A 288,358-nucleotide genomic window follows, 5' to 3' on the forward strand; every position below is an offset into this window, starting at 1 on the left:
TGACATATATGTAATAAAAGGCTTGTGTAATAGGGTTATATTGCCATGTCAAATTGGCTGTTTAAAACTTCACAGGCTGCAATGACAGGCCTGGGACATGTCTAATGGGGCTTCTTAAGTGGGTGGTACAATAAGTGTTGCAGGTCCATTCGTAGCATTTAATTTACAGGCCCTGGGTACGTGGTATACCACTATACAATGACTTAAATGTAAGTTAAATATGACGATCAGGTGTGAACCAACTTTACCATGTTTAGGGGAGTGAGAACAAACACTTTACCACTAGCTAGCAGTGGTCATGTGCAAAGAATCCTATGGCTAACAAAAATTAATTTCAGCAAAAAATGGAGGGTAAAGGTAAAATGTTTGGGGGTGACGCTGCAGAGAGGGCCAGGTCAAACATAGGGCATCAACATTGTCGGGCCTCTAAACCCCCAAGACTGCCTTAGGCAACAGGTTAATCCAGATCTTGGTGGACCATGATCTAGATACCCAGAGGTCATACATCTGAGGACTGTAAGTGCACCTGCATTGGCTAGGGCTCTGATGGAAATTCTTACCCATGTGGGGTTCCCCAAAGACGTAATGTCTGACAGAGCCACAAACTTCATATCTGCCTACATGAAGTCAATGGGGTTTGAGTGTGGAGTAGATTACAAGTTCTCCACATCCTATCATCCTCAGACCAATCTGCTTGTTGAAAGTTACAACAAGACCCTTAAAGGAATGATAATGAGCCTACCAGAGCCCATGAAGCAGAAGTGGGATGTTCTCTTGCTGTGCCTTCTTTTTGGCTGATATTCCCTGCGGAATGCTGTTGCCTTGCCCTGACCGCAAGAAACCACCTCACCCGTTCACTATATTCATAGCATTCCTGACTCTTAACCAGGAACCTCCCTGCCATTTTCTCCACAGTAATTTCATTCAGGCTTGCCTTAGTTATAGTATTAGATAAAGCCCCGGGGTTAGATTGCTACTCCCTAGCCACTGCGCTGATCAGTTCAGATTCCAGGAGACTACGTTTTTGATATAACTCTTTAATATGTTCCTGGCCCCATTTTTATTTGGCCATGCTAAACCCCAAGGTTTCCCCTCTTGTGGCAGCCTTGAAAGCATCCCAGACCATTCCAGGAGAAGAGCTACCCCTATTAGTATGAAAATATACCATGAGCCAGACCTTCATATGATCCACATATTCCCGGTCAAACAGAAGTGCCCTCTCAAAGGTCCATTTTCTTGCCACCTTTTTTAATCCATCCAGAGCGATTTCAAATACTACAGGGTTATGGTTAGACATTACTCTTGGGAATAGCTCAACCTGAACTCCCTTAAGCAATACTGGTGACACCAAGAAATAATCCAGCCTAGCCAACTTCCAATGGGGGGCTGAATAATAAGTGTATCCTGGGTCAGGGGCTTTTAGACTGGGCCAGACATCGATTAACCCAATATCCCTCACAAGATTTTCAAAAGATCTCAAGCATTGGAATTTACGCCCACCTGGCAAGTCTGCCATTCCCAGTACACCTTCTAGACCCATTTAGATTTAAATCCCCACATAGTATATATGGTGTGGGCCAAGAAGTCAGTTCCATGGCTAAGAAATTAAATGCGCCATGATCATCTAAGACTGGGGAGCAGACTCAACACAATTTGAAGGAACCATTGCCTACCTTACACTCCATTATAATCCATATGCCATTTTTATCTACTGAGGTTCGACCAGGTGTGACTATGTTCCCTTTGGCTAAGATAGCTACCCCCTTAGTCCTTACACCCTGGGTTGTATAGCATGCAGCCTTCAGACCTATAGAGTTCAGCATGGCACTGTCACTCCGGTCTACATGGGTCTCTTGCAGACAGTACACATCTGTTTATAAAAATGTAAGATCCTTTTGCACTCTTCTTCTTTTGGCGCTGTCATTTAGCCCACAGATATTATTAGTGGCAATACAGAGCTTAGCCATCCCCCTCAAACATTGCTTTGATCGTGAGCATTACCCAACTAAGACTGACAGGAACCAGGCGTAGATCTCACCTGACTAGGCTAAATTTCGTGAAAACCCACTTTGCAAAGTTCAATACCGCTGAAAAAGCCAACATATTTGGAATGCTTTCCTGCACTTTAAGTGCTATACCAACCAAAACCTTCCCCCACCCTTCACCACCCCAACTCCCCCAGCAAAAACCCCTCTCCCCCCTCCCGCCAATGAAAGCGGTCAGACCAAAAACGTATATGGGGAAAACAAGATGGCGGCCGTGTAAGCTCATCGCAGCGGAGCTCTCACCCTAGCATCCTCCATCCTTCCTTACTTGCCTGCTCGTACGCTGTGCCTTTGTTGTTGGTGGACCAGCGGCATGGTGATGCTCTCCTGGATTCTGGATCTCAGTGCAGGAGACCAGATGAGTGAGGGGTTTGCGGTGGCTCTCCCGGTGCAGCATGGTGGCTGAGCCCAGCGCGTCGGACTTCCTTAGGGGACGTGGTGGAGCACTGACAGCTATCTTGGAGCTCCCAGCTCGCTCCTGCAGCAGCACTGTGAGCAAGTAGGCGGATTTAACCAGGAGATTTATTGAAGCAGTGGCAGACTTAGCACTGGGCTCTCTTTTCTTGGCAGCATCTACATCATTAAGTATCATTATGGCACCTAAAGCTGCCAAACAGCTTAAAGAGAAAGGGGACACGCTATATTCTGGAATACGGGCAGGGTTTAAGACAGGAGTCTCCACCAGTTTGTAATGAGGGGAATGAAGGCAAGCCGACGGACTCTCATAATGTCAAAGGTCGGCTGGAGAGTATGGGTGCAGGGAGGAGGGGGAATTTACCAGATCGTACTCAGATGCTGGTTAAAAAGTCTGGGGCCCCTGAGGAGGGGACTCCTGGACCTGGTAAAGACAATCATGTCCCACCTCAACTGGCTATCACTGACTTTTTTAGGCTGAAGGATGCAGTTGGGGACTAACCTTCCCAACAAACCACCACAGAGCTAGAAATTGACAAGCCGGATCAGATTGCTGCCCCTGTGTCGGATGACCAGAGAGGAGGGCTGTCTCTAGTGGTATCGAAAGAGACGGAGGTGGTAGTTGATGGGGGATCTTTTTCTTGTGCTTCGTGGCAAACCTCACTAAAGGCGATAGACGAACAGGGTAAAGGTGTTAGCATTTCCAGAGAGAAGGCTCAGGGGGCCCTAGGCAAAGACCATAGAGCTATGAATAATTTTCGGTCCGTTGTTCCTGGAGGAGACATGAGCGAGTTAGGCTACGATATAGAACCTAACAATCTGCCAGGGTCCGACCTTACATTCGATGGGGCGGACACATTTTTTTCACTCACAGATGGCTCACGCTCTGAGGAATCCAATTCTTGCCTCAGCGAGGCCGGGGGTAGCTCTTATACATCAGGCTCCAGCATGCTTCAAGCGCCTGAGACGGCTCTTATGCACCAAAGACAGCGTAAAAGCTCAAAGGATCATACAGACCTGCAAAAGAACAGAGAAAAACACAGGAACAGCGGTGTATTGAAATAGGACTACTCCCAGAATAAAATACAGGGGATGTCAGAGTCATCATCTGCCCAGACAGGGATCGCTTTGTCTGTGCCACAGGTTATCAGGGCAGCAACTATAGATCCTGCTCTGACTCTGATCCTGGATTCAATCAAAGAGCACCGCGCTGAGACTCCTGAGGATGGTAAAAAAGCTAGGCAGGCCACAAAAAAACTGGAAGGTGCGGTCAGGAAGGTTTATACTGAGATCGGCGAGCGACTCAACAGTATAGAAGAGAGAACTACTGTTGTTGAGTCTGAATTGGCAACTGTGAAAAAGCAGACTAAGTCTCATGAGGCCAAACTAACAGAAGTCCTGTGGAAACTGGAGGACCTGGAAAATCGCCAGAGAAGGCACAATTTTCGTTTCCTCCGGATTGGGGAAGGCCTGGAAGGAGATGACATTCAATCCTATATGCTAGATCTTCTCAGGGGTGCTTTTACTGAGCTTACAGGATGGACAGGGAGGCAGAAGTCCAAAGGGTCCCTTGGTTCCCGCTGACTCGCTATAAGTCCACACAGGCCAACAGAGATCAAGGGCAGCCGAAGGCCATTCTGGTCTTTTTTGCCAACTTTCTGCCGCGCCAAGCCATATTTGAGAAGGCCCGTCGTAAGGTAAGAAGAATATGTCAAGAGGCCTTCTTTTTGTCTGTCCCGACTTCTGCCACACAACGGTAGAGGGCAGATTGCACCTATGGAAGGTTATCAAGCCTTAACAAGATGCTAGCTTCGAAGCCTTTCTACTAGCACCAGCCAGATTGAAAACAATTATCAGAGGGACTGTAAAATTCTTCACATCTGAAGTACAAGCTAGCGATTATCTTGGACGGATTTTGACAGGCAGAAGTAATGAATAGCGTGTTGGTATATCTCCTAGGAAGCTTTATGCTATATTTAATACAGCTGGTTTTTCTAGTTAAACTGCGAGTAATCTGTATCATGGGGGACATGTATTAGAATAAGGGACGCATCATGGAGAAAGGAGAAGGGGGTTAGCTAATCACGGCTTCTGGGGGGATTAGGGGTGTTGTGTTTCCTGTCACCCCCTTTTTTTGGGGGGGTTTCACTGAATCATTTTTGAAGATTATTATACTGGTGTGTTTGAGTGTGGATATAGGGTGTGGGGGGAAGCTCGCGGTGTCTTATGCCGTATTTCGTTTTTCACTATTGAAAGGCTATGTGTCCCATAGGAAAGAATGGGAGTTTATTTATAACATCTTATAAATATAACTTCCCATTGGGACCATATAGGATGTCTGAACTCAGAATACAAAAATGCATCTTTTAGTAAAGATGATTTTTATATTGTGTGTTTGAAAATATATAGTATTTTCTTGCTTAGTCATCCTGTGTGCCTCTGCCAGGTTTGTGTAATGACTGTCTGGCTTTGGAGTGACAGGGGCTGGCGATGTGTATTCTCACAGATGGCCACCGGGAGAGGGGGGTGTTGATGTGAGTCCTGCCTTTCCTGAATGAGTCAGGGCTGGGATGAATAGACACGAACTGCATTCAGAGTAGTGGGAGGAGTTTTGACTGACACTTGAATAGGCCCGGTCTGCATTTAGAGTGGTGGGCGGAGATTTCCCCTGCACCTGAATATGCCCTGCCTACCTTGGACAATGCTCTCTCCACCTCCTGCTAGGCAGATGCATCAGAGAGGACAGAACTTGGCTGAGCACAGAGCCTCTCTGCACCAAGACAACAAAGGAATTTGCTGTATAAATAGTGGGGCCTAAACTCCACTATTTTAGATTACTGCTGAACTACGGAACATGCCAGGAAGAAGAACTGGGGAAGCTGGAGGAGGAGTACTGCCCCTGTGCTGTGTGCTTTTGGGTTGGTCTGCAGTGGTTGCTTCTGTCTTGGGCAGGGAAAAGACTGTGCTGTCATCATCCTGCTGTTAGAGTTTTCTCCAAGGGCTTGAAGTAGAGCTTGCCACCTGTTGAAGTCTCAGGGATAGAAAAGACTTCAAAGATTACTTCTGGACTCAAGAGGAACATTTGCTAAGGAGAAAAGCTGAACAGCTGTGAGGAGGAGTACCGCCCCTTTGCTTGTGTGCTTAGTGTGGTCGGCCTGCAGTTGCTGTTTCTACCAAGGAGAGGACAAAGACTGGAACTTTGCTTTGACCCGGCTTGAAGAAGATCTCCAAGGGCCTGTGTGTGCTGGCCTCCTGTTCTGAAGTCTCAGGGACACAAAGTCTTCACCCCAGCTCCCCTGAACCTTCTTACTGAGAGTTCTGACCTGACAGGAGATGCCTATTCCAGTTTTGGGCCTCAGGAGGTTGTTCCTGCTGTTGGGAGCTGGAAGAAATCTAAGAGAAGCAAGAAAATCTGTTTCCGAGGCCGTCGCCCATTCTGCTGTTAGGCTGCGACCTGCACCGAGGCCTGGAGCACCGCTTATGTAGTGAACGACGCACAGCCCGGCCTGCACAAAAGCACCGACACCATTTGATACCTGCTGACACCTGCAATTATCACCCGTGCCCGATGCCAGCACCAACTCAGTCATCGCCTGCATCCTATTATTGATAACCGGCAAGGGTGAATCCACGAAATCGCCGACTTCGCATCGTCACCGGAACCGATGCCTCACCGTCGACGCATCCATCTTCCCCTGTCCTAGACATGACACGTAGCCTCCTCGTGGACACGACGTCTCGCCTCCCCTGTAGCAGCCAGGGAGCCAGCCTCGACCTCGGCACGACGCCTCACCTTCACAACGCCATGCATCGTCATAGACTTCATTTTCAAGGTACTGTTTGTTTGGGGGTCTGTGTGACTCCATGCCCGACGTCGCGCTCCTCGTGGTCGGTGCCGTACTTTGGATTTATTGCTGTCACATCGTAATAGCCCCTGGAGGAGCTATTTGTTTTCTACAAACTTTATTTTTGCAACAACTGTTCTAAAGTAATATCTTATTACCTGTATGTTGGATTTTGTTGTTTTGGTATTGTTGAATTTTAGATAAAGATACTTCATCTTTCTAAACTGGTGGGGTGTCCATTTGTGCTATTATCACTGTGTTACTGTGTGTTTTGAGTACAAATACTTTACACATAGCTTTGGGATAAGTCTGTCTGCTTCTGCCTAGCTACCCGGGGATGAGCAAGGGTTATCTAAAGTGTGTATTCTCCTTACCTTGACTAGAAGCAAGGGTCCCTATTTGGACAAAGGTACCTACCTCTGCCAACTAGAGACACCCATTTCTAACAAGGAGTCTTCTTTAATTGTTCATAGTCTCCACTATGTGTTCTAGGACCATCCATTGGTAGTCTGACACTTTATGTCCCATCTCCATCAAGTGAGTGGACAACTTGGTTGTGTTTCTCTCACATATGAGATTACTCCGGTGTTCTCCTATCTTTTTCACCCCACATGAGGCAAAGCCACCCTATGACTCCAATGATCTCCATTGTCCATCCAATTTCTACCCACTAAATAGAGAGCTTTGTAAGGAGATCGATAATTTTGAAAATGTGATTCTTTCTAAACTTGACCATCTGTTAGAACAACAAAGGGGCATATTATCAAGAAACTGCGCTAAAATTATCGCCGCTTCTTACGGCAGAAAACTGCCGCTAAAGCGGCGATAATGGGCTTGATAATACGCCCTTGAGAATTCCCATAGAAGCCCATGATCTGGTGTCAACATGGGCTTCTATGGGAATTCTCTGCGGCATATTATCAAGCCCATTATCGCCGCTTTAGCAGCAGTTTTCTGCCGCTAAAGCGGCGATCATTTTAACGCTGTGCTTGATAATATGCCCCAAAGATTCTATAAACTCAATATGTCAAAAGCAGAACATATCACTTTAAAAACACATTAGACCCTCTCTGATCTAGTTATAAAACCGGCAGATAATGGTAGCAGTATTGTTTTGCATAACACAGCTGATCATATTAAGGAAATCTATAGACAACTTGAGTATGGGATACACTATAAAATGAAGATGTGGCCCTACTATCACCAATCAAACAGATGATATAAGATATCACTAGGTCTTGATTTGAGCTGGCTGAGATTAAAAAAATATGCATACCTTCAATATATGCCTACCCAAAATCCATAAAGTTATATTGAATTCCCCTGGTCGATCAATAGTTTCAAGTTGTAAATGTATTTTGCAACCCCTGGTCTAACAAGTTGATTTTTATAAAACCTATCATTTCCAAAAATCAATCTTATGTGCAAGACAGTACATCTGTGATGAAAATAGTTAAGGGCCTACCTTACAATAACAAGACTGATCTACTTGAAACAATGGCTATCAAGAGCCTTTATATTAATATATCACAATCACAGGCCTTGACAATCGTAGATAATCTTCTTGAGACTAGAACACTTCTCCACAGACTACCCACCTATTTCATTTTTTGATGTGACAATCGAGCACTTAGCAAAAAGTATTTCATATTTGACTGTGAAATCTTTGAACAATATAAAGGAGTAGCATTGAGATCATTTTCCGCACCCAATATTGCTAATCTACATGTTGTCAGTGTTCAAGATAACTACATTTATCACAAAACAACCCTTACAAATATAATATCATCAAATGGATACAATACATAGATAAAACAAACAAAAGGGGATGATGGACAGAGTGCTGACACTAACCCCTGGTCACAGATCTGGGATGAATCCATCATGTTTCTTTAGCTCACTTCGCCACCTCAGTTCAGACCCAGCAATATGCAAATCTGTCTTGACCCTGTGCCTCATGGATACAGTCCAGCCCAAACTGCCAAGCCAGGTCTTCCCTGACCCGGAAACAAGCATCTTGGGACCGGTTTCAGGGTAACTGCTCCCAGGAGGCACAGGGTCAAGACTGATTTGCATACAGCTGGGTCTGAACTAGGGTGACGAAGTGAGCTAAAGAATGATGATGGATTCAACCCAGATCTGTGATTGGGGGTGAGTGTCCTAAAAGTTTCGGCACTCCGTCCTTCATCTCCTTGTGTTTGCTGGAAGTTGGCAGGGGATGCCCAGGGTCCCTTGCTCACCGTGCCACTAGATTCAAGATAGCCTGGCTGATGAAGGGTGTTAGCCCATAACTGTCCCCAGAATGCTTTTTTCTGGTCCAAGGAGGACCTGGCCTGGCAGTTCGGGCTGGACTGCTCCCATGAGGCACAGGGTCAACACTGATCTGCATATAGTTGGGTCTGAACTAGGGTGACAATGATGATGGATTCAACTCAGATCTGTGACTGGGGGTGAGTGTCTGAAAAGTTTCAGCGCTCCGTCCATCATCTCCTTGTGTTTACAATATATAGCTGGCATGTTTATAGTCTGGCATGGAGCTGATATCCTCCTCTTAGAATTCCACAAGTGGATTAATTCTCTCAACTTCAGCCTGACCTTCATCGTGGACTAAAATAATAAATCCATCAATTTCCTAGCCCTTGCCATCAGAGAGAGAAACAACTTACTGCATACATTTTTATACTCTAAGCCCACCTCTCAGAATACCCTTCTTAAAATCAATAGTCACAATCTCCAAAACTTAAAAGTCAATCTCCTGTCTCCAATACAGTACGTATTCATTAAATGTAAATAGTAAATCATAAGAGCCTGGGATGTCACAGTTTTATGGTCCACATCGCAAATAACATGGCAATAGTGCAATACATGGCACAAAATACATTTAGGATGACCAGTAGCAAGCATGATGAAGAGCTAAAAGCTCTAAAAAGTTTTGAATATGTAGCAGCATTGGAGTCAAAATTAGATTAACTAAAATGTAACTACAATGAGGTAGGGTTCGATTATTAAGAGCACTTAAGAAAATAAAACAAGCTTTGGATTAAAATATGAGTAAAGCACCGACAGACCAAAAAACCCTTTTTTTTCCTCCTTTTTTTCTTAGGACTAGAACTTTCTCAATAGCCCTACTGCCTGTAAATGTTCACTCAAGGAGAACACAGTATCAATTGATGTGTCACCCCACAGAACACTCAAGGCTTCTTGTTAGCGTCAGACGCCAAGCTGGGTACATAATGGTTGGATCCACTTCACTCTTGGGTTTACATAGGCATAACAGAAGAGCAACACATGGCTGATGGCCTTGGAGGATGAATGGCTCATTGAGCATATATCAATTGACTTCGTTGGCCTTCCTGCAAGAAACAGGGATGTAAAAGACCGAATTTACAGGATACCATAACGAAACTTCAAGTACAAGCTTTTTTGTCAGCTGTGGTTGCAATGATGCTTCAGTCAGATCTAAGGATTTGTAGTAGGTTTATTCAGAGCAAGCAGGAACATCAATACAGCTTGATGTCTTGTAGGTAACTGTCCTAGCTTAGATCTAGAACCTACATTTAGATACAACTAACAACTCTAACCATGGTACTGGTTACTAAGGAAGCTATGATGCAACAACTCCTTCCTTTAATTAATGTAAAAACTAGAGTTCATACATATCACTAAAATCTAAATTATTATGCAAAAATTAATCATGTTACTAAGATACAATTCAGAATAACAAAAGCACAAGTGAGTTATATGAAAAGAATAATTCTAAGAAACATTTATGATACAGGTTTATCTTTTGAGATACATATTTGTATACTCTATTCCCTTCTTTGCAGAAATAAAATGATTACATGGCATAGTTTCCATATTTCGTTGGCAATCTTGTCTCTCTACCAAAATGTGTTACTTTTCCAGTTTTGCTTGAAGACTGTGAGAATTTGTTAGAAGATTGGTCATCAATAGTGATAGCTTTGCTGATGGATTGAGAATGAGGATCTTGATTAACCATTTTCGTGTCTGTGACCTCATCCCACATCCAACTCATTGAAGGAGCAGATTTTCCTACTATCTCCTTCCGATTTATATTACTATATTTCGACAGTTTATTATAATGCCAAATTTTTCCATCACTGAGTTCAGCAGACTTGGAATATGGTTTGACCACACGTAGGGGTAGAGAGAATTTACTTTGACCTTTTTTTACTTTTGTGCTAAGTTTCACTTTGACCCAATCACCCTTTTTAAGTGTCGCATCCCGTGTATTATGTGTTTTGTCAAAATACGTTTTACTAGTTTCATGCATTTTCCTCAAATTGGACCTGACTACAGCTGGTGACCATTTGCCACAGGTCTTCTTGGTATTCCACGCAACATTGTCTTTAGTGAATGGTTCCCTTCCTCGTAAGATTCTAAAAGGGCTATACCCCGTGCCAGTTGGGGTGATTCTGTATGCCCATACAGTGCTAAAGAGTTCTTTTTCCCAATTTTTTCCAACATTCAATGAAGATTGTATACTGCCCATGTGTCATGCCCCACGGTTAGGAGCGGCAGGCGGTCCAGTATATAAGGTCTCTGAGATATCATGAACGCGCTTAGCGTTCTAGCCTGGAATCTTCTTCCGTCCTAGTTAGTGTAGCCTGTCTTCCGGTTGTTGATTTCCTGTTCCGGGAGTCCTTCTTTGTTGTTCGTTGTTTTTCGCGGCTCGTTCCGCGTCCTTGGCGTTCGAGGAAGCGCCACTCTCTGTTGTTTTGTCTGTTGCTTCAAGTTGGTGGTTAGCGCTCCTTTCTTGCATCTCAGCAGTCTTCTGGAACTCCGCAAGAATTGTGAGTGCGCTGGTTCCCCTTTTTTGTTCTACGACCCTCCTTACTATTGCAATCACTCCCTGTTGGTGACGTCTGGTGTGTGTGGCTGGTTACCCTAGTGTGCTCTGGCTCCGTGTTTTCGGTCCAATCCTAATTACTTCCATAACCTCCTGTTAAGTGCTTTGTTCTTGCACCTCCGTCATTTGGTCCCCACAACCCGCTCCCTCAATACAGCGGAAATATACCGGGTCTGGTATATCATGGAGTGAGAGGTGCTGCCCATCCCCGTGTGCCTCCCTGTATTTTAGTCACTAGTGGGTCCTCAGCGTTTGGCTCGCCAGTTGGTCCTCTTCCCTTCCAGACCCCCATACTATCCCATTCAGTGAGGATCATCCGTGGCTAAGAACACAGAAGGAAGGAAGTGGAGCACTTGCGTGGACCACGGTATGGTTTGACCGGTGTACGTCAGAAACACGGTAATAGCGCTGCGCGCTACCTTTCTTTATATGCACGACCTACCCTTGAGCGGGCGTGAGGTAACGATTGTTGTTCTGTTCCACTTTAGTCTTCCGCCCTTCATCAACACCAGCATGGCTAACCTGTTACCGGGATCCACATAGCAGAATTGGGGCTTTTGGGTGTTCGCAAAGGGTGAGTTATATTTAAGGCAGATCTGAGGTTATTGGGCGTAGGGACAGGCTCTCAATTAGTGCTTTATGTTACATAGGAGACTAGACTGTATCTTCCACGGTTCATACCTCCTGACTGGGAACAAGATCCTCCATAGGAAAGGGCATATCGAGAGGTAGGACTGTACAATTAGCAAAGTGTTATTTGTAGGAATTCTTATGTGGATGGTCTATAATCTGACTTTCGTTACAGCACAGAAGAGTCTCACCCTTGGATCCGCCTCTGCCACTATCTTGACGTCATACCCTCCTTCCCTTGTTTTGTTTCCCTGTTTTCCCCTGGCGTGTCCTCCGGTTCTCTAGTGTTCGATAGAGACGGGGAACCGCAGGGGAAGACTGGGAATTATCTTCACGGACCAGACGCTCCTGCGGATCGACCCACGTATCCTTACACCATGATGACTCTATTGAATCTTTCTACAATGCCATTCCCAGCAGGATTATAGACAAGCGTTTTCTTACTTTTAATACCATTTCTTTCTAGAAATTGAATGTATTTGTCGGAAGAAAATTGTGGTCCGTGTTCACTTGGAATCATTTTGGGAATACCTTTGCATAAGAATACATTTTCTAGAAATCTTATGACTTGTTTTGTGTCAAAGTTTTCTGTGATCTCTATCTCTGGCCATTTTGAGTAGTCATCAATACTTACAAGTACATATTTGTGGTTGCCGTCTTCATCATCAATTGGACCAAGCCAATCTATACTGAGATTTTCCCAAGGATGATCTGGAAGTTGCCTGGAGCCAAGAGTAGGTTTGAGTACCCGCTGAGTTTTGTCTGAATCTTGACAGATGGAACATTGTTTAACAAATTTTTCAATTTCACTGTCCATGCCCGGCCACCAGTATAACATTTTTAGTCTAGATTTTAGTTTAAGGATACCTAAGTGACCTTCGTGGTTTATATCCAATACTTTCTGTCGTAATGATGCAGGAACAACAATTCATTCTCCCCTGCAAATATATTCAGAATTGTCAATGGATAGCTCATTTTGTAATTCCCACATAGATGTCAATTCTCCCTGGCAATCATTTTTTATGGGCCATCCTTGAGTAATAAAGTTTGACGCTTTGTTTAGAATCTCATCATGTGTGTACATATTGAACCATTCTTCTTTTGAAATTGCACAAGTATGATCGTATATTGCTGCTACGTTAAAATGATCCCATTCATCATGTTCCAGAGGCTCATAAGGTAGTGGAGATCTGCTTAGATAGTCCGCAACGTGATTTCTTTTTCCTGGAAGATATTCCACCTCATACGTGAAATCCAATAGTTTTATATTCATTTTTGCAATTCTTGGGGTTGCCTTGAAATACCGTCGGACGTAAGAACTTTTAATAGTGGTTTGTGATCGGTTCGAATGATAAATTTAGTGCCCCATACAAAATGCCTGAATTTTTCCATTGACCACACTGTGGCTAGCATTTCTTTTTCTATCACCGAATATTTTTCTTCTGTTGGGGATAAAGAACGAGAAGCGAATGCAATTGTTACTTCCTCACCCCTTTCATCTATTTGAGATAAGACTGCTCCCAAGCCTTTTCCACTTGCGTCCGTTGTAATGATACTTTGTGCTAAGTTGTCAAAAGCTTGTAGGGGAAAGGCTGAGACAAGATCATTTTTTATTTTCTTAAAATCTTCATCAAGTTCATTATTCCACAAAAATTCTTGTTTGATTTTAAGCAATTGTCTTAAACTGTAAGTCTTTGCCGCAAAATTCTGTACAAATTTTGAAAAGAACTCAGCCATCCCAAGAAAGGATCTTATTTCGTCCTTTGATTTGGGTACTGGCGCCATTTTTATAGCATCAATCAAGCTCCTTTTTGGGGAAATACCGTCACCACTTACCTCATGTCCTAAGTATGTGACAGATTTCATTCCAAATTTGCATTTTTTTAGTTCAGCAGTTAGTCCTTTTCCAGATAAGATTTGGAGGACATTTTTCAGCCTTTCATCATGTTCTTTTCTATTTCGACCCATGATTTATATGTCATCCTGAAAATATGTTATACCTTTCAACCCTTTGAATAACTTGTGCATTAAACATTGGAACACGGCAGCAGCAGAAGCAAGGCCAAAAGGCATGCGCACAAAGCGATAGCATCCAAAAGGAGTTATGAATGCTGTTAAGTTCCTGCTGCTGTCGTGTAACTGTATTTGATGGTACGCCGATGTTAAATCGATTGTTGAAAACCAATTGATTCCCTTAGATTGCGCTAGTAATTCATCAAGCCTTGGTAATGGAAATTTATCAACAACAATGTTTTTGTTTAAATCTCTTAAATCAATGCACAGGCGCAACCGGTTATCTGGTTTGCGCGCTACGACCAACGGAGCAAGCCATTCTGAGCTTTCTACAGGCTCTATTATCCCTTTTTTTTCTAATGCATCCAATTCAGCCATAACACCCTCTTTTATGCTGATGGGAATGTTTCTTGCTTTGTGGCAACATGGAATCGCATTGTCTTTGAGTATTATTTTGTGTGTAAACCCACACAGTTTTCCCACATTACCAGAAAAAACACTGGGGAATTGTTTATCCACCTCATTAGCTAAACATGTGTCAGACTCTTCAACAAGCAAAAGTTGTTTTTTCATTTTTGGGTTAAGAATGATCCCAAGTTCACCCTGATCAATCCATCCTAATACGTATGGTCCTTTTTCTGCAACGTATAATTTACACATTGCATTCCTGTCTTTGAATTTGAAATTAGTCTCCACATAACCCACCATAGGTATTTTCTCACCAGTGTATGTTACTGGTTGGATATCTGGAGGCTTAAGATCTGATTCCAAGACATTTGCAAATTTACTCTCCCAAACATTATGTTGTATGATCGTATAAGGTGATCCAGAGTCTGGTACAATTTGTAGATCAACACCCCCTATGTTTACTACACATACTGTTTTTTTTCTTTTCAGAACTGCCTACATTTAGTACGATATTATCTTCATCATTTATGTCAATAATACATAATATACTATAGTCACTAGATGAATTCCCTCCTTCATCATGTTTTTCGCTTTTATCTTCAATACAGCTTACTACTCTTTTGTTACCTTTTTTAATTCTTCTTCTGCATGCTCTTGTAAAGTGCCCTATAATTCCACAATAACCACACTTGGATTTTAACGCAGGACACCATTTTTCATTGGGGTTGTGGCCTTTGTACCCACACCTGTAACATGTAATTTGTCTGTCATCTTGAAAGTTTTTTAAAAAGTAGATCCCTTCTTACTAGAATCTTTGAAATTACATCTGTCAAATTTTCTACTATCATCTACGTTACTAGAGACTTTTCTAACAGTATTATTCTCATCTTTGTTTTTAAGTGCCACTTGCGCACATCTTTTGGACATTTCCCCTTTTTTTACTATGGCTATTATTTTTTTTAGCGGTGCAACACCCCTTACCCAAAGTTTTTCTTGTATGGCAATATTATTGGAGTGCATGACAAGTTGGTCCCTTATAAAACTGTCCTGAAGGTCTCCAAATTCGCAATTAATAGATAATTTTCTCAGAGAAGATACATAATCTTCAACAGGTTCCGATTTATGCTGTTTCCTCTGGAAAAATTTGTATCTACTAATCCCTACACAAACAGTGGGTTGATAATGTGCGTCAAGGTCTTCTAGGGCCTCAAGAAACACATTCCCTCCCACTCTCGCTTTTTTTCCATTTGGTAGTAAATTCTTGCCCCTTCAGGTCCTAGACTGTGCAATAGCATTTTCTTTTTTCAGGACGCAGAAAATTCATCCTCACTTTCTTCTTCCAATGCAGATATATAATTAGGAAAATATTCTTTCCAATCTAGCCATTTCAAAACAGGTTCACCAGGATGTGTAAGGAAAGGAACCGGAGTAGCCAAGCCATAACCTTGATTTGCCATCTCTAATATTTTCTATGCTCCTAACTTTGTGCGAATTATGCTTAAATGAAAGTACCAACAATTCCAGATGATACAGCAATATGAATGATATGCATAAAACAAATTATTATCCAATAAAAATATTGCTATGTGCTATCAACACCAATTTAAACAAATCTATTGACTGGAATAATGCATAATGATAATAAATATGCACAATAATGAGCAGTGTAGATGGTGTACATTTCACCGTAGAGTTAAAGTTTGGTTACCGTATGTATTCACTTCAATGTTGTATTGAGCCTGTGAGCACAATACATCTATTGGTGACTCTTTTTTTTTTTTTATAAATTAGATGTCCATGAGAAAAGCTCCGTGCAGAAATCGCTCCCGTAATGATTTTCTTCGGTCCGATGTTGCTTAGCAACTGGCAACAAACTAAAGATGGCCGCTACGTACGGATCACGTCACGTGATCACGTGTGATGACGCGTACACCTTACGGATGCCTAGAAGGTTTCCTCGGGTTGAGTATTCCTCATACATCTCGAACTAGTTGCTCGCTGCAGGAATCTTCCCCACGATTCCAACTAGTCGTCGATGGTTCTTGAACGGGCACAATGGAGGTGGAATGTCCTCTGGAATCGCCACCGCTCGAAAAATGCGGTCGAAGTGGAGTGCAGTAACGGTCACTTCTGAGTAAGCTAATCCAGCTATACGTTACGGAGATTCAATTGTTGCTTCTTTCCTTTTTTATTAAAAATGATTCCCTTTTAGCTTGGATATGTCCACTAGTCAGGAGTAGAGCTTTAAAATTCCAGCATGAATAGAGATGAGAGGCTCTGCGAATTCTGTCATTAGCAGTGACAAGCAAGTTTTGATTCAAGTATCGTCTTGAAGGCTTTTTGAACGTACATCCATTAAAAGGATTCCTCTCTTCTCTTTTTTTTTTTAATCTTCTGAGCAGTTCTTTCCTCTGCTTGCTCTTCTAACCGCTCAATGGATTAATTGCTCCTCCGAATTAAGGAAGTGAAGTAATGTAGTTTGTGAATCCTTGATGATCCCATCCTCTGTCGCTAAAATTGTAATTATGCTTCAGTCAGATGTAAGGATTTGTAGTAGGTTTATTCAGAGCAAGCAGGAACATCAGTACAGCTTGATGTCTTGTAGGTAACTGTCCTAGCTTAGATCTAGAACCTACACTTAGATGCAACTAACAACTGTAACCATGGTACTGGTTACTTAGGAAGCTATGATGCAACAGTGGTTGCGGTATATCAAAACAAGCATTTGCCATGCAATAGGACTCGAATTTACGTGAGACCTATTGCATTGCATCACAGACAACAGGAGGGGGGAGGGCGGAGAAGGCACTGACAATGGGAGTGCAGGGGGGACAAAGTAGAGCTCACAGCCTAAATAACACGTACAGTATGGTGTAACACTCAAAGTAAATGGGCCAGTAGCCATGGGAGGGTACAGATGACAAAATGGCCATAATACGGAGGGACTTACACACCTCATAATCAATCAGAAGACAGCATTTAGAAGGACAAACACACAGGCCAATGAAAAATATGGGCGGGGTAGTGGGTGATGCTTCTCTCCCATACTAAGCTACCCCAGATCAACCCAAGAGCAGCGCTTGTGCGCTGGCTCAGGGCTGGACCTGAAATAGGCTGATTGTATGGGGCATCCTTAAGCAACATAAACTCTTCTGATAATCTCTCTAAAGAAGAGTTGTGAAAGTAATTAATTGACTGTTATGTCATCCTTGTAAGTGATTTTCAACAGCTTTTTAGAGGATAGAGTTAAGTCTTCCAGTGCTGTCCAGAAGCCGTCATGACCCAGCATTCAAACCATTGTAGGATATGCCTAAACCATGGAAAAGTGATTTTCTAGTCTAAGGCTAGCAGTTCCTTCCCAGCATTTCTATATTGTAACAACTCCTTTATTGTCCAAAGCCTCACCCAGTATAAAAGAGGTCTCAGCCTACCTGGCACAACCCACCCTTTTGTTTGTAACATCAAACAAAATTGGAAAAAGGTTGTACTCTTGGGGAGGTCCAAGAGATAGCGAACAAACGTATTTTCACAAGTGGTCGGTCAGTAGCTCAGAGTTTGCATGCCCCCATATTTCAGCACCATCAAGTGCTGCATTTAGGGCCTTTAACTTGTGCACTTCCATGGCAGGGAGTATGGCTCTTGTGAAAGATGCCTGATGTCTTGTAAGAATGACTGAAGCTTCATGCTGAAGCACATCCCTCCTCATTTTAATATGCAACATGATGCCCAGATATTCATATCTGAAAACACGCTCCAGCTTCCTCTTATCCAATGATATGGCACCCCTAAAACCCTTGTGAGGTCTAATTACCATTTATTTTGTTTTTGAAACATTAACCTCCAGTTCCTTATATACGCAAAAACCTTGGAAGTTCTTCAGTAGATGCTGCAGGCCCATGTGTTTTCTGCGAATAACAGAGCACAGACACAGGCCCCCTGCTAGCTTGGGGGCACCTATGTTACCATTAATAAGAGCCCCTATAACATCATTTACAAAAAAGGAGAAGAGGGTGAGGGCTAGTACGCACCCCTGTCTAACCCTTCTGTGGATCTGGATGCGTCAGTCTTATCAACAGAATGAGCAGCGCATCAGGGACCCCCAGACTCTTAAGTGAGGCCCATAACAACCCCCTGGGGACCTGGTCAAAAGTGGACCTAAGATCAGCAAGAGTTATGTATAAGTGGCTATTTTTCAGCTTAGTACATTTATAGATGATTAATAGAAGCCTTATGCCTTGTCTATGGTGCTGGCTTTCGCTCCAAACCCTACCTGGGAGGGCATCAGGAGCTCTGTGTTGTTAATCCAGTCACAGAGTTTATTATTTATTTGTCTTGTCTTGGGGATTATTTCTGCGCCTTTCCAAGTGTCTGGGATCGGCGCCCCTGAGGCTATAGCGTTACAGAGACAGTTGACATAGGGCACCCACACTGATAGTTAATGACATCAATTCACCCAGGATTTTGTCTAACCCAGGTGCCTTTGCCAATTTTACCGCAATTATAGCGGCCTTGGTTCACGCAAGGGTAAATTGAAGTCTACAGGGGTATGATCTGGGAACAAGGTGTCATTTAGATCGCTAGGCATCCTATCATATAATTTAGTGAAGTGGTCATCCAGACTGCCTGATTTAAGTAACAGTTGATTTGAGGTTCAGAGAGTGCACTCCCATGGGCTATTATTTTCCAAATTGGTCTGTTGTCAACAGATGTGGCTGCCACTACTAGGTGCTAGTGCAACCACTAATGCAAGAGCAACACAACTAGGACAATTGAAGTTGTCCTAGTTGTGTTGCGCTTGCATTAGTTTTTTTTTTTAATAGTGGGCTTTAGCTTATGAGACCTCAGCTGAATATTTAGTGTAGAGTGCATTCACAAGAGCTTTCTTACCTTTGCTACAATCTCTAGTGTACCAGGCATTTGTGCCGGAGGCATGGTTCTCGTTTAAAGGGGATTTCCTATTTGGGGGTTTTAACAAATAATTTTTAGTGATTCAGCCAGTTTACAATGGACATCAACAATTGGTAATCTTAGAGGAGGAAAGATGACGAAGAGGAGATAGAGCTGCAACAAATAGTTTATAGATCTCTAGAAAAATATCACTTTTCCCCAAGATAGGTGTCCATTTAATAGACCTGCATTTATTGCTTAGCGTAGGCCCCCTCAGCTATAATTGTGGGAATGCAGCATCTATTGATTGATTTCCCTGGAAGTTTTAAGTGTAGAGGACAGTGATCACTGTCATCCCTGTCATCAAGAGTGAAGTCTACCAGTTTGTCCCACATAGAACCAGAAATCCATATGTAGTCGATTTTAGATCTGGTTGACCCTCTCCTAAACTTTGCAGACCATTCTTGCCTGATATGGACCTATCATTCCATCCCCATAGTCCTTTCGAGATGGCAAAACAGGCAAGCTGAGAGGCTGAGATAGAGCTAAGGGAGGGTATACCCCAACTCTTGTCTTCTTCTTCAGTGACCAAGTCAAGTCAGTATATGGGGTCAAAAGTGATGTTCATGTCTAACCCAATAAGGATCATGCATTTAGATTTGATTGAGCTAATCTAATGCCACGGTGTAGATAAGGTATGGGATTCCAAATGTGGGTATCGAGGCCTAAGATACAAATTAAAACAATATAGACTAACTCCCCCTGGGAGTTTAATTGGTATCCCTAGTTAATCAGTTGAGTCGATACTCAATTGTTCTATGCAACGATTTTGATCGATTTTAACCCATGTCAATAAACCCCTAGAAGCCTTGCCACTTGCAGATGGGATGGCAATGACATAAAAAGTGAGGTAACCAGATTTAAATATTGGCTGGGTTAACCACTTTTCTTGACACATGCAAAGGTCGAATTGAGCAGTGTACTCTAGCCTGTCAGGGGCCACTACTTTGGGATTTTATCCAGAAATGTTCCATGATTAAATGATAAAAATAAACAAGAACATTGACCTGTATTTTCCCTCAAAGGAGACACCCTGTGTTTGGTTCAGGCGAGTTGAAACCCATATTCGCCAATTAAATCAATTCCTTGTGAGCAGAGCCATGAACTTTAGAGAGGTCTGAGGTGGGGTAGATGACCAGTGCCTCAAGTGGCTTGTCCTGCTGCTCTACGACCTTCCGCAATTTTCCTGTGACAATGATTGTAGACTTCCAGCGCCGTCGATCTTGACTGTCCAGGTGAGAGAGCACTTTGAAAGCGTTCTGGGTGGGGATATCGAACAGCTGCTGGACAGAATTAGAAGTTGGACCAGAGGTTTTATTCATATTCACATACATTGCCATATGTCTATTGGAGAGGCGGGCTTGCCTGTAGAAGTATCTCAGGTGCAGAGCTTTAATTTGGCTTGATAGTGAGGATATTTTGTTTAGGCACTGTCATAGTTGCTCGGTGGTCACTGGGTTTTTTAAATTAACAAGCACACAGTCCCCCTGTGAATCCTTACTATAGATGCGTATCCATGGGCCCCACTGACTGATAAGAATTTCTGAGATAAATCCTGTGCCCATCCTGAGTTGGTTCTGAGCCAACAGGTGGATTTGTTTTTCAGGGCCAAGGGATCTTCCTTGGCCTGGGATGGGAGAACTAAAACGTCTTTAAGGACTACTAGGTTGCGTGTGCATTATGGGGGAGTTGTGGATAGTGATGGTTCAGCCTGCCGGTTTGGCCAATTGGAGACAGACTGCTGTGATCTTCTACCACATGGCATCTCATATGGTTAAGGAATGGCACCTACAGCATTGGGCTGGTTATGCAGAGTTTCTAAGACACAGAGTGGTTGAGAGTGAGGCAGAAGAGTGATCCTAGGTTGTGGCTTTGGGTCACTCAATTGTGATGCTACTGTGGAAAGAGATGTGCAACTCACTACTGTTGGTGGCAACAAATCTTTTTGTAAACTCTCTAGTTTTTGTTCCACCAGCTCATGACGGGCATGCAAGGGAGCAAGTTCTGCTTTTAAAATATGCCTGAACTTCTCCAGATAACACCCCATGGTGTTAGCCATACACTCAAAGCTTAAAGGAGAGGATCCCACATCCCCCTCAAGTGGTGGTGGCAACTGTGACTGCTCATCGCACTGCAAGTGCCTCTCCTATGTGGACTTGTGTTGCATAGAGAACGAGATCTTGGAGGTCTTTGGCAGATGGCTTCGAGCAGGTAGCCCTTTTAGGTTTTGGATTTTGGGAAGTCAGAGGGCTGGAGATCAAAGATGATGCATTTGGAGGAGTACTGATTATAAGGATTCAGACCTAAAGCAGGCTAGGGTCAGGGCTAGTTGGTGGTATTCCCACCAGTGCTGGATGCGAAGCCGGGATGGAAGGGCTTGTGTTCAGAGATAACCTTCTCTATGAGAGGGCTATTTCTTTGCTCACTATTCCTATTGCCCTTTCCAGCATTCCATCTATGGACACGCACTTTGGGGCCAGTGGTTGGACAGCGTCTACTCCCTGTAATTTCCTTTTCCCCATTATATATATGGAGGGGACACCACTCTAGATATACCCATTGCAGACTTGTTACAATCAGTGAAGCAATAAGGCGATGAGACAATGAACCCCAAAGGACGGGAGGGTGTTCAACATTGTCAGCAGAATATGTGATATGAGGAGCCAAAACAGTGCAGCGACAACTAGAACTGCAACTTAACTCCTCCTCTGATGTTAGTGATTTCTACCGCCTCCACCCACACACAGTAAAGCAGCACAGAGTGGACTGTAGAATCGCTGGAGAGAGCGCCTGCGTAGCATCGACTTAGGGCTCCAAGCCACTCCAGTGTCCATTGGTGTCCAGCAATTGGTCTTGCTCTCAAAGTGCTCAAGGGTAAAGTGCACTTCCCCATGGGCACACTGAGAGATCTTCACTGGATTTGCTACATATCTACAACTCCACTTGCCAGGTCCCAGCACTGACTCTAACCCCAACGGCTAACCCAACAGCTATCCACATCCTCAGCCTGCCATTGGTTGCAAAAAAACACCCACTGCCCTGCCATATGCCCGTATTTGCCCAGCGCCCCCTGTGAATCAGGCCCAGTGGCATTGACAGTATCGGCAGCGTCAGGTGTCCAAAGGTTGTTGGGTCTTCAGGTCAGCTACTTGAGACTGCGGGCGGATATATGCGGCTGCCAACACAATTCCCAACAGTGATTTACTTCCTCCTTTGAGGAGTCAGAAACTGGTCAATTATCAGCAATCAGAATTGCTGTCACAAATCATATTGAATCACAATCTGGAAGGAACCTCCCCTCTCATGCTTCTTTCAAATTGTGATTCAGTAGCAATCATAAAACCTATTGAATTTGTGAATCACATTGCTTGTGATTGCAAAATCCTTTAATACATCTGGCTCTATTTCTTTTTTCTTAAAAGAATCAAACTGCTTTCACAATAAATTTATCACAAGAGAAACATGTGCTCAATGACCTATGTGTTCAACCCCACACCAACTTTCTAGAGTGAGCTGTGATTGTGAACCCCAAAAGTCAAGCTCAAAGGGAAGATACTGGGTGGTTCAGTGAGCTCAAAGTAGTATCTGATTCCAGCATTTCCCTGAACAATAGTAATACTTTTCAAATAAATTGCCTAATTGCCCTTAAGTCATGCATACCCAGATTGACACGAATGTTGGCAGCAAATGGAATGTGGAGCACCATAGACAGCTCTGTCATAGTTCTCACATGTAATACTGTCGGAGAACATTTTTCTTAGGTTTCCATGTATATCTAACATGGCCAGGATACAACAGATTTCGAGGTTGCGTTAATTTTTGACCTGAGTATGAGCAGAGGAGGGTCACCCCACAAAGAAAAAGCCCCAGGTCAGAGCTGAAAAATAAAGTGGCAATAACGTTTATTTATTTTCCATTTTATTTTACAGTAGCCAACCTGTCCCGAACTGAGTGTCAGGACAAGGCGGGCCATTACTGCTGAGTGACAGAAGAGAGCTGTATGCTCAAGTTTAAAATGTGCATGTCTCTTTGGCCATCCATCTTGCGACGGCCATCTAGACATACACATTTTAAACCTCTCTAACCTAGCTGTCAAAAGACAGCTGGGTTAGAGAAAGCAGAAGCCTCCAGTGCTCTTGGGAGAACTGATAGGGGACACTCCCACCAATCCTGGCGCTGTTTACATGATGAGAGCAGCGCCCGGATTAGCTTGGGAGTTTGCCTTCCTGCCTCGACTAAAGAAGACCATCAAGCAAGACATCGCGCTCGCAGGTAAGTGCCTTTAATTTTTTTTTTTAAATGTCCCACTACCCTTGGGACATGTCTGCCACCATTAGGTAATTCCGCGGTGACCCGTGATTGTTGAAAGCAATAGTTTGAACAGTAGTGTATCTATCCTGTAGTTGCAGAATTTGATTTGCTCGGCAGATAAAGACAGAATGATGTCATCCGCAAAAAGTTTTAATTTAGGAGCACCCAGCAGAGGTGCTCTAATTTTTGTCATATTAGCAATGCTAGGGGTCCTATAAAAAGTGCAAACAACACTGGTGACATTGGGCACCTTTGCCGAGCACCGCGTTTAATTTGTATTGAACCGACGGTTTGTGAATTTATTATAATCTTTGTTTCAGCAATAGTATAAAGGTTATTCAGTAATTTAACAAGTTGTTGAAGAAAATTAAATCTCGATAAAATTGCAAACAATATTTCCCAAGGAACTAAATCAAAAGCTTTTTCAGCGTCTACCATGATTATGGTAGCTTCTACGTTTTTGTGTATATAATAATCAATTGCCTGGACTAAAAAGTTGGTGTTTGTTGCCATCGTTCTACCAGGGAGAAAACCTGTCTGATCTCTGTGTACCAAAGACTGAGCAGGGGCTGTTCTTCTTAGTGCAATAATTTTTGTAAAACGCTTATAGTCAGCATTTAAAAGGCTGATGGGGCAATACGATCCCGGATTATCAGGAGTTTTACCTTTTTTAATAAAACTTATTATGGCAGCCTCAAAAAAAGATTTTGGAGGGTGACAGCCTTCTAATATTTCATTGAATTGCTCAACTAAAATATATATTAATTGAGGGAGAAAGACTTTGTAAAACTCGGCTGGAAAACCATCACAGCCACAAGCTTTCCTATTCTGGGATCCCTTATTAGCCTCCTGGACTTCCTCAGATGTAATTGGACCGACTATGAAAGCTTGCAAAGCTTTTATTAGAGGGGAAGTGATATTGCACAAGGCTAATCTAGCCAAAAGAACAAGGTCTATCGCTCGAGCGCTACAGCACAATCTAGATCAAGCTGTGCAGAGACACGTAATTGATTACACTGCAAGTACAAAAAATAACCTGGAAAAAGCTCGAAGCAAAAGATTTTTATGTATCTACTACTATTTTAAATCAAAATACATGTTTTCAGAAATTGTACGAGGAAAGCGAATACACTGGTAAGCTCCTTGTATGGTCTCTGAAAAAAAGAACAAATGAAGCAAAGATTAAAACCATCTTTGATAAAAATAGAAATCAATTAATAGATCAAACGATTGATATTGGAGCGGTCTTTCTCTCTCAATATAATTTTTCTTATTTCTCCTCTTTTTCGATTTCTTTTTCCTCTATAGAAGAATTTCTTAATCATATAGAGTAACTCAAACTTAATGATTTTCAACACATTATACCTGCGTCAGGTATAATGTATGCAGGGTGGGCGTTCCCATGAAGGAAAAGGCGAACGACCATTACAACACGGTTGTTACACCTCGGTATGTTTACATAGCTTTCATTACAATGCAAGTCGTTACAACGACTTGCGCTGGATTGCGCTATATACTAAGAAATAGAATGATTTACTATTCCAACACCTTCCCTGCTGTTACGTAGGCTGGAGTTGGAATAGTAATTCTAAGTCCAGCGCCCTAGAGCGCAAGTCGTTGTAACGACTTGAGTTGTAATACCGGCGATGTAACGTACCACGGTGTAACGACCACGTTGTAACGTCACATATTTGCAGGAAAGTCTTGTAAAAGTGACGCAGTGAAATCTACAAGATTTCACTGCACCACTTCTAGGACGCCACTGTGTCAAAACCTTACGTCTCATTGAAGCAGGTGTATGGAGTGATGCAGTGCAATAAGTATAGGCCTCAACATGCATTGCTGGAGTTGTGTCGTGCTTGCGACACAACTCCAGCAATGTGTGACTTTTGGGCCAATCCTTGCGCCATTGTGCACTGTGTTCTATGAAATCAATATATCCTTCCAGGGAACGATGTAATTTATGAGCCATAAAATCTAGTGTAAACTTCCCCTGGGCCCTGCTCAGTTCCTCCTGGAGCACCCACCCTGAGGAGGCGTTCTTCACGTCACATTTCTAGGGGAGAAAGGTGGAATCGTTAACTTCCCATACATCACCCATCCCAATAGCCCTAAGCAAATTCTTAAGTCCTTTCAGCCAGCTGGTTTTATTGGCTGTATCCCTTCGTTTTACATCCTCCAGAGTACGAGCATACGGCAGTAATTCAGGAGTTGTCTTGATCTTCAGCCAAAATAACAAAGGGCGTAATCTTACTATGGAGGTAAGGGAGTGTCTGCACAGATCTATCATGAGGGGAAGAAGGAGGGTGCTCTGGGCTATCAATCCTAGGCCTCTTCAGTACTTAAAATCTAAAGTGCTAAGCTCATCAACACGTTCCAGGCCCCATAGCTCTGCACCGTACATCACAGAGCTCACCACTTAGACATCATAGACCTGAAGTGCAGGACTAATCGGTTTATTACTAGACAACCAGTGTTCTCTCCCTAGGACCCCGGACAGCTGCTTGTGCTTCAAAACCATCTTGCTTATATGGGATTTCCAAGACAGGTTTTCTGCTATCTTCAATCCTAAATAGCCAAAAGCACTAACCCTTTCAAGTTGAATACCTCCAAGCCTCGGTCAGCCCCAAAAGGATTTTTGAGGGTTCAAGGCCATGAATTTGGTTTTGGTTGTGTTTATTATTAAGTCTTTAGTATCGCCGAATACTTGGAACATATCTAGCAACTGTTGTAGCCCTCCAAGTGTTTTAGTGTCAGAATCTAATACTTAACTGTCTCAGAGCTTGAACAGGAACCGAGACGCTATTTCCCAACTCCCTCTCAAAGATAAACCGGAGATCAATGAATTGATACCTGGACTCCAATGTTACCCTCAAGGGGGAAGGGGGAGTGGATAAAATAATAAATCAAGAAGAGACTGGTCCTGAAAACTTGGGTTCCCTCTCGCTCGTCTACTTCGTCTTCAATTCTGCAGACTTCTTCTATGAGAACCTTGAACAAGTAACACATCAACCTGAGTACCTACTCTACTCTTATTTTCTACTCTCTCTATATTATCTGTTGTCTTACCCACCCTAGGTTTTCAAGTACTGCGCCTCTCCTCTGTATGTATTTGGAATTTAATCACTTCTTTCTTTCTTGGGAAGCCCCCTCACTGTGTCATCGCCTAGAAAATGAATCTTAGTCACTACCACTGCCTAATTAGCCTGAATGGTATATATTATGTATAATTTCTATTACTTCACTTACTTTCTGAGGTAGCTTCGGTGTTGGGGATTATATCACTCTAGGCTGTCCATAAATCTTTAGTTCATAACTGTTCTACGAGATTATTTCTTTCTTCAAATACATTGTTCGAGAGTTCTAATATCTTCCTACTGGGTACTGATTACTACTCTCTGGTGAGAGTTGTTATCTTCCTGCTCCTGCTCTTCGGTAAGTAGTTTTTTCCTTATCTACGTATATTTTTTGATGATCACCTTGCCCTTGTAAGTTACTCTCTTTTGTTCCTTTCTTTTAGGTTCTGCTTCTACTTCTAGTCTGGTAAGTATACTTATAATATACTAATACACTCTTTCGAATTCATTAGTTTACTCACGACCTTTTGATAATTAATTATACTTAGCTTCGGACTTCTGTTCTTCGGTTCATAGGTGAAGTTGAGATGACTTCGTACAGGCTGCAGACTGGATACTGCAAATTATACTGGAGACTAGAAAAAAGAAGTTCATCTTCTCGGAATTTATTCTGTGTAGCTCCACAAACTATACTCAAGAATCTAACTCTACTCAATCCTACTCCCGACGGGAAGCGAAATTTAACCGGGCGAACACCCGACGAAATACTCTGGAACTCTAATTCTTGCTGCACACTCGAAAATTACTTCAGTGAAGTGCGCTCTCCTCACGGAGAGCGCGCTTCACCTGGGCTCTGGACATCAGTGGAGAGAAAGACTAGACCGCTGTCGCACCTTCAGCAGCGGCGGCCATCTTGGAATTCCGTTGTCTAATAACTCTGTCCAACGATTCTTTTCAGTCAGTCTTTTCGTTTTTGGGCTACCAGCCCTAGTTAGTGTTGCCCCCACAGTTGTTACTTCACACTCCGGAGGCCTGACATTTAGATACCAGCAGGGTATTGTCTGCAAAAAGAAGGGAGACCACCTTTCCCCTGCCTAGCGTAGGAGCATCTGATAGTTTCACACTGAGAAATTGTACCACACTGTTAATGAACAATGATAAAAGTGTTGGGGCCAAAACATAACCTTGGCCAACACCCTTGGTGACAGAGATTGGGTCTGTAAGTTGACCTTGTGAGACCCACTGCACCCTGGCAGTATTTCCTTTGTGCAAGCGAGTGAGCAAAACTACAATTTCCTCCGACAGGCCCAGATCTCAAAGAGTTTGCCATAATTTCTGCCTAGACACGAGATCGAACACCGTCTTAAGTTATATGTTGACCTTTTTCTATGCTCAAACGATTAAATGCAGTCATTTGTGTATCTCAATAAGGTGTTGTCATAACTCTATTTAAGTTTATATTATAAACTTGCGTTCTAATTGAGCTAAATTGTTCCACTGTGACAACATCGGCTGTGGCAATCGCTAGATCACCCCGAAAGCTCCTTAATTTATCCTCATCAGTAGCCAAATTATGCCACTTAAGGCGGCGCCTATCGTTAGTAGAACAAACCTGTTTTATGGCCAGCCCCTGGATCTTTGACAAAGCATTTAAAGCACCCCACAGCAGTAGCATAGTAAAACAAAGGAGGTCATGGTCACTGTCCACTGTATCGCCAACCACCATATCTTTTACCAAATACCACAACCTCAGGTCCAACATGATGTAATCAATGCAGCTTTGCCCCCCTATTCCATTAAAGGTGTTGGCTCCAACCCTATCTGATTGGGTCCTTCCATTAACTGCCCTAAGGCCAAACTCCAGTGTCATAGCTTTAAGTTGCAACACTATTTGGATCCACTTTTTAACAGTCTGCAAGTCCAGCCATTGAACCCAGCCATTTCTTTTCTACTTCCACCTCTTCCAGTATCTCATCCCCATCTAGAGGTTAAAAAGTTATGTTAAAATCCCCTGCTATTATTAGGGGTGGGGAAGGATTTCTCGAGCTCAGAAAGTCATCCAGTGTAGTGATAGTTGCCGAAGGTCTATCCCCTCTGGTCCCTCTCATGCAGACATTGAAAATGTCAAGGGTAGCATGTGTGCGACCCTTAAGGCGAATTCCCATAATATCTGGGTTATTCACAGATAGCTGTGAGATGTTTCTACAACGGCCAAGCTAAACCCACGTTAGAAGACCCCCCGCAGGGCGTCCCATTTTGTTTTTTATTGCAGGTACGAAAAAGCTTGCAAATCCTACCTTGTATGCTGAAGTGATACTCCAGGTCTCTTGGAAAAGGCATACGTCAAAGTTGTCCATGAACTCAATCCAGTGCGGGATCAACAGCGTGTTCTTAATGCCTGCCATTTTCCATTCGATCTTCGAAAACAGTGGGGATGTTTCTTCACTCAACTGGTTATTTAGCCATGACATCACACAGTTATAGTTGGTACTACCTGCGGGGGTCCGGCAGCTAGCGAGTTTATTCAAGGATGGGGTCTTTAGAGAGATACCCAGTGGATCCAAAGGTGCCTCCTTATCCCCTAAGCCCACGGGACAGCTAGCTACACATAGGAGCTCTATAGTGTCAGAAGTAGCCAATAATAACATAGGGTGCTCTATATTGGCAGCTCAACCATCCTGCCACTTTGCCTTGCAAGTCAGTCAACATCCCTCAGTGGTGACTTGGTTAATAACCTCTTCAAATGGTCATTAACCAGTGGAGGGTGACCTGCAGGCAGTGGGCTACATCTAAACTGAATAGCCGAAGGGGAAGGTGTACATGTTCTAAACTCCAGAGAAATTTAATCTTCTGCTAGTTTCCCATTAACCAAGATCAGCTCCAAACAATCAGTGCCAGAGTGAGGGATCACATGCCTTCTAACCCTAACAATGTCTTCCCTAATTAGGGATCTGCACCCTCTCACTTTTCATATCCAGTGAGTCACCTTGTTCCTCAGGGAATCTTCATTCTGGAAGCCTATCTGTGGAGCAAGCTTTTGAACATTAATCATAAATACTTTGCAAGGATTATTAGTTGTTGGACGCCAGTGGGAAGGGGGTCTTGGCTCCATACTTACACTACTGGATTGCCCAACCTTCTGTGATCTAGAAAAATGTTCTGTATCTGCAGCCTGCCCTTGTTTATATTTTCTAGCAAATCTCTTTCTCTGACCACCCTACTGTACCATGTCCCTCTAATGCATTATCTTGATTTGGAACAGGGTACGAAGTTGACTGCCTAGTGCCCACATGTGCTACGTGAATATCCCTAGCAACAGGTTGATTCGTTTTTACCATGTGGCAACGAATTTGTTAACAGCCAGTAGTTCCCTCAACAACCCCAAGAGGTCGCCTATCAAAGATTTCAAAGTGGTAACCTCAGCTTATAAATCACTGACAATATCATGGGTGCTGGCAATAATATTTGGGGTATTGTTACAATGGCTTAAAGTAAGGGACTCAGTGGAGGTAACCCTATGTTTGGTGGGGCTCTGTAAAGGGGCAAAACGATTACTGCATACAATTGGCTGATCTACTGTGCTATTAGATTGTATGTCGGAATGCTTCTCATGATAAATTATAGCTGCTCCTTCTGGGCACGTATTTAGCTGTTTAGTAGCAGGCGCAGGGTCCTTTTTATTCCTGGGCATCGAGAAAATCTTGGGTATAGTTTGATTTATGCAATGTTTAGTAGTATTAGAGAAGCCATTACGGTCACTTGAACCCGCCTTTCCCCCATTTGCGTCTAAGATGTCTTCACACTCAACCAGGAGGGTGTTGATACAATCAAGGACACAATTGCTTCCTGCATGCTTAGCTAATTTCTTCGCTTTCTTGGATTTCACTGCACTTGGCCCACCCCAACACTCTGTCATCTTCCTTTTGGCCATTGAACTAGAAGAACAGGAAGTAGAGCTGTTACAAGCTGTTACAAATAATAACCTTTACCTTGCCAAACTGCTGCAGTGACAGTTAACAGTTAATTAATTTTAGGCATAATGTGCTTTCACTGCTTTTATAAACCTCCCAAAATTGAGCATATGGACAAATTGGAATTTGTAACAATGGTGGTACCTTAACGTCCAAACAAAGCAAAAGTTAGCGGGGTGGCCCAGCCCAGCCTCCTCCGGGCTCTGATGGGTGCAGACGGGCCGCCCTAGGCCCAGGCACGTCCAGGCATGCCCGCGCATGTCCCGTGCTGCGGGAGAGTACTGGCACTTTTATGGTGCATCAGGAGCTTGGTCCCGCCCCCTTCTGGTGGTCGCGTTGCGCTGTGGGACCAAGTCCCACCCCAGCGAGGTGGAAGTGAGGAGGAAGCGAGGAGAAAGCAAGGAGCCGCGGTGAGCTGCAATGAAACCCACACGGAAGGTAAGTTGGAGTCTCCTCTGGCACCGACAAGCGTCCCGCGCTGCCGAAGAGTTCTGGTGCCTTCATGACGCGTCAGGAGCTTGGGCCTGCCCATGTACGATGCTCGCAGTGCACTGGGGGACTGATTCCTACCCCATTGAGGAGGAAGCAAGGAGAAAGCAAGAAGCAGCAGTGAGCTGCAATGAAACCCACTCGGAAGGAAAGTTGGAGCCTCCTCTGGCCCAGACAAGTATCCTGCACTGTGGGAGCATTCTGGCGCCTTTATGACGCATCAGGAGTTTGGGCCCGCCCCCTTCCACTGGTTGTGTTGCGCTGGGGGACCAAGTCTCACCCCAGTGAGCAGGAAGCGAGGAGAAAGCAAAGAGCAGCGTTGCGCTGCAATGAAACCCAAACAGCACGTAAGTTGGAGCCTCCTCTGGCCAGACAAGCCTCCCCTCTTAGTCTCCACCTACAGGGGAGGCTTCTTTTGATCAGTCTTGAAGCCAATAGATCCTCAGGGAAGGCATCTGGGCACCAGCTTTCTCTAGCAGCCAGATCTCATGCATGGTCTAGTCCTTTAGTCAGCTTGGCCATCTTGATGTCAGGAGTCATTCTGTTTTTGTGCCTCTGCATTGGGTAACCACTTGGTGCTTGGAGTGCAGTTTCAACCCTTTGTTGCCACCAGGATACAGAAGTCCTTGAGTCCTTATTTGAGCCCTATTTTTCCAGCAGCAGTCGAAGTCATGATATTTCTTCAGATGGAGTGTTCCCTGGTCCAAGAAGGTTCTGTGTAGCTAATGGTTGAGGTGCCATATGTATCTTGTGCACTAGCCAGCGACAGGAAATAATCTATCACCAAATCTGACCTATTTTCTCGTAGTTACCAATCTCCTTTTGCAGCCCTTCCTATTTGGCTTACTGTTAAATTACAGAGGATCCTGTGTTTCAAGAAGACAGGACCCGGCTGCCACCAGGCAGGCCAGTCTTCAGCTTGCTGGCCACTCTCCTACCAGAGTGGATCAAAATTGGTTTTCCCTCCTACAAGGGCTGGTGGCTGACTTTTTATAAAGGGCCTGGAGATGACTAAGAGAATCCCTCTCTGGCATCTCCAAGTCAAATGAGGCAGTGAAAAAGATGACTAACAGTTTCTGTCTACTCTTAGATAGCTATTCCCTGCCAGTGGAGCTGGAACTAGCGGTGTGTGTGGGGGGGAGGGGGGAGGTATGCAGCACCCACTCGTTTCATGGTTTCATGGAGAAAAATAAAGCAAACCAGCAGGAGGCTAAACAATAATCCTGCCTTTGTTTTGCAGCTTTGTTGTTCAAACATGTATCATTTGAAGCCATTTGTTCGGTGAAAATAAACTGCATTTAACAATGTTACGTAACAAAACAATGCTATTTTGTATTAGGCAGATCTATATTTATGTTTGTCAGAAAGCAAAAGGCAGCATTTATTTTGTATCACACGTTCCACAAGAGGAGAAGGAGTGAAAGAACGAGGAAAATGACTTTAGAATCTCTACAAAATTGAAATGTGAATACCAGTCACTTCTAACTTTTGTAGGTGTACAGCTATTTTAAAAGCATGACCCTCATTGGAATTACAAAGGCATTTTACATTTTACATTAACGTGTTCTGGGAAGAAAATATTTTAGTAATATTGAAAGGAAACAATATAAATACGTGTACTTTGTGGGATGCATATCAGTTTAAAACCCGCAACATTTTATGTTGCTCTTTTATATGCATTTCCTTTTTCAGGTGAAATTGACACCAATGCAAATTCACAAATCAGTGTATTTTGCGACAGGATATTTTCGCAATCATAGCAGATTCAAAGTATTAATGGCATACAGTATGGTTCTCGGTTGCAGTTGTTTGGGAATATTGAAAACAATATTACCATATCTTGTGCTTTTTCCCTGAGTTTTGTCCGTTGGAATTGTGTTGTTATTGAATTGTAAAACCTTATACATGTCCGTGTCCTAAGCTGAAAAAGTTAAAACGGAATCTTGGTTGTCCATCGCAGGTTTGCTTTGACAGGTATTACCTGGCAAAATTAGTATGGAGAAACATATACATTGCATTTGCGTGTATTTGTTTGGGACAAGCAATGTCAAATTGAGCATAAATAACTATTTGCACTTCATTTTACATTTTCCTTAGGACTCTTAATGCAACCCTATATGTTATTTTAGTACATTACACTTTGCAGGGGCAAGTTCACAAAATTGCTTGGCATTTGGAAAGCCAGGGGAGGTGACTTTGTGAATCTAAAGCAATTGCAATTCCATCAAGTCCTCTCTAGGTCTCCTTCACAGTAATTTGCAAGGTAATGCACAAATGATTTTCAACCTCTAGGTTGAAAGGTTATAGACTGCCACAGCCAGTAACAAAGGGCTTGATTCACAAAAGTAATCTGAGAGAAAATCCTAAATTTACGATTTTCGGCATTCACAAAAGGCATTTAGGAGTAGCAAAGTGCCTAACTCTACTACTCATAAATGCCTTTTGTGAATACCGAAAGTCGTAAAGTTAGGATTTTGTCTCAGTTTAGGAGTAGTAAAGTTAGGAATCCTAACTTAACTTTACTACTTCTAAATGCCTTTTGTGAATACCGTAAATCGTAAAGTTAGGATTTTGTCTCAGATTACTTTTGTGAATCGGGCCCATAGGAAGAACTTAACTGGTCATTGCTGTCAATTTACACTCTGTGCGGCCTAGTCACCGACTGCATTTTGTGATATGTGTAATAGTATTATAATTGTATTACTCTCGCACTAGAAACATGTTATTCACAAAACGCCATGCAAAGGTCTTGGTTTCTCTTATCTTTTTATACGTGGAGATCTTTGCCCCAACTACATATGTTTTGTAGTAAATCTGGAAGGGATAAGGGGTAGGGGCTGGAAAAGGGGGAATAGGAATGCTTACTACTAAATGAGATGGGTTAAGGGAAAAGTAGGAAGGGGTTAGGAAGTTCTCGGTAGGGGTTTAGGGAGGGACAAAAACCAATCCAGAAAAGAGCAAGGCCCTTGTTATTCACAAACTGCACTTCTTAAAGTTACTACAGCCAAAAAGGACCCAAAACAGTAGTTAATGTGCTCCAGGTGAGCTGTGAAGTAAGTCAAGCTCCACACATGGCAAACCACTGGTAGGACTGCACACACCCATAGAAATAATGAAGTCAACAAATAACTATAGAAATATTTAGGAAAATAAAGATACCATTTTATTTTCTGATTTTTAAATATCCATATTAATGGAATTTTAAATCCTGCAAAATTAATATTTTTTTCTAATTTAATTTTTCATTATATTTATTATTTTTAAAGCAATTCCTCTATAATTTTCTATAAAGTCTTTTTAAAATATGTTTTCCTAAAGAATCATGTTTAATGTTAGAACAAGAGTAACTTACTCTTTAATGTTATTTCTTCTTTATAAACAAATACTGTAGATGTATATAACAAGAATTACAACATCTGCAACACACCTGGTAATAAAAAGAATGATTGTTCTCAACTCCACCATCAATCTCCAACTGAAGCACATTTTAACACTGACCAATCAGAGTCTTGCAAACCAAACAAGAAATGAAACCACGTACCAAATAAATATTGTTTCCTTCATTATGTCGGTGAACATGTTTGTTAGTAGGCTCCTCCTTTTCAGGAATAATTATTTGAGGAGGAGGTGGAGGAGGAGAGAGAGTGTTTACAGGCAAAAGATCACAGTCTCTGATGTGATCCTTGAGATGGTTGCAGATTGGGAGTTGGATCCTGATGCACCTACAGCCCACTCCCAGGCTATCCCTGCCTATGTCAAAATGTGGCTTCACTCCATTTCATGTTCACTGGATCTTTCAGAGGGGCAGCCTTGAGAGCATTGGCATCTTACAAGCAAGCTAGTCTTGATACTTGCATCAGGTACAGAAGAGTGCACCAGTTTATTACAGTTTGAATTACATAAAATAATTATTGTAAATACAAACAGATGTGTTCATGGTCTCCTCTCCTTCTGACATCAATCTAACCCGTTATAATTGCGATTGTGCATATCATTACCAATATTGAGTAGTAATTTTCCACAGGAATCCCTGTTTCTGTTCCACAAAAGTTTGATTGGGAACAAATAGAAATGTTCTGTTTGAATTCAAATGGATCATAATATAAAATCCTCTTTAATGGAAAAGTCAGTATTAAGTAATGATTCTGAAATTGCCACTTTTAGAAAGTTTACATATTTTTGTCCTAAACACATGGTGCATGATGCCAGTGTCCTGGGTCCCATGACTGTAAATAGCTTAGCTGTTGGGCTTTGTGTATTCCTCCCAGACTGTGAGACAATAGGGCTTAGGTGTGGGAAAGATGGACTATCCTCACAAGATGTGTAGAGTCGGAGGTGCTCCCTGCCCCACTTGTACTTCAAAAGGGGTTTCCTCCACCACACACAAAAACCTAACATAAGTTTTTTGTGACCCTATACTTTTTGGAGCCTTGGCAGAGAAAGAAGGAACCTTACAGAGCCAGATGTGGGGGTAGCCTAGAAGATCCCCCACTTCAAAGACTGCACCAACTATAAATATTGGACCCTCAGACAACCTTCTCAATACACTCCTGGACATGTAAACATTACAGAAGAAGGACTGCCTTGTTTCCCAGAGAAGTGCCCTGCTGCTTGAGGCTTGCCTTGTTCTCCAGAGAACTGCCCTTTGATTGAGGCCTGCCTTGTTCCTTGGGGGAATGACCTGCTGCTACTAGAGGACTGCCCTGCTGCATGAGGCCTGCGTAGTTCCCCAAAGAAATGCCCTGCTGCTGATGGTCTGCCTTATTCCCTAGAGACTGTCCTGCTGCTTGAGGCCTTCCCTACACTGTGAGAAGGAAGACTGGACCTGCTCCCTTCATCCCAGGGTACATCAGTGACTCCAACGGTCAATTAGCTGACTTTTTGGTCTGAGTTGTAGGCACACAACAAGCTCCTGCTGCAACTTAACCTTCAACTGGAACTGTTAGCTACTGGCTTTTTATGGAGTGAATTCCTGATCCCAAAGAGGTGCATCCCCAGGTCCTGGACCCTTGTCTGGCATCAGTGGAGCACCTCCTGTGAAGAAGGGAGAAATCCTGAAGTTTCAGGCTCTTTACGTCCATGAACAAGCCTGTTTACGAGCTGAGATGCTGTCGCTCGCTATGACCATCAACGCGAAGCTCCAATGAACCTGACTCTTTGAACTACAGCGATTGCCCACCCCCGACCGGCAATGCGAGATCTGGACTCCACACTTCAGCAACCACAGCCCGCCATGACTGCCAACTTGAAGCTCCAGCAACAGCCATCTGTGATGCCCAACCTCCTCTTCGTGTTACAGTGACGACCATCCACGACACTCTCCCTGCTCCTAGCAGCCTTCTCCACTGACAATGGGATATTTCAGATCAGACTTTGAGAAGGTAACATTCTCAGCAGGACTAACCTAGCTCCTGTATCCAACATGCGTTTCAGCACAGGGCCCTAGACTTGTGACTGTCCATCGGTCTAGCACAGCCAGATTACCGTGAGTGGTGCTCTGTTTTTTTAGGTGCTCTACTCACCACAAAATTTGAAATTCAACATCTTTTGTTCTACTGTTTGGATTTTTGGGGTATTGGCCTCATTTTATTAATTAAAATGTATACTATTTTTCTAAGTTGGTGTGGGATTTTTTTTGTGTTGTGTTTTCACTTTAATACTGTTTGTGTACTCAATAAATACTTTGCACATTGCCTCTAAGTTAAGCCTGAATGTTTTGTGGCAAGCTACCAGAGGGTAAGCACTGGTTAATTTAGCAACTTTGTGGTTCACCCTGACAAAGATATTGGTTGTTGCTTGAGGAGGATTTTCACCCCCCAACCAATAACTCAATGTATTACACTCAGCTTTATGGGGGACCGGAGACCCAGCTGAGCAATGCAGTATAGACCCAAATCTAGTGTGGCACCTCAATGCGCTCTAGTGTGTTGGGTGTCCTTACCAAGTGGAGGAAGTTCTGGTGTAAGGGCTGAGAGGACCTCTATTGCTGAGCCAGAAAAAAAAGCAAGAACATTATATGCTTGTCCTTCTATTCACATGCTCAGCGCACCCACATAACATCATTGTACAGGAAGGTCCTGAGAGTTATCAGGCTGACCCTCAGCACTAAGGTGGGAGAGTTGAGCAGCAGAGAGACAGTAAATATATTTTTGGAATAGTCACTTAAATGCACACATGTCCTGAGAATAGCATTCTGTCATGTATTCACTTTAAACTTTGATTAACCTCCCATGTTACATTTAATGTTGTTTGTGTGTAATGAAGGGTTTAAACTTTTAACATTGCTAACATGCATGTATAATAGTAGTTTTGTTTTGAATGACTAACCATCTGTTCTTGGCACAATAGAATTAAACCCACCTTTCCTAATACTGATCACTTACATGTATGTTTTGCCTATTCCTGTACCAATTCACATAATTAATTTTTAACGTGTGACTTTTTTATAAATATTCAACAATAAGGTAAAATCCTTTACAATGCTTTATTGCCCTGTACAAATACACTCTCATCTCAGGTGACCAATATGTAGAAGATGCTGAAAAACATATTTCTTTACTGTTAGTACAGGAGTAGTCAAATAAATAAGCTCTTATCACAACCCTTTCACATTCCTTGAAAGTATCATTCATAATATAGTTGTAGTAACTTTACTGTTTTGGGCTACTCACAAAATCCAAGAGTAACAGTGCTCAAAAGAGTAGACTTACACATCCCTTGCCTGTAATGGGGTGTCATCAGTATAAACTTTATAGACCGCATATTTACCACTAGTAGTGAATTTGCAACCGTATTTGACATTCCGCACACTTTTCAGGACCTCTGCGATCAGGCCAGAGCTCTCCCTATGGAAAGGAATAGGAAAGGTTTTTTCGTTTATTAAAGCTAATAAACGATAAATAAAACAATTATGTTAAATATTAAAGTTAAATGATGTTTTGTATTTAATTTAAATGTAGAACAAATTAATAAAATTGCTTGTACTTTTAATTTGAATTATTTTAAATTAAATTGAATCAATATTTTTTTTTAAAGGTTTAAAGTAAAGAAAAAATCCCACCTAAAGTATAAAATAGGTTTTTATTTCTAGTGTATTAGAAATAACTAAAAGGCAGGTATATACATTATGTAAAGTATTTTTTATTAATGTTAAAATGTACATAACTTTTTTTTGCAAAATAAATAACCATTTCATAAATAAAGAAAAGATGTTTTAAATGAGCTACACTTTTTTTAAGGTGTAAAATACAATTAATTATTTAAAAAAAAGCCTAAATATATTCATTTATTTTAACATTACTTCTTACAGGGGTCTATTTTAAGTCCTTACTTCCATTATGTTTTATGACAGTGTGTTGCAGTACCCGTGAGTGGCCATGTGTGGTACTGGACTCACTGTAGCTCTGAGCTGGAGTATATTTACGACAGTTTTGGGTCCTTTTCTGCAGAAGTAACTATATAAGTGCAGTTTGCGAATAGGAATGGGCTTATGTTTTTTAAGGGTGTGTGTCTATCCTTCCCTAAACCTTTCCCTAGCCCTCTCTTAACCCCTTTCTACTCCTCCCTAAACCCCTCCCTAAATATTGCCTACTTTCCTCACACTTCCTGTTCCAACCCACATTTACTAATAAATGTATACCAACGTGTGAGGAGATTCCACATTTTGGGAGGAGATCGCCACATACAATTAGATAAGACAGGCAAAGGCACAAATAGCATCTTGTAGTAAGTTTGTAGTACTATTGTAAAACATACTACAAAGTGCAGTTTGTGAATAGACATGGAAGACGTTTCAACACCAATGAGAAATAAGAAGCCTCCACCAGTGGGAGTAGTGCGCCCGCACAGAGTTGGCCAAGATTTCCTACACAAAACTGTAAGCAGAGGCTTTAAGAGGCAAATGGGGGATAGGGGATGGGAGATGGGGGATGTGGACACCAATGGCCAGGAGGAGGCAAACCTTTGGGATCCTCCTGCCCTTGAGCAACAATGTCCAGAGAGAAGGCAACGCCACCATCTGGGCTGGCACCCAGCCCCTCCTTAACTCTAGAGGTCCCAATTCCTTCAAGGCCTACAGCTGCACCCCCTAAACTGACATCATCTCCTCCTCACAGTGCTAAGCAAGAAGAACATCAACAGTTGAGGGGCACTTAAACCCAAATACCATCACAGCACTCTTGTGCATCCAACATTCTTTCCCCAGAAAATGTTCATTTAAGGTGCCTCAAATTTAAACTTACACATTTGTTTCTGTTTTGTAAGTTTATACTTTTTCAGTATTCACAAAACTGCTTTTAAGTAAGTAAGTTTATGAGTGTGGAGACTTTGCAATTGGGATGCAAACTATGCACATAAAAAGATAAGACAAGGTTTCCTGTTCACCAGCTCCTCGGGGGACAGGCCATGTGAAGATACACTGCTTCCCGCTCTGGCACAGAGCTCCAAATAAGGATACCCCTCAGTGCCCTTATATACTGCAGTGATTACTGCAGAGGATGTAAGGGCCAAGATGAGTGTGCACAGCAGTGCATACCCCTCTGCGCCCTTACATACTCTGCAGTGATCACTGCAGAGTATATAAGGGTATTGAGGGGTATGTACTGTAGTGCATTTGGTATTTGGCAGAGCTATTTCTTAGCACAAAATGCATCCTTGCATCCATTTTTATACACAATGGTGCATTTTGCACTAAGAAAATAGTGGCAAATTCCCAATCTGCCCTGTTGCGGGATTCTGCAAAATCTAATCTAATTTTAATCTAATTTGGCCTCATCAAATTCAACCCCTTGTTTCTGATTGAGGGGGATGAAACCGTTCTCAAGCAGCAACCGCAATTCTTCTCAGAGTGAAGATACAAGCAAATACTAAATGAATCTGTGCTCAACCCTCTGGTAGCTTGGCACTGCGCAGGCAGGCTTAACTCAGAGGTAATCTGTAAAGTATTTGGGCAACATTTCATACAATTACACAGTGAAAACACACCACACTAGACTAGACACCAGACTTAGATCAATGGATTATTTTTAATGAATAAAACAAGATTAAAACCACAAAAATCAAATTAGTAGCAGCAGAGATATTACATATTAAATATTTTAGTGAAAATAGCACCATAATGGTTGGGCCAGACCAGTACAAAGTCACAAGTTCAGGCCAACTGCGATGGAGCATGGGCCAGCTACAAGGACCCAGTTAGGCCTGCCAAACAAAGTACCTCAAATCCTGGTTTGCTGAGCATTTTGAGGATCCGTGTCGAAGATGCGTTGTGCAGCGCAAGCAATCCATCGGTTCTGAGATGCAGCAAGGCTGTGGTTAAAGGTCCTGTGTCATCGTAGAGGATCCTATCGACCAGGTATTGATATGCGAAGGCCTGAGTAGAGTATGCGCCAGGCAGTCAGGGCAAAGTGTTGGTTCCGAGGAGCTGCGAAGTTGCATTGTGAAGTCCTGAAGTGGAAGCTGCCATCAATGACGTATAGAATGTCCTGCGCGAAGGACACGTTGTGCAGCGGCCGTTCCAAAATCCCATATGACTGCCAATACTTCTAAGTATAGCCAGTGGGTTTCCATCGATAGGCAACGGGTGGAGGCTCTGAGGGACACAGGGGCCAACATAACTGTGTGAGGTGTCAGCTGGTGTCCTCAGAGTAGGTCCTCCCTAATACATTTCACCAAGTCATAGTCACAGACAAACACAAGAGTCACCTACCGGTACCTCTGATTCCCAATCAGCTGGGGTGGTGGGTCTCAGGTTCTCTAGAAGTAGCTGTGAGCCCTTCTATGTTGGTAGATTGTAAGTTGGACAAAGATTTAGAGCACACTATCTGGAAAGTGGTGGAGTTCAGGTCACACTAGGATTGCCTGAATGGGTATGTACGAACACAAGATCCGTGGCTGACCAAGAGGGGAGTCAAGGGAAAGAATGGCCCAGGCAGCTGCCATGAAGAGTAGGGGCAAGGGGAACAGGAAATCAGCTCCTGAACTTCCTGATATTCCTCTGATCTAGGATGAAGGAGCACCTGAAGAGGATGCTCCTGAGCTTACTGGGGAAGACATTGCTGCCCTGGGTGACCTGACTGAGCTTGCTGGATAGCAAGTTCAGGGTGGGCCCACCAGGGGAAATTTTGCAAAGCACAGAAGGAGTGTCTTGAGGGCTGAGTTCCAGGCAGCAGGTGGTACCTCTGGAGATCATCTTATCTATTAGGAGAATTACCTCCTTTGAGGTGAGCCTAAGGTTCCTGGGGAAGCCCGTGTGCTGGTGGTCACTCCGTATTACAGGACCTTCCTACTGGGGTTGGCTCAAAATCTTCCCCTGGCAGGATATCTGAGGCAAGACAAGATCTTCACCAGGTTTTCCCTCCACTTCTATAGGCTTTGGATGAAGACGGCCTGTCCCACCTGCCAGGTCAGTGGGAAATCAGGGAAAAAGCTAAAGGATCCTCTGGCCCCCTTACCTGTCAATGGCACTCCCTTTGAGAAGATGGACATTGACATTGTTGGTCCCTTGGACCCCAAGACAGTTTTAGGCAACAGATCCATCTTGTCTTGGCACTCAGTACCCGAGAGGGGGTTATAGCCCGCACTGGGACTAGGTTTGCAGTGCGAGGAGGTTTCCACTGATGAAGCATGCCACCTCACACTCTCCCCTTTTTTCACTTCAGACCCAGGGGTGTTTTTTTGTGTTGCCAGAGTTTCAACATGACCAGAAAGTGTGGGTAATGGAGCCTATGGGCCCAGAGCTCTTCAGGATGGCTGGACAGGCCCATATGACATGAAGGGTCAGCAGGGGAAGTCCACCTACCTAGTGAATCTCAAGACTCCTAGAAACCATTACGGGTGCTCAATGAGAACCGGCTCAAACCACATTTTGAGAGGTCTGAAGTCAGCATAGTTCTGGCGACAGATTCAAAGGTGAATGAGGAGAGCGACCTCCTGTCAGCCCAAGAGCATGATGGGTCAGTGGAGGTTGGCCACCTCTCCCCTATCCTGACCCCATAACAGCTTAGTGACTGTTGCCAGCTGATGGGGCAGTTCTCTTCCCTTTTCTCCCTCACTCCTGGACACACACACCTGTGCGTCCAAGACATTGGAGACAGTCCACGCGGCGGACAGGGAGAGACGTACTTCGTTGGGCGACAGCTGACCTCGCAAGCAAGAGTGCCAACAGGGAGCTGTTCTCACTTCCTCGCCAGTTCGAGTTTAAAAATGTAATAAACTCAGTTCCTCTCTAAGAGTGAGGGGCTCTACTAAAGGTGACATCCCCTTTACTTCTGGATTTAAAGGAAGGAGGGTGAGCACCCAGGGATCACAGTGGTGAGAGTCCTGAGGAAAGCCGGGGTATTAGTTTTGCCGCTGAAACATGTCAACACTTTTGCAGAGTGGAGGGGTTGGCGTCTCATTAGAAGCTCCCCAACCCAGCATCCACATTTTTTGTTTTGAATCTGGATAGGGTATCTAATATTAAAATTATGATAAGAACTCCCTGATACCAGTTTTATATCACTTTTTCTGCACCATTTCTCACCTGTGATCTTACACTATATGTTGTATTGTCTTCCCCTCCCTATAGCTCCACCTCCAGCATTGGGCTGGCGCGGAGGTGTGTTAGCAGCCCTATGATGAAGCATGACACAGCTTGCTGTGTATGAGGGCAGTTTTATAAATTTTGTGCATTCCCATACACCCCTACACCTTCATGCAGTGTTAATAGCCCTCTTCTATTTGTGATATTAAATTGAAGACAGTCTTCCTGTTAAAAACAAGACATTTAGACAGTCTGCCTGTTGAAAACAAAATGTACAGGCTGGAAGACAAGGTGAAGGGCAGTATCAAGGATTAGATCTCCAAGATGCTGATGGTGGGTGATTGAGCCTCCAACAGGTCCTGGTCCAGCCCTGCGGTACTGGTACGCAATACTGCCCCACCGAGCACTACTCCAGAACGTAGGTTCTGTGTGGACTACTCATCATGAAGATTGAAGCACACCACATCTCCTGAACTGATTACCTCACCAATGGACTGGGTGTTGCCAAGCTTTACTTTTTATATCACATCAGAGTACTGGCAGATTGCTCTGAGTGAGTGGCCAAAAGAGAGGTCTGCATTCTAGACCTCAGAGGGCCATTTTTAGTTGAGGGTGATGCCCTTTGACTTAAAGAATGCACCAGCCAATTTCCAGAGGTTGGTCAATGTGATTTTAGCTAGGAAGGAGGCATTCTGTGCCTCTGTCACATGCGGCAAGCGCACACCAGGGAGTACAGCAGTGGACGCTCTCAGCACTACTCACATGGGACACAACAACACCAGTACACAGGTGAGGGAACTTAGACGGTATGCTTGTTTGCTAAAGTGGCTGGGAAAATGGTGGAGATAAGGGGCTTTCATATATATCAGGGAGCATAAGAGAAGTCCACGCACTTGGTTGTAGTAGAAGGGTAGCGCAATCATCTTATTATGGGTGAGACGGTGGCTGATGACTAAAACTCCCATGAGGTTGTTCGCACACAACAACAATGGCAACACAGTGACGACACGGCAGCCAGTCTATAAGGCTCGATTTTACAAACATCGCACTGCTGATTATTCATTGTTTGCAATATTCAGAAGTTGTCACAGCCCCCAGCAGGATTGGTAAGGGTGCATCTGCACCAGTCCACCCTCCCTCTCCAGTATCACTCCCTGCTGCCTCATTTGTTATGGTGATATCGGTGTGCACTTAACCCCTTCTGTGCTCATGACGGCCAGGAGCCGTCATGTGACACAGTGGGAGTGTGCTCATGACGGCTCCCGGCCGTCATGGCCCCAGAAATTCATCTTGTGCAGGCACCAGAGAGATTTCTATTTCTCCCCTGTTACCTCGGGACCTGGGGAAGAGCTTCCCCAGCTCCTGAGCCCCCCCCCCCCATGTTTCAGTGAAATGGCGATCCTCAAATTTAGCTGAAAAAAACACGTTTTACTCAAATTTCTGTGGGAAAGTTCTGGATTCTATGCGGATCCACAAATTTCCTACCACACATTGTTCCCCCAGGTCTAGTGAGAAAAAAGGTACCTCACTTGTGTGGGTAGGCATAGTGGCTGCAACAAGAAATGGCCCAAATCATACCTGAGATTTTGGCCCTGGGCATGGCGGCCATCTTGGAAAAGTACCAAACCCAAACATTTCTGAAAACAACTAGACACCCAGTGGAGTCCAATGAGGTATGGCTTGCGTGGATCCCCCAACGTTTTCCTACCCAGAATGACATGCAAACCACAAATTTAGCTGGATAAAACAGATTTCCACATATTTTTGTGTGGAATCACTGTGCCAGCACAAATGTTCTACCCCACAGCGTTCCCCTGAATCTCCCGAGTAAAATGATACCTCACTTGTGTGGGTGGGGCAAGGGCCTGTGACTGGGAAGAGCCCAAAACATTGGGAATAAGGGTATAGCACCAAAAATTCTAAGCGCTACATTTTTTAAAACATAAATTTTTAGCCAATTCTTCACCGGAGAGCCACACAAGTAAGGTATCATTTTACTCGAGACACATAAGGAGAACGCTGTGGGGTAGGACATTTGTGGAAAATGTGTTTTTTTTCAGCTGAATTTGAGATTTGCATGGCATTCTGGGTAGGAAAACGTTGGGGGATCCATGCAAGCCATACCTCATTGAACTCCACCGGGTGTCTAGTTTTCAAAAAGTTTGGGTTTGGTACTTTCCCAAGATGGCCGCCGAGCCCGGGGCCAACATCTCAGGTGCCCCCCTAAACCCAGGTAGTTTTCTTATAGGTAATTTTGAAGTCCCCGCAGTACGATTTGGGCCATTTCCTGTTGCAGCCACTGTGCCTACCCACACAAGTGAGGTACCATTTTTATCGGAAGACCTGGGGGAACGCTGGGTGGGAGGACATTTGTGGATCCACTCAGATTCCAGAACTTTCGCACACAGAAATTTGAGGAAAATGTTTTTTTTTTTTTACAATATTTTAAGTTAGCAAGGAATTCTGGGTAACATAACCTGGTGAGAGGCAGTCAAGTTACCCCATCCTGGATTTCCCTGGGTGTCTAGTTTTCAAAAATGTATAGGTTTGCTAGGTTTCCTTAGGTGCCGGCAGAGCTAGGGTTAAAAAACTACAGCTAGGCACTTTGCCAAAAAAGGGTCATTTTTCACTGTGAAATTGGGGTGTGTCCACGTTGCATTTTGCGCCGTTTCATGTTCAAGGCACTAGACCTACCAACACAAGTTAGGTACCATTTTTCTTGGAAGACTTTGGGGAACGGGGGGTGGGTGGAAATTTGTGGATCCACGCACATTCCAGAACTTTCCACCACAGAAATGTGAGGAAAATGTGTTTTTTGGACAATTTTTTAGGTTTGCAAGGGATTCTGGGTAACAGAACCTGGTGAGAGCCAGTCAAGTCAAGTCACCCCACCCTGGATTCCACTGGGTGTCTAGTTTTTTAAAATAATATAGGTTTGCTAAGTTTCCCTAGGTGCTGGCAGAGCTAGGGTTCAAAAACTACAGCTAGGCACTTTGCCAAAAAAGGGTCATTTTTCACTGTGAAATTGAGGTGTGTAGGCCTACCTACACAAGTGAGGTACCATTTTTCTTGGAAGACTTTGGGGAACGCGGGGTGGGTGGAAATTTGTGGATCCCTACAGATTCCAGAACTTTCCTCCACAGAATGTGAGGAAAATGTGTTTTTTTGGACAACTTTTTAGGTTTGCAAGGGATTCTGGGTAACAGAACCTAGTGGGATCCAGTCAAGTCAACCAATCCTGAATTCCCCTGGGTGTCTATTTTTCAAAAATGTATAGATTTGCTAGTTTTCCCTAGGTGCCGGCAGAGCTAGGGTTAAAAAACTACAGTTATGAACTTTGCCAAAAAAGGGTCATTTTTCACTGTGAAAATGTGGTATGTTCACGTTGCGTTTTGAGCCGTTTCCTGTTGTGGGCTCTATGCCTTCCCACACAAGTGAGGTACCATTTTTATCGGGAGACTTAGGGTAATTTATATTTGTAAAGCAACTGTTATTACCTATTGACTTTCAATGCATTTCTGCCTTCCAAATGAAAGACAATGTGTAAAAAAGAAGTCATTTTGAAAAATGACCGATACTTGTCATGCTAGTATGAGTATTCCCAATTTCGGAAATGTGCAAATATCAACTTTTTCTAAACTCTATATTTTGTTCCTATTTCAGAAATACATAGGTGTCTTTCCTACAGATTTTTCCACGTATACATTTTCCCACAATGTTTGCTTTATACCTGGTACATAATAAAAAGCCATTGCAAATTGCAGCTCAGTTTTTGGCTTCGGGTTAATCGGGTTCTTGGTGAACCTACAAGTCCTATATATCCCCACAACCAGTAAGGTCCAGCAGATGTTAAGGTATATTGCTTTCAAATAGTTGTCATAATTAGAAGAAGTTACAGGTGAAAACGATGACACAAAAGGCTGTTTTTTTAACTAATTTTCAATTTTTCCTATATTTAACTGTTAGTTTTTATAAAGAAACCTAGATGGATCTACACAAATGACCCATTGCTGAATTCAGAATTCTGTCTACTTTTCTAAAATGTATAGCTTTCAAGGATCCATTATTGCTTTTATACCCATTTCTACCATTAACTGGAAGGAGGTTGAAACCCCAAAAATATTAAAAAATAGGCTACGTCCCAAAAAAATGCCAAAACTGTGTAAAAAATGTTTGTTTTCTGACAAAAGTCTGTCATTCAGTAAGAGCTGGCTAAATGGTAATTTCAGCCCCACAGACCCTTTTTTGCTACCATTTGCAGGGAAAACCCCAGATGCTTTCATTTGCAGCACTTTTTTCCCATTTTTCCCCCCAAAAACAAAATGTAGCTGTATTTTAGCTAATTTCTGGGTCCCCTCCAGGGGAATCCACAAACCCGCGAACTACCCCAAATAGCCAAAAATAGGCTTTTCACGGGGGGGAGGAGGAGGTCTAGCAGCGAAGGGGTTAAAGGTTTTGTGCCACCATTTCTACTTTGAAACATTCCACTTGAGCACCTCGTCCCCAACCTGCAGCGTATGCCAGGGGAATAAACACTGGCTCCAGTGCTTTCATGAGAGGCATTCCAAAGCCTCTAGACATCATGCTATGCGTATGGAACTTGGTATTCAATGGACTAGAACTCAAGGCTCTGTGAAGCAATGGAGTGTCCTTAGAATACCTGTCTTCTGATTTAAATAGCATTCTATGATGTGAATGAAGCATACTGATTTATGTGTACATAATTGCACTGTCCATTTGCCTTAATTCTCGGAGGGGTTTTCAAGAGTCCACAGGCTTACTCTTCCCCTGTGATGAAAGGCTTATAGATATCTGTGGTGGGTATGATGTAAACCCATATGCAGTGTTTTCAGTGTAAAGAGGCTACTTTGTGGATAATTAAATATTAGGTGATGAATGTACTCTCTACCCTTATGATATTGCAGAGAATCATCACTAGATGGTATTAACGACATTAATATTGTTTCTTCCCTTCCATATAGGAACAACGTCTATTTTTCTATTTTCTTTTGCAGGTGATCTAGTACAGCCATATTACATACATGTATACTATCAGTATCACTAAGGAAGACATCTCATGTTGCTATATTCCATATAGGTACCCTGATATAGGCCCAGGTAACTTTGTAACCCTTCACCTATATTCTTGCCAACATTACACTTATAACGGTTTACAGGGACTGATCTTTTACCTAGATACGACACTGCATTCAGAACACAGGTTTTCCCTAGTTCAGAATCTCATACATTATGCTTAAGGATTCTTGGAAGCACAGCAGGACTGCCATCTCCTGTATAATATCTATGCATAAAGTTCATGCCCGACGTCATCCTAAGTCCGACACAGTAATACAGCGAGGTAGGACCCTGGGGAGACCTATGGGTATATGTACATCACATCTAGCGGAGTGTAAGGCGTGAGGAGCGCCCACTGAGCTATCGCACTACTCTCCTTAGGTATCTGGCACCTTTTACGGCCAGCGCCAGCGCTTTTCTACCTGAATTTATACTCGTTGTCAAAACTGTGAATCTGTTTTAAACTGTAATTTCAATTTGTTCTTAATCTTTTAACTGTAAAAAAATGAAGAAGTAGACCTCATTTTTTAAATCATAATCTTGCTACCTAGTCACTTATATTGTATGTGACCAGTTTTGCTGTTAGGATAACAGTAGCCAGCATTTTAAAGTGCTCTCTTTGCCGCTGACATACATTGCGATTGTTTTACTCTTCATTGCCCCTGTGTTTGTCGTTTCCACTTCCCCGGTCCGATGCCGGCATTTTCGCCGTTTGATCGGAGGGAAGCGGACACTCCCCCTTCATCTTCCCAACCTGCCTCCGGATTGCTTCAACTTCTGGCTGGAGGCGGAGCCTAATACACCCCGCGCCCGGCCAGCTACTTAGTTCCATGCTGGGCCGGACGCGCGAAGCGGGCGCACCGCTGGTGCACCGGAGGCGCACCAGAGGCAAGCACGTCTGCGCCCGTCCGCGCCAAGTCCAAGACAGGGACAGGAAATAATGCCCAAATCCTTACGAGGACCGTGTACACATCTGGGGCATTCAGAATCCTCAACATTAAGAGAAACTGTAAGTGTCAGATCCCACCTGAGGGTATCATGGGGGCCTGTTCTTGCTATTCTTGTAAAACCACTCTGCCCACAGGGCTTCCAACCCCAGGCTTCAGCCCTACCTCTATAACAAAACCCAATATGCTAATCAAGGGGGGACTAATAAATGCAAGATCACTAAGTAAGCACTGCCAAGATGTCAGGGATCTTATCATAGACCAACAGCTCGATCTGCTTTTTATTACTGAGACATGGCTGAAAGATTGGTGTAACCCTGACCTAGCAGTTGCCCTCCCACCCGATTACACAATCCATAGGAGAGATAGAATAGATGGTAGAGGAGGGGGTTTAGCTATCATCTTACGGGACACCTTTCATTGCACCAGTATGAACCTTGATACCATCAAGGGAGCAGAAAGCTTGGGCTTCTGCCTCTCCTTAAATGCCTCCCTATCCTTTTCAGGCACCTTAATTTACCGCCCACCGGGACACAGTACTACCTTTCTAGACTCGCTTGGGGATGGATTGAGCCACCTCCTGCTCAGATATGCCAATTTCACCCTACTTGGTGATTTTAACCTCCATCTTGAAGACAGGACTGACTCAGGAGCAGATAACTTTCTTCAAATCACTGAACTGCTCACTCTGACTCAACTCGTAGAGGGTCCAACACACCAAGCAGGCCATACATTAGATGGGGTCTGTTCTAACTTCGCCCCACTTTCATTTGGTTCCCCTATTCCCCTGATCTGGTCGGACCATCTCTCTGTCCCCCTCACCCTTACAATCCCCCAGACGAGCTTGGCTCATAGGCCGTCCCCTCTGCCCCGATATGGACGTAGATGGGCAAAATTAGCGGAAAACTCGAGATTAGCTACCATTGCCCAATTTTTAACTCCAGTACTAACAGGAAACACTAGGGAGGACTCACGTCGCTTCCACTCCTGGCTTACCTCAACCTGCAACGAGCTTTCCCCTCTGGAGGGACCTGATAAGCACAAAAAACCTAAAATAATAAATAAACCCTGGTTCACACCCACCCTGGCTCAAGCTCAAATAATATGCAAGCAGAAAGAGCGGAAATGGAGGAAAACTTACAACATGGAGGATAGAACAGCCTACAAATATGACAGAAGGCTCTATCATCAGCAGATCAAATACGCTAAGAAAGAATACTTCACTAAGAAAATTCTGGAAGCTAACCAAAACCAAAAAGCCATTTTTTCAGTGGTAAAGTCCTTTACGGACCCCAAGGTGCTACTGAAAGAGATACCCCCATCACAGAATCTCTGTGATGAAATTTCAGCATTTTTCGAAGAAAAAATAAGAAAAATACAGAAGGACTTCCCTTTTGACATTCCACAAGATCTGGATGGGGGCTCCGAGCCTACACCCACTTACTTTATCCGGACCTTTAAGCAAGTCTCATTAGAACAGACACATGAGGCCATAAGAACTTGCAAATCAGGCTCATCCCTAGATGCTTGCCCTCCACTGATTCTTCACAAAATAATAGACACAGTCGACCCCATTATTAATCAGATAGTGAATTCCTCCATCAGCACAGCCATTGTTCCGGACGAGTGGAAGCTCACGCTTGTGAAACCACTGAAGAAGAAACAAAACATTGACTCTTCCGTGCTCTCTAATCTTCGGCCTATCTCCTTACTTCCATTGCTTAGCAAGATAACAGAGAAGTTCGTGCATAAAGAACTGTCTAAATTTATTGAGGATAATAATATTCTGCACCCTCAACAATCAGGCTTTCGCCCCAAACATTCCACTGAATCAGCTCTATGGGAAATAACTGATGCACTAAAAACCATAGCCGACAATGGCAAGAAAGCTGTCCTCATCCTTCTCGATTTGTTGGCTGCGTTCGATACCATTTCCCCCAGGATACTTCTGAAACGACTCGAACGTAGCAGCATCTCAGGCACTGCCCTAAACTGGATTAAATCCTTTCTTACAACCGTAGACAAGCAGTTGCCCTAGGTACCTTTATTTCAACGTAACGTAACATAACAACTGGTGTCCCACAGGGCTCAACTCTGAGCCCACTGCTGTTCAATGTCTACATGACCCCTCTCATCCACTTAATAAGATCATTTGACATTGAAGTCATGTCCTACGCGAATGACACCCAATTGATCCTTTCCCTAGACAACAACTCATCCTCGACTGAACTTACCTTCAAACACTGCCTCACCGCAATCATCCATTGGATGAGAGAGAACCATTTGAGATGCAACACGGTCAAAACTGAAATCCTCCCCATAGGGAACAATGTCCAATTCCAACCTGGCAAGTGGTGGCCAGAAGGGACACCCCCCCCCCCCCTCCCGGACACAGTCAAGGAAGCGAAAACCTTGGGAGTAAAATTTGACTCCGTGCTCACCTTTCTCCCCCACACCACGGCAGTAGCAGGGACATGCTTCAGCCTCATTAAATCCTTAAAAAAATTCTTTGACCTCATCCCCCTTACTTCCAGGAAATCAGTGTCAGTGGCCCTGATACTCTCGCGTCTGGACTACTGCAACAGTCTATTAGCAGGTACCAACAAGTCCACATTAAAGAAGCAGCAGGTTGTCCAGCATGCCACGGCTCGACTCGTTTTGAAGCTTCCTAGAAGATCCTCAGCATCTGCAGCCCTACAAGCCCTTCATTGGCTCTCTGAACATAAAAGAATTATTTTTAAAATCCTTCTCATTACATTCAGAGCCAAACACAAACTTGGACTCAAGTATCTCTCCGCAAGATTCACCACATACACCATAACTAGAAATCTCAGGTCCTCCACCGCAAACTATCTCAAGCCACCCTCCTTCAAATATAAAACTAAGGCGGTAGAACAGTGGCCGTTCTGGCATCCAAAGCCTGGAACCTTCTACCACCCCACCTGAGATCACTTGAGACAGAGACACTTTTCAGGAAGGCTCTTAAGACTTGGGTATTTGCAGCCCCAGAGGAACTATGTCACTCCCTTATTTAGAAACACTAGTGCCTCTCCTCTCCTCTTACCTCCAACCTCCACAGTGCCAGGATGCTCCTCGCGGAGTGACAGCCAGCGCTCTATAAGAACCAACGTACATTTACATTTACATTTACATTTACATCTTGCTAAGATAGACAGAGGAGACTAGGACTTCCCGGCCAACACACTGACCAGAGACACTGAGGTTCCCGCGTACAGACACTCCAGCTCGCAGTGGTCTAAACACATCCCTCGCGGGTGTCCAACTCAAGACCAGGGCAGGGTCCTACAGTCTCTCACTTCAGGTAATGGGGCTGACTTTATCCTCGAGGGATTCTTGGCTTAACACCCATACACATGCTAGGTACACTTAGGTACATCTAGTTAGAGATGTATCGTAGGAGTGAGCATCTTTTTATTATCATGTATTTCATATACCTGTATGTATTCATGATTACTGCAAGATGGTAAAACGTTACCATCCATTTGCTTTTATAGTACTGCTAATCATTTATATATTTTACTGCTTAATGGTTGTTGCAGCTCATCTATTTTACACCAGATTAACAACTGTTCAATTAATACTTATTGAAAACGCCCAGCCTGTTTATTCTGTGTATCTCTGTAAGACAGACTAAGTAAGCACGAGTGACTGAGCGAAAGGTAGTACATTGTTTCCATGATCCTGAGAGATCAGGGTTGTCATGTTCGATGGTTGCCAAGAACTATTCTATCCTTGGTAAGAGGAGATTATAGTGGTACTGTGAGCTAGCTGATTCAAGAGGCCAACATACTCGGTGGGGGTGTTCAGAATCAGTCTGACACCAATCCTACAGTGTATGCTGTCCGAACGCGCAGATCCTGTATAGTTTTATAGGAACTACACGACATGGCATCCAACATGGGGTTGGGTACTTATTTAACAGTAGAATCTGAGTAGTTCAGTCGTGCTAGTCTCAGAGACCCCTACTCACAAATCCCCTGAGACGTCTGGAGTGGCTGGGCAAAAAAGTCTGCCACAGCTGAGTAGGCAAAACTCCTATTTATTGTCTGTTGGTTAATCAAGCTTGAAGGACACTGTGTTCCTAAACTGTGCAAAACATCTTATCTCAGTTCCCTTGAAAAACTCTTCTTCTCTAAAACAATGACAGAAGAAATAGACAACGCGGCTAGAGTCATGCTAAATGTGCACCTCTCAGATGAAGAAGAAGATGCAGATGCAATTCAGATTGCAGAAAATGTTAGGAATGCCGTTAGCCTAAAACTAGGCGCACCCGGTCTAACGTCCAGGGGTGGACCAGTAACTTTCGTGCTTGAGGCACACAAATCATATAGAAAAGAGGTATTCTATTCATTGGTTACATTCCCAATTACAAATGCAAGGACAAAGACATTTCACTACTACACGGAAGGTGAAATACCGACCGAATATTGTCCTCACGAGGACATTGAAGTTCCACGAACTTACCAGGAACATTTATACTGGTTTAAAGGTGCCCTCCCCATACACGGAATAGAGTAAGACTCAGTCCGCTCAGAAGAGAAGGAGCGACATGGCCAATATTAGCGCCCTACATACCACATCCTGACATTGAATCAAAGGCAGGAGGAGACTTACTTATACTTCACAAAGCATTAATAAAAATATACAGAAACATGACACAGTTTGTAATGAGGACACTCACAGTACAGCCAGCAACGCCTACAACAAACACAACTCCAGTTCAAAATACAGTAACTAAAATTACACCACAAACTTTACAATCAGTAGTGGGTAAAATGCCCGCAAAACGTGAACAGACGCCACTCTGGGTAGCTCAGAAAATAACACAGCTAGAAGCAGTATTCCCGAATACTAGCCCTTATGAAAAACACAGAATGCTAACAATCTGCTTGCCCATGGGGATAACACCACAGATAGAGGATTGTACCTCTTGGGATACCGTTTTTTATGCCATATATACCAGAACTCATGGTATCCCGTCATAAGCAGTAATACCAGATGTACTAAGACAAATACAAAATGAATACGAAGCAGAACCTGCTCTGAATTTAGGAATGAAATTACTAGGTAATTATGCCCAGGTATCAGTTAGAATAGTAGCAAATATTAAAGGAGAAACAGCATCAATGGCAATCCGTCAACGCCTATGGGAGTTCAGTCCTTTACAACAGGAACATGAATTACCTAAAATAATTGAAACTGCATATGCAGAGTTAGGGAGAGACAGTTTGGGTGGGAAAGCATTAAAACCCCAACTAATGAGTAGTCCCGAGAAGGACACCTTTAAGAAGGCACCTGCTTCTTCTAAGAAGAAGTGGAACAATAACAAAAAACAGGAAAAAGAAACCAGATTTCAATCCAGAGGTAGATCGCTGCCACAGGATCCCTCCGAAAGGAGATATAACCTTAGGAATGGGGACAATATTAGGAAACCTGACAGGTATCAGAATACTAATACACGTTCCTCTCATTCCTTTCAGGGTTAAAAAAAAACTCAGAGAGGGAAGGACGGTCAGACAGACAAGAAGAGTATACAAAGTCCAGAGACAAGTAGCACTCTCAAGACTATACTTCCAAAAAAGAAGATAAAGCCAAACCAAAACCTGCAGTTCAAAAAGAAAAAGGTGGCAGGTCTAAAGATCAGACATGCCCAGAATTCTGAGGACTCAACTGCTGAACGGGGAATGGGCTCCGACAATGCTAGACAGTGCAGCAGAAGTAACAATAGCTCGCCAGAACCTGATGGAATTTCTGGTGACAGCGGACTTGAATGATCATATCACGGTGGAAACACCTGATACTAGGGTAAGTGTCCCACATACATTATATGAAATAACACTCCAAATGGAGGGGGACAAGCCCAAGAAAGTTAGAGGTGTCTTTTGGGAGAACCTGATGTTTGGCTATGACATCCTATTGGCTGAACAAGATTGGCCGCCAGCATTCGTCATGGACTACCCTAGGGGAGAAACAGTAATTCTACCAGCCTTTTCCGACCCTGTTTCCAAATATCTAAAATACACATATGCACTGGAGTGGGCGGTAGTCCTATCCCCAGAATTATATAGAAACCATGTTGGATGGGATGAGGATTCAACCCACCACATAATTCCATTAAAAAATACTCCGACCCCACAGAGGCTGTATCCAATAAAGCAAGAAGCTAAAAAGCAGGTCAGGGAGTTCTTATATCAACTTGCATACCAAGGGGTGATTGAAACTTGCACCTCTCAAATGAATAATTCCTTTGTTTCCAGTAATGAAACCTATCAATTTGTATCGTCTAGTTTTGGATTACAGACATTTAAACACTTGCACTAAAACATTTGCAGCACAAAATGCACACAGTGCCGCATTAATGAATAACATTGTGCGGAAAAAATACAAAATGCCACTAGATATCTCAAATGGATTTTTTTGCCAAAATATAGCGCCTGAAAGCAGGTATTTAACAGCATTCTCCACGTTAGGCTCCCAGCATCAATTTTGTAGATTCCTCCAGGGGTATAAGAGCAGCTCGTGGTTGTTTTCGGCCAGAGTAACTGAATTACTTCAAAATCTGGATGAAGAGGCATTGTCCTATGTGGAAGATATTTATCTAACGGATGATGACCTGGAGGAACACTTGAACAGAGTAAATACCATAATATTGGGATGTGCCTCTGAGGTCTACAAATTTGATTTAAAAAAATCAAAAATAGCCCACCTCCATTTCCTTTTTCTAGGATATGAGCTTTCAAGTGAAGGGAAAAGCCTAGCAGAGAACGTTTTAGAGAAATATGTACTGCTATAACCTCCAAAATCATTAAAGAACTTACAATCAATAATGGGATTCCTCAACTTTGGCAGAACATACATTTTGATTACGCAGAAAGAGTTAAACTTTTCTACGATTTGATAAGACCTGACTTTTCAGTTAGACAATGGACGCAGGAACACACAGATATCCTTCGCTCCCTACAAGCTGATATGATAGCTTCAAAACACTTACAGAAACGCGTAAATGTACGCAACCTGGTGACCCGAATAGTTGCGGGTCAATCAGGGTACACATACCTAACTTATAATGAAGGTGAAACAGTACCAATTGCATACAAATCTCATTTGTACACAAATACCGGGATGCGTTTTACATCAACAGAAACAATTCTGACTGCTTTACAGACTGCTGAAGTGAGAAAAAGAGCACTGGCTCAGGGGAAACAAATAATTGCAGTAACCCCAGTACCAGCCTTAGAGGCTGCTACAAAAGCAAGAGTTCCTAATGCTACATCCGAGATGGATACAATGGGCTAATTCTCTTACTGCAACAGATGGAAAATACAGGTATGACCCAAGTCTAAAAACACAAGCATTTTGGAAATACGTACAAGAATAACCTCTCCCTAATGAAATAATGCCTCTAAATCAGTATGAATATATAATTTACACAATTTACACTCGGATCTGCTCAGCTTGCCATTGGGAGTAAACAGCAATACAGCGCCACATGCGCAATCGTTAAAGGGCGCACGCAGGTTGGAAAATTTAATTTGAGTTGTACAAAAACTCAGTCTCTAGGAGACTGCATGGCGCAGCTGGCAGAATTAAAACCCCTGTTACTAGCACTGGTAAATATGGATCGAGAATTCCCCACACTAATTGTGTATGATCCCTTTTACTGTGTACAGTCATACAATGAATACTTACACCACTGGGGACTAAATGGGTTCAAGGATGCAAAAGGTGGAACATTTAAGCACAAAACACTATGGGAACAGGTAGAAGGGTTGAAAAACGAACTACCAAGGGTTCACGTGATACACACACGTGATGGTATTCACGTTGAAGGGAATTAATTGGCTGACGAAGCCGCGAAGGGGACTGTACAAACGGCTTCCGTAGCTGCAATCACTCATTCAAAAACAAGAATAGACAGTGAGATTATGGTTGAGATTATTGCTAAATGCAATAAATCGGCAGTACCACAAAGATTTCCACTCAGGTACTCCTACAAGTTAAATGCAAATAATGTTCCAATTGCTCAGATTCCTGGAGTGGGGGATAAAGTAATACTAAATATGGATCGCAGGTGAGGTTTAAATCTAGCAGCACACAAGGGTATACGTTCTGCACACGCAGGAGTAACAGCGACTGTTTCCCTACTGAAACAACGCTACTGGTTGCCAGGATTAACAAAGTAGACTAAAGATTATGTCTTGAAATGCGACATCTGTCAGCAAATTAAAGGCTACACCGTAACACGTCCAGCACAGACACCATTGCTAATATCAGACAAAGCACTCATGTGTGTTTATTTGGACCACTGCGGCCCCTTGCAAACCGATGGGGCTTACAGGTATTTCATGGTTGCAGTGGATTCCTGCTCTAGATTCCTATGGGTGTTGCCCCAGCACTCGGCTGACACTCCAACTGTTATAAAAGATTTGCGAGTCTTTATTGGGACATACGCAATTGGCACATTACATTCTGACCGTGGCCCCGTGTTTAGCTAACAGGCTTACAAGGAAGCCATGGGAGGGTTGGGTGTAGCATTGCGGCACTCCTCTTCATACCATACCAAGGGAAATTCGGTTGTGGAGAGGAAAAACCGGGACTTAAAGCAGTCTTTAACAGCTAGAGCATTAGGCTCGGGTGAGAGTTGGGTAAAACATTTGTATGGCGTTCAAAGAGTATTGAATAATATGCCAAAAGGTTCTCTAGGGGGTGTCACTTCTTATGAGGTCCTATTTGGGATGAGAATGTGAGTACCTGATCTTGATTATGAAGGCACAGTGGCGGATGAGAAACCTTTTGACATCCATAAACGTTTGGCTGTTTTACAGGAGCCAAATGAATCCAGGGCACTACAAAGCAATGTCCAGGTAAAGCGGACTGCCACTAGGGAAGTCAAGTCAGTCATGGCAAGACCTGTCTGGGTCCCTAAAGTTGGGGATCTGGTCAGAGAGAAAATAGCAGAAAAAAAAGAATTAGGGCCATTATAATGAAAGCCTGGACCTGTCCTGGCTGTTGAAGTAAAAAGAATTGTACTTCTGCCACCTCTTGCCGGTAAAAAGGAGAAAAGATTTGTCTCAATTGATCTGATCAAACCACACTATGTGGCTGATATTGAGTAGTAGGCCGCGTGGACTCTGGAGTAACAGACACCCTCCTCTCGCTACCATACAAGAAATTCAAACAGAAAGACTCATAACATTTAAGAGTCATCTGCATGGAATGATGGACTATGCCACAATGCCATAGAAATCGTTCCTCTGGAAACTGAAGTTCAAATTCAAAACTGAAATGAAAGATATATTTCAATTCACCCAAACACAGATTGTCTACATCTGCATGGAATGATGGACTATGCCACAATGCCATAGAAATCGTTCCTCTGGAAACTGAAGTTCAAATTCAAAACTGAAATGAAAGATATATTTCAATTCACCCAAACACAGATTGTCTACATCAACAGGCCTTAACGAGAGCAAGCAATAGTTTCCACAAGACCTACAGAAATACCAACAATGTATCGAACTGCATCTGGCTACTTCATAGACTTTGATATGTTTTCATTGGATCCAAGTGAACCTGAAACAATGCCAGCCCAAGAAACATGAAACAAGCAAATCAAAGACGTTATGAACTTTCTTAGAACGACTTTCCTGGATAGAACTATGGGTAACTACGGGGATACTTTTCTTTCTTTTCTGGTTAGGCTTAGTTCATATTTTTAGTATGCTTATTACCAGAACTTACATTCGACAAAGCTCTGCAGCTCAAAAAGTGAATCTGATTCTGAAACCTCACCTATCTTCACATCACGAACAAAGAGACCTGACATCAGTCAATATTACAGTAGTTCCTATACCTGATGGTATAGTAAGGGACAAGATTGATTATGATATATTTGGTCTGACCTAACTTTGAAAAATGTCACATTTATTTAAAATATCAATGAGTGATATCATTACCTCCAGTAAATTTTCCGATGATTTGGATTATGAAACTGTAAATAACATGTTGTCTGATTAAGAAAAATCTGCTGTCTTTTCCAATAGTGGAATGTTGAAGACACTTCGGATTTTGAAACAATGCATTGCTACCAACATTATGGTCATCATTTTCTGCATAAATCTGCTAATCCTAGAACTCTTTTTACATACCACCAATGGAAACATTGCCCAACACCGCCGAAAAGCAGTTCAAAGACATTTGCACAGAAATTTCCATTTTTTTCAGGGTTCAACACGTCAGACCCAGCATTATATTATTATAAGGTTACACCAACAACAGCACAGATAAAATAAGTTGACAAACACCAAACAGATTTACTCTGCTTCCTTTATTACCCAGTTGTCTGAACAAGGTTTCGAGTTATGGAAAGACGCTATAGAGTTGAAATCTGTCTGAGGTACTAGAGACTGGCAGGTCCTGGGAATAGAAGCTCTATTTCGAGCATGCCTCATTCCTCAGCAAATCATGTTTTTGAATGACACCGTGCAACAAACTTCCTGTCTTGGAATAGCCAAGAACAAAGACTTGAATACATCTTGGATGCCCACACCATCACACACTAAGGTAAACATAACATCACAAGAAGGGATTACGTTAGATGAGATTATGCAATACAATAGATCGGACCCCGATTGGAAGGGATGGTTGATTTGGCCCACAGACACCAATTGATGTCAGGAAAGATTCTTGGGTTAAACCAAAGGGTTTAATATCCACAGGCCAGATCCACGCTATGTACAGAGAGAACATCCAGGTGTAGTGACATAATAAAGTGTTGGGAAGTTATGCTTCAATTGGCTAAAAACCTCAACACTTACACAGGTGAAACAACACTCATCCTTACTTACACAGGATGTGAACCTACAGGATTTTTTATTAGGTCCTAGAAAGCCACAGCATAAATGTTTCTATTATGCTGTCTATAATGAGATTTGGAAAACTTCACAACAAGAGGCCGCAGAAAGACTACGTGAAATAGATCGTATAAATCTAGAGAAAGAGAGAGATATATTCACTGGGCAACATTGTATCTTCTGCAAAGGAGAGATATTAGAGCAAGATTTGTCCATTTTACAGCACGGGCAATCACAATTGCATTCTATTATGTTATTAAGCTGGACGCTGCATTCTTTGCGCGCAGACTATGTGCCTTGGCGTTTCATCAACAGTACATCTCTGTTTTCTTCATACAATCTACCAGAAAAACAGATAGAAATGGCACAAAGGGGAGCAAAATATTCAATTCTGCGTATTGAAAAACTGGATAGATTAGCTTTTACAGTGGCAGAGTCACCATCCACAGAATAGTTAATCCATGGCCACATAGCTCTACCGGTCACTACTTTCCAATTTTAATATTGCCTAGAGCAAAAGTAAGTAGACAGATGTGAAGAAATGGGTAAGGAATTCATCAAGGAATCTTGCGAGTTACCGTACAGATTTCGATGCAGGAATGGGGATAGAGAAGTGTTTTTAAGCAGTACAAACTGTAAGAACATTTTAAGTGGATCACTCATATGTCAGGATATAATGATGCATGGGGCCTGTAACGGTTCAGTAGCAAACTTATCTTGTCACTTGAAGGGTGCCCCAGCTGCCATGATCACTCCAGTATTCAGGCTACTTTCAAATGGGAGTTACTTAATGCTGAACGATCAAGGTTGCTGTGAGATGCTACCGGGCACCGCATATTCGGTGACCATCAGTTCCAGGGCTACTTGCTGTATGCAAGTATTGTTTCCAACCACACATAGAGTCAGGGATGCGCCATTATGGCCTTCGCTAAATGTTTCATTAATACGGTTTGATGCTTTGAGCAGAATGAAAGCCATGCTTTTATAGAAGTACGTGCCCTTAATCTCAGCTCGAGAGACTTTTGATTTCCAGATCACAGGGTCTTCATCGGAGATACAGGCGCTCATACGTACAAACTGCTCCTTCCATTTCATAGAAATGGTAAATTGTATCTTTAACATGTCGGATACGACAGGCATCGTCCACCTATTTAAGACCATAGGTTCTGGACTATTAAGCACCTTTCAAACTGTCCTTGGAGTTATACCAAACTTTACACACTCTGTATTTGGAAGCATTTTTGGAGGACTGCCACTGATCCTGTTTCTAATAGCAGTTATCCTGACTGTTATTTTTCTACTATGCAATGTACATCCCAATCACCAAGGAGATGGAAACAGTACTCCTGGAGTGAAAATACCATGATCGCATAGTACAACATCTAGGTACATCTCGCCTAAAAGAACTACGGGGCTCATAACAATGGGGGGTGGACATGAGTCCGCCCACCATCGTTGCGGGGGTTGGGACCACCCGCCAGTCATGCGGCGGTCCCACCACTGCAATTACAATGCATCCTGGCTATTTAACATTGCAGATGGTGCTGCTGGCTGCAGCACCGTACGCAATGATAAATAGCAATGCTGTGCATATCCCTGCACTACATAGCAGGCACCACGCAGTGCCTGCCAGGCAGAGCAGAGAAATGCAGGGGGGTACCATGGGTACCCCCCTCAGTGCAGCAACACCTCCTCCCGCCCGCTATGAGCCCCCGAATCCGTTTCCACCTGCCTTTTCGTGATGGGATGACCGCCACGAAAAGACAGGCAGAAGGGGATATCGTAATCCCTACGGCGGTGCCTGCAAGGAACCACCACAATGCTGCCCTGTTTTGGTTCTGCAAGGCGGCAGAAAAGGACCGCCTTGCGGAACCGTGGTGGGCGGTCTTTGTGTCCGCCCCGCTTCCCTGAGGATTACCCCGTCATCATAATCTGGCAGGGGGAAAATGACTGCCAGATGGCAGAGGGCCCGCCACCACACGGCTGGCGGTGGAGGTCCCTCCGCCATTGTAATGAGCCCCTAAGTGCGTCTTGGTTCCTGTCATTTAGAGCAGTCTGGATGGACTGCATATTACTTGTCCTACAATGCATGTTTTGCGGAGAAGAATGCTTGTTGAATCTCTGTCTGACACTCCCATCATGTGCGCAACTGGACGTTAATGCTTTACTGGACCCGATAACGGCCCACGTTCTGCAGTGTTCCCAGCGTATTCCAATGTTGATGGCGGCATTCCTAAAGCCACCACAGGTAGTATCGGCTCCTGTTGGTATGGACATCGGCTCCTCCTCTGACACTCAGGCCTTGGATGGCTCACAGGCTGCCCCAGCATCGGTTGTGGACAGTACGAAAGATCATCTGTGCTCAATTGACATAATCTGCGAGGTGTTACAGGGACCGTGGTCTGCAGAGGCAGGCAACGAAAATGGTGCATCTACCAGCCAGGACACATAAAAATTTGAGTAATTTGGCTCATCGTGTGCTGGGAGAAAAAAAAAATATTTTAAAACTAAAATTGGAACTCCAAAAGTTCTTTTTGGGTATGCATGGCTTTCAAAATGCTTGCAGTAGTTTGAACTATACCTACGGACACATTAGAGCTATGGCTTGAGTAACAATTTCAATTTTTTTTTAATAGACTTTTTAGACCTTTTAAACATTGTTTTTAGCAAAACAAGGAACAAATGTTTTTTTGAACTATTTGCGTACCAGTGTCTAGTCAATCTAGTAGTACGTTTAGAATTTAACTATGTCGTCCATTCGGAGGAGGAGTGCGTGGTATATTCCATATAGGTACCCTGATATAGGACCAGGTAACTTCATAACCCTTCACCTATATCCTTCCCTACATTACATATACAGGGACTGACCTTTTACCTAGATACGACACTGCAATCAGAACGCGGGGTTTCCCCTAGTTTGAAATCTCATACATTATGCATCAGGATTCTTGGAAGCGCAGCAGGACTACCATCTCCTTTATAATATCTATGTATAAAGTTCATGCCAGACGTCATTCTAAGTCTGACACTGTAATACAGCGAGGTAGGACCCCTGGGGAGACCTTTGGGTATATATACATCACATCTTGCTAAGATAGACAGAGGAGACAAGGGCTTCCCGGCCAACACACTGACCAGAGTGGCTGAGGTTCCTGCCTGCAGACTCTCCAGCTCACAGTGGTCTAAACGCATCCCTCGCGGGTGTCCAATTCAAGACCAGGACGGGGCCCCACAGTCTCTCACTTCAGGTAATGGGGTTGACTTTATCCTAGAGGGATTCTTGGCTTAACACCTACACACATGCTAGGTACACTTAGGTACATCTAGGCTAGGGAGGCATCGTAGGTGTGTGCATCTTTTTATGATCATGTATTTCATATACCTGTATGTATTCATGATTAATGCAAGATTGTAGAACTGTACCATCCATTCACTTTTATAGTACTGCTAATCATTTATATATTTTACTGTTTAACAGTTGTTGCAGCTCATCTATTTTACACCAGATTAACAACTGTTCAATAAATACTTATTGAAAACGCCCAGCCTGTTTATTCTGTGTATCTCTCTAAGACAGACTAAGTAAGTATGAGTGACTGAGCGAAAGGTAGTACATTGTTTCCACGAACCTGAGGGATCAGGGTTGTCATGTTTGATGGTTGCCAATAACTATTCTCTCCTTGGTAAGAGGAGATTATAGTGACACTAAGAGCTAGCTGATAAAAGAGGCCAACATACTCGGTGGGGGTGTTCAAAATGAGTCTGACACTAATCCTACAGTGTATGCTGTCCGATCGCGCAGATCCTGTATAGTTTTATAGGAACTACATGACAATGTTATCTTGTCATGTATTTACAGGTCTCCTTCCTGGCTGTTTCCTTTCCTTCCCTCTCTTGATCACCTCAAGCTTCTGAGCTATTATAGCATTACAGAATTGGGGCTATTGAGAGGTGGACCTTATTGTGCCTTGAACAGTTCCTGAGGTTTTGTCTGGCTGACAGAATAATCAGGCCATGTATTTCATACCTCCTGTGTGGTTCGGGGTCAGACTGGCCACCTTGGAGGATGTATTAATGGCCTTAGCATTGGTACAACAGGATGTAGTTGCATCTAGGGCACAAACTGAAGCCTTAAGGCTTAAAGAAGAGTAGATGCAACAAAATCCGTTTGATGTTATGTTATGTTATGTTATTTATTTTTATTACGCGCACAGATACTCAAAGAGTGTCCCGGCGCGGATCAGGGAGAAAGAATTTCGACTCAGTCCTACGAGAAGAGGTAAGTTTTTAACAGTTTCTTAAAGACCACAATGTCTTCAACCATTCGGAGAGAAACGGGAAGAGCATTCCAGGCGCGGGCAGCAAACACAACCAGGGAAGCACCACCTAGTCTATGACGCTGGAAACAGGGCACCTTCATAAGCCTGAGTGAGGAAGACCTCAGGTGTCGCCCCGGTACGTAAAACGAAAACCGTTTCTGAAGGTAGCCCGGGCCTTGTCTGTGCAGGGCACGATGAGCAAGGGTGAGAGATTTGAAAGCTATCCGGGCCCTAATCGGTAGCCAGTGAAGGGAGCGACGGTAACCATGAACACTCTGCCTGGGGCCCAGTCCTCCCAGCATGCGGACAGCCGCATTCTGGGTAACTTGAAGCTTATTGAGTGCATAAGCTGGGAGCCCAGCATAGAGGGCATTGGCATAGTCCAAACGGGACAAAATAAGTGCCCGGACCACTGATTCCCTAGCCGTTTGAGGCAGCAGCGGAAGGAATCTTCTCAAGATTTTGAGGAGACCAAAGCAGCAACCTGTCAGACGAGAAACCTGGCTAGAGAAGGAAAGATTGCTATCAAAATAGAAGCCCAGGTTCTTAGCAGTCTGACTGTTTGAAATAGGCAGTGGGAACTCAGGCGGCCAAATAGACTGTCTGAATCCGGAGGGAAAGTCCCTAAACATCAGAACCTCGGATTTATCCTCATTGCACTTTAAATGTGCCGAGGCCATCCAATCGAAAACCGAGGAAAGACACTTCTGGACATGGGCCACCGAGGACCCCTGTTTGTCCCAAGTGAACAACAGTTGCGTGTCGTCGGCGTAGGCAATGACCTTAGCCCCCAACCCCTCAGCAAGAGATACCAGAGGAGTAAGATAGATATTGAACAGGAGGGGGCTAAGGGACGAGCCCTGGGGAACACCCGTGCCCACTAGCAGAAGTGAAGAGGCCACCGGGGGTATCCAGACTTGCTGATAGCGGCCATCCAAAAATGATTTGATCCAGCCCCAAACCGTGCCCGACACCCCGATCTTTGATAGTCTGTCAAGCAGTAGTGAGTGGGGGACAGTATCAAAGGCCGCCGACAGATCGAGCAGCACAAGGGCGGCCTTCCCACCAGCGTCTAGACACTCCCGTATGGCTTCAGAGATTTCCAGTAAAGCACCTTCCGTGCTGAAGGAGGGGCGGAAACCCGATTGGGCAGGGTGAAGAAGATCCGCACTCTCGACATACTCAGACAACTGTCTGTTCACAATCTTCTCGCAGACCTTAGACAGGCTGGGGAGAAGAGAAATAGGTCTGTAATTACCCGGCACTGAAGGATCGAGAGTCGATTTCTTCAGTAATGGAAGACTTTTGGCCTGCTTCCAGCAGCTGGGAACCCTGCCATTATGCAAGGAAAGGTTGATAATAAAATTAACTTCCTCATTAACTGTTTCCGCCACTGAGGTCAGAAGTCTTGCTGAACAAGGGTCGTCCGGAGAGCCAGACTTCAGGCCCTGAAGAATTTTCAAAGTGCAGGACAAATCCACCGGAGAGAAATTGGACAGGGAATGAGTGGTAGACAGAGCAGCAGGAGTAATAAGAGAGGGGGTAGAGGGACCCATGGGCCCAGTAGCGACAGGCGGGACAGAGAAGCTGCCTTGTATCTTAAGAATCTTGTCCCGGAAGAATGTAGAGAGCGTCTCGCACCAAGCAGTAGTAGCTGGTAGGATACAGCTCTGCGCCACCGGGGACAAAAAACTTTGGACGATAGAGAAAATTTCTTTCGAGTTATTCTTGGCTTGATCAATCCGGGTGGCAAAAAAAAACCTTTTAGCAGAAGAAATTGCTTTATAGTAGTTTTTTTGACCAAGCCTAAGCTGCCTCTTTGCTAAAGGGCAGTAGTTGCTAAGACGCCAGGAGCGCTCCAATTTCTTACAACCCTGCTTAAGAAGACGCAAATCCTCCGTAAACCAAGGTTTGGAGGGGGAAGCCCTTGACTGTCTAGACGAAGTAGGTATGGCAATGGCCGCCCAAGAGCCAGTTGGAAAAGGCAGCAAGACACTGATCAAGATCTTGTGACAAAAGCGGCCTATCGGTCGCCAGCGCCTTGGCAAAAAGTAGGGGGTCAACCTTCCTGAACGCTGGTTTATGACTGACCATTGTACAAACTGCGGGCGGGGTCACCACCCAAGAAAAGGGAATTAAATAATGATCAGACCAGGAGACAGGGAGTGGAGCCTTGACCGAAATGGGAAAGTTGGAAAAGATATGATCAAGAATATGTCCACCATTATGAGTAGCCTGGTCGACCCATTGAGAGAGCTGCGCAGATTGGCAAATGTCAAGAAGATCACGTGTGTCTTTTGAGTTATTTTGATCCAGATGAATATTAATGTCGCCTAGAATCAGATAATGGGAGAACTGTAGGGCTCTCATGGAGACTGCCTCCACACAAGCCTGAAGGAAGGCATGGGCTAATCCCGGCGGACGATAGATCAAGGACCCACCCAGAGAGAAGTGGGCCGAACAAAGAATATTGAAATCCAATACTTCACAACCATCCCACGTGCTAAGCGAGCACTTATCTAGTGCCCACGTATCTTTAAAAATTACCGCCAGCCCCCCCCCCCTCTCCCTGTAGAGCGATCTAATCTGCTGATTTTATACCCAGGGGGAATGGCCAAGGTGACGATTGGGTCAGAAGAATTATCAATCCAGGTCTCTGTGACAAATAAAAAGTCCAGAGTTTTATCGTCTAGGAGCGCAAACACCTCTGAGTAGTGTTTTTTCAGAGAGTGCACATTGAGTAGTGCCGCCGAAATGACAGGGGAGTTGGATGTCCTAGTGCCAAGAGCGACACCCAACTCAAGGCAGAAGCCACACGCCCCACAAACAAAGTCTCGGGTTCCGTATAGGTTAGGGAACGACTGCGTGTTACATGACGACCCCCCCCAACTGGATCAGGAACTCACGTGAGTAGGACCGATAGCGAGAATCATCTGCCATGAAATGGCCAGCATAACTGGCCCGGCTCCCGTCGGGCTGCTGACGGGCGCAGACGGGCTTGCCTTAGGCGCGCCCGCTGCGCTCGTCCGCTGCGCGAACGTGCAGCGTGCATTTAAGTAGTGCCAGGTGGTGGGGAGACTAGAGCGCGTTCAAGAACAAAAATGGCGCCTAGTTCTGTCCCGCCGGAAGTGAGGGGAGCTCACCAGCAGCTACCAATACAATTTCAAGTGTCCCAGAGTGACTATCGTCACGAATGTGCAAAAAGCGCAAATTGATTTCTATACACAATAAAAACACAGTTTTAAAATGAGATACAATTGAACACAGATAAAATATTTAAATGAACAGCAGAGCAGCGATTATAGATTCAGAGTCACGAGCAAACATTCTGTCAGCCCTAAAGCACCTGCAAACGTGCAGCGTGCATTTAAGTAGTGCCAGGTGGTGGGGAGACTAGAGCGCGTACAAGAACAAAAATGGCGCCTAGTTCTGTCCCGCCGGAAGTGAGGAGAGCTCACCAGCAGCTACCAATACAATTTCAAGTGTCCCAGAGTGACTATCGTCACGAATGTGCAAAAAGCGCAAATTGATTTCTATACACAATAAAAACACAGTTTTAAAATGAGATACAATTGAACACAGATAAAATATTTAAATGAACAGCAGAGCAGCGATTATAGATTCAGAGTCACGAGCAAAAATTCTGTCAGCCCTAAAGCCCATGTGTGGGTTGTGAGAGGTTACCTGGGAGTTCCTTTCCTACACAAACACCCTGTTCACAGTGCAGATTCCAACTCCCACTCCTTTAGCAGCACCAGAACATTTCCAGGGTGATGCCAATAAGGTTTAGATGTTCCTCACACAACTTTTTCTTCATTTGTATTGTCGTCCTAAGGCTCTCCCCACAAATCAGTCAAGGGTGCCGTTCATGATCTCCTACCTAGCAGGAAATGCAGCGCAGTGGGCAGTACCATTAGTTAGCGGGGATGACCCCTTGCTGTATGATTGGGTCAAATTTCACATCAAATTCGAGAAGGTGTTTGACCAAAGAGCTGCAACATATTCAGCGGCTAGAGAATTTCTAGAATGGAAGCAGGGGAACAAAGACCTCATTACTTATTTGAACACTTTTCCATGGTTGTTGGCCAAGATGGATTGGGCGGAAATAAAGCAAGCTGCCTTGTTTCACCAAGTTCTGAAGGATGCATTAGCCCAGATAGATCCTCAACCATAAAACTTTGCAGACCTTATAAACCTCACCTTATGGTTGAATTATCAGCTGAATGAACATAAAAGTAATAGACGAAGAACAGGGCGTTCCCCACCCATGTTTGAGAAGGGCAGAAGTAATGCAAGGGGTAATAGTTATTTGGCAAAACCCATAGAATTAGGGCCTGGCGAGCCTCATTATCGCAGAAACAATGAGAATAGAGGCAGGAGAATGGGATCTGTCTTAATTGTGGACGTAAAGGGTATTCTATGAAGGACTGCTTAAGTAAGCCAAATAACAGATCAATAGAAACCCAGCACACAGTGCTAACATTAGAAAAGAACCCAGGAAACTTGGTATCTTAAGAAAACAGGAAGGGACCTTTTGGGCTTAAATAAGATCCCTTCCTTTAGGAGGTGCTAGCCAGCATCTAAGGAACATTTCTTTGTGATAATCTAACTACACAAAGAAGACAGATGGCAGCTGGTGAATGCTTTGTTGGATTCCAGAGCAACTGCAATTTTCATTGACGAAGCAGTAGCACAAAATCTTCAGCTCACTCTCCTAGAAAAATCAGTGCCTGAAGTGGTAGTCAGGGCGAGCTTTAGGGCAGTGCACAGGGCAATCTTGACCAGGAAAGTGAGTCCCTCTCGCTTAGGCTGAGCAATGCCATTGATAAAGTCGCCCCCGGACGTAGGGAAAGAGTGAGGAATATAGGCAAAGGCCCCCCCTGGTTTAATGAGACTTTAAGAGGTAAGAAACAAACCCTGTGCCAGTCCGAGAGAGCCTGGCATAAAGCATATGACCCGAAGGCTCTGTCCGAATGCAAAACCGTGCTGACGCCTATAAAAAAGCCATTATAGCCCGGAAAGCTGAATACTATGGGGCAGATTTATGAGCCCCTTGCGCCACTTTTGCGTCACTTTTCCCATGTTAAAAGTGACGCAAAAGTGGCGCAAGGGGCTCATAAATCTGCCCCTATGAGTCTAAGATTCTGGCTGCCGACAACAAACAGAAAGAGACTTTTCGGATTTTAAAGGAGTTGAGGCAATCAGCAGAACAGAAACCCCCTGTCTGAAAGACTGCAATAAGTTCCAGTCCTACTTCCTCACTAAAGTCAAAGACTTCCTGACAGACATCTATCGCACCCCCATCATACACTGCCCCCTGGCGGTGGACCTCAAACCATTTGCATATGACAAGCTCCTCACCGTCTTCCTAAAGCTAAACACGATTCTCTGAATCACTTAATGGGCCGAGTCAAATCAGGGTCACCAGTGGATCCCTGTCCCCCCAGGGTGTTTCGAATGGCACTTCCCGGGGTAGAGAGCAAGGTTCTTAGCTTGCTAAATCAGTCACTTGAGACTGGCCAGGTCCCGACTAACTTTAAGGAGGCAAGAGTCATTCCCCTGCTGAAAAAACCTGGGGCAGATTCAAAGAACCTTAAGAACTTTAGGCCCATCTCCCAGCTCCCCTTTCTGGCAAAGGTGCTGGAACAGCATGTGCTGAAAACCCTTTCACACCACATAGAGGTAAATCAGTTACTCCAAATAAAACAGGCAGGTTTTAGGGCCCATCACAGTACTGAACTGGTAATGCTGGCAGTGGCAGATGAACTTAGGACCATGGCCGACAACAGGAAGCCTTGCACCCTGGTCCATAGCCAACTCCTGTCACGAATCTCGGAGTTGGGCATCCAGGGGACGGCTTTCCAGTGGCTTTCGTCCTTCTTGTCAGACGGATCCCAACGGGTCCAACTGACTGATCAGATGTCCAACACCGGCGAGCTCTCGTGCAGGGTCCCCCAGGGTTCAGCATTGTCCCCCCTCCTCTTTAATGCATATCATCAGCCTCTGGTGGCTGCACTGAGCCGCATGGAGTGCCAAGTTTTCAATTACGCAGATGACACCCAAATTATCATCCAGATTGACAACTCCCCCACGGCCCATGGGCAGGTGCAGAATATCCTGAAGTACACGGTCAACTGGATGACTGCCAATTCCCTTAAGATTAACCCTGATAAAACTGAGGTCCTGGCAATCACCACGGACACGAATCCGTGGCGTGACCTCTTTTGGCCACAAGAGCTTGGCACTATCCCCAAACCAGCCCAAGTGGTAAAAAGCCTTGGCATAAAAATCAATGCCAAGCTCTCCATGGCTCACCAGGTATCTTCCCGTGGTGGGAACATGTGTGGGCCTAAGACAGCTATGACGACTCGCCCCCTCCTTTAATTTAAGGCACTCCGGATGGTAGTGTCAGCAATGATCGTATCACGTCTGGACTATGGTAATTCCCTGTACATTGGCCTCCTAGAGAAGCTGCTAAGGAAACTCCAGGTAGTCATGAATGATGCTGCCAGATTGATTTGCAGACTCCCTAGGCGGGCACACGCCACCCCCCTACTGCAGCAGTTGCACTGGCTCCCGGTTAGGCAAAGATCCATGTGCAAAGGGCGATGCATAGCCCATAAAGCTATCCATGGCCAGGCCCCAGCTTACATCAGGGAACGACTGGTAAGCTGTGTGCCAGGACAGTCCCTCCCCTCCTCAGTTGCTGGCTTGCCCCCGTTTAAACACCCATTCAGGAGGAAACTAAAAACACTCCTTTTTGTTGAAGCCTGGGGCACCACCTAAGCCACGTTTTTCAAGGCACACTTCTGCAGATGTGCCCAGGTTGGGCCGGGCCATGCCAGACTCCTTTCAGTTCGGATCCCAGAGAGTGAGTGCCATGCAATGCCTTTCCCTAGTCCAGTGCTGTGCAGTTCCTGCCCACTCTGCACCGCTGGTCCCATGGAAATGTAGTGCAGAGATGAATTTCACATAACTGAAGCTGACACTTGGGTCTCACCCCCAATCCCCTCGCAACAGTAGTCCAGCCATGCCTCACAGATGTGCGGGTATGACGCCCAGTGTTGCCAAAGCCTGCTGAGAGGGTAACAACTTTACAGAAATGGTGGCTGTGGGTGTCAAGGCCAATGGGGGTGAACCCATGCGGTGCAGCACGCGCTACGAAATTTGTTTTATTTATTTAATTGTTTACTTAACTCCAATTATCCATATTCCGGTTTTAAGTACCCCCCACCCTGCCCCTCCCCCGCCCTGCCTTTTCGCCCCACGGAACTCCCTCCACGGGCCGCGGCTGTGCTAACTGTAAAAATGCAAGCCAGTACCATTTTCTCTTTTCCTTTGGGGTTGCCAAACAGACTGTCTGTTTCAGTTAGAGCGGAAACTTCAAATCACAGCAAGTAGCAGTTTGTATTTGTTGACAGTATTTGTAGTCAGAAAGGAAGCACGGATCAGGGTCAATTTGTGAATGTTGTGGGTGGCCGAGCAATACTCTGCCTGCTCTGGAATTCAGTGGAATTTGGCAGAGTTTTTTAGTAACTCCGCAGAATTCCGCAGAGTGAAACTCCGCAAACTCTGCCCTGGCCTAAAAGAATGGGTTCATTCATCTCTCCAAGTCTACTCCAGTCTCTCCTTTGTTTTTTATACTCAAAGCAAATGGTGACTTAAGGGCTTGAATTGACTAAGGGGCCCTTAATAATTTCCCACTAAAACATTGCTACCCGTTACTGTTGATTCAAGTCCTTTTGAATCAGGTACGAAAGGCTGTGATATACACCCAGCTGGATCTGAAAGGGGGATATGATTTGTTTGAGATGAGATGGGATGATAAGTAGAAGACAGCGTTTTGAGCTAGGTATGGCCTGTTTGAATATATTGTCATGGCGATTGGATTGTGCAATGCCCCAGCAGCGACCCAGTACTTTTTAAATGCTGTACTGAGAGAATTTCTGGATGTCTTCATGATCATCTATATCGACGATATACTGGTATATTTCTCCAGTATCGCACTTCACACTTACCATGTCTGGACTGCGCTGCTCAAGGCACTTTAACAGAAGAACTTGTTTTGTAAACTCAGCAAGTATGAGTTTCATGTGGAAAAGGTTAATTTCCTAGGAGTGATTCTATTGACGGAAGGTCAAGAAATGACAACCTGGCCTGACCCAAAAAATGAACGTAATATACAATGCTTTTTAGGGTTTCTGAATTTGTATAATAGATTCACCAATCAGTTTGTGTAGGTGCTGTCTCCAATCGCAAGGTTGCTGAGGAAAAATATGCCTTTCCAGTGGACAACTGAAGCTCAACAAGCATTTTGTCACTTGATGTTGGCATTTACCCAACAGGAGTATACTGGCTCATCCAGACACTGAAAAGTCTCATAGAGGCTGATGCATCAGAGGTGGCGGTAAAAGCAGTACTCTCACAAAGACACGAAAAAAGGAACAGATGAGTCTGGTGGCGTACATGTCTAGGTAGTTAAATACAGCAGAGGCCCACCATAGCATTGTGGACAAAGAATTGTTAGCCATCAAAGAGGCTTTCAGTGATGGTGACATTACCTGCTGGAAACCAAACATGTAATCACTGTATACTAACCATTGTTATCTGCAGTACATGAAATCTGCAAAACTACTGTCACTCAGACAACTGCGTTGGATGGTCTTCTTTGCGGAATTCGATTTTGTAGCAACAAGAGTCAATGAAACAGCATGGAGAGCAGAAAAGGAAAGCCATCATAGATCCTCAATGGATGATATGTATTTTCCAGACAGACCAGATCCTGGAACAAATAATGCAAGCAACAAAGCAACCAGTATAGAGATAATGACTGAAAAAACATCCAGATTGGAAGACGATTGTTAGAGGAATGCAATTGTTAGTGTCCCCGTAGGCCTTTTTAAACAAGCATAGCAGTGGTATCATGAGGCACCTAGCGCAGTACACTATGGACTGGACAAAACCATCAAAAGAGTGTTACAAAAATTCTGATGGTCTATGGTAAGAACAGATGTACGACACATGATAACAAAATGTGAGAAATGCATACAAGCAAAAACAGATCATATGAAGCCACAAGGGTTACTACAACCCATATCTACTTCAAAGGCCCCATGGAAAACCATACCACTAGATTGGCTACTCAAGGATCAAGGATACACTACCAATCTTGGAATTATAGACAGTCTTACCAGCCGTAACCAATAGCGTGGCTGCTTATTCTAAACACCAAAAAGGTGTGTGCCAACAAACTGATGAATGTGAAACCCATTCAAACAAAGCACATGACCACAAATCCAATCCAAAAGTAAACATGAAAACGACATGACCACAACGTTAAAACAAACTGTGCATGCCATGCTCATCTGAAAAGGTGATCTGCTAGGCCCTCTGTGGACCCAGCAGAACCAACGACTCTCTTTTGCTGCATGGTGCAACTCTCAAGCTGAACCAATGCATCACCTCTGCTGAGTGGACTTTCCTGTCACCAGGACTTCACATCGCCACTCGCAGCCTAATCAGAACTGCCTCTACATGACACATCCGTGTTGCAGGCCCTCAAATTGCAAGTCCCTTGTCGACGGCATCCTCAACGACAATGCAGGTCTCTGCATTGCAAGCCCTGATACTTCTTCAGAACCAGCCAGTGCGCGAAGCATTCTGGGTGCTGGACTTTGCATCATGAGCCCCCTCGCCGATGGTCTTTTTGAAGTCGATGCGGGATCTCACATCGCAGTCTCGCAGCTCCCTGGAACCGATGCTGTGCGATGCATCTCTGACCGTGCATTTCATCTGCGCAACACATCTTCGATGTAGGACCTCACAATGCTCTACAACCAGGATTTAAGGTACTCGTGTTCAGTAGACCTAACTGGGTCCCTGTAGCTTTGACCCATGCTGCCTCGCAGTCGATCTGAACTTGTGACTTTTTCCTGGTCCGGACCAACCAAATAACCACAGTTGGCACTTTCTGCTTTTTGACACTATATTCACTGAAATTTTTTAAAATGCATTTCTCTGATTCTACTGATTGGATGTTTGTCATTTTGGTCTTGATTGATTTATTACAGTTTACTCTATTTTTCCAATTTGGTGTGAGATCCTTCTAGTGTTGTGTTTCACATTATTGCTGTTTGAAGTTTTGCAGAAATACTTTACACATTGTCTCTAAGTTAAGCCTGACTGCTCCATGCCAAGCCACCAGTGGATTGAGCAGAGGGTAATTTAGGGTTTGGGGGTGACTTCACCCTCATAAGGACTGTGGTTGCTGTTTGAGTAGGGTTTCACCCTAGTAAACCACTATCCCATTTGCTTACAGCTGGTTTGACTGTTACGCTTAAAATGGCAAAATGTATCTTTGATGAGAACAGATAATAATTCTATCAAGTATCTTTCATCAACAATGTGGAGTACTGTGCAATTTGCAGGTGTTAGAAAATGATATATGGGGTGAATTTAAAATCTCCATTGGTGGAGACAATTAAAACAAGAAAATGTGGTATTAAAAAAACACATGACAAGTAAACATAAAGAAAAATAATTGCAGTACATAATGTTACATAATTATGGGCCAGATTACGATGCCGACCGGCATTGTTGCAGTAAAGGGACCAGATGACAGCTAGTCGACAGTCCGACCACCAAATGTGGATCCGACCAGCGTGGAGGTGGTCGGAAACATGCCTCTTTGCATTGAGGCCTGTGCTGCAACCCGGAAAAGGACCGCAGCACAAACCCCTATGCCAAAAGGTGTGTTTCCTGCACCCTGTGGTAGGCACCATGCAGTGCTTGCCACACGATGCAGGGATGTTTAAGGGGGCACCACTGGTGACCCCCGGGGCCCATAGTGGAGAGCCATGGGGGACAGGGGCCCCGATTGAGTCCCCAAAAAAGCATTCTGCCAGCTTTTTCATGTCGGAAGAACCAACTTTAAATCGCTGGTGGAAAGGTGGATAATAATCCTAATAGCGGTGCCTGAGAAGGCCTCCATTGTGGGGAATGCGAACTGAACTACTGCGCTACAGACTCCTTGAGCTCGTCGGAAGCTGTCGGTCCGTCCCTCAAGCAATGCATTCCGACTGGCTGCATCGTAATGTGGCGGTCTGACTGCAGACATAAACGACAGTGTCTTTTCTACCGATATCGTAATGAGCCCCATGTATTGTTAAATCACCAATGCATGTAGTGTAACAAAATTTTTTGATTTTTAAAGACTTACAACAGAAAATAATGCTCTCTTTATTCTATGATAGAAACCAAAATGTACAGCAACAAATGAGGGGACCAGCAAGAAGAAGGCGACACTGGTCAGGAGTGTACCAAACATTTACAGACCTGACTACCATGCAGCAAAGAGAAAATATTAGGATGTTCATACTGAACAGACAAACAATTTTGGATATAACCTAACTATTTTATATAGAACTTTTGCCTGAAATCCAAAACCCAACTTCTATCACACCTGCTGTGGAGATCATGGCAGTGCTGCAGTTGTGTGCTATGGGCTCCTTTAAATACATCATTGGTGATGCAAATGGGATATCTCAACCAACATTTCCAGGTGTACTCCAGAAAATTCTACCCAGTGATGATGAAACATAAAAATGGCTACATTATGTTTCAAACTGATATAGATACACTGAACAATATTAAGGCAGACTTTTACAGTTTGGGAGGCATTCCACAATTGTTGGTTCCACGGATTAAACTCATTTTGCTTTGGTGCCACCTAATGAACATGAGCAAGGACCCTGCAACCTGGACAGATGATACATGTCATAAAAGAGATGAAAATTTCAAGTGTCCTTGACCAGTCTAGGCCTTAAATTATATCGAGTTCTGTTCAGCACAGTTTGGTCCTGAAATAGTGTCTGTGGATCTGTAGTGTTCAATCGAAGATGTGGCGGTACTGCTTCTTGTAAAACGTCGTCATCTTCCTTTTCAGACCGAGCTCCATCTAGGTGTGCACTACTGAAAGGTACAAACCGAGGGACCCTATCGCCCTCAGAACCACCTACACCCTTACGGACCCACTGGTCAAAAGGCAAGGGCACCTTTTTGCAGTGCACGCCATGGATCCAGTTCTTTTTCCCTTCGACCTTCACTGCTGTACGTGTGACTAGAAGAACCTGTTGAGGCGCCCTCCAACGAGGCTCCAATTTCCTTGTCCTCTGAAACTTTTTCACACAGACCCAGTCTCCCGGTTGGATAGAATGACCTGGGTCTGTGGAGGCCTCTGGTAAAGCGTCTCAAACCTGTTGGTGGAGAACACGTAATTTAGTGGTGAGGTCATGCAAATAATCAATCAGCATTGGATACTGTATGTCAGAATACTTTTTAGGGCGAGTGACTCCCCAAACATTAGCCGGGCGCCCAAAAACAACCTCGTATGGGCTGAGTCCCAAACGAGAATGTACAGCTGTTCTAGTGGATAGGTAAAGCATCGGGCCAGGCAAGTCCCGTGCTAGCCTGTACCTTTGCAAGCTTAAGTTTGAGAGTGCCGTTATAGCACTCTACCAAACCCGCTAATTGGGGATGGTTCGCCGCATGGAATTTCTGGACGATACCGAGACCGGCACACACCTTTTTCATAACTTGGCCCACAACTTCACTTCCATTGTCACTCCAGACAATGCGCGGCAAACCAAACCTAGGGAAGAACTCTTTCAGAAGAACTTTGGCAGTGGACAAAGCAGTGTTGTCTTTCAGGGGGTAGGCCTCTATCCATCTGGAGAAGGCACACACCACCACCAAAACATATTTGAGATTGTTGCATCGTTCCATGTGAATATAATCAATTTGCAACACCTCAAAAGGATATGTTGGGGGAGCAAAATGACCTGCTGGAGTTGGGGATCCCTTTCCTGGATTATGCATCAAGCAAACGATACAATGCTTCACTAAATTGTCTTCACATTTTGGAATCCCTTCGTTCAGCCACACTGGAGCCAGAAGCTTACATATTCCTTTCGCACTGATGTGGGCTGGACCATGTGCCATAGCAACTACAGGCAGTACATAGGCATCTGGTAACAGCCAACGCTGATATTCTGACAATTCTATCCAACATCCCATCGCGTCTAACATTCCTGTACTCTCTTTCCACTTACTCAACTCTTTCTCTGTAGCCTCTCCTTGAATCGATCTCACACTTTCTATTGTATCCTCACACATTCCTTTTTCCTTGACCCAATTTGCAGGGTCCGCAACATACATGCAACTCATAGCATCTCTGGCTGTTTCTTTCGCTACCTCATCCGCAAAAGCATTCCCGCGACCAACATCATCAGTACTCCTCTTATGCGCACTACACTTTATGATTGCTATCTGGGTAGGCAAAGCAAGTGACTCAAGAAGATCAGTCACCAACTGACCATGCTGTATTTTAGTACCGTGGGAGGTAAAGAGTCCTCTTTCCTTCCACAAACGTCCAAAGCTATGTGCCACACCAAACGCATACTGGCTGTCGGTATATACATTCACTCTCTTCCCCTTAGATAACACACATGCTCTGGTCAAAGCTATCAGTTCAGCCGCCTGAGCTGAATTATGTCTGATGCGTGCTGTCTCCACAATTGTATGCAAGGTGGTAACAGCGTAAGCTGAAGTTGTTTCACCATTAGGGAGTTTAAAACAAGAGCCATCCACCCATAGGATCCCATCCGGGTCCATTAGTGGTGTATCTTTAAAATCAATCCTACCTTTTGTCTCCTCCTCAGTACGGAGAAAACAATCATGTTGTCCCTGAATACCTTTCTCTTCTGGAAGAGGTAACAATGTGGCTGGATTTAAAGTGTTACATCGTTTGATGTGCATGTGACTAGCCAAGAGCGTCAGTTCATACCCAGACAAGCGAGCGCTTGTAAGATGCTGCGTTTTTGTCCTATTTAGCAAGGTATCCACTGCATGTGGTTCCATAACAATAAGAGTGTTATCTAGCACCACTCCAGCAGACTGACGAATAGAAATTGCTGCTGCTGCTGTAGCTTTAAGACAACTAGGCAATGCCTTGGCTACTGGATCTAATGTAGTCGAAAAGTAGGCACATGGCCGCTGCTTGTCTCCAAATCGTTGTGTTAAGACTGACAACGCACAACCCTCTCTTTCATGGACATAGAGCGTGAAGGGCTTACTGTAATCCGGGGTACCTAACACAGGAGCAGAGCACAGAGCAGCACGTAAATCAGAAAAACTCTTCTGACATTTATCAGTCCAAGGAAGGGGTTGGGGTGTGTCTTTCAAAGTGAGTGCCAACAAAGGTTTAGCCAACAAAGAAAAATTTGGAATCCACTGTCTAAAATAAGAGGTAATGCCTAGAAAGGCACGCACTTCTCTTTGTGTGGATGGCACAGACATTTGTGCAATTGCTTGAATACGTTCTGGGGTCAGTCGCCTTCCCTCCTTCGACAAGAGATGACCTAGATAGGTAACCTCTTGGTGGGCATATTGTAATTTGGGCTCCCGGTTTTATGGTATTTATATTTTTGTCATTTCCGTCTGTATTTATCCATATTTATTTTTTTGCAAATTTTACCTGTATTTATCCATATTTATTTTAGGTTTTGTAAAAAAAATGAAGCTGAAATGTGTATATTTCTTCATTTATTTAACCATTTAATGTACACTCATGCTTGAATGCCTGACAGGTTTCAATGATATATACACACAGATGATAAAATATGAACTTATAAGAAAGCATGCACATTTTAGTATCATAGCTGTGCAAATCTACTGCTGTTTAAGACTCTTTACTAAAATTCCTTCATTTTTGCAATCCCCTTGCCTGTTAATCCGCACAACATTTGGCCGGGCAGTTATGATTGACAGCATTCAGAATCACTCAAAAACAACCCAATTTCCGTTTTTATCCACATTTAAAAATAAATACAGACAGGAAAATAAATGTTTTTCTGTCTGTATTTATCTGTAAAAATCAGTAAAAACGGAAAACAGGGAGCCTTATTTGTAATTTAGAAGGTGAAACCTTATGGTGAAGGTCAGACAAGTGACGCAATAGTGCAATAGTCACGTTTTTGCAAATATCCTCTGCATCAGCAGCAATCAATAAATCATCCACATACTGAATAAGGGTAGCACCTGGTGGAAAAGGAAAAGCATCAAGCTGGCATTTCAGAGCTTGGCTATAGATGGAGGGACTTTCACAATAGCCTTGGGGTGCGCGCTTGAACCGGAAACTTCGGCCTCCTAAAGAGAAGCCAAAAATATCCTTACTCTCTTCAGCAATGGGGATGCTGAAGAAAGCATTTTTCAGATCGATAACAGAAAACCAAGCTGCCAAGGCAGGTATCATAGTTAACAGGGCAGTGATATCTGGAACAACAGGAAACTGTGGTACAACAATTTTATTAACCTCCCGGAGATCAATAACAAAGCGATAAACAGGAGGCTGAGAAGGATCAGTGCGTTTAAAAACCGGAAGAACAGGACTATTGCATACATTTCCTCTTGTCTCCTCGACCACACCCTTCTGAACCAAATCATAAATAATAGCAAAAAGTGCTCTTTCACCATCATTGGGAATTTTGTATTGAGGTATTGAGGGATGCGTGGCAATTTAGCATTGGGCTTGAGGGTAACAACATACGGTGGGATCTTAAGACAACCATCATCATTTGGACCCGTAGCCCAAAGTGTTTCAGGGAGAGAGAGCAATTCAGGTGGAAATTGATCTTTAGACAAATACATTGGGGAAGTCAGTTTCTGCCCCAAAACAAGATGTACACCAGAAGGAGAACAATATATCGTTGCATGCAGTCTTTTCAATAAATCCAAACCCAACAGATTTTTGCCGCAACCAGTCGTTAGAAGAAGCGGAGCTTCCAAATCATAAGGACCAATTGAAATAGGCAGAGGACAAGAGACCGGGCTATGAACTGGGGCGCCAGAAAATCCTACGGATACGTTTGTTAAGCCAAACAAAGGTGCCCCAGAGAGTTTGGAGTGAATAATAGAACTTCTCATCGCACCAATATCTAAAAGAAATGGCTCTGAAACACCCATTGTAGTGACATTAACATAAGGCCCATTCTGATCTACTGGAATTGATACAACTCCCTTACTTTGTCTATGGCTGTCCTAGTTAGCGTGAAGACCTTCATTCTCACCTTCAACATAGTAATCATCATTGTAATACTGTGTAGACTGAGTATTTTGTTGATCAAAGTAGTTCATAGAATGTGGAGGTGGAGGGGAACGCTGTGTCTGGGGCGACATACCTCGACCTCTACCCCTGGGCGCTAACTGGGAACCACCACGACCTCGTGGAGTAGATAGTCCTCCATTACGCTGTAATAAAACTGGGCAGCTATTCTTAAAATGACCTTCCTCCCTACGCCAACACCATGTTTTGAATAAAGCTCATAGGTGGGAGTTCCAACCGGAGGAATCGACAAGAGTCCTCCAGCCGGGAATCCCTATTACAACCAAAGCAACAGAACTTCTTAAACTTATTCTGACCAGGCATCGTTATTTCACTGGACTGTTTACAAACATCAAGGGGTTAAATCAAATACTATAGCACAAACATACTCACCCCTCGGCTTCGGCTTTTGCAATAGCCGAATCAAAGACCCAAATCAAAACAAAAATAGTGGGAGCTACCCACCAATACTGAACTAAGTGTCTTCTTACGCCAACAGAGGCCCGTCTAATGTCTCGCGATACCAAACATCATCAAAGGGACCAAAGCAGGGCGGCAGTCAGGGCAGCAGTCATCAGCAGCCGTCAGAAAGGAGAAACCACGCTGCAAAAGACCTTCGGACCACTTCGACATACAGGGGTCGCTTGACGTGGTTCGCGATTCCTCCAGAATTTTCCTGCGGGGCTCCTCACGATCCTTGGGCAAGAACTGCTACCCCTGAAGTCGGCCCACGTTCGGGCGCCAATTGAAGAACCAAGACTTTAGGGGCCTGGCGGCACAGGGTACGCCTTAATCTCCTTGAGCTTTGTCGAACAGAGACACGTTGCACTCCGTTAGGCGTAGAAGATAGGATTTATTAGCTGCAGCTAAGTACAGTTGTCCCAGAAGTACACTCGGTATGTTCTTAGGAGACTGCCACTTTACTTCGTGGCGCACAATCTTTTATAACATACATATTCACAAAGAACACTCCCAATGCATACAGGGTCAACCAATGAGAAGACAGTGAAAACAAGGTATTAAGTAACTCAAATAAGCCCCTCTCCCAACAGTGTTTGTCACCCTTCCCCACAAGCTAATCAGTGGTAGTGTTTATAAGTCGACTTGCAGGTGACAGAACACATTTGTATGGCCTAGAGGACAGTTGTGAAATGAGAGAATACGGGTAAAGAATAGCGAAGGCCAGAGGATAAGATAAAGTCAGGAAAGAATGGTGCGAACCAACAGATAGTTGAAACAGGGATCAGTCAGACCAGACGAGGATTAATGGAGTTGGCCGGACCCTGACACCAGCTACGAACAGAGGCAGGAGGTTATTTGACATGTTACAGTAGGATGAAAAAAACAACTCTTCGTTCACCATGCCGCCTGAGTGAGGGGAACACAAAATGGCAGAAAGACACAAAATGGTGGCTAAATACGAACAGGATCGGAAACTGAATTACCTCAAAGTGTACTGCAATAGAAAGAACTTCCCCTCCATCAATATACAGGCAATCTGCATTCCTGAGCTGTACATCACCAGTGTCTGTGCAAGATTCCACGGATTGACCCATAACTTGCTAGTTGATAGAAATGGGGGTCTCTAGTTGGCAATGGTTTGCACCTTTGTCCAAATGGGGACACTTTCTTCTAGTCAGGATAAGGGTATACACTACTGAAATAACCCCTGCTAATCCCTTTGGTTGTTTGCCACAAGCAGCCAGGCTTATCTCAGAGGCAGTGTGTGAAGCATTTGCACATAACCAACAGTAATACGGTGAAAACACTACAAACGACACCACACCAATTTTAGGAAAATAACCAATATTTATCTATGTAAACAAGACCAAAATGATAAAAATATGCACTTAGCAAGAATGACTTTAAAATACAGTTCCTTGAAGCAAGTAGCTCTGTCCGGGGCTACCGCGGTGCTGAAAACAACAGGATCCAACAAATCCGGCCAATCGCGGCAATGCGGACCGGCGTTAGTGTCAGCAGATTCGTAAACAGTACCTTTTGGTTCTGGTGTCAACCGTCACAGTTGCAGTATGAAGCATAGCACTGCGGTGTACAGTACCTTCAGGTTGTGGTGCAGGCAACGGCTCGGTGGCGGTCATCCAGGGGCATAGGTGAGCCTAGGGCTGCGGTGCGTAGTGAGGTGGTGCTTGTGAAGGTGCTGACAGGTCACAGTGCAAGCAACAGGGCCAGTTTATGGGAGCTGGTGTTGGTCGGCCCAGACGGTGGTGTGGGATGGGGCGGGGTATGGGGGACATATGAGGGATGCCCCAAACCACAGGGCAGTCATGGTTGTCGTGGTCAGCGTGCAGTGGCGTCATAGGTGAGACCAGAGCTGGGGTAAGGAGTCTGGTGGTGCTCGTGTAGGTGCTGACAGGTCATGGTGCAGGCGACATGGACGGTTACTGGGAACTGGCATCGGTCAGCCTAGACGGTGGTGTGGGACGGGGCGGGGCATAGTGTGACTTATTAGCGGTGCCCCCAAACCATGGTGCGGTCACGGGTGTCAAGGTCAGCATGCAGCGGCGTCGTCGGTGAGACCAGGACGGTCGGAGTGAGATGCCCACAGGTCGCATTGCAAGAAGTTGCGCGGCGGCGGCAGTAGTTGTTGTCGGTGAGACCAGGGTTGCGGTGCGAAGTGCCTCTGTGGTGTCTTCAGGACATGGAGCCCGCAGCAGTGTCGGTGACAGTGTCGGCTGCTTTCCCTCTTTTAAGCTGACGGCAAACTCTATTTCAAGACCTCAAGACCTTGAAGATACTCAGCGACAAGTGAAGAAAGTTCCGTCCAGTCCTTTCACTGCCCAAGGCAGAAGCAGCAACTGCAGGCCAACACTACAAAGCAAAAACACAGCAAAGGGGCAGTACTCCTCCTGGCAGTTCTTCCAGCTCTTCTTCTGGGTAAGTTCCTTGATCCAAGCGAGTTCTAAAGTTCTGGGTCTAGGCCCCAATATTTATTCTAAATTTCTCTTTGTTCTCTTGGGCAGAGAGTATCTGCGCTCAGTCCAAACCAGTTTGATCCTCTCTGGCCCAGCTTCCCAGCAGGAGGCGGAGATAGTATTGTTCAAGGTAGACCAGGCCCATTCAGGTGAGAGGAAATCTCCTCCCACTACTCTACATGCAGCCCAAGTTTATTCAGCCAGGAAAGGCAGAACACACCTCGACCCCCCAGAGGCTGTCTGAAGAGAATGCCTATCCCCAGCCCCTATCACTCCAAACCCAGACAGTCAATCCACGACCCAGCAGAGGCACACAAGATGGCTAAGCAAGAAAATACCTAAATATCTCAAAGTGGCGTTTTCAAACACAGAACATAAAAATTATCTTTACTAAAAGATGCATTTCTACATTCTGAGTGCAGACATACTAAACTCCATTTCTCGATCCTGCCTCAATAGGAAGATATACTCGTATAATGTTACTAAGTATTCCCCATTCTATCCTATGGGACAGATAGTCTTTCAACAGTGAAAAATGAAATGTTCTGGATTTCACTATCAGGACATTTCACACACACCAGTACATGTCCTACCTTTCAAATACACTGCACCTTGCCCATAGGGCTACCTTGAGCCTACCTTAGGGGTGACTCACATGTAAGGAAGAGGAAGGTCAGGGCTTGGCAAGTGGGTGCACTTGCCAAGTCGACATGTGTTGCAGTGCGGAAATAACTGGACGAAAACTGTGTCGTGATAGGGAGGGCTTTATTGATCCAAAGACCCGTTTCTCACAGGAAGCCAGTCTTTTAACTATAAAGAAAAAAATAACATGGGATCGGGGCAATGACAGTCTCTAGTCCAATGTCCTGGTCTTGTCTTTTCTCCATCAAAGGATCCAGTCGTCGCCGGTCTGGCAGGCTCCAAGGGGTTCAAGACGCCAACCGAAAGAGAGAAGCAAAAGGGACTAGGGTAAGTGTATTATAAAAGTTTAGATGAGGGGAGGGAAGTGAAGGAACACTGCCAAACAGTGAGACACGTCTATGGGAATAACTGTGCTGGTGTGTAGGGTAGGGTGCAAGCAGGAGACGTAGAGAGGGACCCATTTTACTCCACAGGGTTCTCCCTCCTCCCGACCCAACCCGACATCCGTTCCCATACCTGGGTTAGCCACGCTCCCCCGGGAGCTTGGCTGGGCGAAGTGTGGTGCCGGTGGCCTCCTGGCTTTCCAGCGGCTCCTCGCATCTCCTCAGCCCGGCTCAGTTTCCTCTCCGGTGATTTCCTTCGTTTGTGGTGTTCTCCGGCTCGCGTCCTTCTTCCTCCCGGGTGATTCTACACCCTGACGTCAGGGATTCCCTCCTGCTTATTGGGTCAGGTCCGTAGACGTCATCAGGGGGTGGGTCTTCTTTTGTGGGGCTTCCCCAGGTAAAGGCACTGCGTTGAAAATACGCCGTGTCCTCCTGCATGGGATAGGAGGACGTGTTCCACTCGCCCTGCTGTAGGAAACAAGAGGAGTTACAACAAACAAATGATGGACGGAATGCTGACAATGCATACATTCTCCCCCAGTCAAGAGATCTGGGTTAAATCCATCGTTCTTTTGCCCACTACACCACCCCAGTTTAGACATGGCCATATGCAAATCAGTCTTGATAGCCAGAAACCGGTCCTAGGATGCTTGATTCCGGTCCAGGGAAGACATGGCTTGGCAGTTCGGGCTGGACTGTTCCCATGAGGCACAGGGTCAAGACTGATTTGCATATGGCCATGTCTAAACTGGGGTGGCGTAGTGGGCAAAAGAACGATGGATTTAACCCAGATCTCTTGACTGGGGGAGAATGTCTGCATTGTCAGCATTCCGTCCATCATTTGTTTGTTGTAGGAAACAAGAGGGGCATGGCGGGATGTCACAGTCTTCCAGTGAGTGATTAGCTCATTTTTATCCTCTGCCGCCCCCGCCTCGTCACAACATGGCAGTAGAAACTGTACGCAGACACTGTGGTGGCAGGTCTGAGAACCCTTTGAAAGGCTGCTTCTGAGAATGGCACAATCAGTGCTGCAGGCCCATTAGCAGCATTTGATTTACAGGCCCTGGCACTCTCGGTGCACTTTACAAGGGACTTACCAATAAATTAAATATGCCAATCAAGGAAATACCAATCCATAATGCAATTTTCAACAGGAGCACCTGCACTTTAACACTAAACAGCAGTGAGAAGGTGCGCAGAAAAACGGAAACAGCAAAAACAGAGACAAACCCAGGAGGTCATAAAGCAAAATGACAGGGGAAACATGCCAAAACATGTCAGGTCTGACACATGTCCCCTCCAGCTGAAGTAGGAAGAGCTACCGAACCTCCTTGGAGTTCTCTTAACTAAGGCGGAAGAACATAAACAGACCATCAGCGTTGGCGTGTTCTGTTCCAGGGCGGTGTTCCACCGTAAAGTCCATTCTGTATAGGGAAATGGACCACCTCAACAGTTTGAGGTTCTCAACCCTCATCTGCATTAACCATCCAAAGGCCTGTGGTCTGTATGAACTCAGAAATGAGTCCCTAACAGGTTGGGTAGCTTCCTCAGTTCCCAGACTGAAGCAAAAGCTTTCCTTTTGATTGCACTCCACCTCTGTTCCCTGGGGAGTAGTCTCCTGCTAAGGAAGACTATAGGCTAGTCTAGGCCCTCATCGTTCAGTTGTGAGAGCACCGCTCCCACACCATGCTCTGAAGCGTCAGTCTGCCCCACAAATTCCATGGAGAAGTTGGATGCCTTGAGCACAGGCACCATGCACATGGCTGCCTTCAGGGCATCAAAAGCGTTCTGGCAGGCATCAGTCCACCACAGATCCCTGCTCGATCTGGCACTTACTGGCCTTGACCGTGAGGCCTGCCCTCTACAGAGCCTTCAACACTTCCCAGAGGTGCTGCAAGTGTTCTTCCCAGCTGGAACTGAATACTGCAATGTCGTCCAGGTAGGCGGCACTGAAATACTCCAGCAAAGCCAACACTTGGTTGACCAACCTCTGAGAGGTGGCAGGGTCATTCTTCAACCAAAAGGGCATCACCCAAACTGGTAGTGCCCCTCTGGGGTTGAAAATGCTGACCTCTCCTTGGCCCCCTCAGTTAAGGCAATCTGCCAGTACTCAGATGTCAAATCAAATGTGCTGAGAAACTTGATAGCTCTCAATCGATAAATGAGCTCATCAGTTCGGGGAATGGGGTGCGCACCAGTCCTGGTGATGGCGTTGAGCCCACGGTAGTCCACACAGAACCACAGTTCAGGAGTGGCACCCGGTGCAGAAGCCTTTGGGACCAAGACCACTGGGCTGGCGCAAGGACTGTTGGAGGGCTTGATCACCACTAACTCCAACATCTTAGAGACCTCCTCTTTGATGCTGGGTCTGACAGAGTCAGTCAACCTGTGAAACAGGAGGGCTGTCACCAGTGTACATGTCATGGGTACACCAGTGAGTAACACCTGTGTTCAGGGAGAACAGTGTGGTGGACTGCCCCAACAATTGGTGACAGTCACTCTGCTGCTCTGGAGTCAGTCTAGGGAAGAGGATCACACCTTCCACTGACCCATCGTGATCCTTGGTAGATAGGAGGTCTCCTCTTCCACCCCATCATCTGTTGCCAAGAGCATGCTCACTTCAGACCTCTCAAAGGGAAGCTTAAGGCGGCTCACATGGAGGACACTCAAAGGGTTCCTGGGAGTCTGTAAATTCACCAGGTAGGTGACATTACTTTTGTGCTCCACCACCTCAAAAGGCCCAGTCCACTTGTCCTGCAAGGCAAAAGGTTCAACTGGGGACATGACCCACACTTTCTAGCCAGGCTGAAACTCTACTGGAGTGGCATTTTGGTCATACCAGTGTTTCATCTCCTCCTGGCTTGCTTCAAGGTTCACCTGGGCAAGTTTCCTGAAACATGAAGTTTGGTTCCTGAAGGCCAGCATGTAGGTAAATACAACCTGAGGAGTTTTCCTGGGAGCTGTCTCCCAGAATTCCTTTACCAAACTGAGAGGTCCTTGCACAGGGTGCCCATTCAGAGACTCAAAGGGACTGAACCCTAATGACTTCTGTGATACATCCCTGTATGCAAAGTGAAGTCATGGTAAGAGGACCTCCCACTTATGCCTCACGGGTTCTGGTAGACCCTTACTCATGCCTTTTAAGGTTTGGTTGAATCTCCCCACCAAACCATTACCTTGTGGGGGGCAAGGAGTGGTAAACTTGTAGGTTACACCACACTCCTCCATAGGGATGTCATTTACTTTGATATGAAATTGGTCCCAAGGTTAGATACCACCTCTCTGGGGAAACCCAGACAGGAAGAGATCCCCATTAATGCCTGGCCCACCACTGGTGCCGTCGTCGTCCTGAGAGATATAGCCTCCGGGTACTGGGTGGCATGGTCCACTAAGACCAGGATGTACCTGTTGCCCATGGCTGTCTTGGGCTCCAGTGGCCTCACAATGTCCATCCCAACCCTTTCAAAAGGGTTCTTACAACTGGAAAAGGTTGGAGAGGAGCCCTACACTTGCTCTCACTCTTACCACTTACCTGGCAAGTCTGGCAAGACCTACAATGCACATCTGAGTGCCTCCGCATTTGGGGCCAAAAGAAGTGGTTGTCAATCCTGTCAAAGCTCTTGTTCTGCCCCAAATGTCCTACAAAAGGCACGTCATGAGCCAGACCCATTAGGAAGGTCATGAAGCACTGGGGTACCACCAGCTCACGGGCTGACCCAGGCTCAGTGACCTTAGGCTCGCTGTATAGGCGACCATTCTCCCAGTGGATCCAGACTGATCACCAGCTGCCTGGTTTGCAACCTGCTGCCGCAAACCCTCCAGAGAAGGGCATTGCTTCTGCTCCCTGCAGAATTCTTCCCTGGTGGGACCACCTACTTGTTGCCAATGGGTCAGCTCAGATATGTCCCCCAGTTCAGCTACCTGCTCCCCTGTAGGTACCAGGGCAGCCCCCTCAAGGTCAACCTCCCTCAGTACTGTGGGAACCTCAGGGGGGGTTTCCCACCCCCCGCCCTTTCTATTGGCAGGAACCTGGGCCACTGTTTCAGGCTCCGGATCCTTCTGATCACCCTTACTGGCTGCCATAGACCGAGTGTTCATGCATACCCACTCTGGCAACCCAAGCATCTCCAAGTGAGGCCTGAGCTCAACATCCTTCCACAAGGACTGCTCCAGGTCATTACCTAGCAGACAATCTACAGGCATGGTAGGGCTCACAGCCACCAAGAAGGGACCTGAGACCCCCCTGTTCAAAGGGAACCTGCTCCACCATACACTGGTGCACTGAGATGTCCACAGCAACTACTTGGTGGAATGCCCCTTGGACTACTTGCTCCTCAGAGATTAGGTGATGCCGGACTGAAATCACACTGGCTCCAGTATCTCTCAGAGCATCTACCCTTCTCCCATTGATGGTCACTCAGGCGTTGTATTTCTTAGTGTTAGCAGGCACCTGGTTTCCTAGGACCATCTCACTGTCCCCTAGTGAAATGAGGGTAATTTCTGCGGGATACCCCACCTCCTGTGGGTACCCCATCTCCCAAAGTGCTACACTAGCCAACACCTTGGACTTCCCACCGGTGGGAGGCTGTGCTCTCTGGGGACACTAGGCGTCCCCCTTCAAGTGACCCACCTGCTCACAGGCATAGCACCAGTGGGAGCCGTTCTCTGCAGGCCTCCCTGAAGACATTGCTTGTTTCTTATCTACTGGGGGATGGGAACCTTTACCCTGGTTACTAGTTTGTGTCCCTTTAGAGAACTCCTGTGCTTTACTCTTGTCCCCCCCACTCTTCTGCTGTGGACAATGCCCACCTTCGGCAGAGTTTCTCTCATACACCTTCTGTGTGGGGGACCCAGCGATCCGCCTCCATAGCAAGCTTCCTGGGATCATTCAGCCTACTATCAGTCAAGTGCTGGTGCAGCCCTGGAAAACACAGACTAGACAAGTGCTCCCATACAATGAAATTGTAGAGCCCCTGAAAATCTGTCACATTACTGCCCTTCAACCAACCATCCAGTGACCGGCAACAAAATTCCACACATTCCAACCAAGTGTTTGCATCAGTTTTCCTACTGGACCTAAACTGATCCTTGTGCTTGTCAGGAATGAGACCATAACTGGTAAGAATGGCCTCCTTCATGTCAGCGTAGGTGAGACTCTGCCTCTTTTCCAAAGCTACTTAATTGTCCCTCCCCTCTTCTGGGAAAAGAGGCCACAATCCTGCCCCCCCCAATTCTTTTCAGGGACCCAATTTATGTGTATAGATGCCTCATAACCCTGAAACCACCTTTGTGTGTCATCCCCCTTTTTAAATTCCTTGCCCACGTTCTTGGGGATGTGCACAATTCTGCCTGCACTAAGGAATTGCTACCACCATCTGTGCTGGACCTACTTCTTAGCTCCAGCTCCTTAATACAATGCTCATGATCCAAGATCATCTTCCTTTCTTCCATGGCTATTCTTTTCTCTTCCTTCTCATTCTCCAGACGGAGTTTTTCAAGTTCAAACCTCCTTGCCTCCTGCCTGTCCTCCATCTCCTCTGGGGACAAGCCACAGCTGCCTGCATTGGAGGGTTCCCCCTCCCAAAAGCACATCCATCCTAGGGGATAAGCTCCTCTGTCTTCACACTGAGATCTTCCGACTGCCCACCGGCATGTCTGGCTTCTACCCAGGCCCTCAGCACCTTTTGTAGCTCCTTTTTCCTGGTGAGGGCCCTGATTTGAACTTTGATGTTGTTGCAAATCGCCTTCGACTCCTTCACGGTGTAGGTTTCTAACCTCTCCTCCTCAAAGGCCACTTCCTGGGATGCAACAGATGATGCTCTTGATTTAGGCAAGCTGCAATAGAAAGTTTAAATTCGAAAGCGATGGGATCACAAAAATAGACAAAAAAGAAACAGTAGAGGGTATGTAGTTGTAGGGGTGAGGCAGAAAGGAACCAGGACGCACCAGGCAAGTTTGCATACGTTTTTGTTTCTCACTTTGTTTTGATCCCTTTTTAGAGTTTGATCAGTCCAAACAAGAGTATCCAACGCAAAAAGTCATTAAATGGAAAGAAATTGTAGGATAGTATCATCCGAGGCTCCTCTTGGTCTTTCTGCTAGAGTCTCTCGGGATCTTGTGGCATCCGGATTCACAGGGCCTCGTCCTCAGGTCAAAATGCAGGGGAAAGAAAGAAAAAAAAACATATCCTGGGGTTACCACGGAGTTTTCTGGTTTCCTCAGCGAGTGCTACTGTCACCAATGTTGGGAAGTGAGGGAGAGGGAAGCATGAGGGAAAAACAACACGGTGCAGGGTGAAACAAAAAAAATGAGCAACACACGTGCACTATTCTCCCGTGCCTCCCCACCACCCCCACCAAAACATCCCTCTCAGCGCTACTCGCTTTGAGCCACCGCCCATGTCCAGGGCCGTGTCATAGGGACCCGGGGCGTTCCCCCCTCTCCTGTGGGCCGCCGGGTTTGGTCGCTGTGTAGAATACGCTCTCCTGGGTCTCCGCTCCTTTATTGTCTTCGTCCTTGTCATCCTCTCTCTGGGTGTCTCGCTCGCTCCTCGTCTCGTCCTTCTTCCTCTCCGCCTCCTTCTCCTTCCTCTCGGTGTCCGTCTCTGTGCCTTTTCTTCCGTCCCCTTCTGATGACGTCAGGGCCCCTTCCTCCGACTTCCTGGCCGACACTAGACCGCTAACCGTTTCCTGTTTAGGTGATGGGTCGAATTCCCTATCAGGCACTTCCGGTACGCCTCGTCTCCATCTTCCTCACAGTAGTGTTCTGCAATATGGTAGTAGTGTACCCAATCACTGTAGGTCAAGTTGTTAGAATAGAAAAATTCATGTTTGCGCATTGTTATATGCATGCTAGAATTCGCTGCGCCATTTTCTATGTCGCCGTCATTTTGAGTTATAATCTAAACTTATTCTTCGCTATTTCTGAGAAAAGGCCTCTGTTGAGTTGTGTTTCTCCAAGGCTAAGTTTTGCTTCACTGATGAATGCACTGTTCTTATTAGCGCATACCTTTCCCTCTACACAGCAGCTGTCTCCTACTTGTCTAGTGGCAGGCACGGGCAGAGCACGGGCAGAGCGACCTTGAGTAATAGAGAATGTGTGCCCGGCCTCAGAATTAAAACGTATTTTCTGTACTTCATTGTTTAGCTGCATCTGCTTGGAAAAATCCATTGTGGGCGTGCCTTCATTGGTTCTGAGATGTACATAATGTATCTCTATGCTTGCTGATGTCAGTCTCTCTTTAGCACTCCTAAGTGACTGGGCAGACTGGGCTCCACTCTGTGCTTCTTCCAATCAAGCATCTGCAGAACAACAGCAACAGCACAAAGAAAACAGTTTACTGATACCAGGCATTCACAAAAGAAAACAAGTTCACTATTTATGCCTTGCAATGCAATTGCAAATGCTTTTATCCCAAAGACTGTCCTCAGACCGTACCAAATTCAAACCAAAATGGTACCATATCCACAAAGAACCAACACAAACTCACCTGATATGAGTAGATCAAACAAACCAATTCTCCACTGATGACTTTTCAGACCAAACAGTCAGATCCAAGGGTTTCGCCGTTCAGGACTCCAGTCAGGATGACCGCTGGGCGAGGCACCATCCGGCAGGACAGAAGGGGCAGCTGCGAGTATCAGGAACTTTTCGTGCAGGGATCCCTGATCTGTCAGTCCGATCCAACGATAGCCTCGACCTAACCCGTCCGTGGAAGGGGATGGATCAATCACCTGAAGGAGTCCCTGTTCGGGCAACAACTGAAGGAAATGGCCTGATTAGGGTCACCCGGGTCACTCACCCCCACCTTGCATACCAAATTAAGAGTCGGTCAGACAGTAGAGAATACAAACCAATATCTGTTTCTTCCATTACTATTCTTTTCTCTTCCCTTTCATTCTCCAGCCGGAGTTTTCCAGTTCAAACTTCCTTGCCTCCTGCCTGTCCTCCATCTCCTCTGGGGAAAAGCCACAGCTGCCTGGACTGGAGGGTTCCCCCCTTCCAAAAGGACATTCATCCTAGGAATAGGCTCCTCTGCCTCCGCAATGAGATCTCCAGACTGCCACTGGCATGTCTGGCTGCTACCCAGGCCCTCGGTGCCTTTTGTAGCGCCTCTTTCCTGGTGAGGGTCCTGATTTAGACTTTGAGGTTCTTGCAAATCGCCTTTGACTCCTTCACGGTGTAGGTTTCTAACCTCTCCTCCTCAAAGGCCACTTCCCAGGATGCAACAGAGGATGCTATTGACTCAGGCATGTTGCAATGGAAAGTTTAAATTAGAAAACGATGGGAACACAAAAATAGACCAAAAAGAAACAGTAGGTGGTATGTAGCTGTAGAGGTAGGGTAGAAGGGACCACAGGACGCACCAGGTAAATTTGTAAACGTTTTTATTTCTCACTTTGTTTTTGGATCCCTTTTAGGGGTTGATCAGTCAAAACAAGAGTATCCAAAACAAAAAGTCATTAAATGGAAAGAAATTGTAGGATAGTATCATCCACGGCTCCTCTTGGTCTTTCTGCTTCAGGCTCTCGGGATCTTGTGAGATCCGGATTCACAGGGTCTCCTCCTCGGGTCAAAATGCAGGGGAAAGAAAAAAATACATATTCTGGGGTTACCACGTGGTTTCCTCAGTGAGCGCTACCATCACCAATGTTTGGAAATGAGGGAGAGGGAAGCGTGAGGGAAAAAACAATGCGGTGCAGGGTTAAAGACAAAAACAAGCAACACACGTGCACTATTCTCCCGTGCCTCCCCACCACCCACCACAAAACCATCCCTCTCAGCATTACTCGCCTTGAGCCACGCCCGTGTCCAGGGCCGTGGCGTAGGGACCTGGGGTGTTCTCCCCCTCCTGTGGGCCACCGGGTTTGGTCACTGTGTAAAATACGCGCTCCTGGGTCTCCACTCCTTTGTTGTCTTCGTCCTTGTCCTCTCTCGGCTTGTCTTTCTCGCTCCTCGTCTCGTCTCGAAGCTCATTTGCCAGACCCTAGAAAAAATCCTACTGCTTATATAAAGAGCTAACTGAAGCTGCCTCTTCTACTGTAATTGCTCTTGCTGACATTGAACAGTTTTTTGGTCTCCTTGTTCTGGTTGACATTTGGAGGCAGGTTCATACTCAAGATCATATCGCTGAATTGGGTGGAATATGGGATGTGATTTAGGGATGGGATCAGGAAAGGAAGCCAGGTGATAAACCCTGAGCCGATATACTTGCTTTGCCAGGCCACATTATTACGTATATGCATTCTTTTATTCCCCCGAAGAAGGTAAGTTGGGACATGTTGAGGGCTTGCAAACAGAAAAAGGCTGAAAGTGTGTCAGATTTCTTAACTTGGTTTAAGGATACGTTTTTGGATTATAGTGGGCAGGATATGTCAATTGAGGGAGGATTTTGATTGTTTGTCAACTGGATTGTTTCTAACCTACTTCCTGAAATTGCGACTCGTTTGAAGGAGTTTGAGAGTACTTGGACCACCTTTTCCCCCTCAGTTGTATTAAATATGGCTCAATATTATGAGCATCATGATCAGGAAGAGAAAGAAAAGATAGATAAGAAGTATAAGGATTTAAAGACAAAGGTGCTGTTGCAGCAAGCGCTTAGAGGAAATGGTAGAGGGCGTGGTGGTCATGCTAGACAGCTTCCACGCACTAGTAGGCAGTCCAACACGACGCCTTTGGGGCTCAATCAGTGTGCATATTGTAAGTAAGGGGGCCATTGGCATAGCGAGTGTCCTGTGCTTCTGCAGAAGGTGGCGGTTCCTAAAGGGCGGGGTCCTCGGGGACGAGGTCGAGGGACTGATAGGGCTCAGGCTGCTGCAGTCTCACAAGGTTGTTCTGCTAACAATTATTTTGATGAACCTCATGATGGACAGTATTACCATGATGATTATGATATGAATGAAGCGACAGGAATGTCTTATAGCTGGACAGCCAAGGACAGATTGAGGGACCAGTTTCGACACCTGTAGATCAGCGAGGTCCTGATGTCACCGCTGATTTGCAAGGCTCAACTAAGGAAATTTTGGTGGATATAGGCGCAACAAAGAGTTCTGTTTCTCAATCTCTGGCCCCTGGGGTGGCTCTGTATGGCCATACTAATGTTTCAGTAGGTTTTTTAGGAATACCGGTTGTAAGCCCCATTTCACGACCCCTTGCATTGACTATTGGTCCTTTTACTGTGGATTCTCCATTTTTGTTGACATCTAATTGTGGTGAGAATTTGATGGGTTTGGACTTGTTGAAGAAATTTCATGCTACTATTTATTGTTCCCCAGCAGGTGTTTATATGACGATGGGCCCAAATGTGAGTACTAGACAGTGCCTGTCTCTCCCTCTTCCTGCCGAATTTGCTGACATACCATCCACTCTATGGGGGACGGGTGATACAGATGTGGGACTGCTGCATATTCCATCAGTTTTGATCCAGGTTAAAGATAATGTTGTTTTGCCTCGTATTCCTCAGTATAAAATACCTCAGGTGGGAGAAAAGGCCCTTTTGCACATTATTCAAGATTTGATACACAAAGGAGTAATTGAGGAGAAGTCTGCTAATATTTGCAATAGTCCCATTCTTCTGATTCTTAAATAGACACCCTCAGGTCACCCTGATGATCATGAATATGTTTACCATTTTGTGATTGACTTGCGCTAAGGTAATAAAATTGTGGTTCCCCAGTTTCCAGTGGTTCCAGATATTACCACACTTTTTTTTTTTTTTTTTTTTAGTCCTCATTGCTACCATGGTTTCAATGCCAGACCAGATTAACCTACATGCAGCTGTCTCAGTTCATAACAAAACTGGCAGGGTTATATAAGCGAGATAGTGGGTACACAATATCCCTCAGCTATTGTAGTCACAATCTTGGAAGGCAAAGAACCAAGCGGTTACCTTCTTATAGGCAACCTTGGTATGAGTAGCAGCCAGGTCAGCCCGGGCTAGGGCCAGGTACCAGCTAATCTCATGGTGCGAAAGGCAAGGGGGGCACCATAGCAGGGTAATCATCGGACCCGGGAAAAAAAGAAAAAAAAGAAAAAATTCAGTGTACCCATGATAGCAAATACCAGAAAGCTCTTTTGCTCTGATTACCAGATCTAGCAAGGTCCATACATGATGTATACAAAACAGAAGCCTGCCAATCGCTAAAGTTGGGAGGGGACGAGTCCTTCCACTTCCTGCAGATCTCCCTTCTTGCCAACAACACCGCAAAGAACACCAATTTCTTGGCCGCACTTTGAACTCCTTCCCGAATCCCAAAGATCACAAGAGGCAAGTCAATGTTAACCTGAACACCCAGTGATATGGTTAGAGTATTACTGATAGCTGCCCAAAATGACTCTATGCTAGGGCAGTCGAAAACATGTGGGTGTCTGATGCTGCCAGAAGGCCACACCTTGAACATGCCATTGGGTTGCCCTCAGAAAATGTGATAATCTGAGGGGAGAATAGTATGCCCTATGCAGTGTAAAAAGATGGTTTCTGCGTAGCCATGAAGGCTTCACTATACTGCACAAAAGGCTGAAAGAAGCTGACCAAAGATTTTGTAAATTTGGACCAGAAATTGAAGGACTCCACAACAAGTCAGGCAGGTTGAAAACTCCGTCCGTTTCCTCGAGTAGGAGTCTATACCACTGTGAGGTCTCCGTTTTACCCAATGGGTTGTTGACCAAATTGTTAATAAGTAGGCTATATCCTCCAAGTGGAAACTTGTTTCTTTCAAGGGATTGAGTCTTATAGGGCTGAGTCCAACTAGACATTTGGAAGTATTCGAACCTTGATAGATTGGGGCCGATCTTAGCCTGGAGCTGGTCCCACGAAAGCAGCTCCCCTTCAAAAAAGAGATCTCCCCAGACCTCTAGGCCTGCGTCTCTTATAGGCGCCGCTAGACTGTCTCCAAGCCAGGCGGGATTTTCAGGTAGTCCCCATAGCGGAGTTCTATCACAAAAATACCCTTGTTTTACAGATCTTGTGACTTCGGCCCATAATTTTGCCAATCCCTGTAACACCTTCAGCTTGATTTTTTTTAAAGTACTTGGGGTTGCCAAATTTGAAGAGAAAGGCCGATTGACTAACATCTTGTCCTTCTAACATAGCTTCAACAAAGATGGGAAGCTAGTAAGTTGGCCCATTTTGAATACAGTGAGGGCGCCAGGAAACTACTGGCCTGGAAGACCAAAACAGATCTAGTTCACAATAACATTGCCGCAATAACGGTAGATAATTATACTTTCTCTTCAGATGAGGATATCAGGGGTGCCTTTAGAGAATACTTTCAGGCGATTTACGAGGAGGATAAGGAGATCTCGTTAGATTCTATTGAAGGTTGGCTGAGGGATATCAGTTTTCCTTCGCTATCTACCGAGCAGTCTCAGTTCTTAGACAACGCCATTACTGAGGATGAGGTAAGATCTGCCATTAAAAGAAGTAAGAAGGGGAAGGCGGCCGGACCTGACGGCTTGCCGGCAGAAATCTATAGAGCCCTTGAAACAGAATTAGTCCCATTCCTTACCGTTCTATTCAATCAAATTTTAGTGGAAGGACAGATCCCGCCTGCCTCTTGGGATAATGCCTCAATAACCCTTATTTTGAAACCAGGGAAACCAAAGACCGCTTGTGGATCCTATAGGCCAATTTCAATTCTTAATGTGGACTATAAGATCTTCACCACAATTTTGGCATCGAGGTTAGCCGAGATCGCGCTGTTGGTCCTCCACCCTGACCAAAAGGGCTTTGTCAAGGGGCGACAACTATTTGAGCTAACATATGACTTAATAGGTGCTATAGATATAGCATTGGCACGGACCCTCCCTCTGGCGGCCCTCACGATATTACCACACTTTTGATGATGATTCCTTCCACTGCTAGATTCTTTTCTGTCATTGATTTGAAAAACGTGTTCTTCAGTATTCCTATTCATCCAGATAGCAGATATCTGTTTGGGTTTACTCTAGCTGGTAGGAGCTTAAGGTTCTGTTGAGCTCCTCAGGGCTATACAGAGAGTCCGAACATTTATAGCCAGGCATTAAAAGGTCAGCTGGATTCCTTGTCACTTCCCGCAGGTAATGTATTGGTGCAGTATGTTGACGATCCCCTTATGACTTCTAATACCGAACAAGGTTGCGAAGATAGCACTGTTAAATTATTGTTACATTTGGCTCATCATGGACATAAGGTTTCTCTTTCTAAATTTCTGTGTTTTCGACAGGAGGTCACCTATTTAGGTCACCTACTGTCGAAGGAGGGTAGGAGGTTGACCTTGGAGCGTATCAGTACCATCATTAAAATGCCCATTCCACAAACTTAGAAAGATGTGTGCGCTTTTATAGGTATCACTTCCTACTGCCGGCAGTGGATACCTAATTATTCCTTTTTAATCAAGCCCCTGCTTGCACTAACAACGAACAAAGTACATGAGCCTCTGCCTTGGACACCAGAATGTCAGCAGTCTTTTGAGCAATTGAAAACTGCTCTTTGTTCGGCTCAAGTACTCGGCACACCTAATTATGGCAAATCATTTGTGTTGTATGTCCATGAGATGGTTGGTTGCGTGCTCTCTGTTTTAACACAAAGATTTGGAGATAAGCATCGGCTGTGTGCTTATTTCCCTGCTGTTCTTGATCCATTTGCGAGAGCCCTCCCGAGTTGCCTAGGAGCGTTGCGGTTGTGGCCACTTTAATCAGACAATCGGCTGGAATTGTACTGGATATTGACCTCACAGTCATGGTACCACATGCTGTGAATACAGTTCTGAATAAGACAAAGACACAGCACCTTACCAGTGCACGTCTTACTGGCTATGAATTGACATTGTTTGCTTAACATATCGCAATCAGAAGATGTGCTACTCTGAATACAGCCACGTTCTACCCCTACCTTCCAAGAGTGATGAAGTCGACAAACGTGACTGTATTCTCCGGACGGAAAAAAAGACGAAAGAATGGGTAGACTTGACTGGCGTTCACTTATCTGGCCCACAAATGGAACTACATGTAGATGGTTCTTGTTTCAAATTACCAGATGGCACTACAACTGCAGCTTATGCTATTACCACACGGCATACCATAGTAGAGACATCACCGGTCCCCTATCAGTCGGCTCAAGCTGCTGAGCTTGGATCCTTTATTCGAGCTTGTGAATTGAGTGAGGGATTGGTTGTTAACATCTATACTGACAGCCAGTATGCCTTTGGGGTTGCGCATAATTTTGGGTGACTCTGGTGCTGAGAGAGGGTTCCTTACTTCCCATGGCACCAGAATCCAGCACGGGCACCTTATATTGAGGCTTTTGTCCGCTTTAACGCTCCCCAAGAAATTGGCCATAGTGAAGTGTAGCACCCACTGGAAGGTCACTGATGATATAGGTAGGGGAAATGCTTTTGCAGATCAGACAGCTAAGGAAACGGCTCGGACAAAGATGAAAAGAATGTTTGTAGCAGGTCCGGCTAGGTGGGTGCCTGAGGTTATCATGTTCGAGGACCTCCCTGATAATGCAAAAGAGATACAAAGCAAAGCCACAGTAAAAGAGTTAGCAGTGTGGCAGGAAAGTACATCACAATTGAACGATGAATGATGTTGGATTCATAAATCAGGGAAGCAGAGATGGATGTTGCCAGATGCATATGTTCTCCCTGGGGTTACGATGGCCCAGCTCATATCAGTGCTAAGGGTATTTGCAAGTTGTTAGACCCTGTATGGCAGAATGATAATATCCTTGAGACAGCTGCACACTTAGTGAAGTACTGCATGGTATGAATGATGATGCATAATCCCGGGAAAGGTACCCCTACACCACCTGGTAACTTTGCACCACCTACTTTTCCTTTTGAGGTCCTTCAAATGGATTATATCGAATTAGAGAGATGCAATAATCGTAAGTATGTTTTGATGGTTGTATGTGCCTTTAGTAAATGGGTTGATGCTTATCCCACCAAAGACAATACGGCCATTACGACTGCAAAGGTACTCCTGACGGAGTCCTTTCCTCGTTTCGGATTGCACGAGTGATCTGGAGTGATAACGGAAGTCATTTTAATGCAAAAGTGATTCAATTGATTTGGGAAGGTCTGCACATAAAGCAAAAATGTCATGCTGCCAATCATCCACAGTCAGCTGGTTTGGTTGAGAAGTACAATGGTACTTTCAAGCTCAAACTGGCAAAAATTCAGGAGACAACAGGGTTACAATGGCCATATACTTTACCGTTAGCACTTTTGTCAACAAGAACTACAGCACATTCTAGGACAAGATTGTCACCGTATGATATTGTGTTCAGACGCCCGGCAAATGTCTGGGGCATCCCGCGCCCTCTGCGGGTTTCTGATATTGAGTACCCATTACTGCTTGACTATCTTGGCCAGTTAACAGAAAGTTCTATCCACCAACAGGTCCGGGATACCTTGCCAGCCACACCAGAGGGGCCCGTCCATAACATTCAGCCTGGTGACTTTGTTCTCATCAAGAACCTCCAGCGGAAGAAGAGTTTGGCGCTACGGTGGAAGGGGGCAGAGCAAGTCCTTTTTGCAACGCGCACCGCGGTAAAGGTCGCTGGCCATAAGAACTGGATTCACACAATTCATTGTTTCAGGATTCCTTTGCCCCTGCCCTACGACCATTGGGTGAGGGACAAGATTAGGGACTCTGAGTGAGAGACGGTACCTCAGTTTGTCCCCTTCAGTGATGCCAAATTGACCTGGACGCGAACTGACAAGGAAAATGAGGCCGTGTTGAATGCAGCAGTTGCTCCGGATGTACGAGCTATCCAGGAGCCCCTTTTTGTTGACCATTATGTGCCTTGGGCCACTAGGTACTATTTGTGCCCTCAGCTGGGGGACGGTGCACCAGAAGAGAAGAAAGATTAGTTAGGGATGGACTGTGTATGTCAGGATGTACATTGCTATAATACCAACGGAGTTAGTTTAGGGTGATGAGAGTTTTGTGCACTGTTTTGAACATTGGACAGGATAGATCAAAGTATCCTTTGGGGGTATATTATCCTGGTCGATGTGGGATGCAAGCTTAGGACAGAGCAAGCTCCACTGCTGGTGCTCAAGAGCGCCAACGTATTGATGGACAATAGGAGCCTGTACCTGTGAGGCTCTGACGGACACTGGAAACTTGCATAGTTCCTTGTATTTTGCCCTATTTTATCATTCGTTATGCATCCCTTTGGTAGAATGGTTGCTGAGGAAGAGAAGCCAGTGATTCTTGTTGCCCAGCACAATGCAGTGTGGACCCGTAAACAAAAGTTAACATGTATTGCCCTTGTGATTTTGCTGTTAATCATGTTATGTGGGGTATTATGGGTTTTGAAAAGTGATCAAAGTGTACCTTTACATAGTAAGGATAAGGTTGTTCCTCAAGTCCGAAAGAAAAGGACGGCCCCAAGCAATGTGTTTCTAGATACACACAAGAGGTTCTTTGGAGAAGGGACTGCTTGTTACCCCACTGAATCTGGATAGTATATCCATTGTTAATTGTCAATTATACTTATACTCGGCCCGTTGACTTTGTAGAAGTGCACAGAGTATTTGGGTTTGGCTATCCAGGTCCTTGTCTACATCATAGAAAGCCACGAGGCATGGGTTATCCAGGTTGTGACAACAACACTTATTGCGACAACTTCTATATGTAAAAACAGATTATAACTCTGGCGGGTTACCAGTATAAGGAATTGACAATTCCCTGAGAAGCTGGTTATTACTCTGCCTGTCGTCCAATTATCAATTTTACTGACACTATATTTAGGCTTTCCTGTTTTCAGTTTCTATTTTTGGTAAATTCTGGTGGGGTTTTTTCAGTGTTTTCCAGTGATTTCAATACCTTAAAAAAACAGTGGTTATCAGTGGTTACATATTTTCGCGCCATTAAAAACTCCACAAACAGTGTTTTACCGGTGTTTATGGAACGTTTCGCTTTTATTATTGCTTGCTTTCTGCGCATGGTATATAGACATATATTAAACTTATTGTAGTTACACCATACAATACTTCTTCAGTGATTCTTTGGTCATGTGCACTCGCTCTTTCCTACCCATGTAAACTTCTGTGAAAAGGCCCTCTCAACAATCGCACTTGAGATGGGCAACTGAAAAACAGCCAGTACACAATTTGTTAACTCTGGCCACTGACATAGCTTTCCATGCCAATACTGGTTCACTTGAAGATTGGGATTCTCAGGGCAGGTTCTGCAACATTTGCGCTGATCTGGCCCGGCGCTTATGCCCTCAGAGTTATTGAAGCAGTCAAAAATGAAGAGGCACTTTTGAAACTACAAAGGAAATTCCCCTTTACGGAAGGGATCTAGAACAGAGTACCACAGTGAGGTTTCATTGACTTCAAATGCCATTGGCGGTGAAGGGACTTTTCTAAGCATCATTGCAAGCCTTTTCTCATACATTGTAAAATAAAAGTTCCTGAATTGCTCTTCACCATTGCTTTGCTTACCAAGTGGCAAGCACTCTAACATGAAACATGTTGCAGTGCAAACGTCACTAAAGGTATCACCCAGCCTACTCTCAAGGAGATGTTTTACATCTACACCAATTATGCTGAATACTTGGCAGACAGGGGTGTTTTCAGACTCTAGTTTTTTATTATGTCCATTACAGCAGTCATGTTTTCCTGTAAAAATCTAAGAATGGAGTAGAGTGTACTTTTTTTCACATCACTATCAATATGTAACCAAAGTTCCTCATATTTCTTGCCTTTGGCATCATCACTCAGCAAAAACTCTGTAAATGGTTGCCACATGGATAATATAGAATTCATAGCCCCTTGGACTGAGAACCATAAGCTAAGTGACACAGTTGGGATGACTCTTTCTTTGATGCCACACAAAGCACAAAATGATAAATATTTGCGTTTTAGTTCCTGTGCATATGAAAAGAGTGCACCAGAATGCACTAAAAAAGTGAATAGCATTCCTCATTAACTCTGAAGATTGTAAAGATGCTTTCAGCATGCCATCTAGCAAGCGGCAAGGATCTCTTACAGGAAAGCACTTAAGCTCAGGGGTCAATTTTGACAGGTCATCACACAACTTTTCGATATACGTAGCTGAATCACTGCAAATACAAACAATATCACTCAAATCTTTGTTGAACTTGGAAAGAACCTTTTTTGCAGAGCATTCTAAGTGACACTGCGTTCCGTGTTTTCCAAAAGTCTGGTGTCATGTTTTAACCACTATCCCAGATGCTTGGCGATAGCGCTCTTTTCACATATACTTGTCACTATACCTTGCATTGAATGTTTAAAGCCTGAGGTGTTGGTAATTTGCTTACTATCAATACTGACTCACTAGTAATTAGGGGCTGATGTTTTAAGGGTTTTTACCCATTCTCTGTGGGTAAATGTTATGACACATATTAGGAAAGATTCTTATGAAACCAGCCATTTTGCCTATTAGTGAAAGAATCAAACACAGCCAAAAAATCAAATATGATTTTGATATTTCCTGATTCTCTACAGTTTACAAAATAATTAAACAAGGCCTAAAACATGCTTCTAAACCCTGTATCTTTAGACCAAAGACCACAAAACTGAAAAAAACAAAAGGAAGAAGAAACAATATTTTAGTGGCATCCCTAACCAACAAAAAAATGACTCTTTCACTCTCTTCTTCCTTTCTTTGAATGGCATTTAGTTTGTGGTGGTGCAGGTGTTTTATCAGTGTGTATATGTTTTCACTGGTGAGGGCTATTTCTCTTTCAGTGGGGTTTTATCAGTTATTATAGGTTTAAACCTAAAACCGGACAGCCTAACTATATTGTATGTCAATTGTTCAGGGATAGTATTGCATAAGGGCACGTACTCTTTGATAAATACAAAGGATCCCAGTACCTTTGGGAGGAATTCCAGGCATTCTGCAGTAGATTATGATAGACCGGTGTATGCACACCCAGGGTTTTCTTTTGGTCTTATGGGACTTATTCGAATGTCTATAATGACACGGATGATGTGGCACTCAGGATGCTACTGCCTTTGGGTGTGCCTTGCAAACATGCCGAGCCTAAATTAAGATGGGTTAAAAGGACATTCACCAAAGAATTCTGTGAAGGAGTGACAGATCTCAAAGTCAATAATTATAGTAATGGTATTACTTTTGGATACATTCTTTCCTCCATAATTACATTTGGTGGTACTGCTATGGCCAGGGGTGAGAAAGCTAGAGAATATTTTGGCTGTAAGCTGCAAATATTGTCTAACTCCACAGTAGCAGATTTGCGCGACATCACCACCCAATTGGAAAGTATGCGAATATATTCCGAGCAGACTAGATATGCAGTCGATTTCATCCTAACTAACAGTGGTGGTGTGTGCGCGGTAGTGGGAGACCAGTGTGTAGTCGGGATCACACATATGGAAAAGAATATTACCCAACACATTTTGGACATCCTATAAAATGTTAAAGGAATGGAAAGAGGGAACTGGAGTTGGTCTCTTTTTGGCAGCTGGGATTGGATCCTTGAAAAGGTGATATATTTCATTGTGATCTTGGTTTCTTGCTGTGTCCTTGTTCGATGCCTTCCATTCTGTTGTTCTTTTTGCACCACTTTCCTCACTCCTAAGAGGAAAATATCGATTTATGACACCAATGCTGAAATTATGGTTCAAAAGGAGATCGATGACCTCATGCAGATAGATGAGGGCATTTTCGAGACTTCTTCCCTCCTTACGGTCTCTCTTCCTGATGTTGACAACATGGAGTGCTCCTAAGAAGTTTAACTATGACTTTCTGTTTTATTGATTTATATGCTCTTTACTATTACTAGAAAATGTTTAGCTCATGTTAAAAGGAGGGTCTGTTTGAATAGAAAAATTCATGTTTGCGCATTGTTCTATGTATGTTAGCATTTGCGCCGCCATTTCCTATGTCGGCGCCATTTTTAGTTATAATCGAAACTTATTCTTCACTATTCCCACGAAAAGGCCTCTGTTGAGTTGTGTTTCTCCAAGGCTAAGTTTTGCTTCACTAATGAATACACTGTTCTTATTAGCACATACCTTTCCCTCCAGATAGAGGCCTTCTCCCACATGTCTAGTGGCAGGCACGGGCAGAGCGACCTTGAGTAAAAGATATTGTGTGCCTGGCCTCAGAATCAAAACTTATTTTCTGTACTTCATTGTTTAGCTGCATCTGCTTGGAAAATTCCATTGTGGGCGTGCCTCCATTGGTTCTGAGATAATGTATCTCTATGCTTGCTGATGTCAGTCCCTCTGCAGCACTTCTAAGCAACTGAGCAGACTGGGCTCCACTCTGAGTGTACCTGAATAAACAAATATTGGTTTGTATTCTCTACTGTCTGACTGACTCTTCATTTGGTATGGAAGGCTGAGAGGTGGTCGTGAGTGACCTGGGTGACTGTAATCGGGCCACTTCCTTCAAAGTGCAAATGCATATCCTATCCTCACCACTGACAACGAATGTTAGAAATGGGGGTCTCTAGTTGGCAATGGTTTGCACCTTTTTCCAAATAGGGACCCCTCCTTCTAGTCAGGATAAGGGGGATGCACTACTGAAATAACTCCTGCTCACCCCCTTGGAAGTTTGGCACGAGCAGTCATGCTTATCTCAGAAGCAGTGTATGAAGCATTTGCACATAACCAACAGTAATGCAGTGAACACGACAAAAGGACACCACACCAGTTTTAGGAAAATAACCAATATTTATCTGTGCAAACAAGACCAAAACGATAAAAAAACAACTTACCGTACTCAAAAATATGCACTCAGCAAGAAGTACTTTAAAATGCAGTTTCTTGAAGCTGAAAACAAAAGAATCCAACAGTTCAGGCCGACCACGGTGGTGCAGACTGGCGTTAGTGTCAGCAGACTCGTAAACAGAACCTTTTGGTTCAGGCCGTTTGCGACAATGCGGGCCAGCCGTGGCAACCGTCACAGTTGAGGTTTAAATTGTAGAGGTGCAGCATGTGGTGCCCTCATATCAGGGTGCAGCAACATGCTCGTGACGGCCATCCAGCAGCGTTGGTGAGACCGGGGATGTGGTGAGGAGTGAGGCATTGTTTGTGCCGGTGCTGACAGCTCACAGTGCAAGCGTCAGTGCCGGTTCATAGGAGATGTCGTCGGTTGGCCCAGACGGCAGTGTGGGACTGGGTGGTGCGTTGTGTGACTTACATGCCGTGCACCCCACCCACGGTGCAGTCAGGAATGTCAAGGTCAGCGTGAAGCAACGTTGACAGTGAGACCAGGGCAGTCGGACTGAAGCGAGGTGGTGCGGAGTGTGGTGCCCACAGGTCGCTGTGCAAGCAGCAGCTTGGTGGTGGCAGCGGTCGTCGTTGTCTGTAAGACTAGGGTTGTGGTGCGAAGTGCAGCAGTGCCCACTGTGGTGCCTTCAGGACACAAAGTCAGCAGCGGTGACGGTGTCAGCTGCTTTCCCCCGCTGTGGCAACTAAAACCCACAGTTCCAGAGGCGGTACCCAGAGGTAAGTGAAGTCTTTGTTGTCCCTGAGACTTCTTGAACAGGAGGCAAGCTCTATTTCAAGCCCTTGGAGATACTCAGCGACAAGTGACAAAGTTTAGTCTAGTCCTTTCACTACCCAAGGCAGAATCAGCCACTGCAGGCTGACCAACAAAGCAACAACACAGCAACAGGGCAGTACTCCTCCTGGAAGTTCTTCCAGCTCTTCTTCTTGGTAGGTTCCTGGATCTAAGCGAGTTCTAAAGTTCCGGGCTCTGGGCCCCAATATTTATACTCAGTTTCTCTTTGTTCTCTTGGGCACAGAGTGTCTGTGCGCAGTCCAAACCACTCTGGCCCAGTTTCCCGGCAGGAGGTGGAGACAGCATTGTCCAAGGCAGCCAAGGCCCATTCAGGTGCAAGGAAATCTCCTCCCACTACTCTAAATGCAGCCTAGGTCTATTCAGTCCAGCCCTGGCTCATCCAGGAAAGGCAGGACACACCTCAACCCCCCCGTGGCTGTCTGCAGAGAATGCACATCCCCAGCCCCTGTCACTCCAAAGTCAAACAGTCAATCCATAACCCAGCAGAGGCACACAGTATAGCTAAGCAAGAAAATACCCACTTTCCAAAAGTGCTATTTTGAAACACAGAACATAAAAATCATCTTTACTAACAGATGCATTTCTACATTCTTGAATTCAGGCATACTAAACTCCATTTCTCCATCTTGCCCAAATGGGAAGATATACTTGTAAAATGTTACCAAGTATTCCCCATTCTATCCTATGGGACAGATACCCTTTTAACAAAGAAACACGAATTGTACTGTATTTCACTATCAGGACACGTCACACACACCAGTACATGTCCTACCTTTCAAATACACTGCACCCTGCCCATAGGGGTATTTTCGGCCTACCTTAGCGGTGATTCAAATGTAATAAAAGGAAAGGTTAGGGCTTTGCAAGTGGGTGAACTTGCCAAGTCGACATGGCAGTAAAAACTGCACAGAGACACTGCAGTGGCAGGTCTGAGAACCCTTTGAAAGGCTGCTTGTGTGGGTGGCACAATCAGTGCTGCAGGCCCACTAGCACCATTTGATTTACAGGCACTGGCACTCTTAGTGCATTTTACTAGAGACTAACCAGTAAATAAATATGCCAATCATGGAAACACCAATCCATAATGCAATTTACAATAGGAGCACTTGCACTTGAACACTGAACAGCTGTGAGAAAGTGCACACAGACACTAAACCAGCAACAACAGAGTCATAACTAGGAGGTCAGAAAGCAAAAAGACAGGAAAAACATGCCAAAAGATGCCAGGTCTAACACTAGTGTTATGCAACAGCAGCATTCCACAACAGATGGTACATATTGCTAAAATGAGGGACTAGCTTGTTGGTAAGTGTTGGCTTCTTCAATGGTGGCTCCTCTGCTATGATGGAGGAGCACTGCCCCACTGCTTTCAAGCAGTGAGAGAAGTAGACACATAAAATGAAAATAACTTTCAGTTATTATCTTTTTATGTTTGTGCTGCTTGGTGGGTTGGCAGGGCTGCTCTGTTCTCGGAGCAAGGCAGGGGAGGAATGGTTTGCCCACTCCTAAGTGTGCAATGACTGTTTGGACCAGTCATGCGCACTTTCCCCATTCTCCATGTAGTCTGCCTACTTGGAGAACATGCCCCAGCCCCCATTTCCTGGTTGAACATCGAACCAGGATGCTCAAAACTAATTTGTAAGGGGAGCCTGGGTGCCTACCAATCACAACACTGCATTGCAGCGTTCGGATTGGTAAGTGGGGCCTGGCTGTGCTTCCTGTTCCTTGAGGAGAGCAGGAGCAGAGATGCGGGACCTGGCGCAAGATAAGTACATTTTGTTTATTATTTGCAATCGCGACCCCCTCGTGACCCACCCCTCCGCGACCCACAGCGCCCACCCCAGCACCCGCAAGCCATGCCGACCACCACTGGTCTTCTTAGATTCAACAGAAACATTTAATTTTGTTTACTCATGAGTATGCTCACAAGATCCATTTTTAAAAAACATTCAGATGATTTGGCTCACGCAAGTAGATCATCACTCTTAACACCACTGGGGAACTCAATAACGCCAGCAGAGGTCTGCATAAATGAGGCACATGACATGACCAGACATCCTGTGGAGCTGATTTCGGCCTCCTAAAAGCACATTACCGTTGCCTAGATAAGTCTGGAGGAAGGCTCTTCTACCTCCCAGAGAAGGAGTGTCCAATTGTGTTATTATGTTGTATGCTGCACTACATTGCCCTCCGGAGGAACATCCCCTTCATCCTAGATGAGGACTTAAATGGTGATCCCCAGGATGATGTTGGAGAAAGTCACCAGCAAGATGACAGTGATGAAGAGGAGAAGAGTGACCTCAGGTGGTAAATGATTGAAAACTTCGTAGCCTTAAGTGTAAAAAAGGTAATAGCTACATTCATTATTGTCAATTATTAAGAAGAGTAATTTATCTGTCCTTAATTTGTGTGAGAAGGAAACATTAGGATTTATGTAGGCTTAACAACATTAAGTCAAAGCCACTGTTCCTAAATTAAGAATGGATTTCTTACACAGATTACAAAGAGTACACATTTGGGAAATTACATGAAGGGGCATAGCTTCAGGGTAGGTGTTTGGGGTGTTACACCCTCCTAATGAATGTATTTTATGAAAAATTGTTGAGTCCCGGTGCTTTCAGTCGGGAATGGAGAGGTGTCTGTCTGATTTCAGCAGGAATTTTTACACACACACAGACAAAAACGCACACACACTCTCCCTTTCTGTTTGGATAGACTTGAGAAATGTTGACGATTTCACAAAAATAATGTGTTTTCTCCCACTTAGTACCCCTACCAATCCACATTCCTCTCCCTTTTTACTTGTGCAACCTACTTGTTGCATGCTGCATTTTAACATTATGCGCTAGCGTGATTGTTGGGAAATCTAAAGTTCACCCCCCCCCCCATCGTACTGACCAAGCTACACCCCTGATTACATGAACTCTTGTGTGCCTTACTATTTAATTTCTGTACTGTGAACTGAACTACGCATTTGCATTTTTATTTTGGTTTCTTCATGTAATTTCCACTTAGGTTTTTATTTGCATATTTCTTACTCCCAAGTCATATTATTCTGTCATCTTCCAAAGCACTAGCAATACATTGCTGAGTATGTTTTATTTGGAAAAACAGTCACTACTGATTACAGATCTGCAAGCTAAGCTGACAACACTGATGTGATGTGTTTGAATGAGAATCCACAAACACTTACTCTGAGTCAAGGAGTGCTGCCAAGGGGATTGCATTTCTTCAAATGGCACTCACACCTGTGTGTGTGTCTCTCACCTGAATTTCATAATAAGGTCGTGAAAGTGGTATCTCATCCAAGGAAATTAAATGCTACAAGTTGAATGTCTCGGTCTATTGACATGTTCAGCAGCAGTATGCATAAATATGTTGAGTGTTTATTCTCTATTGGATTACTATAGTGTTGGGATGTGCCATGGAGACATGTGTGCTACACTGATATATAACATCACAATAATACTACGTCCCTCGTCCTCTTTTCGCTATGGCATGAGGTTATAGACGACGCCTTCCTAATTCCTTTCGTTCCGCGCATCAGCTGTCAGCTGGTTTTGAGCTGACTGTCCTTACCCGTGCTGGGTCCGGTTTAGGGCAGCTTGTTCTGCTTTTTCAAAAAAAGAAATCTGTCTTTGTTGGGAAGGCTGTTGTATCGGACTTCGCCACCCTTGCTTCAGTGATTGGAGGTGCAGGGTCACATGGCAGCTTCAGTGTTCACTGTTACTTAGGCCAGGTTGCATCTTTGCCCTTTGCTGTGGCATATTTACCGCTTTATTCCTTTCCCTGTTCAGGATTTCTCTGTGGCAGTTCTGGTGTGCCCAGAGGTGGTGGCTGCTCTCCAGTGGTGGATGGACTATTCCAATCTCACATGGGGTTACATCCTACTCCGCCTTTGGTGTTGAGAACGGATGCCAGTGCTTCGGGTTGGGGTACAACTCTGGGTCGGTGTACCGTGCAGGCTCGTTGGTTGGTGCTCGGAGTCCTGACAGACCTCCAACTGGAAGGAGATATCTGCTGTGGAGCGGGCCCTTCCATTCTTCTAGGATCATCTGCTGGGTTGGAATGTTTTGGTGTGGTCCGACAACACCGTGACTGTGGCTTACATAAATTATCAGGGTAGTACTCGCAGTCAGTTCTTGAATCTGGTGGCCACTGCGATTGCAGATCGGACAGAGCTTCATCTCCAGGTCATTTCGACTAAGCACATCCACAATGTGGTGGCAGATGCGCTGAGCCACAGGTTCCCATTTGTTGATTTGCTGGAGGTTCCGAACTCCCATGATGAATTTTTTTGCTTCCAGGACCAATGCTCTTCTCCCCCTCTTTTGTTCCTGGATTCCGGAACTGAGAGTGTGGGGGGTGTAGGCCGTGTCACCCACGTGGCTCCCTTAGTTGCTGTATGCCTTCCCTCCTTTTCCTGTCATCCCTGTGTTTCTGGTGAAGGTTCAGAGGGTGGGAGCACAGGTGGTGGCTGTGTTGTCTCACTGGCCCTGGGGGTCTTGGTTCCCTTTGTTGCTGAGTCTGGCGGTGGGTCCTCCTTGGATCTTGCAGAGATACCCATCTCCCCTGAGGTCTTCTAGCCCTCCCCTTGTGGTCCCTTTCCCCTCAGTGGTCAGGAGGTCGAACGGCAGTGTGTAGGTAGCCGGGGTTTGCCTGACCACATTATTTCTGTGATGCAAGCCTCCCGTAGGAGGTCTATGCTGTCTTCTTCTAAACATTGTTCTTGTTCCTACTCCTGGTGTACTGGGCTTGGTTTGTTTTCTACTTCTTGTACTGTTTCTGATATTCTTCAGTTTTTTTGGGATGGGTTCTGCAAGGGTTATGCTTTGTCTACCCTGAAGGGCCAATGGGCTGCTATTCGGGCTTTCCAAGATCCAGATTCCTTGTCCTCTTCGGATGATCTGTTGGGGTCTCAATTGTTTTGGAGTTTCTCTCTCTCCTCTTCTGTTATTCGCCCTTTGGTGCCTGTGAGAAGTTGGCCTGGCATATGCTGTCCACTAGCTATAGTGTAGAATAATCACAGGAGTTATACCCATAGACCCAACTGAGATTGGGTAAATACTTGTAAATACGACAATATCCCAGCAGGATATACTGAAATTATTTAAGAAGGTATGTACAAGACATTACAAGGAAAAAGAGAGGAAACTCAAAGTTATTTTTTCAAAAGCGCCAATCGGCGTCATATATTTTTTGGATAGATCAACAGAGCACAACAAGGTATAAAATACTCTGGCAACCCTAGTGAGAAAGTGTACAAAGTGCTCGTGTAAGTGAAACAACGGCGCTAGTGACAACGTGAAAAAAACACAACAACAGCCGGCGCATGAAGGCAATATGTACAATACAAGGTCCATATAACAATTTGCTGGATAGTAAGATTGGTAATTTTCTTTTTCAAATGAACCAAGTTTGTGTGCGCCAAGAGCGTTTAGGCTGGTGGGTAATGGTCAACGGCGTTTCGATCCTGCCAATTTAAGGATCATCATCAGGACCTGGGTTGCTTAATTTGGGAGTGCTCTGTAAAGAAATAATTAACGAATCAGAGCGGCGGTCAGGAGACAAGAAAAAAGGGGGGGGAGAGTGTGGGCAAGACAAATGCCAAGAGGGATGAGGCGTGTAAAGGAAAGAGGGCGGGGGGGTGGAAAGGGGGGAGGGGGGTTGGGGGAGAACGGAGAGAAGGGGGAGAAAGGGAGGCGGGGCGGGAAAAAGGAAAGAGAAGCAGGGAGAGGATAAAAGTGGAACAGGTAAGGACTGGGAGCCTACCTTGTGCAAGGGGAGAGGGCTGAGTGTTCCGCAATAGGTGAATAATTAAGTGGAGGGCACGGGGAGGAGGTCTCCCTCGTGAAGCTGTAAAAGGGAAGGGTAAGAGAAAAGTTAGAAAGAGGAAGTACAATTACAGGGGAAACGGAGGCGGCAAGGTTCGATGGACTCACCGAAGCAAATAGGAACTTCGCAGGAAAAGCAACCGATGTAGGGGGAGGACCAGGCTGCAGCCTAAGAAAGGGGGTAGAGGGGGGCAGAACGTTACCGGCTGTATAGTGGGGATATGACTGCGAACGATCAAATGACTATTAAAAGCTTACCCAAGGTGGAATGGAGCCGCAGTCAAGGCTCTGGTCGCGTATATAAATAGCGATCCACAGCAAAACAGGAGTAAATCCAGAGCGGGAGAGAGGACTAGAGGAGCCAATTACATGTGCACCAACTAGGTCGATTAGTGACAGTGAGACGAGCAACGGAGCTGCCTAAATGAAGGCAGACTGGGCGTTACGCGGAGCCGTCGTCTATTGGACGGCGCTACCGGAAGGCGGGGAATGAGTCAGCGTTCAGGTAACTAAGGAGGTGGGAATGCAGCCCGGTTGCTATGGACGCTGAATGGACGGGAAAAGGAGAAAGAAAGGGAAGAGTTGGTGCGGGGAAGCTGGGGATCGAACCAGCATGGTGACGGAAAGGGAAAAAGGGCAGAGAGAGGGGCAAAAAAGGGGGAAGAAACCGAGACTGGTTTGCGGACAAAGGAAAGGGACAGGAGGAGGTAAAGTCTGACCATGCAACCACCACAGTTATGCAAACAATAATGCAGAAACAAACATAATGGAGATAGAAATCAATTCATAAATAGAAAACAACAAGGTTTAAAATTATGAACTACCATTCAGAGACAGAGGGCAAGGGATATCTGGGTCTGTAGGACATCGGACAATGGATCAGGGAAGGCAGAGTTACAAGGAATGGTATGGAAGGGGTATAGGAGGGTTGTATATCAGGTAGTGTAATGAATGGTACCATTCCACTCATCAATCGTGTTCAAGCCATGGTGTACAGAGTTACAACGAGTTATCCATTTGCATTCACTTTTGTCAAGGAGAGCTTGGAGGTTTCCACCTCTGGGAGGCAGGCGGGGCTGCTCAATAACTTGCCATTTCATGTCCAGAGCATCATGATTTTGTTCCAGATAGTGTGAGACCAACGGTGCTGTAATGGTTTTACAGTTGATTCTGCTCTTGTGTTGGATGATCCTTTTCTTAATCATCTGAGTAGTTTGTCCAATATAGACTAGATGACAAGGGCATTCGATGGCATAGATCACATTCTGTGAGCGGCAGTTGGTAAATGTGTTCAGGGTATGTGATTGGTTGTTGAACTTGAAATCTTTAGTGTTGGTTGTTAATTCGCAAACACTGCAAGATTGACATTTGTAGTGGCCCAGTAAGGGTGGTAAACCCCAGCTCGAGGTGATAGTATTGGTTGTGGTCGATTTATTGGGCCAGGTGATGGCATGGACAAGATGGTTCGATAAATTGTTGCCCCGTTTGTATGAGAAGAGTGGCGGTTCTTGGAAGGATTTGTTAGTCCGCAGCAATGTCCAATTACGAGTAATAATTTTCTTAACCTGATTACTACTCGGGCTGAACTGAGAGACAAATGGAATCCTGGAATTGGTTTTCTTAGGTTGAGGTGTAAGTAAGAGATCACGGTGGCAGTACCATGCCCTCTTACGTGCCCGTGAGACCAATTTTCGTGGGTAACCTCTGTTTGTAAGTTTATTGCATAGGACTTCCGATTCTCTGAAGTAGTCTCTGCGCCACTTGCAGTTTCTTCGAATCCGAAGGAATTGTCCATAGGGTAGCCCATCTTTGAGCCCACGTGGATGATAACTAGAGTAATGGAGCAGTGTGTTTCTCTCGGTGGGCTTCCGGTATAGTGATGTTCCAATTAGACCATCCTCTGCATGTATGGTGAGATCTAAAAAAGGCAAGTCATTGGTGGTTTGTTCACATGTGAATTTAAGGTGGGTTTGGGAATTGTTCAACCAATTGACAAAGGAGGATAAGGTGGCGGCACATCCTTTCCAGAGTAGCAAGACATCGTCGATATATCTGCGCCATAAGGAAATTTGATGTCTGAATGGGTTGATGGGCGAGAGTATAAGTGAAGTTTCAAGTCTGTGAACAAAGAGAATGGCAAAATTCGGGGCAAAGCATGCTCCCATCGAAACACCTTTGATTTGCAAGTAGAAGTCCTCTTTGTACAGGAAATAATTATTTTCTAGGGCAATGTGTAATAAGTCCATCACAAAATCTGTGGGAATGCGGGTGGGTTTAGGTCTGGTTTAGGACCTCCTCCCCGTGCCCTCCACTTAATTATTCACCTATTGCGGAACACTCAGCCCTCTCCCCTTGCACAAGGTAGGCTCCCAGTCCTTACCTGTTCCACTTTTATCCTCTCCCTGCTTCTCTTTCCTTTTTCCCGCCCCGCCTCCCTTTCTCCCCCTTCTCTCCGTTCTCCCCCAACCCCCCTCCCCCCTTTCCACCCCCCCGCCCTCTTTCCTTTACACGCCTCATCCCTCTTGGCATTTGTCTTGCCCACACTCTCCCCCCCCTTTTTTCTTGTCTCCTGACCGCCGCTCTGATTCGTTAATTATTTCTTTACAGAGCACTCCCAAATTAAGCAACCCAGGTCCTGATGATGATCCTTAAATTGGCAGGATCGAAACGCCGTTGACCATTACCCACCAGCCTAAACGCTCTTGGCGCACACAAACTTGGTTCATTTGAAAAAGAAAATTACCAATCTTACTATCCAGCAAATTGTTATATGGACCTTGTATTGTACATATTGCCTTCATGCGCCGGCTGTTGTTGTGTTTTTTTCACGTTGTCACTAGCGCCGTTGTTTCACTTACACGAGCACTTTGTACACTTTCTCACTAGGGTTGCCAGAGTATTTTATACCTTGTTGTGCTCTGTTGATCTATCCAAAAAATATATGACGCCGATTGGCGCTTTTGAAAAAATAACTTTGAGTTTCCTCTCTTTTTCCTTGTAATGTCTTGTACATACCTTCTTAAATAATTTCAGTATATCCTGCTGGGATATTGTCACACTAGCTATAGTGGGCACCCTGTACCTGTCCAAACAACCCCTTATTGGTTATAGGTTAAAGACAACCTTTATTGAAAGCTATCCTAGTGGTAGCTATGGAGAGCAACCTTCAGGCTAAGTCTTGAAGGAATGTAAAGCAGCTTGTTTTACCAGTCTATAATCTCTTGAGTGCCTAAATGGAAGACAACCACACCAGGTATATATATAAAATGTATGTATTTATTTATAAACACACCCTCCTAGTCTCTTTATGAGACTAGAGGTCAAAACACATAAGTTACATTTCAAAAATCACAGTAAAATAGCACAAATACACGTCAGGCCCTAGGGGCGAGCCAAACCATATAGTAAAATAGTGGTATAAGAGCCACAACTTAGCTAGACACAAGGCCCAGAGCCTGTAGAATCACTGGGACCCCAACGAACCACTCAAGCTAGTGACACAGGGGACCCACGGGGGCCGTGTGCAGTGTGAGAACACAGACGCGAGCTCCCGTTAGCTTCTATGGGGAAAGTCGCGGTTAGATTTTTAAAGATTAGGGACACTTAGAAACGAGTCAGGACCAAACCATTTGGGACTTAGGAAATTCTAGGGCCAACACCCATGGAAGCTCCAGAGTACTTGTGTTACCTCACCCAGGGAAGCCGGGTGCATAGGTGTCAAATGGTGTCGGGTCGCGTTGTCGATTTCAATGGGAGCTGGCAAAGAAGTGCTACTGCCGGGAAGGTGCGAAGTGTCTGAAGAGATCCAAGCCTGGATCGAAGTCGAGAAGAACCTGAAAGCAGAGGGGACAGAGTCTGGGTCACTTGCCAGTGACCAGGAAGGCGATAGGCAGATGCCCACCGATGTCGGGTGATTTCAGGTGAAGAAGGTGAAGCTTGACTCTTCAGCCACGAGGACCAGGAGGTGTTGAGGATGACCAGGAGCTGGATTCGAGCTGTCCTACAAAGGATGTCGAGTGCTGCAGTGTTGGTGCCCAGATTGGACACAACAAGCCTTGGCAACAGCAACCCATGCAGAAAGGAGAAAGATGCTTTGGTGCAGACCAGCAATGTCTAAGGGACTTACCACTTGGTTGGGAGTCAGGGCACGTCTGAAGCAACCAGGGAAGCCCAAGGAAATTCAAAGTTACCCCCTCAGGGACCCACCAGTCGACGGACCAGGGTTCGCAAAGGGACCTCGATAGGATACACAAAATGGTGGCCCACGGGTAACTCTGGGTGACTAAGCCAACAATCTTCGGTGGATCTTCTGCTCGAGGTGGAGGCTACAAGTAGCCCCAAGCTAGTCAATGCACTTGCAAAAGTGCACGGTGACCAGGAGTTCCGGTTCCACGCTACTCACGAGGGCTGCGGGTCTCAGCTTTGCTGGAGACTCGGGTCGGCCTCTGAGATGTCTGGAGATCCTCTTCCTGGGCTGCAAATACTTCTGAGTCCAGCAGGAGCTTCGGAGATGCAGACCAGCAAAATGCTTCATTGATGCCTGCCAAGCAGGGGAATCACTCCTTGACCCCAAGGGAGATTTCTTCAGTCCTCTAGTCTTTAGTAGAGCATCGAAGTTTAAGGATTCAGCTTCAGAGTTTCGTCCAGGGATATCTAAAGTTCTGGTTACAGAGGTTCCTTACTTATGCCTAAGGAAGGGGTTGCACTTACTCTAGGGACCCACCTATGGGAGGGTTTGGAAAGAGGGGTGGCTACACCCATTTCCTTTGTCCAGTATCACACCAGAGCAGGGGCTGGAAGCCCCTGAACCGGTTTGAGCTGGAATATGCACAGGGACACCAAATGTGCCCCCAGTGCAGGACTTCAAAGCACTCTGAGAGTGCTCCCACCCAGCCCCAATACACATATGCATCTCTGGGAGGTGGTTACACCTCCCTGTGACAGGAAACCTATTGTCCAGGCCTCCCCTGCCAGAGTTTCGGTCAGCAGCAGGAGGACAGACCCATGTCTGTGGCTGCAGCATCCATTTTGTGATGCCAGGGCTCTATTAGATTTCTACTGGGTATACCAGCACTGTCTTGTCTCTCTCTCTAGAAGGGTGGGATAATATCCTCACATCAAGAACTGATGTGGGGGTATGATTCCAAGGTGTTTGACACCAAACACGACATGTTTCTGTGCAGCCAGTCCAAAGTTAGTATTAACCGTTTAAGATATAATGCACTTAAGAGTATATGGTCAGACTGCACCACTGACAACCCCGGGAAGAGATTCCAAAGGCTGCAGAGGGGCTCAGCTCATGCCTGGGCACCCTCTCACATATAACCAAGCACCCTGCCTTCAGGATTGATAAGGCCTGCCATAGGGGTGACTGATAGGTTACTATGTGCAGTGATAGGTGAGGTATAGTGAACCTATACCTCAGTAAGGGGTGCATGCACCACCTTACCCAGGCTGCAGTAGCAGACCTGTGGTGTCATTTTGCATGGCTTTCCAGGGGTGGTACAATACATGCTTCAGCCCCTGGTAGGCCTCTGGGGTACCTATGCCCTGGGTATATAGTATACTATGTACTAGTGACTCACAAGGGTACCCCAGAATCCAATCTGGAGTATACCTAAAGTACATGCAATCAATTTAGAGAGGAAGCAGCTAGGCTGGGGCCCTGAATAGCTGGGTCCCAGCCAGACTAAAGTCGAAAAACAGTGAAACACCAGCAAAAAGTGGGGGTAAACATGTGAAGCAGATCCTACTCTCCTACAGTGCCTCTCTGGGATTTTTCTCTGGCCCTACGGCTCTCCAGTCCTCTTCTTTTGAGCCTTTGTTGTCTGTTGATCTCAAGTTCTTTTCTTTTAAGGTAGCTTTTCTCGTGGCCATTACCTCGGCTCAGAGGTTGGGTGAGGTTACTACTTTGCAATGCCCCCCCCTTGTTGAGGTTTGTGAACAACACTGTGATCTTATGTTAGGATCCTGGTTTTCTGCCTAAAGTGCATTCTAAGTTCCATACTTATCAGGAGTTGGACTTGCCTTCTTTCTGCCCTTCTCCTGCTGATCAGTTATTACACACTCTTGATGTGAAGAGTGCTTTGACCGTGTATGTGGACCGGTCGTGGCTTTTCGATCCTTGGACAGTCTGTTGGTGACGTTTGGGCTGGCTGGTTGCGGGGAGGCTGCTTCTCGGCTTACCGTGGGCCGTTGGATCAAGTCCGTTATTTCTTTGGCTTATCTTATTTATTTATTTATTTATTTGAGTTTTATATAGTGCTGGCTAGACCCCGAGGTATCAGAGCGGTTTACATGAGGAAGTTACATTAGTTACAAGTTACACAATGTTACAAATGATACATCAATTACGAGTTATACCTGTTGGTTGGTGGTGTGAGGAAGGGTAAGGGGAGTAGTGTGAAAGGGTAACCTGGCGGGAGATACGGCCGAGAGACAAAGGGAAAGTCTGTCCAATATCCGGCTGGGTAGGTGATGGCCGAGGGGGAAGTCCACAGCCCATCTCCACTATAGCTATCAAGGTAGCTCCACCAGACATCGGCCAAAATGTTAAGTCTCCACGGTCGGTGGCAAGATTCATGGGTTCAATGTCATGATGGGTGAGCCGGAGGGGGGTGGAAGGTGGGGTAAATGAGCGAGGTCTGGTCGATGTCCACTGTAGGTGCTGTTGTATTCATACCCTCTGAACGGCATGGACATCGCCCACCGCTACTCAGTTCTCCTGCTGATCGGAAACTGAGTACTCCCCCTCAGGTACGGCCTCATCGATTTGCTGGGCTTGGGTTTGAACTGCATCAGGCGCCATTTTAGGGTCAGGTGGACTCGGGCGTTTCCTACAGCCTTTCCTGCAGTGAAAGCTGGTGTAGACAGGGTCAGAGCAACCCCTAGCCTCGGCCATAGGTTAGCGTCAGGGTTACGGACCTAATATGATCATTGTTCTTTCACCATCTTCCCCATACATTGCTGTGTCACTTACCTAAAAGTCTGGGCCCAAAATGGGACAAAATATTGCTTCCCAGACGCCATCTTAGAGTCGGACAGATGAAATCACCAGACTAGGTACTGCTTCGTAGCCCTTGCATGTAAGTAAAAAGGGTAGAGAATCAGCTTGTATCTCTCATACCCCAGACAAAAAAGGAAGGACCCCTGCTCAACCACTCCATGTCCTCCCTGCTGGCAAGGCTCATCGTATGTTATCCATCTTAGGGTCAAACGTCTCGTATCGATATCACTCTCCCTCACCGTATCTCTTTGCAGGGCTTGGGCAGAACACAGACGCGTAGTTGGATCCTGTTGCAGATGTTGAGCGGGCTAGGTTTACGGGGGTCCGACCCAGCAATCACGGCCTTCAGACATTCGTCGCTGCCTTGGACCTCGCAGCGCCCCTCCTCCTCTTCAGCTGCGGCGCTGTTGGCTCTGCTCAGTACAGATTCGGGCCGATCTCCGCTTTCCTTTGCCCGATGTCGTCCATTCCACGACTGGGTCGCTCTCTGGAGGTTCCGAAGCAGTTGGTGAAAGTTTCAGCGACGATTACTGCTGATTAATGGGTGGGATTCATCTCGAACAGGCTCGGTAGAATGGACTCTGGTTTGAATTGTCCTTCAGGAGTGCAGGCCCGTTTCACAAAAGGGGTCTCAGCTTCCTGGGCTGACTTTCATGGGGTGTCTTTGGATGAGATCTGTCAGGCTGGGACTTGGGCTTCTGACTCTACCTTTATTAGGCATTACAGGTTGAATTGCGCTCTGGATGACCATTTGAATTTTGGTTGTGGTGTTTTGCGTGCTGTGGTGCCTATTGCTACCCTTGATTCTGTTATGCTATTAAACATTTCACTGTGGTGCGCTTCACTCCTGTATCCTGTCTGGCTTGTTTCTGGCAGTGTTCCAAAGGAGTTTGAGTGGTTGGTTGCTTTGGTATACCTCATATGTTATTACTGGGTCGAGGACAATGGACGTAGAGGTAATGTTATGATTACTTACTGGTAATCCTCATTACTCTTAGTCCTGCTTGTCCTCGACCCAGTCATGTTTCCCACCCACCCTCCCAGGATCAGGCCTTTGTTGTGCATGGTATGGCAGGAAGTGCTTTCTACTGGCTATGGTGTTATAGCCCCTGGCAGGAGGGCGGGTGGAGCCTAAAAGCATTTCCTGCTTTGTTTCCTGTCAGTGGAATATACCTCATATGTTATGACTGGGTCAAGGACTTGTAGAACTAAGATTAATGAAGATTACCGGTCAGTAATCATAACAACAGATGAATTGCTACTATGTGTAAACATGTTATATTGCTCATGTATGTGTTTTGTAAACAAGCTTTTGAATTATTAATGGTGTTTATTTTCTGTGTGTTTCCAATTTGTTGAAGTATGCAATCTGCTTGCTGATGTGCATAAACCTTTCCTATGTGCTGTGGCGAAACATTCCCTTTGTCAATGTATATACAAAATAAAGTATTGGATTATAATCATTGAATGTCTCTTTCATTTTTGAGAGCTCTCCTCCATGGAATGAGATTAAACGCTGTGTTATTAATACATTAGTTCCAAAAACAAGTATTCATGAGGGCGTTGGTAACTAGAAATATCATTAATTGCATTCAGAAAATATGTAAAAAAGACAAACTTTAAATTAGACAAAACATTTACTGAAAACATTCATATTCACACAAAAAATAGACTTTCTGAGAATGAAATAAATGTTAGCTTGTGATGAGATTTCAAGCATGAGTCAACAGTTGCTTGAAGTACATGTTCAGAACTTTATTTACACAAGAATGACAAATGTGAGATTAAGAATTGACCACAGATGAAGGCTGGTAGTTCAGCGAGGAGTATTACTGCTTACCCGTAGGGTTTGGGATGTTGTCCTCTACTGGGCCAGTTGAAAGCCCCCTCCTGAGGGCAACAGATGTTTGCTGAGTTGCAGGCTGTGAGGTGGTGACAGCTGTCTCACTGTTGTCCTGGGCCTTCCTTTCTGTAAAGGTGCCTAGTCCAGAGGTGTGTGTTTGGGAAGTGACTGAAGATGATTGTCCGCAGAAAGAGGATGATGTCCTACAAATTGCCAGCCAAATGTCCTGAAAGCCATCCTGCACCACTACAGAAAAGGAACAGATAACAGAAATATGAGTCTTTATCAGGTCATTTGTTGCCTTCTGTAGATCTATCTGTTTCCTCTGCAACTCATGATGTGGCCCCATTGTTTGTTGAGAATAGAACAAGCATCTGTTTGATCTGATCCTCATGCCGGCTAGCAGCCCCCGTCCAATTCTGACCCATTCATTGTGCTCCTGAAAGGTTGACCATCTGGGCCTCACTCAACACAGCTGGCCCAAGCCCAACCCTGCCAAAGTAACCCTGTGTCTTCGACTGTGTGGGCACTGCAAAACAGGATCCTGCATCCTCAGCTGTTGTAGTGGCTGTAGTTAATGAAGGAACCAGGACAGAGGTGCCTACAAATGAAGTGGTGGTAGTGGGGACACAGGGATCTACAGGGTCAACAGATGTGGCTAATGGGCCTGCTAATGTTGGCTGCAGGTGTTGTAGGTATCGGCTGAGGAAAGTTTGGCCTTTTAACCTGGCCGCATAAGTCTGATGGGCCTTGCTGCTCCTCATGATGTTCCACACTAGCAAAAGTTCTTCTAACACTGAAGGTGTCAGAGTCTGTGTCTTCAGTTGCTGGGTTTGTCCGAATGGATAGTTGTTTCTCCAATCTAGCTGATGGCCCTACAATAAATGAGAAAGCAGAGAATTGTTAGCAAAACAGACACTAACCATGTGTCCAAATATATCTTCTGCTTATCTAATTTGTGATTAAATTAAACTTTAGAGCTTATCCTAAGAATACTAGCTGCACCTTCAATTTTTAGGCATTAGTTGTGATATCAAAAGATCATAAAGTAAAATGTATCATCTTGGTTCTAGGTAGAACACTATTTTTATCAAACATTTTGTATATTAGAAGAATGTACATCTACTTCTACATGATCAAAGGTTAACATATTAAAAACTATTAAAAAAATTGGGACAGGGCACTTTTGGGGTGAATGTTAAAAAAACTGGAGCAATGTTCTACAAGATTTTTATATTTTGATATTCAAAAATATGTAATATTTCTAAAACATAGTCCATTACACTTTTTCAGCCATAGATCACAATTAGAATATTTAAATAGATTTAAACACAACTACATACTGAATTAAATAACTGAACAATGTAATGCAAGGAATATAGTGTCACAATTTCCCATGTTTATTTCAAATACCCTGTCACTTTTATGAAATACACTGCCAGGAAAGGACATAGTGATATTATTTGCAGTAGGGCAAACAAGAACTGCTGCAAAAGGTAGCATGGTTAAGCATGGCTACTTTTACAGAATTGTTTAAGGTGCAGACATGTGTCTCCTTCATCCACCCACATTGACTTTGAACTTAAGCCAGAGTGCTCCGTGCCATAGCTACCAGGGTTTGGGCTCGGGTTTCATTTTTAAAATCAGAGTCTGGCCTGACAAATTTGTGGTAGTTAATTGCTTGTGGTGAATTCACATCCACCTAAAATGATAATCTACTTTCTTACACACTTAAACATATATCAGTGTTTGCCAAGTTTGACTGAGAGTTAGATATATGAAGGAACAAGTCATCTAGGTTTTCTAAATGCAAGTCCGCATATAAAATAGTGTTAGTTTGAAAATGTGTATTTTACAGAAATTAGATACGTGTAGTGTTGGTTACTTTTACAGTGAGTTTGAGAGAAGAAAAGAAGTTTGCAAACAACATTTAAGTGGTGATCTGAAGGAACAATGACCAACCATCTTTTTTTTTAGCAAGGCCACATATAACATGTTGTTAGTTATACAGGTTTGTTTGCAATAAATAGCATAAGAAGTGCTTAGCAAGTTATGTTTAGCGTAAGGTTGTAATAGACCCAAAATTAGAGCAAAGACTACGGGCCATATTATCAAGAATGGCGATAACATTATCGCCGCTTTAGCGGCAAGAAACTACCGCTAAAGCAGCGATAAGGGGCTTGATAATATGCCCTTGTGAATTCCAATAGAAGCCCAGGTTTGATGTCCTTCACACCAGAACCTGGGCTTCTCTTGGAATTCACAAGGGCATATTAACAAGCCCCTTATCGCAGCTTTAGCGGCAGTTTCCTGCTGCTAAAGCGGCGATAATGTTATCGCCATTCTTGATAATATGGCCCTACATGTCATCAACGGATCCCTGACAGAATATCAGAACCAAAAAATTATGTGGACAGAATATCGTGTCAAAAATATTGAGGGACAAAATATTGAGAAGTTGCAAATAGGTAAGTATAGCTTTACTGTTCTTAACTCCACATCCACGTATCTTGAAGATATATATTCACACTATTTATATTTGGAGTTCTACGTTGTAAAATTTTGCTTACCTGTAGAAACTTACCTTCACAATATTTTAGTACTCGATATTCTTGACTCAATGTTTTGTCCCAAGATATTTTTGCGTCCGGTAATCTATTTAAACACCTTCAACAAATGTCTAGGTGTAAGTATTGTGTGGACTTGCCAGGCTCCATTCCACCTGGTATTTCTACAAAGCCGTAAGTGTGTAGCAAGGAGAACCCTTTTTGCTCGCAGGGTAAGAGATTGAAGGGCCTGAGAGACCCTCCACTAGTCAGCAGTTCCTCTTGCTGTGCTCTTGAGGCCAGTGCGCGCACTATCCCCCATAGGTCTTTCCAGAGCTTTTGAATGTCTTCTTGTGAGTGCCTAGTTCAGAATTCATCTTCTTTGCAATTCTGTTCCACATTTGTCTTCTCTGTCATTGCAGTAGTCTGGATAAGGGTACCAAACATCTGTGGTGCTATTCTGATAATCTCTTCTACCATTACAGTTAATTCCTTGTCAGTAAATCTAGGGGCTCTCCTACCAGCCATTTTCAGAAAATGACAATAGAAGGTAAAAGGTTAACCAAACAAAGTCTAAGGAGAGTTAAAGGAATCAAGAAAAAAAGTATCCTGTAGCTGCTGCTTCTGTTTGGGAAAGGCAAAGGTGTGGTGTATTTGAAGGCGGGGCTCTTACAGTGTGAACTGCAGGTGTTTTTGACAGTCAGATGCATCTTAGGTGTGTTTGAAGGATTCATCTACTAATAAGATAAAAGAATCCACCAGCGGTAACCACTCTCACCTTTATAATACTCAGTTGTGATTCTCCAGCAGCCCATCGTGAAAGAGCTATCCAACCCCAGCGCAGGAAACAACGACATCACCCCATCGCAAGACCTCTGCAACTCCCTCGCCTCATACTTCCACAACAAGATCGCGGACATACACAACAGCTTCAACAACCAACCAACGCACACCACGACCGAACAACCACCCCCCACAACCACTGTCCACGCCTGGACTCCGATCAGCACCGAAGACACCATCCGCACGATGAACTCCATCCACTCCGGATCGCCGACCGACCCCTGCCCCCACCACGTCTTCAACAAGGCCGACGCTGTCATCGCACCCCACCTGCGAGACATCATCAACACATCCTTCGACACCGCCACCTTCCCTGAGAGCTGGAAGCACGCCGAACTCAGCGCTCTTCTCAAGAAACCCACAGCGGACCCCACCGAACTCAAGAATTGCCGCCCCATCTCGCTCCTCCCGTTTCCAGCCAAAGTCATCGAGAAGACCGTCAACAAGCAGCTGGCCGCCTTCCTTGAGACGAATGGATCCCTCGACCCCTCACAGTCTGGCTTCCGAGCCAACCACAGCACCGAGACCGCCCTCATCGCCGCCACCGATGACATCCGAGCCCTGATGGACAATGGAGAAACAGCGGCCCTCATCCTCCTAGACCTCTCTGCGGCATTCGACACTGTCTGCCACCGCACCCTAGTACAGCGCCTCAGCAACGTCGGAATCCAGGAGAAGGCTCTGGAATGGATCATCTCCTTCCTCGACGGAAGAACACAGAGAGTCCGCCTACCACCGTACAAGTCAGAGGCCACCGAAGTCATCTGCGGCGTCCCTCAAGGATCCTCGCTGAGCCCCACCCTCTTCAACGTCTACATGAGCCCCCTCGCGGCCATCGCACGCCAACACAACCTCAGCATAATCTCCTACGCCGACGACACCCAGCTGATCCTCTCCCTGACCGACGACCCCGCCGCTGCCAGAGCCAACCTGCACGAAGGGGTGAAAGAGGTAGCCGAGTGGATGACGACCAGCCGCCTGAAACTGAACTCAGACAAGACGGAGGTCCTCATCCTGGGCTCTTCACCCTCCGCCTGGGACGACTCCTGGTGGCCCCCCGCCCTGGGCACCGCACCCAAACAGACAGACCACGCACGCAACCTGGGCTTCATCCTGGACTCCTCCCTCTCCATGACCAGGCAAGTCAACATCCTACGCATGCTACGGAAGATCTTCTGGTGGATCCCCACCGAGACCAGGAAGACCGTCACCCAGGCCCTCGTCACTAGCCGACTGGACTACGGCAACGCCCTCTACGCCGGTACCACCGCCAAGCTCCAGAAGAGACTCCAGCGGATCCAGAACGCCTCAGCCAGACTCATCCTCGACATCCCACGAACCAGCCACATCTCCGGACATCTGAGAGACCTACACTGGCTCCCCGTCAACAAAAGAATCACCTTCTGCCTCCTCACCCACGCACACAAAGCCCTACACGACCAAGGCCCGAGCTACCTCAACAACCGAATCAACTTCTACGCTCCCAAACGCCACCTCCGATCAGCCAACCACGCCCTCGCCGCCGTCCCCCGCATCCGAAGAGCGACTACAGGAGGAAGGTCCTTCTCCTACCTGGCCGCCAAGACCTGGAACTCCCTCCCGACCGACCTACGCCTGACCCAAGACCACCTCTCCTTCAGGAAGAAGCTGAAGACCTGGCTGTTCGAGCTGTAGCGGCACCCCCCTCCCCCCAGCGCCTTGAGACCCTACAGGTGAGTAGTGCGCTCTATAAATGTCTTTGATTGATTGATTGATTGATGGCGGAGAACTCTAAATGTGACAGGCTAATGACCGTCATAACATCGTTCACAAAGTAGTCTCCAACAAGTGCGTACTGTACATTGCCAGCAGAGGACATTGGCTGGTCTGACAGAGAAAACTCCATCATGGCAGGCGGCGGTGCATCAGTTGCAATTCTAAATCTTGTGACATGGACTTCATCAACATGACGGATGGATTGAAACCTTCACGACGGAGTTCTGATGGACCGACGGCCAACCTCTAAATCAGGCCTTTACCCTTTTTTGCAGCTTGGAATGCTCCAGAAGAGCAAGCCTACAGTTTTATCTGACAATGAGTTCCACAAGGCAAGATACCTTCTCACGGGGGGCCCACTGAACCAAATTATCTGCTGCAGGGAAACTCCAAGCCAGAGAAGCCAGTTTCTGTAGCCCAGCAAGGTGGCACCCTGGGTAGATTGGCTGGGGACATTTGTCCTGATGTCCACAGGACTTGGAGTCCAAAAAGGTTCTACGCTTTTCAGAGGTGATATGTGAAGATCACTTCAGCACAGCCAAGTGAGCTAGGACATCAGGAACAGCCCTTGGCTGGAAGGGGTGGGGGCTCAAGATCCCCTGTAGCTCCTACAGCATATGATAAGATGATAAGCCAACTGACCCTTGGAGTCCAATTTTTTGTCCTGGGTACAAGTGGACAGGTCCTGCACTTCAGGTCTCCTCACAAGGTCTCAAACAGGAGATGCAGTCCTTCATCTGGTCTTCTAAAGGTCCAGAATGTTCTGATGAGGGTGCCTGAGGTTGCCACATTTATGCCTGGCACTAGCTAGTTAATGGGATGACTTCTGTCCCCTCCCTAAATATTGGATTAAAACGTTTCCAGCGGTAATCTTACCCACATTTCCAGCAGTTCATGTTTGCCCTATTACACACAATCCCACAGTCCCTCACTCTCTAAATCCAAGATGGAAATACCCTTCTCCCCTTCTGTAGAGCCAGTGTGCCATTCTAAAGGTGTGGCCAGGGAAATGAGCACTGACCTCTTTTTGGTCACTTCAAACCAATTCTGATGGCAGCTTTCTCTTTACTGGGTATGGTGCCTGTCTGATTGGAAGGACAAAATCTGGAGCATTTGCAGGTGTTATTTAAAAAGTATTGTGACACAGACAGCTCTATTGAAGTAAATGAAGTATCTGGGCCCACCCCAACTGGTCTATCTTCCAGAGGAACAAAAACACATCCTGCACCTAAGCATTTGCGATCCTCTGGAAGCAGTTTTCACCTCATCAGTGACTGCTCACTGGCTACAGTTAGAAGTCTAAAACAAATTAGCCTTGAGAACTTTCAAGCAGGGAAAAGGGCACTTTATAAACGTAACATTTCCTTAATATTTATTAAAAGTGTAACTATACCATTGAGTTTGGCTTTAATTATTACAAATAGTTGTTCATGGTTCTATCTACCACCTAACCAGATATAGCAAAATTAATATTTAATACTGCTTTTGAAGGTTTCTCTATGAGTCAGCCAGCTCCAGTAAAAAATCTTTTGGGTAGTAGTCGCTGTAAGGCATGAAAACTTTCAATATCTACATGTTCCAGTTCTCCTGAAATCTGGTGGTACCATCGCATGAACTCTCCTCACTGCAGGAGCTTGGTTGTTTGTGCCACTCGGAATTGGAACTTGCTTCCTTTGGAAATTAAAACTGCTTCTTCTCTTCTTTGTTTCGGAAGTCTTTAAAAACATTGGGGCCTTTTCTCAAGGATCTATCGCCGAGTTATCGGCACTTTATCTCAGCCAAAGTCGCAATAAAATTATCGCCCCATTCACAAGCTGGTGCTAACAGCTGATATCACCAGTTTACCTGCGATAGCAGCCGCAAAAACCATTGCCACAGATGACCCTGGCAACTAACGCTAATGAGATGCAGAGTAGGCGTTCCCATGCAAAAAGCAGCGACAACAATACTCTGCAACATTCTCAACGACCAGCCAGATCGGCAATAATATCACAAAACATGTGATAAGGTGCATTAGCCGCAGGATTTTTAACACCTGCTCTGACCTGGTGTAAAGTCGGACAACAACCGGCATCAGAAAAGGGAGCACAGCCCAGAGCCACACCTGAAGAACAACAGATGCCCTGGAGCAACTGATCATGCATCCCAGAGCCCCAATAGGGCAACAACACCCACCGCCACCACCCCAGGACCCCCCCCTGGGGCCCTACCCCGGGCACCCCCACCCCTCCCCGTCTTTGGACAAAGATATTGCACATCAACTCTACAAAATCATGAACCAAACAATCCGCCTGAAGTCGCACAATCACAACACCTAACATACATGTGTGATCAGAAAAAGGAGAATCATACATTCATCTTAGAATTTCCAAATCATTTGTTTATTACAGAATAAACCCAAAACAACAATTCTGAAGAGTCATGGCGGGTCTTCTCAGGACATTCTGTAAGTCACAGCCTGCAAGACAAAAATCCAGATAAGAAGGTGTGTCATGCGCACATCAAAGTACAGAGAGAGAGAGAGCGAAAGAGAGATAGAGATAATGAGAGAAAGACGGAGAAAGAGAGAGAGAGGGAGAGAGAAAGAGAGAACGAGAGGGAAAGGGAGAGAGAAAGAGAGAAAGAGAGGAAGAGAGGGAGAGAGAAAGAGAGGGAGAGAGAGAGGGAGAGGGAGAGAGAGAGAGAAAGAGAGGGAGAGAGAGAGGGAGAGGGAGAGAGAAAGAGAGAAAGAGAGGGAGAGAGGGAGAGGGAGAGGGAGAGAGAAAGAGAAAGTGAGAGAGAGAGAGAGAGAGAGAGAGAGGGAGAGGGAGAGAGAAAGAGAGAGAGAGAGGGAGAGAGAAAGAGAGGGAGAGCGAGTGCTGACACTGTGGACCCCAGGCCTCACTGCTCACCTGCTGCCACCCGTGAGTCTCCAATCACGTTCCGGTATACACTGCAGTCCCCCATGTCACTTATCTGAAACAGTTTCCAGAGCCATGAATGACAGAGTCCATACAGTTGCACACGCCATTGTCACTTGCCCGCCCTGGCGCACACAGGCTGCTGCACCCCAGCCCCTCCTGCCGCCCAGCGGTGATTGCCCACCCCTGCGCAACCAGGCCTCACTGCTCACCTTCCACCACCGGCGTGTCTCCAAGAGGGCCCACCACGTGCCGGTGCAATCTCCAAGCCCAGGGCCCGCGACCATGGCACCCTCCACATCATGCAGCCCCGCACCACGGGCCACCAGGTCACACACTTGATTTTGGGTCTTGATTTTGCCATGGAAGAGATCATATCAGTGCACATGGCATCATCGCAGGCTGCACACCTTGCTCTTGACGTGCCACTAACTCTGTGAAACGCGAGGCAACGCCACGTGGCGGTAGGCCCGCACTGCCCGCTGGCTCAGGCCTACACTGCGGTCCAGCAGGGCTCACACAAATCCTTACCAGTCCGGACCGCCATGACAGCGCATCATCGCAGGCTGTACACCCGCTTTAGGTGCCCCTACCTCAGTGCACCGAAAGACAGTATCACGTGGTGGCGTGTCTGCCGCAGTGTTTCCGGTGCAACCAAGTCTGTGCACAGCAAGTAATGGACCCTTTATTATTGATGCTTGTGGTGCGGACGCCATCATGTTACCCCCAGCACTGGGCAATGTGAGGTGGCAGGGCCCTAGGCCCTCATGCATAAATGATAACCACACAGAGACACCCAGTTAGAGAGTGGAAATGGCGTCCAGCACGTGCACCAGGTCCTTTATATTGGCAGGGTCACATGTCCTGAGACGCTGTGCTGGATGGGTGTGGTGTGAATGTAAGCCAGCCGTGAGGGAGTGGCTGTGGCATGCTGACAACTAGACCTGTGAGCAACAGATCGCTACAGGGAAGACCTGGGACATTTAGGGTTGTCTTCGTCCCCTGTCAGCGTAAGCGGAGTGGGCTGGCCTGGGGCATGCCAGTCCAGCGTAAGGGTGTGAACAAAGACCCCGGGGCTCCTGGTGTTGTTCCGTCCTGGGCTGAACAAGGAAGTAACTAATGGGTGTGTCTCTGCTGTAGTGTCGGCGCCACCCGGACCGCAATCGGCAATGTGTCACCCTGTGACCCAAGTCCCACAACATGAGCAACAGGGACGTATGGGGGAATCACTGACCCTACATTCATCCATACTTCCACACTTGAAAGATCATAGACATGACACATCAGTGTGAATATGAATGTTTATTGCACATTCTGTGGAGTGTTGAAGCTGGAGCAGTACAGGGCCATGCAAACCCCACTTTACATTGTTGGCACGTGGAGGACCAGCCAGAGTCCTTCAGGGAATGACAAGTACATCAGAAGAGGAGGAGCTCAGTCCGCAGTCTGATAGCTGTGTCATTGGTGACCAAACAGAATATGGCACTCCATGTCAAGGTCCAAGGTGTGTGTTGCAGAGTGTATCTGGGGACAATGGAAGGTGATGATGCAGAGGGCAGAACCAAGCAGAATTAGGCCATATGGCGGAGATGAATGCTACTGCGCCCTTCTGACCACAGAGCCAGATTCATCTGCATCTTTGTCCTCTGCTGTTTCATCTGCCTCACATGTGGGTGGTGGTGTTCTATCTCCAGCACTGTGTGGCAGTGACACCTCAGAGGCCGGAAATGGAATGTCTGCCACACTGTGTGGAACTGACACTTCAGGGGGCGGAGATTTGGATGGAGTGGTAGCAGCAGCATACATCAGCGCAAGGCCTTGTGGCAGCAATGCCATGAGGGGGGTGTTTAGGGCATTGAGGAATCCAGCTACCTCTCGCTGGTGTGCAGCCGTGGCAGCCGCTCTTTCCGCCTGCGTCCACTCCATGTTCTCCATGATGCTCTGCATGTGTCCCAACTCCCGGGTGAGATCGCGGGAGCCACTCTGACTAGACAGTCGTTCTTGTCTCAGAGTCAGGACTGCAGTGACGTGAGCCAAGGTTCGTTGGAGAGCATGGAGCGGACTGTGGGTGTCCGTTAGGGACTGTGAGTGGTCCCTGATGGGACTTAGACACCCACGTTTGGCATCTAGTTTGGCTGCCATGCGGTCGAACCCCACCTGCACCTGGTCAGTCAGCTTCTCCTGGCACCCCAACACATGGCGTTGGAAGGCCATGTGTTCTTCGTGGGGTTCCTGGGAGGCAGACGTGGTGGTGGGTGCTGCCTGCTGTGTGTTCTGTGCAGGGGGTGGGTTCTCCTTGTAGCAGCTTGGCTGCCCTGCTCCTGGAAGTGGGCTGCGGAGGCTCTCCACGAGCTGTTGGAGGGCGTCGGAGTCGAAGGTGTGGTGGTCCTCTTCGTCATCAGAGAAGAGAGGTTCGGCCTGCTCTGCAAGAGGTCTTGGATTTCCCCCTGCAATGTGAAGGGGAGATGCAGTTTAACATTGTGTTCACATGTATGTTGAAGCATTGTACATGTTTACATTCAGACTGCATGACAGTGTGCATTGTGACTGTTTTGGAGGAGCTGCCTATTTGATGCGGGACCGTGGACATTCCGACAACATCACGGATGTGTGTTTGTACTTGTACATTGTCAACTCACATTTCCCTGCAATGCCAAATGTGATTGGCCAGTTTCTACACACAAGCGGCACCTGTTGTGTCCTCTGTTCTGTTGTGGACGTGTCACGGTTTGTACCACATCATTGTCAATGTTGATGTGCTCTGCAAGTTACGTGTGTGTGCCGCATTTTGGGGGAGTCGCCCCTGCAGCTCTGATTTTGCTGCCCCTTATCCCTTCCATGCGGTGTGCCTCTGACTTCTGTGCTTATACAGTGCTGAGATGTTGCATACTTGGGTACATTGGTCTCTTGGTGGGAGTTGGGGGTCTGGGGCATGGTTTGTCCGCAGATGTGCTATACTTAATTGTGCATGTGTGACATTGTGCTCATCTCCCCATCCCCCCAGTCCCTGGTTGTTACTCACCCTGTTGCTGTTGTGTCCGGTCATGTTGAGCAGTGTCCGGGCCCCCAACTCCTGCCACCGTCTCCCCACTGATGACTGTGGACACCATTTCCTCAATCTCATCCAGCTCCTCCTGTGGCGCTGGACTCCCACCTCCAGTCTGCACTGCTGCCTTCCGGTTGTTTGCGAGTTTCTGCTTGGTTTTGCGCTTCACATCATTCAAACGCCTCTTGACCTCTTCCATTGTCCTCTTCAGCACTCCGACTGCATTCACCTTGTCCACGATGGTCTGCCATATTCCATTTTTTGTTGACAATGACACAGTAGAGGTGACGAACAGTAGCTGATGGTGTTCTACCACCTCCATTATCAGGATCCTGTTTTCCTGCGGACTGAACCGCGTCTTCCTCTATTTCTTGTCCTTGCCCTTCCCTGACACCGAGGTCCCAAGCTGGTTCTCTGGGGGGCTTGTGGGGTTCTGGTTGTCCTCTGTACTTGATACGGCTACCTCCATTGTGCTTCGCTGTTGTTTGGCTTTTGTTTGTATGTTTTTTTCTATTTTTATAGTGCATTTTCCCGCATGACGCGTGGGAATTGCAGGCCTGTCGTTGGTTTAAGCGAATTTTTGTATCGCAATTGGCGTCATCACTACTATTTTCACATTCGTGTTTCACATTTTTGCGGCATCACATTGATTTTAACACGATCATTTGATGCGTTATCGTGGGACTATCGCATGGTACCACTGTGTTGTGAATACCACGTTGACACAGCGTTATTTTGCCGCAATAGACTGCGATGTGAAGAGTTGCGCTAAGCTAATTTTGCGGTAATTATCACACGTTCTTGAGAATATCCCCCATTGCTTTTTAATAAATAGTGTCTGTGGTCTTTGATCTGTGGTCTTTTCTTCCTTATTACTTAGCACCAAGACGCATCAGGGTATCTGTTAGGGCTTTACAAAATTTTAATCAAATCAAATATCCTACTTATCAATGTCATGCACATTGCCTTGTAGGCTACAAGGCCTATATAGGGATGGTCTATTCATAATAAAAAGGAAGGTTTTCTCTTGTCAGAAAGGGTTATTTTGACAGGTTCAGCTTTAGATTTTAGACTGCAGAAGACAAGCCACAATGGAAGACAAGGAGTCATGTTTGCCTGGTCACATAGTGGATGGCACAGCACTGCTATATTCCATAGGGGACATTTAACTTTCCATGCCATGGGTATATTTTGGGCACATATACTATGGCCTTATAGGAAAGTTAAATGTGTCATTTAGTGGTCTGCCAATTTCAACATGTTTTTGGACTCTGAGCACATGCCCTCGTGCTTGGTTAAAAGAGTCCAACTGCATTAAGTGAAAAGAAACAGCAGCATCAGTTGACGAAGAATGGGGTTACCATGCAAAAAGAGGCGCTTTCTCACGGTTGGGGATTGAGAATCCTCAGAAGTGATTTAGGAGGAACCCTGCAGCCAGCCATGAAGTGGCCTTCTTGAAGATGTAATGTTTGTAGGCCACAATGTCCTCGTCCTAGTCCTTCTCAATGATTTCCCCATGCTCCTCTTCCTCCTCCTCTTCTTGACAAGCAGGTCTAGATGCTTGCATTGTTGCTTGAAAGAGGATTGGATACCCTCATTGGATTACACTCCAACCTCTGCTTGTAGATTGTTTAGCATCATCGCCTGGCGCAATGTTCCCAGTACCTGATGAAAGAAAGTTTCAGCAGTTGAAGTACATCAAATACAGTTTTGAGTGCAAACTTTAACACAGTACTTTAATAAACATTGTTCTATAAATAAATAATAAAGTTAGGAGGGAGCCTGTCTCTGCTGTTTCTGCCTGTTTCAATGACCGGGGGGGGGCTGCAACCACAACCCCCAGTCACCCAAGCAGCACAGACGCTGCTAATGTGAGTTGCACGCGCCGGGAGACGCATAAATTCCGGCCAGGGCTCCCAAGGGACGAAACGCGGGCATGCCCGGGCTATGCCTGGGCAAAGTCTACACCCGTCGGAGCCTGGTGGAGGCTGGGCTGGCCTACTCTCTTGGCTCTAGGTTTTGGTTACTTCCCTGCACCCACTACTGCAAAGCCTACAATCAAGCATTTCAAGAAGCCATCTGAACTTTGGCCATTGAACAAGTAAGTCTGCTTGCCCCAAATTAGTTAACTCTCTCTTCAAACAGCTTTGCTCTCTCTTCTTATTTCAAAACATGGCCTAATTGAAGCAAACTGGGTAGAGGGTTTTACAGGCTGCCAAAGAAATTGACAATTAAATTTTAGTAGCAGAGCGACGGCTGTCTCTAGATGGGGGTCTGGTTGCAGCTATAATTGAGGATCAAGTGCCAAGTGGGCCGAGTGGGCTGCCAAGTGTCATTGAAGAAGGTACTCCCGCACATAACAATAGCTTACCAGCTTTCTCTACCTCCAAGTCTACCTCACCAAAATTATTGGTAAACCCGCGTTGTAATCCTCCAGCTAAAAGGAAAAAGAAGGGGAAACACCTAGAACCTCAACCAGTCGTAAGGACCAGATCCAGGAAAAGACACAGGATTCAGCAACGGAAGTGTACATTGACACAAAGCAAGCTGCACCAACTGCGATAGACTCAGACTTGCCACCTCTTAATCCCATTGGCCTATCCCCGCAAACCATTGAGACCTTAATGACTTGCTTGGAAAAAACAATATGTAACAACCTTTTGCCGATTTTGGATAGGCTTGATAGATTGGAGATCAATCCAAAAGTCTCTTAATAATTTAATGACTGGGGAAGGGACAAAAATGAAAAGTCATGAAGGGGGGGGGCACTTCTCCATGGGGGATTACATACCGGTGAGGGGATCATAGCAGGAACCGTAATTTGCCACCCCGTGTCCCTATCTCTGAAAAACACAGGAGTGACCCGAAGGCAGCAACACAAAAACCAACGGAACACACACGTGCCAGTCATCTGGGGAGGGAAAGGCTGCCCCCTAGTAATATTGGGTTTACCGCACGCAGTACTTCACTCACTGAGAACGTAACTGAACACAGCAAACAGACCCCCCCAATGAATGCCCTTACTGATAGGAACAATCAGGCCAATGAGGCGACTCTACATCTTTCCCCAGAGTGCTGCACATATGTGGCAATTTTAACTAGTGTCCCTCCAGTTAAAGGTAACCATAAAGAAACATTCAATCAGCTGAAAAATTAATTTTGACACTGGCTATCCCAGAACACAAATGTTTCAATGACTAACTACCATGATATCATGCTTGTAAGACGTGTAAGCTGAGTTGGCCCACTACGCAAGACCTCTATGGGAGACGGCGTAGTGATTAATTGTAGGACACCAAGGCTTGAAGGGCAGTTGCTTAGAAGGGGAAATACTTCACCCGACCAGGGGCCTAGACAAGGGATCGACATTGTGCCACTTGGGTATTTCTGTAGGCACCTAAAATCCGTAGTACCAATCGCCACACATAATGTGTATAATGCAGAGAAATCTAAGACGAGACAGGAGCTTTATCAGCTGGAAACAAGAAACAGATACCAAGCCCTTACTGATCTGGACACCCCCGATTGACTAAATCCCGAAACCACCAAAACGTTAATGACCGATGAGGCACTTCCCGCTCTTCAGTTGGAAGGTGCCACTAATATTATTAACCCTAGTGAAACTGATTATTGTGGCCAAGTTGCTATGCTACGTCACCCCGCACTTAACTTAGATGCAGAGAGAGCAAATTTCACAACAAGATGCCATTTCCAGGAGTGCGTAAAAAATACCAGGATTTGAAAATCTTATCCTGGAATATTGCGGGAATGAGGCCAAAGCTAAATGATGTAATTTAGTGTATGGATTCCACCTATGTTTGTTCCAAGAAACTTGGGCCGTGGAGCAGGTATATAGAGTGGGCTTTACTACTTTTAGTATTGAGGCCAGCCATTCTCCAGCTGGTCACCCAGCTGGTGGATTATTGATCTGGGTTAAGACCACCCTGGCATGCAAAATCAAGCTACTGAAATTAGGATCAGAGGAGATACCTGGCTTATAACTAATATCACTGAAAGGAAATATCCATCTCAGGATGTTTAATTTAAATAATCATTTTTGCAGCCCCCACAAGTCTTCCGTCATGATAACCTCACTAACTAACTTCTTCGATACATCTAGGAAAGATCACCATCTCCGAATTTTTTAGACAGTCGCTTATATATCTGCTATTCTGTATTAGTCTCTAAATAGTTTCCACTTCTGTATTAGCACACCTTATATTATTTCTATGTTTATGTCCATCACCTAAGATTGCCTTGTAAAGCACTCTGATGCTCGCAAGGGTCTTGTTCGCGCTATACAAAACCTTCAAATAAATAAATAGTCACTGGGGATTTTAACACAAGATTTGAGCCAGTTGACTATGAACAAGAGATAGTGCATGATGAAGATCAAGCTAGATGGATCAACAAGCTCCAGATTCCTGCGATTAAGAAAAGCACTCTGGTGGGGCAACAGGTGCTATCTTTTACCCTCGCCTATGGAGTACAAGCTTGTAATGGAGGGGCATGCTCGTACGCAGAAGCATGCTTTACGTTTAAGAGCAGGAAAGCTAAGAGCAGGATCAATTATATTTTGGTTGACCTCGACCTATGACCAAATGTTGACAACAGGATCGTACTAAATAGGGAGGATAGCGATCATAATGCCTTGTCACTGACGGTATCTGGTCTAGCTATTTTGCATGGCCGATCCCGACAGACGGTGGTCCCTGTTGTCACCACTAACAACATCAAAAGAGTAAAATGGCCTCAGATATTGGCTGATGGGAATTTCCTCCCCAAAATGTATGCTGAGGTAGCACAGATCATCCCTGTCATGAGCAATTCTGATATTAGTGATGAGGACATTAGGACCATTTTTCAGCAATTAACTTCTACCCTAAGACCCTTTTTTAACAAACAGTGCAATCTTAATCTAATCCAAAGGAGCACTGTCCCATGGTACAATGAGGCTTGCAGGCAAGCCAGAGATGAATTAATTGTGGTGGTTAAGAAGGGATATTGTGCAAAAAGGCACAGGATGAGGCACAAAGGGACTGGGAGTCAGAGAACTGGCGTACACTTGTAGAAGCCTCAAGGCTGAAGGACTGCCAATTACTTTGGCACCTCTTGTCGAATGGGACACCCAAACAGAAAACTGAAACAGGCTTCCACATACAGCCCCATGTCTGGGAGGAATATTTCACGAATCTCTATACAGGCAAAGTGGATGATCTTTGACTAAATCCACAGGTTAGCAGCACAGATCAAGTACAAGCTGATGAACTTAGTTTCTCAATAGGGGAAACTGTCAAAGCTATTAGCTCCTTGCAGAATGGGAAAGCTCCGGGGCTGAAAAATCTACAGTGTCCTTGTAATTTGTGTTTCTAATGTACATTCAGACCCAGCAGCTACAGAGATATAAATTATGTTCAATGAGTATTGTTAACCTATAAAAGTCATCATGTGTAAAAATGCTGACACATTTGAGATGCAATAAAGGAAAACAAATATCAATAAAAAACACTCATAACGTTTGATATACTTTCAAAGAAGAGATAGATCACTCATTGAAAAGACTAATGATGAAATGTAAGAGTTAAAATGATAGGTTTTCAGACTTACCTGACAAACAGATGGTGGAGTGCATAATAGCTGCTGCTAGGATATCCCCTGATAAATCATGTTGATATTCACAAGGTAGACACCAGAGGCTGTTTTATGCAAAAAGCTGACAGGAGAGAGAGACATACATAGAGGAGTGGACATAGTAAATGAAACTAGAAGATACTAGGTATTTGGTTGGAAAACTCATTTTGTTTTCAAATCCACAAAGATCTCTCTCCTCTCATAGTAAGACAAGGCCTAACATGTATTTATAGTGCTACCCTTATATTGGCAAATGTAAGGGCATTTTTTTAAGGCAATATATATCATCTAAAATAATAGCATTATATATTGAGCATGGTGCTAATAGGAATGTGCGACAAAAGGCTCACAACTAATCTGCCAGTAATGACTGAAAAGGTTAGATCCAAGGCAAAAGTGCAGACATTTAACTTACCAGTCTTAACCATTCTTCTGCTGTGAGGCACCAGTCCGGGTTTTGGTGCGCTGCTTGGAGCAGAAGTGTAGGAAAGTAGGATCTGCTTTTATGGTCACCCCCACTTTTTGCTGGTCTCATTATGTTTTACTGACTAGTCTGACTGGGATCCTACTAATCAGGACCCTCAGTCTCTCTGCTTCTTCCCAAAACTGGGCATGGTGAATACCTAGGTACTCTCCAGATTGGCTACAGGTGTACCCGTGAAAGACCCTAGTATATGGTACTAAGGTACTCAGGGCATAGGTACACCAGGGGTCTGCCTTGGGCGGCATGTATTATGCCACCCATGAGAGACCACTCAAATTGTGCCATTGCAGCCTGTGTAAGCTGGTGCTAGCCAAAAATCTATTTTATAAGAGGGTCAAGAAAAGGGGGACTTAGTTTAAGGACTAAAACACCTCCAATCCCAGCTAGACACTACAAAGAACCATCAGAAGGTGCGCAGTCCGTTCAAAGAAGAATAGCTAACCAATCGTTACTGTGGAGAAATGCATGAGATCCTACAGGTAATTGAGACACCACCTCGCAGGAGGTAAGAGTCCATCAGCCCACCCTTGTTGGCGGAGCATCGTCATTTGGAACCCTAAGGAATCACTGTCTGAGCCCGGGGTCGCAGATCACCAAGGACTCTACCTGGTGCGCAGGCCAGTGATACCCAGAAAGAAAATAAACTCCTGCCAGAGGTGTGTACCCAAAAATCGAGGACTCAAGTGATGTGCAGTGCTAGTGAGTGATGTGAAATTAAAAATGAATACTTGATCAAAAAATGTGTTTAATATGGATCCACCAAGTTTCATATCTAAAAGAACCTATAGTCTGATTTGAATTTCTACAGGCTAATTCTCGGTTCGATTATAGTGTGGTCGACATGTTTCAGCCGGAATGGTCACTTGACCCGGCTTTCTTCAGGACCGAAAAACACAACGAAAAATGCTACTGCTAAACTAATCACAAAGTGGAAAATCAAAACCCATGCAAACCAAATGTGAGTGTTGGGTAAGATAGTGGCGAATGCCACCCTACCAGCCAAATAGTCTCGTGCTTGAGCGTGAGAGCAATGTCTTCATTCCCAGCTTTATGTGGGAGAACCGCCTCACCTCACCCGGCTGACTGCTCGGAGAAGGAGGCACCGCTCTGTCCGTCGATACCTCTGACTGGCCCACGAGCTGTCTGGGAGGTGGTGCTAGCCCCACATACAACAGAAATAAGTTTCTTTATATCTGAGGTCACTACACTTAAAAGCTATGTCACCCCTAAGGCAGGCCTTGCAATCCTGAAGGTTGGGTGCTTAGTCCTAAGTGTGAGGGTGCTTCTGCATGAGCAGGACACCCCTACAACCTTCGGTGTCCATTCTCCCGGGTTGTAAGTACATCAGTCATTACCACATATAGAGCGGCCATGCATCATTACGCGATGACCATCTCTAAACTGGCTGAACAAACCCTGTAATGTTTGGTATCAAACATGTTGGAATCTTACCTACCACACTGTAAATGGTGTGGGAGGTATGACTCCATGCACTGCAAAGCTCCTCTGGGAAGCCCTTAGTTCTCCCGGTACCAGTCTTCCAGAACCTAGACAGCCAGCAAGAGCTGCTGCTGGCCAGAGGCATGACTCTGTCCTCCTGCTGCTGAGCCAAGCTTGAACAGGGGAAGGCAGAACAAAAGATATCATGTCACAGGGAGGTGTGACAAACTCCCAGACAGCGTTTAGTGTATTGGGACAGGGTGGGGGTGCTAGCCAGCACCACTGAGACTGCTTGTCTGGCACATTTGGTGCCCTCCTAGCATACTCCAGTTCAAACCAGTACTCTGGAGCAAAACTGGACAAAGGACATGGGAATATTCTCCCCACTGTCCAGCTCCTCCTCTGGGAGGGACCCCAGAATCGTCCCAACCCTTTCCTAAGGGTACTTAAGGGCTTACCTGTGGATGAGTCCCCAGATTCGTCGTGGGGCAAGATTCAGATCACATACCACTTCAACTTTGACTGTCTGGACACTCTGGACTTTGCTGGTCTTCGTTTTAGGAACCAAGTCTGCAACAGGGAAGATTCCTGCTGCTCCTGGTCTCGTCGTTCTGCTGGTCTTCTGCAACGTCTATGCCCGTGCTCCATACAGGTTCTTTACCAGGCTGGTGGACATCCAAGACACCCAAAGGAATCTTTCTTGATGTAACAGAGTCACTCCCCTGCATCTGCAAGCAGCGCAACACATTTCTTCTGGACTCAGGCTGCTCTTCGCAGCTACCACTTAGAGAGCTTTCTAAGGTTGTCTAAGAGCACTAAAATCACCATAAGGGTTGTCTAGATTAGTGTAGGGTGCTACACTTAAATAAGTGAGCATCCTAGACTAAGCCAGCCTCTCACAAGAAGTCCGCATTGTTGCAGAGGATGAATAGGACAATAACACAAGGCATTAAAAAGCAAAGGGGTCCTTCAAGTAGGGGTGGGCGAATTTGCAAAATTGACTTTTGCAAATTATCGTAAAATTGCGCAAAATCTCTGCGAGCATGCGGAACTTTCGCAAAGATGCGGAGATTGCTTTTCCCGCCCGTTCGCGATGTGTTTTTGAATGCTCGCGGGGAAATATATCTCCAACTTGCCCATGCGGTCGCTAATGGGTGGGGCCAACTTGCTTGCGATGCTTATTTCCTGTTCACGATTGCAATGACGTGTTCGCGATCGCAAACTCTCGCGGGATAGCGCGACCGGCTACCAACAATCCAACATCTTGTGGCGCGCCAGAACATATAAGAAAACTCGTCGGCGAACGCAGGGACCCGGTCCGTCGCGTCTGTGTGCGTGAGAACGCATTTTTAAAGCGCGAACAAGTAAAAACACTTCCGTTTCGTGGCAGATTGCGAACGTTTTGACATTTTCGCGATCGCCGCGGAACGCGAAAATGTCAAAATATCGCAAATTCCGCGACCGGAACGAAATTTACCGCCCAGGCCTACCTTCAAGCTGATAGGCAGTCCTTCTGCCAGGATCCGTCCTTCTTTTGAGTCCTTCACAGATCCACAAGTGTTCTGATGAGTAAGTTCCACTTTTATACCCCCAAAACTGGTTCTGGTCAGTGTAGGAAAGTTGGATCTGCTTTCATGGTCACCCCCACTTTTTGCTTGTGTTCAACTGTTCTCTGACTAGTCTGACTGGGATCCTGCTAATCATGGCCCCAGTCACAGTGCCTCGTCCCTAATATGGTTATGGTAAGTACCTAATTACATTCCCATTTGGCTACTGGAGCACCCTGGTAAGTCCCTAGTACATGGTATTAATGTACCTAGGGCATGGGTATCCCAGAGGTCCCTTATGGGCTTCAGCATGTATTATGCCACCCAGGGGGGACCCTCCAAACTACCACTACAGGCCTGCCATTGCAGCCTGTGTGAGTTAGTGTATGTACCACTCACAAGAGATATACTTTTCATTATATCTCCCACGCACTGCACTTGAGACCCATAAGTCACCCCTCCAGCAGGCCTTCTAGTCCTGAAGGCATGGTGCTCGGTTCTAAGTGTGAGGGTGCCTCTGCATGAGCAGGACACCCCTACAGCCCACAGAGTCCATTCTCCCGGGTTGTAAGTGCATCAGCCATATAACATATAGAGGGGCATTGTGTCATTATGTGATGACCATCTCTAAACTGGCTGGTACGAACCTGGGCATGATTGGTATCAAAGACGTTGGCAATCAAACCCCTTATCCGGTGTTGAAGGTATGATTCCATCCACGGTAGGGCCCCCCCTGGGAGGCCCTCCCTGCTTCCAGGACTGATCTAACAGAGCCTGACACCAACCTAGTGCTGCTTCTGACCACAGACAAGATTCTGCCCTCCTGATGCTGGACGAAGCCAGAGCAGGGGAAGGTAGAACAATAGGTTTATTGTCACAGGGAGGTGTGGCCACCTCCCAGACAGGACTTAGTGTATTGGTCCGGGGCGGGAGCGCTTGCCAGCGCCACATAGTCTGCTCGGCATTTGGTGCCCTCCTTGTATTCTCCAGTTCAAACCAGATTAGGAAGCAGTTGGCTACCCGCTCTGGCAAAAAACTGGACAAAGGACATGGGAGTATCCTCCCCACTCTCCGACCCCTCCTCTGGGAGGAACCCCTGAATCATCCCAACCCTCACCTTAGGGCACTTAGGGGCTTACCTTTGGATGGGTCCCTAGATTTGTTGTGGGATTCAATTCAGATCCAACTCCATTTCTTCTTTGACAGTCTGGACATCTTGGCCGAGTCGTGCTGACTGAGCCGAACTGATCGTATCATCTTCTTGCTTCCTGACCAAGATTGCAACGGAGAAGACTCTATCGACTCCTGACCTCGTCGTCCTGCAAGCTCGTTGCAACATCAGTGTCCATGCTCCATACAGGTTCTGTACTGGGCCTGTGGACATCTAAAAACATCCAAAGGAATCTCCCTTGGAGTGAAGGAGTCACTCCCCTGCATCTGCAGGCACTGCAACAAGATCGGCTGGTTTGCCAAACCTGGGCACCCACAGAATCCACAAGGCTCTGCAACACAGGTGGTAGTTCTGCATTCCCTTGAGGCCTGAGCTGTCCTCTCATTGAGTTGAGGCCAGCATCCTTCGTAGAATGCCCTGGAACCAAACCCCTGTGCATCGTGTCGCTGCATAACTTCAATTACCCGGGGACCGAAACGGTTACCACGAATGACTCGTGGTAACAGAGTTATATGCATCTAGAGGTTCTGTCGACGAGTCTATACCTGCTATAACTGAACTGTGCTCAACCGGTTGGTTGGACGGACCTACTCTGTTGTCTTCAGCAGCCCAGTGGCTCAGGCAGAGCTACCGCTTCAGTGTACACAAGCTGGAAGCCTCTTCGCTTAACTCGTTGTCCTAAACTCGAGTGGCCTTTGTCTTCCGTGCCTCCTGGACGTGCCGTTGTGGCATAGACTATGTCCGCTTTTCTTTCAGGTACTCTTCATAACATAACAAAATATGTGTATATGTAAAATGCACGTTCACCTCTAACGGAGTATCTTGGAGCTGAATAACAGATGTTTATTGTTACCTAACTCAATGGTACTCAATTTATCGACCTCAGATGGATGAAAGGCTGAGTGGACCTGCCGGGATTTGAACCTGTGACCATGAGGTCGAACACAGGCCCCTGCAGTGGATGCATTAGTCCACTGTGCCACCAGATCTCAAACTCACTTCTGGGTTCCAACAGACTCTTTCGTCCTTATATGGTAAGATTGCAACTTCGACGTACCCGCTGAACAGTATTCAATCAATCAATCAATGAATCAATCAACCAATCATTTGTAAAGCTCACTACATACCCGTGAGGGTCTCAAGGTGCTGGGGGTGGGAGTGGGGGCCACTACTGATCGAACAGCCAGGTCTTGAGCATCCTCCTGAAGGTCAGCAGGTCTTGGGTCTGTCGTAGACTCAGTGGGAGGGTGTTCCATGTCTTGGTGGCGAGGTGGGAGAAGGATCTCCTGCCGGTGGTTGTTCTTCGGATGCGCAGGACGGTGGCGAGTGAGAGGTCGGTAGAGCGTAGCTGGCAGTTGGGGATGTAGAAGGAGAGCCGTCTGTTGAAGTAGGCTGGGCCGGTCTTGTGGAGTGCCTTGTGTGCGTGGATGAGGAGCTTGAAGGATATCCTCTTGCTGACAGGGAGCCAATGCATGTCCCTTAGGTGGGGGGTGATGTGGCCGTGGCGTGGTACGTCGAGGATCAGTCGTGCCGAGTCATTTTGGATGCGTTGTAGTCATTTGATGAGCTTGGTTGGGGCTCCCGCTTAGAGGGCGTTTCCTTAGTCGAGTCTGCTGCTGACGAGGGCCTGGGTGACTGTCTTTCTTGTATCTGTCGGGATCCATCTGTAGATCTTGCGAAGCCTGTGGAGGGTGTTGAAGCAGGAGGAGGAGACGACGTTGACTTGCTTGGTCATTGGGAGCATTGAGTCGAGGATGATTCCCAGGTTTCGTGCGTGGTCGGTGGGTGTCGGGGCTGCTCCCAGTGCCTTCGGCCACCAGGAGTCGTCCCAGGCTGAAGGGTTGGAGCCGAGGATGAGGACCTCCGTCTTGGCTTGAGTGTACGGTCAATAATTCCTTCTCACCTGACCTTTGGAAGGTTCCACAACTCTCACAAGGGGTGGTTACTTGGGTCCCCGACTCTTCTAAGTCTCCTGGGTCCAGTCTCGCATTAGGTCGTGGTTCACTTCCTACTTATTTGATATATGGTCTGTCTCTCCTCTGGGGACCACTATGTATTGGTGCTAACTGCTGTTCTATGTCCAAAGTATTCTGTGCCTTGTGAATATCTCTGAGTAGGAGTCAGTGAGTGATTGTAATAAATATCTATTTTTTTAAGTATACTGTTTGGTTCTTTTTCGGTCGAGCCTAGCGGCTTCGCGCATGCACTGCCCACTCTGCAAGACTGCGTAGTAGAGTATGGGAGAGAAGCCAGCTCCCTTTCTCCGACCATATTTTTCAATGGCTTGTGTCATTGTGTTTCATAAATGCTGCCTTTGGATTTGTTAATAGGCTTGTTAGTCCCTCCTTAGTACGGCCTTGTCTTCATTTGTAACCTCCCATGGCAACTGGCCCTTTTTAATTTGGTTGTTACACGGGACCTATTATTTAGTCTATAAGCACTATTTACTTTATTGAGTTTCTTTTACTGCAGGCCGGACATTCGCTGCTTCAGCTGAAACCACTTGTGTTCTTTTAAGCAGCACGGCCACCCCTGTAACATGGGCGCCTGCTTTCAATCACTTTAACCCGGCATTATCTCATGTCTGTTTAAACCCACCCCCCCCCCGAAGTAAAGTGGATTTATAAATGATTAGCAAATTAAGTCATGTGTATTCCAGGTAGCACATAATCCTGTGCTAATGGGCTAAGCTGACATCAGCACATCTGTGTTACATGTCATCTGCACTAGGTCACCTGATGGGTTGATTTCAACAGCCTGTTTTATTAATAACAACAACACCACCAATATCACCACCACCAATACCACCACCAATGCAATCAGCACCAATACCACCACCAATACAAATACCACCAATACCACCACCACCATCAATATCACCACCACCAATACCACCACCACCAATACCATGTCCACCAATACCACCACCACCACCAATACCGCCACCACCAATACCACCACCACCAATCTAATACCACCACCACCAATACCAATACTACCACCAATACCACCAATACCGATACCACCACCACCAATACCACCACCAATACCACTACCATCACCAATACCACCACCACAACCAATATCACCACCACCACCAATACCACCACCAATATCACCAATACCACCACCACCAATACTACCAATACCAACACCACCAATACCACCAATACCACCACCAGAACCAATACCACTACCAGAACCAATACCACCACCAATGCCACCACCACCCATATCACCACCACCACCAATAACACCACCACCAATACCACCACAATCAATACCAATGCCACCACCACCAATACCACTGCCACCAATACCACCATCAATACCAATACCACCAGTAGCACTACCACCAATACCACCAATACCAATACCACCACCACCACCACCAATACCATCACCAATACCACCACCATCAATATCACCACTGCCAATACCACCACAACAAATTCCACCACCACCAATGCCACAACCACCCATACCACCACCAATACCACCAATACCACCACCACCAATACCAACACTCCCACCAATACCAATACCATCACCACCAATACCACCAATACTGCCAATACCACCACAACCAATACCACCACCACTAATACCACCCGTACCACCACCACCACCAATACCACCAATACTACCACTACAACCAATACCACCACCACCAATATCACCACCAGCAATACCACCACCACCAATACCATCACCAATACCACTGCCTCCAATTCTACCACTACTAATACCACCACCACCAATACCAATACCACCACCACCATCATCATCATCATCATCAATAAATCTTTATTCAGCTGCAAATCAACCATAAAACATTACATAATAAAAACATTTCATACAATTAATATACTCAAATTTATGATAAAATATTGTTTAAAGCAAAAGAAAATCATTTGCCCACCATGTTCCGAAGGCGCATCGCGGTGGAAATGTATTTATAAATCATTAGGCAAATAAATTCATCTTTCAAGAGGAGCAAATATTGTAATGCAGCCCTGCACTTTCTTCTATTTAAAAACCTTAACAGTGGTTTTAAAAAAGCACGTCTAGAAATACTATAGAGTCCACAGAAAAACATAAAATGTAAAGTGCTCTGTGCTGAGTCACAAGGACACAAATCCAATTTTGCGTCACAATGTGCATCACGCGGATAGGAACCCAATAAGTGGGCGATACCCATCCTGAATCTTATAAGATAAAACATCTTAGGGTGATTAAAAAAAAAGAGAGATAGGGTTCAGTACCTAAAGAACAAACCAGCAATGAGTGTTCGACAACTCTTTTCTTGCTATATTCTGCACGGTCTCTGAGTTCATAGCTGTATGTCATAAACATTCTTTTCAATTTGACTCTTGGAATTTTGACTATATTACCAGGAGTGTCAATACAGTCTGGTAGCCCCAACTTCCCTAGTAGCTCGTGTATATACATAATCCAAGGAATTTTGTTGACACAGTCCAGTTTCAAACAATCAGTGATTATAGCACGATTTAGAACAGTCTCTTCTTTCACCCAAATACTGTGCCATAACAGAAGTGGTGATAACTGAAGACGAAAAGATAGCGGAGTTACACCTAATTCATTATGACAAATAGTAACGGCAGTACTTTTAGGCACTGTTAACAACCATTTCACAAACATATTTTCAACTCTCTGTGGACCAGAAATGATACAAAACCCCCAGACACCAGCGCCATACATAGTGATGGTGCACGTGAGAGCCATATATATGTCTGTAATGACTTTTATAGGCCGGGAGCCTAGTTTTTTTTTTAACTTAAACATAGCCTCAACGTTACGATTAAAACCTCCAATTCTTGCCTCCACTAAGTGGGACCATGTATTTTTTTGATTAAAAAGAATGCCCCGGTAGGAAAAGGTGGGTACACAAAGTAGTTTTTCATTATTAATAAAACATGTTTTTGTGCTCATGGGAGGTTTGCCCACCACCATAACATGGGATTTAGCAACATTTGTTTTCAGTCCAAGATCACTCATAAAACCATTAAAACTAGATAAAAGCCTCTGCAGCCCCACCCCTGTTCTGGACATTAAAACACAATCATCGGCACATAGAAGTGCTGGAAGGGGTCTACAGCCTATCTGAGGTACATCCATATTCCCATTGAGCAAATTCCTCTCCAGGTCGTTGATGTAGATGCAGAATAAAAAAGGGGCGAGGACACAACCTTGACGGACCCCGCAATTCATCTTTATTGGGGCGGTGAGCTCGCCATTGACACCATACCGCACTCTACCCGTTACACCCTGGTGCATTGCTGCCAAGAAGTGGACAATCGATGGTTCTATACCCATAGAGAGCATCGTTTCCCAGAATCTTCCCCTCTGCACCCAGTCAAAGGCAGACGTCAGGTCCATGAACCCCAAATAAAGGGTTCCTGGCCTGGCTAAGGTGTACTTGGCGATGACCAGGTGCAGATTCAGACACTGTTCAACAGTGCCAAGGCCTTTCCTGAACCCATATTGAACATCTGAGAGTTTCCCCGTCTCATTTGCCCAAGTCTCTAGCCTCTCTAATATTACCCGTCCCATGATTTTACATGTACAATCAATCAGTGATATGGGGTGGTAACATTTGGGGTCCGATCTATTACCCTTTTTGAAAATAGGGACTATTATCACTGTTCTCCAGGATTGTGGGGGACCATGGGCTGCATAACATCTCAGTAAATTGGTCAGGAGAGGCCGCCAGAGGGGAATATTGGCTAAAAACAGATCTGCTGGCATGCCATCAGGTCCAGAGCCCTTATTCTTGACTGTCTGGGATAAGGCTCTCTCCACCTCTTCCAATGACGGCGGTGCCAGAGAAATACTTCCAGATTGATAAGTAAGCCTCACATCAGAATTATTACAACTCCGGTACAGGCCAGAAAAATGGTCTACCCAATCCTCAGTCATAATTGTTACGTTGATATTATCATTGGTAGAACCATTAAGGTAATCTTGATTTACGGTACGCCAAAAAAGTCTGGAATCTCTATTTTGACATGCCACGTGAAGCTGACCCCAAGCTTCTTGCCTAAGCTCGGTCTTACGTTTCTCCAATGCATGTTTGTAATTATGGTGTACATTTTTTATCTTGACAGTATCTCGGGGTTTTTCTTTTAAGGCTTTAATAAATTTACTGTGATGAAAGGTGCAATTACTGTTGAACCACCGTTTATTATTCTGTGATCTTGCACCTTGCTTCCTGATTAATATAACATTCGTGGTCTCAATAATTGACATAAATGATGTTGCATTGGATTCAAAATGTATATCCTCAGCTAGACAGTCTATAATTTCTCTTAAATTGACTTCTATGATCTGCTTATGGACGCCCTCAGGATTTATAGCCGACCATTTCCTAAGTAACCCCTTATTTCTAACAAGATTCAAAGGGGGCATTCTAACAAGATCATAGTTATCATCAATTATGTTTACCAAATCTAGTGAAAGGGGATAATGATCACTTAGTGCATTTTTGTGTATATTAAAGATAACAGAATGCAAGCTAAAATAATCCGATAAGACAATAAAATCAATCAGAGTGCCCTGGCCTCTTCCTACATATGTTGCCAAGTCAGGGCCCACGTCTTCTAGGAGATCAATAGTCATATAGAGAGAATATTTTAACAAAAGGGAGTTAAATATATTCCCACACGAGATATGATCAAAATGGTGACAACCATCACTGTCCCCATTAAATAAATGGCATACAGAGCATTTAAAAAAGGGGCATATCGTACAGTTGAAGCCACCTCCCCAGAGTAAAACAAAATCCATAGTTATCTCCTCAATATGCCTAGATAATGTGGATTCCAATTCTTGGGCATTACCGGTATCTAACATATTAAAATTATTATGGTAAAAATTTACGACAACCAGAGTCAGATTTTTTTAATATAAAATATTAATGATTTGAAAGTGCGGGGACTCCAGGCAATTTTTTCCCAGTTTCCTATTTAAGGTGGTTGAGACCATGGTTAGAAACCCTCCTTTATTGTGTCCTCCTAGGGATACCCTTGCTGGTGTATGGATGGAGTAAAACCCATTTAAATGTGTAATGTCATGCATCCAAGTCTCCTGAAAACAAATTATGTTATATTTTTCAATAAAGCTGACCCATTCCTCTATCTCCAATTTGTTCCGCAGTCCCGCAATGTTCCAAAAGAGGCTTCCATGAGTTATCAAAGTTTTCTGAGTGATTTGCACTCTCTCAATGCCACTTGGAGCTAAGACTGGACCCTCTCGGAGCACCTGATCAATCGGTGCTTGTGCATCCAACTCAACAGAGGCAGATGTGTCTGTGTCGCTGGACGCACCCGGAGACTGTGAGGCCATGTCACACTGTGTGTCACTGGATGCACCCAGAGTTGTTGACTGGGACAGCATAACTGTGCCAAGCTAGCCCCGAACCGAAATCCTCCTCAAAGAAGTGCTGAGAAGGTCTGGGGGGTTGATAGAAGAACCCTAAGGGGACAACACTTATCCACCTACTTTTGAGCGGCCAATTACCCACCCTATCTAAGATACTTCGGACCAAGGCTGGGGATCTGAAGGACAACACTACACCGGGCAAAGCTTTATTAGAATTTCCGACCCACCCTATTCGCCGTGCCAGCCTAAATTTGGTGAAAATACTAGAAGTTATTCCTGTTTTCCCACCTAAGAAATGGAGGGCTTTATTTTGCAAAGTCGACCAATGCTCAGCTTCTCCATGTGGCAGTGGGGGCACATTCACCAACACTACAGTGTATGGTGTTGCTTCTGGTGGAAGGTGTAGTTCTTTTGGACCCTGTAAACTGCCCCAAGTGCCCTTTTAGGTACCAGAACTAATTTGATTGTGGCCCACCTGGCCCAAAATATGACCCTCTCTGCCTAATGATGCCAGATCTTATGATGTCTTTACCCAGAGAACTACCCTGTGTGTAATAAGGGACCTTTTGCTGTATTATCGTAGGAGGTGCAACTCCTACATCCTCAGGGGCAGGTCTTACTGTGTCGCTAGATGATGTTAGGGGGTTCAATTTATGTTGTTGAAAAAGAACATTATACATAACATTACCCCGAGTTTTATTTAGCCCCCCATTTCCCATATCAGTGCCCGGTGAGTCTGTAGAGCAACTAGGATGACTCTCTGTCAGTACTACAGGGGAGGAGTTAATATGTCTTTCCAAATTAGCTAACAACAAGTTAACATTGCCGATAGTGGCTTTAAAAGGACTGACAGTGTTTCCTCAATTTTTTTCCATAACTCCCCTTGTTCCAAAGGTGTAGAACCACCAGACTCTACAATAATATTAGGGGGGGTGGCGTGGACCTGATTTAAATCAATGACCCTGGGTGCAGGTGAGGATTCACAACCGTGTATTTTTTGCTAAATGTTAGATTGCCTGTTAGCGCTCTGCCCCTTTTTCTTCTTCGCCGGAGGGGGGGAGGCACTTGGCATGTCTATTTTTTCCTTTTTGACCCCTGGTGATTAGATTGGGTCTATTGGGTCCATGCAGTGGCTCCTGGGATTCGGGTAAATTAGTATTTATAGTATTTATGGTATCAATTACGGGGGAGTGTGACAGAGAGGATGCCGCAGGATTAGGTGCTGGGGTGAGGTAAGCATCCTGTACAATAAATGGCTGTGATTGAACAGCCAGGGGCTCAAGCGATAGTCTGCGTTCAGTTAAAGCAATTTCATGCATTAACGCAGACTCGGCCCTTAACAAAAAAGCATCCTGCGTGCCAACTACCCCCTGCCACCACTATCACCACCAATACCAATACTACCAGCACCAATACCACCAACACTACCAACAATACCACCACCAATACCACCACCACCACTACCAATACCACCACCAATACCACAACCACCTCCAACAACACCACCACCAATACCACCAACACCACCAATACCACCACCACTACCAACAATACCACCCCCACCACCACCACCAATACCACCACCACCACTACCGATACCACCACCAATACCACCCCCACCAATACCAGTACCACCACCACCAGTACCACAACAACTAATACCAAAACCAATACAAATACCACCACTACCAATACCACCACCAATACCACATCCAATACCACCACTCATACCATCACCACCAATACCACCACCAACACTAACACCAATAGCACCAATATCACCAGCACCAATACCACCACCAATACCACCACCACCAATACCACCACCACCAATAACACCACCAAATCCACCACCACCAATACCAGTACCACCACCACCAGTACCACCACAACCAATACCACCACCAATACCACCACTACCAATACCACCACCAATACCACCACCAATACCACCTCCAATACTATCACTAATACCACCACCACCAATATCACCACCAATACTACCACAACCAGCACCAATATCACCAGCACCAATACTGTTGCAGGGATTCTGCTCATGCACAGAACTATGCGCAGTAAACCGGGACCTCAGTGAATTGTGGTGTACCAAAAACTCACCTCAGTACCCAGAACCCCTATCCGACCAGCATCAGTGTCCCATTCGTTATCCATATTATCTCGGAGGTCCCAATGTATAGACAACCCAGAACAAGCGACTTAGAGTATTCTCAGGAATGGTGGGAATCAGAAATACCTGTTCGCTATTATTCATATATCAATCCACAACAAAGTAATCAGAGACACGGTAAAGATTAAAAGGTTTATTTTATAAACTACGTGTACTAAGATGCAGTACTTTGGGTTACATAAGCAGACAAATGGTTATAATTAAAACCATCAGCATTGTTACAATACCATAGAAAATGAAAGGAGAAATCATAGTATAAATGACAGTGGAATACAGCCACCTTCCTTTCGCTAGTAAACTAATATTATTAGACTAGTAGAAGGTCTCTAGGCTTGAATGGGAAACCCCATACCGTAAAGAGCAGCTTTATGTGGATCACATCACAGGATCAGCTTTGCTCTGTGCCTGGAAATGTTCTTCTCCAGAATGTGTTACAAACGCATGCAAAACTGTAATATTAAAGGCTCTCGACATTTAGGTATTTGCAGCTGTGTGCATATTATGACTAGAGAGTGGGCCGATCAATCTGGATTCAAAAACATACATTGTCTGGCTGCTCAAAGTGTTTTGCACACAATGTTCAGACCAAGGTCTCAGTGCACGTCTAGGGAGGTGAACAACAGACAGTTCTCATGTGAAGAAAAGGCAAGCAAGCAGTTCCCAAATAATAACATGTATCTGCAGTGTTGCGTGCAAAAGCAGCAAAAGTGGCAAGATGGCTTTCTAAAAGCTAACGCGCTTATGCTAACATAGCAATGTATGCTTCTAAACCGCTACCTTCACTACAATACAATAGACTATTTTTTAAATTCCCTGCCCTATGAGCCAATAGGGCTTTTCGTACGGTTTCACAGATCAGTATTTAAAAGGAAGGTTTAGGCCTGCCTAAAGGTTTGTTTTGCCAGGTCAAATGACAGTTTAAAACTGCACTACAGGCTGCAGTGGCAGGCCTGAGACATGTTTTAAAAAGCTACATTAGTAGGTGTATAATGAGTGCTGCAGCCCACTAGTAGCATTTAATTTACAATCTCTGGTTACATGTAGAACCATCTAGTAAGGTCTTATAAATAAAATAAATGAGCCAATTGGGTTTTGTCTAATTTTACCATGTTTTAAGAAGGGAACATAAGCAATATTCCACTGGTTAGCAGGGGAAATTGCACAGAGTCCTAAAAGTTCATCAAATGGGTTCAGCAAAGGAAGGCAGAGCAAGGCAAACATCTGTGGTAACTCTGCAGAGGGGAAGGCCTAGCGCGGTGCAGTGGAAATTTAGCCTCTTTAGCCTTCTTTACACCCTGGGTAGAAATGGCTGAGCAGACAAGGGCTTGTTTCATCAAAGTACAGTACAACACAGGTATCACAACTGCGTTAATGATGAGAATGTCTAGTCAGAATTATGAGTAGACAACACTTTGATAATATCTCAAATTATACAAATATATTTACAACATGCATGGAAATCAAATAAAATAAAGTATACATAACATAGTACTCAATAAAATGGCAATGCAACACTAAATAGTGATAACAACATGCCCCCTGTCTAAGTACATGGAGGAAAGTGGATTATTAGTTGCACAGGATGTGAGGCCTTCACAAGTAATAAGTCTGCAACCTTCCCTTTATTTGGAGCTAAGTATCCCATATTAGCATTTGAGCTTCTTTAGGGTAGCAAACCAGAGCAATGCAAGGCCTACATAAGGGAGATTTTGTGTTCTACTACCCCAGCTCACTTATAAAAAGGAGAAGTACTTCATTACATGTACACTACTAAATACTAAGCATTAATTAAGTACTTTATTATATGTACACTACTAAATACTAAGCATTAATTAAATATATATAACCAGGTAGAATGAAATATCCTTGGTGACAGTTGCAGAACAGTTCACACCCACAGCAAGCCCTGAACCCATCATCACAACCTCCCCATTTATACTAGATGTAATATCAAAATATATAGGGATGTCATCATAGATAAGGCAAGCCTACTGCCTTTTTTTGGGAGTCATTACAATAATAAGAACTGAAATATGTTGGAAATCACTATTAAAAACAATTGGGATATCACCAACATTCATTAATATTCAATGTAAAATAAAAGGTTGTATAGTCAATCAATACCATTGTCAATAAATCATTAAAGGGAATAACGTGTCTCAGAGTATTATTTCTACTTTTACACTGCTGCTATTGCATCTTTCTAACGAAACAACAGAAGTCTTCACACTTCAGAGCCCAATGTGCAAAACCACAGGCTCCAGGAGTGTTTGAAAACATCTCCTGGCGGCATGGATATAAGCTCAGCGCCACTTGAGCTGACATTTCTGATGGCTTCTTCCGAGGGGGGATACTGCACTCTCTGCAGCCTCTCCACAACAATTCCCCAACTTGTTGCTGGTGACCCTGATCACCCAGCCGCACCACATACGAAAGATAAGCAAATTTAGAGCCTGCCAAGGGGCTTATAGGGTGCTCCTCTGCCACTGGCATGCATATGATATGACTGGATTTTGCTACAGGAATTTGGCGTTATAGGATGGTTCACACCATGGTTAGTTTTTAAAAAGCATTTTTTATGATTTTTATATGCCCAGTGCATATTCCGACTCTGTCACCAAGAGTGGAATGCCATTGGGACAGTGCGGTGAGAAAACTCCAATGATGCCCTGCTTGTGTGCCGCCTGGCCAACACTACACTGTTTCCTGTGCTCCTAACATTTTTCACCAGACTGCATACTCATAAGTGAAATGGTGGTATGGTATGTGTGCCCCATTCCCCCAGACATGAGAACAGGAAGTGGAGACAGCACACTGTCATTGGGAGCACTGAGGAACTCATGTTTGTGTCCCAGGGTGATATGGTCCTCGGGACATTTTGGGGCATATTAACAAGCCAGGCGATAAAATTATCGCTGCTTTAGCGGCAGGAAACTGCCGCTAAAACGGCGATAATGGGCTTGATAATATGCTCTATGGAATTCCAATACCACCAATACCACCAACATAAATACCACCACCAATACCACCACTAATACCACCATCAATGCCAATACTACCAACAATACCGCTACCAACAATACCATCCCCACCAATACCCAATACCACCAATACCATCACCAAAACCACCACCAGCAATACTACCACCACCACCACCAATACCACTGCCTCCAAATCTACCACCACCAATAACAATACCACCGCCACCAATATCACCACCACAAATACCACCACCAATACCATCACCACTACCACCAATACCACCACCACCACCAACAATACAACCAATACCACCACTAATATCACCACCACCAATACCACCGCCAATACCAGTACCACCACCATCAATACCACCACCAGCACATATACCACCACCACCAATACCACCACCAATACCACCACCACCAATACCATCACCAATACGACTACACCAATACCACCACCACCACCAATCCCACCACCACCAATACCAATACCACCACCACCAATGCTAGCACCAATACCACTACCACACCAATACCACCACCACCAATACCCCCACCACCATCAATACCACCACCACCAATACCACCACCACAACCAATACCACCACCATCAATACCATCACTACCGCCACCAATACCACCATCAATGCAAATACCACCACCAATACCAGCACCAACAATACCATCCCACCAATACCACCACCACCAATACCACCATCAATACCATCACCAATACCACCACCAGCAATACTACCACCACCACCACCAATACCACCACCACAACCAATACCACCACCACCAATACCACCACCAATAATACCACTGCCTCCAATTCTACCACCACTAATACCACCAATACCACCACCAATAACAATACCACCACAACCAATATCACCACCAATACCACCACCACCAATACCAACACCAATACCACCACTACCACCAATACCACAACCACCTCCAACAACACCACCACCAATACCACCACCACCAATACCACCACCACCACTACCAAGAATACCACCGCCACCAATACCACCATCACCACTACCAATCCCACCACCAAGACCACCCCACCAATACTAGTACCACCACCACCAGTACCACCACAAGTAATATCACAACCAATACAAATACCACCACTAATACCACCACCACCATTAGCACCAACAATACTACCACCACCAGCACCAATATCACCAACACCAATACCACCACCAATACCACCACCACCACCAATACCACCAACACCACCACCAATACTACCACCACCAATAACATCACCAATACCACCACCACCAATACCAGTACCACCACCACCACCAGTACCACCACAATCAATACCACCACCAATACCACCACTACCAATACCACCACCAATACCACCTCCAATACTATCACTAATACCACCACCATCAATATCACCACCAATACTACCACCACCAGCACCAATATCACCAGCACCAATACCACCACCAATACCACCACCAATACCACAACCACCAATATCACCACTACTACCACCACCAATACAACCACCACCAATACCACCACCACAATACCACCACCACCAATACCACCATCACCAATACCACCACTACCACCAATACCACCCCCACAAATACCACCATCAATACAACCACCACTACAACGAACACTACCGCCACCCCCAATACCACCACCACCAATACCAGTACCACCACCAATACCAATACCACCACCAATACCACCTCTAATACCACCACCACCAATGCTACCATCAATACCACCACCAGCACCAATATAACCGCCACCAATACCACCACCACCAACAATACCACCACTACCACCACCACCACCTCCACCACCACTACCAATACCATCACCAATATCACCACGAATACTACCACCACTACCAATACCACCACCAATACCACCACCAATATCACCACCAATACTACCACCACCAATACCACCAATACCACTGCAAACAATACTAATGCCATCACCACCAATACCAATACCATCACTATTACCAATACCACAACCAATACCACCACCAATGCCAATAGCAACACCACCATCAATACCACCAGCACCAATACCACCACCACCAATGCCACCACCAATACCACCACCACCAATACCACCACCAATACCACTAGCATTACCACCACCACCAATACCAGTACCACCACCACCACCAACACCACCATGAATACCACCACCACCAATACCAATACAGCCACCAATACCTCCACAAATACCAGCACCACCAATACCACCACCACCACCAATGCCACCAATACCAGCACCAACAATACCAGCACCACCAATCCCACCAATACAACCACCAATACCACCACCACCAATCTAATACCATCACCACCAATACCATATTACCACCAATACCACTACCACCACCAATACCACCATCACAACCAATACCACCACCACCACCAATGTCACCATTACCAATACCACCACCACCAATACCAATACAACCACCACCAATACCAATACCACCACCACCACCAATACCACCACCACCACCAATACCACCACCACCACCAATACCACCACCTCAGCACCTCTCGCTCACCAGTAATAGCAGGGGCATTGTACAAGGCCAGGGCTGCAGCAGAGACCATCCCTCACTCCGCCCTGCACCAGGTGGTGAAGCCAGGACCCTACTAAAGCTGGTGTGTTTTTTTATTAGGCCAAAGATAGCAATGACATTACACAATGCCACACTGCACACTCAAATCACGGAGAGGGCAGGAAATAGCCCCCCTGTCGCTCTCCCTCCTGAGCCGCGACCGTATAATCATAGAGCGAAAGGTGTTGGAGCACTTTGCTAGTGTTTATAGCTCGGATCAGATCTCACTCTCACTTCATACTTTGAGTCTGTATAATTTACAACACTTACACTTCTTTTTCACTGCACTATTTATCACCACTTTGAAGACGCTGCAAGCCGGTCTCTTGCTCTGATATTTACAATCTAACAAGTGGTCGAGAAGGCCCTTTATTGCAATGCAATAAGTCTCGCATTTGCAAGAGTTTAAGCTATTAGTATTGTAAATGACAATGCCTTTTATATAGGTTTTAAAACCCAAAACATAAATAAAAGGCATTGTAATTTATAATGCCAATAGCTCAAACTCGCGTGAATGTGAGACCTATTGCATTGCAAATGCTTGTTTATTTAGCCTACACTAAACGATTAGATACTGGTAAACCGAGCTGCTTTGCACTCCTCCTAGAGTAAGCCTGAAGGCTGCTCTCCACAGCTACCACTTAGAGAGCTTTCTATGGTTATCTCAACCCCTAAAATCACCATAAGTGTCGCCAGGGCTTGTGCAGGGGGCCACACTAACAACAATGAGCACCATATACTGACCTGACTTCTCACAGTCAGTTCTTCTCCTTTCCCTGGTTCCAAACTTTGTAAGAGAACAATTGTAATAAGATAACCCACTGTTAGCCTATGGAAGAGATAGGCCTTACAACAGTGAAATCAAATGTATAAGTTTTTCACTGTCATGGCACATTGACTATTTTTTAAACTCCCTGCCCTATGAGCCAATAGGGCTTTTCGTACGGTTTCACAGATCAGTATTTAAAAGGAAGGTTTAGGCCTGCCTAAAGGTTTGTTTTGCCAGGTCAAATGACAGTTTAAAACTGCACTACAGGCTGCAGTGGCAGGCCTGAGACATGTTTTAAAAAGCTACATTAGTAGGTGTATAATGAGTGCTGCAGCCCACTAGTAGCATTTAATTTACAATCTCTGGTTACATGTAGAACCATCTAGTAAGGTCTTATAAATAAAATAAATGAGCCAATTGGGTGTTGTCTAATTTTACCATGTTTTAAGAAGGGAACATAAGCAATATTCCACTGGTTAGCAGGGGAAATTGCACAGAGTCCTAAAAGTTCACAAAATGGGTTCAGCAAAGGAAGGCAGAGCAAGGCAAACATCTGTGGTAACTCTGCAGAGGGGAAGGCCTAGCGCGGTGCAGTGGAAATTTAGCCTCTTTAGCCTTCTTTACACCCTGGGTAGAAATGGCTGAGCAGACAAGGGCTTGTTTCATCAAAGTACAGTACAACACAGGTATCACAACTGCGTTAATGATGAGAATGTCTAGTCAGAATTATGAGTAGACAACACTTTGATAATATCTCAAATTATACAAATATATTTACAACATGCATGGAAATCAAATAAAATAAAGTATACATAACATAGTACTCAATAAAATGGCAATGCAACACTAAATAGTGATAACAACATGCCCCCTGTCTAAGTACATGGAGGAAAGTGGATTATTAGTTGCACAGGATGTGAGGCCTTCACAAGTAATAAGTCTGCAACCTTCCCTTTATTTGGAGCTAAGTATCCCATATTAGCATTTGAGCTTCTTTAGGGTAGCAAACCAGAGCAATACAAGGCCTACATAAGGGAGATTTTGTGTTCTACTACCCCAGCTCACTTATAAAAAGGAGAAGTACTTCATTACATGTACACTACTAAATACTAAGCATTAATTAAGTACTTTATTATATGTACACTACTAAATACTAAGCATTAATTAAATATATATAACCAGGTAGAATGAAATATCCTTGGTGACAGTTGCAGAACAGTTCACACCCACAGCAAGCCCTGAACCCATCATCACAACCTCCCCATTTATACTAGATGTAATATCAAAATATATAGGGATGTCACAATAGATAAGGCAAGCCTACTGCCTTTTTTTGGGAGTCATTACAATAATAAGAACTGAAATATGTTGGAAATCACTATTAAAAACAATTGGGATATCACCAACATTCATTAATATTCAATGTAAAATAAAAGGTTGTATAGTCAATCAATACCATTGTCAATAAATCATTAAAGGGAATAACGTGTCTCAGAGTATTATTTCTACTTTTACACTGCTGCTATTGCATATTTCTAACGAAACAACAGAAGTCTTCACACTTCAGAGCCCAATGTGCAAAACCACAGGCTCCAGGAGTGTTTGAAAACATCTCCTGGCGGCATGGATATAAGCTCAGCGCCACTTGAGCTGACATTTCTGATGGCTTCTTCCGAGGGGGGATACTGCACTCTCTGCAGCCTCTCCACAACAATTCCCCAACTTGTTGCTGGTGACCCTGATCACCCAGCCGCACCACATACGAAAGATAAGCAAATTTAGAGCCTGCCAAGGGGCTTATAGGGTGCTCCTCTGCCACTGGCATGCATATGATATGACTGGATTTTGCTACAGGAATTTGGCTTTATAGGATGGTTCACACCATGGTTAGTTTTTAAAAAGCATTTTTTATGATTTTTATATGCCCAGTGCATATTCCGACTCTGTCACCAAGAGTGGAATGCCATTGGGACAGTGCGGTGAGAAAACTCCAATGTTGCCCTGCTAGTGTGCCGCCTGGCCAACACTACACTGTTTCCTGTGCTCCTAACATTTTTCACCAGACTGCATACTCATAAGTGAAATGGTGGTATGGTATGTGTGCCCCATTCCCCCAGACATGAGAACAGGAAGTGGAGACAGCACACTGTCATTGGGAGCACTGAGGAACTCATGTTTGTGTCCCAGGGTGATATGGTCCTCGGGACATTTTGGGGCATATTAACAAGCCAGGCGATAAAATTATCGCGGCTTTAGCGGCAGGAAACTGCCGCTAAAACGACGATAATGGGCTTGATAATATGCTCTATGGAATTCCAATTGAAGCCCATGTTAGATGTGAAGGACATCTAACATGGGCTTCAATTGGAATTCCATAGAGCATATTATCTAGCCCATTATCGCCGCTTTAGCGGCAGTTTTCTGCCGCTAAAGCGCCGATAATTTTATCGCCTGGCTTGTTAATATGCCCCCTTGTTTTTCGTCAGGGCACAGGAGATGGAGTTCCCGGAGCAAGAAGTGACTCAGAAAGGGGTCCCCATGCACACCTCTCAATTCAAGATAAATAGTTGAGGGTGCGGAACCCCTCTGGGAATTGGCCCTCCCCAGGTCAATAGGAAGAAATTGCTATGAAGCAACAATAACTTCGGGTCCCCCAAGGATCTAGGCTTCTCCAGAGGTTTTCTCCAGACCCACAGGGCTGATATGAATGATTTTGGCATCATTTTGCTCCTGGTGACAAACTCTAGTCACCAGAATCATCAGGCCTTCAAGCCTCTATAGGGTACTTTTTTGGGGAGCTTTATTTTTTGTTCATCTCTTCGCCAGACCAATCCTCTGTCTGGACTCCTGATGCTTACTTCTGCTTGGAGGTTGTCTTCCACGGCACTTCCTCAGCCAACGAGTAGAAAATCCTTTCTGCTGCACTTCCCAGGTCCCACAGCTTCCTGATTAATAGCAGGGTCCCTGTGTGTCAGCGGAGTCGGGGGAATCCTCCATTGTCCCCCAGCAGGTCCATTTAGTCGAATGTTCCTCTCAGGGTACAAGGGAGCCAGTTCCCCTGGCTCTAGAGAGACCCATCCTACTCCTGGGTGCTAGCTGATGTCAAACTCCTTCAGTCCCTCTTCTCAATGTGGTCAGCTGGCTTCTCCAGTCAGCTGGGCATTCTTTTGACTTTGTCACTCCCAGACCGAGTGTCTTATTAAGTGTCTGTTCATTGTGCAGGGGTTTTTAAGTGGTGGTGGAAAGTTTTGTAAGGCCAGCAATACTGTCCAATCCTAGGGTGGCACAATTGCCCTATTCCTCCTGCACAGCATTGTGGGACATACAAAAATGGCAACTTCAAGTTGTCTATGAAACGCCCTTTCCTGGGAAGATCAGCCCTGCCTCTAAATGACATTGCTGCCTCTTCCTTTCTCATCAAAGCTTCAAAGGGGAGCCTCTCCTCTGTTTGACTCTATAGGTCTGAATTTCCTTCTTTGTTTCTGTGGGCTCAGGTTTGCCCAGTCCAGGTGCAGTGTGTGGCATTAATTAACACATGCATATTTCCTCCCCACCCCTTGCTATCACAGCCACTGAGCCAACGACTATTAATGCATCAATTGTGTGGGGCACAGGCTTTAATACTCCTGCTGGCCAGCAGAGTAATTAACTTGGTTTAGTAGGTGGGAATCTGATTATGGCTGAAGCAGGGAAATATGTCCATTTTTAAAGGGCCATGAGGAGTTCAGCTATCACAAAAGTGACAGTGGATCTGCAGTCAGTGTTCATGTGTACCCTAAAATTGAAGTCTGACTGGTATCTCAAAGCCTACATATGCGGATCCTGGGAGATATGTACAAGGAAGTGGCAGAGAAAGACGTTAGTCGTCATGGCTTAACACCTCTCTCTTCGCCACTTCTGAAACGCAAGGCTGCACCATATTTACAAGAATGTGGTGCAGTCTTGCATTTCTCCCTGCGATGGCTCAAAGTTTAGCAACTTAGCACCAACGCAGGCACCCTTGCACCATAGTGCAAGGGTGTGTGCCTGCAGGGGAGGATTGTTAATGTGTAGGAAGGTGTCCCTTCCTGCACAGAAACAATCCTAAAATGCCATTCTGTCACTGTCATGTGTGCTGCTTCATGCAGCACACCTGAAAGTTTAAAAATGGCATTTTTGTAAAGGATTGTTTGTGTACAGGTAGGTGTCCCTTCCTGTACATAGACAATCCATGGCATTTTGCTTTTTCCATCTATGCTGCACAAGGCAGCCCATATGGGAAAAGCCAAAACGAGGAGAAATACTGCATTTCTCCTCTTCTCACCAACTTAATACCAAGTATTACCTGGTCTTAATTTTGGTGCTGCCTCCTATGTACGCCACCCTTGTACATGGGAGCAGCATCAAAGACAATGGGTTTTGCGATGAAACGCACACCGCGACACCAACTGCCCATCCCTTTCACGCTAACCATAGCGTGAAAGGGGGCCTTATTTACAAGGCAGCGTTAAGCCACGTTAAGTGGCTTAACGCTGCTTTGTAAATAAGGCGCAGCCCCTATCGCCACCTCAACGTTGATAATAGTGATGTTGTGGTGGTGATAGGGGCTTGTACATATGCCCCCTTGTGTGGTGGCACATATTTCAGCCTCAGGGTACAAGGAAGTAAGGCCACAGCCTTTTCAGTAAGCACTACAGGCCTACAGTATGAATGCGCAATGAACCGTCCCTGAAGGAACTTGTCTACGACAGGGTACCTGGGTGCCGAAACAAAGCTGAGCTAGACATTAGGCTCACATGCTCAGCCCGCGTGTGCTTAAGTATAACCAGCTCAGAGCCTCTTACCTCAGCTGCGCTTCAACAGCCTTATTTTAAAAGGGGAACACTGATGGTTAGCACTCAGTCCATTTCCAAAGAGCTTACCATGAGTGATACTCAGCTGGTGAAACTCACTCATAGTAAAAATCAGGTAATCAGAACAAAAAAACAGGACACTGTGTATGTACACAACACAATGGCAATATATTTAGTAGCATGTTGAAATGGTTCAACAAGTTTGCAAACATAATCAGTGAGATTACTAACTGATTACCTTCATAAAACTGTAAAATGAAAGATCACAACCCTTCTGATAAAACTGCCACAAGTTTGCAAACAATACAGTTTGTAACCCTATCATGTGTAAACAGTAAATCCAAGCTAAAACAATGAATGATAGTAGAAATTAATAATACAGTGCATCAGTAACCAGCAGGTAAATGAACAGAGTTGAGGAGTTTGGAAAAGTGATTTACTATAGCCAGGAAGATAAGGGTATCTCCCAGCTAAAGCATATGTATTTGTTCCTTAAAACTCCAACTGAGACAACATATTCCCATTTATAAACCACAAACGCAATCAAAGCCATCAATCTTACTGGAACAGACAGGCCCCAAATCATCATTGGAACTCCTTGATTTACTCCAGAGGGGAAATCATTGCCAAGATAGAAATTATTGTACTACTACCATGAAATATACCCCTAGTTTCCACCATGAAGGTGCTTCATCCCCAATCGAGGGGGGAGTCGGACTGACAATATTGAAGGTGGTAGAACTACGAATCAAAGCGGGGGGAGGGAGGTTCTGGTACAAAAACTGGACCTAACACTAATTACACCAACCCAGCTGTTACCAACATTTGTCAGCACTCCAGGCCAGGCCCTGACCCCGAAAGCAATAAAGTATTCTGGAATGTGGCAGGACTCGGCAACAAAATGTCCCTCCCCGATTGGAACAAATTCATATAAGGCTTTGATGTGTGCATCTTTCAGGAAACCTGGTCCCTAGTCCCTGTACATAAATCAGGGTACGCTTGTTTTAGCTATAAGGCTGCCATTAATCATGCGAAGAAGGAGTGGAATGAATCCCGCTGGCAGGCACTTAAGGAGGCTTGTGCCCACAAAGATACAAAACTATTCTGGTCCTTATTTATTTGGGAGAACGACTCAGGGGGGTCCTTGCCCCCAACTACATTGAAGCCCAAGTTTGGCATGATCATTTTAAAAAGCTATATACTGATCCCAGAGACCCTCTTTCTGCGGGAGATATCTTGTGCCCTCACCAGGATATGGACCTGGATTTTTTCTCTTTGAAGGAGATTGAGGGTGCAATTGGGCGAATAGTCCCAGCCAAAGCCTCAGGGCCAAATGAAGTTCCTTGGGACCTTTTTCTAGCTATATACTTCTTCTTTCAAACGCCATTGCAAGTGGCGCCCCTGTTCCAGACTCGTGGCTGGGGGCGGAGGTGGTACCTATCTATAAAAAAGGGGATAGAGCCCAGCCTTGTAATTATAGGCCTAGTAGCCTAATATATGCGCTCCAAAAAGTTTTTAGCAGAGCCCTCCTTCAGAAAATTTTGGCTTGGGCAGATGACAATGCAATTTTAACACAGTACCAAGCTGGCTTCAGAGAAAATACAGGAACCTTTGAACAGGTTTTTCGTTTATTATTGCTCTTTTGGAAAGCCGTAACCATTGGTCATGGTAGCCTATACCTGGCTTTTATAGATTTGAAGACAGCTTTTGAGTTAATTCCTAGATCTAAACTATGGCAATCCTGAACCATATGGGAATTCCTTCTCCTACCCTGAATTTAGTTATCCGACTCCATGAAAATAATTTCGCTGGGATAAGGTGGGGCACACAGGGGCAGCTCACTGACCGCATTCCTGTTAGTAGGGGTGTTCGCCAAGGTTGCGTCCTGGCGACCACCCTGTTTTCACTCTACATGAATGAAGTCGTAAGTTTTTTATCCCAAGAGCCGGCTGATACCCCGAATTTAGGGGGTGAGAATGTAGTGACCCTCTTATTTGCTGACGACACCCTACTGGTATCTAAAACTCCAGCAAGGTTGAAGTCATTATTAAACAGATTTAATCATTTTTTCACTGTTCGGGGACTTGAAATCAATACCTCCAAGACAAAATGAATGGCGTTCAACCCTCACAGGTCACACAAGGGTAAGCCAACTTTAGGAGGCACACCCCTGGAGAGAGTAATTAAATTTGATTATCTAGGGGCCAAGCTCTCACAGAAAAAGTCTTGGAACCCCCACATAACAAAAATGGCATTAAATCACAAACATGTAACGAGGGCACTAGCAAAATAACATCGCTCTTCCCATACCAGACCAGTTGCCCCTGCTCTACAGGTCTACAACCTCATAGCTATTATCTCTGTCCTGTACAGTTCCGAATTATGGGGATTCAAAAAGATATTGGCGCCCACTAGATCGGAGCACCAATTTATAAGGAACCTAGTGAGGCTGCCCCAAAGTACCCCCATTTCCCCCTTATGCTATACATGGGCCAGCGTCCTATTAGCGACATTGCTAAGCTTCGTCCCCTGCTATTCTGGGCCAGAGTTAAGAGCATGGGGCTAAAAGAAGCTTGGAAATAGATGACTCGCCCCTGCTTCAGAAGGCTGTTTTAAAGAAGCACTACTTGGAATAGGTCGCACAAGTCGGCATTGGTAGGGTTGAGAGGGGTAAATTAACTTCAGAATTCTTACTCCACAAACAGACCATATTTCTCGAACCCTATTTTAATCTATTACAAGCAACCCAAGATAGAAAGTTTTCTGTCCAATTCAGGCTGTGCACGTTTCCAGTAAATGAGGTGAAAGCCAGATGGCATACCAAAGATCCATGCCTCAATAAATGCCCAGGATGTGAGGCCTCTGTAGAGTTCATAGCCCACGTGTTGTTTGCTTGCCCTGCCTATGCATGCCCAAGACGGACATGGATTAAGCCCATTTGCCAACACTTGGGCACATGGAACTTTTGGGAAACACTCCGCATCCTAAGATCTGACAAAAGAGCTGTATTTGTTTGCGGAGTTGCTAAGTTCCTTGGCCACATGTGGGGTATCAGGTTAAAGAGGCAGGGGAGTCACTCAACATGGTGTAGAGTGACTAATAACATCTAACTGGTCTATCTTTGAGGCACAATATAGATGTCATATCACCACAAGCTGTTGGATAACAATAAAAGAGGCCTTAACTGTGCAGCCACTACAAAAGTGATTTGGGCTGTTTTAATATTGTGTATATATATCCCTTGTTATTCTGATCTTTTTATTCCTAGTGATGTTCTGATGGTCATTATTTTATATCTCTATGCATTTTTATCTGTACGAATGTGTTGTTAAAATGAATGATTTTATCTAGCTGTTGTATGTGATACCAACAACACGCGGCCCCCCTCCCCATTAACGAAAAAATAATTAAAAAAAAAAAACAATGGCCGGTCCTGGGGGATGGGGTCCCCGGGGGCCTTAAGTGGCCAGAGGAGGGGGGCTACGCAGCCCCCTTCCTGTAAAAAATGTTTTGAAATTTGAATTTGGGGGTGAGTCCCTGGGGGATGGGGTCCCCAGGGCCACAAAAAAGTAAAAGGAAGGGGGCCACACAGTCCCCCTTTAAAAAAAAAAAGAAAAAAACGCAATCGTCCCTAGGCCCCGCCCCCTCACAAGCACACTCTGCAAACGCGCCCTGTGGCGCGTTTTAAATTGGGGAATTGATTCCCCTTCAATACTGGGGGTCCCTGGGGACCAACTAGCCCACCAGGTACCTCCAATAAGCGCCACAGGGCTGCGTTGCAGAGAGGTGTTCCAGGCCACGCCCCTTTTTACACCTCTCTGCAACGCAGCCTTGTGGCGCTTACTGGAGGTACCTGGTGGGCTAGTTGGACCCCAGGGATCCTCAGGATTCAAAGGGACTTAATCCCCCAACTTAAAACGCGCCACGGGTGCGTTTGCACAGTGGTCAAGGTAGGGGTCGGGGCCTGAGGTGATATGTGTGCAAACACGCCCTGTGGCGTGTTTTAAGTTGGGGAATTAATTCCTCTTCAATCCTGAGGTCCCCTGGGGGCCAACTAGCCCACCAGGTACCTCCAGTAAGCCCCACGGAGCTGCGTTGCAGAGTGTTGTAAAAAGGGGCGTGGCCTCTGAACACTTCTCTGCAACCCAGCTCCCTGGCACATACTGGATATACCTGGTGGACTAGTTGGCCCCTAGGGGACCTCAGGATTGAGGAGGAATAAATTCCCCAACTTAAAACGCGCCACAGGGCGTGTTTGCACACATATCACCTCAGGCCCCGCCCCCTTCCTTCACCATTGTGCAAATATTCCTCTAAAATCAGCCGAACTATGAATTCCGATTTACTCACCTGTTATCAGGAGAGAACCCAGTGCTGCATCTTTTAGCCCAGCACTGACCCTGGAAAGTAATTCTAAGCGTACTTACCAGTAACTTGTATTTCCTTCCATAGGAATCCAATGTGTGGTTTTCACCAGAAAAGTTTCTAAGGCACTTTGTTTGATTCATATCACTACACGGCGGCCTGGCCGTGGAGAGAGCACCATCGCTTCCTGAGAAAAGGATGGCTTTCAGCAATATGAGGCTTGCTTCCAAACAATTTGGGATGATTTCAAGCACAGGACTCTTTGTGAAAACAGCGTGCCTAACTGCAAACACAGCCTACTGAAGGTAATTGAAGACTATGCAAAATAGAGGTGAAAACTCTCGACCTTACTATAAGGGGATATTCAAACATGCACCAAATGAAAGGACCACAAGTCCCAGCAAACCTGTGATTGACGTTGCACTGAGCACAGGCCTTCTGGGGGGATTGATTAAAACAAAGGCCAGTAAAACAATTGGTGCAATTGCGAGAGTTTTTCCTGCAGCCCATGAGGAAGGGGGTGGTTCCCTGAAACGCGTAGGGCTTTTTGAAAGATTGTGGAGTGGAAAGCCATGCTGAGTGAGAAGCCCGGAGGGCAGAGAACTGTTGCGTGCCTCTCGAATGCTTAAGGCACTTTGTTTGATTCAAAAGTTTCTAAGTGTCCAATTTTGAAACGTACAAATATTCCTCTAAAATCAGCCGAACTACTCACCTGTTATCAGGAGAGAACCCAGTGATGCATCTTTTAGCCCAGCACTGACCCTGAAAAGTAATTCTAAGCGTATTTACCAGTAACTTGTATTTCCTTCCATAGGAATCCATTGTGTGGTTTTCAGCAGAAAAGTTGTGTCCAATTTTGAAACGTACAAATATTCCTCTAAAATCAGCCGAACTACGAATTCTGATTTACTCACCTGTTATCAGGAGAGAACTCAGTGCTGCATCTTTTAGCCCAGCACTGACCCTGACACGTAATTCTAAGCGTACTTACTAGTAACTTGTATTTCCTTCCATAGGAATCTATTGTGCAGAAAAGTTTCTAAGTGTCCATTTTTGAAACGTACAAATATTCCTCTAAAATCAGCCGAACTACGAATTCCAATTTACTCACCTGTTATCAGGAGAGAACCCACTGCTGCATCTTTTAGCCCAGCACTGACCCTGGAAAGTGATTCTAAGCGTACTTACCAGTAACTTGTATTTCCTTCCATAGGAATCCATTGTGTGGTTTTCAGCAGAAAAGTTTCTGTCTATTTTCATAAACTAAAAATATTCCTAAAAAATCGTCTGTATGACTTAAGCACATTCTTTCAACTGTTTACAGGAGATTCACCAGTGCTGGATCCAGGATCCACCACTGAGTAAGAAAAAGTAACGATAACACTACTTACCTGCTAAGTGAATTTTCTGCCATTGGATAACATTGGTGATTCTATGTGAAAAAACTTCTAAGTGTCAACTTTTAAAATACAATAATATTCCTTAAAAATCACTACTGTAACCAAAACGCTTTTACTCAACTGTTTACAGGAGATGTCCAAGGACTGAATCTAGGATCCAGTCCTGTGGTTAGAAAAGTAATCCATAAAGTAACTAATTGCATTTGACTAGAAATTCACATTGAGCTCAATGTTGCATTGTGTTTGAAATTGTGTTGCCCATTGCAACAACTGTAACTACTGTACTTAAAAGTCTATTGCCTATTTGCAAAGTATTTAAACTAAAGTAATTCATTCTGAGAAAGTATATTTTGTATTGTAATGTATAATGTAATTATAATGTAATTAAAAAAAATATCTAAAAATAAATAGTTTAAAAAATGTAGTAAATCAGTATCAAAAAAATCAGTATAACAATTAATACATAAAAAGAATTCATTTACAAAACCTTTGAAATTCACTGAAAAAGACATAGATTTCAGTCCTGATATAGTTTGGAATTAGCATTTAAAAAACCTTTGAAATTCACTGAAAAAACCATAGGTTTCAGGCCTGATATAGTTAGGAATTAGCATTTAAAAAACCTTTGAAATTCACTGAAACAACCATAGGTTTCAGGCCTGATATAGTTAGGAATTAGCATTTAAAAAACCTTAGAAATTCACTGAAAAAACAATAGGTTTTAGGGGTGTTATAGTTAGCTGGACATTTCACTCGTACAAAACCATTGAAATTCCTCCGATATAGTTAGATGACATCACTGATGACATCATCCACGTGACAATCAGATACACCTCATCATACACTAGTATAACCTTTCATCACTCACTGTAAAATACAGAGCGCCAGATTTAAAACCATTGACACACCAATACAAGTTTCTAAACACCCACTCAGTGATTCCTAGATCTATACACACATCTAATCACTTACCTATAGATTCACTCATACATGCTGTCAATGATCAATAAACACTATCAAATATACTTATACACCTATATAGACATTACACACCAGCACACATCCTAATCACTTATGAAGTCATCCTACTCACTTATGCAAACAATGGATCATACTTACTTTTACTTAGCTACACACTTATAAAAACACCACTTCATCTATTCATATAGATAATAACTCATACTTAGTGTGTTATAAAAACACTATTACAAGTATACAGTTATCCATACAGTCACTCATACAATCACTGAGTCTTATGTATACTTATTTATATACAACAACTGACACATACACTGGCTTTTATTTTTCTAGTTTGTTGGACATGTACCATTGAGACATATATTGGCTCATCGCCACACCCATAAAGATATTCACTCACCCAAACAACTGTTATAACATGTAGTGTTAACTTCATATACCTACTGAATCAACTATTCACACATCTTTGGGCAGTCACATACCCCCCACCGAACCACACACACATTCAGTCTCCCATACAAATACTCAGTTAACTAATCAATAACTAATATAGACTTTCACGTAGCTAGTAACCAACTGGTGCAGCAGTTTACACAACAACTGACAAAGTGAGACAGATATTCACACAATTTAGTCACTATCCAATATATTTAGTGAGACACTATAAATTAGTCAAGTAAACAGTCAATCACACTGCTACTAAATCCTCCATCCAGATATTTATATTTATATATCCACTCATTCTTCAATGCAAATTGCTATATATATATATATAATACATATTTAAATAACGAACCAAACCACATTCACTGGATAATGTCATCAGTGATGTCATTTGAGATGTCATCAGTGATGTCACTGACCATGTCATGAATGATGTAATATGTGACATCATCAGCAATGGATTGCGGGCGCGCGAGATGTAGTTAGTACAACTATCTATATCGGAGGAATTTCAATGGTTTTGTACGAGTGAAATGTCCAGCTAACTATAACACCCCTAAAACCTATTGTTTTGTCAGAGAATTTCTAAGGATTTTTAAATGCTAATTCCTAGCTATATCAGGCCTGAAACCTATGTTTTTATATATATATATATATATATATATATATATATATATATATATATATATATATATATATATATATTATCTACTGGCGGTCGCCAGTAGATAGTTATAGTTAGGATCGTGTTTCCATAGGAAATCTGAAAATTCTATTTTGAATAACTTTTGCGCCGGCTGACGAATCCTGGCGAAATTTTCAAAACTAATGGGGCGCTCCATTCAGCTCCTACCCTGAAAGTCTCGGGGTGATTCGTCAAGTAGGGGCTGAGAAAAAAGGGGGGTCCCAAAACGCGTTTTCCCCATGCATTTTCCCATAGGACCTTTAGACACAGCTACAGCCCGAACGGCTGAACAGAATTACTTGAAATTTGGCAGAGAGGTAGCCATAAGGTCAAGGAAGTGCCTTTTGCAGGTCTGGTGTAAATCTGTTCAGTGTTTCCTGAGAAAATAGCATTTAAAAGCATATCAATATCTATACGCGCGCAGGGTGCGCGCACCGTGCGAGCACCCTAACGTGCGTGAGCGTAATTCTGATTGGTGGTTACATGTTAGTCAACGTTCGAAACGGTCGAAATCAGGAAGTGTCGGCCGCCATTCTGTTTGTTTTCAGTGCGAGAGTGAAAAAGGAAGGTGGCGAACGTGAAAAGGGGGCAGGGTAGAGAGTTCCTGACCCCCTAGCCTTTGTCAGGGGGTCCCTGAAGGACCCCGAAGGCAGAAAAATATATATATATATTTTTTTTTTAAATCGCGGGGGTGCGCGCACCGTGCGCGCACGGTGTAAACCAAAAAAAAAAAAAATTTATAGATAACTAGAACTCGCGCGACCGCGACTCTATCACAAGGATGATGTTATCAGTGATGTCATGAGTGATGCCACTGACCATGTCATGAGTGATGTAATATGTGACGTCATGAGCAGTGGATTGCGGGCGCGCGAGTTATAGTTATCTGAACTAACTATAACGGGGGAATTTCATTGGTTTTTTACAAGTGAAATATCCACCTAACTATAACATGTGTGAAACCTATGGTTTTTTAAGTGATATAGATATATATATATATATATATATATATGTATTACCTACTGGCGGTCGCCAGTAGGTAGTTATAGTTAGGACCCTGTTTCCATAGGAAAACCGCAACATTCTATTTTGAATAACTTTGGCGCCGGTCGACGAATCCTCGCGAAATAGTCAAAACTAATGGGGCGGTCCGCTCCGCTCCTACCCTGAAAGTCTTGGGGGGATTCGTCAAGCGGGGGCTGAGATAAAAGGGGGGTCCCAAAACGCGTTTTTCCCATGCATTTTTCCATAGGACCTTTAGACACAGCTACAGCCCGAACGGCTGAACAGAGTTCCTTGAAATTTGGCAGAGAGGTAGTCTACAGGTCAAGGAAGTGCCTTTTGTAGGTCTGGTGTAAATCTGTTCAGTAGTTCCTGAGAAAATAGCATTTAAATCAATATATATATCTGTGGCAGCTTACGGTGCGCTTACGGTGCGCTTACCGTACGCGCACGCCGCCGTGCGCGAGCGCGATTCTGATTGGCTGTTAGATCTTAGTAAACATTCGAATCGGTCGAAACCAGGAAGCGGCGGCCGCCATTTTCTCTCTCGCAGTCTGAGAGGGGGTTAAAAAACAAAGGCCAAAAACATGTAAAGGGGCTGTTTAGACAGCTCCTAAGCACCTAGCCATGTTGAGGGAGTCCTCAAAGACCCCCCAAGGCCAAAAACGGAATTTTAATTTTTTCGATAATTTCGCCGATTACGCTTACCGTACGCGTACGGTAAAAATTAATAAAAAATAAATAAATATCCATACTCTCCCCACCCCATGTGTAAATGGTGCCCGAAGGGCACAATTTGTGCATGGCATATTGCAGTAGTGAAAAATTAAAATATTACCTTTCACAACGAAGCGCATCATATGTCCTCCATGTGCGCACGGTGTGCGAAGCGCATCGTGCGTACATGGCCCATCTAGCGTAACGTGGGCATGCGGTGCGTGTAGCGCACCGCGTGCCCACTGTGCGTGCACGGCACTAACTGCGTAAAGTGGGCGCGCGGTGCGCAAAGCGCACCGCATGCTCACTGTGCGCGCACGGTGCACGAAGCGCACCGTGCGCGCACGGAACGAACTGCGTTAAGTGGGCGTGCACGCCACGAATGGCGTAAAGTAACTTAGCATTTAAAAAACCGTACAAATTCACTGAAAAAACCATAGGTTTCACACACATTATAGTTAGGAATTAGCATTTAAAAAACCTTGCAAAGTCAGTGAAAAAACCATAGGTTTCACACATGTTATAGTTAGCTGGAAATTTTACTGATAAAAAACCAATGAAATTCCCCCGTTATAGTTAGTGCAGGCAACTATAACGCACGCGACCGCAATCTTCTGCTGATGCTAATACTGTATTTAGACACTTATTTGCCCATGTCTTCTTCCATTAAATTTTAGCTATACATATATTACAAATATTTTTTTTTCATAAAGACACATATGTCATCAGCAGAGGATTGCGGTCGCGTGAGTTATAGTTGCCTGCACTAACTATAACGGGGGAATTTCATTGGTTTTTTATCAGTAAAATTTCCAGCTAACTATAACATGTGTGAAACCTATGGTTTTTTCACTGAATATAGATATATATATATCCAAAACAGTCAAAGTTGCCCTCGGTGGGAAAGCCCTCACGATCACGTATCCCCATACAGCCAGGCCACGCAGCAGTCACCAGCCCTCCAAACAAACACTGTAGCAGGCTCGACGCGTTTCGGAGGTTAATCCTTCTTCTAGAGCCATTCACAAAGAAAGCAGCGACAGCATGATTTGGAACACCTGCTATTTATTAAAACAGAGTCCCGCCTTTCATTGCAGATTCTCCCGCCAAATCTGGCATGTGCCAAGTCGTGGGATTGCCCCGCCGCGTCAGTGCGGACCTGCGATGTTGGGAGGACCCGGCTCGCACAAGGGACAAGAACGCTCAACAGTAGGCTCATTGTTTGTAAGCAGCAGGCACGGCGCTCCCATAGACATTGACCCACTTGGGATCTAATATTTTCACAGTTTGTCATCGGCAGCACCCATTTGGGTTCTATTTATTGGTTTGGACTGCAATAACCATAGTGCCTTGCGGCACATGCCAGATAAGGCGGGAGAATCTGCGATGAAAGGCGGGACTCTGTTTTAATAAATAGCAGGTGTTCCAAATCATGCTGTCGCTGCTTTCTTTGTGAATGGCTCTAGAAGAAGGATTAACCTCTGAAACGCGTCGAGCTTGCTACAGTGTTTGTTTGGAGGGCTGGTGACTGCTGCGTGGCCTGGCTGTATGGGGATACGTGATCGTGAGGGCTTTCCCACCGAGGGCAACTTTGACTGTTTTGAATATTTGCGGCTCTAATTGTCTCCGATGAGGAGTAGATTGTTTCAAGGTATTGTCTCCAGGTCTCTGAAGTTCTGGGGCTAGCTGGTTGCCTTCATAAAGTTAAGGTCAGCAGCAACAGCCGTGAAAGACATCATCGCATCAGCACACAGGTCCATCAAACTTGATCCTAATAATGAGGAAATGGGCAGTGCTAGGCTCAACCTTCAGGAAGCACAAACATCTGAAGGGCCTGCCTCCCATATGGTGTTAAGTTTATGAGGGTGGGGTTCTGGCTTATATTTCCACATTTTGACACATGGGTATCAGCTCACCACCAGCATCACTCAAAGGTGAAAATCCAGTTATTGAGGCAGATGTGAAATTTCCATCCCCAGGGAGGTTTGTGATGAAGGGCCTCACCTGCTCTCTTCCTAGAGTGCATTCTGGTATCCTCGAGTTTTCCTTCCAGACAGCCTAGGAAACAAAGAGCAGGAAAGTAGGAAGCAGTGAGGGTGATGCAGTCTTCTGTGGGCAGGATCGTTCTGAAAAACTGTAATCCCCATTCTTACAAAGAAGTGAATGCTCACAAACTGCTGATGATATTCACCTCTAGAGATCACAAAGGATGTATTGCAAGTGCACTCTCTGATTATCACAATCAATGTTGAAAAAACTGATGAAAATAATGTTTGCAAACATTTCAAATACATATAACAAATGCACAATGATCCCCCGTCCAACTCAATCCGGTGATTTAAAGTTACAATGAGAGACTAATGCACAATTCCCATAACTGATGCTTCTACACCAAAACAGTGGTATAGGGTCCCACCAGGCAAGACCAGTGCAGAGGAAGTCAAGGGGGTCTACCTACTTGAACATCAGAGATAAAACTGAAGGAACTACCTACCACCAGAAGAGCATCTTTTATTCAGTCATCACTCAGTGGCATCTAAGGAGGACCTACTTCTCCATCATCCAAGCATACATGCAAAAACGAAATACCCTACAATTGAACTCTACAAAATGTCACCAGTCACAAGCAACAGTCATAAAATCAAGCATGGATTCTGAGCTGCAGCTCAAATTACCCTCTCCATTTCCTTTATAAGGTTCCCTAAGCCCCACAAAATAAATAAATAACCATATCTCTACTCCAAAAAAGATACATTGTACCCTCCTCCAAAGCAGTTTATAAACTCTGATCCTCTCTTATGACACTCTGGAGCATATTCTAAAGGACACATCGCCAATTTAGAGGCACTTTTCTGCCACAAAAGTGGCGATAGATTTGTCGCCCTAGGCACTTTTCCGCCACAAAAGTGGCGATAGATTTGTCGCCCTATTCACAAGCCTGCGCTAACAGCCGACATTGTCAGTTTACCTGCAATAGCTGCCGCTAAAAACATTGCCAAGGCTGACAGCAACAACTAACGCTAATCATATGCAGAGTAGGCGTTCCCGTCCAAAAACTCACGATAATACCACTTTGCGATATTCTCAACAACCAGCCAGATTGGTGATGCTGGCCAAAATCTGGCGATAAGGCATGTTAGCAGCAGAAACTTAAGACCTGCTTTATTCTGGTCTTAAGTAGGATGAAAACCTGGAGTAGAAAGGGAGCCCAGCCCAGAGCCACATCTGAAGACCAACAGATGCCATGGACCTACTAATCATGCAGCTTGGAGACCCAAGAGGGCCTCAACACCCACCGCCACCACCCCCAGGACCACCCCCCCGGACAACCACCGAGGCATCACAGAACAAGACAGCGGACCTTCTGCGTGTGTCTCTGTGCCTGCCATATCCTGACCATAGGCCTACACACACGTGGCCGACCACCTTCAATGGCCAGATTTACACCGGCGACGAGGTGACTACGTAACATGCCACCCGGCGCACATCTCGTCATTGCCTGCAGGGGTGTGTCTGCCAGGGCGGTGCCCCTCACCCTCCCATGAGGCCGCTGCTGTGACCGGTGGTGCCTGCGTGATCCTGTGGGCCTGCTGCACCCCAGCCCGCTTATCCCTAGACCTGTCCGGCACCCAGCAGGGATGCCCTCCCCTGCGCACCCAGGCCTCACTGCTCACCTGCCGCCACTGGCATGTCTCCAATAAGGCTCACCACGTGCCGGTGCAATCTTCAAGTCCGAGGCCCACGAGCCTGGCAGCCTCCTCACCTGGTCACTGGCTTCTGCGCAACATGCCCCCAGCGCACCCTGCGGCACCGCACCACAGGGTTCTGTGTGTGCTTACTGCTCCCTTCAGCCTACACTGCAGTCCAGCAGGTCTCACCAAAATCAAATCCAGTCCCGACCTCCAGGCCTACTGCATCATCGCAGGCTGCTCACCCGCTCAGCTCTTCAGGTGGGACTAACTCAGTGCACCACAAGTCACCGTCCAGCCTCCAAGCCACGGCATCATCACAGGCTCCACACCCGCTCAGCTCGTCTGGTGGGCCTAACTCAGTGCACCCCAAGTCATTGTCCTGTGGGGCTACCCCACAAGTCCGTCTTCAGCAGCCAAAAGCATGTCCTCTGTAATGCCACTGGAGCCCTTCACAGTCACGGGCAACCCCCGTCCCAGGCAGTGTCAGGAGACGTACTCCGAAGCGCACGACATTCCAGTGCCCCAGCGGTGGACCACGCGTAGGCGTGTGAGGAGTGTGAAGAAATGGCCCAGGGCTCTGGGCGGTGTTCAGTTCTGGGCTCTGGGCGTGGTTCAGTTCAAGGCTGGCCACAGAAGTGACTATGGCATGTGTCTCTGTTGTAGTGTCGGCGCCAGCCGGCCCTTAGTCGATAATGTTGCAATGTAGCATGCACCCGGAGGGCGGGCTCGCCTGAATGGATAAATAAAAGAGCGCAAGATCGCTCGGGGTCTTGGCTCATACATGCCAACTGTTGTGTTTGTATCCTCATTACCGCAGCATAAGCCAAAGGCCTAGCCTCAATCGCATACTTGCTTGATCATAGACATGACACCTCTGTGTGAATTAGAATGTTTTTATCACATTTGGCGGAGTGTTGAAGCTTGACCAGTACATGGCCATGCAAACCCCACTTTACATTGTTGCCCCGTAGGGGGCCAGCCAGAGTCCTTTAGGGATTGACAAGTTCATCGGAAGAGGAAGAGTTCAGTCCGCGGTCTGATTGCTGTGTCGTTGGTAACCAAACCAAATATGGCAGTCCATGTCGAGGGCGAAGGTGAGTGTTGCAGAATGTATCGGGGGACAGTGGAAGGTGTTATTCCAGGGCATGATGCAGAGGGCAGAACCAAGCTGAAACAGGCCATATGGCGGAGATGAATGCTACCGCTTCTTTTTTACCAGAATGGCAGAATCATCCACATCCTCGTCCTCTGATGTGTGATGTGTGATGTGTGATGTGTGATGTGCCTCACATGTGGGTGGTGGTGTTTCATCTGCAGCACTGTGTAGCACTGACACATCAGGGAGCGGAGGTGGAATGTCTGCCGCACTGTGTGGCAGTGCCACATCAGGGTCCGGAGGTGGATTGTCTGCCGCACTGTGAGGCACTGACACATTAGGGGGTGGAGATGTGGATGGAGTAGTAGCAGCAGGATTCATCTGCGCCAGGCCTTGTGGCAGCAATGCCATGATGAGGTTTTGCAGGGCATGGAAGATCCCAGCTACATCTCGCTGGTGTGCAGCCGTGGCAGCCATTCTCTCCGCCTGCATCCACTCGATGTTCTCCATGATCCTCCGCATGTGTCCCAACTCCCGGGTGACATCACTGGAGCCACTCTGACTAGACAGTTGTTCTTGTCTCAAAGTCATGACTCAAGCGATGTCAGCCATGGATTGTTGGAGAGCATGGAGCAGACTGTGGGTGTCAGTTAGGGACTGTAAGTGGTCCCTGATGGGACTTAGACACCCACATATGGCATCTAGTTTGGCTGCCATGAGGTCGAACCCCACCAGCACCTGATCAGCTATCTCCTTCTGGCCATCCAACACACGGTGTTGGAATGTCATGTGTTGGTCATGGGGGTCCTGGGGGACAGCCGTGGTGGTGGGGGCTTCCTGCTGTGTGGTCTGTGCAGGGGGTGGGGTCTCCTCAATGCAGCTTGGCTGCCCTGCTCCTGGGGTGGTGTGCTGAGGGTAACCATGAGCTGTTGGAGGGCATCGGTGTTGATGGTGTGGAGGTCCTCTTCATCATCAGTGAAGAGATGTACGGTCTGCTCTGCAGGAGGTGTTGATTCTCCCTCTGCAATGTAAAGGGAAGATGCAGTTTAACAGTGTGTTCCATGTATGTTCACGCATTGGACAAGTTTACAAGACAGACTGCATGACAATGTACATTGTGACTGTTTGGGAGGAGATGCCTATTTGATGCGGGACAGTGGACATTTCTACACCATCAGGGATGTGAGGTTGTACTTGTACATTATCATCTCCCAGTTTCCTGCTATGCCAAATGTGATAGGCCAGTTTCTACACACAAGCGGCAGCAGTTGTGTCTTCTGTTCTGTTGTGAGAGTGTTGCAGTTTGTACCACATTGTTGTCAATGTTGATATGCTCTGATTCTTATATGTGTGGGCTGCATTGTGGGAGAGTCGCCCCTGCAGCCCTGATTTTGCTGCCCCTTATCCCTTTCAGGCGGTGTGCATTTCACCTCTGTGCTCACTCAGTGCTGAGATGTTGCAGACTTGGGTAAATTGGGCTCTTGGTGGGAGTTGGGACTCTTGAGAATGGTTTGTCCGCAGATGTCTTGTTGACGTCAGGGGTTGTTTGTGCATGTGGATGTCACAGAGTGTGACCTGCTCCTTTATGGATGTGGTCCACACTCAGCCACCTCAGTGTCGTGGCGTGCACCATGTCATGATAATTGGACTGCAGCCATGCTAATTGTCATGCAGTGTCACTTGCATTGTCAGTGTGGTTCATGGACCTGCAGCTTTGCTGGGTTCAGCACATGTGCATGAGTTTGTTGTGAGATTAGTGATGTGTGGGGAGGGCCCCCTCTGGGCACATTGTCGACGGGGCCTACGTGCTGTCTCTATGTGTGCTGCAGTATGCCAAGGAGATCAGGAACATGATCCAGAGTTATTGTGGGTGTGCACTGTGCTATACTTAATTGTGCATGTGTGTCAATGTGCCCATCTCCCCTATCCCCCCAGTCCCTGGCCGTTACTCACCCTGTTGCTGTTGGGTCAGGTCATGTTGAACAGTGTCCAGTCCCCCAACTCCTGCCACCGTCTCCCCACTGATGACTGTGGACACCATTTCCTCCATCTCATCCAGCTCCTGCTGTGGCGCTGGGCTTCCAGCTCCAGTCCGCATTGCGGCTTTCCGGTTGTTGTCAAGTTTCAGCTTGGTTTTGCACTTCACATCATTCCAGCGCTTCTTGCAGCCATCCACTTCTCTTCTCTTCACTCCAACTGCATTCACCTTGGCCAAGATGGATTGCCATATTGCATTTGTAGTTGCCAATGACACAGTGGAGGTGATGAACAGTTGTTGGTGGTGTTCTATCACTTCCGTAATCAGGATCTTTGAAGTAATCTAATAGTAATCCCAAGGGCCACACTTACCAGTGGCCCGCAATATCAAGTCAATAATAAGCAGTTGGCAACGTAGAAGGTTCAAGCGTTTATTGGCCACAACAGAACTCTACATAGAGGAGCCTCATCGAACCTCACCCATCAGGTGCGCCGAAGAAGACTGCTGGCTCCTTGACAGAACAACACTTATATACATTACAGGTTCAGCATACAAAGCCTTGCAAGGTGAAAGTACCAGTTAGACCTAGAGCTCCTGGATGAGCTCATACCGTCTGCACACATAAGGTTACTATCTCTTCAGAGAAGGTCGGCGGGGTGACTCCCTTTCGTCTCGGGCGTAGAGGAATGTCTCTTGATACTCCCTACTGCAGATGTGACCTTGGGCCTCAGTCGTAAATACAATTCACCCTGTCTTTAGGCTGGTACGAGCTAAAGCATACAGATGGTGTTCACAGAGAACCACGTGACCTAGGCATAGTTAGTCATGATCCAATATGGCTGAACTGTGGCTTTTCGGCCCTTTCTATCATGCAGGATACTATAAAGAATAAGCCATCTTATGAAGCAGTTCTAGCGTACATAGAGGGAGACACAACCCTAGATACGTTATGCTAACTTTACATACGGGCCTGAATCCCACATCTTGTTTTCCTGCAGACTGAATTCACTTCTTCTTATCCTTGCCCTTCCCCTTCCCCAAGGTCCCTGGCTGGTTTCTGGGGGGTTTGTGGGGTTCTGGTTGGCCTCTGTAGTTGCTCCAGCTTCCTCCATGGTGCTTCTCAGTTCTTTGGGTATTTTTTTTGTTTTTGGCAGCTTTTATGGTGAATTTTCCCGCCTAACGTGGGAATAGCAAGCCTGGTGTTGATTATCGCTGATATTTTTATCACTGTTGGGCCCATCGCAACTTTTTTCACGTTCAGGGTTCCTTTTTTATCAGCGTCCTGGTAATTTTAATGCGGACATTTGACAAGTTATTGGGAACTATCGCCTGTTGCCGGTGTTGAGAATACGCCATTAACACGGCGTTAGTTTCTAGCGATAGACGGCGTTATGTAAAGTTGCGTTAGCCTAGGTTGGTGATGATTATCGCACGTTCTTGAGAATATCCCCCTCAGTGTTGGCTTTATTCGGAACTTTCCTATTCCTGTTGTGCATCTGTGACAACATTTCTAAAAATATCTAGCTACATGGCTCATTGAATGGATATATGTTTAATCTGTGAAGCATAATGACCAGAAAGCCATCATACAAGCTTTCCATCTCTGGCACACCATTCAGCACAAGAAGTCAAGTCACTGAAAGACTGGAAACCCAATACTGCACAATAGAGAAGAGTGTAAACATACCTTCTTAGGCCCTGATTACAAGATAGGCGTAGTTAGGTGTGGAGCTATGGGGTACCAGTAATTAACGATCCCAGCCGGAAACTTCACACCTAACGACACACATCACGAGTTAATTCCCACAGAATAGGGAATGATTCGCAGTGTCGCAAGAGAGCTAGCCAAAGTGACATGTGCACTTTATTGCCCACCACTCCTCCGTGCTGCTGCCCCTTAGTAGTAATGGCCCGTCCCACCCTGACACTCGGCTCGGGAGAAGTGAAAAATAAAAAGGTAATAAATTAACTTTATTAACATATTATGGTTTTACTCTACAGCATTTTATTTAGTAGGGCGACACTCCTCTGCCCTACTGGAGGAGCCATGGAGGGGGAAAAGGATGCCGAGGTTTGGAAAGAGGAGAGAATGTGGCCTGAAAGTGTGAGGCATTACCTGCTCCCTCGTGCCTTTGGAGGGAGTTGTGTGGGGGCAGGAGGAAGGGGCTGGACTGCACTTGCAGCCCAAACCTAAAGCAATTTTAATGGCTGGATTCTCTAGCGGGATAAATCAAACCTGGTGTTCCCATGCCTGAAAAATCCAGGACAGCGAATATTAGGCCACTTATAATTGGCTTTGCTCATAGAATGTGGTACCTTATCTCTCGCCAACTCAGGCTAACCCTTACTCTTCCATATCTAAGGACTTGTTCTAATACTCCTCATAAGAGCTGTCAGGCTTATCTAAAGAGGCAATGTGTAAAGTATTTGCGCAGCACACACACACGCACACACACACACAGTAACACAATGATTATACCACAAAAAGACTCCACTCAGGATTGGAAAAATAGAGATTTTATTTTATCTGTGTAAAATGAGACCAAAACAACAAACATCCAATCAATAGAGGTCGAAATTTGAATTTTTAAAAATTAAATGCTAAAATAGTGCTTAGAAGTAACTAGGGGTCAAAGGGTTACTTGAAGTCATGAGGGACCAGTGAAAATCCAAAGTTAAGGCTGACTGTGATGGAGGGCAGGCTGGCTACAGGACCTACGCAGGGCCCGCTGCGAAAATACCTTGGATGAAGCAAAGCGTTGATGTTGAGGGGGCAACGCGTCAATCTTTTCCACGCAGTCGTGCTGATGCGTTGAATTTGTAGCAAAGCAGCTGCAGAACCCACTTCTGGGGCCAAGAACTTGGAGAGGGTGCCTCAGGCAAGGGTAGGATTCACCGAAGGCAGAGTCCAACAGTACCAGAAGACTTGTAGAAAGTCTTTTGTGTCTCTGAGACTTCAGAAAGTAAGAGGCAAGTCAGCAAGCCCTTGAAGATCACTTGGAGGGAAGGCAGAGGCCAACTCTCCTTCTGCAGAGTCAGCGGCAGCAAGCAGCAGAGAAACGAGTGGAAAAAACAGAAAACAGTCCAGTTGAATCCTTTAAGCAGCACAGCAGTCCTTCTGACAGAGGTCCAGTTCAAAATCCAGAAGTGTCTGATTTAAGGAGGTTAAAGACCCAGTACTTACACCCAAAAGTTCCTTTGAGGTAGGTGGTCACTTTAAGCAGCTCTCTGAAATGCACAAGGATCCATTTCAACCCAGTCCTGTCTGTCAGGCTATCTGTGGGGGGTACATCAGCACTTTGTGTGTGGACAGGACACTACCTATTGAAGTGTAAGTGTCAGCCCTTTCCATTCCTCCCTGCCCATGAAGACCCACCAGAATGCTGATGAGTGCTCAGAATGTAGGTGAGCCTCACCTTCCTGTGGTTTTTTTGCTGCCTGGAGGGAATGCACAAAGTGTAGCTGTCACTCATTCCAGACGTGAATTGGAGACAGGCTGTCAGGCACATAGAGCAGTAAGTGCAGAGAAATATCTACTTTCTAAAAGTGGCATTTCTAAAAAAGTAATGTTAAATTCAACTTCATAAGTAAGGAGGACTTATCATTACCATTCCAAAGATATGAAACATGAAAAAACTACTCCTTTCTGATCAGAAATTACAGTTTAAAAGTGTATTAGGGAATTCCCATTGCTGGTCTATGAGAGGGGCAAGCCTCACAGTAGTGAAAAATGAAATATGCTGTTTGTCACTACCAGGACTTTGAAAACATAAAAGTAGATGTACTAGGTTTTACTTACATATCACCCTGATGTTATGTTACTTGGGGCCTGCCTTAGGGGTGACTTATATGTAGTAAAAGGGGAGTTTAAGATCTGGCAAGTAGTTTTAAGTGCCAAGTCAAAATGGCAGTAAATTGCACATACATGCACTGCCGTGGCAGGCATTAGACAGGTTTGAAAGGCTACATCTGTGGGTGGCACAATCAGTGCTGCATCTCACTAGTAGCATTTGAGGTACAGGCCCTGGGTATATGGTATACCACTTTACAAGGGACTTACCAGCACATCAAATATGCTGATTGGGTACATAATCAGGTATACAACAATGTCATCATAATGTGGTAAAGTGCTCAGAGTCCCAAGGACAACAAAAAGAATCAGCAAAACCTGGAGATAAAAGGCAAAACATCTAGGGGAAGACCACCCCAAGGATGACAGATCTAACAAAAAGATGCCCTAGTTGTGCTCTGTGTAAGGTATCTGAAACTATGTTGTGCTTAATGTAAACTAAAAATGCACATCTGTCAGTGTTCTTCTATATACAGCCTTCTATTGATTGCCAAAGCTAGATGTGCCCATTACATATCACCCCCATTAAATGGAAGCGTTAAAAACTGAAATAGCATTACAAACTGAAGTAGCCTGGGTTAATGTTTTATTTAAAAGACAAGCGTGTAAATACTGGAATAAGTGGCACATGTAGATATCAATTCTAAACTATATTTCCTACTGTTAAAACTATTTTCACAAACAAAGGAAAATGTTTACAAAAGAGTGACAAAACAAGCAGTGTGCAATAGGTGCAAGCGTGCAACAGAAATAAGTATTTGTATTATAAATAACTGCTTTCCTGTTAGTCAGTTGTGCTCTGTAAACTGAGCAACATATGTATAATTACTTTTAGATTCAGAATCTTACGCATCAAGTAAAGGACATGAAGTAATCCATAGTCAGCATCATAAGTGTATGTTTCTATACTTGGCTAGGCTTTCATAAGGTCTACAGCCAGTCACAAATACTATGTAACCTTTAATTCTGATTTTTGTAATCCATGTGGCTCATGCATTTGCTTAGCCTGTTTCTAAAAGACAGGCCGCATTCAGAATGCTAATAAGCTGGAGTGCCTGGGAGCATACTGAAGGAGCTGGGTTCCATGTTCTAGATTCGCTCTGGAACCTCGAGTCTATGGTACTTTTTCTCAGAATGAAAGCATGGGGGGAGAGAAATCGTTAGCCGATCAATCATTTCAGTGCCAATTTACTATGACTTTTAAGAATCTCAGACTACCAATTAAGAATAATTAGCTGGAGTGCCTGGACGCATACTGAAGGACCCAGGTTTCATGTTCTCGATTCGCTCTGAAACCACAAGTCGATGGTACTTTTTCTCAGCATGAAAGCATGGGGGGGAGAGAAATTGTTAACAGATCAATCATTTCAGTCCCAATTTACTATGACTCTTAAGAATCACAAACTACCAATTAAAAGATTAGTTAGTTTATGACAAAGCCAAGAATAACTGGACGTACATGCATCTCAAAGTGAGGGTGTAGAAATACATTGGAACTAATTCAAAGCCAAATCTATGGATGAAGATATTAGGATACAAAAGATTATGGAGCAGGCATCCAGATTCCCCTTCACCTGAAGTTTGTCGGTGTAAAGAATGAATCTGTCCCTACACTAGCACTAACGTGACATCTAGACATAGCATTTACCAAGGCAAGATCAGTTAATGTGTCAACATGTGAAGCCTTCCTAAGATTTCTCCCCAAATGAGTTGGGTCAAGCAACATAGAGATACTAAGACAGAGCTCGTTCTAAGATTCTCTCTCTCTCAAAGCAAGGCAGAAGTCACCGGACACTTTCCCTAGTCACGATACATCAATACCACAGGTAGTATCCAGGGATCTCTTGCGAATCACGTCATCTGGTCAGGCCACCTCCTCATAGGTAACTTTCCAGCAGGCAGCGATGCTCCCAAGCTTGGCCAGATGACCTTGATTCCCGGGCTCCTTCCAATGAGAAAGTACAACAGTTCTCCACCATCAGTATCAACACTCAATGTATCCTCTGCTCCCTAAGATTAACTCCTAAAACAAAGACATTATTCTAACTAACAAGGATGATTCTTCCACCTGCAACAGAAACGTGATAAAGAACAAATCCAACATGCACATGAAATTCAGCTATTAAATCTAACGTGAGAGCTTCCAGGGAAAATGCATTTCGGGCCAACAGAAATCGGCCAACATAAGAAAATGGCACAAAGGAATTATGAAATAACATATAAAATGAACACTCCTTTCTGAGCACTTCTAGATTAACACATTACATGAGCACTTCAAATACGTGAATAATTGTCAGCAGCATGTACGAATTCTACACGTTAATGTCTACAGCTAATCACATATGGTTTCAACATTAATCTCTTCGCGTTTACATCAAAATGCCCCGAATACCACAATTCACGTTATTAGTTATTACAGTCCACGTTCTACTGTCTCATGCTAATACAACAATGGATTATATGTGGGTGCGAACGGCTTGTGATTATGAAGCACCCCTACAAAATGAGAAGTACATTTAGCACTACATCAAATACTAAACAACATTTCCTACTGTTAAAACCATCTTCACAAATGAAGGGCATATATCTCCCCTCTACCGATGGAAAACGTTTACAAAAGATCGACAAAACATGCAATGGGTGCAAGCACGCGACAGAATAAGTAATTGTATTAGAAATAACTGCTTTCCTGTTAGTCAGTTGTGCTCTGTAAGCTGAGGTACGTATGTACAATTACTTTTAGATTCAGAATCTTACTCACCAAGTAAAGAACATGAAGTAATTCATGGCCAGCATCATTAGTGTATGTTTGTATACCTGGCTAGGCTTTCATAAGGTCCATAGCCAGTCCCAAATCCTAGCTGTTCTGGAATGCAGCCTTTAATTCTGATTTTTGTAATGTATGTGGCTCGTGGTTCTAAAAGACAGGCCGCGTTCAGACTGCTAATTAGCTGGAGTGCCTGGGCACATACTGCATTTGATTGCTGGCTCTGAACTCGTTCTTTTAGGGAGAAAAGTAAAAAGTAATCAGCTTTGTTGACATTGCGCATGTGGGAAGGTCCCTGGAGGCTTCTCAGAGACCTTTCTGAAGACTCTGGAAGAGTTCAAATCTTATGGCAGAAAAAACAGCAATGGCCCAGCTCCATAAACAGACTAACGTTATTATTTTTGCATGGTTAGAGATAAAGCCTTTACCTCTTAGGTTTCTTGTGTTTATGCAGGTTTCTGGTCAGATGCATTTGGCCTGTGTATAATGCAGTTACAAGCTGTAGCCTGAACTGAACAGTAAAGTTTTTAGATTTCACCTGAATTGTGGGTGTCTCTTCCATAAAGAGAGGTAAAAAAAACCCCATCGGATCTGGTCCAGGGCCTTTACTGACTGCGCCGGGAGCTTTCTAATAAGTGAAATGTTTTTTTGTTTGAAGCACTGAAAATCCTTGCACCTTTCCTGTGTGAACTTCTGCTGTTCCACTGACTGTGGTGGTCATATAAGCAGGAGATTTCCTGCATCTTGATGAAGGTCTTTTAAATCTGGACCTCCTTGGGCCCTGCTGCTGTTGGTGACTGCAAACTATGAAGCTCACTAATGTTTACTTCCTCTTGGCTGAGAGCACACCTGAAGACCCTGCTGGAGCTCTGCTGGCTTGCCCTGCATTTGAAACTTTAAGCCAACCCAAGGTGTCCAAACATGTAGACACAGTTCCTAGAAACCATCTTTTGCTCTCACCAAAGAACGGGCATAATATCAACGGCCAGCGATAATTATCGCTGGCCTCTCTTAGCGTTAAAATGTTTAACGCCGGCTATCGCAGATAATTATCGCCATGCTAGCGCTGTATTAACAACGCTCAGTGCAATGGCTATAATTATCCTAGCAATAGCAATGTTTTCCATGGAACATCGCTGGTTTTCCAGCGATGTTCCATGGAAAACGGCGATACCCTTGATGATAGGGGCCTGTGGTCTTAGCCACATAATCCACCCCCCATGTTAAGTATGCCTTAGTCAGGAATTTAACAGATGTTAAATTCCTGCGTTAAGGCATACTTAACGTGATTTCAAAAATCGCTACCCTTCCTTGATAATATCGCGAAGCTGCCTTCGCGATATTTTCCCTGGTTGGTTTCACAGCCAATCCTACTTTGCATCTCATTAGCGATGCAAAGTTTACATTAAATGGAGGTGCACTGAACATAGAAGAGAAGTCCAAAAGTGTTTTCTGCTTTTCTTTGTTTAATTTTTATTTCAAATAGATAGATACATAACCACAGCCAACGCGTTTCGTTCCTTTAAAGATTCATTTGTGCACAACTTATACATTGAATAATTTCCACATCCCGCATATAATACATGAAATTGGCCATTTCAAAATGGCGAAACGATTCGCGATAGGCCATCAGACTCGGGTAGGCGTTTGTGTTGACGCCGCATAATCATGACATCATTAAACATGCGCTGGACCAGGTGTTTCTAATTTAGAGTAACCCAATAAACTATTTAAACACGAGAAAAGCTGGAGAAAACGGTCGGAGAATCTGGATGTGACTGGAGAACGCTTAATAAGGTACCTGGATTATTTTAACATCCTCCTTGTGATTTTTGCATGGGGGTTAATGAATGGTTCAATTTAAAACAAAACAACATGCAATTTTATGTTGAAGATAATGGTTTGGATTAATAACTGTGCTGAATTAGGGGGTTTTCTGTGAATTTTGTGGTCTTAAGAGATTGTGACTTTGGAGATATACTTAGTTGAGTGTATACTCTGTTAACATACAAATTCTGATGGAAGCAGATTACTTGGGTATAAGACTTCCAAAGGATATTCCACTTAACTTCTATAATATCCAATTTTGGGTTTTACTATTTCCTTCTCTACTTCCTTTTCATTCTTTTTAAAAACATAAAGGTTATTTTACCAATTATTAAATGATTTGATATTTTTGAATTTAGAGCGTTCGTATTTAGAATGACGTCATAGATAATGTCAATCAAATTATAGAATATTAATTAGTTTTGTGCTAAGCCATTAATGATTTTTATATATTCCCCACTAGGTGTTTATTCAATAATATGTTGACATTAGACTGAGCATCTACTTTAGATGACGTTTGAAAATTTACCCTATGAACAGAATTGAAGGAACAGTACAGGTGAGATCACTGCATATCTTAAAATATACACCCAAGCGCTCTTTCTTGATTATCATATCTTCTAAGAGTTGCAGATTGTTCTCTTTGGGGTCATTTAAATTTGAATGATCATTTTGAGGGACATATAACAACACTTTGGAGTCTATTATGTTCTTCGTGATTATAAACCAAAAGCATCTTCTCTTGAAATCTATTCATAATAGCAGTTCGTCTCTCCATGAGGTCTTCTTAAAGTAGAAACCCTTTTAAAACTCTTGTACTAAAAGTACGGGCCAAAACATATCTTCTAAGAGTTGCAGATTGTTCTCTTTGGGGTCATTTAAACTTGAATTATCATTTTGAGGGACATATAACAACACTTTGGAATCTATTATGTTCTTCGTGATTATAATCTAAAAGCATCTTCTCTTGAAATCTATTCATAATAGCAGTACGTCTCTCCATGAGGTCTTCTTAAAGTGGAAACCCTTTTAAAAACTCTTGTACTAAAAGTACGGGCCAAAACTGTTGAGCCTGTTGTGCACTTTGATGTAATGTATCCCTATCATTTCAAATCAAAAATGATCAAAAGTGAGCAAATAATAAAAAATTGTTTTCTTTTCTATATAAAAATTTAATTTTTATCTTGTTTCAGATTCTCATTATGAATCTTTGTCAATCACCATTCAAATGGATCTAAATATTTTACACTTCAGCCACTTGTATTTAGCTTTAGTCAGACCCTCCACGACCAATCTGGTGAGATACTTGATTATATCCGTCCCTTCTTTCCCCTTCCAATTCTTAAACTTCATAATAATGAATTTAGATTGTTCTAATTTGGTCTCCTTGTCACACATTCTCTTTTAGAATATCTTCTGATCTCTGGATAGTTCCATTATAAAGTGGAACAAACTACTTATTCGTCAATTTTTGAATTCCAAAGCCTGCATTTAATTTGCTGTCACTTTGAGGTAAGATGATGGCCTGCACATTATGAGTTTTAGCTTTGGTTAAATAGACGAAAAGCGAAAGATTGTCTAGAATTTATATAAACCATGAAATAGGGAGTCTTGAAACACCTTGTTGGTGTATTAGAGTTCCTTCTTCTTTCAATATTCAACTATAAATTTTTGGAAATTCTGTGTCTATATAATATAAGTGGACGTGTATAAAAATGAAGAAAAATGTGTATAAATTTTGTAAATATAAATTCCATTTCTGTACAACTTGAATGATCTAAATGACACTAAACTTGTTTTTAATGTTTGTAAATATATATGTACGTCCGTCAGTTTTAATAATTGTATTATATATATATATTTTTTCTATTCCTTATTACAGCCCTGAAGAAGTTCCGTTAAGAAATTGTATCTTTAAAGGAACGAAACGCGTTGGCTGTGGTTATGTATCTATCTATTTGAAATAAAAATTAAACAAAGAAAAGCAGAAAACACTTTTGGACTTCTCTTCTATGTTCAGTGCACCTCCATTTAATGTAAATTGTTTGTCAGAATTTCCCACTGAGGCATCACTAGGTGAATGGTGCTGGAGAGTTTGTGCACTAACAGCCAGATAAGGCAGCAGCATATTGGAAGTGAGGTGCTACCATTTGAGTCCGTCACCTTTGTTAGTTTGGAGCGATGCAAAGTTAGGCGTGCTGGAAACGGGGGCTAAGTCAGCAAAACACGCACTAGCGTGTCCTTGCTGATTAGGCGATAAAGTTATGGCCTTGATAATATTCCCCAAAGAATGGTTTCCTCGAGAAGGTGCTTCTACAAGTTCAGGTGATCTCAGCGGTGAGTGGTGGGCTGACTCTCTCTCTTTGCATCTATTTTCAGATTCATTTGACACATTGCAGTTCAGCACACGGTTTAGCTTGCCAGCTATTCGAATCAAGAGAAGATGTTGTGGCCTGAAAGGAGCCCTTCATGCATTTGGACTCTTCTGTTTATGAGATCAGGCAGTAGATGGACCCTAAATTTATTGAGGTTGGTCCTCACTGATCAAAGAGCCACTGACACAATGCCTCTTTAACCGCTACATGGTGAAATAACCCCATTTTGGATTACCATCACTAAACCCAAGAAGTACACAAACCTTCCCGGAATCAATAAATGCAATTTATAGACTCGACCCTCTTTCCTTGTAGGTCCCCAGGTACATTCTCAATCATTTCTTATCATGTTTGCTTTGTTCTTGACTTGTTTTGGAAGTGCATTTTTACCACCCATTAATAAAGTACCGCAGCATAATTATTTTGTCAGCAACTGATTTGGTACATCTTTTTCTTGTGAGCACTCTTTAAACCTTTCAACAATAATGTATGTAGACCACGTCCCTTGTGCTAGGGTTTGAGAGCTCATTCACATTTGCCTGGAGTATCATCCTGTATATCAGTCCCCTCTTCCTCCCGGAACTACTGCCGAAAACGTAGGAGACAACTTCACTCCATTTCATTATGGAAACAGCTTTTCAGCCCTACATTTTTAATGTACAAATCAATGCCAGCGGGTGTGTTAGCCTGGTTAGTTCAGACAAAGCAAACTAAGGCTACAATGTCCAGAATGCAATAGGCTATTACACAGAAAACAGCACTAGAAACAGTGCCCTTGACAACGTGGAGTGTGGGGGCCACCCTATCCCAAACTCTTTGAAGATCTGGGAGCATATTACCAACAAGTTGCGATAATTATGACAAAGCTCGCTTAGCGCTGTTTTACGTATAGCCGGCTATCACTGGATTTCATCGCCATTGTGAGAAGTTGGCATGATATATGCTGTCCACTAGTTATAGTGGCCACCTTGTATCAGTCCAAACAACCCCTTATTGGTTATAGGTTAAAGACAACCTTTATTGAAAGCTATCCTAGTGGTAGCTATGGAGATCAGCCTTCAGGCTAAGTCTTGAAGGAATGTAAAGCAGCTTGTTTTACCAGTCTATAATCTCTTGAGTCACTAAATGAAAGATATCCAAACCAGGTATATATATAAAATATATGTAATTATTACTAAACACACCGTCCTAGTCTCTTTATGAGACTAGAGATCAAAACACATAAGTTACACTTCAATAATCACCGTAAAATAGCACAAATGCACGTCAGGCCCTAGGGGCGAGCCAAACCATATACTAAAATAGTGGTATAAGAACCACGACTTAACTAGACACAAGGCCTAGAGCCTGTAGAATCGCTGGGACCCCAAGAAACCACCCAAGGTAGTGACACAGGGGACCCACGGGGCCGTGTGAGGTGTGTGAACACAGCCGCGAGCTCCCGTTAGCTTCTATTGGGAAAGTCGCGGCTAGATTTTTAAAGATTAGGGACACTTAGAAATGAGTCAGGACCAAACCTTTTTGGAATTAGGAAGTTCTAGGACTAGCACCCACAGGAGCACCGGAGACCTCGTGTTACCCCACCCAGGGAAGCCAGGTGCATAGGTGTCTTTTGGTGTTGGGTCGCGTCGTCGATTTCAATGGGAGCTGGCGAAGAAGTGCAGCTGCTGTGAAGATGCGAAGTGTCCGAAGAGATCCAAGCCTGGATCAAAGATGAGAAGAACCTGAAAGCAGAGGGGACAGAGTCTGGGTCAGTAGCCAGTGACCAGGAAGGCGATGAGCAGATGCCCACTGATGTCGGGTGATTTCAGGTGAAAGAGGTGAAGCTTGACTCTTAAGCTACGAGGACCAGGAGGCGTTGAGGACAAGTAGGAGCTGGATTCGAGCTGTCCCACAAAGGATGTCGAGTACAGCAGCATCAGTGCCCAGATTGGACACAACAAGCCTTGGCAACAGCAACCCACGCAGAAACAAGAAAGATGCTTCAGTGCAGAGCAGCAAAGTCTGTGGGACTCACCACTTGGTAGGGAGTCGGGGCATGTCTGGAGCAACTAAAAAAGCCCAAGGAAATACAAAGTTACCCCCTCAGGGACCCACCAGTCAACGGGCCAGGGATCGCAAAGGGACCTCAAGATGAAACACAAAATGGTGGCCCACGGGTCACTCGGAATGACCAGGCCACCAATCTTCAGTGGATTCAGTGCTCGAGGTGGGGGCAATAAGTCAGCCCAAGCATGACTTCAAGAAACGTCGAGAAGTCAATGCACTTTCAAAAGTGCACGGTGACCAGGAGTTGTGCCCCCAGTGCAGGACTTCAAAGCACTCAGAGAGTGCTCTCACCCAGGCCCAATACACATAAGCCTGTCAGGAGGTGGTTACACCTCCGTGTGACAGGAAACCTATTGTCCAGGCCTCCCCTGCCAGAGTTTCGGTCAGCAGCAGGAGGCCAGACCCGTGTCTGTGGCTGCAGCATCCATTTTGTGATGCCAGGGCTCTATTAAGTTTCTACCGGGTATACCAGTGCTGTCATGTCTCTCTCTCTAGAAGGGTGGGATCATACTCCCACACCAGTTACTGGTGTGGGGGTATGATTCCAAGGTGTTTGACACCAAACACAACATGTTTCCGTGCAGCCAGTCCAAAGTTAGCATTTACCGTTTGGTTATAATGCACTTAAGAGTATATGGTCAGGCTGCACTACAAACAGCATCAGAGAAGGGTCTCTGAACACTGCAGAGTGGCTCTGCTCATGCAGGGGCACCCTCTCACATAAGAACCAAGCACTCTGCCTTCAGGATTGATAAGGCCTGCCATAGGAGTGACTTATAGGTTTATATGTGTGTGTATATATATAGTGATACAGGTAACCTATTTCACAGTGCAGTAGCAGACCTGTGGTGTCATTTTGGGTGGCTTTCCAGGGGTGGCATAATACGTGCTTCAGCCCCTGGTAGGCTTCTGGGGTACCCATGCCCTGGGTACATAGTATACCATATACTAGGGACTTATAAGGGCACCTCAGATCGAATCTGAACTGTACCTAAAGTACATGGAATCATTTTAGAGAGGAAACAGCTTGGCTGGGGCCCTGAATAGCAGGGTCCCAGCCAGACTACCAGACAGCCGTGATAGCGCGGTATTATCAACGCTCATCTCAAAGGCGATAAGAAATCCAGCGATAGCGGCGAAAACACCCATTATCACGAGAAATCCAGAGATAACTGAGCAGCGATAATAGAAAAGCTCGCTGATACGATAGTGTGTACTTAACCATACAATCCACCTCCCATAGGAAATAAGGCTAAGTCCAGTTTTTTGCAGGCGTTAGAATCATGCGATAAGGGGGACTTAGCGCGCCTTTCGTTAACGCTTCGCTGTTCCAGGGCAGCGATGTTAATACCGCGATGTTAGTTTTGCGATCATTTCTCCTGTTGTCTTAGGACGGAACTCCTACTTTGCATCTCATTAGCTATATCTATCGCTGTCATGAGATGTGTTACAAAATCGGCTGCTAACATGCGCTAATGCATGTTAGCGACGCCTTGATAATATTGAGATACAAAAAAAACGCAGTTTTTTCGGTGCTATGTGCGAAAAAGCAGCGATATATCTCTTGATAATATGCCCCCTGGTTTGCTTATCAATAGTTATCTGGCACTACGGTTACATGAACTAGTGTTTGACATCGTATAGGGCCTTATGTCAGAACATTGATAAAAATATCATATGTCATAAATGGCGTGGGTCTAAATGTCGTTTGCAAATGTATGGCTCAATTTGGCCTGATTTTTCTTTTATAAACGGTAATCGAGCAATTTATTCCAAATGATATTTAGGACTCAATATTTTTGCCATGTATTTATATGTAGGCCACAATATGTTGTTACAATAACGTTTTACAGTGCAATGGATCTGTTTAAGAGCAAAATGTCCTGTTCCTATGCTTTGAAAGATGCCTGGTGAGCATTCCCAGAAATACTGCAGTGGCATATAAAGAACGTAGAAATTAAATGTTTTATGTGCTTTAATTCTTCTACCGAGATTAAATTCAGGGCATGCCAAGACGTCTAATGTGCAGGTAGGTGACCTGCTTTAACAACCTCATCAACCTCTCTGGAATTGGCTAAGCATATGATAGAATGAAGGTCTTCCCAGAGTAAAATGTGAAAACACATTTCCAAAGTCCTTGGACGTATGCCTTCCTCATAGACGCCCCGAGTCTTAACTTTATGCCGACGTTAGTGTCAAATTCGCTCTGAGCGGAATGCCAAACTCACTTCAGGGTGCGGTGGCCTCCTGTGCAGGTGTCAGTGTCTGCTATTGCCTTCACCGAGCGCCTCTGGAAATGGGGTAACCCATCACATCCCGGCATGAAACCTGAGTGGCAGTTTTACTGAACTTGGTTCAAGCACAATGAGCTATTTTCCTCGTTCAACTGACTTGATAGGATGGCTGTAGAAGGCATACTCCTATGGGAGAATTTTGAGGAAGTGCATCTGGGGACGTGGCACGGAACATTAAAATCCCACATGTCTTTCCATCGTAGTCCTTGTTTATGAATACGGGTGATCAGTCTGGAGACACAAAACTCACTTATTTCCCATTTTCTAGAAGGAAAAAAGTAATATTTTAATTTTAAAAAAACTTGTTTTTAGAAATATGACCATTTTCTATTTCCTAAAACACTACTCAGGCATCACCATAAACCCTATTTTTGGTTCCTGTTGGCAACTCTTACCTGCTCTCTTCTACAGCATGACAATAGACAAAATATCTGTAAGACACTTCTTGGTGCTATGCCCATAGACTGCTGTAAACTCCCAGTGCCTTGTTTATGAAAACTGTTGCATCGCTGCGTGAGAACAGTGATGCGACAGCTTTCACTGTGTCCTCCATTGCGACACGATGGATGCGTCATATTTACTGTATGACACATCATCTTGCAAGGAATGAGAGATGAGTCAGCACTACTGACGTATTTGTCGGCGCAAAATTGACGCATTGCTGGAGTTGTGTCGGAAGAGTGATGCAACTCCAGCAATGCAGGGGAGAGGTCTATGAATATAGCACTGTGTCAATCTTATGCCTGCTATGAGGCAGGCGTAATGATTTGACGCAATGGTGTCCTAGAAGTGGCGCACTAAAATCTTATAGATTTCAATGCTCCACTTCCACGAGGCTTGCATGCGGGGGAACGTCCACCCTGGATACATTATACCTCACGTAAATATAATGTAGCGCAGGGGTTTACAAAGAGACGCATCTGCCTTGATGAGTCACTTTTTAAATAGGGCGCAACATGGCACATTTTTCACGCCACTGATGTGTCACAAAAAGTGACGCACCATCTGCGCAAGTGTTGCAAGGGCTAAAAAATTAGCTCCCCAGCATCAATGCACAATTACACTGAGCTGGTAGGCTTCTTACCAAGTTGCTGGCCTGCTATCATAAAACATGAGAGTTATGTTGTAGCTCTCAATAGGGTGTTGGGTAGGTAATATGCTTCATTTCTCTGTTTCTCTAAGTCCAGTGGTGCACAAAAATAGTGCAATTAAAGGTATACTGAAAGAATGCCAGGGAATATTTAAAAGCTGAAAAGCATCTTTTTCCTCTAATTACGATCTGACTATGGTGGCCTCTCTTGTGACTAGTGCCAGAAAGCTCCTTTGGGGGCAGCTATGCACTTTAGAGACCATTTTAAAATAACATAACAAATCAGCAAGCTGAGGATGACTGGAGATTGGACGTCAGCTACTGCAGCTTCGATCAAAATAGTTGGGGTGTGGGAGGTATTAGAAGCACACATATAGTCTTCACACAAAAAATTTAGCAAGAGACAAAATAATACGGTGCATCCAGAAAGGGGAGAGAAAACACCCTAAACTCTCCAAAGTTCAATCATAAGATTGATTATAACATTCACAATTTTTTCGGAGCACACATCACCAAATTAATCAAAAACATTCATTACAGAATAATACAAATAAATAGATTTGTTTTCTTATTCTTCTTCTTGTTTAATTTTCATAGATCTTCCCATTCCTTGTGCCTGTGCCAACGCGTTTCGTCGTTAACGGCATTAAGCCTACGACTTTCTCAAGGCTGATAGATCCTATTTATAGCTGAATCTTGATAAAGGTAATTTAAGGTTGTATTGATTATCCACGAAACGAATTTGAATATCCAAATTATGAATCCTTGTGTTAGGTCAGCCCCAATATTAATATAACGCGTTTCGTCGTTAACAGCATTAAGCCTACGACTTTCTCAAGGCTGGAAGTAACATAGAATTAAATATGGTAATAATAAATAAAATGCAATTTACATACAAATCGAGATAACCTAAAACATTTGCACCCAGTGCAAAGGGCTATTTAAATGAACTAATTTGTGACAGTATAGAGTATACAAAGTTACATTGAGGAGATATTATTAAAGAATAAGTAAAGTAATGACTCATTAGATACATTAACATCCAATTCGAATTATGGAAATAAATCTCAGACTCCTTGATATATAGCATTTCTTATTATGGTGATATCGTGATACTCAAAGTACAATCCCAAGAATCCAAATGTGCATATTATGAGTATAAAACGCTCGTGTCATTAGATCTTATTTTCAAAATTCAAAAATACCTGATAGATCCTATTTATAACTGAATCTGTAAAGATCAAAGATGAAATTACTTAAGATAAGGCAATGGTCTTTCATGGTGTCTGTTTTGATCACAAATGACCGTACTTTCCAAAATAAGTCTTACCTTGATAAAGGTAATTTAAGATTGTATTGATTATCCACGAAACGAATTTGAATATCCAAATTATGAATCCTTGTGTTAGGTCAGCCCCAATATTAATATGTCAATTCTGCAAAATTGTAAAACAAATGGATTTATAGTACCTTTTGCTATACAGTCATTAGCTTATTTCCAATCATTTTGGGCAAGCATTATCGAAATGTTTCATCCAATAGTTAACTTATATCAAGAATATAGTCCTAGGACTTCACCAAACAAAAGAAAGCGCCACTATAAAACACCGTATTCTTGCCCTGCACCTTAGAAAATGGCTTCATATGTGCCCCGTTACTCGTAATAACAGAAATAGCACCTTAGTATAAGTATAATGTTAAAAACTTGCACTATATTTATAATGACTTGCCCACACGGAAGTATAGCCAAAATAAGCCTTTTTATTACGTATAGTTCACAGCTCAAAGGAGATACCACTATATCGCACCTTGAATTGATCTCCGAATGTATCAAACCACGGCGTCCATTACCGTTGTGTATCTTAGTAACCCGATAAGGTCCACAAAGTTCCGCACCTAAAGTACTGAATAATACTCTAACTATACAAACCATAGCATGGTCTATTAAATCAATATTGAATGCAAAACAGTCATAATAAGTACCTTCGCTCCCGTGAACTCCTCCCGAATACAGGCGATCAACAGGACTTCCTGGTTCCTCATTCAAATAAGGTCATGCAAACACTAAAAAAGGACTATCAGGCGTGCTATTATAATCCGCTCCATCTTGAGATGGGAAACCAAAACAAAGCATTTAAGACGCGTTCTCCAATGTTCGTGTACAATATCGATCGTATTATTAATAGTATCAGTTATAATCATTCTCATAACTCCATCAAGCTTATAACAAGTAAAAGCAAGCTAACATAAAAAACGGACTACATTATAAAGCTTTTTTCTTTTTTTGCGTCATAACGGATTACACAAAACTCCAATAGTAATGCGCTACTAGTAAAGCAGTCAGTCTAACATTTATATCAATAAGCACCATAATTAGATGAAAGGATAAAATACATACAAAAAATATTTTCATAGTTAGTGAACACAATGAATCCCATCATTGAGATGAAGCTAAGCTCCCATGAATCGTTGGAGCAATTTAATACAAACTCTGTTATCCAGATGTTATATATATATGGTATCCCACAATAAGGTATGGAGAGCAAGATAATATAAAGAAACAACATAGTTGTCAATTGAATATCCCATAGACAGACATAAGTGTATAGAAATTATCACTCTGGAATAACTTGTAACCTAAAATATATAACACCAAAATAAGACCCGACCTTCCAGTATTCCTGAGAGTCACAGCAAGAGATTGATAGTTCAGTATATAGATAAAAAACAACCAAAATTACTGTAAATTGATCATCCAAATCTTAATCACCCAGAAAGTATTGTAATTCCTGATCAAAATTAAGACCGTCCTCTACGGCCCTCAGACGCATGATCCATTTTGCCTCTGTCCTTCGCAATTTCAATTCCCTATTACCACCACGTGGGTCTGGTTTTACATGTTCTATACCAAAGAACATGAAAGAGTTATTTGGGCCTTGAGCTTTATAATTATGTACATGTTCAGCAATAGGATAACGTAGATCATTGTACTTAATAGCCCGTAGATGTTCAGCAACACGTTCTTTCAGTGCTCTGATAGTACTTCCCACATATATCCTAGTACATTTACATTCAATAATGTATACAAAATACTTAGTACTGCAAGTAATATTTGTTGATATGGTAAATGTTTTACTGTCATTAATTTGAAAATCTTGCGTTTTATCTTTGGCACATCTACACATTCCACAATGACCACACTTATAGAAGCCCTTAGAATGTTGAGTCAGCCAGGTCTCTGGTTGTTTATACACTGGATAACTGGGGCTTAATAGAGAACCAAGAGTTTTACCCCTTCGATAAGTAATTTGTGGTCGTTCAGTTAAGCAATCTGCTAAAGTTCTATCTAATTTCAAAATGTGTCAATGTTTACACATACTTTTCCTAAGTGAAACACTTATAGGTGTAAAATCAGTTATTAGTCTGATAGGTTGTACTGTTTGTGTAGTATCTTTCACAGATTTCAACGTGGACATGCGTTTGATTTTTAAGGCCCTAGTTTTGGCCCCATGTATATCATGTTGGCCATAACCCCTCTGAAGGAATCTTTTCTCCATATCAGATATACATAATTCAAAATGTGAATCTTCACTGCAATTCCGTCTGGCTCTAATCATTTCTCCAAAGGGAATTGCTTTTAATTGATGCCGGGGATGAGCACTCTTTGCATGCAAAATGGCATTGCAGGAGGTAGGTTTCCGATACAAATCACTCTGAATACAATTATTGCTGATGTATAATTTTACATCTAAAAATATTACATTAGTGGTACTGAAGTGAGTAGTGAACCTAATATTCATAACATTACTATTCAAGTAATCAAAAAACTCTTGCAATAACAGTTCCGGTCCATATCATGAGGCAGTCGTCTACGAACCTCATTTGAACAGCCCTTTGCACTGGGTGCAAATGTTTCGGGTTATCTCGATTTGTATGTAAATTGTATTTTATTTATTATTACAATATTGAATTCTATGTTACTTCCAGCCTTGAGAAAGTCATAGGCTTAATGCCGTTAACGACTAAACGCATTATATTAATGTTAGGGGCTGACCTAACACAAGGATTCATAATTTGGATATTCAAATTCGTTTCGTGGATAATCAATACAACCTTCAATTACCTTTATCAAGATTCAGTATAAATAGGATCTATCAGCCTTGAGAAAGTCGTAGGCTTAATACTGCAGCTTCGATGTTGCCAAAAAGCTTCAAAGTCACACTTCTTCTATTTTGGGAATCGGGGGGAGGGGATACACACTAACACCAGCCATTTGTCCAGACCTGGGGGTACCACTTGGGGGTTAAGACTCACTCCAATAGAGACCAGCAGCCCAGGGCAGGTCCAGTTGGAACTGGTCAGCTGCGCAAGGGCAGGGTGAGAGGCAGAACCTTTCTTCCACTTGTCACATGTCCCTGGAACCACCCAGAGGTGTGGCTATCATAATAGACTAACCATACCATTGTGGTAATTCCAAACCAGATCTTCAGCATTTCCCCCTCCCACCGTGATAGGAGTCAAGTTGTCTAGGAAGACAAAAGGGAGTCAGGTCTAGGTGTGAACTACAGCTGCCAGTGGCAGCATAGTAATCTTTAGAAGATCAGGAAGGAGCTCAGCACAGTCCCCAGGCCATACTGCTCAAGGAAGAATAACACCTCTCCACAACCAAGCATTTTGTCCCCTTTCTGGGAACAATCTACATCTTACTACAGGGGAGCCATCAGCAGCCATGTGACACTAAACACTAGCAGAAAGAACATTTTGGCTTTAGGCAGCAAAATGACAACTTTCTTACATTATGTTGATACAGTGTAATCTAATGTTTTCATAAGGGAGTGCTAGCCTTGCCACAGTGAAAATTACTTTGGATGTTTTTCACTGCCAGAACATAAAATATAATAAATGTACATTCCCTACTTTTAAAATATCATGCAGTCTGCCGTACAGGCAATTAACGTCTACGGGTGGCTTATGAGTATTGAAAAGGAGAGCTTAGTGTTTTGCCAGGTTGAAATGATATTTTAAAACTGCACACCCAGACTGCAGTGGCATGCCTGCAGAAATGTTTACAGTGCTATTTTAGTGGGTGGCACAACGAGTGCAGCAGCCACCTTGCAGAATTTAATTTATAGGCCCTAGGTACATATTGTCCATTTACTAGGGACTTACAAGTACATTTAACATGCCAATTAGGGGTATGCCAAAACAGCAGCATGCAAAAGATGGTCATTGTCAACACTTAACATAGTGGCACTGCATTTCAGTCATTCAGTGTCGTGTTTTGAGGATGCTTTATTTAGTGCCTAAGCAGTTCAAAGTTTCTAATCAGGTCTTAGGGTCAGCAATAGCTGCCTAACACCCAGGAATCGATCCTAGATGTTTTCTTAATTAATTGAAAGCAGGCACTTGCTTCTGGGGTTGGAGTTGCTCTCTGTGTGCATGTTTAAATATACCTCTTTTGTCCATAGACTACTTTTTTTCAGGCTAAGTGGACCAAGTTGAGACCTCATTTGGCTTACCTTTTGTCTCTGACATGGGTGTGGAGAAAGCCAGGTTGCATTGTTTTGTCCAAGTCCATCAATGTGAATGACAAAAACATAGTCAAACTGCGGTAGCTAGAGTCATTTGACAAATAAGTTAGAGCCACCAATCTCTGTATAGCGCTGGGGAGGCAGGTCGGCATGTCAGCACTGTTTTACTCAAATGGTTGATATGGATTTTCACTGTCATCCACAAGTGATCCAGTTCTAATACATGGTAATCACTACCTCTCATAGGAGCATGTTTACAGGGAAAGTGGCGCAGCGTGTCGGTAAGCCTAGAAGGCTAACAATATGCTCTGTCACTTTAGAAACGCAGAGCTGCACCATATTCACAAGAATATGGTTCATCCCTGCGTTTTCCCCTCCCTTAGCACAAAATTTAGCCATAGTGCCAAGGTGCCTGCGTTGAGGGGTGTCCCTTCCCGCACATAAACAATCTTTGATTGGCGTTGTGTAACTTCTATGTGTGCTGCTTAATGCAGCAGACACAGAAGCTGCAAAATGTCATTTTTAAAAAATGATTGTTTATGTGGAGGAAGGTACACCTTCCTGCACATAAACAATTATTGGTGTTTTACTGTTTCCATATGTGCTGCACAACGCAGCACACATGGAAACAGCAAAAAGTAGGAGAAATTAAACATTTCTCCTCGTAGAGCCAGGGTAAGAATAGGTTTGTCTTGGTCTTGGCGCAACACCCATTGCCCTCCCCTTTCACAGTAAGTATAGTGTGAAAGGGTGCTTATTTACAAGGCAGCGTTAAGCCCCGTTAGGTGGCTCAACACTGCCATGTAAATAGGGCGCAGGCCATATTGCCACAGGAACGTCACTAAATGTGATGTTCCTGTGGCGATAGGGGCTTGTAAATATGCCCCACAGTGTCTGTCAGGTTCATTATGAGCATGCAGTCATCACGCTTATATTTGTTATTTTCACTGATAATAATTAGGGGGACGCGCATACCTGAATTAGCATTCGCCGTGAGGGGAACGGCTGATATCTTCCCTCCTCTCCTCCTGCAGCCCTGTTGGTGTCTTCCCGCAATCTGCAACAGCGCCGTGAGGGGAACGGCCCGAACCAGGACTACCTTTCCCAGGGGGCCGTGTGAAGGACGCACAGAGCGTCACCATTGGGCGCCGAGGAGCATTTAATCGACGAGCGCCTCCCGCAGCGCGGGACGCGCATACCTGAATTAGCATTCGCCGTGAGGGGAACGGCTGATATCTTCCCTCCTCTCCTCCTGCAGCCCTGTTGGTGTCTTCCCGCAATCTGCAACAGCGCCGTGAGGGGAACGGCCCGAACCAGGACTACCTTTCCCAGGGGGCCGTGTGAAGGACGCACAGAGCGTCACCATTGGGCGCCGAGGAGCATTTAATCGACGAGCGCCTCCCGCAGCGCGGGACGCGCGCGGGCTCGCCCGGGCGAAGCCCGGACAAAGGGCGGACCGTCTGAGGCCGTCAGAGGTCGAAAGAGGTTGGGTTGGGTCTATCCCTCTTACATCTGGCCTGATCCTTAATCCCCTATTGACTGCTGTTATGCTGTGGTGAGTCGCAAATCCGTTGCTACGTATTCTGTTACGACCGGTGTGAGCAATGCAACGAGGGAACGCGAAACTAAGCACGAGGGTGGCAGGCATGGGGACTTTGGACAATTATTTAAAACAAGCTGAAACTGCCGTAGTGAATGAAATTGCTTTGGTTGAACGGCGACTTTCTCTTGAGCCCATTTGCCACCTAAGTATCCCACAACCCACAGTTGATATTCTCTCCTCAAACGTCATACCGGCAGTTGTGTATCCCCGTGTTATCCCCAATGAGTTGATGGCGGACGACCCTAATCCCATCTCCACAAGTATCACTCCTTTAAGTACAGAGAGCAGTGTTCCCTCACCAGTGGCTATCCATACTAGACAGTCCAAGTCAAAAACTGGCACTAAGTGTAATGGGGGTAACTCTGTTAGTGGTAAACGGAAAGCCATAAATAACCCAGCGGGGAATCGTAAGCAGGCTAAGCAACCAAGGATTACTACTCCTCTTTCTAGGCAGGAGAAACTGAACTCTAGCTCACCTCACTTGGTCAGGGCAGACTCTGGCGAGAATAGACAAACTGGTTTAAATGTAGAGTTGGACCAGAATAGGGAGACATTCATGTCTAGTATCATCACAACCATGGAAGCACATTTTACTTCATTAATACAGCCTATAATAGCTACCCTAAAAAGAATAGAGGACCGTATTTGTATCATGGAATCTCACCTCAGAAGCAAAGAACCCCAAACAGGTCTAAAAAACGTTGCAGGAGATACATTAAGCACACTTACGGCTTCGGTAGATAACTTGTTGAATTCCATGATCACCTCTACACACCAACCAGCACCCTCGGTAGCGCCTATCTGCCCAGGATCCACGATGTCGCAACCAGCCTTAGATAATTTGGGCAAGACCTTAGGAACGGCAGGGCGAACGCAGACCAAGGAGGGGGGCTCACATCTCCCTGTTCCTCAGCAAGAAGGGGATTTTTCCCTACATTTACCAGCTGAGGCATGCCCCTACACTATTATTCTAGCCAATGTACCTAAACTAGAGCAAAATAAAAAGGAACATTGGTCCTCCTTGAAAAATAAGGCCCTTCATTATCTTTCCAATAAAACAGTTCTGGGTCATCACCTCAACCAGCACTTTATGATGATTAGAAGGGTACCTTGGGTAGGTAAGACTGTCAAACATCTAGAGGGTGATTGTATAGTGATAAGTTTTAGATCCCCAGGGCTTGTAATTGACATCTTAAGACAGGCAGGGTCTGTGAGAATTCATAAAGATTATGTGAATATTCTCCCCTTGGGTTTCTTTTATCCACCATCTCACTTTGGCTCACCATTTTCCTCTCGACCACTTGGACTCGGTACTAGATTTAGTTCCACTAATAATTTCGCCGTCCCTGTCTCCAACAGATTTGAGGTCTTCTCTAATTTGGATGACATTGAGTGACTAAAGACTAGTGATCATGTCACCGCCCCTGATATACAAGTCCCTGTTTTTCCAATTGTGAATCCCTCAATTTGCGGTTCCATTTCATCAGGTTTAAATCGGGAACCATTGGGTTCTTCTTTTAAATTGATTTCTTGGAATGTAGCTGGTCTCAGAAGCAAAGTAGATGATCCCACTTGGAGAGATCTAATCAGATCAGGTTACATTATTAGTTTATAAGAGACATGGGACACTGAGGACACGCTGCACATGGATGGGTATGAGTGTTTTTCTGTATCCGCCACTCCATCTAGCTCAGGGAGGGCGAAGGGAGGGCTGGCAATGTTAATATCAGCATCCATATCTGGCTCATCCTCTCAAATAGAAACAGGCTCGCCAAATTTTATGGCTATTTTTATCCTGATGAATGAGGGACCTGATTTTTTGGTTATGAATTTTTATAACTCTTATGATAGAGTTGCCACGACCGATCATCTGGCCGCGTTAAATAGTTTTTTAGCTGACCACATGGAGACCAATAAACTCAACAGTAAAAATTGCCTCACTATAGTGATGGGTGATTTTAACATCCATGGCTGTCCACACTTTTGTCTCTCCTCGGATCCTCTGGGACCGATTGATTCAAGTGCTGTACACTTTGAACATTCGGCGGCGGGACTTCTCCTTGAATCCATCTTGGCAGACTACGGTCTGTTTCTCCCGTCTATGGAGGGTGAAATTATTCCCACATTTAAAGGTACTGGGAAAGACTCTGTTATTGATTACATTTTTGTTAGTTCTATTTTGGGGGCTAACATTAAAAAATATGAGACTACCTGGTCCCATTTAAGTGATCATAACCCTGTAAACCTAACACTCTGTAACGTCTTCGAAAAACCGGCTAAACTCCCAATAAGAGTGGATAAATCCGATATTTGCCCATCAGATCAAGCACGTAGAATCAGATGGTGCAAAGTAATCCCTGGCGACTTTTATAACAACCTGAACAGCAAGGTTGGCTCTGAGTTAAAAATCTGCCAGGATCTCGAAGCAGGGGATAATGAGGTCCTTTTGGCTTACTCAGCCATCTGTAGTCAGATCCTTGCCGACTTGAGCTGTCCTGGGAAACACACAGATAAGGCAGAGCTAGGTTGGTTTGACAAAAGCTGTTCATCTGCCAACAGAAAGCTAACGGCCGCCCTGAAATCGAACCCAGTGAATAGGATTCTGGTTGCGGAGTTGAGAAAAGAATACAAGAAAACCTTGGATGCCAGGAAAAAGGTGATTAGGGAGGAAGCATGGGAAGAACTTTCCAGTGTGGACGTAATAAGTAACAGTGCAAAGTTTTGGTCTGTGGTGAATAAACCCTTCTTTTCCGATATAGGAAATGATCAACTAGACTGCGGTATCGGGAAACAATCGTGGCACTCACATTTTAAAACAGTCTATGAAATGGGATCTAGTGGTGAATCGAGCATATCTCCCACCGCTGTGAACCCTTATACTTTATTAGTCTCTAAGCAAGAGGTGGTCGAGGCCATCAGTAAGATGACAAGCAATAAGGCCCCGGGCCCTGATGGCGTACCAGCGGACCTCTTTAAATCTGATCCTGAGACATGGTCCATAGTATTAACCAATGTTTTTAACCGGGTATGTGTTGCTGGGATTCCTGACACCTGGTCCAAATCAGTAATCATACCTATTTTTAAAAAAGGTAACAGGGGGGATCCTAGTTGCTACCGACCTATCTCCCTTATTGACTCAGCTGTGAAGGTTCTGGGGCGTGTGGTCCTGGGCAGACTAACTGATTGGTTAGAAGACACAGCTTCCCTTTCGTGTCTACAATATGGGTTTCGAAAAGGCCGCGGGACCATAGACCAGAGCCTGAACCTCCAACTTTTAATAGGCAAGTATACCATTGCTAAAAAAGGGGCCTTGTATTTGGCCTTTATGGACTTGTCTTCGGCGTTTGACCGAGTGAATCGCTCAAAATTGTGGGGGTTATTATTAAACTGTGGAATAGATGCCAACATTGTTTATTTTCTTGCAGATTTGCATAGAGACCTCACTGCCACGGTCAGATATGACCGGCAGGGCAATTCCACGGATAAAATTGGAATCACCAATGGCGTTAGGCAAGGATGCATTTTAGCCCCCCTGCTTTTTACTTTATATATTAATGAATTGGGCTCTACATTAACTAAGTCATGTAAGGATATTCCTAGGGCAGGCAAATTTGACATCCCAGCATTATTGTATGCTGATGATGCCGCTCTCTTAGCACGTACGGCTGTAGGGCTCCAAAAGCTTTTAGATTCTTTTGCTAAATTTATGATTGCACTTGATCTTGGAGTGAACTTCTCCAAATCCCATGTGATGTTCGTGGGTTCTATCCCAAAGAGAGTTAAAACCATGTCTTGTGAAGGTCATGTTTTATCTCGGGTCTCAAGATTCCCTTATTTAGGTGTCATTTTTGATGACAAGTCTACTTGGGCCCCACAATTGGCTGCCAAACGCAATGTATTTGCCAGGGCCACACTCGCTGTCCTAGAATTTGGACGCAAATTGGGGGTGAAGCCCATGCAAGCCATGTTGAAGGTCTATGTAGCAAAATGCACCTCCATCGCATTATACGGGGCAGACTTGTGGGGTTTTAAAAACATTTCTGATCTACAAGTTGTAGAAAATAGATTCCTAAAATCACTACTATCCCTCCCATGTTCTACTTCTAGCTACATAGTGCATCAAGAGTGTGGGATTGACTATTTAACTGATCGTATAGTCATTGCCCCACTTTTGAAATGGCTCTCGATTTGGCTAAATCCTGAACTAGAATTGAACCATGCCATTTTAAAAGATTGCCTATCCCTAGAGTATGGCAAAACCATACCGTGGCTGAACCATATTAAAATTCTAGCAAGGTATTTGGGCCGACCCGAGTTATTTGAGAACCCAAGCACCATAGTAAGGGGGGATTTAAAATGGGCAAAAGACACACATAAACAGAGGGCCATGTTAACAAGGGAGGAAAGAGAATTACTTAAACCCACTGTAAAGGCACATCAGCTGATTACTACATCTAACGGTTTAGAGCCTTACTTGGGTATTGTCAATAAGATGGACCATCGTTTTTTATTAATTAAGTTCAGATTGAACAAATTCCATCTTTTATTGACTGACTCCCCTGGCTGGACTAAGGAGAAGGATCTGGGGATCTGTTCGTGTGACGGATTCTCAATAAAAGACACTATGCACTTTATCTTTTTCTGTGAACACCTGTCTTCAATCCGTAAAAAATATATCATTCCTCTTTTAAAAAATAAAGGCTTCAGACAGGCGAAACCAGCTCTCATGCATCTTCAGATGTTGGGTTCTCCTTGGGAAATATTTAATATTGCCACTTTTTTAGTAATTTCAATGAGATTGAGGAAAAAGATCACATGGTTATAGTGTATATCTTTTTATTGTCTGAGTAATTATTTGTTGTAATTTTATGTCAACTGTTTTTTAAATGGCTGTACTGTTTTATGTTCAATGTACTTTTATGGTTTTTGCTATGAACCGAATAAAGTAATTTTGACTGACTGACTGAATTAGGCTCCTGGATGTGTGTTATTTTTGTATTTCCATCTGTATTCATCTATATTCATGATATCACAGAATATCACAGAATCACAAACTACAAATCACGTATCACAAATCAAATATCATGAAATCTCAAAAACACAATTTTTTTTTAGAGTTGCAGAACACTGATATTAGTTCTTGTTTTAGCTATTAGCTAAAGAGAAGAATGCATTGCTGAGGAGATACTCTGAAGGACGATTGTGCGATTGGTTTAGGAAATTGGACTGCTCACAAACTAAAGGCTGCACATATTCCACATATCCTCAGACTGACAGACAGCAATGGAAGTTGCTGTTAAGCTGATTTTACGTTGGGTATTTTCTTGGCATTCGATTTTTAATATTCACTTTTGGTAATCCTTACCAGTGCAATAATTGCTAACAATCCTTATATAAAAGGTTAGCCTATAATATAGAGATGTGTCATACACCGTGCATGTGTTCACTGACTTCTTACAATCAAGTAGGGGATACCACCTAAAACAACCTTGTTAGGGTCCTTAGCAGGTCTTATGCAATCTCCAGATGAACCTGTCCTCATGAAATAGACCACAAGTGTGTCAGTGAGACCACAGTTTGTTTTCTCAGAACCCCAAGTTACCTGGCTATTTTCACAGTGGCACAGGTTGTGGAAATTTACTGAGTGAATTAAATCCTTGGTATCAATCAAAACATAGAAATTATAATTTCTGCATTTTTCCATTTTAAAAAAAAACTTGAGAAGGTAAAACTTCAGCGGGACTAATCTTGGACTGCGTCCGACCGCAGTCAGTATGCACTGTTGAGTTTGACCCGAGCCATAGCGACCGGATAGCTGCAGTTGGTGCTGCATGCTTTTAGGCACTATTTTTCACTTTTATTCTTTAAAAATTCATAAGTCTGATTCTACGGTTTGGATTTTGCTGTTTCACTCTTATTTTACTTCTTAAATTAAGCTCTATTTTTCTAACCTGGTGTGAGAATATTTTTGTGTGGTGTTTTCACTGTTTTAGTGTTTGAAGTGTTGCACAAATACTTTACATATTGCCTCTAAATTAAGCCTGACAACTCTGTGCCAAGCTAACATGGGGTTGAGCATAGGTTAATCTGGTTTTTGCTTGGGCTTTATCCTGACAAGGCTTGTAGTTGCTGCTTGACCAGGGCTCGCACCCCAGTCAACGAGTACCCTTATTTCTAACAGTATTTATTTGAACAAGTAAGAATGGAAAATTGAAGTCTTAATAATAATATGCATGGCTGTGGTATTTGAAACATTTACTTTTAGGGGGGTGTGGCTATATTCCATTTGGTATTGCATGGTGAACTGTGTACCGGTACGATTACTTACTACTGCAATTTATTTGTTTTTGTTTACTGCTCCCATTCTTCGTCTTATTACAGTCTTTAATTCTCTCCCTTCCCCTAAATTCCGGTAAGGCCTTACCCGTGTTATTGATGGGTAAAATACAGAATTAATGGAGAGTTCTGAGCATCCTTATAGGAAATGGGAGAATATGTACTCATTTAGAGATTTTAAAAAAACTAGTATCTGGGAAAAACGTCATTAAAAAAAAAAAACAATCGGGACAGTTGTCTTTTTCTGATAAAAGAACTTAAAAACTAAGGACTGTATCGGGGAAGACTTGTTTTAGAATAAAGAAAAAAAAATTAGCAGGGCCAACAATACATCTTGACATTTGCTACCAATATGAATAGATCTGTACCACCAACCAAACTGAGATTACATACAGCAATGCAAAATATGTATGACAAGTCTATGCATTTAATACAATACATTCTAAATACAATACATTCACTGTGGAATGTTCGGTGAGATCTTTATTCATAGTGACGCGCATTGTTTATGGTGTTGTGGGTTATGATATACAAAATGTAAAGAGCCCTTTTAGAAGACTCCTTAATTGGCTCCCTGTGGTATTTATTATCGCGTAATTCTTTTGATTAATCTGCATAATCCTGTGAAGAGCGCCGAACCTTCCAAAACTAGTTGTCAAAACGACTGAAAAATAAATGTTATAAATTATGTGCGCGCTCACCCCGTGAAGCAGAGGGTGCACTATCTGAACTCTCTCACTAACATATTAGATAGAGCGTGTCATCCATTTCACCGTGACATAACCCAGATGTCTTTCAAACTAAGCATCTGTGATTGTTTTCGTCTTTGAATTCAGCTCTGGATAATAATAGAAGACGAAAAGATTCTGGTGGCGATTAAAGCAAAGTCACCAACGGTCTGCATAAACAAAATTATAAAAAATCGCCTCAATTTCTCATAAAGAATACAGTCAGCTTGAGATCAAACAAGCTTTGTGCAGTGCAGAAAACAAAGGCGTATTTTTTGTTTTTATGTGCCACTTCGGGGCATATTATCAAGCACGCCGTTAAAATGATCGCCGCTTTAGCGGCAGAAATCTGCCGCTAAAGCGGCGATAATGGGCTTGATAATATGCCCTTGTGAATTCCAATAGAAGCCCATGTTGACACCAGAACATGGGCTTCTATGGGAATTCACAAGGGCATATTATCAAGCCCATTATCGCCGCATTAGCGGCAGTTTTCTGCCGCTATAGCGGCGATAATTTTAACGCTGTTTCTTGATAATATGTCCCTTCATTCATTAACATCATTTTAACCTACCATGTAACAGCACTGAACCAGCACTACAGAAAACCAGTGCAATTAAAAACTCTACATTACATTTCATCAAAGGAAATTTGACTTCGCAGGTTCCTGTATGCGATGCTCCCCTACGAGTAAGAATGGTGTATTATGGAATACAGTACTGGTTTCTGTCTGTCATCAATTCACTATGCCTGTTTCTCAAAATCTACAAAAATGGTGTTCCAAGTGGAACTTGTGAACTGAATATTGATCCTATGGCTATGCAATCTTGCCCTCCACCGACAAGATTGAAAGATGTTGGAAATTCCACTGGTGGATTCTGCTCCGGATATACCACTTCCTCTAAAAAGAAGGTTTTTTTTTATAACACTACCTACTAAATCAAGCGTTTGATCCCATGGCACTGACTCCTGCACTTTGTCTCACTTTTTTATTTTCAAGCCCAAGAAGCAGCAGTCACAATGCTTGTCAGGGTGAAACACAGGCAAACCCCAAATTACTCTGTGCTTAACCCTCTGGTAACTTGGCACAAACCAGTCAGGCTTAACTTAGAGGCAATTTGTAAAATATTTATGCAGCACACAAACAGTAATAAAGTCAAAACACCACACAGGAACAATCCCACACAAATTTAGAAAGATAGAATCAAAGTGAATAAATTATATGACACCAAAACGACAAAAATCCAATCAGTATAACCGGAGATATGCAATTTAAAATATTTAGGCTCAAATAGTGCTTAAAAGCAAAAAGCGCCAACTGTGGCTGACTAGTCACGCTGGACCGGGACAAAGTCACAAGTTCAGGCTGACCACAATGGAGCGTAGGCTGGAAACAGGAACCAGGTTAGGCCAGCTGAACAAAGCAGCTGATATCCTGGTTGCTAAGCGTTATGAGATCCTATGTCGAGGATGCATTGCACAGCAGCGATTCTGGGAATCTACGGGGCTGCGATGCATGGTCCTGCATTGAGTATGCTTTGCAGAGCAGCGGTTCTGAGAAGTTTCTGAGCTGTGATGCTAGGCCCTGCTCAGAGGAGGCGTCGCACAACAGCGGTTCCGAAGAGCTGGGCATCCTACAGCTGAACTGCATCGCACAGCAGCGGTTCTGATGTGGGGCTGCAAGGAAATGGGTCGTGTTCTGCTCCAAAGACCACAGCGAGGCTGGCAGAGCACCTTCGGGCCTCTTGGAAGGGTCCAGGACTGAGGTGGCACCACTTGGGAGATAAAACCCACAGCAGGTAGAGTCCAGGTGCAGGGTTCAAGGTGATTGGAGCCTTTTCTGTCACTGAGGCTCTAATCACAAGTCCAGCCAACCAGCCCTTGAAGTCACGCTGGTGGTCCTGGGTTTAAGGTGTGGTTTTAGCCCTTCTCATTCAGGCAGCAGGGTAATAGGTAGAAGAGTAGCAGTCCTTCTTGCAGCAGAGCAGCATAGTAGCCCTTCTTCTGAGTCTTCCAAAGGTCCAGATGTGTACAGAATAATTGAGTCTGAGGTCCACTATTTATCCTTGATGCCAGCTTTGAATTAGGAGAAGTTTCTAGAGGCTTCCTCCCCCTGAGATATCTGTAGCTTCCTTCCTCCCTGCCCTGTCACTAACTTTGTGAGTTTTGTGATGTGCAGGTGTGGTAGGTGTCAGCTCCTCCACCTCATCTTGACAGAGATGGCCCATCCGGTCATCACCTATTCCCCCTTTGTCCCACTGTCTACACAAAGACAAACTGCTTACTACACCGAATCATGGATCCTGGATACATGCTGCAGGCACCAAATGGTTGGGACAAGAAAATGGCTACATTCTAAAAATGGCATTTCCAGAATTGGGACTTAAAATTCGACTTTACATTTAAAGAGAGTTTTAAATTGCAATTCTGTAAAGACCAAACTGTATATTCCTATCTATTCCCAGTTGAAAATGATCACTTATTAAATGTAATACAGCAACCCTATGTTATCCTATGGGGGAGGCAGACCTTGTAGTAGGGAAAAACAAATTTAAGAGTTTTTCACTACTAGGACACGTAAAAGTCAAAAGTACATGTTAAACTTTTTAAATACACTGCACACTGCCCTATGGTCTGTTTAGTGTCTACTCTAGGGGTGGTTTATATGTATTAAAAAGGAAGGTTTAGACATGGCAAAAGGTTTATTTTACCAGGTCGAATGGCATACACAGCACGCAATGGCAGGCCTGAGGCATGTTTATGAGGCTACTTAAGAAGGTGGCAGAAATAGTGCTGCAGAACCACTGTTAGTTAATTTGCCAGCCCTGAGTACATGTATTTCCACTTTACTAGGGTCATACAATTGGGTTTAAGCCAATCCAATGTGTCCATGTTTAGAGGAGAGAGCACAGACACTTTAGCACTGGTTAGCTGTGGTAAAATGTGCAGAGTCCTAAGAGCCAGCAAAACGGGCATAGAACACAGGAGGATGAAGGCAAAAGTTTGGGGATGACCGTGCAGAGAGTGCCAAGTCCTACAGTATGTTTACAGAATTCATTTGAGTCGACCTAATTAGTAGTAGTAGTAAATTCAGCAACCTGAAATTCTATCAGAAACGCTCATGTGTCATCAAATTCTGCCATTATTGTCTGGTGATGTGTTTTATGGCCCCTGTCACACAATTTGCCGATCCAAGCCTGTTTCTTTGCGGTTATGTGATTAATTGCCATATGGGAAATTTAAGTACAGAGGCCAAGGACAGAATGTTCATGATGGTGACAGGCGTTGCACCTTGTCGAGAATGGCTATGTGAGCCCAGCAAATGTGACTTAAGAGCAATGTTTGGTGCGAATCTTGGTTTGTGGCGTTAATAACGTCAGCAATAGAATGATACAAATTCTTAGCCAGGTCACTGGAAGGGTGCAATAAAACAAACGTATAAATTCCCTCACTATGAAATGCGGTGCATGTTTTGATTAAATTAGTGATACAGCATGCTCCTCTGCATAGCTTAATTAACAATAAATATGAGAAAAACTATAAATATATGAAATGATTTTTTTCCGTACCTGATTCACATGTGATTGTATCTGGGTTCAATACAACGCACGTGATTGTATATAAGCGTATTACATAAAATTCCAACATAATCTATTTAAGCGGCTTGCTGCTCTCTTTCCAATCTAAAGATAGCTGCAGGGAAGCTTACAGAATTGAAAATAAAGCAGTCTCGCAGAGCACGTCACAAAGTGTGCGCTGGATCAGAACCATAGGCGCAGTGTGTATCCTGGTATTATACTTTGAAAAAAGAAAAAGGTGAAATATATTTTCAATAATGTATTCCCATTGAAATAGACATTACCCTAAATTGAAGTTTACAGTTTGGAATACTACTGATCACAGTGGCAAAAAATTGAGCAAATGAAAACCCCCAGAGCTTCACAAATGGGATACTGCTCAATAGAGCCCTATTTTCCTTCAGAAGAATCCAGACAGGTTCAATTCAACACCTCGGTAAAGAAGCGACTAACTCAAGACCTATTCAAAGGGAATAGGCATGGTTTGTTACATAGCCACTTGGCGACCTTGACTGCCTGTTTGAGAATCAATCCAGAGAATTCCATACAGGATGCTGGCCCTTGCAGCCCAAGCTTTGGAAAGCCAGTCACATGGACTGTGAAGCACCCTTTAAAAAAATGTACACTTAAAACTATCATCTACAAATGTAGGAAGAATTAATGTGTCAATTCTACAGACACCATTTATTGACGCTGGACCAAATCCACTGTAAAATATAGGCAATGTAGAACAGCATGTACACAATATTCTAATTCACAATATCAAGACTGTGACCGACATGCAATGCTTTAATCACTTTATAACAGCTATTTCTTTCTTCCCTGCCTCGTGCATCAACTGTTACTGTAAAGCAAAAGTAATATAAACTTAGCTGACACTTGTAAGAACATGCTTCTTTATGCAAGATCACCTCCATTTGTTTGGATTGGTGCTGCTCTTTTTAGGTCGAGCATTCAAGACCTCTTGTATATACTTCAGTATATACTTATATGTGCTTTGTGGGCTCTGGAGATGAGCCCTAGGACTTGTATGCTTCCGCTTAGGGACTTTTTTTTCTGTTCAACTGCCTCTATTTATCTGTCATAATAGAAAGCGACCAGTAGAGGTAAGTAAAATACCAGAATTGCTTTCTGCTGAGTGACTATCTTTTTTCTATTTTTCTGACAACAGCCTCTATTTAACTTTCTTGATAGAAAACGACCAGCAGAGGTCAGTAAAATATCAGGATCACTTTAGCATTCTCTCGATTCCAGTCCATAGAAATTGTCTTCCACGAGCATCCGTAGACAATAATATTTTTTTGAAATCTTGTATTTTCAGTGATATGACCACGAAGGCCCTGATTATATACTAAAACTAGAGCATTGGCCTATACCATTTCCTGCTAAAAGGCAATATTTTATCCATGTGTTCCCATACCTGGTGTGTCACGCAAATTGGTGCTTACTTTCCCTCCATGTTAAAGAGCAGTAGATGTTTCAGCACCCAGGCTAATGTGCTGCATAGCTAAATACATATAAGGTCCCAAAGGCGAGAGCGATTGCATTGCAAATACTCTTTTTGACTCTGTGCACTGAGACTCTGCCGTGCAGGCCCCGGTGCATGTGCTCTGATCTCTGAAATACAAAACAAAATCAGCTATACTCCTAATTGACCTACTTAACTTACCTATATATCTATAGTAAATGGTACAAAGTGTACCCAGGGTCTGTAAGGTAATGTTACTAGTGAACTGCAATACATATAGTTTCACCACTAAAGTGGCAATGCAAAACATTACAGCAGGTCTGCCACCAGTAACCTGGCTGGGCAGGTTTGAGCTGAACATTGAATCTGTCAAAATAACTCCCTTTGACTGGACTAAACCCTCCTTTTAAATATCAACAAGTCACCTCTAAGCATGCCTTAAGCCCAATAAGGCAGGGTTCATGGAGTGCATAATTTATGCCGGTGCTTTCCGGTGCTTAGCACCGGCACCTTATTATCAGGGCCGGGTCTACAAGCAGTGGATCACATAATTGATTTATAGTAATTTACTTTGCTATCGCTATGGGACTTGGCAGTACTGTTGAACGTTGTTGTGTTCAAAGTGTTCAACTGACAACTACTTCTCATCCGGAGACTCTGCCAGTATATATGACTTCTTCTCAATGATGTTCTGATGATCTCACTGCTCTAAGTTGATAATAAAATAAATGTAATGTTGATTGTTGATGCAGTGTTGCCACCGCTGGCCCAGTGGGCGGGACACGGAGTTGGGCTGGAATTTGGTTCTCTTCTCTGCGGGGGTTGGCTGGGGCTGTGCACGGCAGCGTGCGCAGATTTTTTCAGATTGTTGATTGGCAGGATTGTGCACGCATTCGCCTCACTGCCACGCCCCAGCATACTTGCATGGCCGCACCAAATCAGCGTGGTTCGTTAACTTCAAAGGCGATTCACTCACTGTCTCAATTAGGTACTGAGCGGTGCGACCAGGACGACTTTGGCCGGCGGCGTTGAGCCTTGAAGTTGAGTAGCCAGTACTGGCAACAGCTGCACCAGGTGAGACAGGGCCTCCTGGCTGGCATGCCTAATCAGTTAAACTGCTGCCGCCATGTTTGTGGGGTCGCAGACACATATCTCACTTTTGACCACGTTGTTTCACACAATTAGTGAAGTTGGAACACATCTTCCAGGACCCCTGGGGATGTCTGGGCTCGCAAGCTTGAGGCTAAGGGCCTTTTATGAGGGTGGAGGCTGCAGGGGAACGAAGAATACAATAGATGCGAGGTGGGGGGCTGCGAGGAAAGAAAGAGGGCACATTGTGGGGGTGGGGGCCTCTTTGCTATTTGATCATCTCTCACTTTTATTGTTTTCAGGTGTAAGGTGGGAGGGGCGCCACTGCCTGGCGTTCCTCGCATGAGGCCTCACGACTCGAGGGGTTAGGAAAAACAGGTTCACACCAAAAAAGAGAGCGGAAAAAACAACTTCTGTGCAATAAAACAAATCCAGAAATAGGTAGAGAGTAGAAAAATAAAAAATAATCAGACTGGCTGATCTTTAATTGGTTCCGCATGGCCTGTCTCACCGAGCCCTTGATACAAACATTTATCATTCCTTGCAGAACCTTCCATTCGCAGCCCCGCCCCCCACGGGAGGTCAGTAAAGCTGCTGCAGCACCCCCCCTCCCCCACAACGAATGAACCGGGCTGCTGGCGGTAACATAAGTTTTACTAAATAGTAACACAGTACTAATTTGAAAAAGTTAAATTATCGCAGCAGGTCACGTCACCCGGTCACCATGTGGTAGTGTAGTATCAATGTAACCAGTATTGACACTAATGGGCTCCTACTTATCCGGTAGTCTATGATACTTTCTAGTGTCTAGCACTAACAACCAAAATGCCACTACTCTGGGACAACTCCATGCTAGGTGCAGAAGTCTGCATCTGGCGTCCCACAGCATGCACAACAAATGTCATGACATAGTGCGATGGGGGTGCAATACTTTCTATGGTGGAGATATTTAACGTGTACCAACCATAGTCAATAGTTCGGGATGGCAGACTGGTTATATAGTGCAGCAATATATACCCATTGTTCATCTGTGTGTTCCGTTTCTAGATCTCGCTGCTTGAGGTCTAGAGCTCTTGGTTTGCAAAGTGTCACCTTGACTTGCATATAATAACAGACTGCAATAAGTTGCAGTGTAAAGGATTGCTCAATAGAGTTTCAAGGGCATGTAGCTCCGGTGCACCATCAGGAAACGATTGAAACGTCTCTCAGCATGTGGTGCAGAATCTGTGGATCAAAAATGCACCTAGTGGAGTGCTGTTAGGATCTGCTATTATGTCTTGTGTTGTGTGGTTATAAAGGTGCCCCCTGGGAATAGACGCCCCACCTTCATCAAATGCAGCTGTTGTAGTCGAGTAGATGCTCTGCAATCTGAAATCAGCGGCAAGGCCAAGTTATGTAATGTGGGGTTCCAGCTAGCAGAGATAACCTCTAGGGGCACTCGCCACCTGAGATGGTGCCATGCCCAGACTGTACAGTTTACCGTGTCCACCTCAGATGTAGGCACAACACAGTCAACAACGGGCAGGACGCAATGTTGTCTGACTTAACAGCGAGGTGCTTATCTACCTTTGGGAGCTTTCAAGAGATTTTTCAGGAGCTTGGGATGTGAGCACCTGCTCAAAATATTGTCTTCCTCTGGCCGGGGGAGTCGAGGCTTTGTAAAGATTACCTAGTTTATGCTCAGGGTGGGAGAGTAATTGCTCTTTCTCTTTCATGAGGTTAAATACAATGCCCTGAATGAAAAATAGGAAATAAAATTGAAAAAAAGATAAATGACTACTGCTCATGTCATCAATTTGAATTATTTCCCTTTTTCCCATCCTTTTATTCGTTTGACATCATCTCTGCCTGGCACATACTGGCATCTAGGTTTCTGTATTTCTCTAACCCCCCCTTTATTTTGGTGGCATGCACACAGCATTTTGCTGCCTCTATAGCCAGGGTAATGCTGCGTAACTGCCTACATTGTTAGTCCTGTTTTAACCTTACTATGAGGAAGGCAGGCTCCCTTGCTGAAATTCATCTGACTTTTCGCAGTGCCATTTGAGGATGTGGGTGGAGCTCATAGAGAAAGTGGGTGGAGCCAGTGGAGGAAGTGGGTGGAGCTGGGGAAAGTAGGTGTGGCCTCCGACAAAGGTTTGAGCACCTGCACTTCATATTTTACAAATTAAGCACTGGGTGCATGACATTTAAAAGTATGACATGTAATGGTGTAGTATAAAACATCCTTACAGTGAAATGGCCCCAAAAGCTATTTACACTGTAGTAGGGTTTGCTGTTCTATAGGGAAGTATTGGGAGATAATATTAAAAATAAAGATTGTATCCCCACTTAGGAATCAGCAAAAAAGTTAATTCTTGGACTTTTTAAAATATGTATTACAAATCCAATTCATTGGTGAAGTTGGATTTGTACTAAATATTTTACAAAGGATACTCCCAGACCTAAAACAAAGGCCTAAGGTGTGGAGGGGTTCTCTGTTCCTCTGACATTATGACCATCTGGGCAGTGGCCAGGAATTGAATTATCTTCAAAGAGGTCTACCATCTCACAGACAGATGTAGATAGCGCCTGGGTCTGCCAAAACTGGGGTGGCATGGTAAGCAAAAGAATGATAGATTTCACCCAGATCTCTTGACTGCGGGTGAATGTTTGATTTGCTCCGCATTCCATCCATCATCTGTGTGTCTTTTGCTGTTAGCCAACCAGGCACCGATCTTGGTGGGAGAGGAGTTGCCCCAGAACTGGTTTTGACTGACCACAGAGGAGTGGTTGCTCATTTCCCCAGGCACACCTCTAAAGTGAGCATAGGAGCTCTGCACAAGGGAATAAATGTTCTGCCATCTTGGTTTTAGGTAGTGAGGGACATTATGGGATTGTTTGCAGTAGAGCACACAGGAACTGCGGCAAGAGTAAGTAGGGTTACCCCTGGGAGCCTTTTGCCTATTGGTCAGGGAGGGGCAAGGAGTCACCCCCACAAACAGGCTAGTGCCAAGCATAAATGTGACACCCTTGGGTACCCTCTACTAAAAGGTTTAGACCTGCTCCCACTTTTACCCGATATAAAATAGTGGACTCCAAGCATCGATTGAATGATTGTCTGTTAAGCTACAAAGGGCATCAACTCTGCAAGAAGCCTATTTTCTTTACAGAGCCCAGCTGACCATTTTCAACTGGACCTGTCCTGGACCCTGCTGGTGACTTCTGTGGGAGTGAGTCCTGACCCCCAAGTGCTGCTCCCGGAACCTTTGGCTGATGTCCAAGTGTACTCCTCCTGACTAAAGCTTAAACCTGTCAAGCAGATCTGCCTAGTGTGCATCGCGTAGACCTGACTTTTATGTCACTTCCTTTAGATTCTTCTCTGCAGCAGCAATTCTGATTCAAGCAGCCCGACACTGACTAGCATCCAACAATGTTGAACTCTCTTCAGCCTTGCCCCAGTGAAAGAATCCAACCGTCAGAACAGAGTCTAAGTCCAAAGGTAGCAATCTTCTCCAGGCCTGATGCGGAGCAGCATCCAATCAACATTGAATATCTCCCGGGTGCAAAGTCCTGCCTATTTTTGTTGCCCAGACCTTTTCCCACCTTCATGGCTGGCTTCACCTAGACCTCGCGCTTCTTTCACCCATCATCGATGAGCCAGTCTTTAGATACAGCCCACAGCCATGCCCCCCTCATGGCTCTACCTTCTTGAGACCGGGACCAGTCTGCTCCTCATATACAGTTCATAACACATTGGGGTCTGCCTTAAACCTTAAGCATGTTGTGGTCAGCATGACTAGTTTAACTTTAAAAAATCATATTTGTGTTACCCTTATTGGGTTTATGTTGTTTTGGTGCCATTTTGTCAACACAACATTCTCTATTTTTACAAATTGGAGTGAGATTTCAACTGTTTACCTATTGTGGTACCACTAAATGCTTTACACATTTTCTTGAGTTAAGCCTGTCTGATCTGTGCCATTGCTATCAGGCGTTGAGTTCAAGTTTAAATTACTGAAACCTTTCCTGGACCTAGCAAGAATAGGGCAATTTTTGCTTGTGTTGGGCTACCATCCACCCGCACTAATAATCTGCTTTCTCACATTAGTTTTCAGCAGTGGGAAACTTCTGCCTTTATGCATCCCTGAACCAGGTCAGACATTGTATACATTCTGCCCTCTACCGGCAGACTGTCATCCGTGTCAATGTCATGCACACAGACAGGTGCCAACCCAGGAGTCAGTAAAAAGAAGTTGGCAAATCAACCCAACACCTTTCCACACTCTACTGCTCAGGCATTAACTCAGGGGCTAATGAACTCCCTTCCATAGTGCCATCCTTCATGTCACTATGCAGCAAGTCAGGAAGAGGCTCACTGTGTTTCTCAACTTCCTCTGCCATACCCATTACTTTCATTGTGTAGTCTTTCCGGAGGTAAGGCTTCCACCTGTTTCACATGGAAAACCCTCTTGAAGTCCATTGGTACATCTGTTTCCACAAAGTAGATTGCTTCAGATGCCTTCTGAACTACATTTGTATGGCCCACGCCATTTGACCTCCAAAGCCCTTAAACAAATAGGCTTTAGCAACAACACCTTCTGCCCTCCCAGATACCCAGTCAATGTAGCTTTCTGGTTGTACAATTACTTTATCATCTCTAGGCCAGCCTGAAGGTTTTCCTTTGCCTGACTCATGTATTGTGCTGTCAACTTCCTGATGGCAATCACAAAGTCACCTACATCCTTCTGTAGAGAATTTGAGGTCACTTCTTACCCTTCTCTGACTAAGATGAGTGGACCCCGCACTGGGTAGCCATAAAGAATTTCAAAGGAACTGAACCCTACTCCGTTCTCTGGAATCTCTCGGTAGGCAAACAAGAGGCATGGCAGGAGAATATACCACTTCCTCCTTAGATTTTCTGACAGAGTTCCCATCATGCTTTTGAGATTTTTGTTAAGCTGTTCCACCAAACCATTGGTCTGTCTGTGGTATGGCATGGAGAAGTGTTATGTCACACCAGCTTGCTCCACATCTCTACCGCTTTTGGAAATCCAACCCTAGAAAAGATCCCCTGCAGAGCTCGCACTCTCACCTTATCAGCCATTCTCCTCAGAGGTACAGCTTCAGCGTACCTGGTGGCATGATCCACTACAACCAAGAGATACTTCTTACCTGACTGTGAGGGGGGCAAATGGACCAACTAAGTCTATTCCCCCTATTCAAGTTAAAGTCCTACAGCTCATACAGGTATTAGGGGTGCCTTAGTCCTTCCTCCTGTTTTACTACTCATGTGGCAAGTGGGACGGGTTCTACAGAACCCCTCATGTCTCTGCACATCCCTGGCCCACAGAAAGGAGAGTCTAAGCTATCCTGGGGGTTTTTAATCCCAAAGTGTCCTGCTAAGGGCATTTCCTGGGCCAGTGACAGGAAGTTCCTGTGCACAAATTGACCACTAGCCTCTTGCTAGTTCCTGGTTAAGGATTCACCAATTCACTATAAAGTAGACGACCCTCCCGGCCAACATAGTGTTTTGCCACCACTCCTTGGCTGACCTGTTCCCGGGCTTCCTTCTGAAGTCCTACAAGTGTAAAGCATACCTCCTGTGCCATGTGGAAATCTTCCCAGTTAGGCCCCCCAGCAGCTAGAAAACCCTTAAGATCTTTAAGCAACCCAGACTGCAGCAGGTGGTCTGCTTCAGGAGCTTTTCCTCCTCTCTGTCTGGAGCATACGCAAATCCATTTCCTTTCTGGAGTCTGGCCTTTCCTCCAAACTACTTTGTCCTGGTCCCTTCTGTAGGAGAGTAGGATCTGCTTCACATGGTTACCCCCACCTTTTGCTGGTGTTTCACTGTTTTTCAACTTTAGTCTGGCTGGGGTCCTGCTATTCGGGACCCCAGCCTAGCTGCTTCCTCTCTAAATTGATTCCATGTACTTTAGGTACACTACAGATTGGATTCTGGGGTACCCTTGTGAGTCCCTAGTATATGGTATACTATGTACCCAGGGCATAGGTACCCCAGAGGCCTACCAGGGGCTGAAGCATGTATTGTGCCACCCCTGGAAAGCCCTCCAAAATGACACCACAGGTCTGCTCCTGCAGCCTGGGTAAGGTGGTGCATGCACCCCTTACTTAGATATAAGTTCCCATCATGCTTTTGAGATTTTTGTTAAGCTGTTCCACCAAACCATTGGTCTGTCTGTGGTATGGCATGGAGAAGTGTTATGTCACACCAGCTTGCTCCACATCTCTACCGCTTTTGGAAATCCAACCCTAGAAAAGATCCCCTGCAGAGCTCGCACTCTCACCTTATCAGCCATTCTCCTCAGAGGTACAGCTTCAGCGTACCTGGTGGCATGATCCACTACAACCAAGAGATACTTCTTACCTGACTGTGAGGGGGGCAAATGGACCAACTAAGTCTATTCCCCCTATTCAAGTTAAAGTCCTACAGCTCATACAGGTATTAGGGGTGCCTTAGTCCTTCCTCCTGTTTTACTACTCATGTGGCAAGTGGGACGGGTTCTACAGAACCCCTCATGTCTCTGCACATCCCTGGCCCACAGAAAGGAGAGTCTAAGCTATCCTGGGGGTTTTTAATCCCAAAGTGTCCTGCTAAGGGCATTTCCTGGGCCAGTGACAGGAAGTTCCTGTGCACAAATTGACCACTAGCCTCTTGCTAGTTCCTGGTTAAGGATTCACCAATTCACTATAAAGTAGACGACCCTCCCGGCCAACATAGTGTTTTGCCACCACTCCTTGGCTGACCTGTTCCCGGGCTTCCTTCTGAAGTCCTACAAGTGTAAAGCATACCTCCTGTGCCATGTGGAAATCTTCCCAGTTAGGCCCCCCAGCAGCTAGAAAACCCTTAAGATCTTTAAGCAACCCAGACTGCAGCAGGTGGTCTGCTTCAGGAGCTTTTCCTCCTCTCTGTCTGGAGCATACGCAAATCCATTTCCTTTCTGGAGTCTGGCCTTTCCTCCAAACTACTTTGTCCTGGTCCCTTCTGTAGGAGAGTAGGATCTGCTTCACATGGTTACCCCCACCTTTTGCTGGTGTTTCACTGTTTTTCAACTTTAGTCTGGCTGGGGTCCTGCTATTCGGGACCCCAGCCTAGCTGCTTCCTCTCTAAATTGATTCCATGTACTTTAGGTACACTACAGATTGGATTCTGGGGTACCCTTGTGAGTCCCTAGTATATGGTATACTATGTACCCAGGGCATAGGTACCCCAGAGGCCTACCAGGGGCTGAAGCATGTATTGTGCCACCCCTGGAAAGCCCTCCAAAATGACACCACAGGTCTGCTCCTGCAGCCTGGGTAAGGTGGTGCATGCACCCCTTACTTAGATATAGGTTCACTATATCTCACCTATCACTGTACATAGAAACCTATCAGTCACCCCTATGGCAGGCCTTATCAATCCTGATGGCAGGGTGCTTGGTTATATGTGAGGGGGCACCCAGGCATGAGCTGAGCCCCTCTTCAGCCGTTGGAATCTATCCTCTGGGGTTGCCAGTGGTGCAGCCTGACCATATACTCTTAAGTGCATTATAACTAAAATGGTTAATGCTAACTTTGGACTGGCTGCACGGAAACATGTCGTGTTTGGTGTCAAACACCTTGGAATCATACCCCCACATCAATTCCTGATGTGAGAATATGATCCCACCCTTCTAGAGGGAGAGACATGACAGCACCGGTATACCTGGTACACACTTAACAGAGCCCTGGCACCACAAAATGGATGCTGCAGCCACGTACAGAGGTCTGGCCTCCTGCTGCTGACCGAAACTATGGCAGGGGAGGCCTGGACAATAGGTTTCCTGTCACAGGGAGGTGTAACCACCTCCCAGACAGGCTGATGTGTATTGGGGCTGGGTGGGAGCACTCTCAGAGTGCTTTGAAGTCCTGCACTGGGGGCACATTTGGTGTCCCTGTGCATAGACCAGCTCAAACCGCTTCAGGGGCTTCCAGCCCCTGCTCTAGCATCAAACTAGACAAAGGAAATTGGTGTAGCCACCCCTTTTTCCAAACCCTCCCATAGGTGGGTCCCTAGAGTTAGTCCAACCCCTTCCTTAGGTATAAGTAGAGAAACCCCGGGGAAGAGGATTTTATATATCCTTGGACGAAACTGTGCAACTGAATCCTGGAACTTCAATGTTCTACTCAAGACTAGAGGACTGAAGAAATCTCCCTTGGGGTAAAGGAGTGACTCCCCTGCTTGGCAGGCACCAACGAAGCATTTTTCCGGTCTGCATCTCCGTAACTCCCACCGGACTCCCAAGTAGTTGCAGCCCAGGAAGAGGATTTCCAGACTTCTAAGAGGCTGACCCGAGTCCCCAGCAAAGCTGAGACCCGCAGCCTTCGTGAGTAATGTGGAACCGGAACTCCTGGTCACATGCACATTTGCAAGTGCATTCACTTTCTGACATCTCTCTAAGTTGTGCTTTGGGTTCCTTGTAGCCCACGCACTGAGCACCATCTGCACCGAAGATTGTGGGCCTACACTCCACGAGTGTTCCGTGAGCCCGCTTCTTGCATTTCAGCGTGAGGCTCCTTCGCGATCCCTGGTACGTCGACTGGTGGGTCCCTGTGAAGGCAACTTTGATTTTCCTTGGGCTTCCCTGGTTGCTCCAGATGTGCCCTGACTCCCCACCGTGTGGTGATTCCCTCAGACCTTCCTGGTCTGCACCAAAGCATCTTTCTCTTTTCTGCATGGATTGCTGTTGCCAAGGCTTGTTGTGTCCAATCGGGGCACCGATACTGCAGCCCTCGACATCCTTCTGGGGCAGCTTGAATCCAGCTCTTGGTTGTCCTTGACACTTCCTGGTCCTCGTGGCTGAAGAGGCAAGCTTCACCTTCTTCACCTGAAATCACGCGACATCGGTGGGCATTCGCCTATCATGCCACTGGTCACTGGCTAGTGACCCAGACTCTGTCCCCTCTGCTTTCAGGTTCTTCTCAACTTCGATCCAGGCTTGGATCTCTTCGGACACTTCGCATCTTCCCAGCAGCAGCACTTCTTCGCTGGCTCCAATTGAATACGACGACGCGACCCGACACCATTTGACACCTATGCACCCGGCTTCCCTGGGTGAGGTACACGAGTACTCCAGTGCTCCTGTGGGTGTTGACCCTAGAACTTCCTAAGTCCAAAAGGGTTTCGTCCTAGCTCATCTCTAAGTGTCCCTAATCTTTAAAAATCTAACCGCGACTTTCCCCATAGAAGCTAACGGGAGCTCGCGGCTGTGTTCTCACACTGCACATGGCCCCCGTGGGTCCTCTGTGTCACTACCTTAGGTGGTTCCTTGGGGTCCCAGCGATTCTATTGGCTCTAGGCCTTGTGTCTAGTTAAGTCATGGTTCTTATACCACTATTTTAGTATATTATATATTGTATATTGTATAGTATATTATATATACTAACTTCCTGAACAAATCCCATTGTGTAAGGATGAATGTGCCTTAGAGCATGCGTGTCCCTCTCCCAAATGTCCAGAACTACTAGGTAAAGCACAACCAATCACCCACTGTTGGAAAATCATCCTTTTGTCCTGTTGTTCACCTCCATTTTTGTTTTGATGAATGAACCTGGTGGTAACTGACTGTGCCCTAGGCTCTGCTGGCAGTCCCAGGTCAGTTCTATGTTGAAAACACAACACATGTGTAGGCTACATTATGTATTAGGGTACACTTACAATTAGCCTGACAGACCCTATAAGTACCTAGTAGATTATAGGACAAAGGGAATAATCTATCTATAAGCCCCTAGTAGATAAGAGGGCATGGGGGTTTAGAAGCCCAGCAGATTTTATGAACTTTGCATGTTTGCACTGCTGAGTGGCTGTCTTTCATTTCAAATGCAGCTTTGCCTTGTAGGCTGCCTTTAAAAGTTAATTCTCACAATTGGACGTTTAGAGACCAGCAGCCTTTTTGCAATTGCATGCATGTACTGTTGAGTGCCTGAGGTCATTTGAAAAGCAGCCCAGCTCTGCAGCACTACTTTTAAAAGTAAATGCACTACTAACTCGACTTTGGTGCTATGGGCACATTAGAAGTGATGATCTACATTATTTTACATATTATGTACCCCCAAAAGGCCCCCCTCGGTGCCCCCAGGGTGGGGGTTTTGTAACTATAAGCAGGGTCCTTATAAAAGATGTTTTAACCCTGGTGAGGAAAATCTGCCAATTTTACCCCGATTAGGCCCATAGGCTAACATTGCAATATTTTTTATACGCATAGGTATTGTAAGGAAGGGAATAAAAAATATCAGTCAAAGTTTTACACAGAATGATATTGATAAATCAAACAGGCTGCTATTGTTGAATTGATCATACCTTGTACAGAAAAGAAGTTATACAACTTTATATTCTTTGGGCCACAATTCAGCTTTCCTACAGTCTTTTCTGATTGGTCAGTTCTAACAGGATTAGCCAGACTGCCTTGATTAGGTGACAAGTGCCTTGGCTGAGCAGAGGTTATCTGATGGAGGGATGTCTGCACCTGCAAAGGAATGCCTGAGCAGGGGAATGGGCCATAGAGCATGAGCTTCAAAGAAGGACAGGACAGGCTACAATGCCAGCCAGGCCCACCCCCCTCTTCCTGCCAGATGGCAGGCTTAAGAGAGGAATTTGCAGATCTGACGAGGGGAAGCTTATGGAAATGAGCCACACTGTGAGTTGGTTTAGTTAGCTCTTACTGCTCTGCCGAGATTTCAGCCATGATGGATTTTGGAGGGGGGGCATGGCTTGGTGCCACGGATGGCGGCCGACTAGATCGCGAGCTCCGCATCGGAGCCCGCTTTCCTCCTGATTAAACGGTGTCCGGGGCCCCCGTGCGGCTCCACTGGTGGCGGAGGGGGCTGGGCTCACTCGGTGTGGTTCTGAGGAGCCGGAGCAGCCGCTGAACGGAGATCTGCCGTGAGAGGCGCTGGCCGGGTCGCTCGCTGGTGAGGCACCTAAGATGGCGGACTAGTGGCGTGGTGGAGACCCGGATCGGATGGGCGCTGGAGCTCGGATCCAGAGCTCGGAGGTCGGCGGATCGGAGCCCCGCGAGTGCTGGAACACGGAGACTGGCGCCGGACGACGGAGGGCATTCCGCCCCTTTGTCCAGTGCCCGATCTGCGGCGGGGCCTTGGTGGAGGTGCTGAGCCCGACGGAGGTTGCGCAGAGGCCGCGCCTACACGTCGCCTGGAGACCTATGTGAGGGAGCTGGCCCCTGGCGGCGTCCGGCGCCCCGATGTCCTCCTGGCCTGAGAAGACTTGGGACCTGCCGTGGCCTGCCCGCTACGCACCTGAAGTGGGGTGGAGGCCCCCGTGTGGCCCCAGGATCGGAGACCGTCGGAGCCCTGCTGAGGCGGTTGCGGTGAGGTGCATCGCGCTGATAGAGGCACGGGAGGAGGAAGGTGTGCGGCCTGGGACCCGGCTCCTGCGCCTGCTGGCGCCTGACCTGAGGTGAGATAGGGGGCCGGTGGGGGCCCTTACTTGCAAGCGGACCGGCGGTGGGATCCGCAGTGAAGAGAAGGCCCTGCGAGGTGCGGCCGGAAGGACTGGTGCCTGTGGCGGGGGCTCATCAGTCGGGGGCAGACATGACTCTCCGGACGACCTGTGGGGTCGGGGGCCTATGCGCTGGGTCCGATGAAGACAGGAGCCGGGGCAGAGCTGGCGGTCGGGGCCTGCACCTCACCCCTGACGCATGGAGCTGCCTGAGGAGCGCCTGGGGACCGCACCTTGCACTGCGCCCCTTGGCGGGGAGAAGCGGAGCACCGCCGCACGGGAGTGAGGGGACCCCCTCGGGGACTGAGCTGCGAAGAGAGAAGGTGCCCCGCCGACTTGCCCCGCGTTACATGCTGCCCGACGGGAGAGTTGGGAGCGGATTGGGCCGTGGTGGATTGAGGGCCTGCGGAGCATCGTGCGGGAGTGGTGGCAGAGGAGAACCGGGAGAGTTAACTGACCTCGGCGTTATAGTGGAGGTGAAAGTTGGAGTGCCCCGCGGACATACCCATATGGCATGGGAGTGTGGTTGTGAGGGAGAGAGGGGACTATCATCTTGCCCACTGGCCGGCGCTTGGAAGTGACCCCTCCCGGTGACACCTTCTAGTGTATTTACAGCTCCAACGAAGTGGGAGACCTCCCTCCGTGGGGACGCACTATGGGGAAGCCCAAAGGGAAGAAAGAGGGGGCACTGCAGCAACGGGACACTGAGCTCTCGGGTCGGGGCGAGCCGGGGGACCACGGCCAACTTCGCGACCCGCACCTGCAAACACAGTTCGACAACATCCTGGCGGCAATCGTGGACACCAAAACAACGCTGCAGCAGGACATAGCGCAGATGGCGACGGGCCTCGGGCTCCTGCGGGCGGACCATGGCAAGCTTGTGGACAGAGTCTCGGAGGTGGAAAAGACGCTTCAGGCAGTGAGTCCACTACAAACCACGCTCCAGGCAACCATGTCGGATGTCCTGGTTCGCGTTGGGGCGCTGGAGAAGAGAGCGGAGGAGGCGGAAGGGCGCAACCGCCGGAACAATGTCCGCGTCGTGGGGCTTCCGGAGAAAACGGAGGGGGATGATATGGTGACGTATCTAGAAGGTTGGTTCCAGACGGTGGTGGCCCCGGAGTGCCTGTCGTCCTTTTACTCGCTGGAACGAGCGCACAGGGTGCCTGCTAGGCCTCCTCAGCAAGGCCGACCTCCCCGCCCAGTGGTGGTGAGGTTGCTACATTACCGGGACCGAGACCTTCTACTCCAGAGAGCGCGTACGCACGGGCCCTTCCAAGTGGGGAACAGCAAGGTAACTCTATTCCCGGACTACACTTATGAAACCCAGAGGCGCCGTTCCTCCTTCCTCGCAGTTAAACGAGAATTACGAGAGGAGGGCCTGCAGTAGGCGCTGCTGTTCCCGGCCAAGCTACGTATCATTGTGGATGGATCCTCGCACTTTTTTGAGACGCCAGATGACGCCTGTGCATGGTTGGAATTATACAGAGCTGGAAAAGATGGCAGGGGGAACTCGGCACGAACCCCCGCCGGGGGCCCTACAGCAAAGGAGATCGCGGAGGCCCCGGTGCAGCAGAGGGACCATCAGGGGCCCGCTTTCGCGGGAGGCGGAGGCAGAACGGAGGGACGCGCTGGATGCGACAATGGCGCTGACGAGTACCCGGGGCCAACGCACTCCAGGGCGGACAGACTCGGATACAGGCGGGGATGGCTCAGCTGATGAGGGCTCGGAGTCAGACAGTGTACACCTGCCATCGGTTACACCGGCCACGGCAGATGGAATGCTGGACGAGGTTTAGGCGGGATGCGGGACTTCCTCTCGTGGACCATCCTGGCCTCGCTGGACTTTTCACTGCAGGTTTGATGTGGGAGGGAGTATGAGGGGCGGTGGGGAGCGAGAGGGAGCGGCTGCCCGTGCTACCAAATGTGCCGGGGCGGCCGGACGGACTGCGGGACTGGACATGGCAGGAGCTCCTGAGTGTGGCCGGCTGGGATGGCTGGATGCTGTGCTGGGTAGAGGGTGGGAAGAAAAGCGACAAAGACAAAGGCCACCGAAGAAGGTAGGGGGGGCCCCGAGAGTGCTAGGCTGCTAGGGGCTCGGCGGGACACAGCGATCTGGAGGCCTTAAGGCAGCTGTCCGTTGGTAACCGATCCCCCCTCGTTGCCCATAAGGCATGCCCACAGTGTCTGCTGTCGGGCTTCGCAATTGTTTCACTGGTATTATGGTTTGGATGGGAGCTAGATTGGTGTTACTAGGTCCTGTTCTTGGGAGGGTGGGGGTATTGGGTTTGTTAGGGGACTGTTGGGGAGGGATCCTCACTGACGGCATAGCGGCCGAAAGTTCTCGATTCAGCGGGATGCAATGGGAGAATGGCTGATTTAACGAATTTGAGATGTATAACCTGGAATGTGCGGGGGCTTCATACTATGACGAGACGGCATAAGGTCCATGCTTATCTAATCCGCAGGGGAGTCCACATAGCACTGCTCCAAGAAACTCACTTGACAAAGGCAGACGGGGTGGCGCTGCAGCGTAGGTGGAGGGGACAGGTTTTCAACACCACGTATTCTGCGTTCGCTAGGGGGTCGCTGATCTGGGTTAGAGCGGGTGTCCCGTTTCAAGTGACTAGGCAAGCGGTTGATCCTGAGGGCAGATACGTGGCAGTTGAGGGGAAGCTCAGGGGGAGGGATATTGCCTTATGCAGTGTATACGTGCCCAATGTCGACCAGGTGGGCTTTCTGGCGCGGCTGTCCGGCGCTTTGGCTTCTTACCTAGCGAGCCCTCTGGTGATGGGGGGAGATTTTAACTCTGTTATGGATGTCTCTCTTGATAGATCTCACCCACCTTTGGCAGACTCACCGGTGAACCGCTTGACCAAGGGTAGGCTCGACTGGCAGGTGCGCTGGGGACTGATAGACGCTTGGAGAGCGCAGCACCCGAGAGATCGAGACTACTCTTATTTTTCTAGCATGCACGACCTACATGTACGCTTAGATGCGATATTGTGCTCCCTGACGGTAATGCCCACTATAGTACGCACTGAATATCTAACCCGAACACTCTCTGATCACAATCCCCTCCTCGTCAGCATGAATTGCATGGCTGGGGTCTCGTGTGTTCCTACTTGGACACTGAGACCTGAGGCGATGGACGACCCACTTTTCCAGACAGCGCTGGAAGGGGGCATCACGCAGTACTTTGCGGAAAACGCAAACACGGCTGAGACAAGGGCGACAGAGTGGGATGCCTTTAAAGTGGTAATCAGGGGGCTCTGCATAGGGAAACATGTGGGCATACGGAAAACGCTTCTGGACGACTTGGCCAAAGTGGACTCCACTCTGCGGGAGGCGGAAAAGGAGCGACCCGGCTATCCTGAGCTGCAAGAAAGGGTTGCTACAGCTAAGTAGGCGGTGGCGGTTGCAGTGGAACGGTTGCGCGTTTTCAACCATAGACGATACATGATGAGGGCCCATGCGGAGGGAGATAAAGCGGGGACGTTATTGGCTTGGTTAGCCAACCCCACCAGAAGGAGCTCCCCTGTCCTGGCTCTGGAGAGAGCGGAGGGGGGGTTGGTTTATACCCAAACTGAACTCATGCAGTGTTTTAAGCACTATTATGAGACGCTCTACAAAAGTAGATGTTGGACCCGGCCTCGTGGCGTGGTCCCGAACCCTCCTACCCGACCCGACGGGGGCAGCCCCACCCTTCGGGGTCCCTCCGGATTGTACCTTGCTACCCGCACCAGCCTACGCGACACGGCTCGCCCCGGCCCCGGCCCCAGCGAAGCCCCGACATCGAGGCACCAAGATCCAGCCAGGGAGCACCAAGTGGCCACTCCACCGATCCCGGAGGAGGGGAGTTTCGATGGGACCCCCAACCGGTCCCCAACGCCTGGTTTCGATCGCCCTCCGGCTTTCCTGGGCGCTGGCGCCTCTCCCGCTGGGTGTCTGGCCTCTCCCCTCCCGGCCCCTCCGCCCCCCAGGCGCAAGGGTCCGGACATCAAAGTGGTCCAGACCTATATCTGGGGCAGCCTCAAACCAGGACGGCAGTTGTATCCTGGAGTCAAGAGCCCTGCTGATCGGATCGTGGCTGACCCTACGGAGAAAGACTCATTACTTGGAACTTGGACCTCTGAGCCCTGCTGACTGTGTCGCGGCTCCCCCCTTTGCTGAGAAGAAGACCCTCACGGAACATCGGAGCCCTGCTGACCTCGTCGCGGCTCGACCTCGCAGAAGTAAACCATCGAAGCCCTGCTGACCTCGTCGCGGCTCGACCTCGCAGAAGTAAACCATCGGAGCCCTGCTGACCTCGTCGCGGCTCGACCTCACCGCAGCAATCCCCCGGACCGTGCGGACGACGTCCCGGCTCCTGGAACCCCCCGGCTCGAGGATTGAGAGCTAGGCACAGGGTGTCCAGTACCAGGCTAAGACTGAGACTGTCCCGCTACCCAATCCCAACCAGACTTTGAGACTCTCTTGGATCCCTCGATCCACCTGTAAATATTGCCACAGAAACCTGCCTTGATAACCGATAAAATCTTATAAGAATAAATACCCTGGCTGTGTCCCTTTGTGGTGGTGGGGTTGCTTGGCTGATACGATCATAAGAGAAGGACCTCGCCCAGGAGGCTTCTCAGCGGTGCTCGGCTACTCGCCTACAGAACGGTGGCCCCCGGGGTGGTCAGTCCGACACCATCGGGCTCCCGGAGGGCACCCTTCTAACAGTAGATTAGAGGAGGGTGACCCTGCCGTTGACGCTTTCTTGGATGAGGTCCCGTTGCCGGGACTGGACCGGGAGCAGGCATTGGACTTGGGTAAGGACGTAGAGCCGGGTGAAATACGAGCTGCCATCAAGCGCATGGCCTGCAACAAGACACCGGGGCTAGACGGATTGCCCATAGAATTCTATGGGAAATATACTGACTTGCTGGTCCCGCGGCTCCAGGAGGTTTATAGAGAAGCTAGAACATTAGGACGGCTCCCCCTTTCGATGCGCGAAGCGCTGGTGATCCCGCTATTGAAGCCGGGTAGGGAAAGTGAGAAGGTGGCCTCTTATAGGCCGCTGTCGATGCTAACCACCGACTATAAAATATTGAGTAGTGTACTGGCGGCCCGATTACTGCTATATATGCCCACCCTGGTTCATGAGGATCAAACTGGGTTCATACCACAACAAAACACGACTGCGAACATCCAGAGATTGGTGTGATTACTGGACGATGACCACTCAGAAGCCCCGCAGCCTATGATACTCTCGGTAGATATCGAGAAAGCTTTTGATAGCTTGGAATGGGGATATTTGTATAAAGTAATGCGTAGGTTTGGATTAGGAGAGAGTTAGCTCCAATGGACAAAAGTGTTATATACTTCGGCAGTGGCTAGGGTGCGAGTGGGCTCCTTGATTTCTCCGAGATATTTGGTTGAGCGCGGGACGAGGCAGGGTTGCCCGCTCTCCCCGTTACTATTCGCCTTGGCGGTGGAGCCCCTCGCGGCCAAGATTCGGACAGGCCGCTACTACAGGGGTTTGGATGGCAGAGACGGGCGACAGCATATATCGCTTTATGCAGACGACCTTTTGCTGTTCCTCGAAGACGCTGGTGGGGCGATGGCGGGGGCGGGGTTTGGGGACATATCAGGGCTTCGAGTTAATTGGGCTAAGACGTGCCTGTTCCCGGTGCGACAGGGGGAGGCTAGGCCGGACATGTCCCGAGCGGTCCGCTGGGAACCCACCTGCCTGCACTACCTAGGGGTACATATTTATCACACGATGGCAGATATACTGAAGGGCAATGTGGGCCGCAGTATACGGGCCCTGAAGGGGAGTATGGCCTTTTGGGCCACCCTCCCGTTATCGGTGACGGGCCGCATCTCCCTTTTGAAAATGGTGGCGCTCCCTCGCTTATTATATTATTTTAGGACACTTCCGGTGTGGATACCCAACTCCACGTTCCAGTTGCTGAAATCGATGGTAGTGTCTTTTTTGTGGGGTACGGGCAGGCGCAGAGTGGCGCTATACGACCCAAGAGTGAAGGAGGGCTGGCGGTCCCGGACTTTGAACTATATTACTTAGCGGCGCAATTGCAGATCTTTACCCAAAATGTGGCGCGGGTGTTCCGCGGTCCGGAGGCCAGACGGGATGGGGGAACACCACGCCATGTCCTTTCCTACATTGCCCTGCAGCAGAGGCTGGAATCCCGGGACCTCCTTACGGAGGAGATAACCTTCAGGCTCTGCTGGAATCGCACCCAGAGACGAGCGGGGGTGTTACATCCGTATGCACCGGAGATGCCACTGGGGATGCTGACTGCATTGCCACACGGCGGGGACTGGTCGCACTTACAACTTTGGGAAGAAGCGGGACTGCAGGTGGTGGGAGACCTACATGAAAACGGGGTATTGCTGTCCTACCAGACTCTCCAAGAGCGGTTTGATTTGCCTAGGGGAGGTTTCCTGTTGCACGCAGCGATTACCAGAGCGATGCAGGCGCATTGGAGGGAGGGGTTGATGGAGCCTAAGACGTCGATGGCCTGCCAGTATACTACGATGGCGGCAGGAACTGTTAAGGCGGTTACGTGCCTATATTCTAGAATGCTCCTCGAAAACCTACAGCCTCTAGCTGTACTGAGGGAGAAGTGGGAGAATGATCTAGACAGGGCTATCCCTGAGACGGCCTGGGCACAGATAGTGCGACGAGCTTGGAAGAGCACGAGAAACGCAAGGTTCCAGCTGGTGCACTTCTACATACTCCACAGAGCATACTTGACACCTGGGAAAATCCAGAAATATTTTAAAGTTGAGGAGGCGGCATGTCCCAGATGCCTGAGGACTGGGGTGGAACTGGATCATATGTTGTGGTCTTGCCCGGCGCTGGGGCCTTACTGGAAAGAGGTGGGAGATACCCTGAATGAGGTGACAGAGAGAGGGTTGGAGTTTGATATGGCTGTTAGTATATTGCACTGGTTCCCACACACGCTCCAAAACTAAAATCACGAGCAAATTCGTAGACATGGGACTTATACTAGCAAAACGAGAAATCACGAAGAGGTGGAAGGCAACAGTAGGTCCCACTAGCAAGCGATAGAAGGGGGAATTTCTTAAATGGGCCACCAGCGAGGGTGCGCTGCGGTATCAATGGGCTCATAGGCGCAATGATGATAAGGCGCTAGAAGCGGCAGCTGTGTGGGAGGCGTTAGTGCAGGCACTGCGAGAGTATGGGCCAGGTGTGGATGGAGACGACCGAACCGGGGATGGGGGGATTACCCCGGAGCAAACTGGGCACATCACATAACTTGAATCATTGGTATTCCTTGGACTGTATGATATTAGAGAGCAGAGATGGACGCATACGTTGTTGAGGAGGACTGAGGGAGGGGGAGGGATTTGGAAGCTGAATAGGGGTTAAAAATAGAGGTTTTGTTATGCAGCTTATTGGTTATGCGTTGTATAGGCCGGGAGGGACCTTTTATGACCCTGCTTTAGGTAGGGTAGGATTGGCGGGGGGGCTTGTGCCTAATTTGCAGGGTGGATGGTGAAACAACTTGTGTAAGGCTTTATATGTGGCTGTGCAACAAAAAACCAATAAACTATGTTTAAAAAAAAATGATGGATTTTGGAGGAATAGTACTTTCTGGCACAAGAAGATGCCACACTTTGAGGAAGTGGTCATGCACCTGGGTGGCACCCTGCATCCCATTGGTCCTCCTCTTGATGCCCAGAAGCTGAGAATGAATATGTGAGAGGTGCATAGCATATCTGTTCTGCTGTCTGAAACTACAAGGAAAAAAATAACTGTCCTGCTGGAATCTGAATTTGCACCCAAAGGCCTGAACTCTGCATGACTGCGTCTGCTGCACACTTTGGCTGTACAGTCCTGGGGACTCTGCTTTGCTTCAAGAAGGATTAAGGCATGAACTCTCTGCAGTTATAGGTTGGCAGAGCTCACCTGCATCGTCTTCACCAAGAGTCCCCATCCTGGAGTGTATCTAGTGGACTTTTAAGGATGTAGCCAGGTGCATTTAGCAAATTGTGGTCCAGAACTTCCAGAGATCATCCAAGGGATTCCAGACATTTGGATTTGTGTTGTGGACACTTTGAACCCGCAAGGAGACCTGGAAGTGATCCAGCGGCTCACCAGCAACAGGTACTTCAATACCATATACTCATCTGGGCCCATAAACACACATACACACAGCCTGGTACTAACCGCTGGAGTCAAGGTTTATGATTTACTATTACTTCAAGATTAGTCACCTCTTGTTCTCAACTAATCTTTTCACTGATCATAAAGTTCTTTCCTCTGGTCAATGGACCATTAGTTGAACTAGTTAATGGTGAAATGACATGAATTATTTCTTTTTGCAATGAAATAACCACAGACTCTGGGAAAATTTTAAGTCTTTATCTAAATTAGTTTCATGTAAACGACTTCAAAGTACAGTACAGTCTCCGTCACTCATAGGAAGAAGATTCAATTCATCAATCATCAAACACATACAGTATACTTGCAATGACGTATGCTCAGAAGCGAGAGGACAGAGAGAGAAGAACATTTGCACATTCACGAGAATTATAGTTACCTAGGATGGTGTGAAAACCAACCCCCGGGCCAAGGAGCTGGGAAGGGTCCCCCGGTAAAGATTATGCAATAAAGGCTTCAGGACAGGAATCAGGACATGATAGATGACCTTTCTAACACCGACACTTGCGTAGCACCCCTCTCTGACACTCTCTTCCTCCTCAAGATTCTTCTGCGATCTTCTTCTAAATTAATTAGGTTTAGATAGATGGTTCTGCATTCGATTCTTCATCAGGATCACTCGTCACTCCGACAGCATCCCAAGCTCTGTAGCATTCAGCAAATCTCCATCTGACTAACTAACTAAGACCGCCTCAATTATACCCTACATTATTCATGTGCCACCCATTAATGTTTCAATATTGTGACACTACTAACTCTGATTGGACAGGCAAGGGGGGTGATCATCACACCATGCTTATACCTCATCATAGTCTATCATTTCATTGTTCAAGGATCCAACCCCTAATTTTAAATTCAAATGTTTTATTTCCACCCGTATTCACATCTTATTAGCAACATTTGCGTTTTTCTGTTATGAACATCTATTCATTCAGAGGTCTGTAGTGCAGGTTCCCAGGCTTTGTAACTTTTGCGTCCTTGGACTGCGTTCAAGAGTTATCGTCACTCTTCCGGCTCAATCTCACCAGGCATGCGCGGAGGATCACATGACTAACAGACTCTGGACTCATACGAGAGACCCAAATGCGCACTAATAAAAGAGTCAGAAAGAAAAATATTAATTAAAAAAATAAATGGTTTCACTGTATACCACCATATCTCTACACTAACCCCATTTACTTATTAATGCTTTCCCCGCATTGGCATTAGTAAAATAGCTCGGTTTAGTTTCGGCAAAGCAGATGCCAAGCATGTGAGCTTTCCAAGCCGCCATTTTAATTCCTTCCAAGCGACAGCTCATCATACTGCGTAGGTGCAGTTGACGGATGCGCAATAAAGATTTCCCGTTAGCAGCCATTTTAGGATTTCGCTTGAGTTACTTATTAGCAAAACACATAAGCAAGCTTCTCTGTCTTTTATGTTCAATGTTGTGCGTATTAATTTACACAATACGTGGTTAATACAATATTAGAAGTTAAATGAGAGGATTGCTTCCAAGTAAGTCTCTTCAATACGAGTCCTTGCTCCATCAGAAGCACCTCCTGACGTTTGGAGAACTTTGGAGAACTTTTGGGGAGAAGCCCCATAAGGTGTCCGACCCAGCTGTGAGAGTCAAGCCGGCCACCTTCAACCGTGACCCGGCCAGGATTTCAGGTTCGTCCCTCTGAAGGCTTCAGAGCTCCGGACTTCAAGGATTTGACTGGGGCCTCATGGAAAGTCAAGACCGCAAACCAGTTCCGAATCCCGCCGCTGAGGAGGGTCGAGGACCATACAAATAAAGAGCTCTAGGAAAGTTTCTAATTGTAAAGGTAAAATTTTGACCTGAGCCTCCTGCTTAGTGTATCTAACCAGGGTTCCATTGCGTTTGGCCGAAACTTTGGCTTTGTCCTGGTCAAGTGCGACCAGATGTCCCACAGTGGTGCTATAGGTTTTTAAGCACTCTAAAGTGGTTAATCTTTAAAAATTCATATCTCTAGTTCCCTACATTGGATGCTTGTGGTGTGGGTGTCTATTTGTTCATAATAATATTTACTATTTGTTTAAATTGGTGTGGGATTTTTATTTTGTGCTGTGTCTTACTTATTTGATGTATTGATGTTTTTAAAGTCTCCTAAGTTAAGCTTTCCTAACACACATATGCAGCAGACTTGCTATCACAGATGTCCCTGTGTCTAGTTCTTTCCTTTCAAAATCTCTTTTAAAGAGTCCCAAGTGGCACTTGGAGTAAGTCACCACTTTGGACTTGGAAGGATTTCCTTGCTTGCGCTTTTCCTGATGGTCTTTCCTGGTTACACCATTACCATTCCCAAATTTCCTGGGCCCTCCTCGAGTCCCATGAGAATTTTTCATGACTTACCCTCTGGATTGGAAAATGTGTAAGGTGAATATTCTTCTCCCCTTTTGGCATAGAAGCGTGCTGCTTTGACCCTTTGTGAACCTTGTTAGCCAACCACTTACCAACTAACACTGTGGGGTCGATTCCGATCAGGTCGGACAGCTCTCTGAGAGCTGTTCGTAGCCTTACCTTGCGACCAATCCGTACCCGGAGCCGGTCCGTCCTGTTGATGAAGTATGATGCGCATAACTGCCAAAAACCAGACAGATACGGAGGCTGTGATTCAAGCTTTATTCTCCGTCCGAGCCGTAACTCCTAACGCCGAACCGAGTCGCCCGGAAGCAGTATCCATAGCAGTTTCCGCCCGGACAAGTACGATGCGTACTTCCTATGTGCCGGACGGGTCGCCACGTACCGCACATCACAGCATCCGTAAAAGAAGCATATCAGCTACGATTTGCACCACAACTCAATACACGGCTATGAGACGGACCAGCTTGCAACGGGTACGAGACGGAGCAATAAGCAGCGTGTACGAGACGAACACATCATGAATCCCATCGCGCAGGTCATACCAGTACTCTACATCTATGACCGGATCAGGAACAGACGCGGACGGCGCAGACGGTAAGTCAGACACCCACCACACAGACAAACGACACGTACCCGCAAACTGTCACACACACACAGGGGATCCATATCCTGGCCACTACCAACAGGCCAGATTCTGTGTAAGATAGCGCACTCCAAAATTCAAAAAATTGAGTCTATATGGTTGAATCTCAATAAATGAAGCGTGCAACTCAGACACGAGGTAGCCCTCCTCGCAACTCAATAGAAAACTGCTGATGTATATACACCAGTATACTGAGTGCACTGCTGGATGAATATATTACATGATTAAGACATATTAGTTACTGAAAAGACAAAACTTGACCAAAAGAATAAACGATCTGAATAATGTGACAATTTAACAGTCCGTTCAATCACGGTGATTTATAATAAAAGTGTATTTATCATTCAATCACATAAATGACATAGAAATGTACAAGACAATAATTGAAAAGTAGCTCCAAACGAAATCCACATAAATGAAATCAAAATATCTGCACTCGGGCAGAGAACTTAATCGTCAGTTCACAAGAAAACCCAATGCATTTCGGGATGTTATACATCCCTTCTTCAGGGGCAGCTGTTGAAAAAAATACAAGAATACATTTCATGACCTTGGAATTCAAAACGTAACTGATTTTAACATAAACAGACAGCGGTATAATACAGGGTGCAGCAGGCTGGAGCCCAAGGGAAAACAATGCTGGTCTATTTCAAACTGGAGCAAATGCGAAAAATAAACCCAGTGTCATGGAAGTTGTGCTAGTAAAAAAACTGCCAAAGAAGTGAAAAGAGATTAAAACGGAACAGAAATAATTCGGATAGTCGAATGGCTAATTACCAAAGGCCACCACCAAGTGCATAAGTGGAAAGAAAACGATGTGCCAGGATGAATAATGACGTAAATAAGCTGATAGTAACCTGGAAAGTTCTGGCCAAATGAATTGAACAACTGTATCAGAATCGGAATGTACAGGATGAGGAGAATGAACTGGGGCTTTATGCCTGGAACGGAAAAGCACAGAAAAAACTGTAGAACACAACAGTGAAACTGAAACTTGTATTGGAAACAAGTATAACGGTAAAAAAGGAAGCTTACTGAAAATGCGGCAAAAACCAGTCACTGGGCTAGATGTGTACTGTGTCCCGAATGTTCAAAGTGCTGGCAAAGGATTCAGTGGCTTGCAGGGAAAGACGTCGTGTGACGGCAAGCTGCGCAAACTCTACAATCAAAGTAGGGAAAACTATTTGAAGAAACGGATCCGAAATAATTTCAAAGAACTACGTGCAGGGAACTATGTATGCTGCTTACCCAGTGTACTGTGCACGCGAAGAAACCGGCAACCGATCGTGGCTCCTGTGTACATCCGTAAAGGTGTATGTCCATGGCGCGTTCTACTCAGAAGATTAATGCGCGCCCGTGATCACGTGATGAGTGAAAATGGTGCTCATAGAAATGGGACTGCTGAAGGCTGTGAAAATGAATACGCCAAGTGGTGCTGCGGGGTCACGCGGGGCGCAAGCTGAAGTAATGTAAACAGATGGGTGTAAATGATGAAAAGGAAAATTAGAGAGAAAACGTGTGACTGGAGTGGGGAACGAGTGAAAGTCAAAATGAGAATAAAAATAAAAAACGACCAGGTGGAAATCGACCAATGGTGTGCACAAAAATATTAATCAGATGTTAAGGTTCTTAAAAGTGGTGAAACACTGTTCACTGAAAACAGCTGGAGTGTGCTGGTAAAATAGAGGAAACAAACTATAAACAAACAATTGCTCAATTGAAATGAACAAAATAAAATGGAAGATCCCAAATTATAGAGAAAAAAATTGCTCAAATTGAAGAGACCAAACAATCTAAACAGGTGGCTGGAGGGAAAAAGTCTGTGGATACATAAACACAATGAGAGACAAATGGGCATTGGCAAGTGCATATAGACAGTCTGGAGGTCAAATGGCAAAGTTCGACATGTTATTATAAAAAGCACTGCATTTCAATTTTATCATTCAACCCGAATGGTAGCAAGGTGTGCAAAAACTTGGTCCACCAGACTTCTCTTTGTGATAAAAGTCTATCTGTATTCAACTGTGTGTTTCGGGGCATCATCTCAAGTATAGTGAATCTAAGTTGTGCGATGGTGTGGCGGTGTTCTAACCAGTGTGATGTGAGAGGAGATTTGAGACTTTTGGTTCGAATGGAACTTTTATGTTCTGAAATTCTCACTTTCACTTTTCGAGAGGTTTTCCCCACATACATGAGTCCGCAGGGACATTTAATAGGCCACCATAGGGTTTGTACGGCCAGCACCACTACCACCCCCACCCATAGGGCTCATGTTGACCATCACTACTGCTACCCCCACTCATAGGGCTTATGTTGCCCATCACTCCTGCCACCCCCACCCATAGGGGACCTGTTGCCCATCACTACTGCCACCCCCACCCATAGGGCTTATGTTGCCCATCACAACTGCCACCCCCACCCATAGGGGACCTGTTGCCCATCACTCCTGCCACCCCCACTCATAGGGCTTATGTTGCCCATCACTCCTGCCTCCACCACCCATAGAGGACCTGTTGCCCATCACTACTGCCACCCCCACCCATAGGGCTTATGTTGCCCATAACTAATGACATCCCCACCCATAGGGACTATGTTGCCCATCACTACTGCCACCCCCACCCATAGGGAACCTGTTGCCCAGCACTCCTGCCACCCCCACTCATAGGGGACCTGTTGCCCATCACTCCTGCCACCCCCACTCATAGGGCTTATGTTGCCCATCACTCCTGCCACCCCCACCCATAGGGGACCTGTTGCCCATCACTACTGCCACCCCCACCCATAGGGACTATGTTGCCCATCACTACTGCCACCCCCACCCATAGGGGACCTGTTGCCCATCACTCCTGCCACCCCCACTCATAGGGCTTATGTTGCCCATCACTCCTGCCACCCCCACCCATAGGGGACCAGTTGCCCATCACTACTGCCACCCCCACACATAGGGCTTGTGTTGCCCATCACTACGGCTACCCCCACCCATAGGGACTATGTTGCCCATCACTACAGCCACCCCACCCATAGGGGACATGTTGCCCAGCACTCCTGCCACCCCCACTCATAGGGCTTATGTTGCCCATCACTTCTGCCACCCCCACCCATAGGGGACCTGTTGCCCATCACTACTGCCACCCCCACCCATAGGGACTATGTTGCCCATCACTACTGCCACCCCCACCCATAGGGGACCTGTTGCCCATCACTCCTGCCACCCCCACTCATAGGGCTTATGTTGCCCATCCCTCCTGCCACCCCCACCCATAGGGGACCAGTTGCCCATCACTACTGCCACCCCCACCCATAGGGCTTATGTTGCCCATCACAACTGCCACCCCCACTCATAGGGGGTATGTTGCCCAGCACTACTGCCACCCCACCCATAGGGCTTATGTTGCCCATCACTCTTGCCACCCCCACTCATAGGGCTTATGTTGCCCATCACTCCTGCCACCCCCACCCATAGGGGACCTGTTGCCCATCACTACTGCCACCCCCACCCATAGGGCTTATGTTGCCCATCACAACTGCCACCCCCACTCATAGGGGGTATGTTGCCCAGCACTACTGCCACCCCACCCATAGGGCTTATGTTGCCCATCACTACTGCCCCCCCACCATAGGGACTATGTTGACCATCACTACTGCCACCCCCACCCATAGGGCTTATGTTGCCCATCTCTCCTGCCACCCCAACTCATAGGGGGTATGTTGCCCAGCACTACTGCCACCCCACCCATAGGGCTTATGTTGCCCATCACTACTGCCCCCCCACTCATAGGGGACCTGTTGCCCATCACTCCTGCCACCCCCACTCATAGGGCTTTTATTGCCCAGCACTCCTGCCACCGCCACCCATAGAGGACCTGTTGCCCATCACTACTGCCACCCCCACCCATAGGGGACCTGTTGCCCAGCACTCCTGCCACCCCTACTCATAGGGGACCTGTTGGCCATCACAACTGCCACCCCCACCCATAGGGGACCTGTTGCCCAGCACTAATGCCACCCCCACTCATAGGATGTGTGATGCGCCACACATCCATCATACACCAACATTAGGTAAGTCAGCTAAATGCATCCCCCCTAACATCATGACAACAGTGTGTAGTCTGTGACAAATGCCCACAACAGTGATCATGACTTCGAACATACAATGTGACTACCATCACATGTGTGACCAAAACGTGTGGCCTACACAAGGCAAGCATCACTAGCATTGTGGCAATGTGAAAATAACACCCCCTCACTGTGTAGAACAAAAGTTAAGTGTGTGCTTCCAACAGCAGCAGATGTTGAGCATTGTGGTGATGGGGTCCAAAACCCCCCTCATCACAGTGACCAAAAGGTAAGCGTCATCATGGACAAAGCTGCAAATGCCAAACAGCATGTATGATTTCTGGTCCCAACACATGAAACACTTTTGGGGCAAAGTAGTGGTTGTGTCCCATACTCACAGAGATGTGGTGAGGCTAACAGTGCTGTGATAACCTAACATACTCTCGGCCATGTGCAGACAAGCACCACCCATGGGGGCTGACAATGCATACAGTGTACAATGACACAAAAACAGAAGTGACCATCACAAAGCATACACACATCTCGAAAATAGACACACTAATCAAAACAACCTGTGTAGACTGTAGGTGTCAGGTCACAAACTCCCATTCCATGCCAGCAATAGGACCTAACAACCAGTATAAATGTGCAGAATGATGTGATGTGACTCACAGGGACAGCAGGGAAAATCACAAAAACAACATCCAGGCAATGGCCCACAACAGCAATACCAATGCACTGGTGCAGATGCACAAACACAAACAGGCAACCTCACACTGCACATCTGACACAACATGTGTGTGTGTGTCTCAGTATCCCCAGGCAACTACACAACACATGAGGGGGGCTGAACCATAGTGACACAGATGTGGACACAGTGCCATGCAAAAGTAACCCAGCAATGGGCCACCCTTAGTGGGCAATCAGGCATTGTGAGATGAGAGGGAGCACAACAGACACATGTGACACAAGCTGGAATGAACCCCAACTAACACAGCAAGAGACTGACACACAACAGCACTACCCCCAGGGACCAGACATTGGGGTGACACAAGCATGCATGACACCTGCACTGTGCTGACAAAGGTAGATGTCGTACAAACTGTGAAATCCAGACATGTGTCCTGTGCCACAAACATACATCACACCTACACAAACACAAATCACTCAGCATGGCCGTCATCCATGTACAAACAGGAGCTAGGGGCCCATCCATGAAAACATTTACATCAGTCCACCATCAACACCACACACCCTGAACTGCACCAGTGTGCATCTGTGAAGCCCACATGGACAGGTGACATTGCACATGCACCCATGACAAACACTGTAATGTTGGGAGGAACTAAGGTGCACAGACGGATGTATGTCGTTACAACGCACACTTTTACAATGCATGCATTTACAACACATTTTTTACAACGCAACATCCCCTACAACGCATTCCATTACATCGCATGACACTACAACGCATTTTTAAAAACTACCTTTACAGCGCATTCCATTACATCGCATACTACCTTTACAACGCATACCATTACAACGCATAATATTAAATTGCATTTAAGGTAAGTATTAGATAGTATAGGGGTAAAAATTACTATTCTAACTCCAGGGGGTGCAACAGTAGGGTAATTGTTGGATAGTATAGGGGTAAAAATTACTATTCTAACTCCAGGGGGTGCAACAGTAGGGTAAGTGTTGGATAGTATAGGGGTAAACATTACTATTCTAACTCCAGGGGGTGCAACAGTAGGGTAAGTGTTGGATAGTATAGGGGTAAACATTACTATTCTAACTCCAGGGGGAGCAACAGTAGGGTAAGTGTTGGATAGTATAGGGGTAAAAATTACTATTCTAACTCCAGGGGGTGCAACAGTAGGGTACGTGTTGGATAGTATAGGGGTAAAAATTACTATTCTAACTCCAGGGGGTGCAACAGTAGGGAAAGTGTTGGATAGTATAGGGCTAAAAATTACTATTCTAACTCCAGGGGGTGCAACAGTAGGGTAAGTGTTGGATAGTATAGGGGTAAAAATTACTATTCTAACTCCAGGGGGTGCAACAGTAGGGTAAGTGTTGGATAGTATAGGGGTAAAAATTACTATTCTAACTCCAGGGGGTGCAACAGTAGGGAAAGTGTTGGATAGTATAGGGCTAAAAATTACTATTCTAACTCCAGGGGGTGCAACAGTAGGGTAAGTGTTGGATAGTATAGGGGTAAAAATTACTATTCTAACTCCAGGGGGTGCAACAGTAGGGTAAGTGTTGGATAGTATAGGGGTAAAAATTACTATTCTAACTCCAGGGGGTGCAACAGTAGGGTAAGTGTTGGATAGTATAGAGGTAAAAATTACTATTCTAACTCCAGGGGGTGCAACAGTAGGGTAAGTGTTGGATAGTGTAGTGTAATATTATGCGTTGTAATGGTATGCGTTGTAAAGGTAGTATGCGATGTAATGGAATGCGTTGTAAAGGTAGTTTTTAAAAATGCGTTGTAGTGTCATGCTATGTAATGGAATGCGTTGTAGTGGATGTTGCGTTGTAACAAATGCGTTGTAAGTGTAGTGCGTTGTAAAAGTTGCGTTGTAAAGGTTGTTCCCCGCACAGACTCATCACACAAGGACAGTTTACAACCCTGGCGAATGACAGACATACTGCACAGTATGCGTTACATGGCCATGACATCAAAGCTCACGTAACCTGCAGAATACCTGCCACAGTCCCAGGACAATGCAGAAGCCAAGGAGAACCACAAGGCACACATGCTGACACCTGCAAACATTGCAGCCCTGAACCGGACAAGTGGCAGCAGTCACACACACATACACATGTCTCAATCACTGAAAGGTACCACCTAGGGACAACTACATGATATTGCGAACAAACAAGTGCATTGGGGACCCCTAACTGTGTCCCATCTGCGTCTGACAACATCATCACCACTCAGAACTGACAAATCCCAATGATGAAACACCAATTAACAGTAGTGTGTCATGCACCCACACATCTGGTAGCCCAGGCAAAGATGTGGGATAAACACAGTACAACTCAGCAAGCATCAACAACAGGAACATATCAAGGAACACTGCCTGTGTATAAAAAGTGATGTGGACACACACACACATGCTTACACAACACACACCATGGGCACAGGCAATGTCACGGAAAACACACTTACTTGAGGGGACTCAACTCCTGTGGAAGCTCAGTTGTGCCAAACACAGTCCCAGCAGGTCTCAGTCATGTCAGCAGAACACTTGGTCAGTCAGCCATCAGTTACCACACAATTAAGGCTCTGGTCACAACAGCCTGGGTACGGGAGTGTCCCTTAAGTCATCTGCACATACTCAATATATATGTCAGGCAAGTTGCACAGAGGACCCAGTTACTCCTACACCAATGATGCCCACACCTGCAGGTCCAGTGGAGATGCGCCCACAGTCAGGGAAATAGACAAATTGGACAATGGGAAGCACATCATATGTGCATGTGTGCAAGCCACTCATGGGACCATGCAAATGAAATGTTTACAGAGATGTTCACAAATTGTTAATCATGACACACCCAGTTAGCTGCAAAGGATGACATGGATACGGACCAGAATAGGATACATATCTCATGGACCACATGGAGTACCTCACATCAACACCTTAGTATTCAACATTGGAAACCCAGCATTAGACCTGCAAGGTAATGGTAAACATCATCAACATAATGTACAGCTAAATCAAATTCACAAGGATAAAGAAAAAAGCTTTATTCAGCAGATGAAAATGTAAACGTACGTTCAAAACAAAGGCCAATGGCCAGTCCATTATCAAATGACAAGAAATGAACTTGAGTGACAATTGTCACACGTTGCTTGCCTGCACTGCTAAGGACAGGGGACATCCCCTTGGAGGGGCATACATGGGGGCAGGCCAGGCACCGCAGGGACAATATCAGGGCGCAGCAGAAGGAGGCAGTGAAGGGGTGGTGGATACAGGAGAGTCACTGGCAACTGCAGTGGAGCTGACTGAAGTAGTGGGTGCAGTCACAACTGTGGGGCACAAGTCAGATGGGGTGGGTGCCGGCACAACTGCAGTGGGCAAGTCAGATGGAGTGGATTGGGTCCCCACGGGGTGGTAGTGGACTCCACTGCAGTGCCTAACTCAATAGGAGCGGAATGGGGTTCAGGTGAGGTCGGCAGGACAGAGGGGGGACACGGTCCCCACATCAGTGGCACTAACCGTCTGAATTGGGGTGGAAGAGCAAGTGGTAGGGGGGAGGGCCTCAGCATTTTGGGGATGGTGTATCTGTGGGAGGGGGAACCTGGGGCAGGGTGTGGCGGGGAACCTCTGAAGTGGTGGCCTGGGGGATGGAAGACGGAGACTTCATCGTGGAGCTGCGGGGCGGGGTGGGGTCTTGCTCTTCCGGCTCCGGGGGGACTTGCGGGTGGGGGCCTCAGTCTGACTGCGCCTGGGTGAGGGTGTCTGGGTGTGAGGGGCACTCCCCTCTGTGTGTGGGGACTTCCTCTTCCCCTTGTAAGATGGATCTGCTGGGTCGGTGGGGAAGAGGCCATGGTCACAGAGGAAGAGCTTCTGGGGAGATGGGGTTGCAGGTGAGGCAAGGGAAGGGGGCTGGGAGGGAGAGGTATCGGAGGACTGCGGAGTGGTTGTAGATGACTGTGTGTGTGTCTGCAAACCATTCTGTGTGAGTGTGGTATCAGTCCCCTGCGCTTGCTTGTGTGCATGTCTAGACCTTGGTTTGGGTGTTTGTGTGCTGCCCGTGTCTGTGGCTTTGTGAGAATGGGCTGGTGTGTGTGTGCTTGGGACCGGTAGGGTGCTAGGAATCATGGGTGGTGCAGGGGTAGGAGGGGTGCAGGACTGTTGGAGGAGGGACAATGCTGCCATCAGGGAGGAGGCCACTGACTGATTGGTCCTCTGTAGGGCAGACATGCCCGATGAAATGCCCTCCATGAACGACACCAGTTGCGTCAACAGACTGGTGTGTGCATGGAGGACACTCAGCATTGATGGCTGCCCTACATGGATCTGTCTACGTAAGTCCACAGACTCCTCACTCAGGACATCAGGGGGCACAGGGGCAGGGGGTGCGGTGCCTGGCACAAAGGAGACATGCTCCGGAACACGGGAGCCTCCACGGACCTCTGGGATGGGAGCCGATGGGAGGGTGTGGATGGTGGTGGTGGGGGCGGTGGTGGGGACAGCCTTACTAGCTGGAGTTTGGTGGCTGCTGACACCCGCCTCCACAAGGGAGTCATCCTCCGAGCTTCTGTGGCCCTCAGCTGGGGTGGATGGTGCTGAGGACTCCTCGGTGTGGCTCCACTCGCCCTCCATGCCACTGGGTCCCCCCCGACTCCTCGCATTCTGTCACAGTCAGGCTCTGTGGCTCCTCCTGGTCCGTGGAGCTGTCCCCTTCTGTGCCTTCTGTGGCCATGGATGTATCTGGATAGAAATACGAAAAAAGAGAACAACATCAGTCACCTGCACTGATTGCACACACCTGCCTTTGGTTTGGAGGACGCTAGGAGTACCGGATACCTCGCAGGAATTAACAACGATCTCCGATATAAGAATTGCCTAAGAGAATTTGGGGCTGAAGGAACAAACTCCCCCCCTTTTCTTTGACTGCCCAATATATAAATAAGAAGAATACACTTGTGTGCTGACATGGTGGCACAGTCAGATTACAAATAAAAGTGGAGGCCGCTTCCCGATTTTTAAAAAAACGTGGGTACAGAGCTACAAACGAGTGGATTATATTATACTATCAGATCAGATAAAGGAGACTGATTGGTATATCACTGTTTTACAGATCGCTCTAGGAAAGGAATGTCCTCCAAATTAGATAAATTACAGAGCAGTAAGGATATGATATAAGGGGGTGTGATACAATGGTAACCAACCAGTGGCAATTATAGGAAAGCTACATTTTTTGGTCTTGAAAAAGATGGGATATTGAATAAAGCCATCGAAACGCGTCGACACCAAAATCAACATAATCCGTTGTAAGAGGTTCTCCTAAGAAAATAAGAATTAGATAAAAAGCTTAGGATGAACTATTAAGAAAAGATCTTTGACAGAACGGATGTGTTAATTAATGACAAAAAATGTTGTCTTCTGTATTCTCTCTGTTATCTGTTTGTAACAGCCAAGTGTCTCAATAGAGGAGGTCACTATCAATTATATGTGAAGTTTGTGTTACATGGTTTCTGTTTGAAGACATTAGACAGTTGTATGTCTATTTTTAATTGCATTTGCAATGTGTTTTTAATAAATTCTACACAACTATTTTTTTTTTTTAAATACAGTGATTGTTATGGTCTTTTTGAAACTGTGACGTTCTAACACATGGGCACAAAATTTGGGGTGTGATTGGGATTTAACTCAATTGTTTAAACGTATTATTATCACCAAGGGATAATATATTTCCACCACACCACAGTGAGTACATCACATTACAGGGCAACCCTGGCATCATCAGCTGAACACTGCTCAAAGTGCTCACACTGTTTAGAAGAAGCCAATTTTCATTCACACCATCAACAATGGCACTCATATCCCTCCTGGACTTGCACCCATATGTCTGTTGCATGTTGCATGCTAATACCCCAATGTGCCGACATGCACCACCCACACATTGTTTGGACATGCAGGAGTATGTCACTATACACACAGCACATCTCTTGCCACTGACTCAGTACAGGTGTCCGGATGAAGGGATGGTCAGAGGCTCATTTCACATGCTTGTGATGCATGTCAGCAACACACACTATGATGTTCTCATGTCCTGATAGTCAATGCCACAATGGGGTGCATGGAGCACACTTGAACACAATGCAGGATCACTCATAGCAAGTTAAATGCCATGGCGCTGGCTTGCCTGGAAAGTCAGACAACACTGTCTCCTGTCACAGGGGCAGGGCATCCAGGCAACAACAGTATGCACTGTGTCACAATCATAGCTCAGGGGTAAAGCAAACTCTGCAGCTGACAAGTGCACTTGCCCATCCCCTGCAAACAACATATCACGGACCAAGAAGACCCCACATCATACAAATCAGACATATGAGTCTCTGCGAACACAACTCCCTGTACATTAGCACATCACAGTCTGCTGTGCATGTAACCCAGCTGCCTGAAGTGCACAGTTGCATACTCCATTGTGCACTGTCAAATGATCACACACCTATATGTCACACAGGTCTTGTCTCTCATAGTCACATCTCAGATGTCCTGCTGACCCTCATGAGCACCCAGTTGTACGTAACAGGAAGCCACACCATAATGACACAGAGGCAGACACCTGAAGGCACATGTCACTAAGCACAACCTATAAATTGATACACAGGAGTGGGATTACAGAGTGTTTCTAAATGCCCTTGAGTAGGCATGACTGCCCAGGTCTATGTAAAACAGTGTTTGGCCCTGGACAGTAGTCAGGTAGCTAAGCAAGTGTGACACACTTTATATACATACTCCTGAGGCACACAAATTGGAGTCCCCTGCTGCATGGGTTTGTTTGAAATACCCCAGCCACATGTGGCTAGTCAGGCCAGCAATTGGAATACATATCAAGGGCACACACAGATCACATGTCAGATCTCAGGCATTGGGTAAACAATTGACCCACCCATGAAACACACAACAGAGTCACAGGAACAGATGCTGTCCGGATGCTGAAGCATAGCTGACTGCAGGGACACAGTGCCCTAGTGACACAAGCAACAGACTGTAGGGGCCACACCTCTGGATCAGATGAGGAGGGTGCATCACACAATTGAGGGACATGAGTATTGGACTACAAGACCTACGTAATGTGGAAGTGTGACCAGGCCAAAAGACTGCAATTAGCATGTCAGACGTAGTACACAGATTAGGCATGGACTTACTCCCTCCATGCTGCTGTCTGGCCTTCAGCTGCCAATCCAGGTCCAGGAAGACCACCGCCAGTATCCAGAGCATGTGGGGGGTCAGAGTCCGGTGTCCGCCCCACCTGCGAGGAGGCGACAGCTTCAGCTGGACCCTTGCGATCCTCTGGGTCCAGCCCCGAAGGTCCTACCACCTCTTCTGGCAGTTACGGATCCGGCGCTTGTAGACCCCCACCGAACGAACTGCCTGGGCGATGGTCAGTCATATCTCCTGCTTCTGGTGGGCATCAACCTGTGAGGATGACAAAGTTAAAAGTCCATTAACACACATGCCTCATATTTGTGCTGCACACATTTGGATATATGTGTCATCATCACAAAGGGAAATGAGTGACACAGGTAGTGCACCCATGGAAAAGGACAAATGACCTGCATGTCTGACATGTTAACTATGCCTGGGAAGTTTAAGCTTGCACAAATGCACTTTAGCTGCAGAACACCTGTTCATTACATGTACCTACACACCTTGGGGGATGAAAGTACTCAGTGAGTATGATTGCCACTGGTGTACACACTGCTAGTAAGGCTAGTCAGACAACATGCATAATTAGGAAGGCAGTGGACTGCACACTCACCTGCTCCCCTGGTTTCCCATACAGCTTGCTGTACTGTGGAAGGAGCCCGTCCAGCAGGGCCTGGTTCTCCTCCTCAGTGAAGGCTGGGGCCCTCTCCAGAGTACGTGCCATAGCAGTACCCAGAGGATGCAGAGACAGCAGCAGTGGTAGCAGGGATGTGGTCCAGTAGCATGTAGTGCAGGCAAGTGAGCTCCCTGGGTGCCAGCCAGCCTTATATCTGTGCTGCAGAGGCAGACTCTATGCCATGGGCCCCCAGTGATAGGTCCAACACGGTTGCATTCTATGAATCTGGCCAATCTATGGAAATGTACGACTCGTACACGTCTTACGCATCGTTCAAATCTTCACCTTCATAAACCCTAGGAATTGCAACATTGTTGTAGGCATCCAACTGAATTTCCAGCGGACAACTCGTACAAGTTTTGAATCTGCATCCGTCTCCATGACAGTCCAGAGCCAATGGGTGTGCCCGGCTCGGTCAACTGACTTTACAACGCGTATTTTGAAAATACACATGCACCCGTCTCTATACGATTCAATGGCCAAGGCGTACGCCTGGCTCGGACCATGCCTGCCCGATGTGCATGCATGATAGTCACCAGCGTCGGACCTCATTGCAGTCAACGGCAAAGCGTACGCACGGCTCGGTCATGAACCGTGCAATGCGTACGCATCTTCACCCTCTTCGGGCCTCATTGCAGTCAATGGCAAAGCGTACGCACGGCTCGGTCATGAACCGTGTAATGCGTATGCATTGTCACCCGCGTCGGGCCTCATTGCAGTCAATGGTAAAGCGTAAGCACGGCTCGGTCATGAACCGTGCAATTCGTACGCATTGTCACCCTCGTCGGGCCTCATTGCAGTCAATGGCAAAGCATACGCACGGCTCAGTCATGAACCATGCAATGCGTACGCATTGTCACCCGCGTCGGGCCTCATTGCAGTCAATGGCAAAGCGTACGCACGGCTCAATCATGAACCGTGCAATGCGTACGCATTGTCACCCGCGTCGGACCTCATTGCAGTCAATGGCAAAGCGTACGCACGGCTCAGTCATGAACCGTGCAATGCGTACGCATTGTCACCCACGTCAGACCTCATTGCAGTCAATGGCAAAGCGTACGCACGGCTCGGTCATGAACCGTGCAATGCGTACTCATTGTCACCCACGTCGGAGCTCATTGGTGTGACTATTTGACGGCTTCAATACACAATTACTTGCCAGAGACACGTGCATACCTACCACACTACAGCATTGGCCACACAGTGTTCCATGGCATGTAAGGCTGCCTTCTCTGTGTGTTGGGGGGGCAACATTTGGTTTGTTGTGTCGCACTTTTGTTCAGCCACTCCCAGGCTGTGCACGTGTTCATGGAGGCAGAATCCTTTGTGTGTTGTGCCCATTACCACTGTGATGTACAACTGTACAGTTATGGGCATGAGTCATGGACACAGTTGCAGGTTGGATATGTTTAGGACATGTCACATACACCCTCAGTCCTGGGGGTGATGGCATATACGTCACAGTGAGACCTGTAGCCAGAATTCTGATGTACACCCACAGTGTATGTGCATGTTGTGTCTCAGATGTGGCTGATCAAATGTGCCCAATGGGAGACAGTCTCCACATCCATATGGTATGTGCAGCAACCTTGATGTTGTGTGTTTCTAAGAGACGTACATGTAGGGCCTGCAGAGACAACAGTGGCCACTACCTGTGGGACTCACGCTTGCCTTGTGGCGTGTACATGATACGCCATGTCATGCCAATGTCGATGTGGCAATACAGGGACCCTGGGTATCTGCATGGCAAAGATCTGTGATGCCTGGGAGACATCAGGCCTCACTTTTCACTGTGGTGTGTGTTTGTAACGTCACAGCAGTACATAGGTAGGGTGACACAGCCCAATGATTGGCCATTGCACTACATGGGACTTATGTGGACATGTGGACTTGAGATGTGAGGTTCTGTCCATCTAGGTGACATATGTGTCCATGCCCAACAGCACACACCTCAGTACATTGTGTATTGTCATGATGTATCATGTGATATTTTACTTGGTCATGGCCACATGGGTGGATGAACCAACAATCTTCCTTTGAGCATCTCTGTTCTGCAGGGCACCAGCTGTCCATCAACCGTTCCCAGACCTTGAAACCATGCAGGAACGCGACTGCATCCAACGGTTCCGCTTCACCAGGCCACTGATTGAGGAGTTGGCGGAGCAGTTGGTGCCACATCTGCTACCTGGCCGGACATACCCTACAGCACTGACCCCAGAGGTGAAGGTGATGGCAGCCCTGCTTCTTTGCTACTGGTACCTTCCAGTACACTGTGGCTACTGCTGGTGGTATGTCGCAAACTATGTTTAGTCGTGTGCTACGCAATGTCTTGGAGGGGATGTTGCATTTCCTTGACCTGTACATCAAGTTCCCTAGCCCAGCTCAACTCCCTGAAATAAAGGATGCCTTTTATACACTGGGGAGGATGCCGAACGTCATCGGATCTATTGATGGTACACATGTGGCCCTGATACCTGTGGTAAATATTTCATTACCGGTACTATTTTTTATGCGGTAAAGTCTAGTAAGAATAACTCAGTAAAAATAAGAGGCAGAATCCGTGGTATTAGAGGTTCTGAAAGGCTTTATTCCTCTACAAAGGAATTACGGTTCGAACCATAGGCTTCAAATTCCATCACCACGAGGGTTCAGGAAGGGAAGGCAATACATTATTGACAAGTAAAGATATTTATATGAAAAGCATTACATTAAGACAGATGCAGGAGGCGTAACAGCTGATAATACAGATAATGATACACATACGTGATGAAAAAAGGCGTACATATAGGCGTAACTAGAAACGTCATTAAACATGATGTCACAAGTGGGTGGATCCATAAGAGAATCCTGCAATGTCAGCAGAAATATTTGGCAGAGATGCGCGCGCAGCCGCATGACGTGTGATTGATGTGCAACTAGAGGGTGAAGGGGACTTGACATTTAGCTCTACATGTGGAGACAGAAGTCTGGGGGGTCATGTCAACCTAATCCCAAATCATATCTAATATCTTATGTTTAAAGAACTGTATTATCCAAAAGGAAAGGTCTCTAGGACGGAATCTATTCTATACTGACTGTTAGTGCGTGTACAAGCGTCTAAGTGTCTACATGAGATGCGAGGGGGCAGGAATCTTCCATGGTAACAGGGGCTATGAATTATTTGCATGAGGACTGTGAGGCCTGGCCCTTTGCTCGGTAGCTGGAAGAATGTTTACCTAAACTACTAGACAGGAATGCATCGGATGAGGAGCGGAGCAGATAATCTTGAAGGTGAAATACAGTTTTTGGCAGGCAACGGCCGGATCAGGCACCGTTAGCCGCGCAGGGAGTAGGACAAAGTTCATGGATACAGATGCGGGCTCGGACTGGAGCTTTCAGAAGCAGAAGGCAGAAAAAGGCTTGATGACAGAATTCAGGGCCTACTCGCCTGAATCTGTAAAATGTGGAAAGTGAACCACATAAAGTCGGTGGCCTTTCATACTTAGGAATGGAATATCTGACCCATTCATGGCGGATCTGAAAGAGGACATGTTGACGGTGGACGCACATGTATTTGCGTCTTCATAACTGGAACTGGAGGGAACATACATGTACTTGTAGCATGCACATGGAGCCGTTGGGGTCTACGATAGGGGACATAACTGATCATAAAATTCATATTTCCTCATTCCCTCCTTGTCCCCTACGGACCCTCAGGAGATATCGATCTTCATCAATCCATCGATCTGTTCATATAGCATCATTTGTTCTTCTTTCTTCTTCCGGGATCTTGAACGAAAACTTGGATGCGGGATACACGATGTGGCACACAGACCACAAATCGCTGGCCCACATTGTAGACATAAGCAGCAACTGAATAGTATGAGAAAGCCAATACCTAGGAATGATAGGATCCTCCATCCCCAGGCTGACAACACGCTCCAGAACCAACCGGACCAAGTCCAGGTGCCTGGACTCTGGTGTATCTGGCTTATAATCTTATGAAGACGAGTTATGGCTTTATATACTGACGGCGAGTTTTCTGGTATGAAAACACAGCAACTTGATCCGATGACCCTACAAGCCCCGCCCCTATCGGCCAGGATGACGTCAAGGACAAGACGATTTTGAAGCACAACAATCCGCATCGCAGACTGCTCCTCTGTTAAGTTGCCTAGGGCGGAAGTAGTTTCATTCACTACTGCTTCAAGGGTTCTAGTTAATCTACGTATCAGCTTACTATTAGTGACTGTACCTATATATGGAAAGAAACCTTTATTGAAATCTGTGTATTGCTCCCATGCCGTTTCAGTGTAATCGACAATCGGGAGATCTCTCTGCTGTCTATTGTGTACTAAATGGATATTTCTGTGATAGTCAGGAGGGGCTAGGAAAACAGGTGGCAGAAGGAATGCAATGTAACAGGTACCATCCCAATCTAGAGGTAAACGTATATATGCGGTCTGGCCACATATGAAGTAGGAATGACGAGAGGCTCTGAATGTAGACTTGCCTTGATCACTGAATTTTATTACAGTGGTGCATTTACTATGGCCCATGTGTATGGAACCATTCTTTCTTACACATAATTCTCCTTTAACTGGAAATACTGACATAGCGGGCAAGATTGGTGTAGCTTCGGATTCAACATTCAGAATCATGAGGTTAAGTGTAAAATTACCTAATCCATATACTTCATTTTCTAGATCAGTTCCTGTTCTTTTGGGAAGTCCCTCCTTGTTAGGGTAGCAGACTTCAAGCAAAACTAGGTTCAGGTTTCCCCATACCCAGTTGTCTTGATAAACTGCGGAATTTGAATCTAGGGAATTAATCAAACTAAACCATGCTCCACAGGAGCCATTGTGTGTGAACGGATACGGAAAGAGAGGCAAAACTCCCTTATAGTTCTGATAGGGAGGGAGTCGGCCACATATCCAACAATTGGTAGCATTGCTGGTCTGATGGGAATGATGTAACATACTAATAAATGTGTTGTTGCGCAGCGCAAATCTATAAGACAACTCATGCGGAGGTAATTCGCTAAAAGAATGTTCAGCAGTAGCATTGTAAGCACGCTTAGAAATAGGGTAATACATATGTAGCAATACACTAGAAATGATAATCAGAAGACTTAGAAAAAACAAAATTAATAATGTCACTGTGCAGTGACTACGAAGCGATTTACAGTACGCATGTTTTTTAATCTGTATCTGTCTATTTCTCTCTCTATTTCGGTCTAGAGGATACATGTCAGAGACAAATTCAACCGATTCACCTTGGAGAGGACTTAAACAATCAAATTGTCTGACTTGCTAGACCTTAGTTTCAGTTTATAGAGTTCATGCTCCGTTCTTTCAACCAAGGGGAGCTTTGAGTCTGTCTGTGAGGGAATGCAGGGCTCAGTGTTCACATCGGACGGTAGTCCATAAAATTTCTTGATATGACTCGAGTGCAACCACCCTTTACGTCCCTCAATCTTCATGGCTGTCCTTGTTGTCAGCAAGACGAGTTTGGGCGACTTCCACCTGGGCTCCAGCTGGGTCTTCCGGTCGAAATTCCTTACAAGAACCAGGTCACCTGGAACCACGTCATGGGGCTTTACCTCAGTGTTATCGGGAAAAGCTGCAGCTACCTGTGAACGACAAGATTGTAGTGCAGACATCAAGGAAGCCAGGTAATCTGTCAGCATATTACAGTCAACATCAGTGATTTTACGAGGTATAGGCGTCCCCCACATATTTGGTGGTCTACCGAAGATCACCTCATACGGGGATAGCCCTGTTCGAGAATGTGCTACCATTCTCATGTAAAAGAGCGCAACTGGTAAGGCTACTATCCAATCGACACCTTTTTCTCTACATATTTTGGACAATCTAATTTTCAGGGTTTGATTATGACGTTCCACGAGACCTGCTGCCTCGGGATGTCGGACACAGTGGAATTTCCATTGGTAACCTAACAGAAGTGAAACGTGTTTCATTAGTTCGGATGAGAATGGCTGTCCGTTATCTGAGTACACGACACGTGGTAAACCGTACCGTGGGAAGAATTCTCGAACTAGCTGTTTGGCAGTAGTCGGGGCAGTGTAATCTGAAACCGGGTAGGCTTCTGTCCAACGGGAAAGAGCACAGACGACTACGAGAACATATTTGAATCCTCGACATCGTTCCATCTGGATATAATCCATCTGGAGGACTTCAAAAGGGTGATCGGGAGGTTGAAATCCACCCTGCTCTACGGGAATGCTTTTACCTGGATTAAACTGACAACATATCATACAGGTACGTACTTTCTGTTTGGCTGCTGCTCGCAAGTGTTTGTTGAACCAAATGTGTTGAATGCTGTCTAGCATAGCTTTTTCTCCTAGGTGCGCTGGACTATGTATTGTGTTAATGATGACTTGAACCATGGAGTCGGGAAGAAACCATATAGATTTTCCCTTCGTCATCCATCCTTGATCCGTTTGGATCCCTCCTAATTCAGTCCATTTCTTTATTTCTTCTGGTGTAGCATGTGTCTGTATGTCAATTACATCGAGGGCGGGATCCTTAACTGTCATGCAATGTGTTGGTGTCGGAACTATTGTCTTTGTCGTGTCAGTTGTATGAGTCTGATTCTGAGCAGTCTGTTTAGCTGTTCTGTCAGCTAGGTCATTACCCTGAGAAATGATGTCGGTAACTTTTGTATGGGCTTTGCATTTCATAATCGATATTGCAGTAGGTAGATGAATCGTGTCTAATAGAGCTTGAATGAGGGGTCCGTGTTGGATGTGGGCACCGTGAGAAGTTAAATAACCTCTCTCTCGCCACAGTACGCCGAAGTCATGGACGACTCCGAATGCATACCGTGAATCTGTGTATATGTTGACTTTCTTATTTTTGGCTTGAATACAGGCTTGTGTCAGAGCGATGAGCTCTGCTGCTTGAGCTGACAAAGTGTTAATACAATTTGTTTCAATGACTTCAGTGTCTGTTGTGACTGCGTAAGCGGCCACTAACTCTCCTGTACTTGTTCTCATACATGAACCATCTACTAATGACCTTGTTGTTTACAATAGTTGCATGTCCCTTTCGTCGGACCTGCGGAATCACCCTTTTTATGACCATCAGCTGGAACTGACTGAGCCACAAGCATTTTCATTTTTGTGTCTTTCATACGTCTTTGTTCATGTTCTTGTTCTTCTCTAATTCTATTGTGGTGATATTGTAACATCTGTAACATCTGTGACGGGGTATTACCTTGCCAGGTACTCTCAAATTTCAATACTCTATTCTTAACTTGCGGTAGGGAATTTTCAACTAATTTTGTCACAAACAGATGTGGATATGACTCGCTACTTGCTTTTATGCCACTATTAATACCAAAACATTTTTCAAATCGGGAATAGAAATCACTAGTGTCTTCATCTTGCTTTTGTTTACAGGCTGAGATTGCACCCCAGTCCTCCTTTTTCGTAGTTAATAAACGTGGCAGTACCTGCACTAGTAATCCTGGTAGTGCTGTAGTCTTTTCCCCAAGCCCTGATCCTGCAGCTCGGGCCTTTTCTTCATTTTCTAATGCTGTCCAATCTATCTTTTGGTCTCCCACCTCCCATTCCTTTTCTTTGAGTTTCTCGTAAATACCGGCAGGCATTAATACTTTTAATATTTTCATAATGTCGGGGTAGGTATACTCTCCCATGAGTAACATGTCTTTTATCTCACGGTGGAAACCTGCTGGATCCCTGTCATGGCTGGGTACTACTTTCTTCATTTCTAATAATTCAATTTTAGTTATGGGCGTGTACACAAACACGCGTTTAAAATTATTGTCTTCACCCCTGATTGGGTGTACTTCGCGTAAGGGATTCTGTCTATCTATGTGATACATTTTTCTTCCCATAGTGGGAACTGGAACATGTTCTGGGCATACGAAAACTATATACTGGTTTCGAAATTCTAGAATTTCTTTAATTAAATCAGTACCTGACCCTCTCCATTTATTCGTGAGTAATTCTGTCAATATGTCAGGTAGGGGTCCAGGATCGGAGTGTTGGCTTTTATATAATATAAGGAGGTGTTGAATCATATATATACCAGCTAAACGCTGTTCGTCTGGGGCAAGGTTCAGAAACGTGTGTGCTAGTGCATCTTCACTGTATTTGTCGGGACTGTCAGCCCATTGTACTGCTGACCTGGCCAATTCTTGTTCATCCATGGAATCGAGCATATGGTACCCCCTTCGGTCTCGGAGTAATTTATCAGCAGCTTGGAATAGGTGTTCAGGAGACCTTGTATTTAACATAGGGGCTTGAAAATGTCTATTACATTCTGGACGTATCGGACGTATCGGATCATTAAAGCGCCTGGTATTATTAAAAGATCTTCCTTTACCTACATAAGCCATCGTTTCTAATTGTCCTGTAGGCATTTCGTCCTCCTCTCCCTCTGATTCATGTTGATCTGACTCTAATCTTTCTGTATGTATTCGTTCTACTTCTTTGCGAATCTTACGGCACATAACTACTATACATGTCTGTTTATCATGTTTCCCTTCTGATATATTCTGGCCCCATCTGGTAAGTACTTGCATTTCCTCCTGATCTACCCCAGGCCTATCTCTGTTTCTGATCACACAGTTTATGAAGAAGCGTAACAGTTGTCTCTGTACATCCACTTTCTGGTATTCCATGGCTTCGTCAATACTTTCAGGGCCACGCCCTGATTGGACAAAGTGATATATATTGTCTAAATGTGCCACCATTCCTGGTAGCGTCGCTAAATACCTTGAAGCTCGTCGTATACGTAGTGATGACAGCAGCATACCGTCCCGTCTACCGGGCACAGGATTATATCTACAAATCCACTAGATGCTCTTTAAACAAGTCGGAAGTTGCTAGTTGGGGTGTACGTTCGTATGCTAAATCTCTAAGGGATAATTTATTTCCTCGAGGTGGCGTGGCAAAAATATCTGTCGTACCTCCTGTCGCACCGTCTGAGGTGCTAGGCACGAAAGGATTTGTTGGATGTAAGATAGAAACTGTAGATGTGGGAAAAGCGGTAGAAACAGATGGACCTGTGGGAATGTGCGTTGGAGTTTGTTGTTGCAGGGATACAGACGGATGATCTTGGCGTTGAGCACCATCGGTGGGCGGTGTGTGTGGCGGAGCATTAGCATATTCAGGAGCTACATCATCTAAATAGGAAGAAAGGAAAATATCTTTTGCTGTTTTGGGATGTGCTTTTATCGGGAGTAATGGAGGTGTCAAGTTTTTCGGTGTTTCCGGGGTGGCCTGAGGTAACCCTTCGGCCAGAAGAGGATACATACCATTCATAAGAGTGTTTCGTTGTCTGTCTACTTGTTCTGCTTTTACTCGGGTACCTTCCTCAATTAATAAATTTTCTCGGGTTTTATTCGAATTCTCCCTACCTTTCTCTTCCTGTCTGAGCTCTTTTTCTGTACGTCTATATGACTCTTTACGCCATAATTCAATGGCATCTTTCTGTGACTGTCTGGCTTTCTTTTTCCATAATTCTTCTTCTACTCTCATGATGCAATCTGCATCCCAGGTCCCCGCTGCGGGCCACCTCTGACTCTCTGGTAAATCCTTGGTGTAGTCCACCCATAGATCAAGAAATAATACGGCATCTAGGCCATGCTTATGATACATAAAGTACCCTGGGGTGTCCCTAGGTGGAATGGGAACAGCTTCTTCGAGTACCCCTTTTCTGGTTTTGATCTGTCTTAATTTTGAAAAGAGCGGCATTTTTAGACCTTATTACTTGAACACACTTAATACAATAAACACAATAATGAACAATCATTCACACCACAATATGTAGAACGTATTAAAACATTTAACATTTAACAGTTTAACGAACGATGATAACTAATAGAAAACTAGTTACTGACATAATACTAACACTAGATAATACTGAATTATATGCAAGACATACTAGATATACTGCTAAACAGTACAGATACACTGCTGAAACAGTGCAGACCGGATTTGTGTACCCAAACCCGTCTTGACCGGCACAACCTATGTGCACGTCTAAATGCCTCCCCGGCAACGGTACTCACCGGGTAGCGCGGAACGGAAGGCCTCGGAACTGAACTGGACTGGACCGGACTGGACTCGACTCGGCTGGACTCGGAACTTCGGAACCTGGTGGGCCTCTGTATACCTCGGATCTTGCTCTCTCAGCTAGGCTCTGGTCGGGATACTTCGCACTTCTCACCGCCTCGTCTGGGTGTTGATCGCAGCCTCAGTCACCCCCGCTTGGCCGGAGGGAGATACAGGAAATCCTGCAGGTACGCGTTTTTGTCCGTTCAGCTGTGGCAGGAGACCGGGCCTGCAACGCACCTCCGGCGCGTGAGATGAGAAAGTGTCCCTGTTCGGGCGCCAATTTATGTGGTAAATATTTCATTACCGGTACTATTTTTTATGCGGTAAAGTCTAGTAAGAATAACTCAGTAAAAATAAGAGGCAGAATCCGTGGTATTAGAGGTTCTGAAAGGCTTTATTCCTCTACAAAGGAATTACGGTTCGAACCATAGGCTTCAAATTCCATCACCACGAGGGTTCAGGAAGGGAAGGCAATACATTATTGACAAGTAAAGATATTTATATGTAAAGCATTACATTAAGACAGATGCAGGAGGCGTAACAGCTGATAATACAGATAATGATACACATACGTAATGAAAAAAGGCGTACATATAGGCGTAACTAGAAACGTCATTAAACATGATGTCACAAGTGGGTGGATCCATAAGAGAATCCTGCAATGTCAGCAGAAATATTTGGCAGAGATGCGCGCGCAGCCGCATGACGTGTGATTGACGTGCAACTAGAGGGTGAAGGGGACTTGACATTTAGCTCTACATGTGGAGACAGAAGTCTGGGGGGTCATGTCAACCTAATCCCAAATCATATCTAATATCTTATGTTTAAAGAACTGTATTATCCAAAAGGAAAGGTCTCTAGGACGGAATCTGTTCTATACTGACTGTTAGTGCGTGTACAAGCGTCTAAGTGTCTACATGAGATGCGAGGGGGCAGGAATCTTCCATGGTAACAGGGGCTATGAATTATTTGCATGAGGACTGTGAGGCCTGGCCCTTTGCTCGGTAGCTGGAAGAATGTTTACCTAAACTACTAGACAGGAATGCATCGGATGAGGAGCGGAGCAGATAATCTTGAAGGTGAAATACAGTTTTTGGCAGGCAACGGCCGGATCAGGCACCGTTAGCTGCGCAGGGAGTAGGACAAAGTTCATGGATACAGATGCGGGCTCGGACTGGAGCTTTCAGAAGCAGAAGGCAGAAAAAGGCTTGATGACAGAATTCAGGGCCTACTCGCCTGAATCTGTAAAATGTGGAAAGTGAACCACATAAAGTCGGTGGCCTTTCATACTTAGGAATGGAATATCTGACCCATTCATGGCGGATCTGAAAGAGGACATGTTGACGGTGGACGCACATGTATTTGCGTCTTCATAACTGGAACTGGAGGGAACATACATGTACTTGTAGCATGCACATGGAGCCGTTGGGGTCTACGATAGGGGACATAACTGATCATAAAATTCATATTTCCTCATACCACCACAGGCACATGAGCAGGCATACCGGAACAGGAAACATTTCCACTCGATCAATGCTCTGGTGGTATGTCTTGCAGACATGTGTATCACACATGTGTGTGCACGTTTCCCCGGTTCTGCGCACGATGCCTACATCATGAGGAGTAGTTGCATTGCAACGCTGATGTCACAGATGCCAGACCAGCGTGCCTGGCTTGTCGGTGTGAACTGACTGTTTACCATTGTGTATGCTTGGCAATGTTGTATTCCGCAATCCTACAAAACTCAGCTAATTGTTCAATTGTTTGTGTGTAGGTGACTCCGGATACCCCAACATGCCGTGGTTCCTGCCCCCCCTCAGGAACCCTGTGACACCAGCTGAGATGCGCTATAATGAGGCACATGGTCGGAGCAGGAGGGTGATTGAGCGGACATTTCGCCTCCTGAAAAGCCGCTTCCACTGCCTGGACAAGACCGGAGGGACCCTCCCATATGACCCTGCAAAGGTGTGCAAAATTATCCTTGTATGCTGCATGCTACATAACATGGCAGTGCGGAAGAAGGTGCCTCTCATCCAAGATGACGATGATCGACCTCCGCCACCTGTGGAGGATCCCGGCCTGGGCCACGATGCCAGTGATGATGAAGATAAGGGTGACGTCCGCACACAGCTCATCAACAACTTCTTCACCTGAATGTGAGTTTACAGGGTTGTTATGTTAATGTATGGAGATAGCCTGAAAAGTGTTGTGGCTGCTTTGTTGCTGTCTGAGTGTGTCTGTGTGCCACTTGACTGGATGCGTGCAGTGATGTGTCCACTCAGGTGGTGTGTACTCCACAATAGTGTAGTACTGCTAACTTGTTTCTGCGTAGATTTCTTGTGACATCTTTTGTGCATGTGTATTGCATTTCTCTCCTGTTCTGCTGTGCTTTTGACTGTGTCTCCTATCTGTCCTTCCCAGGGTACTTTGCCTGTTGTTTGGTCAACACTGACCCCCAACACCCAGAATCCAACACCAGTATGGGAGTAGTCAATTGCCATCAAGTGATGTGCCACACACCCCTGGACTTCAATTCTCAGACACTCTGTGACTGTGTGTCCACCGTAACGTACAATTGCCTTGCAACTATTTTAGAATAAACATGTTGCTGATGAGTAATGAACATGTGCTATGCTTTGTTAGGTGTGTTGTCGGTCTTCCCACATCTGAGTGACATTTGCTTACCTCACATGTGGACTTGTTACCACTGACTGTGGATAGGTGTTGTGTCTGTGCATACCAATGTGTTTCAGGTCAACATCATTGTGTGGGATGAGTAACATGGCCATGGTGAGTATGTGTTGTGGTGCCATAGTGGTGTGTCTCCCTCACATGTGTCACATCACCATGACTCACATAACTGTGGTCACATTGTTGTAGCATTTGGCATGCACTGTGTTGTTTAGCAGATCAACATCTCCAAGACACATGACAAGTTGGAATCACAACAGAGGCAAGTATGGCGTACTGGTGAGTTTATTTTCGAACATGTGTGAGGAAAGTGCACATGATGGTGGGTGCTGTACATTGGGTTTTGAATCCAAAGTTCACAGTAGAGTTGGAAGTGTTGGTAGATGAAATGTCCAGAGTACAGTCCACAGTCATCTGCTACATTGGACCAACATGAACCCTCCATGTCATGTGGGCTAGTTGTGTCCGATCGGACAAGGTGAATGGGTTGCGCAAAAAGAACATTGTCCAGACCAGGTTTAGAGGCCCTGGGGGAAGTGCAGGGACATCTGCGTCTCACATGTTCTTCTTCGGACTACCCCTCTTCTTCTTGGGGGGGATCCTCAGGTGCAGGCCTCAGGGGTGCAGGGGCTCTCCGCCAGAGTCCTGCTCCCTCCCTGTGGCACTGGCAGATGGTGTGGCAACAGATGTTGTGGCCACACAGGGAGGTGTGGACATGTTTGTGCTGATATGGCGGAGGCATTGGAGTATGTCCCAATGCACCACAGTAAGTGCATCCCACTTTGCCTCCATGCGGGCATGGTGGGCAGCCTGCTCCTGTTGTATGTCCTTGAGGATCCCCACTACCTGGCCAAATCCTCCGGTGCTATCCTGGTACGCATCTATGATGCGTGCCAGTTGGGGGTCATCATTCAGTCCAGACCCCTCTGCATGGCGCGCCCTCTGCCTCCCACCCCTCCCCGCACACCTATCCACACGGGCAGGACCAGCAGCGGCACGCACAGGTGACACTGGGACCCCTTGGGTGGTGTTACTGGTGGTGTTGGCTGTAGCTTCCGGGGGGTCCTGTGTCCCTGTGCTGTGGGTGTTCTGTGGCCATGGTCTGTTCGTGTTGGTGGGGGTGCCCTGTCTGTTTCCAGATGCTGGAGGCATGGGTACAGGGGGTGCAGATGTTGGTGCTGCTGGTGCTGCATGATGACTCACACCGGAGGTGCCAGGTTGTTCGTTGTCATTCGAAGAGGACAGAGACAGAGTCAAACCAGAGAGCTGAGTGCCCACCAGAGTCTGGGACTGGGAATCCTCTTCATTTGGTGCTGTGTCCCCAGCACCACCTGTGTTTAGAAGAGACACACAATGTAAGTTATATTTCTACAGGCATCAATGGTTCACAAACATGACATTTTCTACTCTACGAACGGATGCCTGCCTGTACACTGCTTTGTTCCGGGTTGTCACGGACAGAGATTGATATTGTTGTTGCACATTACCCAGCCAGAATGAAACATTTCAATGTGCATGTCGAAGTGGTCGAAGTGTGTGCATGCCCAGCTCATGGATAGATTAGTCTGTACATGACCATTACTACTCAAGGGCCATCACGTTGCTAACACAGGTGTGTCATCCATGTACACATGTGAGATTTAACAAGGACATACGTGCTATTCCACTGGGGATATGTTGTACTATTGGGGCATGTGTGGTAGCAGAGTTTGCTAGTCTTTGTGTGCCACATTGGTGTATTTGTACGACCTGGTCAGAGTCCAGTATGCCTGTGATCTCTTTGGAGGAAGTGTTTTTTTACAGTGTTCCTAGTTCCCATCTCATTTCATACAAGTGATGATGTCACCATCGTTAATGAGTCTGGTGCTAAGTCTTGTACGTGCATATGTGATTTGACTTGTCAATGTTCTCCATGGTAACATGGATTGGGCAAGGTAGCACTCTGGCTTTTCAATGCTCATGACAGTGAGGGCAGGTGGTGTGTTGTTGCAGTTTGGCTGCTGTGAGTAGCATGTCTCCTCCAATGCTGTCCAGGTTTGACCTTGTGTCTACAGTGTCTATGTCAGTGAGTGGTGTGTTGTGTGAAGGATGCCTATGTTTAAGCATGATGTAGGAGTGGAATGCAGCTCACAACGGGCCCGATTCACAGAACTAACTTAGGACAAAATCCTAAACTTACTACCATTTTCGTATTCACAGAAGGCACTTACTCATTTTGGTATTCACAGAAGACACTTACTCACTTCGGTATTCACAGAAGTTAGGAGTCCTAACTTTAGGACTCCTAAATGCCTTCTGTGAATACCGAAAGTCTTAAAATTAGGATTTTTCTCAGTTTAGGAGTCCTAAAGTTAGGACTCCTAACTTTACTACTACTAAACTGAGAAAAATCCTAATTTTAAGGCTTTCGGGAGGCACAGAAGGCATTTAGGAGTCCTAAAGTTAAGAGTCCTAACTTTAGGACTACTAAATTGAGCAAAATCCTTATTTTAAGACTTTCGGTATTCACAGAAGACATTTATGAGTCCTAAAGTTAGGAGTCCTAACTATACTACTACTAAACTGAGAAAAATACAAATTTTAAGGCTCTCGGGAGTCACAGAAGGCATTTAGGAGTCCTAAAGTTAGGAGTCCTAACTTTAGGACTACTAAATTGAGAAAAATCCTTATTTTAAGACTTTCGGTATTCACAGAAGGCATTTAGGAGTTCTAAAGTTAGGAGTACTAACTATACTACTACTAAACTGAGAAAAATCCTAATTTTAAGACTTTCGGTAATCACAGAAGGCATTTAGGAGTCCTAAAGTTAGGACTCCTAACTTCTGTGAATACCGAAATGAGTAAGTGCCTTCTGTGAATACCAAAATGAGTAAGTGCCTTCTGTGAATACCAAAATGGTAGTAAGTTTAGGATTTTGTCTTAAGTTAGTTCTGTGAATCGGGCCCAGAAGCACCAAGTGTGAATGCAAACATGCTATGGTGTCGGCTATATTGGTGTGTCCATTCCATTCACTGTCAGATGTCCCCTGTCAATGATGTATATGTGAGTTCCTGGGGGCCCGATTCACAGAACTAACTTAAGACAAAATCCTAAACTTACACCTTTTGGTATTCACAGAAGTTAGGATTTTGTCTTAAGTTTGTCTTAAGATAAACTTAAGACAGACTTAAGACAGTCTTAAGACAGACTTAAGACAGACTTAAGACAGTCTTAAGACAGACTTAAGACAGGATTTTGTCTTAAGTTTGTCTTAAGTCTGTCTTAAGTCTGTCTTAAGTCTGTCTTAAGTTTGTCTTAAGTCTGTCTTAAGACTGTCTTAAGTCTGTCTTAAGACTGTCTTAAGTCTGTCTTAAGTTTGTCTTAAGACAAACTTAAGACAAAATTCTAACTTCTGTGAATACCAAAAGTAGTATGTTTAGGATTTTGTCTTAAGTTAGTTCTGTGAATCGGCCCCTATGTGTTTTGTGCAATGTACCATATATGGGTCTCCACATTTGTCATATGCAAGACATACTTTCCCTGCCTGGCCAGGGGGCACCAATGGACACTGCATCCCCAGACAATGATTTGAAACAGGTGGTTGCAATGGCTGTGTGTGTGACCGGGTTCTGTTTGGCCAGTGCATATGTGTGATTGTCAGCCACATCATTTCTCAGGCCCGTTGTCAGACATCTTGGCAGTCCCTTCTCACTCCCTGTGAGGCGAGCATGGTGCAGTTTGAGCTTGCTGGGCCATGTGGGTGGCTGGGGATTGTCTGTGACTGCAACTCCCATCATACTCTTGGCCACACCCCCCTTCCCAGGATGCTCATACTTCCTTCCTCTTGACTCTGATTCCCTGTGAGGGGGTGTGACAGCAATTGCAAGATGGCTGACTGTGAAATCCTGGTGTATGTTTGGCTACAAGTCCGAAGAGACCCCTTGTGCGTCACACAGCAGCACCCAGTACGGTGTATCTTTTGCTGATATTTCACTGAGGTGTGGGTCAATGCATTCTACCCAGTGAGTTGTGTGGAGTTTGTGTGGGGGGGTGTCTCCACATGCTGGTAAGTATGGTCAGAGCTGTCAGTCCTCCTTCCCACCCGGCCAGACATCCCACCATGAAACGTGCTTCCATTGGAGGGCGTGCAAGTTGTCTTTCAGGATGTCAGTCAGTGGTGTCCTGCTTCTGATTTGCACACAATACCTACCAGGGCCTTGTGCTTCCCACAGCAGGACCCAGTGTCAGCCATCTTGTCAGTCATTTTCCACTCCCTGTGATGTGGGGATGTTTCAGAGATGTCTTGATGGGCCAAATTAGAGGGGGAGCCTTATCTGTGACTACAAACCCAATCATGCTTTTGGATACACTCATTTCACCTGCATACCCACTATTAATTCCTGTCAGTCAGCTGCACTGTGAGGTAGTGTGCTTGTGTTGGCAAACTGTCAGACAGTGTTTATTTGGCTTTGTGCCACTGCCTTGCTCTATTTGTTGGTAGATTTGCACATGTCATGATACAGTTCCAAGTCACTATGAGATAGCAGGTATTGTGTTTGTCTGACTAGCATACACATCTTGGGATGATTATCTTTGGTTACTGTGGCTTTGCTAACGGTGCATGGTTTCACTGTCTCCTTGCCACACAATATTGAGTATGTTGTTTGCGTAATCACCAGGCTCTGGTATGTCTGCTAGACCATGGACGCTCTCTGGTGGTAGGATGTCCCGCATCTTCTCCTCCCAGGTCCTGAAGTAGACTGGTTTGGCAGGAGGGCCACCGCCGGTGTGCTGACTCAAGGCGTGATCTTTCTTGATGAGTTTCTTGACCCTCCTGCGCACGTCATACCACCTGTTCTGGATATCGTCTTTTGTGCACAACATTGGTGCTTGTGCGTTCACCTTGTCCACAATCCTCGCCCACATCTTTGTTTTCTGTGACATGGGGGTCCTTTGGACCAATGTGGCAAACAAATGTGGCTCTACTCTGATGATCTCGTCTACCAGCACTTCTAACTCATCATCTGTGAACTTTGAATTCTTCTTTGGGGGCATGGTGATGGTGGTGAGTGATGTGTGTGTGAGGGTGCAAGTGAGGGTGGGTTAGTGTTGGTTTTGCTAGCTGTATGTGTGTGTGCTTTTAGTGAGGTGCTAATGGTGTGTGATTTGTGTAATAGGTGAGTTGCGAGTGTGTCTGTGGTTGCTGTGTGATGGTGTTTGCTGCTGGCTGTTGTCTCCTATTTGCAAAGGATCATGGTAGTGATTGATGTCCTTTAATATAGGTGAAGTTGTGGGTGTGTCTTTGTCCCAGGTTTTTTTTTAAATATTTATTGGCTTTGTCATTGCTTGTTTGGTCCTTTTTTTGTCTTTTTTCCTTTGGGTTTTCTAGGCATGAAGAAGACGTTCTTCTGACCGAGACGGACGCTTATGTTGGCTCATGCAGGCTTCTCCGCCTCGTTCACGCTGACTTTCTTCTGTGTTTCATACGTGTCGGTCACGGAGATCTCTATTGCTTGAGGGCCCTGTTTTCTGTGCGTGTCGGTGATGCGGCTTGGGCTCCGTGCGAGTCAGTCTAGGTTTACACGCATTGCATCGTACTGCGCGGATCAGACATCGCGGGTACGTGTCGGTCAGATTCATTCCCGGTTTGTGTCGGTCGGTGCAACTCGCGTCGGTTTTCTGGCCGGATCACTATTTTCCCTACGGCTCGGTCGTACGGCTTGTATTCCTTACGTGTCGGTTGTAATTCACACTCGTTGCATCGTACTGCACGGGTCGTACGGCGCCGGTCCGTGACGGTCGGTCTCCGGTCCGGGTCCGTGTCGGTCGGTACGTTTTGCAGCCGGAATCAGAATCGGCCCCTGTGTGTTTTGTTGGATCCCTGTCTGTCAAATGAGACAAGTATTGCCTAAGTGGAGTAGAGACTCCTCCTTGAGTTGCTCTGTCACCATCAACTGGTTTAGGGACTGAAAGTCCTTGTCTCCCATCCCTCTTACCTACTCATTCCAATCAAGAAGTACACCATGAGTCCAAATCATAAACAGAATACCATCCTCTCTCTTACAATCACAGAATATCTGCAGGTATTGAGTTAGTTTCAGCCCAAACTGCCTGATGAGAGCTTCCTTCATTCACCCATAGACCATTTGGTCTATCATAGGCAATCTCCCAATGATGGCTGCCCCTTCCAATGGCATGTGCCCCATTAAGGTAGCCTACTTAGACACCTCATTTAAGGCCTGTGTCTTACAAGCAACCTCAAAACCCACAGACCAATCCAAAATATCCTGACCTTCCACATACACATGTACAAGATCTTGGCCAAAGCCAGGCCTTTACTGAATGTAGAGTCCCTTACCCAGATAGAGCAGTCATTGCTGCCATCCTACGTTTTTCTCTCTCAAAGACTATTCTTCCCCTTTCCAGTTCTCTCTGCTTTTCCTTCTGTTTCTCCTCCCACTCTCTTTGTTTTTCTTCCCTTTCTCTCTGTTTCTCTTCTCTCTCTCTCTCGCCATTTCTCTTCCCGGGCAAATTCCTCCAGTCAGTCCTTTCTCCTCTCCTCCTGCTACCGGTGAGTTAGTATTAGCTTCTCCCCCAAACTCTCTTGCTGTCTCATCTTCCTGAAGTGTCAACTGCAAGCTTAGGGTCTCTGCTAAAGTAAACCCTCCAGAGAGATTCACTCCTGGAATTGGTGACAGTGATACCATAGAGGTGTATGGCTGCACTTGGGGGGTGCCATTGCCATACACAAGGTGGCAGGCACCACGCGGTGCCTGTCACGTTGTACCTGTCAGTGCACTGCATGCAAATTCAACATTGCGGCGGGTGCTGCTTTCAGCACCGCCCGCCACAAAGTTGAAGATGCGGGATGCGACCGCCAGGGTGGCGGTCACATCCTAATTGGCCTAGCACATCAGGCGACCGGTCACGTTCACCCGCCATCTTAATGGGGCCCTAAATTAGGTGAATTTCTTGAGCAAATTCTGGAACATGCATTAGGGTGACACTCTGCATGTGTGTGGGATAGACCTGTAGTAAGGGAATTGTAGAGATTTATTCCACAGCGCTCTGTTCCTGGGTTCCTACCATGGTTTCCTCAGCAGAGTCAACTACAGCCTCATCCCTTTCACCCAGTGTCTCATCCCTCATTAAATTAGCAAGGACCTCTCTGTCCCTACTCCTGGACATTTTCCACCCTCTGTCCTTCCATAAATCCTTCATCTGATCTATGGACATGGTGCTGGAGTGAATTCCCAGCACTGCATTTTCCCTTATCTATGCGTCTCCTTTTCTTGTAGAAGAAAAAAATCTTGAGTTAAAATGCTACTGGGGCAAATTGGAAATGGACAGTGCAGAGAAAGAATATCTAGGTAAAAATATCGAATTGCACATTTATCGTGATAAAAATATCATGGGTCAGGAATATCGACAGTAAAATCCTCGTGGTCAAGAATATCGATTTTAGGTAAGTAATATCAATTTAAAAAATATCGAAGTCTTTAATATCATTTGTAAAAATATAGGTGCCGATTCCGATCCTGTAAAACCTGGGTACGAATGGTCGTACAGAGCGTATTCTCCGTACGACCCGTACCCGGGAAATCCTCCTTACAAAGCAGCAAGTACGATTCGTACAGAAATACCATTTCTGTACGATTCGTAAAAAACTACGTGCAGCTAAAAAATTCCCACAATTCTGATCCGGGACAGCGCGTACGTGACGTCCGGACGGAGTCAGGCAGCGTTTCATGGACCAGCAAGTACGATTCGTGCCTACGTCACTCCGCACGGCTCATTTTTCACGGCAGCCAAAAACTACTGGGAAATTAAGGAAGACGCGAAGAAGGAGCACCGGTACGAGACGGACAGCCATGGACCCCATCCTACGTGTCATCCCGGCCCTCCTAGCCTACGACCTGGTGCACCGAAACCGCCGTGCATGCCGCAGAAGGTAAGAACAACACTCAGGGGCAAAGGGGGGGTGAGGGGCAGGAAACATAACCCCTACCCAATTTAAAAAATACTATATTCTGTACATACATTGCCTCCAGGGTCTGGTCACTTCGGGGGGCGTGTCCACCAATCCCTGCGTACCGCAACAACGGAAGTGGACGTGTACGCGTACTCGTCACCACTACAATGGTGGGACGGACCGTGCCCATGCCCTGAGGGTGTGGGTACGGTCCGTTCCACCATTGTAGTGGTGATGTAGGGGTACGCTTGGTACGGTCCGTACCATGCGTACCCCTACATCACCACTACAATGGTGGTACGGACCGTACCCACGCCCTCAGAGCGTGGGTACGGTCCGTACCACGCACACCCCTACATCACCACTACAATGGTGGTACGGACAGTACCCATGCCCTCAGAGCGTGGGTACGGTTCGTACCACGTGTACCCCTACATCACCACTACAATGGTGGTACGGACCGTACCCATGCCCTCAGAGCGTGGGTACGGTCCATACCACGTGTACCCCTACATCACCACTACAATGGTGGTACGGACCGTACCAACGGTCTGAGTCCGTGTGTACGGTCCGTACCACCATTGTAGTGGTGATGTAGGGGTACGTGTGGTACGGACCGTACCCACGCTCTGAGTCCGTGTGTACGGTCCGTTCCACCATTGTAGAAGGGCCTGGTGCAGCATATAACCAGTATATTGGGGTGTGTGTATGCCCAGAACAGCAGTGTACTGAACCAAGGGTGAGGGTGGGTGGGTGGGTGGCTGCCTAGGATTCCCAGCAGTGGACAAAGACATGTGAGGTGTGGGTGCAGAGGAATACCAGCAGTGGACAGAGACATGTGAGGGGTGGGTGCCTATCACTCCCAACAGTGGACAGAGACATGTGAGGGGTGGGTGCCTATCACTCCCAGCAGTGGACAAAGACATGTGAGGGGTAGGTGCCTATCACTCCCAGCAGTGGACAGAGACATGTGAGGGGTGGGTGCCTATCACTCCCAGCAGTGGACAAAGACATGTGAGGGGTGGGTGCCTATCACTCCCAGCAGTGGACAAAGACATGTGAGGTGTGGGTGCAGAGGAATACCAGCAGTGGACAGAGACATGTGAGGGGTGCGTGCCCATCACTCTCATCAGTAGACAGAGACATGTGAGGGGTGGGTGCCTATCACTCCCAGCAGTGGACAGAGACATGGGGGTGGGTGCCTATCACTCCCAGCAGTGGACAGAGACATGTGAGGGGTGGGTGCCTATCACTCCCAGCAGTGGACAGAGACATGTGAGGGGTGGGTGCCTATCACTCCCAGCAGTGGACAAAGACATGTGAGGGGTGGGTGCCTATCACTCCCATCAGTAGACAGAGACATGTGAGGGGTGGGTGCCTATTACTCCCAGCAGTGGACAGAGACATGTGAGGGGTGGGTGCCTATCACTCCCAGCAGTGGACAGAGACATGTGAGGTGTGGGTGCAGAGGAATGCCAGCAGTGGACAGAGACATGTGAGGGGTGGTGCCTATCACTCCCATCAGTAGACAGAGACATGTGAGGGGTGGGTGCCTATCACTCCCAGCAGTGGACAGAGACATGGGGGTGGGTGCCTATCACTCCCAGCAGTGGACAGAGACATGTGAGGGGTGGGTGCTTATCACTCCCAGCAGTGGACAGAGACATGTGAGGGGTGGGTGCAGAGGAATACCAGCAGTGGACAGAGACATGGGGTGGGTGCCTATCACTCCCAGCAGTGGACAGAGACATGTGAGGGGTGGGTGCCTATCACACCCAGCAGTGGACAGAGACATGTGAGGGGTGGGTGCCTATCACTCCCAGCAGTGGACAAAGACATGTGAGGGTGTGGGTGCCTATCACTCCCAGCAGTGGACAGAGAAATGTGAGGGTTGGGTGCAGAGAAATACCAGCAGTGGACAGAGACATGTGAGGGGTGGGTGCAGAGGAATACCAGCAGTGGACAGAGACATGGGAGGGGTGGGTGCCTATCACTCCCAGCAGTGGACAGAGACATGGAGGTGTGTACATCATTATCAGATGACCACAACTCCATGGGTGCATGTACGCATCCCGAATTTTCGACTATGCCATAACAACACATCACTGACAGAAGTGTCCCACTCCCATGAGGATGGATGTCTTTCCCCCACTGCATGACACACCACATGTGGGTGTGAGGACAAATGACACATGCATACCCACCTCTGGCGGATGCAGCATACACACACACAGATCATGCCACAAGACTGTATAGTCATATCAATGCCTACTAAACTAAGAGAGCCAAAGGGAACACACACTGTCACGCACATCCCAGGACTGATAGGAATGTACAGGTGCTGGGACAGCCACCAAGATGTTGTCTCTCATGGAAGGAATAGGGTGGAGTTCCCACAGATGCAATGCCCACAATTGTGAGTCAGGTGCCCAAATACCCTGCAGAACAAGTACCATATGTGTGCTAGGCTGGGATTACACACATGCATAGTGCGGAAAAGGGAGAATTTCTCCCTGAAGGCATGGCAACATACTCAATACACAAGTACAGTGACTAGCAATGATGGCACAGACGATGCAGCCGGAGACATTGCTGAGCAGGCATGGCCATAGTTGAAGGGATCCGTCACCAACAAACGGAATGTATACACAGGTCAGCACAACAATTGTGCAACTCTCTGCAGGGAAGATGTCAGGTGCCACGGAGGAAGGGACACTCCTTGATACAATGTCTCAAAAAACAAATAACACACACGACCAAAGATCCTTTGCAGAGACCTTGTGATGGCACGCAGATCCCATGGTCCACCTCATGACCATCAGACTCGAACCTTTTCCCGAAACATAACACATTACCACAACCCCAACTCCTGGAGCATCAGCACCAACATCAATACCTGAAATGCAATAGTGTTCAAAGTAAAATGAAAATGCTTTAATCAGCATAAAATAATATTTTTTTCAAGAACACTATATACAAAGGCCAATGGCCAGTCCAGAATAGAAGTCCTTGGGGGACACATGGGCACGCGTCTCCCCTAGCTTGCCTGCACATTTGAACCCTCAGGTTCGTCGACTGGGGGGGGGCATCATGTGGGGAAGGACCAGACACCGCAGGGACAGGAGGTGTAAGGGTAGGTGTGGTGGGTGCAGGGACGGACGCCTCCACCACAGGGGGTGGGGCAGAGCCAAAGGAGGAGGTGAGCTCGGCACTGCACATTTCTGCCAGGCGTCCAGAGTATCTCCTGCACCGGAAGAAACCACAGGCACAAAGGGGGGGGGGTCGGAGGGATGGGGTGCAGCGCTACTGGGGGAGGGGGTGGACATGGGGGGACTCAACTCACCCACCCGGGGAGTGCCTTGCCTGTTTGCGGGCTGGTGACCCAGTGGGGCTGAGGCCCAGCACAGACATGTAGCTCTCCTTGTCTGACTGTGTGGCAGGGGAGCCAAGGGGAGTGCTTTTGAAGGGACTGGGTAGTGAGGCATGCAGACTCAGACTGTGGCTGCGTGTATGCCTGTGTGCCCCAGACCCAGTGGGTGTGCCTTTATCCCCCTGAGTGTGCGTGCCAGGAGGTGTGTGCTTGCCCTTACGTGTTGGTGTGCTGCCTGTGTCTGGTGGGATGCGTGCTTGGGAATGTCTGGGTGTGCATGGGACAGGCATGGGAGTGGGAAGTGTGGATGAGGCTGGGGTAAGGGGGGGACGAAGCGCTGCAGGAGACTCACTGCTGCCGTCAGTGAAGAGTCCATGGACCTCAGCAACATCCGTTGGTCAGACATCGCTGCTGACATGCCATCCATGAACGACACCATCTGTGTCAGCAGTCTGGTGTGGCCATGGAGGACATTCAGCATCGATGTCTGGCCAACCTGCAACTGCCGCTGAATGTCCACAGACTCTGCAGTGAGGGCAGCAGGGGTGACAGGGGCAGGGGGTGCGGTGCCTGGCACGAAGGAGACATGGGGGTGCCCTGCACGGACAGAAGGGACCGGAGCAACTGGGAGGGCGGTGATGGGAATGGAGGAGGCGGGGACAGATGTTGTGCTGCTGCCAGGTGTTGTAGCAGCCTCCGCCCCCTCGAGGAGTTCAGCCTCGGACCCGTCAGCGTCGTAGTTGGTGTTGCCACCAGACAGGTCCTCCGCCTGACTCCCCTCACCCTCCGTGCCACTTGCTCCCGCAGACTTTCCAGCAGTGGTGGCAACGGTGCTGGATCCCTCCTCCAGGTCCGTGCAGGTGTCTCCATCGGTGTCCTCCGATGATGCTGTGGGCAAGGTGAAGAGACAGAAAATAATCAGTCACCTGTATACATCTGACACATGAGTCCAAACAAAATAGGTCAAATGAGTAACATCTAGATTACTCCGCACATATGTAAGCCCTGCACTCCCCAGTTGGTTGACCCACCATGCCACTTGGAAACAAGGAAAAATAGGACACAACAGCAAATAACTTGATATAGAAATATACTGAGAAGCTAGTGTCTGGGAACAGTTGAGCACAGCAATGCTATGAAGGCATGCCACCTCTTGTTTACTGTGAACGAAACATTATTGGTGCACCCAAGGCTAAATGACAGACCTCAATGCTGAAGGTGTCCCCACACTCAGAGACCTGTAAGCACTTTGGAAATCTAAACGAAATACATTGTGAATCACACCACTTTACACAATCTACATGTTTAGAATGTGTGAATGTGCCACTTTTTGAACAGAACACACATGTGCCTGTATAAAAGAAGTCACACAAGGAGGTGCACACAAAACTACATTTACACAGTCATTGTATGAGCTGCCAGCCTTATTCAAAGAAGCCACTGTTAGAAAGAAATGGGGTTTCAGTAAGTACATATACATGGCACCACGGCGGTCTGGATGACTTGACACTCGTAAGTTGGTATCAGCAACAACCAAGGACTTACCCAAATGCCACCACACTGTGGGAACATGGATATGTATAATCTGAAAAACAGTCTTATTCGAACTGTGCCTTTCTTTAAAATGTGCCAGCGTGTCCCCTGAATGTGTAAAGGTGGTTTCTTGTGCACTTCCTTGGGAGACATCTGTCATGCAGGCACATTATTGTCCTTCACAACAAAACATCAAAGTCAAGCATTGAAAACATGAAGACATGTTGACAAGTGTAGTGAGTGCCAAGGTACAAGACTTCTTGACTAACAACTTGAATCATGCCACCTGTCACATGGCCATCCGTACCATGATGACACAGTTGGCAACACATCTGACCCACTGCCTGTCATGTGGAGTGGCACACATGTCCAAACACAGGACAATGCATAAGCTAATGTGCCTGAAATTGTGTCGGATTAAGGCACACCTGCACTGAGGAGACACCCTCATGGCAAGCAAGAATGTCCACACAGATGTCAGCACACAAAGACAAAACTACGTAGCATCTGGACCACACACTGGTGCCAAAAATGGATGAGCAGGAATCATGTATTTAAACTTTTGACACATGCTGCAAAGCACAAACATTAAACCCTGCACAACATGACTGGGTCACTGCATGTTGAGTGTCTGTCCAGACAATTATCACACACAGGTCAGACCTGGCAAGGAGACATAAGGTTTGGACATGTAGGCCTCGCCCGCACAAACCCCCCATACCTGAGACAATGTGATTGAGACAGATCAAGAAGTTACACCTCTTAATCAGGGTTCACAAAAATGTGCATCAAGAATTCCAAAATGTACTCCACATCACCTTGTGAGGCTGCCAACACATATTTGTGACAAACAACCATCAACAGATAGTTGTAAATAGTCACACAGGCACTACCCAGTGTAAGGATGCACAAGCCAAATGGGGTCACCCTGTCCAGTGGACACATGTAGCACACTTCAGATAAATACAAATGAGGCCAGGGAACAATGCCACAGAGGCCAACCTATGCTGAACACACAGAGAATGGGCACAGTGTTGGATGCCACACATGATTCCGAGGCAAGGGTGTCTCAGGGGACTGTAGTAGGCACACTGCTCCATGGTCCTGGAATGATCTGACTGTAACATGAGCAACCGTCCCGGCACTATGCATATCTCCCACTCATGCACATCATGTCTGAGGCCACAACATCGGTCATGCATGCTGCAAGTCTGTTAATTTGAAACCTCACACTCCTATGTTGAGACTCAGCATCAGTGCCAACAAATATGGACCCCCAAATGACTGAACAGGACAGGGTACAGGCAAGGTACCAACACATGTCACAGACCACCTCCACACATGATGCAGAAAGCAATGTGCACTTGGATTAAGTGGCAGCCTAGATGACCATGTGCAATAGTGATTACACACAGACCAGGGAACACATGTCAAGGAGGGGAAGGGAGGAAGAACAGCACCGGTTGACTTGGGGGAACAGGATATGCACTGCACATATACACCCTGGCAGTGTATCCAGGCGACTGAGCACTTCCAAAAGCTGGTGACACACAACAAACACACATGTACCTACCCCCTCCTTGCTGCTGTCTCTCCTGTAACCGCCTATCCATGTCAGGGAAGACCACCGCCAGGACACGCCTTATCTGGTGGGTCAGGCGTCGGCGCCCGCCATGGGGGCGTGGAGGTGAGTCCTTCAGCAGGACCCGGGCGTTCCTCCGGGTCCAGCACCGGATGTCCTGCCACCATTTTCTGACTTGGGCTAGGCGCCGACTGCGACCCTCCACCGATCTCACTTCCCTGACGGCCCGCTTCAAGATCTCCCCCTTCGCGTAGGCAGTTACCTGTGAGGATGACAAAGTGAGACAACATCACTACACCTGCTACATGTCAGAGAGACACACATTGGAAAATCTTTGATATGTTGAACAGGGCATAGGATGCTGCCAAGGAATAGCATCTTTGTCATATGGACATTGGCCTCTGTGGAAGCCCCAATACACCTCATGGCATATAAGGTACACAGGTGGCATGAGGAGTGCGACACACTCCATGATCATAGCACACACTGTGCATCACAAGCAACACCAGGCTGATGGACAGCACCTCCAAGCAGTTACATGCCCCAGGCCACTGACGCAACCTCAGCAGAGTACACAGACACACACAGGCACAGATCAATCACATGCCATTGGCTACAGCGGATACAAACCTCACTCTGCACATGTGCCACTTGCCTGTGGGGTGTCACAGGTGTGGGGCTAGCTCAGCAAGTCAGACACACAGCACGGCTTACTTCTCACATCAGATGGGTAGAGTTGTTGCCTCCTCCATGCAGCTGTGGTATAACACTTCACATAGACACTCCCCCACATGACAAGGAACATTCACACACATCAATGTCCAGGGGGCGAACACATCACTTGGACACTCTCACCACAGCTCCACTCAACTCACACACATCTGTGGGTACAGTCACCTGTCACACCGGGGGGACCACTGAATCTCCTCAGGACTATAGACAAAAAATGCCACAAAGGATTAGGCAGGCTGAATGTGTCATGCACTATGCAGTGAATGTCACAGTAAGCACAATGCAAGTGAGGAGTGCACAAATGAACTACATCATGCTCTGCATGGGAGACATAAGACATTCTCCCCCCTGGGACCCACTCTAAACAACATTGCATGTCTGTCACACCTGGACACAATGCCAAAAGTGACAGTCACAAAAAAGTTGCACAGTCAAAGCTAGTGGAGTCAGCACTCACCTGCTCCCCTGGTCTCCCATACAGGCTGGTGTACTGTGGGAGGATGACATCTAGCAATGCCTCATTCTCCTCCAGGGTGAAACGCTGGGCCCTCTCCACAGACCTTGACATGGTGCCAGAGGAAGCACAGACAGCAGCAGTGTTGTCAACAGGAAAGTTGTGCAGGCAAGTGCCCTCTCATGGGTTCTAGCTCACTTATATCTGTCTTGCTGAGGGGCATTCATTTGGAGCAGTACATAGTGATTGGTCAGATTCATTCGCATCTTACGTTTACTCCAATCCCTTTCCACATACACCAGTGACAGCATTTGCATCGTTCAAATTTTGAGCATCATGTCAAGTCAACAACCACTTTGCAACATTGTATTTTGTGGTCAACTGACTTTTCCAGGACATCTGATGGAAAAATTTGAACTGAAAACTCTGTATCCATGACAACCAGCATGCATGTAGTGCCTAATACTTGTCGCTTATGTGTCCCCTATGTAATTTTCAAATACACACACAGGTACGATGCATTTCACACATAACCCTACGGCACCAGTTGCACAGTGCGTTTGACACGTACGTGTACGCACTGGTAGTACACGTACGAGTACGTGTACTACCAGTGCCTACACGTACGTGTACAACCAGTGCCTACACGTACATGTAGGCACTGGTAGTACACGTATGTGTAGGCACTGGTAGTACACGTACCCGTACGTGTACTACCAGTGCCTACACGTACGTGTATTACCAGTTCCTACACGTACGTGTACACACTGGTAGTACACGTATGGGAACGTGTACTACCAGTGCCTACACGTACGTGTACAACCAGTGCCTACACGTACGTGTAGGCACTGGTAGTACACGTACCCGTACATGTACAACCAGTGCGTACACGTACGTACACGTACGTCTACGCACTGGTAGTACACATACGGGTACGTGTACTACCAGTGCCTACACGTACGTGTACGCACTGGTAGTACACGTACGTGTACGCACTGGTAGTACACGTTTGTGTAGGCACTAGTAGTACACATACGTGTACTACCAGTGCCTACACGTACGTGTACTACCAGTGCATACACGTACGTGTAGGCACTGGTTGTACACATACGTGTACTACCAGTGCGTACACGTACGTGTAGGCACTGGTTGTACATGTACGTGTACTACCAGTGCGTACACATACGTGTAGGCACTGGTAGTACACGTACGGGTACGCACTGGTAGTACACGTACATGTAGGCACTGGTAGTACACATACGTGTGTACGGTCCGTACCACGCGTGCTCCTACGGCCACACAACTCTAGTGATACGGACCGTACACACGCCCTCAGAGCGTGTGTACGGTGCGTTTCACACGCTTACACTGTTGACAGGATGCGCACACGAAAGGAATGGAGGTCTCAGACTCACACAAGAATGTACATCAAGTCATTGTCATTGCTGTCCTACATGTGCAGGGCCTAGGTGTGTCAGGCAGTGATATTGCACATGTCTCCTCATGTATTTGCACAATTGATGTGTGATGACCTGTGTACACATGTCATGTGTGATGGGGCACTATGTGGAACACTTCCCCTTCACACTTTGCACATGTGTCCATGTAGTACAAACGTGTCAAGCACAGCATCACTGGTATGGCACAGTCACCACCACCCGCAACTGTCCCCTGATGCCAGGGACAGGGACACTAACAACTGACATTTAACGACCAGCGTGCACGAAAGTGACTATGTCATGTGTGTGTCATGTGTTCCCATGAGCTTGCTGTTGGTGTTCCGTCAACTGCATCTGCTATTGCTGCATCCAACATGTGTCTGTGTGTAGATGGGCATGGCACACATCTACGCACACCATGCCACATGTGGATTTCCACGTAACGTGTGTCTGTATGCATCGAACTTGATATTTTGACATAAGGACATATCTGCGTCGTCTCAATGTCTGTGTTTTCTGTTTTCACGTGTACCCCTTCATCGCAATGTGTGTGATCTGTACATTTGACATTCCATGTGATCTGTGCGTCTAGCTTGCCGTCAGCTGTCTGTATGAGATGGCATCCTTCAAATGCTGATATGTGGATGTATGTCACTCTTGTGATGTCTCTGGCTGTTCACTGACACTGGCCCACAGCTCGTTTCAGGGCATGTCATGTAGACTTGACAATCAACGGGTGTAGCTGGCTTTTTGTAGGAGTATCACCTCGCTGGCATACGTGTCCTGGATGTATTGCACAGACCAGACTCTGTATTTAGCAGATGTGTATTAGCAGTTGAGCATGTGCTCAGTTCATTGACATTGATGTTGTTATGTTCTCACTCTTCGTTATTCATTCCAATTTTCTGCAGGGCACCGCCTGTCCCCAGACCAATGCCAGACCTGGGTGCCATGAGGGAACGTGACTGCATACGCCGTTACAGATTCACCCAACAGTTGATTGAGGACTTGACCGCCAAGCTGGCACCACACCTCCAACCACGACACAGGTATCCCACTGCACTGACCCCCAAGATGAAGGTGATGGCAGCCCTACATTTTTTTGCCACAGGTACATTTCAATTCACCATAGCTGATGTTGGTGGCATGACCCAGATGATGTTCAGCCATGTCCTGCATGATGTTTTGGCAGCCATGTTGGAGCACCTGGATGAATTCATCCATTTTCCAACTCCTGAGGAGTTGAGAGGTGTCAAGGGTGATTTCTATGCCCTGGGAGGGATGCCCCATGTCATTGGGTCCATTGATGGGACACATGTGGCTTTGGTACCACCACAGGCACAGGACGTAGCCTATCGCAACCGTAAACATTACCACTCTATAAATGCCCTTGTGGTGTGTCTTGCTAACATGCTGATTTCCCATGTCTGTGCACGTTTTCCAGGGTCAGCACACAATGCCTACATCATGAGGCGTAGCAGGGTGCCACAATTGATGCTGCGGCTGCACAACGAACTAGCATGTCTTGTTGGTGGGTATACTCTGTTTGTCCTGTGTTTTGCGGTATCTTCGTATCTTACGGCATCCCCTGACCCACTTTTTTACATGATGTTTCCATGTAGGTGACTCTGGCTATCCCAACATGCCATGGCTGATGACGCCTCTCCGCAACCCAAGATCAGCTGCAGATCACCATTACAACAATGCACACGGGCAGACCAGGCGAGTGATTGAGAGGACGTTTGGCCTCCTGAAGAGCCGATTCCGGTGCCTTCACAAGACAGGCGGGTCCCTCCCATATGCACCGGCGAAGGTCTGCAAAATCTTCCTCGTGTGCTGCATGCTGCACAACATGGCAGTGGAGAAGGCAGTGCCACTCATCCTGGAGCAGCATGAGCAGGAACATCCACCCGTGGAGGATGAAGGGCTTGGTCACGAGGCAAGTGAGGAGGAGGAGGAGGAGGAGGATATCCAGAGTCAGCTCATACGCAACTTCTTCTCATAATGGTGAGTCACTGGGTCTGAGTGTGCACGCTTGGAGCCTTGTGTGGCATGTGTTGCAATGTGTGTGTCCAGCTGACTGAATGCTAAGTGACTTAGATGTGTGTTCTGATGTGTCACTCGAGTGATGATGTCATTCCACTCATTTTAGCTGAGACCCTAATTTTTCTAATCGCATGGTGACAACATTATTCCTTTAGAGTAAATGACCATGTTTGTGGATAACAATGTTTTAGCTGACTTCTTGTGTGTCTGTCATCCAGAGGTTCTTGCGCATGTTGTCTGGTCGTGTCATCGTTGGCCTCCTGCTATTCCTCATGAGTATTGCAACGTGTGCTGAATCTGCGTTCCATGCACGGACATGGGGAAAAGTCATTTTGGGTGAGGATTGCAGCAAGGCATTTTGGGGGTGTTACGTGTTTGGAATGTGTGGGGACTGCTCCTGTGCATGTTGGGTTACCATGCATACATGTCGACTCAACATGGGGCACATGGCATGTAGCATGACTCCCATGAATTGATAGTCAACCTTCGTGACAGCCATCTCTAATGGTTTGTGGATTCTGATGAAGGCATCAATGTGTGTAAAACTTCCCTCAGAAACATACGGGATGCTACGGGTGGACATGGTGTGGGACATCCCCATAACAGGCTCAATGGGGAATTGCAGCCTCTCCGTGTGCAGCAGGGGGTGTTTGGCTCATCCCCTTAACTTGTGTGCCAGGCCATTTGGATTTACTACATCTGTGATGTGAAGGGGGTGTCCAGTGTATGTCCCACATGTTCAGCCAAATGACCTGTGTGTCTGTTCATATTGATGCATTTCCCTTAGTGTGAACCGCAGTAATAAAGGGGTTCCTCACCTGCCAAGGTGCCTCATCTCTGTCAATGCAGGTCTCTTGCCACTTTGCTTGCGGCATCTCTGGCATAGTTGTCAAACATTGTGCATATGAGTCTATGTGTAGTTTGGCTACATGCATGCAGTTCTTCATGGGTTAGAATCTCGATTGTGCATGAAGTCCATGGTTGTGTATGTATTTTGGCATGTTGGTCCCCACGACGGGCGGTCAACCCCTGCTGAGGGTGTGTCTCCTGTGCGCGGCTCTGCCTTCTGTTTCCTGATCCTGTGTCAGTCATCTTTGGTGATTGTACATCCATTTTCTCTGGGTGTGCCATGGGTAACCGGACACTCCTTCCTTTACATACGCCTGTTGCAGTTGTCCTTTCTGACACCCTTGTCTTTGTGTGCTACTTTTGGCATACTTTCCAGGACATGCCGCCTGCTGCTGCGGCCCCTGCAGCAAAGGCCCTCAAAGTAGCGGGATTCGGCAACACACACGCCTCAAAGATGCTCCTCCCTGCCTCCCTCCACCCATTCATTTGGCTGTCATCATCTTGTCTGTGCCACTGTTGCGGCCACGCGGTGCCAAAGGCAGGACCGTCTGAACATGCAACGTGCACATTGCACGACCCTCATGTCCTTGCATGACCTACATCACACTACAGTCTGATGTTGTAGCCACCCTCCAAGCAATGCCTATCCGAAACTCAACCGCCTGCTCTCAGGCATACCCTAAGCACACACACGACACCTTAGCATGCTGAGTGTGCAACTCCAACTGCCTACACAGCGCTGCCCCGCCTTCCAGGCCCTGTCACACCAACCAACTCATGTCCCTCCTGCTCCACACCGGCTCCGTCCACCAGCAAGGCCATGGGAGTGGGACTCAAGCCTTCAGCATGTGGTATAGTGGCGTAATCTGGCACATGGCCCAGGGATCATCTCTCAGCGTGTCAATCTTCAATGTGTCCAGGACCCCCCCCACCACCATCACATGCGCACACAAACTCATCATCATGTCGTATGCCATTGACACCCAGTTGCTCCTCACCCTCACCAAAGACGCAGCCATTGCCAGTTCCAACATTCAAGAAGGCATGAGGTCCGTGGATGAATGGCTGAACATCAGCCACCTGAGGCTGGACTTGTACAGGACTGAGGTAAGCATCTGAGGATTGTCCCCTTACAGCTGGCTCAACTCCTTGTGTCCCACCCGCAGGGGCCCTACACAAGCACCCAGTGGCCACGCACACAAGATGGTGTGCATCATGGATTTGTCACTCACATTTGCCATGCAAATCACCAGCATCTGTGCCTCATGCTGCAACACCCTCTGCATGATGCACATGATCCTCAGATAGATCCACTCCAAGGAAAGACAGACCATCCCCCAGGTCCACGACACCAGCCGTGTCAACTACTGCCCCGCCCTCTACGGAGCAAGTACATCCAAACTCACGGGAAACTTGTCCACATCCAGGGTGCATCTGCACAACTCAGCTTCAACATCCCGCACCCCATCAACATCACCGTCCACCTGAGATAGCTGCAAGGGATCACTGTGTGCTGCAGGATGACCTTCACACTCCTCAAACACACTCAGGAGGCAGCCAACAACCCCAGACCCCAAAATCAACCTAGTATGTCTGTTATCCAAGACCCCGTTGGCCCAACGCTATGCATCCAAACTTGGCCTGGCCACCATTCTTCACAAACACAACACTCCAGCATGAAGGAGATGGTTCTCACGCCTGGACAAACATACCTGGGACTCCCTCCCCGGGAACCTCCACATGAGCCATGACCTCTAGGCCTTCATCATCCTCTTCCTGATTGGTGTGTCCACACAGTATTTCAAGCCCCCCCTCAGCAGCTTGAGGCCATCACGGGTGAGTATTGGGCTCCCAGGCTGTATCGGATGATACATTGTGACCCATGTGTGTCCTGTACCGGACTCAGATCCCAGGGTATGGATGGCTGGAGTTAGTTCAACACTCAGGCATAGTTTGACATTTACCCACACGTATGTTGTGGACTAATGCAAAATGACTGCAACATCTCATGACAAATAAATAGTTTTATTCTCGGTGGGGTGCGTGTTTTAGTAGACATAATAAGGTGCTCTACCGGGTGCATAGAATCCAAAGTTCACAGGGGGAGATGAGATCCTTGGCATTTGAAGTCATCAGAGTCCAGACCACAGTGTTGGTCAATATTGGTCAGACTGTGACCAGCAAGTCCATGTGGCAGAGAATGTCAGTGAATGATGTGCTGCTGTTGCGCATGAAGGCCAGGTGCCAGGCCAGGTGACCTGGGAGATGTGGATGGTCCGCTGCCTCTCACGGTCTTTTCCGTGGACGACCCACCTTCCTCCGGGGACCCTCGATGCAGGCCTTGACGATGTTTGGGACACTCGGTCGGATGAATCCTCCTCCTCCCTCCCTGTGGCTGGTGCTGGTCTGCGCCTGGTGTCACAGGGAGGGTTGCCCATGTTGTTGGCGATCCGACCGAGTGAATGGCTTATGTCCCTTTGCACCGCCAGGAGCTCAGCCAGTCTTGCCTCCATCCGTCCTTGGTGTTGTTGTTGACTGGCGTGTTGCTCGGCCTGCTGATTCTTAATGTCTGTGAGGGTCGCCACTACCTGACTGATGGCCCTGGTGTCACGCTGGTATGCCTCCATGATGTTGCGTACGTGTGACATACCGGTCCCTTCAGCTGGCTGGTCAGGTTCTCGCCTCCGCCTGCCTCCACTCCCACCACCCCTGCCCACACGAGCCTGGCCTGCCGTTGTGGTCACATCAGGTCTACGGGACCCCTGAGGGATTGCAGTGTCGGTGTTGGCTGCCTCCTCCTGGGTCCCCGGTGAACCTTGTCCCTCCAGGTCAGACTGGCTCAGTTGTTCAGTGTGGGCAGGGCTCCTGGGTCTCTCCTGGGATGTGGCAGGAATGGGGATGGTGATTGGCACAGATGTACCTGAAGCAGGTGCTGCAGGGGCTTGGACACCAGAGGGGCCAGGTGGGTTGGGGTCATCCGCGGAGTGTTGTGAGGTGTCGCTGCCGGTGGGATCAGGTTCCTCCCGAGCCTGGGACTGTGGTACTTCCCCCCCATTGTTGGGGGGAGATCCAGGATGTTGCCCTGTGTGTGAGAGAGAGACAATGTTAATGCTGTTTAATGCGACATCCATGTTTCATACAGTGCTCTTTGAGATATTCTCTGTTTGCAAATAACGTAGAATAGAAATATTCTGTCTAGTCTTTGCAAATAGTGAAGGGTAGGTAACGCAGACTTTTGTCCCCATTGTAACCCGTCGTGCCTATCTTTATCTCCCCATTGATTGATTGATTGTCCGAACACTAGTTGTTCGATATTGGTTCTTTGGAGGTATTCTCTGCTTACAAATAACGAGGAATAGAGATATTCTGTCTAGTCTTTGCAAGCAGTGAAAAGATAGGTAGTGCTGACTTTTGTCCCCGTTGTAACCCGTCATGCCTATCTTCTCCCCACTGATTGGTAGTTGGTTCTGCCCGGACCGCTTATTAGAGGTGGACCATCCGGGTCCACTGGAAGGCACCCCTAATAAGGACATGTTCACTAAATATGGACTAGTCGCCGTAGCTTCTAGCAAGCTATGGCATAAATATACAAGGAAGGACCCCGAGAGTCAGTGGCCACTGATGGGATCCTTCGACGACCATAAAATAGAAATGCTAGAAATAGCTCTGCGTAGTAATAAAACGACGCCTACTATGCTTGACAGTATCGGCATGTGGCGCAAAGAAGCAACACAATGGAAAAAGAGGGAAGAAGTAAAAGCAGAAAAGGAATTACGAAAAGCAGCTCACCTTGCCGCTAGAAAGTTAGAAGAAGAAATAAAGGAGAGAAGGGAAGCTAAACTAAGACAGGAGCCCGAAACATCAGGCCAGTACCCTGTTAGGACCCCCTCTATGCTCTACCCTGAGTTGTCTTCTAAGCAACGAACGAATGACGAATTACTATTAGGTCCCCCGATCATTTACATGCCCCCTCCATACGCACCCTCCCAACTGGTAGTGCAACACCCACAACCCCCAGACACAAGCGAAAACAGTACAGGGGCCTCGGTCCTCACGGCCTCCGCGCCGGCCGAGCCTCTTGTACTGAACACCACGTTGGCAATAACGTTGGATGACCCTGAGATGAGAAAGAAAGATTCCACCAGAATGAATCGACTAACAAAGGATGAACGAGCAGGAATCGACAAGATAGTAAGGACACAGGTGGAGCGAAAGGAAAGTGAGGAGTATATAACAGACGTGTATAACTCGTATGCCGACAACCGCAGATGACACTTTGTCGTACGACTTTGTTATCACGCCCTGAATACATATGAGGATAGGTACCACGATAAAGGTCCCAAAGGCTCAGCGGCCCTATATAGGAAGGTAGACATTGGGGAAGAAGGAGAGGGCGATGTGACGAACCTCTTCACTCGTACACTCGAGGTCTACCGGCACCTTAATGAGCACAGACAGACAACCAAAGCAGAAACCCCCTGGTGGGATCCTTTTTGACCCTACAAAACTAAAAGAAACACTAGGAAATAGCCCTTTGTGGGATATATGAAACTAGGGGAAGGAGCCAAGCTCACGGTCAAGACGGCCACGAGGTAACTCGGCTCCGTCGCTCTCGCTGCCTAAACATGTCTGCCCTACCACCCGCCCCGCCCAGTAAAAACGACGAAATCCTGCACAACCGGAAGCCTGCTGATACCCACCATCGACGTCACCGAACCGGACTAGAATCACGCACAATTGGACTATGCCATTCTCCGATTACACAGTAACATCCTTGTGCTCGTTGCTAGATTGCAAATATGTACAACACCCCAGCAAAGTAGTATGATTAAAACATTTTAATAACTTATAGGTATAACAACATTCCGACAGGGTGAACAAGTTAAAACACGTTTTAAACAACTATTTACATGACAGTCTGCTGCAACCTCCATCCCAAAGCATTTACGTCCGCGTGACACCGTCCTCGCCTCTCCTTCCTCGAAGTTGCAACATTGGCCTGTTTTGGGCGGTCCGTTTAGTCGGCTTTGGGCTATAAAAGCCATGCAAAAATCCATCAACATCAGTGGCGGACGATTGTGCGAATAGGCCGGAGGCTACACGCAGCGCCGAGGCCC

The 288,358-nt window shown here is 45.8% G+C and overlaps 1 protein-coding gene and 1 long non-coding RNA gene across 2 annotated transcripts; both read right to left on the bottom strand.

Moving 5' to 3' along the window:
* Window positions 1-119,973: 119,973 nt before the first annotated feature.
* Window positions 119,974-239,263, bottom strand: LOC146817323 (uncharacterized). Its single transcript, XR_014962965.1, has 4 exons — window positions 239,126-239,263; window positions 238,913-239,036; window positions 238,735-238,818; window positions 119,974-120,951 (listed from the first exon to the last, which is right to left on the bottom strand). It is a non-coding gene; the product is annotated as an uncharacterized LOC146817323 (long non-coding RNA).
* Window positions 129,595-132,224, bottom strand: LOC146817324 (uncharacterized). The gene is made up of 2 exons (XM_085609200.1): window positions 131,143-132,224; window positions 129,595-130,567 (listed from the first exon to the last, which is right to left on the bottom strand). The coding sequence occupies exons 1-2, from the start codon at window positions 131,486-131,488 to the stop codon at window positions 129,717-129,719; spliced, it is 1,197 nt and encodes a 398-aa protein (XP_085465326.1). The 5' UTR covers window positions 131,489-132,224; the 3' UTR covers window positions 129,595-129,716.
* Window positions 239,264-288,358: the final 49,095 nt, after the last annotated feature.

The sequence above is a fragment of the Triturus cristatus genome, chromosome 6 (assembly GCF_964204655.1).
Source record: "Triturus cristatus chromosome 6, aTriCri1.1, whole genome shotgun sequence".
NCBI classification, from domain to species: Eukaryota; Metazoa; Chordata; class Amphibia; order Caudata; family Salamandridae; genus Triturus; species Triturus cristatus.

Coding starts and splice junctions, on each gene's coding strand:
- LOC146817324 (XM_085609200.1), bottom strand. CDS start 131,488: ATGGAGGTGGTAGAACACCATCAGCTACTGTTCGTCACCTCTACTGTG. Junction 130,568..131,142: donor CCGGACACAACAGCAACAGG/GTGAGTAACAAC, acceptor TTCACATTGCAG/GGGGAAATCCAAGACCTCTT.